Source organism: Zophobas morio, unplaced genomic scaffold, assembly GCF_036711695.1.
Source record: "Zophobas morio isolate AGI-343-1 ecotype UQ-CSIRO unplaced genomic scaffold, CSIRO_AGI_Zmor_V1 ptg000017l, whole genome shotgun sequence".
Taxonomy (NCBI): domain Eukaryota; kingdom Metazoa; phylum Arthropoda; class Insecta; order Coleoptera; family Tenebrionidae; genus Zophobas; species Zophobas morio.
In genome coordinates this window covers 9,594,136-9,882,493 of record NW_026972122.1, presented here as the reverse complement: position 1 = coordinate 9,882,493, position 288,358 = coordinate 9,594,136, and the positions used below count along the sequence as shown (strand labels likewise).

Genomic DNA, 288,358 nt, shown 5'->3' with positions numbered 1-288,358 from the left:
TGACTGAAAGGATTAACAGTTCTGCAAATCGGAGGTCGTAAACTAGCCAGCTTAAACCGTAATAATAATAATGCTCATCTAATTCCAAGAACCTTTATTCCTTTCGGGCAAAGGATTTGAGAGGAGGAGATCATTAACATAATCCAAAGCACTTTATCGATGTCTTCCTATAAAACAGAAAATTTCACTGTTTCCTAACTAGCTATTCTGATTATAATGAATGTTATTGTTTTTAAGACACGGTATTTCAGGGTTAACAAACCTTGGTTACAGTTTTAACAAAATTTTAGCCAAGAACCGGTACTTCAGAGCCGAAACTTTGATGAAGTTTACTTGTTTTAAATAACATTTTTAAACATTCTGTTGTTATATTTGCGTAAAAACTATTCTTAAGTAAGTGCAGTTGACATGAACCTAGCTAAAATTTAATAATTTAAGGCTGGCGTCTGGTTCGGTTTAGCCCTATACTAAATACATTGAAAACATCGTCGCGGTTTCTGGAGTTGCATTTTAAAAATATGAGATATATCGCTTTAAAAATGTTATATTTCGAATTAACAAACTTCAGTCCAGGGGACCTCCATATTTATATTCATATCTAGTATGCAGTTTTTACAAAAAAAAATTATAAAGTTGAACAACTTTTACATCACATTTTAACCGGCACATTGATGCAGTTTTTGACGAAGTGCTGAAGTTTTTTGCATTCTGAGATAGGAGGTCCCCTGGGGAAAAGTGTCAGCTTTCTTTTGATACCATTTATAATATTAAAAAATCCACGACTGAGGTAAATAACTCGCGAAAAGTCAAAATCTATTGAAACGAGAAATCGGCATTAAACGAGCTGTGATGCGGTAGCAGAATGCAGGTTTACTTAAATTCTGACTTGGTTGGAGATTTCAGTATTTTAAAAATGCAATTCCGGAAACTACGACGATGTTTTCAATGTATTTAATATCGGGCGAAACCGAACCAGACGCCACCCTTAATAACTTAAGCTAAACCATTTATGACAACGTACGGTAATAATCCCATAAAAATGGATTCATGCTGTAATCAGTCGTATATAAAGAGGGTCGTATTTAAAACAAAACTAGATCGAGTATGATGTACACACTAAAAACAAACATTTCGCTTAACCATATTTTTTTGGTTTACCCGGCAACAGAAATGCAAGGCTTTTAAGAACCCTCTAAATAAAGAGGTTACAAAAAACAGTAGAGTTTATGATCCTCAGGAAATACTGAACTTGTTGTTAAAACGGTTTAAGTGTAAGGCGATTCACACAAAAATGTTTAAAGCACTGCGCAACCGTAAAAATTAGGTTGCCTGTTTCAGGAAGGGTAAATTTTCAAGATGACGAGAAACCCGGAAGACTGATTTCCCTGTCTACCCCAGAAAATATTGATGCAATTCACTACATGATTTTTTTCAGAAAACATACAGGGTGATCAAAAAAACACGGATAAGCTCAATGGTAATTTGCTGAGAAACCACAAAAAAAACTCACTTCAGAAAATACTAAACTCCAAAGTTGAAAAAATTAACTTCATTTATTAATAGGATTACCAGAAAGAAAAATGCAAATAGACCTAAACTTGTAAATAATATATTATACAGCTGTCAATATTCGAATATAAAATCACTAAGATATGGTAGAGACTACGAAGAAGTGGCTAAAAAGGAACATAGTAACTAAAGAAAGTCTCTATTATATACAAGCCTGGCGGTTTATTTATTGACAAAAAAATACTTTTTTTGGAGCTTCTCCTACTGGAGTAATAGAACAAGATTATTTTAGTAGAAATTACATGCCACCATGCGTCCTACCAACTAGAACTTTTTCCGGATGAAGCTATTGGACTAAGCTAACAAAAACGTTCTGTAAAAAATAAAAAAGGTTATCAAATACAAGTATCAACATGATAGGAAGACTGACAATTAGGAGAATTATGCGCAATGGCATATTTTGATACACAAAAATGGAAAAAAAGGGTAGATTTTTATACAAAGTGTTAACTATCAAGTAATTTAGTAATATGATTGAACAAGTTAATTTGATTGTTCCCAGATTTGTAAACAAAAAAACACATAATTAAATAGAAGAACACAACTGGTTCGAGTGAGTTCGAGAATTTACCTCCACGTACAGAAATATGCTGTTTCAATGAATTTTTCCATAACAAAGTATAAAAACTATTTTTGACATTGTGATGACGTCATTAACAAGTGGTGTTTCATTAGAAATGGCAGAGGCTCTATATTTCTTTGGATTTGTATGTTTAATACCAATTTGTTGGATGATTTATAATAATCACGAATTAAATACAATAAATTTGTTAGTTTTTTTTTTAGTCCCAGAAAATAAAATGTACTTTATATTTATGTACTTTGGGTACTTTACGAATTGGTTCCAAGTGTACGCATAATTAATAATTTGCTCGTTCTCTCAGTTACCATCGTTAAAAAAATGAGTAAAGTCCACCAAAAGATAAATGCAAATGACTCCAATTATGAGTGTTGGCGCTGGAAAATCTCCAGCCGCTTTCAAAGTTGTACCCTGAGTAAAGCTGTCATTCAAAATTAGTCGCTATCTTTGTAATTTTCCAGTACCGTATTTGTTCTCTAGTAAATGCATTCCTAATGCGTACCTAATGGTTTTACTGCAGGCTGTGGTCTAAAGCACTAAATAAATAAATTTTGTATTACAATCTGCTAGTCTAATGCATTCCTTGAATTCTTTTTGTCGGCAACCATATATCGATCCAAGGTCATATCTCGTTAAAATGGTACCTGGAATGCCTTAATCCCTCACCTCAACCTCGGTCCAAACTGATAAGAGCACCTATTGTAAACTTAAAGCAAATTTTAACTGTCCCTTTTTAAAGTCCTATTCTAAAATCCATTCAACTAGAAACAAACGTGAAATTAAATACTTAAGCCGGAAAGTAGACGTATCATAAATGAAGTACCTTAGTTAGGCAACGGCAGAATTTATTGCAAAAAATTGTAATAATTATTATAAAAACCACATTTTAAGATTTCCAACTGAATTTGAATTTTGAAAAATGTGTCTCATATAAATAGAACATTATTGTAAATTAGAACAAATTTTTTGACTTCATGAATGCTAATATTGTTCAAATTATTAAAATGATTAAACTAAACTAAATTTGCTCCCGCTCTAAATAAGGCTAATTAAAGTCAGGTAGATATTTGCCATGCCCAAGATGCGAAGATGACCGCGGACCGGAATTACGATGTCGATTTAGTGAGCACCCATACTGGCCAGGAGTTGAGATTCACTAATAATCAAAGTTAGGCAACGTCGAAGTGATGAGGAATTAATCAGACAAATATTAAATATGACGGCGCGACATCAGGCGATAAATTGTGCAGTCTCAACCTTACTGGCTTTTGATTCAGTTCTGATCAAGATCATCACAAAAATTGTGATGTTAAACAGTCATTTTTAATTTTTAAAGCAATTTTAGCATCCAGGACAACTCGTATAATTGAGGAAAATCTAGAAAAAATTTTAATTGTTATTAGGACTTCAAGAAGTTGTAGACCATCGGACCCCAATGAGCATCACATCCGTGATGCCTAAGCCTGCTAATAATAATTAAGACGTAATTATAAAACATCGAGAAGGGTAGATAAAAGGCCTTTTGATCTTTTATTGGAATATTCTTTCCACATTTCGTGAAAAACTGCAACAATCTATCTTTAATTTATGGTTTTAAGTAGAATTAAAAGATATTTTTTTGCCTATATAATTTGGAACTTCTTTTTTTTTTCAACCCTTTATGATTTTAATACGACTGAGACAAGAGAACATTTGTCAAATTTCCAAGAAATAACAATAATGAGACTCCGTTCCGCAGGTGGTCATCTTAAGCTGCCCATTAGGAAACAATCGCTTTTCGAAGAATTGGTAATCATTTCTATACCCCACCTTAACCACCCCTTGTATTTAAACCCTCCCTACACCGAAAATGTTTCATTTCTTCGCATTCGTTTAACGGGTGTTTGTCGTGTTAAGCAAATTATCTGTGTTCTTTCAACAATGCGGAAGTCACCAACTTCAAGCTCTTATACACGTAGCGACGGTCCTCCGTTTGTTGGAATTCTCTTCTGCCCCGAGTGCAACAATATGCTGTACCCAAAAGAAGACAAGGAAACCAAGACTCTTTACTACGCCTGTCGCAATTGTCCACACAAACAACTTGCCCAGAACAAGTGCGTTTACGTTAACAAGATCGTGCAAGACGTAGACGAATTGAGGAATATCGTCCCTGATGTTATCAATGATCCAGCTTTGCCGAGGACTGATTGCCATCCATGCCCTCAGTGTGGTCGTCGAGAGGCAGTTTTTTTCCAAGCCGATAGCCGAAGAGCTGACAGTGAGATGAGACTGTATTATGTGTGTCGAAACCCAAAGTGCCTTCTTCGGTGGACTGAATAAATCTAACTGACAAACGTAATGTGGAACATAATTTTTCAAATCTATACAATTTTATGTATGATGTGTGTCTATCAAATAAATAAATAGGTATGTAAGTTCCAAAATGTTTTTCTCCTTGACAATAAGTTTGAGGGTATGAGACCCAATGAGACAAAAACTCAATCATTTTGAATTTTTGAGCGACGTCGTCAATAATATTTCCCTCCCTTCTGAAGGAATTTAACTTCGGTTTCTCTTAACTGACTTGTCATTCTCTCGCTTTTCACTTCCTGAAGATCTCCGTTACGAAAGTGAGCAAAACGTGGAAACCTTTCTTTAATTTCACGTTTCAAACCCGAAAAACCTCTTTATATCAACTTTTATAACTAAATCCAAACCATTATGACAATAACGACAGTAATAATCCTTGCGGTACGGGCCCATAAAAATGGGCTCATGTCCTATGGTCGTCTATAAACAGGGTCGTACTTAAAAGAAAACTGGATCGGGTATATGGTTAACTAAAAACAAACACTTTTTGTTAACCATAAGTTTTTGGTTTACCTGGCAATGGAAATATAAGACTTTGCAGAAGGTTATGTATATTTTTATTATTTAATTTTTTTTGTTAAAGTATCTATAGTGAACCAAGAGTTATAAGGTTATATGGCCATCATAAAATCATCCCATTGTGTCAAAGTTAAGTTGTTTACAATAGAAAAGGTTTTAGGGTCGTAAATAACGTATCCACTGCAGCTCGACCGGCTCTTGTGGTTTCGTTCAGGGGTGGCTTTCACTAAATATGAAAATCCACCACTCCACTATTTCTTTACTACCTGCAGCCGCTGAGGGTTCCGAAATAACCACTCGCTTTGAAAGCCGGCTCTGTTAAATATGAGCAAGAAATGTTTAGAAGATGATTTATTGCCAACCGGTAAGCTTAGTGCGAACCACACAAAGGGGGTATTTATTTGCGGTCAACTACTTTTATGATGGCCATATAACCTTATAGCTCTTGGTTCACTATACATTGTGTTTACTATTGTTTAAAGCAAAATTTAAATACAACAAAAATATAAGTAATCAGAATTTTTTTTTCTGTTAACCCTGTATTTTATAATCTTCTTGCTATAGTAAGGTTCAAGGTTGCTTTATAGTGACAAGCTGTGTGCATATAACGAATACGTAGATGTGAAGTTTTTCCAAGAGTTGCCGTACAGACAATCCTAAATTACAACTGCAAAAACATTGTTTCGATGTAGAACTCTAATTTATCTCCAATTTATTTTTTGTTCGAAAGTGGAATGTCGAAACCATTTACATATTAAGGAACTTTTGCACAAAACTGAAGGCAATTGTTGCCAACACTTATTGCTATCCTGTCAGAGAAAGAAAATGATTAGAAAAAAAAAATCGCACATGCATACAGGTATTAAAAGTGCAATTAAATGTAGATAACAAGAAAAAAACAAATCTCAAGCTACACTTGCTTTTAGAAAAGACATATTAAACGTAGTGAACCATGTTTTTGGTCAACATAACAATTGTTCTCAATATTTTTGCAATCGCTCAGAAGAACCTAATGAAATATTAGAATTATCCGAAAATTTCCTAAATCATGTAACAAATGTTTTCTGTAGTATTGCTAATCACTCTAGAAGTTTGCTGCTGGACAGAAATAGTAATATCGTTGAACAATTTAATCCGATTATTGCCAAATTTGTAGGCGGAAAACGCATAAACTATTCGCTTTCAAATTCGTACAAAGTCAGGTGCGCAGCTGCCGTTGTATCACACAACACAAGAATGCCTCACACAAGTTTTAGGGGAATATTACCAACTACCAATTCTAAAATTATTAGAAAAACAGAAATTCGTCGACACGAGAAGGTTAAAAAAATCGTTTGCGTAGACAAAGCGTGTTTCGTAAAAAACTAAACTTTGGAAAGAGTACTAACGTCAAAATAGACAAGGATGACAACGGGGAGTATGGCGAAAATTGTCAAAAGCCAGACTCTTCTACCTCCGTGCAAAGAACTGATAAAGAAAAAGAACTAGAACTAGAACTAGAACTAGAACAAGAAACACGCTGTCAAAGCAATAATGGTACGTGGATGGAAGAAAGAAGCAAATTGTTGACGGTTGCCTAATGACATAAAAATGGAAAAAAATGATAGATTTTTATATGAAATGTTTATTACCGGAATTGGTCGATCCGAGAGGCACTCAAAAAATGGAAATCATTGTACTATTGATTGTATTATTTTCTACAATCATTCTTTTTTGTACAAGAATTGACTGAGTAATTTTATATATATTTTTATATTATACATATATTATTATTGTTACTGTTCAAAGTGTTAAACTTTTAATAAAAAAATAAAATAAAATTCAATATTTTCGCTCCTTTGTGTTGCATTATTTATTTTATTTATATTTAGGCGCTCTTTGTTCCTTTATTTAATAAGCGGATAACTTCTTTCGTAATAAATTAGTCGAAATAGAGTATATTTTAACAAAATGCATTTCAAATAATGTTTCCACTCTCATAAACATTTCTGCTGTAAAAAGTTCACGAAAACGTCAAATCAAACATGAATTTTGTAATTATTAAATGTTTTCAAATATGTATTATCCATCTATTTGTGTTTATTTTTACGTTTAACAACGTAGAAAGTTAGAATTAATTATTTATTGTTATTATTTATTCATGATACAATCATCTATTCGGCTGCCAGAAACTTCGGAGCACAGGTTTGTTGAAATAAAATTTACTTGGCCAGAATCCGAAAGCTGAGGTCGGCAGCAGGCAACATTGTAAATTATCCTAATGATTATACGACACAGGGTAGACTCAAACAGATTTTACCGTTACTTTTGCTGGGGACTCCTTAAGGGTTTTGCGAATCGGAGGTCATTGACCATCCAGATTAAAACGTCATTATGCTCGACTGATTCCTCCATCGGAGAGGAGGAGGTCGTTATCGTAATCCTAAGCAGTTGTTGATGTCTTCTTATCAAAACAGAAAATCTCAATAATCCCTATTTCGCCATTCTGACTATAAAGAATGCTATTGCCTTTCAAGTGTTGCTTAAAAACAGGGTTTTGGTTAACACTTTAGCAGAGCTTTAAGATCGCCGTCTGGAAGCAAAATATCTGCCTAGTCAAAGTGAGAATAAAACTACCCGGGAGATGCTGCCTCCTGTTAGTGAGTTGTTAAAATATGAATAAATGCAGCACCGATCCGTTGAATTCTACTTTTTACTGTACGGAAATAAGTTTTGGTACACAAGCCCGCAGTGCCTGTCTAGCCATAATAATTGCAAACAAAACACGGGTACCTGAATTTACCCTTGACCGCTCAAAACCGGAAAGATGTGAAACTCACTGATTAATTTTCCTATTTTGGCTACAGTTAATTCTTTCCAGTTAATTATTTATTTTGTTTCCGTACTTAAATAGTTTTCGGTAAATATATTAATTATATGTAAATAATTAAAGTAATTCTTTCTGTCGTGGGATCATCTGTAGATATGTGATTTATTCCTATCAAGGCAAGGGTTTATCTGAATTACAGGAACATCATGTAAAGCAAAAATTGGTTACTCTAAGGTACTATTTACGAAGGGGAGGGATTTTCCACATTTGTAGGCTAAATTTGAAATAAGAGGATTAACAATATTTCCCGTATAAGTAAATATTTTTATTATTTTCCTACTATCTGCACTGGTCGGACATGCCCATCCATTACCAATACAATATTTTTGGCGGAAAATTTTTCTTAAACTTTAGCAAATAAATAATATTTTTGAGTTTGGTTTTGTTTAGGGATGTACCGACTAGTGGCCGACTGGTCGGATAAGCCGTTTTTCATCGTCGGCTGGCAGTCGGCGACTGGTCGGCTAAACAGCCGATCGGTCGGCTTTTTTTTTTTAAATTAAAATAGTATATAAAACAATTAAACCCGGTTTACAGAACCTCAATTAAATATTTAATTGCGACTTTTAACACCGCGTTAAAGTACCATGTGACCGATTCTACGCCAATCGTCGCTAATGGCATTGTTAAATGCGCGATCAACTTAATCTCAGTTAAAATATTGTATAAACTGGCCCTAAATTGTGTTATTCTTTATTTTTATAGGTACTGAGTTACTAAAAAAAAAATAAATGTTAAAATTATCTAAACAAATTTAACACATTTTTTGGAAAATAAAGGAACTTTAGTTATTCCTTTCATTAAAATAAAACAAATTTTTAAGGTAGTCAGAGAAATCGAAAAAAAAAACACACTCTCTGTCGCATTTATAAACCGGTTTTAGCAAAGCCGAACAGACGGCCGACTAGTCGGTTTTTACTGGCCGAACAATCGGCTAGTCGGTTAGTCGGCCAGACCTACAGTCGGTACATCTCTAGTTTTGTTATTTACTTTATCGTTTGCAACAAAAGCAATAGTAATAAAAATAAAAATATATTTACCAAGTAAATAACAATAAATTGTTAAAATTATTAGCCGCAATCGTTTGAACATGTTTTGCGTTGTTGTTTTGTTTTAATATCGCGACAGTGATAAACGTTAGTAAAATAATAACGTGTCTGTGAAGCTATTAGCCACATAGCAAAATTTTTGACTTTTTTCAACGCAAATCATTAGTAAGTTGTATGCAACTAATTCTAAGCATCCAACGGTGGTTTCTTATGTAACTACTAAAATATTTATGTTAATTATTTTGGCGGCTAACTGCATGGCAAAAGGGAGTTTATTTAAAAATTTGACTTTGGTTAAACTGTTTGTTAGTATATCGTTTTGTAAGGATTTAAATAATTAATTAGAAATTTTTAATAGAAGCAGCTGCTATTTTTTATGCATACTAACTTTGACTTGCACTTTTAATTACGTATATCATATGCTTGCGCATCGTAAACCTCATTTTTTTGTATAGGGTGTAAATATTTTTTGTTCACTACATATTTGTCATACTGTTTCGGAAACATTCAATTGTAAATTTTAGGCTTGAACAACATTTTGAACGTAATTTTAAATTCGGAAAACAATTGTACAAGGGATAATTTCAGTCCACAGTCCCAGTTCCACTTCCGGTGACAAACAAAAGTTGATAAAGTTATTGGAGGTGGTTGTTTACATCTGGCTGGTAGAAATGGTAGAATCCTATGAATGAATGTAATTGTTTGAAATGCACGTAAAGTACCTTAAATTTTAGAGTTGTTTAAATGGGCGGACGCCAACTGGGCACCAACTAATCGCAGGTAAATTTTGCGGGTAGTTAGGATAGGCCAACTCGGCACAGAGCCCCAAATAAAGATCGGTGAACTCGGCACTATAGCAGCAGGTATGGTAACAAGGGTTAATCCGCCCACTCCCCGAGATACCTTCCCTCTAGTCAAATCGTTATGGGCAAATAAATAACACAAGTCTGCAAATTTAACATTTGAAAATTTGTTTTTGTTCTGATGGCTGTTTTGGGTAGTTTTTTTTAGCGTTGATTACATCTACGACATCTGTTTGTCGATTTCACGTAAGGTTTATTTGTAGAACAAGATTAAAGCTGAAGTTTTTAAGTAGTATAAGAATATTATAGAAATACTGTAATAGATTTTTTTCATAATCTGCATACAAGAATTTATTGGATGAGGTGATTTTTCTGTTAACAGGACCGATTTTATTTTTTACTTTGTTTCCTTAATTTTTTGATTTTTTAAAATTTGTAGGTGATAGAATGTTTTAAATAGCTTTTTCTCGTGATTAGCGTTTAAAAATCTAGGCGATGACTCGAGGATTCTTGTTAATAAACATTGTTTTGTTGAAATCCTACAATGTGATACCATTGTTTAGTTTCGTTTCTGTAAAGTTTTTTGAAAAAAAAAGCTCTGCTATATGTATATGTAGGTAAAATCATTTACCTATATATGATTTTAAGTAATAAAAGATATTTTGGAAAAATTGTTTTAATTTAATGAATTGTACAAATATTTCCTGTTAAAAATCATATTTTTATGTTATTTAAATAATATCTCTTTTTTTTTTAGACGTGATAGAATTTTGTTAGTATTTTTCCTGTAATAAACGTACTAAACTCTATCAAATAATTCATTTCTCTACACTCCAATGCAAGGTAAGGTTTCTGTTTTAATTTTATTGAACTTATTCTTTTTTTTGTGGAGGGGGGGGAGGAATCTAAACGTGCTGGAATTTTTTGCAATTTTTTTCCGGTATCAATGTCCATAAATCTAGTATACCAACAGCCTGTCAAAGTTAAGACACGTTTTTTATTGCAGGCCTGTGTAATAATTGAAAAGTAGATGAAATACTTTTTTTTAATGCAAAATACTTAGATACAATGATTTATTATATACAGGGTGTCTCAGAAATAAGTACATTAATTTTAACCAGTAACAGAACTCGTGAAACGGAACAACTTTTTTATCTAGCATTTTTTCGAAAACTCAAGTCGAATTTCGAATTTTCCCACCCATATATTCACGAGCCGTCTATGTTCACCTTAAATAATAACTTAAATAATAACAACACTACAACAATGAAGAAGGTACCCTAGCAATCGTTTTGACACTGACAATCATTTTTATGTCAATGTTTTTACTAAACGTTGTCTCTTTAAAGTTTGTTTGGCACAGATTTCTAATTTATAAACGAAATGTGTTGAAATGGCTTTGTTTTCAAATGTGGAATGCACCGATATCGTTTTAACGTACGGTGAAGCTCGGGGAAACGGCACTCGCGCCCAACGAATTTTTTCAGAAAACCTCCCAAATCGTCGTCTGCCAAATGTGCGCAGTTTTAAGAACGTTGCAGCATTTTCGAGAGTACGGATCTTTTAAACCTGCACCTTAGGATCGGGGTAAGTTATGTAGTAATAGAATTGCTAATATTGAAGAAGCTGTTTTGAAGAGTGTCGAAGCTCGACCGGGCACTAGCACGTATCACTGTCTAGTGTGATGTATCGGAGAGTAGTATTTGGAGGATACTCAGAGAACAAATGTACCCCTTTCAGGACCAGAAAGTTCAGTTATTGAAACTATCAGACTTACCACGTAGGCAAAACTTTTGTGAGTGGGTTAATAGAAAAATAAACGAACAAGCAAATTTTGTATCTCTTATACCATCAACTGATGAGGTCGGTTACACGAGGGAAGGTGTTCAACACCCACATTTGGGCCGATGAAATTCCGTACGCCATTAGGGAGCAGGATTTTCAATTTCTCTCTAAATGTTTGTCACATTGACAAGATTAGGAAAATACGTATCCTAGTAACTCTTTTTGACCGTAAATTATTAATTATAATAATTATTAGTGTCTATGGGTGACTGAGGATCCATGGGCGGGTAACCTTAATTGGGATAAAATTTCAACAATTTTTAACTTGATAATTAAAAAGTTCTTGACAAAACTTTACTAAAAAAAGTTGTTGAGTTCAATGAGCTCTATAACTGATTAAAATTAATGTACTTATTTCTGAGACACCCTGTATACAATTAATTTTATTATTAATAATTACAAATTTTGTATCTATGCTACTACCGGATCATTCATGAACTACCTGTAGCGGGTGGTTGGTGTCGAGTTGGCCTATCGTCAAAGGGTAGTTTTTAAAATTACCTGAAATTGCTGGTGCCGAATTGGCGGGTTTATTTTATGACGGATTAGGCTTGGTGCCGAGTTCACCTGTACCCCCCTGAACGAAACGACAACAGCCGGTAGAGCTGCAGTGGACACGTTATTTACTACCCCAAAACCTTTTCTATTGTAAACAACTTAACTTCGACACAATGGGATAATTTTATGATGGCCTTATAACCTTATAGCTTCTGGACTACTTTATTTGCCTTCTGCTGCATATTTCACGTAACGGGTGCATATTTTGCATTTTTATCAATTTTTGTGATAATTATAACAAAAAAAAATGATTGCTATTCTATTGACATTTATCTGGAAAGACGAAATTTCATGAATCATGTTGCAAATATTATCCTGAGCTTCAAATAACTAAAGGTTTGGGTTTTATGGTAGTTTGGAGAAACCACTGGGTGTTAAGCCATTCCTCCAGGTAAATTCGGGCCCTAATTACTTTTGGAAATACCGTTCATTTCCAACATTTTCGTTGGTTACTGAAGTGTATTAATACTATGTTTTATGGTGGTCGAAGGACGTTAGCCTGCTATTTTTCATCGTGAGTTTGCATTGAAGGTATTCAAAGCGATACAGGTGTGTCAAGATGTCGAAGAAAACTCATATTAATTTAGGGATTAAATGCGTATCTCTGCATATATTATGAAAGTTACTGCATATTTGCATTAATTTGATGCATATCTTATGATCATATTTCCCAAAATTTTGCTGCATATTTTCCGCTCTTGAATCATCATCATTTTACCGTATCTCATTTCTAACGAAAAAGTCGACCATGTTTTCGATAGTTTTACAAAGTTTTGTATGCTGAACACGTTGATGATAACCCCGTTCCCAAATTGCCATAAATAATCGAGAAATTGATTTTTAGAGATACGTCCTAAGAAATTTCACCAACATTTTAAGGGGATGTTTGCTAAAAGAAAACTATCGGATTTTTAATTTTGCCGTGTTATTGTCTTCACAAGAAGTTTGCGTGTAGAAAAATAAAGACGAGAAGTAGTGGTAAGCTGGTAGAAACTCAGGAAAGCTGGGGTGTAATTTATGACACCCATAATATCTGGTAACAGTTCGGCACCCGCTTGTTGTGTATTATTGTTCGATTTTCGTTCGTCAACAGTTCAATTTTCATATACGAATTTATAAAAATAACCACAAGAAATTAATAAGAAATAAAAATCTGAATGTATACAAAAATGAACTTCGAAAAATTACGACAACAAATAGTAAGTCCAAGCAATTATTATAATCTAATTGGGAAACTGATTGATTTACAACAAAAGAAGCACTCAGCCGAATATAATTATAAATGCATTTATTTTTCGGACACAAAACAATCACTTGCGCAACACTTAAAAAGATTTGTGGCAAGTAAAACAAAATCAATTTTAAGTGTCCAAATGGTTCTACTGAGTGTCTTCCTATACTAAAATGCAACGAGAAAATCACCAATTTCTGCATCAGTACGTACCTATATGTCATGATGTAATGCAAATTATAAAATAAACTAGAGACCAATAATTTGTTTCGTTTTTATTTATGCGTATTTATAAATATACCCAATTGTTTTACTTAAAACTAAGTACTTCAATTATTTGGTTTACATTTTTCAATTATAACTGGTTCCCTAGCTGGTTGGTATCGGCTAAGTCCTAAGAAATTTCACCAACATTTTAAGATTACAGCGCTCCACGGCAAAGATCACAAACTTATCCGTGGGAGATTTGTGATGACTGATGACAGTCGGTTATTTTGACTTTTACAATAATAATGTAAAGGATGAATAACCCTCAAGGGGGAAGTAAGTGGTGGTAAATAACTTGATACCAATTTTTTGTTGAAAACATGTTCTTATGGTTACTAATAAACCAGTGGCGTAACAATCAAACTGCGGGCCTGTGTTCTACAACACAGTGGGGTCCCTAATGAACAGCGAAATAAAAATATTTAAAAATACGAGTATAATGAGTAAAGAATGAGTAGATTGCAATTAGCGCTAACGTTTTATTAAAATCATTCTACCTGAAACATTGAATTAAAAAAATTAAATACAATAATTACCTGAAGACATATAATTAAAATATATACAATATTAGAAACTAGCCGACCCACCAAACGTTGTTTTGGCATTTCTAGTGAATATTTTGCTACATAGTTAAATAAAAAAGTAAATTAAAATAAATACATAAAAATTTATCGTACGACAATGATTATATTCAATGGCCATCTTGCAACCCTATTGTGCATCTGTGGATGAAAGCAAAGATACTCATATCGTTATTAAAAAATGGGGGTTGGTAGTAGAAGGGTCAAAATTCAGGGTTATATGTATTTTTTGATGCCAAATCTTAAAAAAATAAAAATAAAAAATGTCTAAAAAATAAAAAAAGTTTGGTGGGTCACCCTTATCACTTAGGGGTTTAAAAAATAGTTTACTAGACCTACCGAATATACCCAATAAATTTCATAAAAATCGGTCAAGGCGTTTCGGAGGAGATTGTTTACAAACACTCTGACACCAGAATTTTATATTAGATTATTTTAGAAAAAAATTCATTACCATAAAAAAAGTTATACTGAGTCGACCTTGAAAGATTGACGTATGCTGTCGCGGACTTTTTTTTTATAACTTTTAGAAGGGAACAATTCCATCATACATGATTTTTATGAAACTTTAACCGTTTAATAAGCAGCGTAAGCAACGGAAGCTGTCAAAGGACGAATAATTTTCCCGTTTTTCCGATATTTTTCATTGCTGCTCCGCTCCTATTAATCATAGGGTGATGTTATATAGCCTATAACTTTCCTCGATAAACGGACTTTCCATCACAAGAAGATTTTTTGAATTCAAACCAGTAGTTTCTGAAATTGGCGTTTCAACCAAACAAACTCTTCAACTTTATAATATAAGTAAGTATAGAAGTATAGATAAAATGCCATTTTTTTTAATCTCAAAATTGTTTTCTTCTTGCTTTTCAATGGGCACAAGTTGATACAAAATTTGACACATCTAAGCTTCTAGCAATTTGATTTCCATTTGAGAGATTCAATGAAGATAATCTGCATTGGCTCATTGTTTCTTAAAAAATTTTTAGTCATTTTTAATTTCGAAAAAGATCTTTCCGCTGAAACCACCGAAAGAGGTATTCTAAGAAAAGTGAAACATGCTGTGATAATTTCAGTGACACTAGTACAGGTAGGTCATTCTGTAATAATTTCTCAGTCCAGTTTTTTTTTTTTACTTAAAAAATTAGTTGTAACATACGTCAGATATATTTTATTATTCCAAAAAAGCACCACCAGTATAAAATTAAAATAGTTTTGAAAATACGAAAATTTTCATAAAACACAACTGAAACTGATTTTTTTTTCACCTTTTACTACAGCATGAAGTTTCAGTGTAGAACTGAGGACAAAATTTAAGTATTTTGTTGTCTTGCATCATAAATTAGTCATACTTTTGTCGGATAAAGATTGGTAATTTACTACATGGGGTGTTAGATTTGCTACAATGGGATTGCGACACTGCGACAGGTTTATTACAAACAGATGCTGCTGCATTTTCGACCGCCGGTGCCGGTCGCTAAAACCCGAGTTTATTGAGTCTATGATATTGAGATGCCGCCCTTTGCGGCAGAAAATTCGTAAATAGCAATCAACCATCGATCCTGGGATTACTGCACATTTTCGAATTTTTTGTTTCAGGATGTAATTTGGGCAATAATATAAAAAAAAATCTAATAAAAAAATGTTCGTGTGACCGGACCGGGCCCCTTGAAGCAGCGGGCCCGTGTTCCGCTGAACACGTGGAACACCGGTAGTTACGTCACTGTAATAAACCAAAATGTCACTGTTATATTACTGTTCAAACTGTTAATTTTCTGACAATATGTTAAATAAAAACAAATTTTGATATTTTCGCTCCTTTGTGTTACAATATTTATTCTATTCATTAATTATTATCCTAAGGCGTCCTTTTTCGGAGTAATTCTGTGACGTGTAAATGGGCTCTTAGTTTATAAATCTGAGAAGTTAACAATTGCACTTTACAGTTTATTTAGATGATGTTTGTACTTTTTTTTCGGAATTGTCGTTTCCGTAAAATTAACTTTTTTTTAATTCTGGATTCCTTTACATTAACCATTGTCTTTAACCTTCCTGTCCTCCATTTTAAAATGAATAAATTGTGAACGCAGGTAGAAACTGGAGGAGAACTACCGCAGATATGTAATAGCCTAATTCCACCCCTAATAACTACCCGCTGTTTAAAGTCAACAGTCTTTCTTATTTTACTTTATATTTAAATTAAATACCGAACAGTTTATTAAACAGATAATATTAATTTATTACAGTTCGTCGTCAATAATTTCATCAATTCATCATCCATAATATGTATAAATGTAAAATTGATTCTGAGCGAGGTAATCATCGTACTCTGGGACTTCCTCCACGACATCCACGTTGTAGTCATTCTAAAATAAAAAATAAATTTCTAAATTTTTTGAGTGTGTTGTAATTTCGACAACTTACCTCGTTGTAATAAAAACCAAGTTAGTAATAGTTTTAAAAAAACTGCTTTGTTTAAAATCCAGCGAAATGGAATATATAAAAAACAATGGAGAACACAAGTTACACCAACTCAAAATTATTGTCGAAGAGAAAAACATTTTCGAATTTATATACTTCTTTATTACATAGAGTTAAAAACATTTACATACAAACATCATAAAATTGTATAGATTTGAAATAGGTACTGTTACACATTACAATTGCCAGTTAAGTTTTGAGTTTCGACAAACATAATACATTAGTCTCATCTCACTTTCAGCTCTTCGGCTTGCGTCTTGACGGTCACACTGAGGGCATGGATGGCAATCAGACCTCGGTAAAGCTGGATCAGTGACAACATCAGGGACGATATTCCTTAGTCTACATTTTGTACGATCTTGTTGAAGTAAATGCACTTTTTCTGGGCAAGTTGTTTGTACGAACAATTGCAGCGGGCGTAAAAAAGAGTATTTGTATCTATGTCTTCTTTTGGGTACAACATATTGTAAACACTCCGGACAAAACAGAATTCCAACAAACGGAGGACCGCCACTATGTAGATAAGTGTTTGAAGTTGATGAATTCGACATGGTTGAATCGATGATCACGAACTCGAAGGTATGAACCAGTGTCGGTTTAGAGAAGGTTTAAATACAAGGGATGGTTGAGGAGGGGTATATCAATGGTCACCAGTGGGGGTCGATTCTCGAACTCGTTCGAATAAGTTCCGCATGCGCAAGTGGCCAACTTCCGAACGGTTTTGAAGATTCGGTATTCTCGAACCGCGCGCACACGTTGGTATACGCAGATGTCCGAGCGTATACGAATGTCAAGTTACGACTGGGTAGACGCGATCGCATTTTGGTTTGCGAGTGGTGAAAGCTAACCTAAAACCAGTGAGTATAGATGTTAAAAGAGAGGCAACCTTATGGACAACTCCTCACTTCACTTCATCCACAAACGTAATAGTGGATAGTGGCTCTCCCTCCTTTTTTCTTGTGAACTACGTTAACAGTAGTCTGGACGAACACCAACTAATCAGACTTGGGGCCAGTGCGATTACGTTAAAGCAAAATAGCCCATCTCCAAATGAACGGTGGACTGGTGAAAGGTTTTTGTCTAATTTTAGCCAAATTTCAGCTTTTCTTTAATTATTATTGTTATGATAAGCACATGTTGACAACATGCCAGTAAATCCCAATTTTTGGAGGATGCCTGGTGTATGCGTTTAAATTCCTCCTTTATTTAAATAAAAAAATGAACGGCCATTATAGTAGATATAGTTATTATGATATTTTTATTATTTTTCAGTTTTTCGATTGTTTTATATTTCGATTTCTCAATTTTTCAACTTCTCGATATTATAATTTTTCATTTTTAAAATTCTAGATTTTTCGATTTCTCGAGTTCTCAGTTGTTCTATATTTTAATTTTTTTATTTTCCCAATTTTTAAATTTTCGATTTTTCAATTTTTGGGATCCCGAATTATCAATTTTTCCATTTTTAACTTTTCGATTTGCCGATTTTGGCCTATTTCGGTTTCTCAATTTTTCGATTTTTCGATTTCTCGATGTCTCAGTTTTTGAATTTTTCGATGTTTCGATTTGTCGGTTTTTAATTTTTACTTTTCGACTTTTCGGTTTTTCTGTGTTTAGATTTTTATATTATTCGATTTTTCAGTTCTCCAATTTTTTTTAATTTTCGGGTTTTGATTTCTCTATTTGTTGATTTTTTAGTTTTTCGATTTTTATATTTTAGATTTTTCAATTTTTATTTTTTTAATTTTTTGATTTTTAGATTTCTCCATTTTTCAATTTTACGATATTTTAATTTTTCAATGTTTTAAATTTTAGACTTTTCGATTTTTCAGTTCTTCAATATTTTTTAATTTTTCAAATTTTGACGTTTCAGAATTTTCAGATTTACGACTCCTCAATTAATCCACTTTTTTCGACTTTGCTTTTTGAATTTTTGATTTCTCAATTTTTCAATTCTTTAACTTCCTGATTTTTGAAGATTTTGTTCAATTTTGTGATTTTTCAGTTTTTCGACTTTTTACTGTTTGAATTTTCAATTTTTCGTTTTTTAAACCTTTCAAAGTTTTGAGTTTTTAAAATATTAGGTTTTTCGATTTCTCGACTTTTCAGTTCTTCTATCTCAATTTTTCAATTTTTGGAATTTTTAAATTTTTGATTTTCCATTTTTTTTATTTTTCGATTTTCCGTTTTTTTTTTTTTTTTAATTTTTCGATTTTCCATTTTTTTGTGGGTATCGTTGGTGATTTTTAGAAAAAGCGACGGTTACGGTTTTCAGATTTTATTTAGTTCCTTTTACTGTTTGAGAGTGCCAGGGAGAAGAAGATCGAAGGGTGTTTGAATGGTCGACAGGTAGGCTCGGTTTCAAATGGGTGGTAGTAGGTAAAGAAAGAGTTTAGAAAATTCTAGAAACGGAAAGAGAAAGTATGTAGGAGCGTAAGGCAGGTAGACCAAAGATAGGACGTATTTACATTTGTACAAAGATTACGAATGCGCTCAGGTAGAACACCTGATTTTGTGGGAACGGTTGTTCCTACATTTTAATTGTTCGTTTTTGCACTTTTTTTTAATTTTTCAATTTTCCAATTTTTCGATGTTTCGATTTTTCATTTATCCAATTATTCAATTTCTCTGTTTTTAAATTTAATTTTTTTTTATTTCTTTATGTTTAGACTTCTCGATTTTATCTTTTTTTTATCTTGGTTTTTCGATTTTTAAAATTTTTCGATTTATAGATTTTCCGATTTCTCAATTTTTTCAACATTATCAGTTTTGGGAACTTTTCAATTTCTTTTTTCAATTCTGAACGCTTAGAATCGACATTGGCATGAGCGCGCTCTGGTCTGTGGATCAAACATGTTCCCAGGCGACGACTTATCAAAAATTGTTATCGCTAATTCCACTAGAAGTTTAATATTTTGGTCGAAAATGGAACACTCGAATGAAAATAATTGCCGAAATGTGTTTGTCGAATTTTATACAGACCGTATGCATTTAAAAAAGGCCTTCACATTTAATCACTTTTTCCAAATGGGGATATCAAAAAGGACAAATTGTAACTCTAGAGAATGGTAATTAGATAGAAAGACAGACAAGAAGTGGAATTCCAGCAACAAAAATGGCCTAGAAGAGGAGAGAAGCCTTAATCAGTCAGAACCACGGCAGTAACCATGTATTGAAACATTATAACTAGTAATTTAGTAATATAATAGTGTAAACAGTGTGTCCTATTTTTAACATCCATACTCACTAACCACGGTAAACTTGGAATGCCATTTAGAAATATTGGACAGAAATTTAAAATCGGCAAAAAGTACCTACGTTACTAAGGGAGAATAAAATCATATTTGCAAAGCGAAAATCAATTCCCAAATGTTCAGAAAAACAAAAATTGGAACAAAAGCAAAAATTAAAAAAAAATTCTGAACCATTACACTGCCAATGTTATTGATGCATAAATGACTTATAAATATTCAGTTTATTCCTAAGGACAAAAATGTTCCGAACGTCCCTCAACTGCGACCAATTGAACGCTTTTGAAGAAATCAAAAGTGGAATTTGTGTGAACAATGTAGGGTAGAAACCCTTCACACATATAGAATTAAGCAGTGTGTATTGCTGAAAATTTGGCAGAAAAAAATATTGGCTTTCACAAATTTAATGCGCCGCGCCGTGTTAAAACAAAAATTTGTGAAGCAAGTAGATATGTTGCAAATCGTACTCTATAAAGTTGTTTTATAAATGTTAACAGTTGCATTTTTAATTCGTCATTCAATAATAAAGTTATGCTAGTTGGAAACTTGCGCAGATTTTTGGTCCCCACACCCTTATTTGATTCGAGTCGCAAAGTGTCAGTAATTTTCCGTGCCGTCCGACTTGTTAAATTTCAAACTAAAACGGCTGCAAGAGCGATTCACTTACAGTAGCTGTGTTGTACAAGCTCAGACAACAACCCGTAAAATGGTATTAGTAACAACCATTGAAGGTTAGAGGGCTTTTGTCGCATTTTGGGGCGCCATCTGACCGCCAATATTAACTCACTGGTACGCATAAGGATACGGGGTTGCCGGTCTTTTAAATACATAGTCACTGCTAAAACTCAGTTTGGTCACAGTATACCATACAGTAGAGACAGCTCGTCAAATATTAGAACAACCTGTCCTTACACAACCATTTTGATTAGGCGGGATTTTTGAAACTAAGTGGTTACCTAAATTACAAATACAGCTCGTCCGTAAAACAATGTAAAAGGAACTGATATAAACATCGAATGAACTGAAACCAATTTTTGGAATGTGGTATGAAGACTACGAAAAAAATACCATTTTGAACAATAAAAAAGAATTGTGCTTATATTTATTTTATTTATTAATAAAAGTCTATCACTTTACCAAGTTAATTTCAACATAAACATAACCACTACCTATTTTGTCAATGCCTTCAATTTTCGCCAAGTGTGAACCGTTGGAAGAGTCAGAAAGTGAACGCTGTTGTTTTCATCTTCCCTGGGAAAAGTACTTTGATGTTTTTGGCTGAATTTTTGTTGTTAGTTAAATTAGTGAAGTGATTCTGAGAACCTTTTCATAGTAACATGGACTACAATCGTAGACCACTTCGTGATTGCAGGCATAATGAAAAAACCTGCTTCAGGGGCTTCTTTAAATTTCCCTCAGAATCTGTAAGATAAGAAATATAAAGAAGTATATTATTCTATAATCAATAAACAAATATTTGGTATGCAATTTTTACAGCACAATGAAAATTCCAATAGTTGTAATGATTTAGGATCTATTTTACTAGCAATTGAATCTAAAGAGAGTAACCAGTGTCAAATTATTAATTCAGTTTTAAGCTGAACAACTTTTGCACATAAATCTGTGGAAGTAAATATGACAGACTACAGACATCTGGACATGGAGGAACAAAATTCTTTAAGTTATGTCTGTGGATACTTAATGAAGAAATGCTTGATGAAATATACCTGTGAAACATGTAGTTATTTTGCCCTTGCATGTAATGTCGTCATATATGATAAACTTCTCTGTCACTTCAACGCCTTTGATGATGATACCATTTTGGTAATCCTAAAGCTGGCCATTCACGTTCCAACGTCCCAGTACGACTGTATTGGATGCAACTGTTGTACAATTATGTTAAAAAGCAGCAGTACACACACACGTTACGACCTTGCAGTTAAAAAATTGCGATCGTGATGACAACATGTCTGACGAAATGACGAAAATGTACTTTTATAGCTGCTCTCACATTTTGAATAACATACACTGTCGAGACATGTCCACACATGATCAAATTTCCATCCAATACAACACGATTGCTGCTGCAAACAGACTTGTTCACCAACCGTCCACATCCACTCGATTTGCTTGATCGCATACCCTGATGTTCAAAAACACTTTAATTTCGTCGTATCCAAAACAATTGTACTGCGGCGTTGGAACGTGAGTGGCGACCTTAAGATGCTACATGAAGCATTCACCTTTTATTTTGCAGCCCTAGAAAAACGATTTGCTTCACTATTTTCTACCAACTCAATTTTACCTTCATGTGGCCGATATATAAAAGCAGCCCTCGTAACTGTGTCCATACCAGCATACCGCACCCCTGTGCCCTGTATACAGTTTCCACAAGATTATTTATTCTATTTATTTGTTCGAACGCGCATTTTCTATTCAGTAAAAATAATAAATCACAGTTACAATATTAAATACCAAACATCTAAAATGTCAAATTTGACGCACAATGTTGACATATTGGTAAATTTTATTTAGTAACAAGGTTTACACAAATGGCGTAAAAGTGGAGATTGGTATGTAGGTACTAGGGAATGAGATAAATTATTAATTCTTTCGTATCTACAAGCCGTTCATTAACAGTGTGAGCGTTCAAAAAGTTCTGAATGAAAAAACATCTTTGGTTTTATCATGGATTAAAAATAATCCAGAACTAATTTGTAGTGACCAAAAAATTTTTCTGCAAAGAATGCAGTAAACTCCAAGATTAATTCGCAGTGTGAGAGCAATACTCACGTAACTCAAAACCAGCATGTTTTGAGTAATGATGATTTAAAATTCCCAAGTTTTTATACATTATTTGTATCTTAAATACCAACCACTTGGAAATACATCATAGTCGTATTGTCAATCTATTATTAATCGTGTTTTTATTCCTTTAGAGTAGAACCTTCTACTCGTTATAGAAAACAAGAAATTTTGACTTACGTGACTATTGCACAGGTACACCATATCAAATATTTTGGCTTGCGTGTTAATAAATTTAAGACAAGAGCAAACTAGCAACACATTGTAATGAAAAAAATATAACAAAACACAAAACGGTCACAGTATTAATTCATTCAACATCTGCACTGACCGGCAAAAAAAAACCGGCCACCCTGAAAAATTTCGCAAAACCACTTTAAAACTTAATTTAACTAGTGATAGTTATTTTATTAAAGAATCATTCACTACTGACACATGATGTACAAATTAGCACAAAAAAGAAGACAATTAAACGCAGAATTAAATTTAATTTGACAAAATAACAGAAACAGACCAAGTACGATATTTTCTTAAAAAAAAAAAACAATAAAGCAATAAAGGAGGATGTTGTTGTAAATAGTGTTTTTCATCATTTGATTATAAGTTTGGCAATTAATAAACGTTTTCACGCGAAAATAATTTCGTTAACTCTTACAGACGTCTTTCAACAAAGCGATAAAGCCTCCTTTATTGCTTTATTGTTATTTTTTTAAGAAAATATCGTACTTGGTCTGTTTCTGTTAATTTGTTAAATTAAATTTAATTCTGCGTTTAATTGGCTTCTTTTTTTTGCTAATTTATACCTTTCATATGTCAACAGTGAATGGTTCTTTAATAAAACAACGATCACTAGTTGTAAATTAATAAATTTTAAAGCTTCGTTTTGCGAAATTTTTCAGGGTGGCCGTTTTTTTTGCCGGTCAGTGTACTATGGCTAAATTGTTATTAAATGTGTTATAATTTTATTTAATTCGTTTTTTTGTACATAATTGATTCAGTCCATCGTATTTTTTTGCATACTGCTAAAGGACCTTCATAAATATTGTTTAATCATTTTCATTTAAGTCTGATGCCGCCGTTGTCGTGATGTTCGGGAATTGATTGACTATTATTTCCTGATATACTTCCTTTCTATAAGAAGTTACAAAATTCCATCGGAATTTTCGACAGATTTTAAATTTTTTATTTCGCTCTAATTACCTTTCCTACCTTTCCTATTCAAAGAAAAGTTGATTTCCATGTTTTCGGTCAATTCTTAACTATATCAGAAGACATTGTACATTTGTTGTGTTCAATTTGTACCTAAATTAGTGGGAGTATCAGATTATCAAAATCGACTGAAATCTGATAGCTTCATAGCTTACGTGCATTTCACTTAGTTTTGAGATACGGCAGTCTTGCAATAAGTGCACACGTAATGTTCGGAAATGCAATACAAACATTTTGATGAATTTGAGCATTACGCAACTATTAAAAACCGTTTATACTTACATATACTAAAACTACATTAACTTTTTTATGCATTAATGAATTTAAGAATTCGGCAAATTTTGACTTACGTGAGTATTGCTCTCACAGTGCGACTTATTGTTCTGCAAATTTAAAAATAAGCAGTTCATAACTTTCTTTAAGTAAACTACTCGAACTTTTTTTGGAAAATAGTTTATCATTAGAGAGCGGATTTTATGAAATTTGCATATCCATTATTTTTTGCATATAAGCCTTGCTATTTAATATGTGCACGAATCATGCTAATTAGAAATAAATATAGCTATAGAAAAATTGGTCTAAAGAGAACTTCCCTCGCTGTGGGAAACGTGACGACTGCATGCCTATTATGTTTTTTTTCGCATTACATTTTTATAGTGGGGCATTTTAAAATAAAATGAATTAATTTTTTCAATTTTGTCATTATTTGGCATTGACATTTTTGTCATTTTTTTCTGTGATTGCTATGATTGCGTATTAAAAAAAAATTAAATTGCACGAAGTCGTCTCTAGGGTGTATAATGTGTTGTCTATGCAAAAATTGTCAGGTGTGAACAAATAACGTGAACAGATAAAATGAACAGCCTGTATAGTACTTGTAATTTAAGACAAGTAGCCTTAACACTTATCAACCTGTAGACGTGACGGTGAAATACAAACGAAACTAGGACTTTTTTATTGCTCTGTCTGTCTATTTGTCTATATCTAGGGGAGCCTCCCATAGCCTCCCCTAGCTACGGCCTTACGAAATATCGAGAAACGAGTACCAAATTGATCAATGGACTCCATTACTGTACGTCCTAACAACTTGAAAGTGTTTATGTTTATACATCGGAAGAATCTCGCGTAGAAATAAGTGTGATTGGAATACGATCTCTCAAAACAGAGAAACAAAACGATTAACTAGTAAGCTACATTTGACAAAATGTTGTAAATTCTTATTAAATAAAGACGTTTGTATTTTCACATTTTCGAGAAAGTGGGATGACTCGTTCTTAATTTGATCAATAAAGAATATGAATGCTATGATGAATCACAAGTAAAAGCTCATATTTTGCACATTTAGGGTAGAATTTATTCCGCAAAATTTTGAGATAACATCATCAATTTTTTGGGAGAAATAAACAGATTTATTTGGATTAACAGTTTAGGATGCTTACAATGACTTTAAAACGTCTGCAAGATTTCAAAGTATGTATTCAGTTTTGCAATTCTTGATATAATCAATAAAATTTATTGACTCAGTCATTAATTTTTTTCCGACAGCCCGTATAAGCAAATCTAAAAAATATTAATGCAATGATAAATCACAAGTATAAACTCATCATTCTTTACACATTTAAGATAGCATTTTATGGACAATGAGCAAATACATTATGATCAAAAATTTATCATGCTTATGATAAATGTAAAACATCTCCAAGATTTCAAATCATTCGGTTTTGTAGTTCCTGCATAAATCAATAAAATAAATCACGCATTCATTAATATTTTTGAGTCACCTGTATATGCAAATCAAAAAAATATGAATGTAATATAAATCACAAGTACAGACTCATAATATTTGGTATATTTTAGGTGGGATTTATTCAGCAAAATTTTAGATAACGTCATCAATTTTTTGGGGTTGATACACAGATACATTTTGATTAAAAAGTTACCACTTACCAAAACGTCTGCAAGATTTCAAAGTATTCAGTTTTGCAATCCTTGATCTAATGAACAAAATAAATTGACTCATTCATTATTTTTTTTGAGTTACCCTGTATAAGAAAATCTACAAAATATGAATGCAATGATAAATTACAAGTGTAAGACTGATCATATTTTGCACATTTAAGATTTGTTCAGCAATATTTTGAGGTGACGTCATCATTTTTTTTTAGGGGGATGAGTAAATACATTTTGATCGCAAAGTTGCCATGTTTATGATCACCTTAAAACATCTCCATGATTTTAAAACATTTGGTTTTGCAGTTTCTGATTAAATCAATAAAATAAATTTATGCATTCATTAATTTTTTTGCGTCACCCTGTATATGCAAATCCAAAAAATATGAATTAAATAATAAATCACAAATACAGCCTCATCATATTTTGTACATTTTGGATAGGATTTATTCAGAAAAATTTTGGGGTGACGTCATCAATTTTTTAGGGGGGGATGAACAAATACATTTTGATCAAAATTTTATCCTGCTTATCATAACCGTAAACCATCTGCAAGATTTCAAAGAATTCGGTTTTGTACATTCCAAATTAAATGTCAAAATGTTGTTTCTTAATTTTGATTTTTTTTCCAAAAATCTAGACGTTTCGGGTAAAATCTCAAATCGGAGTCATAAACTACATGTGTAAGACTATGTTATTTGATAAAATTTATAACCCAATTACTATGTACAAGTGACGTCATCACATTAGTGTTGGGGATGATTAGAAAAATTTTGGTTAGCATTTCACCATCTACGTGGTATACCTAATATAAATACAAAATTTGACAACAATCGGCCCAGTACTTTTGGAGATCATCTGTATAATAAAAATCCGAGACGGCAGACAGACGGAAACGGGAGACCTATTTCTTCGTCCTCTAGGGGTCATGATACGTTGAGAAAATGCAAAAGTAGAGACTCGGCCGACGGACTCGATTACAATACTTCGTTTGCTTACGCTCGGGAAATAAAAATTGTATATTTGCATATAAAGTATCCCAAAATCTATAAGGTTATATGATCATAATAAAAGTAAAAAAAATAAATACTTCCTTTGTGTGGTTCGCACTAAACTTACCGGTTGGCAATAAATCGTCTTCTAAACATTTCTTGCTCACATTTAACAGAGTCGGCTTTCAAACCGACTGGTTATTTCAGAACCGATTAACGGAGTAGTGGATTTAGATATTTTTCAGAGCCGCCCCTGAACGAAACGACAACAACCGGTCGAGCTGCAGTGGACACGTTATTTACTACCCCAAAACCTTTTCTGTTGTAAACAACTTAACTTCGACACAATGGGATAATTTTATGATGCCCATATAACCGTACAGCTTCTGGACTACTGTATTTGCCTTCTGCTGCATATTTCACGTAACGGGCGCATATTTTGCATTTTTATCAATTTTTGTGAATTAAAACAAAAAAAAAATGATTGTCATTCTATTGACATTTATCTAGAAAGACTAAATTTCATGAATCATGTTGCAAATATTATCCTGAGCTTCAAATAACTAAGAAAGGTTTGGGTTTTATGGTAGTTTGGAGAAACCACTGGATGTTAAGCCATTCCTCCAGGTAAATTCGGGCCATAATTACTTTGGAAATACCGTTCATTTCCAACATTTTCGTTGGTTACTGAAGTGTATTAATAGTATGTTTTATGGTGGTCGAAGGACGTTAGCTTGTTATTTTTCATCGTGAGTTTGCATTGAAAGTATTTAAAGCGATACAGGTGTGTCAAGATGTCGAAGATAATTTAAATTAATTTATGGATTAAACCTTTTCCTGAACTTATTCTTCAAGAAGGCACTGTGTTTTGCGCTTGCTCTAAACCCAAGAATTTTTACATCTGTGGACGTAGCACGCAGTTATTCTATTCACAAAAACATACCTAATTAGAATCACCGGAAAAACTTTTTGTTAAATTAAATGATTACTACTATTTTTCAATTTGTTCTGTTTATATTTATTTTTTAGTATAAGAATATAATCTTTAAAAATGCGATTTTACGCTCGGGAAACCTGTTTTTGTGATTTGTAAATAAATTTAGTTCGGTTATTATGCTTTTTTTTATTTTTTCAGCATATGCAAGTGCATATCTCTGCATATATTAAGAAAGTTACTGCATATTTGCATAAATTTGATGCATATCTTATGTTCATATTTCCCAAAATTTTGCTGCATATTTTCCGCTCTTTAATCATCATCATTTTACCGTATCTCATTTACAACGAAAAAGTCGACCATGTTTCCGATAGTATTACAAAGTTTTGTATGCTGAAAACGTTGATGATAACTCCGTTCCCAATTTTCCATAAATAATCGAGAAATTGATTTTTAGAGATACGTCCTAAGAAATTTCACCAACATTTTAAGATTACAACGCTCCACCCCAAGGATCACAAACTTATCCGTGGGAGATTTGTGATGACAGTCGGTTATTTTGACTTTTACAATAATAATGTAAAGGATGAATAACGCTCAAGGGGGAAGTAAGTGGTAGTAAATAACTTGATACCAATTTTTTGTTGAAAACATGTTCTTATGGTTACTAATAAACCAAAATGTCACTGTTATGTTACTGTTCAAACTGTGAATTTTCTGATAATACGTTAAATAAAAACAAATTTTGATATTTTCGCTCCTTTGTGTTACAATATTTATTCTATTCATTAATTATTATCCTAAGGCGTCCTTTTTCGGAGTAAATCGGCTCTTAGTTTATAAATCTGAGAAGTTAACAATTGCACTTTACAGTTTATTTAGATGATGTTTGTACTTTTTTTTAATTCTGGATTCCTTTACATTAACCATTGTCTTTAACCTTCCTGTCCTCCATTTTAAAATGAATAAATTGTGAACGCAGGTAGAAACTGGAGGAGAACTACCGCAGGTATGTAATAGCCTACTTCCACCCCTAATAACTACCCGCTGTTTAAAGTCAACAGTCTTTCTTATTTTACTTTATATTTAAATTAAATACCGAACAGTTTATTAAACAGATAATATTAACTTATTACAGTTCGTCGTCAATAATTTCATCAATTCATCATCCATAATATGTATAAATGTAAAATTGATTCTGAGCGAGGTAATCATCGTACTCTGGGATTTCCTCCACGACATCCACGTTGTAGTCAATCTAAAATAAAAAATAAATTTCTAAATTTTTTGAGTGTGTTGTAATTTCGACAACTTACCTCGTTGTAATAAAAACCAAGTTAGTAATAGTTTAAAAAAAAACTGCTTTGTTTAAAATCCAACGAAATGGAATATATAAAAAACAATGGAGAACACAAGTTACACCAACTCAAAATTATTGTCGAGGAGAAAAACATTTTCGAATTTATATACTTCTTTATTACATAGAGTTAAAAACATTTACATACAAACATCATAAAATTGTATAGATTTGAAATAGTTACTGTTACACATTACAATTGCCAGTTAGGTTTATTCAGTCCACCGAGGTTAGGCACTTTGAGTTTCGACAAACATAATACAGTCTCATCTCACTTTCAGCTCTTCGGCTTTCGGCTTGGAAAAAAACTGCGTCTTGACGACCACACTGAGGGCATGGATGGCAATCAGACCTCGGTAAAGCTGGATCATTGACAACATCAGGGACGATATTCCTTAATTAGTCTACATCTTGGACGTCTTGTTGAAGTAAATGTACTTTTTCTGGGCAAGTTGTTTGTACGAACAATTGTGGTGGGCGTAAAAAAGAGTCTTGGATTCTTTGTCTTCTTTTGGGTATAACATATTGTAAACACTCCGGACAAAAGAGAATTCCAACAATCGGAGGACGGCCACTACGTAGATAAGTGTTTGAAGTTGATGAATTCGACATGGTTGAAAGAACACAAAGTTTGCTTGAAACGATGATCACGAACTCGAAGGTATGAAACACTGTCGGTTTAGAGAGGGTTTAAATACAAGGGATGGTTGAGGAGGGGTATATCAATGGTCACCAGGGGATCGATTCTAGAACTCGTTCGAATAAGTTCCGCATACGCAAGTGGCCAACTTCCGAACGGTTTTGAAGATTCGGTATTCTCGAACCGCGCGCACACGTTGGTATACGCAAATGTCCGAGCGTATACGAATGCCAAGTTACGAGTGGGTAGACGCAGAGAAGATAGAGAAGCGACATAGAGGCTGATTTTGGAAAACCACCCTTATTGACATTGGAGTCCTCAACCGCCAAAGGCAAGCGCTAAATTTAAATAGTTGATGCCAATAAAAACCGTGGTTTACTATAATTGTAATTCGTGTGTCTTAAATGAAAATGAAGGAAACAGTAAGCAGTTTGTAATATTCTGGTAAATCTAGTATCAATTTGTCGAAAGTAAAACGCGTCGTTAAAAATATTGTGACATTTCTTCTAGTTAATTTTATTCCTAGTTAGAACCAAACACTGCTGCCAACATAAATTGCGGAGTCCTCAACCACAGAATATCACAGTACGGACAGCTTTTGAAGGCCCCATAAGAAATACACGTAACGGACCAGAACAACAATAATCGACCGTTGGGTAAGGACATGACCTTGAATTTTGGCTTGAAACTGGAAATTTGATCATGTGTGGACATGACTCGACAGTGTATGTTATTCAAACCGTGAGAGCAGCTATAAAAGTACATTTTCGTCATTTCGTCAGACATGTTGTCATCACGATCGCAAATTTTTAACTGCAAGGTCGTAACGTGTGTGTGTACTGCTGCTTTTTAACAAAATTGTACAACAGTTTGTCCAGATGTCTGTAGTCTGTCATATTTACTTCCACAGATTTATGTGCAAAAGTTGTTCAGCTTAAAACTGTATTAATAATTTGACAGTGGTTACTTTCTTTAGAATCAATTGCTAGTAAAATAGATCCTAAATCATTATAACTATTGGAATTTTCACTGTGCTGTAAAAATTGCATACCAAATAATTTTTATATTGATTATAGAATAATATACTTCTTTATATTTCTTATCTTACAGATTCCGAGGGAAATTTAAAGAAGCCCCTGAAGCAGTTTTTTTCATTGTGCCTGCAATCACGAGGTGGTCTACCACTGTAGTCCATGTTACTATGAAAAGGTTCTCAGAATTACTTCACTAATTTAACTAACAACAAAAATTCAACCAAAAACATCAAAGTACTTTTCCCATGGAAGATGAAAACAACAGCGTTCACTTTCTGACTCTTCAAACGGTTCACCCTTGGCGAAAATTGAAGGCATTGACAAAATAGGTAGTTGATATGTTTATGTTGAAATTAACTTGGTAAAGTGATAGACTTTTATTAATGAATAAAATAAATATAAGCATAATTCTTTTTTGTTGTTCAAAATGGTATTTTTTTCGTAGTCTTCATACCACACTCCAAAAATTGGTTTCAGTTCATTAGATGTTTATATCAGTTCCTTTTACATTGTTTTACGGACGAGCTGTATTTGTAATTTAGGCAACGAATATTCCACTTAGTTTCAAAAATCCCGCCTAATCGAAATGGTTGGGTAAGGACACGTTGTTCCAATATTTGACGAGCTGTGTCTACTGTATGGTATACTGTGCCTCAACCGTCATTTAATTTAAACAATGGCGCTTCTCTATGTTCTCTGGTAGACGCGATCGCATTTTGGTTTGCGAGTGGTGAAAGATAACCTAAAACTCAGTTTTTTTTTTCACTTATGCAACTAAAAACTTACTTTTAATTATTATTATGTGACTAGTATTGTACTGAAGAAAAATTCAATTGTACCATATGTGGGTGTAAAAAATACATATACAGGGTTAGTCACGAGAAAATTACTTCTGAAAATTATTTTTACGCAACCCAAAATACGAATACCGTGTACCACTTGCTCTCGTAAATTATTTCTATTTTCAATTTTTTGTTAAACTGTTCACATTTTGGTTATTGTTGTTCAAAGTAAACTTTTACTAGATACTACATGTTTACTGCGCTTACAGTAGTTTATCTACTTTTGGAAAAGGAAGTCAATGTTCACTGTTCAGGATACAAAAGGTACAAAACAATCACTTGTTTTCAGCAATAATAGTATATTATAGACCAAAAGACTGAGCGCATCATTTAATCCCGAAGGCGAAAGTTTAAAGTTTTTCTTTAAGCCTGAGGGCTTAAATAATACTTCACTTATGTAATATGCACGCTAGTTTTCGCACTCCCGGCTAATTTAAACCCGACATTGTAAAAATAAATTCGAATGTCACGTTGACAGCTGAAATTAAGTAAATGTCAAAGCACATTTAAAAGTTCTAAATATCTGGAAAAATCTTTGAGTGGGCTTTGTAAGCAATGGAAGAAGCTAGCAAAGAGCAACTTGAATTGATAAATAAAATTAGGGATTTTTATAAAGACGGTCAAAAAGATCTTGCAAAGTCAATCATGATGCTTTATCAAGGGTGGTAAGTGTACATACTGGTACTTTTAGGAATGTATTGTCGGAGCACAAATTGAAAAAAAACTGTATGCAGCTTGCCGGAACAAACATGCCCAATTTATGAAAAAACAGCACAAATTAAAATATTATAATCTTGTTGGTGACGAATACAGTTCATTAAACTCAGTTGACTTGAACCTAATAAAACTTTACAACTCCATTAACGGTCATTAGAACACAATTTATTGTAAGTTAGCAAAACTTTATAGCCCCATTACAGATAATGTTGGAAAGTAAAGTTTTACTAGCGGACAATTCATTTTGGATTTGGAAGCGAAGTACTTTAAAAATTATTTTAACAATTGGTTATTTGAACAATACTTGCATTCATGGAGTTACAAAATTTATAATATTATATAATATATAATAAGTTATAACTCATAACATAATAGTGTTCTAATTATACGAGATACATCTTTCAAAATTCAAGTTCAATTCTAAATCTAAAAATGTGGTCTTCATAATATTGCAAAATCTTTTGCGATGTAAAATTATGCCATTGCTCAACTTCTTCGCTTACGTCTACTTCCTGGCCTAAATATTTAGTTTCGCGTTTGTTTTTTGGTTTTCTTTCTTATTTCGATTTCTGGATACATGTTGTCACTTGCATTCCAACGCGTTTCCCAAAAACAATATCACATTTTCGTATTCCAAATATTAACAACATTTAAAAGCTAAGGGGGAGATTCTCGAAACTCGATAAGGCCTTGCAAGGATCTGCAAATTCAAAACCATAGCAACATGTATTGTTGTTGCATTGTATTTACAGTTTCGATAGCGATTTGCAACTTATCGGAGTTTCCAGAATCTCCCCCTAAGCTTTTAATCGCTTGATGGATTGTTAGTCCTACACTGAATCATGTTCTAATTTTTATGACTTGCGCTGTGCAAAACTTTTGCAACTAACTAATTCGATTCTACGACAACTGGTCGCAAACAACTCGTCGCAGCACAATTGGTCGCACGCGACAGTTGATCACGGCGACAATTGATCCCAACGACAATTGATCGCACGTAAATTCATCGCAGCGACAATTGATCGCACGTAAATTTATCGCAGCATCAATTTATGCAGCGTCAATTGATCGCAATGTAAAATTCATCGGGAAGTATTTTCTTTTATTAAAACTAAATATTTTGTATTCTGAATTTTAAGTTGCAATAAATTTAGCAATCAGGTAAGGTGTAAATATCGAATTAAAAACAATTTGAATATAGATAAGTGACGAAGTTTGTAGTTGCACCTTAAAAATTAAAAAATACGAGCGTAAATATCTTGTCACATAAGATTTTTTATTTATAAATTGTCATTTTGGTTATTTTTTTAAGAGATTGTTACTATTTATGTCGTTGCTTATTTTACCTATTATATTATAGGAACTAGCTTCATTATAATAAGTACTCAACATAAAGAAAAGTGTTTATTGTTCTTAACTAGATTTATTATACAATTATTTAAAAAATCATATTTTGAACAACCTTTAAATTTTGACACATTTTGATACAGAATTGCCTCTATTGTCTATTCTTATCTTTATACATATCACCAACAATAAAATTTATGAACTAATAGTACATCTAGAGTATCCATATGCAGCGAATGTAAATTCCACTGGACGGATATACGAGTAATACTTATTTTAATCCCTTGTAAATTGCAACGGATCTTTTACAGGGTTTCAGAAAGGTTTACGTGTATTGTAAATAGATATTGCAAAAACTTTTGTTAGAGCGTCAAGAATAATTTTGTGTTACCGGGAAATCTAAGAAATGTAAGTACTTATGCAACTAAAAACTTACTGTTTAATTATTATTATGTGACTAGTATTGTACTGAAGAAAAATTCAGTTGTACCATATGTGGGTGTAAAAAATACATATACAAGGTTAGTCACGAGAAAGTTACTTCTGAAAATTATTTTTACGCAACCCAAAATACGAATACCGTGTATGTACCACTTGATACTAACTGAATTTAAAATGAAATGCTTAATCCATGATTGCTTTGAGTTTGGCAATGTCATTTTGACAATTCTGGAAAAGGAGGTTACGCGAGTGTGGTGGTACCACAGCCAGCTGGAGATCTCCTCTGGCGTCGCTAATAAGTTTGTCAGGGCTTGCTTCGAGTGCCTCTTGATCTTTTGTAACCGATTAATCACGAGAAAATTATTTCTAAAAATTCCTTTTACGATAGATATTTCTGTGACGTATAAAACAGCTCTTAGATCTAAAAAAAAGGAAGAAATAATTGGTTCGCAGTTTTCTATGAACGATCCTGCTACGGGCTGCTACCTGATTTTATTATTCTCCGCACTTTGCATCCTACAAAAATTTACAACATGGGCTGGAGAAGATTAAAGCCGCAGTTTACATCTGCCCACCTACATCCGGCAGATTGGCAAATAATTCCGAGTGAAATACCCCTCAATAAACTTTTCAAACTTCCCAAGCTAAAAATTAGTCACGCCATTGCGAATAACCACTACTCAGTGGCGTCGTCATCCTGGTTGTTTCTACTTTTTAACAATATTCACTGTTTGTATTACTTGTTATTCGTGATGTATTGATTGATTTAAATATTTTAAATAATATTAATTAATAAATCATATAAATCTGTTATGTGCGTTGTTTTATTCAACAAGTTTTATTCCATGAGCCGCTTCAAAAAAAAAAAAAAACTGTACGTCACTGTCATCGCCAGTATTATCTGTGTAATGCGGAGTACTGTTTATGACACTTTACCGGTTTGGCTCGAAACCATCATTTTAATAGTCTAGCACTTCCTCCAGTATGAGTATATTCTTTGCTCCATGGTCAAAACTAATCTTTTTACGATCTTGTTTACACAAATGGCGTAAAAGTGGAGATTGGTATGTAAGTACTTAGCAAAGGGAATGAGATAAATTATTAATTCTTTCGTATCTACAAGTGCCTCATTAACAGTGTGAGCGTTCAAAAAAGTTCTGAATGAAAAAACATCTTTGGTTTTATCATGGATTAAAGATAATCCAGAACTAATTTGTAGTGACCAAAAAATTTTCTGCAAAGAATGTAGTAAACTCCAAGATTAATTGTTAAAATATAAATTCAAATTTCTTTGCACCAAATTTATTAAAAAATATATATATTTAATTTTTTAAACTATCAAACGTAATGAACATAATACTTTTTCACTTAAAACTGTAACGAGAGTTTTTTCACGATTTCATTGATTATGATAAATCTATAAATTTTTAATTTGACAGTTCTAATAATTTTGAAGCCATTTTTTACTTTTAAAAAATGACGTGTGTAACACGTTTTGAAAGCAATTTTTTTCACTCGTTTAATTGACAAACTTTAAACTTGTGAGAAAAAAAGCATGAATCACTTACTTGAGTGTCTAATTAATACGACGAATAATCCAAATGAACATTACAGTAGCATACCGACGAAATATGTGTCAGCATTAAAAAAAATATTTTACAATATTTTCACTTTTTTGCACTTTGGTTTAGTCGGAAATGAGCCTAACAGTTACTGTTTTTATGGAACTCGTATGTATTTATTTTGACACCTTTTTAGAAATAATGAAATTTTTGAGAATATAGAACTTTATTTTATTTTCCTCATTCATAACAATTACATATTTTCTCTATAAACGCTATCATTTTTCGCCCGCGATCAATTGTCGCATGCGACCAGTTGTACTTGCGACGAATTGTGACTGCGACCAGTTGTCGCTGAGACCAATTGACGCTGCGATCAGTTGTTTGCGATCAATTGTCGCTGCGATCAGTTGTTTGCGATCAATTGTCGCGCGACGAATTGTGCGCGACGAATTGATGCGGTACCAACTAATTCTCGTTACCCTTAGAATCGCGTTATTAGTGTTAGTATTCTATTTACCTGGTTGTATCGACAAAACACTGTCAGTACTTTATGCGGATGTCAAAAGTTAAAAACTGGTTCGACAGCAATAAATTATTGCTTAATAACAAAAAATCGGTAATTTACTTTTAATGAGTTCAAAGTTGATTTAGAGAAAACTAGTACCAGTATGTTCTTGGGAATTAATATTGATAATAAACTTCTGTGGCATCCGCATGCTAGCTAGCTGCCAAATTAACCACAATAATAAGTGTATTTACTACGACAATTAAAAGGACGGGTACCACAAATTTGCATACTCCGCATTATTTCAATCCATCCTATGGTATTATATGGTTTGGGGTTATTCTTCCACTTCTCATCGCTTGTTTTCATTGTAGAGGCGGGTTGTTAGAGTTATTGCCTACTTGAAATATAGAGGTGATCAAAACGCGTTTCGGAGCTTGCAGATTTTGACATTTATTTCATCATTATTTATTTTACAGTGTTTAGAGTAGGTATGTTAAGAAAAATATCGATTCTTATGCAAGTTACAGAGAAGTACACTCCTATACCACCAGGAAAAAGGACAATATATATCCAGATTACACAAAGTGGTACCAGACACTGCGGAATTTGTTTCTATAACGCGTTATCCGATCATGTTAAGCATTTGCCACTTGGTATATTTAATAATAATGTTACGTTGAACGGGTATTTAAAATAGGCGTGAGCAAAACTCAACAATTTATTTCTTAGTAACTCAGATTTACACGACTGACCACACAGCGATTATGTGCACAATAATTCCTTTTTTTTTAACAATTGCCGCTCGGCCGTCGTCACCGACGATGAGTCATCCATCATCGCCGTACATACTAGAACCCATAAAGGTCGTACCGGGGGGGGCGTGTGGGTTTATTTCGTAACAATAAATTTAAAAAAATCTTAACAAGTCGGGTACTATATAGCATAAGAGAATATTGGAAGTGTGACTTTGGTGAAATATAATTTTAAGTTTTGGTAATTTTGTATTCGCTGACTTGTGTAAAACATTTGTGTACTATGCACCAATTAACTCAATCTCAGTTTCAATCTCAATTCAATTTCAATTTAATTTCAATTTCAGTACTAACCGGCTCCATGCTTCCATGCGGATTTTTTCTTTGCTAATTTGACATAATTAATAGGCAAAAGATATTTCAAAATCTTTAAATTGTCAATTTTGTTCTATAGCACCGTGATTTTTGTGGTTACTATTTATTGCTTTTTTGTTGCTAGGATTTACTAAAATAAATTAATTATACCTATTTATTCTTGATTGGATAAAACACAACACCCTGTATAGAGCATTTTGTGGACAGGTTATATTTAAAATTTAAAACTTAAAAATTTGCTTCAGAGTTGACTACAATACCAAAAAATTGCGCACTATGATAAAAAAGCAACAAATATACAAAAGACTATACTGGTATAAAAAAAATCATCGTGTGTCAAAAAATTATCATATCACAGATTGTTTGTTTTTCAGTAAATATTTTAAAATAGTGTACAAGAATTGAATATAATGGTGCAAAACTCTGATATTACATACATGAAAAATTATACAGGGTTATTCAGCTAAGATCACCCATTTATGTTTTGAAAATAGGCAACCCAAAATACTTATATACGTTTCCGTCCGTCTGTCTGTCTACCGGCTATCCGGATTTTTATTAGATAGACAATCTCTGAAACTACTCGACCGATTGTTGTCAAAGTTTATATCTGTATTATAATATGTACATTCAAATCGACGGTAATCTGACAACACAAAAATTCCATCAAAGAAAAATCTTTAAAGCATAGCTATCTTTGACGGTGTTTTTATTGCTCTTTCGGTATAAGGTAGTAATGGAAAAATATCTATAACGTCACCCCTTTAAACGTGTCTTAACGATAGACAAATAAAAACTAGCTGAGCAATTTTGTTTGTTGATTTATAAAGCCATATAGGTACTGTGTTAATGTGAAATACAACTTTAATTTTTCCCATTACATGTTTTACATTTTTTTTATTACCTAGCCAACATTAAATTATGCAATACGTATAATTATAAAGAAAATTACTGCTGTAACTCACTTCATTGTAAACTTGATGTCTAAGGTTAATTAAAAACAGGTATAATTACGCCGTAAAAAAATACTCACCTTTTAGATCATACATGTCACAGTAGGTTTGAAATGTAAAACACCAAGCAAGTTGAAAAAAATTGTATTACCTATTCGACATTAATAGTAACAAACAAAAATGTTTATATCAATAATTGACACAACTGGAGACCAGTTGAATTCGTATACTTTGTACCTGTAGTATAAAAAATTATGAAATTTTATTATTACTATTGCGTGGCTATTTTCTAAAACACATACAAATACAGTGACAATACTGAACATTTTGTATACCTACATTGTATCAGGGGTATTCAGAAATCATTAGCGATAAATGCAAATAGATGAAACAGTATAATAAAACGTAATTTATGTACATACATTTTTTATTGTTATCAGTTACAAAAGATGGCAATTAATAACACATCCACTTCAATTACCTAGCTTTTACAAAAGTTATATATTTGGCTAATGTTCTTGTAAACTGAATGTATCTACTATAAATATCAGGTGATCATTTAAATCTGGCGTCGAAAAATTCTACTGGTTTTAGGTTACTAAGAACTGAGAAAGTTTCTTAACGGGAACAACGCATTGACACCAGATTTAAAGATGCACTGGATTGAAGTAGGACACTTTGCTAAACACAAAAAACAATTTCATGGTTGTGGTACTGCATATCCTTGACGATTTAGCTCCTTAAGAATCGACTTGTTTTTACGGAACCCATCTAACCAATCCTTGTAATCGTAGTGCGGTTGCATCCCCCCGTATATGTCGGGCAAACATTTGGGGTCCACATGTTGGTGTAGACTTTCCATATCGTTTCCGTGGAAGTACAGTCTTTCTTTCATTTTGTCATGCAGCAAAGGTTTAAAAAAATTGAAGAAGGTTTCAAACATCCAGGAATTATTAATGACATGCATTGCTTCTAGTCTCATGGGTTGTGACGACTTAAAAAACATATATCAAGAATTATTACTTTATGGACAAGAGTAACCTGTTTACCACGGCGATCTGGATAACCTTACGGGCTAGAGCTGGAGTCATATATAATGCGTGCTGCATGGTGATTCCCTCGAAATCCAGGATACAAATACCTCCCATCATCTGGGCTTTTGGTTCAAGGATTGCTAATTCCAGAATTAGCAATGATGCACTCAATACATCATCTACCGTGAATGTATCAGGATGCCATTTGCCTAGTTAAAGAAAACCATTAAGAAAATTAACGCAGTTTTCACTTCCGTGAAGGAGTCAGTAGTTCATAAAACTATTAATTACATGCAATCTCTCATGTTTGTTCGGTGAACTAAAACATCTTACTTTATTGTAATTAACCTGACGTACCAATCTTGTATAAAAGTATTCTTTTTCCTGCCTGGTCTTTGTAAGGTGGAACACTAATTACATCGAGTTCTCCGACTTTTTCCAAAAGTTCAAAGCCAATTCCGTCGACGAACTGAGGGTTGTCTTCTCTGAGGTCACAGTAATTAACTAACTATATTTATGTTATTGTTTCGAGCACGGAATGATTGTTATAATACTTACAAGTTTGTGGGCTGCCTCTAAGCTGAATTTCCTACTTCTTAAGAACCGTAGCAAAAATGCATCGTCCACTCTATGAGGTGTACACTCCCCTTTAGCTGAAAATAAAACGAAACAACCGTAAGAGCACCAGAAGCAATGGGTACTTTCTATAACAATAGAAAAATTTTTAGTATGGAAGCTAGGTAACAATAGTTAAGCATCTTATTCGTTGACAATTAGGTTCGGCTTGAGTAATTTTACAAATTATAGTCAATAAATAAGTTCATGCTTGTTAATAAAGTGTTACAATCTCGTTACGGCGTATATATATAATTATTCAAATGGTTTGTGGTTTTCATGAAGTGGTTACCTTACGAAGAACTAAATTAGACTGAGACTATTTTTTTGTTAAAAGATGTAATAGTGACGGTCTCTCGTGAACGGCTTGTTTGCAGAGTGCGTTTTGTACCAATTTTAATGTGTGGTAAATAAATCACTTTCTCGAAATGAATTGTTGCGACAGTTTATCGTCGCCCGCCATTTATCAGGAGCAATTTTTGTAACACCAGAATAAAACTTTCATTTCATCGTTATCTTGCAATCGATTTATTAATGATTTTTCAGCCTACACTGCATTATCTGCACTTTCGTCCCATAAATAAGTTGCCGGTTCATGGTAATTGTTGCGAGGTTGCTGTTTACACCATGTGAGTTTATAAAAATTTCCCTCGAAACAGCTGGACCTGTGTTTGAAAGTAGAACGTTCATGGTGTTGGCGAAAAAATCCCCTTTCGCACTATTTCGTTTTTTCGAAATATATTCTTACTCGAAGAATTTGAAAGTAACATTTAAGGAAGAAAAATGTACTTATTTAACTGAACTGGAAAGAAAACTTAAACAAGTTAATCAACAATAAGTAGTTACTGATTATTAAGAAGGGTGATAGTACAATATTTTGGGTACGGTTTTAAACTTGTTTTTGTTTTCAAGATCGTTAGAGTTTATATCAAAATGACTAAAGTTAGTTTTCACATTCTTACCATTTAAAGTTTCAATCGAACAAAAAAGAATCTAGTTTATTTAGTGAATGGCTACTTTAATGTTTTATCGACGTTCTATGACTTAATAAATCGTATTTAAATAAAAAAAAAATAATACACAAAATGAATAACTTTCATATTTATTAGCCAAAAGTAATGACATTACGTTTTCAAACGGAAAATAATCACCCACGAGCACTGCATACGTAAATACACCTAAGAAAAAAATATAGGGTGACTCACCCTGTACTTCAATACAAGGGGTTTACTAACTTGCCGTTATTTTTACAATAAATTGTAATAGAGTCTATTAGGCGACTGTTTCTAGACGTTTCATAGCCCCTCGGATACGAAAAATTGATCTCCCGTTTCCGATTGTCTGTCTGTGGTTTGATGTCTGTGTCGATTTTTATTAGACACATCAATCTCCGAAACTACTGGACCGATTTCTCTAAAATTTTCTATGCATTTTCGAGTACCGTGTACATGGTCAAACGCTACTCAAAATTTGTCTAGTCGTCCCCACCAACCATTTGATGACGTCCCCGCAAAACATTGCTTAGTATTTACATCTCATATAAATTTTATAAAATAACATACTCCTGTATTTGTGGTTTATGAATGTGTCTTGAATTTGTTTATTATTATTATAATTATTTTTATTATTCAATATTTCTCGCAATAACGTTGATCTTTAAATATATACAACCCCTTGCACTGTAACTAATTTATCTGTACTTTAGCAACACATACTGTACTTTAAATTAGAAGGAATATTTTAATTTCATAATTTTTCGAAGAAGCTGAATTTGTTGGACTGTACTTCAAGGAGAGTAAATAACCTTGCCCATTTTTTTGTTTGTATTAAGAAAATAATTTTTCCTTTAAAGCTAAGAAATTTAATATAATTTACTTTCAGAAAATTATTCTGTCACTGACAAGAGGGTTTTCTGCTGCATCTTTCTGAAAAAACGCAAAGTTTTATCCAAGTTTTGAGCTAAAATTTAAGGTAGCTGTTAAAATACACAGGTTCACCTTATTTTAGGCATTAATAAAGTAGATAATGCAAGGTTGTTTAGTCTCTTTTATGTACACAATGATAATAATTTATTCATACGAAAATCGACACAAAAAATCTTGCATCTGACTCGCCCAGAACATGCATTTGCGTAGTTTCTGGCCTTGTGATACAAGTAACTGTTTTAAATTTAAATGTTGCGGTCAGTTTGCAAAAAAAGTAAATCAGATTTTATGGATAGAGAGAATCGGAAATTTTTAAGAACGTTTTTTACTGTTTTGTCCTATTTTATTATTTTGGACACCATGTTCTAAATAAAGTTGAATACTGCTAACTTGGTTGTTTTATCCTGTGATAGTAGTAGAATCTAAAAATTTAGTCAAAAGTTATTTCCATAGAACTTCCCTTGCTCCTGAAGTACAGCCCAACAAATCCTGCTCCTTGAAAAAATTTTTATTTTTTGATAACCTCTATAAAGTTAAAACCAGTGGCGTAAATAACACTCCTGCAGCTATTTTAATTTGAATTTTTCAATTTTTCATTTTTTTTTTTGTTTCCCCAGGTTTTCGATTTGCAATTTTTCGAGTTTTCAAGCTTAAATCAGTTTTTCAGTTTTACAACTTTTGAATTTCTGATTTTTTAGATTTTCCAATTTTTCAATTTGAAAGATTTTTCGATGTTTAATTTTTCAATTTATCTATTTAATTTTTCAGTTCTCCAAATTTTCTATTTGTAATTTCTCGTTTCTGTTTTTATTTTTTTTATTTTTACAATTTTTAGATTTTTAATGTTCCGATTTTATAATTTCTTGTTTTTTCAATTTTTCATTGTATTTGTTTCTTCAGTTTTAGGATATGTAACTCTGTAACGAATTTTCATTTTTAAATTTTTCAATTTTTCATTTTTTCAGTTGTTCATTTTTTCAATTTTTTTATTTGCAATTTTTCCTTTCTGTTTATTATTTCTTTTATTTCTACATTTTGTCGGTTTTTTAAAGTTCTGATTTAATCATTTTTCTTTTTTTCAATTTTTTGTTTCTTCAATTTTTTATACGCAATTTCTTTGGTTTCCATTTTAAATATGTAATATAATAATTACTAAATAAAATGTTTCACTTTTTCAATTTTACGATTTCAAAATTTTTCAGTCATTGGATTTTAAAACTTTTTCTTATATTTGATTTTTCAATTTTTAATTTATGAATTTCTGGACATATATATATTATTTTTCACTGTGACAGTGTTCAATGTTTATCGACTTTACCATTTTGAACATTCTATAATTTTTAGATTTTACAATTTTTGGGTTTTCCAATGTTTCGATATGATTCGTATTTCTTCTTCCCAGTTTTTCGATTCATTTATTTTCGATTTTTAAGTTTCTCAATGGTCGGTTTTTCAATGTTGTTTCAATCTTTCCTTTCTTCAGTTCTTCCATTTGTAATTTCGATTTTCCACTTTTTCGAATTTTTCAATTTTTTCCGATTTTTTATTTTTTTCTATTTTTAATTTTTCGATCTTTCAATTTTTTCATCTTTCTATTCCAAAATTGCCAAAGCTGCAAAATTGTAAAATTGAAAAATCAAAAATGAAATTACGAAAAAACACAAAATGAAAAATCTATAAATTGGAAGTCAAGAACCTGAAAAATTGGAGGAGCGAATAATTGAAAAATCAAAGGATTAAAAATTGAGAAACCTCAAAATCGAAAAAGTCCAAAATGGAAAAAACGAAATATGTATTGTAAAATCGAAATATTGAACATTAAAGAAATCGGAACATGGAATAATTGAGAAATCCAAAAACCGCAAAATTGAAAAATTAAAAAGTTGGAAAAACGAGGAAATGAAGAAAACAAAAAAAGAAATTTAACGAATTGAGTAAGATAAGACAAGATAAGATAAGTTTATTGCACAATAAAAGGTTAGCTAACAGTGCATACTGATAAATAACTTAACTAACCTAAGAATAAAATAAATAAGTCGTACATAAAAACTTAAGATGATACAATAAAAAAGAAAAAAGAAGAAAGAAAAAACTATAAAATTGAAAGAAACGTTGACAAATAAAAGAAACTAAAAAACGAGAAACTGTAATATAAAATCGAGAAAATAAAAACTAAAATGTCGGGAAAATGAAATGTAAAAACCAAGAACTTGAAAAATGCGGGAACGGAAAATAAAAAAATCAAAAAATTAAAAATTGAGAAACTGAAAAATCGAAAAATTTGTAATTTGTTTTATTGTAATATCGAAAAATTTAAAAATTGAAAAAGTTAAAATAGAAAAAGCAAAAAATTATGGAACCGAAACATTGAAAAATGGAAAAAATTTAAAAATTCAGAAAACGAATAAACGAAAAATTGTGATATCCAAAAATTGTAAAATTGGAGAAAAAGTAAAAACTAAAAATTGTGACATAAAAAAATTGGTCCAAGGTATCTAGATCCAGATTTTTCGAAAAATTGTAAGTTATGATTTTGCGAATTTTATTTTTTTTATGATAAATGTATAAATAATTCTAAAATCATGGATAAACCACAATTATAGAGTCATAATATTTTCCAAATTTCAGAGAGGATTACTCGGACAAATTTTGAGCTCAAGTCATCAGTTTCTTGGTAGGGGATAAACGAATAAAAAATTTTTATTAACTAGTTACCACGTTTACAATAACCTTAAAACGTTTGCAAGAATTCAGAATATTCGATTTTACAATTTCAAAGTATTTTTTTATAATACAATTTTGATTTTTTTCTACAAATTTGGTTATCCAGATAATAATTCAATACGGATTCATAAACCACATGTGAAGTAATATCTTGTTTTATAAAATTGGAATAATATTTACTAATGTAAATTTTGGAGATGACGTCATACAAATATAACATTTGACAACAAGCGATCGAATAATTTCGGAGATTATATGTCGAAAAAACCTTCGGCAGACGGCAGACAGACAGACAGAAACGGGCGACCTATTTTTTCGTACATACTTTAAGGTTCATGAAACGTCGAAAAACAAAGTATCCAGTCGTCCAATAGACTCGAAAAAAAAACATGAGGGAGTAACTTTTTGGGGGTTTGAAAAGTCATAAATCTTGTGATTCTCGATTGAGGTATAGTTTCGTTTTATTTACATTTTCAAAAAAAAAAAATAATTTTCTCTTTGTTCAATACAAGTGTAACATTGACACTACGATTAGATGGAATCAACTTTTTTACAATCAGTGTTTGCTTCATTACTTAGAAGTGCTGCCCGAGGTAAGAAGAAATTTTTAATAACCGCAATAACTTCAATTTAATTGTTCTCGCTTAATTGTTTATGCATAGCGTACTTACATAACAACATTACTCATGAAGAATAACTGCACGAATTGGCTGAAAAAAATAGAAAGCGATTCATCAAGTTTAATCACTATGACTTGCGATGAACGGTACTTGTTCTTCGCACGCTTGGTTCGTGAACCCAGCGTTGGAAGTGTTAAGTGACAAAGGTAAAAGTCGAATATACTTCAATAAAGAGAAATCACTTTGCGTTACATTGTTGTTTAAATAAAAAAAAAATGGTGATGTAATGTTCATTGTCGGTAAGAGCGGGCAATTTTCAACGCTTTTTTTTCGAGAAATTTCATTGCCTTTTTCGACTTGTGCATCCACATACGTTGGATATAAGCGAAATTGTGATGTTCCAAGCTATAGTTAAGTTAAAAGTCGCTTAAAAATATTTGGAGGTACTTACAACTACCCACATTTTTAGCTTGTTATCATCTAATCGGTCGTTGTATGTACTTGTACATTGATAGTTCGAGGTTGCTTTTGGGAAAAATACACAGGTACTCACTGGTGTCGATTCAATTAATTTTTTAAGAAAATAAAAAAAACAATTTTCTAAAGCTATCATGTTGAGGTAAAAAAACTTGTCATGTTGGCATTATGTATTAATGCATTTTAAAAATAAGTGTTTATTTAATTCATCGACAAAAGTAGCAACAAATAGTAATATTAAACCTCCTGAATTAATTTCATTGCAAAAAATACATTATGTGACATCAACAAATGAATAGTTGTATGATAAATTAGTTATAGCATGGGGTAACAAGGTCTTCGTACTGTTTTCAACTGAAGAAAGCCATTAGGAATTATCAATGTCATAATTATTTTTTGTTTGCTTGCTAAACAAAATGCGCTCTAAATGGAAATGAAAAAAGTAAGTTTCAGGTTGTGCGTGATGTAATTTTGTGAAGTTTTATTCGCGGAATTATTATAGAATGAACTTGGCGAAGCTAAATAGACATCGACGGAGGTCAAGGTAAAATCCAGTTCCACTGTGGTACCGACCGTAAATTAGTTCTTTGACTGCGTTATCAGTTTATGATATAACATTCGCAACTTTGGCCGACTTCCTTGTTTAACCGTTAGACACAGTTTTTTAATATCTCGATACTGTTACAAATAATTAAAAATTTTCAGAAGGTACTGTCCTTGCTCTCGCACAAATTCACTGCGACAGTTTCGAGTTGATGAGTGGTAACTATTTATAAACAATAACCAGATGGCTAGACCGTAATTACAGAAAAGTAGAGATGTATGATTACAATTAGGAAAAAAAAATGAGCGCATTTACTGAAGGTTATGACTGACATATCGCATGTGTTTTTGATTTATTTAGTTCATTACGGATGATAACGCATTACTCTGAGCTATATAAGGCAAACCTGCTTTCTAGTTATTTCCTCTATGGAAATATAAAATATTTTTCCAAACGGATGATAAAGTGACATGTAAACATCTACGAGCAAAAATAATCAAGCAAAACATGTAGAAGCCATTTTTAATTGTTAGTTGCCTGCTACATAATACTTACAATATATCAAATCCTTAAATTCCTCTAACGTTTGGCATCTAGTGTCCGGATCTTCTCTAATATTTTTTTTAGCCCATTTCAAAAGTTCTTCACTCGGGTCGCTCAAATCCAGCTCAGATTTAATCTCGATATCCAGTGACATCCTGTCTGCACAATACAGAATAAAACTGACAAAAGTAAACGTCTATTAGCTGTGTTTTTTGTTCTTACTGACGAATTTTAAAAACACTTGAGCGTAAGTACTCTTTTTTTGGAGATATCAGACGAACTCGTTCAGAGTCCATGGGAACAACAACAATCTCAACAACAAATGCGTGTTATCAAAGTTTGTTATGATGAATTGTTCTTGTTATTTTCATAAAATAAATAAAATATTTTCCGTACTACATGGACGTTGACGTATTTTAAATGCGTGCCAATAATTACAGTACTTACATATCTGTTCCATTATAAATCACTTATTTAAAATTATTTTATTGTTAAAAATCCGGTTTTATGAAAAATTGTGTATCTCATTTGTTGGCTCACTAATTACACAAATAACTTTTTTGTTAACATAATTAAAAAAAAATAAACAATAAACGAATGACGTTAAAAATATCTATATTACTTAATTTTTTTTTTTTCAAATTCATGTAACCTATATATTAGTTTGTTGAAATTTTTTACTTACCTCAAATATAACGTCACAATGATTAAATATAAATTATTATGTTCACTACCACTGTCGTCGATAATTAAGCGGCATCGGGCATCGCGCGCACTGTTAAGTACTGAACAGCGAGTGAAATCCAAACACTTAAGGCTGTACGTGATGCCGAGAATGAAGAGAATAATGTGGTGGAAGCAAAAAAAAAATAATAGCTACCAAACGACATTAGTAGTCCAACTTTTGGAACAAGGAAAAATTTTTTATGTTATACACGCAACCTATATTTAAAAGGCTTAAAATCACGTCTCCTCTCTAACATCTACTTCTTCTCAGCTTAAGAAAAAGTGGTTTAAAATTCTTTAGACAGACTTCCTTCGTCCTTGAAGCACAAAATTCTGCATGTCTGAGTAATTTTCTTAAAAGATTTATTTTTTTAAGTACTTAATTGTTATAGACGGTCTTTTTCTGAGAAAACTGGAAACATTAATCTAACCAAATACCAGTAATCCGGTAATGTGTGTATATATCCTTGCAAGGATTTTTTTAATATACAAATTATTGAATAATTTTTATACGGTATTTACCGGATGCACATTATTATTATAAATACATAATTCAAAACTTTTTAAGATAATGTCACCAGTTATTTGGAGATGATGCATAATTAAAGTTTTTTTATTTGTTACCACTGACCCGGAAATGACCGGCATTCAGGCAAGACTTCTATCATTACTATTATTGTCTAATCTCACCCCATCCCCAACTTCAAAAAGACTCACATGATCAAACTCTTCGAGCAACTTACAAACAGTATGACATATTAAAATATGCAAATTGTTGTTCTGTGTAATGAATTATGTAAAAAAGGACACATCATTTAAGAAAATTTCTGAATTCAATAAAAAAGGCACATTTTCATAAATGGGGCTACTCTAAAACTGATCTAATATTGTAGACAGCGCGATCAAAATCGTCGCTAAAATGGAGTAGGTAGATTCAGTATTATTGATAATTGTTAGATTTTTATTAAGAAAAATATAAATAAATACTTTGTTAATATTTTTTTCTTATTAATATGTGTAGTTCCAACTGCTATTTGTTTTTTTTTTTTTTTCAAAGAATGTAAATAAAATTCACTGCTCTTCCGTTGGTATGTAAATATACATTTTTAATACTTGGGCAGATGTTCTTTTACTTTTCTTCTTTGAATCTACACAACTTATTAGAATTTTCACTAATAACCCATTTACCAAAGAAAGATCTGTGCAGTAATTGTATAGTATCGCAGGCAAAAGTGTTGTTGAGGGATATAGACTGCTCCGCCTCCTCACTGTGGGTTTTCATAATCCCTAAACACTTGGATGCTTTTCTTCATTGACTTGATTTTAATAATTTATTGCATATTAGGTCATTTGCACATATATATCTGACTGCAAAACCGGTTATCGTAAGCATGGAAAAGGTTAACCAAAATTTGTCCTGGTATCCCTTCCCAAAAAATTAAAGACTTCATCGCAAAATTTTGTCGAATAAATGTTCTTTACATTTTATAGAATAACATACACTGCACTTGTGGTTTATACATCCGTGTTGAGTTCTTACCCTAGACATCCAGATTTGTGGAAGGAAAAATTCTAAATCCCAGATTTTTGTGAAAATAATGAAAACTGTGTAGCAATTAGGATTTAACTTTGAAATTGCAAACCCGAATACTTTGGAATCTTACAAACGTCTTAAGATAATCAGAAATATGATAAATTGTTTATCAAGATTTTAGTAATTAAAAAAAAATCTGTTCGTCTATGAAACAAATTTGTTTTAGATAAAGTATTCGTAAAAAAATATATCGCTAAAAATGTACGTAGGTACATTGACCTGACTGCGGTTATAGTTAAAATATTTCAGATAACCCTGACATGGAAACAATGAACTTAAGTGATCGTAAAATAGTACGTACATTCTTAATCTACCATGGACTAGAAATATTATTATATACCTCCAAATCTACCAGTTTCTTATATAATAATCGACAGTTTAGCATTCATTCTTCGGGACGACTCGGATAAAATCGAATTCGTTGAGATAAATTTGAAAAATCAACCAAGAACGCTACTAATAACTTTAGGTAGGCTACCAGCCTTCTCAGAAAGGTTTTTGCCTAACCGTGTTGAATTCAAACTATTTTTTTTTCAATAATTGTTTGTTTTTTGTAAAGACTCTGCAAAAGACTGTATCACTAATTTTCCACTACTACTCCTGTTAAAATCATTTATTATTTAAATAAATTGTACTACTAACAAATATTTAATAAAACAGGAACCTTTAAAATACGTTATTTTGTCAGTTCGAGGATTCTCAAGTGACTCTATGAAGTTTAATACACTAAAAATAGGAAAAAATAGAAGACAATGGTGCCTTTTTTACGACATTTTTCAATAATATTTTTTTGGTTGATTGAACTGTTTTCATAGGCTTAGTACATGAAAGAAGCCACAGTTTGATGTATAATACATCTATTTTATCATAGAAAAAAGGGATTGTTTAACGAGTCACCTGAATGTGTGTTCTATTATCTAAATTAAATCGTGTGGTGTGGTCGTGTGCAGCCGTGCATTTAAGTGTCTTCCCTTTACTACCATAAATATCGTGCTTTGGTGACTGTGGCTAACTTAAAGGTCACTAGAAGTTCTACCGAATTAAAAAATTTGGTGACGGAATTTGTACCCAGCAAGGACTTCAAAGAAAATCTCTGTAATTATGTATGCGAGCAGATAATAATTACATTACGTAAATCTGACGAAGCTCAACAAAGTGCTACGTCCCAGAAAGTTACGGTTTTAGAAGTTGAAAATGCCCTCCTCAAGTCTGAAGTAGACGAGCTGCGACGCCAGTCGCAGGAGTTTAAAAATCACATATCAATCGAACCAGAAAAAAGCAATGCTGACAACAAAAAACTGGAATCACCTTCACTAACGTTGATAAAAGCTCACAGACACTAATAGACATCAATAAACACACCGCACGATGATCCCTCACTGATAGAAAATAATAAAGGCCCTCTAGGAGGACGTGGAAAAATCCCAAAAACTCATAGGCAAAGTTAGTGTTCCCAGACGATGACTTTGTGATAGAAAAACTAAATAGTAAAGGTGATTATAGCCCCCTTCAAAATAGGTGCCCCCATCAAACTTCTAGAAGAGTTGTCGTTAAGTGAATTCTGGCCAAAAGGGGTTCATGTTCGCCGTTTTAATTTCTTTGGAAAGAAAAGGATAACACCGAGGTCGCCTGTATAAGAATTGTCCACCAAAATGTTCAAAACTTAAGCAACAAAATTCTGCCTTTAAAAAATCTATCGGATTCTGAGAATGTACTGGTCCTAACTGAACACTGGATGAATTAAAGCAGAATTCAAAGGTACAACATTGACAACTATAAACTTGTAGGCTTCTTTTGTCGGGAAGAATCTTTGTCAGGGAAAATATTTCAAGTAAAATTTCGTCATATGCGTCGGCTAATTCTCTCATAAAGACCATTGAATGTTGTGTAGTTGAATTAACTAATCAGAATATTGTTATACTGGGCCTATATATTATCCGTTCACGATCTTCATATAGTAGGGTTGGCCACGAAAATCTAGTGAGTTTGTTGGTATTCGATGCAGAAGAATAAAAATTCCTTGAACTTTTTTCGTTAGGTTATGTTTTATTAAACTAAAGGTTAAAAAATATGCCAAAAATATAAACATTGTTGCCGATACTTTCAGTTTTCAGTAGCAATGACCAAGTTAACGGTATCCTCTTCTTAGAAAGCATAAAACTTTACGCTATTTAAAACAATTATTCGGCTTTTTGTAAGCGTTTATTTCATATATAAGGAATAAACACTAAAATTTCACTTAAACATTGTTTTTATATGATTGGGGGTTCTACATATGACTACTGTCACATGCCACATTTAGCATCTCATCTTTAATTCTCAATCATCAGTTCGTTCTGCTCGCCCACTCTTCTTAGAAATGGAAATTTCGACCTTTGTGAACAGCCTATTTCCATACCTTCCAACTTCTTTTTTCACTTTTCTAAGATTACTAAAAGGGTTGGCAAAAGACAACAACCTTGCTCTAGTGCTTTGATGGGTTTAACTCTTCTGAAACATTTTTCCGGCCTTAAATTGTATGATTTACCTATATAGCTATTACCAATGCTTACGTAAGTGCTCTTTATTTGCTGTTACTAAGTACTTCCAAACGCTTATTAATAACAACGTTACTATACGCCTTCTCCAGGTCCATGAAGAGTTACAAAAAAAAAATGAAAATACTTAAAATTTGGCGCAAAGTAACTACGTGGATGATCTAACTAAAATTATACTTATTTTGTTGTACGTCAGGTAGTTTTTCACATACTATCTTGGTAAATTTACAACGAAAGATGCGTAAAAATATCACCCCCCGACAAGCTACGATTCACTCCATTTCCATTATTTCGCTATGAAAATCTGTATCATCACTGTCATTTTCAAATTCAGATTCTGAATCAGATTCACCTAGCGAACTAGTGAAAGGAGGTGTAGATTCGTACGAAAGATTTCCCATATTTTTTTCCAATCTGCCAAAATAAATTTTTCACAATGTTTACAAACATTTTGCCACATGCTTGGAGTACATTTATGGCCTCAAACCATAAATTCTCTACCCTATTTTTTACTGAAAGTTGAGAATTTATATGCTTGTTGTAATAGTTCTTACAAAATCTCCACGCCATTTCAGTTGGATTATATTGACAATGGTACGGAGGTAATCTAAGAACTTCATGGCCACTTTTTCTTAATGTCTCGTCTACCAAATATCTTTTTTTTCTATTGTTCCTGAAGGGTTTAATTAAATCCCACAACTGTTTCTTCGAAAATTTTTTGTCAAATTCAACACTATATTTAAAGAGCCATTCCTGCATTTCACATTTTTTACTAGAAAAAGTCGGTGGTTTATCCAACTGAACCGAATGATACGGTGCATTGTCTAAAACCAACACACATTTTTGGTTCAACTTTGCCAAAGCAGGAATGAGCTGATTAACCACCCAATTTTGAAAAATTGTCCCGTCCATCGTTTTATGATAGTGTCTATCGTTATTTTTTGAATTTAAAAAATTGTTACAATCATCCAAGAACCCCGTCGAACATAGTGGAGAATAGTAAACCTTGATCCTTCACTTTTAATTTTGGTGGGATTCCTTTTTAGATCAGTATCGTATTTTGCGACCATTTACTTCCCTGTGTTTATAACCCATTGACTTAAGAGTTTTGTATAATGTGGTTCGCCCCCCTTTAAATTCCAACTGTTTCCTAGAATATGCCAAAAGAGTATCTACAGTAAAATATTCGTTTTTTGTTCATTAAGTTGCCAAATTTGTCTTTGCAGGTCTTTCCGAAACATATAATATGTAAATAAATCCGATCGTTTTCGCTTGCTAGATAGTGATGTTTTTAAATTTTGGTCCCCTGTTGATAGAATTTTCGCCACAGTTGATGCTCCCACCTATGAGAAAAAAAATTTAGGATGCATTAAAAACAACTGATTTAAATGTAAGTATTAGACAGCACACAAAAATGGTTGGTTTATTTATCTATAAACTATCTCAGATAGAATACGTATGCAATAAACCATCTCAGGTATGTTTTATGCTCAAAAATGCATCCTCTCATTTCAATAAAGACATATTAAAATCATTATATTTACTTCGGATGTTTCCAAAGTGTGTTAATGTATGGGGTTTTGGTTTAGATCTACAGCAACTGAAATAATACGACTATTTAGAATACAGAAATGGGATTCTTGTCGTCCTTTTTTTAAGAAAGAAAAAATCTTAACACTTGTTAATCTATATTTATATCAAGTATTATGTTATGCTTTCAAAAATAGAAGCCATTTTGCTACTTATGGTCAGGGACATCAATATGAAACGCGTAATAAAGACTTATTGCTACCAAATAACCTCGCGTTATCAAAAAAGTTTAATGTTTTGGGCTTGTAAGTTTTTTAACTTCTTACCAGTGTCGTTCAAAGACATATCAAATATAACAATCTTAAAAAAAAAGGTGAAATAGTTTCTTTTAGACAAAAACTGCTATTCTTTGTCTGACTACGATGTGTATGTATTGTCTTTATACATATTCTTCTTATTGACGTATTTTGTTAAACATGTTATTATTATTATGTTGCACACAAAATTATAATATAACATTTTTAGCGAATCCACATCGTTTATAACTTTAGTATTCCGGATAACAAAATCAACTGATTTGTATGCCGATGAAGTAGTGTTAACAAATGAACAGTGAAAGTTAACTTAATTTTGCATCAAATGTAACGCTTCCGGTCTGCCTAGGATATCATTGATGAAACTGTAGTCAAATTTAATTGGTCTCTGTTTTCGGGTATTGGACATTGCAAAACATTTTCGACGATTAATTATGAAGTCGTTAGTTTGATACCCTTCAATCGCTTTTTGGAGTCAGTAACATTTTTAATCTCTGCCTGCATTGAACACTTGGATGTCAATTTCTTTGTGAAGTTGTTTATATGAACCTATGTAATAACTGGGAGCAATCCGAGCACCGAACCTTGTGGTATTCCACACCACAGACTGCAAGATTTGGAACGGACAACTAAACAGAAAACATGCTGATAATGATTTTGTAAATAAAATTCTATCAAAGCTGTGAGAGAATGTGAAAGTCCAAGGTTTTCAATTTTTTTAATTAGACGATTATGATTATATTATTCTATCCATTTTTTTTTTTGTAAATTTGATGTAGCTTAGGTTTTTGTCTATCAAGCAAATAATATGTTTATCATACCCTGAGGGATATACATTTGTCAAAAAATCTTCTATAATTTGTGATAAAACATATCAACTGCAGCACTTACATCCTGAATTTTGTTTAACTTCTCAAATTTAGATTTAGCTACTTCGTTATATCGGTGCACAAAAGTTGCTTTTTTAAAATTGTATTCTGATCCATTATTACCAAAGTTATTTTTTTGTGTATTTTTGTTGAGGGTAGTTGACAATATTTTAGATCTATGAGGATGGGTGGTACCGATCTTCATTCCGGTAATCGTTGCACCGTTCTACAGATCTGTATTTCGTACTCTACGGAAATAAGTTTTGTACAGTTTGCGTACTGCTCAAGCCGTCTGCAGTACATGTTGACCCACAATTGCAAGAAACCAGCTACCTGCATCTTATTATCCTTCCGTATTAGCGATGTGTTTTGTTTTACATTTTTGTTGTTTTCGGTGAATTAATACTTTTTTTCCGATGTTTGTTTCGTTGTTTGTTACTGAGCTCGATTATCTATTAGCATGGGACGCAGGGGGGGGGGTCATGTTTTCTCTCAATTCCCTAATATGATATTACACTATGTATAGCTGAAAATAAATTAGGGTATGCTATTAAATTTATAATATTTCAGGCCAATAATGTACAACTGCAAGAAACTGCGTTCTAAGTTTACAAAAAAAAAAAAAATTATAAAAAGATACAGTGAATATGATAGAGTTCTTGTAATTAAGGTACCTATATGCTTTATTTTCCTCGTATGTTATGTTCTTTTACCCTTTTATTTAGTAGTGATGTAAAACTTTGTGACCAAATAACCATTATTATTATTATTATTAATAAAATTATGATTATGAAGGAATGTATAGAAAACAGGGTAGGATAAATATAATTAATGAAATGTTTCTTTTTCCATATATTTTAAAAGTAGTAACTTCGAAATCAGAAACACAACTGTATAAAATGTCAGTTATTTGTAAATCCCAGGTAATTTAAGAGATTCTTGATAGAGTAAAAATGTTATTAAAATAACTGCTATAAATTATCAGAAAGTGTACGTGGAGTTCAGACTTTTCTACTATATTTTGCATTTTTTTAATCTTTTTCAGTATATTGTAAGTAATTTGCAGAGACTCTTTGCTTAACTTGTATTTATTTAAATCTAACAGAAAACGAGAAATCGCAGAGAAATGTGGTCCACCATAGAAGAAAAAATATGTTTTTTCTACTTTGCGTTAACAATGGCCTCATTATTAAACCGAAACCAGTTTAATCATGGGATCAATTGTTAAACTGTATTTCAGGTGGCGTGCAAGAAGTGGGGCCCCCTTCTTCCATTTTTTGAGGCAAACTTAGGTTAGATTGTTAGTGTTCGGTGGTTACATGTCAAACTTTGACATTGTGAAGTTAGCCATAACGCTACAACTAACCTTTCGAATTAAAAGGCCCTAAATTATAACCTTGAATTTTTATTAATTTTTTGTTTCCGATCAGATGCAAAGTAGAAAAAATAGTATATTATACTCGTTTAATAAGACGCATTGTGGCACTTATTCCTTTGGAGCACTCCTCGCTGCGCTCGTCGTGCCCCAAACCCATGCGTGCCACAATAAGACGTCTTATTAAACTAGTATAATAATATACTATTTTTTTATTTGAGGAGATATATAGTTAACTTTTATATTAATTTATCATCAAATTTTTGTCGAATGAGTTAAATTTTTTAAGCATAAATTGTCAAGTTTGAGTTTAAAAAATTAAGATCTAATGAAAATAATAACAGGCATTAATTTAGTGCAATAACTGAAATGATAATGAAATAGTTTTATGCAGGTGATTTCGAAATGTGTGAAATAAAAAAATGGGGAATAGCTCACACAATAAGATTTATTGCACTGTGTGAAGTTCACGTTGCTAAGTGGTAGCAATGTCTAGAAAAAATTATTTGAAATTAAATACCTATAAATTGTTATACACGTCACTGGTAGTGTTTCTTGACCTACCATTACTACTGTTCAATGAATGGCACAGAACGACTAGGATTAAGAACCAAAAAAGGGGGTACTGATAAGCAATGTGCAAAAACACGATAAGCGCCAGTGCTTGGTTGCCGTAGTGTGTTCGGTTAACGTCTTTAACAATGGTGAATTTTTCCAGTTCAAAGCGTGTCGACATGGCAATGTTTTATTGTGTCGTTGATGGAAACGCCAGGTTAGCTTGGAAATTGTGGATCAAGCGCTTTTCAAATCTTGCGATTCCGTGTGCGTAAACTTTCAAGCACCAAACTCACGATCGTAGGAGTCATAGGACCGAAATAATAGTGCAAGCTGAAAAATAAATTTTGGAACGCGTCGAAAACAACATCATACTTTAAAATATAAATAAGTATATCCATACCTCGTTCAAAAAGTGCAAGCTTTGGAGCCCGCTGGTTTTCCACGTCGTGTAATTTACTGCGAATGGTTGTTACAGCAATGTCGTGAACTCCCTAACTTTTTAAATTGCATTCTGGTTACGAATGAAGCAGGATTCATTTGCAATGCTGTTTTCAACACCCACAACACTCACATTTGGTCCGATGAAAATCCACACGCTCGTCAAAAAGCAAGATTTCAACGACGATGTTCCATAAATGTGTGGGTTATGCTTTATCAAACAAACTAAACCTTGAGTTTTTAAACAATGTGTTGGAAGAGCAGCTAGTTGTGGAAGTGCCTCTATGTGAACGAGTTCGCATGTGGTATGTACTAGCATAATGGAGCACCACCACATTTTACTAGGCCAGTAACTGAATGGTTAAATAACCATTTTCCTAACCAGTGGATAGGTAGAAACGGACCAGTAGTTTGGCCTCCGCGTTCATCTGATTCCGTGTGATTTTTGTCTATCGGGGTGGATGAAACAGTTAGTTTATGGAAATCAACAGTGTCCAGAAACTATCGAAGAGCTTCAACGAGTGGAAGTGGCAGCCGCTAGAGTTCGTGAAACTCCCGGAGTTTCTTCACGTATCCGTGTAAACAGGCTGCGACGTGTTGAAGCCTGTACTGCTAATCAAGGACAACATTTTCAACGTTTCTTGTAAAAAGGTAGTAGCGTGTTGTTCTTATTTCGAAAGTCGATTACCATGAAACATTACCAAAAATCGATCTTTCCCAGGCTCAACATTTTTTTCTACAACTAATAATTAATCTTTAGGGATGACCTTTAAGGGGACTCGCTAGGCGAGGTGTAACATTTTTTTGGTTTTTTGTATGAAAAAATGATATTAATATATGTATCATACATCAAACTGCAGCTTTTTTCATATTCTAGAACGCAGAGACCAGTTCAATCAATTAAAAAAATATGGCTAAGAAAATCGTAAAAAAGCACCATTATATGTTTTCTTTTCAAGTTTTTTGAGTCACAACCTTCATAGAATCGCTTGAAAATTCGCACATGGACAAAGCAACACTTTTTACAGGGAGTAGAGTCATTAAATGTTTGTTAGTGGTACAATTTGTTTAAATAATAATGTGTTTATTAAAATCAAAATATGCCACAAATTAAAGCATAATACGTCGAATAATTTTAACAGGAATATCAGAGGAAAATTACTGATCTATTGCTTAGCAGAGTTTTTAACAAAAATTAACAATTATTGAAAAAAATTGGTATCAATTCGATAGAATTTCAGCCGTTAGTTCAGTACTTTGCCGATAGGAGCGCCACTAAAATTTACGGAAGCGATTTTCCAGGTAAAACCCTTATTGCCTGCTCTACCATAATCTGATTGTTAGCGTTCTCGGCTGATTTTTCTAATTTATGGCAAGGAACTCAGTTTTATAACAAGCCGCCAGGACCCGGAGGAGGTAAGTTGTCTCCCAAATATACAAATTTCTAAAAACCATAGGTAAGTTGTCCCCCGACCGTAGGTAAATTGTCTCCCGCACCCAATCCTACATTAGGGGTGGTTTAGTTGTTAAAAACACAGCGCATCCCAATATTAACACTTTTATAGACGTTTTGAATCATTTTCAAGTAAACTCATACATATTAGACAAAGAAGTGTAAATCAAAGTAAAGTCATTTATGAAAAGAAATATCTAGAAAGAATTACCTTCTTAGAAGAAAAAATTGAAAACTTAGCCAGACATGACATAACAATGTTGGAGTTTATAAAAATTGTTTTATATAAATATAAACCTAGAAAAATTTGAGATTATAATGTTTATTTTTTAAAATATAATTCAAATTGATGTAAGTAAAACAAAATTTTTGACTTTTACATATGTAGCTGTGTATCAAGTGATATTTTTCTAAATAAGTGTACATATGTTTTTTTGTTGACTTAGATTGTAGATTAATCCGTATGCTATGTACTTGCAAATTAATTGTAAATGTTATAAAAAAAATATTTTTGACTCTTGCATACATATTATGTATCTGTGCATCAATGTGTGTCGTGGATGTTACATATACTAATTCTTTTTTGGTGAAGTACATTCTTGTATATTATTGCACAGTCTCGACGGTGCCCCCCATTAGCCTTAATCCGTCTATCTGCGTAACCGGGAGAGAATTTACCTATACCCTTTTTGTCACTTTGACCACTGGGAGACAACTTACCTACAGCCGTAGTAATCTATTGTTAATGAATGAATGCATGAATGAACGAATGATAACCAACAAAAAGTGGGTTTTATTTTTAATTAAAACTGAAAGGTTTACATCGTTTTTATTCGAACGTTTTTCCATCTACTTTTTAAAAGGTGGATCAGTGGCATCGCATCGGGGTTGGTTCATGGGGGTTTTGCCCCATTCGCTTTTTAATTTGTTTTTTCTGCATTTCCACACTACTACAGCACGTGATACCGTGGTTAAAATTCTTGCATATTTTTCGAAATCACCCTGTATATTCCAGTAACTGCTTGAATGTATAATCAGCGTTGTGTGTGTGTGGAGAATTACTACATTACGTACTAAAGCGGCGAGAAACTGAAGTCCACCGAAGATCTATGATCTATGTTCGGTAAAGTTTGTCCAGAATTATAAGAATTTTATGGATTCCCAACGTTAATTTGTTTCACAGCTCAGGTGTCAATTCTATTGTACAGGTAAAGAGCCTGTCAGGGGAAAGCCAATCTTTTCTGTACCTGAGTTCGCCCCGCTCTTCAGCTAAACAATAAAACTGACAACAGGGCTGTAAAACAAATTAACTTTGGGAGTCCATAAAATTCATATAATTCTGGACAATCTTTACCACAACAACGCTACTGGTGGTTGTGTAGAATCCGGTTTCTGCGTTTACCTCAGTTTCGAATTTTTTAGGCTTAACCATTGCAAGACTGTTAAAAAATGCATAAACGTGTCCGTTTAAAGTGGTCTAAAAATTGGTCAAGTTTATATATTTTTTTATTAAGAACTGCACACTAGACATTAATGTAAATATGAAGGTAAAGTTTGTCTAAGAATTCTAGAGTTAATTCGTTTTAATAATAATAATAATAATAATATATATTTTCGAACAGACACATACGTCTACAGTGGAAAGACAAAGCAGTAATACATAACAAATTAAAATAAAATAAAATAAATACAAATGAAAGAAAACATAAACTAAAGAAAATTTGTATCCTAATTAGGAATAATATGCCAGAATTGTTTGTTTTACACTTTTGTTAGTAAGCTTGACATGAAATATATCTAAGTTAACACCAAGACAATTGTATAGCCTAAAACATGTTAAGAGCGGACGGTTATAGTGATGGAAAGTGTTAGGTACATTATAATGAAAAGTTATTGGTACTCTACAACTTAGTCGTGGAACATAAAATTGTACCTCAAGTTAATAAATTAGCACACGATATTTCTCCTTTTACAATTTTTTGTAAAAATATTAAGCAACTTAAGTTACTTCTTGACAACATAGAGTATTCATTAACAATACTGAGAAGAGCACGCTGCTCACAGTGTCTAACCTGGTACGAACCAAACATCTTATAATAGGAGTATTTGCAAAATTTGCGTAAAACATTCTCTAAGAGATTTATGTAGATTTGCTGATAAGGTTTCCAAATTACACTACAGTACTCCATTTTTGATCTTACTAGCGTATAAAATAGTAACTTAATGCAGTAAATGTCAGTGAAATCATGTGTTGCCCTTATAATGAATCCCAAAGTTTTTAAAGCAGCATTGGTGATATATTCAATGTGCGAACTGAAAGTTAATTTTTGATCCATTATAACACCAAGATCACGGAATTGACAACATAGTTCAAGAACTTTACCACTGATGTTATAATAGAATTTTATAAAACTTTTCTTTCTCGTAAAACACATAGCTTTGCATTTACAACTTTACAACTTAGATGCAGTAAACATCGGCTTTCCCCTGACAGGCTCTTTAGCTGTACAATAAAATTGACGACGACGACAGGATTGTAAAACGAATTAACTTTGGGAGTAGTTCATAAAATTCTTAAAATTGTAGACAAATTTTACCCTGGACCCAAGTTTGTTAATTCGGAATATAATTTCTTTAAAGCGATATATCTTACATTTTTAAAATGCAACTTCAGAAACCGCGACGATGTTCTCTATGTACTTATTCAATATACCAGAGCAGACAAAATTATGCTGTTGTAAATCGTAAAAGATATTATAATCTGCAGAATTGAATTTCGATTTCTTAGATAAAATTTAAAGTTTTAATTTATAATAAAAGTAGTAGAAAAATAAAAATATAATAGCTAAAACACAAGCAGCATTTTCGCTCAAAGCTTATTTTTGGAGAAGTATTCATTAAATAAATATCGGAGACTACGTCATCAACTTTTTGAGAGGGCTGAATAAGTAAATTTTAAATTATTTGTTTGGATAATAATTAGTACATCATCTGTAAAATTCCATTTCACAAATTTTATTATCTCCACATATGTACAAGACAAAAAATACTCACACAATATTAAATCACACATGGGGTATTATCTCAAAATATATATTTGAAGTAAGATTTACAAATTTCGTCTATAGCCTTCATTACTCCAGTATTTCCGAAAGCATGTATCTATTTAGTAAAAATCACCAATAGAAGACACAGACATACGACAGACAAACGGAAAAGCTGATTGATATTTTTTGCTGTTGCACAAGCAGTAAAACGGTGAGAAAACATGAAGTGAACCGTTCATATAAATGACTTTATTACAACATTTCCGTACTTTACGCTCGGAAAGTAGAAAAATGTTCAAATAGTTGAGTAATCTACTTAAGTAAGTTAAATAAAGGCATACGTGGGAACTCTCGACCTTATCTCAAATTTTCATCAAAATTTTCCACACTTTAATTTAAATAACAAAGCATAATAACGTGAAATTGAGAGTGTTATTGGGATGCAAATGATCACAGCTCAGATAAATATGGTTTTGAAGATCTCCCACTTTAACTTCAAATGTATTGAATAGAACAACCTAAAATCCTTCTTCCTAAAATCAAGCAATACTGTCTCGAAATTCTTAATAATTAACACACAGTCGTCTTCTGAAACGTAAGATATGTATTAAAAGTATACCGGGTATACGCAGTCAATTGCAACGGTAATGCAACCAACATTACAACAACTCCAGGCGTTGACGGCGTCGTTTTAAAACTGAATCAGTTTAAAAAAACACCCAGTATAATATTTTATATTATATATATTTTCTACTTAACTGCGCAAGTTTCTTGTCCATGCGCTGCAAATCTGCTTAAATTAAGGAACAGTTTCTCTTTCACGGGTCGGTACCATGAAAACGCAGTTTCCGGTAATGACATTATTTTTTATTAAATTTATTTACGAAATTAATTAGTTCAGCTTGATAAAATTTTGTATGTCCAAATCGATTACAGTTACTAACATAGCCTTCTACGCCATGGTCTATTCTTTAAAATATGGTTCATCATAGAATTTTAAAATTTCGTGAATAATCAAAATTGCTTTTCAACTTTGGTTAAGTATTAAAAGACAATTCTAACTATGACAACTTGGCAACAGTTCGTTTAATTTTCAGGTATTACCAAAAAAGTATGTAATAATTGCATTTTCAAGGCAATTCAGCTGTGTATGCGTTTGTGGCGAGCAAATATACCGAGTATTCAATAAAAAAAAAGAAATTGGTGCGATTTTCTGCCCTAGCGGAAGTGATAATACGAGGGTGTGCATCAGAAAGATATTTTAAAATGATACAAATCTGCTCCATGAATTATAGGTTTATCTTTAATAATAAAAAAGTTACAGGAGTTGTATCAAATAAAAAAGACCCTGTATATTTAAAGCAGATAACCAACGAGAAAAATGTATTCTCAATAAGTACATGCTTAACTTCGACGGTTTATGTTTATACTTCGAAAGAATTCGACTATTAGCACGTTCAGATAACACGCACCAGCGGCGGCATTTGTATTTAAAAAAATGAAATTGGACTGATTTTGTCTCCTCAAACACAGAGGAGCAATATTTGGTCGCATCCACCTACCTGTCTATAACTTCTAGACAAGTTATGCAATGTTGGTTCAACTGGACCTGCAGTAATTTGACAAACCTGCTTCTCCCACTCACTATTTTTGAAATGGATTTCTGGAAACTTACAGATAATAATTAGCGAACAGGAGGTCATCCTTATTTAGAAAGCAAAAAAGGCATTTGTTTAAATTTTAACTTCTAACCATTAAAAACGGGGACGTAGAGGTCATTCTCGGTCGAATAGTCTTACAATTTGACTAATGTGCATTAAACTGACCTTCATTTCTGTCATTAAGCCAAACTACAATTACTTAAACTGTGTAGCATTTACAATTATGTTAGACACATAATTCCTACTACCAGAAGTCTTCGTGATTTGGCGCTTTTATTTTGTTATTCGGTACACCAAAAACTGGTTACAATAAAAATAGCAATTTCTGACTGATATTATTTATTATCCAAGTATAACTATTTATATTACTCTTTTAAACTTTTGTTTCTTTTTTTATTTTCAAATTTGTTCACAACACTTACTAATCTAGGAATAATGACAGCGAGCTTTTGTTGTATAAAATGTGAAAAATCTACTAATTTACATATTATATAAACAAAATAAACAAAATCCAGAAATGTAAATATTCACTTTATTAAATCTGGTCGAAAATACAACACTAAAATTAAAGCTATTTCTAACTGAATAGAAAATAATATAATTACTCCAAAATCAGTAGTCTGCGGATCAAAATATTTCAAGGCGAACATGTACACAGAGACAGTAAGTAAACAATATTCATTAAATAAACGAATCTGTTTTATTTAATGTTTTTTTTTAATAAAACAACATACATTTTAAATGAAGAATAAATATTTAATATATTTACTTACATACCTTACAAGTTTTAATTATAGAATTTTCATACATTAATTTTTAAACTTTAAGTAACACAGCGAGCAACTATATAAAAAAATAGGTGGAATACACTCCAGTTCAATTAAATAGGAGTATTACATTTCACGGCATCACAGATTTTTTCAAAATATTTGTATTACGTACATATATTGTTATAAGTTTGTTTTCTTCCTGTATTTCTTTTCTCATTTGTTTTTAATTAACAAAAACCTACAAGTTTAAATTTTTAATATAAGTATATCTGTTTCAAGTAAGATACCACGTATTGGGTCTATATTTTCTCGTTATTCTCTAATATTTTAGCAAAGACTTGGACAAACGTTAGTTGAAAAGTTCAAAGCCTACAAAAGATTCCTATCAGTCACAAATTATGTTCATCCTAGTAAAATTTATTTACGGTGAGAGATATTAAAAAACCGGTCTTATGTTAGAAATTTTCTCCACCCTGAAATATAATCAAACAAATTCAGTTTTTTAGAAAGAAAAGTGGATACCAGTCACCGTGCAAGAAAATAAAAGTGGCCCAAGAAGGGATCAAACCAGTAACCTTTACGTTATTAGGACAAGGCTCTAACTAAAATGTTGATTTTTTTGCGAAACTCTGGATGCCTAGAGTAAATTAAGACGGATTCATAAACCACAAGTACAAGAAGGATAATGTTATAAAATTTAAGTAGCAATTACCATGCAAAATTTTGTAGTGATATCATCAAATTGTAGATGGGGACGCTCAGCCAAATTTTGGAGAGCGTTCTAGGAACTACATACAAAATTTCAATTTTTATATTCAAACTTACAAATAAGTATGACTGAAGAAAGTTAGCCTATTGATTAAATTTTGGTTATACCACAAAAAAAAAGCTATAAATCTGGAAATATGCGACAAATTTGTTTTGACAAGTTTTCACTGAATTAGCCATAATTGGCAACACATAAAAGCAATCTTATGAACTAACTATACGTTAAAGACTACAGCAGTGGTATTACACTGTTTAAATATTTAATATCAGTTCATAGTAGTATTGATCTACATATTTATTTCTTTAAAATATAAGCCTATTATAAAGTATTGATTCAATCGTTTTCTACAACAACTAAGAGTTCTTAAAAACATAAAGCTTTTCTTATTGTTTTCTAAATAAACCACTGGATTTCTAAATTACAAATAGGTACAACGTCACAATTGGTACAGAGGTTTAACAAACCACCAATTATCTTTTCAAACGTCATACAAAATTGTGGAAACAAATGTTAAGTAGTTACATATTTTTCCGATTATTCTCATGTGAATGTCAAAAGTATCATGTCAAAATACTAACTTACTTAACTTAAATAAGTATAATACCGGAAATTTAATTGTATCTAACGTTATATCGTATGATACGGTTCATTAATTTAAAAAAACTATCATCACATCACATTTATTAATATCATTTTATTTGGGCTTTATCTTTTACTTCATCTTCAGAAACCACGTAACCCAGGCCTCTCATTTCCTCAATAATCTTCTTATTTTCCTTACAACTCTCTATCCAATCTCTATAATTATATTCAGGATGTATCCCTCCATATTTTTCCGGCAAATATTTTGGATCGATGTGTTTATGAAGACTCTCCATGTCCTCTCCATGGAAGAAGATCCTTTCCTTCATCGCGTCGTTCAAGAAAGGTTTAAAAATGTTGTAAACAACATCAAATATATATGATTGATTCACAATATGTAAAGCATGAATTCTCAAAGGAAAGGATGTCTAAAAAAAACAGGTAACAAAATTCTCCAACTTTATCTTACTTAAATACTCACCACCATAATTTGTACTATTTTGTGAGCGAAACTCGGCGTCAAATGCCAAACTTGCTGCATGGTAAGTCCTCCAAAATCAAAAATGCAAATTCCACCCAAAATTTGTGCCCGTTCTTCCATCAATGCCATTTCCAAAATCGCTATCGTCGCTTGAAATACCTCTTCAAGCATAATGGCCTCTGGATTCCAACCGCGCACCGTGTAGAGCATTATTCTTCTGCCACTGCCTTCTCGATAGGGTGGCACGGTAATCACTTTCTCGGCACCTGTGCATGATAGTTTGTCTAGATCTATGTTTTCGCAGAATTGTGGATTGTTTTCTTTAAAATCGTAATAGTTTACAACCTGAAAATTAGAACATGTTAGAATTTGTTTGTAGATTGGGGTTTGATCTTAAAGTGCCATTTTTTCCCAACTTATTGCAAATTTTTTAGAAGTTGGTTGAAAGCAGAAATTCAAAACAACATAAGGAGCTTCCATTGAAGCTGCAGAATTGGTAAAGAAGCCGACTTTAACAAGGTTCAAGAGAATTATTAGCATGGAATGAACATGAGAAAATCAACAAACCTAGTGATTACTAAGTATTTAAGAAACTCATAGTAGGTATGATGCTTTTGTCAAATTTATGAATTTTTCTAAACAAACCACTGGACCTCAAAGTTGGAAATTTTGCAGCAAATAAAATTCATGTTCCAGCAGTGACGGCTCGTGCCAAAAAAACGTGGGTCGGCCAAACATGAGGATAACTTTAATTAGTAAACGTTTTTTGGTTAATGAAATGTCATTGTCATTTGTTAAATCAGTTTTACGCCGTTTCGCAGATGGAGGAGCTATATCACCAATCTTAAAGTAGCAATCTCTTGAACATCAGAATATATCTTTGAAAAATAATGATCTTAATTTCGAATTCTTTTTAAAGTGGATAGAAGTGAAAGAATTCTGTCGTTACAGTAAGTTATGTCGGACAATTTATTTTGAACTATAGAAAAAACTGCCTGATCGAAATATCATCCCAGTCGTCTACATTCTCAATTATAAAATCAAAAACATTTTAATCAAAGTGGTTCTGTTATCAAATAAAGTTTTTACAGCGCGAGATTTAAAGTTCCAGCGAATTTCTGAGTTACCAGGTAATCTCTTTGTGCAAATTTTATCTAGGAGATTAGTACGTTTGGTTGACTTTGTAAAAACAGCTCTAAATCCTGATACGTTTGAGAAAAAAAATCTACATTCTTTAATATTTTTACAAGAGTTTTGCAGCACTATATTAATTTTGTGTCCATAGCAGTGCTAAAAAGTGCTTGCGCTGCAATTGATTTCACTTTTCTTTGTAATCCATTCAATTCTCTCGCCATCGCCCCAGCCCCGTAATATGTTTGACAAATTAATTTTTTTTTCAATGTTAAAATGGGAAAAACTATTCATTAACACACTGAAAATATCGTGTGCAGTTCATCCTTCACTAACATTCAAGAAACAGAGAAATCGTTCTAATAATTTACCATTGGGAACAAATCGAAAAATGACACATTTGTAAAACACAACTGATATCTGGAGTCTCACCTATTTACCACGAAAAACACGTAGCAACATTAATTTCTTTATGAATTACTTGACTTACAATTTTGGAAATTGAATCAATTAGATCACTTTGAATTGTTTTCGATAACCCGGTGAAAACAGAAGAAGAATCAATGAATTTGTTGAAATTTGACATTAGATTGTCGCAGCAAATTTTGCTAACTCCTTAAAGTTGCCTTGACTATCGGAACCACTTGTTCCATCGTTACCTCGAAATGCCATTTCTTGTGTTGACAGAAAAATAATCATATTTATTAAATGCTTTACCATAATTCTGTTTTCTCGAACAGTTTCACTGTATTTATTTATATATGTATTCGTGTCTGGCACTATCCAACGAATTTGCGATATTGTGTTTTCCGAACAATTTAAATTTTAGAGTCAAATGAATATGCTCCTTTGAAATTTTGCGTTTGGTCAGTGCACGATGAACTTCTTTTAAATTATCATAACTACTAGAATTATAAGGGTTCTTGGATTCCGAAAATAATAGACAATACCAGCAAAATAATTTGTTACGTGTTTCGCTGCCAGCTAACTAAGGATATTTACAGTAGAGTGTTTTAGAAAATGCACGATTATGACCAGGCTTCGTTTGAATGAAATTGATCATTAACGTTGCTTCACAAAAACTTTATGGCCATAAGTTAATTCTTTAAATTTATGTATTAATAAATAATTAACCAAGTCGCCATTCGTGTCAACTATATTGCGAAAAGTGTCCATCGTGAGTTTTTATACGAATTAATATAAGTATATTTAATTATTTACTAATTCAACAAAGCGCTTCGTGCAACGTGCAACCAACACTGGTCAAAAATATTCATCGTTCGTTCATCTTCGGTTTACTAATCGTCCAAGTACGTTGGATTGCTACAACCGAGCCGGCCGGCCGACCGCGGGTGGAAACTATACGGGAATTCACGGGCTATTTTATGTAAAATATTTTTTATTACAGGAGATGAATACAATTTCAACACTCTACAGTTAGGAATATACCGTATTAAGATATATGTGACCAACTGATTGATAAAAAGATTGCAGTACTTATTGTTTGAATCATCCAATTTTACCCAACTAAATTACATTATTAACGACTTTCTTAAATTTTGAAACTATATGCTTGACATGCATAATTCTTTAATCAGTTCTTAATAATTTATAATTCACAATCCTGTATTTACATTAAGGTATTAATTAAGGATAATGAAAAACTGTAAATATGGAAATGAATAAAATAAAAGAGCGATAAGTAGAAACGAGCGCGCCGCATCCAAAGTGTCGTCTGCGTCTGCGGCAAAATCGGCCAGAGCGCCATGGGCCGATGTTGTGTGTTTCAATCTACGCAAGAATTGTAACTTAACGCAGCCATATACCGATCGGAAAGCAAAAGCCGTAGCTCGTAGATTACTGTTGGTAATTTTTCAACGCATCGGCCGGCCGGGCCCGTGTCTATATAGGCATTTGACATAATAAAATAATTTCTCTCCGGGATGAATTTAAAACATTAAACTGTGTCTTCATTATTAGAAATTAATAGTAATTATTTTTATTTATTTATGTTTATTATTTTTTTAATTTTTATAAATTATAGTACATTTTACCATATCAGTTTTTCAAAAATGCTAATAAAAAATTTGGATTTTGAAAAAAAAATTCTTTTCTTATTTCTCAAATTATTTGGTACGGCCTGGCCGACCCTGCCGTCCCTGACGAGCCGTCACTGTGTTCCAGTGCACTTATTTTAAAGTTGAAGGGACTTGGAAGATTTTGAAGATATTTAGAAGATGCGATTCAGGTTCACACAAGAGGAAACCGCGTAATCCAGCTACCAACGAATTTACTGATCAAAGATAATACTAATAATATAGGGCTTTTATAAATGATTCTACTCTCTCTCACTTGTCACATTAATGTCTAATGGCATTTGTAATCTGTCATTTAAAGTCGTCGTTTTTATTGTTTCAGTGTTTTTCAAGTGCGAATTACAGTAATTCTCGTTGATCCAAGCTCAAAACAACAAAACAGTCATTTTCAGAACTCTTGGTGGTTGTGTACGAAAATTTTGTTTTTGTGCTAGGTAGCGAAGACTGTGAAAATGGTTTATTCTGTTGAACAAGACACTTTCATCGTTATGGCTTGTTATCGCAATGAGACTTCGTAAACGAAGAGTGCGTGTATTCTGTAACCGCTTGTAAGCAAGTATATCGGGCCAAATACCGTGATTTAACACTTAATTCAAACTTAATCGTTAAAAGCCCACATTAGAGATTTAATCAACAGATTTGTTCGACAAAGAGAAATCTCGTGGAAGCCTTCATCTGAGGAAATTGTTGATGATTTAAGACGACTTGAGCAGAATTGAACAATTGAACAACGGGTCCAAAGTATTGATGAAAGGATGTTACAGAACATTTTTGAAATTAAAAAGAAATTGAACATGTGTCTTGAACAGAATGATGAACATTTTCAACATTTACTGTGATGTTTAACAGCAATAAATTTGTTTCTTTTTATCGTACCTAATGAATTAATTTTATTTTTTAAAAACATATGAAGCGTTTAGGCAACCAGTTATACACATGTGTGTGGTCCATGTGTGATCTTTGTCATGCGTCCTTGATCTCCGTACAGTTAAATCTGAGAGGCGGCACGTTTACATGACTTACTGCAATCATTTATAGAAACCCTTTATAACAGACCTTTATGGTTCTAATAAGAAATGCACAAACTGATTTACAAATAGTAACTGGAGATCAGAAGTAAGTAACTGTGAAAAATTAAATACGTCTGAATGTATAGTGTTCCAGATCCTCTAAGGTTATATGGCTGTTGTAAAATTAGAGTATTGTGAAGTCGACAATGAAGCAGTTAATAAGGCAAACCGAAACCACAATTGTAAATCTTTTTGATTGTATCTGGTCATCCATTTCATTCATATTGGGACAAATGATGAGCAGACAAATTTTGGTAAGCATTTTATCACCTACACAATATTCCTAATATACATACATTTGGTAAAAATCGATCCTATCTAATAAAAATCGACACAGACGCGAACAGACGGCAGATGACAGACCGAGGGAAAAAAGACCTATATTTTCATTTTCTAGGAGTCATGAAACATTAAGAAAACATAAAAGTACCTACTTTAATTAAAATGTACGAATAATAATTTCCGATATATAAGTACTTTTTATAATTTTACTAAGCATTGTAAAAAAAATGTACTTACAAGTCTGTGGGCCCTTTCTATCGTAAAAAACCTGGCTCGAAGAAATCGTAGTAGGAAGGCGTCATCTGACCGGTGGGGAGTACATTCTCCACGTGCTGCAAGGATAGATTGTATGAGTGTAGCCAAAGTTGAAAACCAAATATAACATATATACACAAACCTCATTTGACATACACCTGTTAAAACTTACTTAAGCGGCTTAAGCCAAAGCACCTTTGTAAGTCAAACTGGCTATTGTAAGTTTTGTGGACCCGAACCGCAAGGTTATTACTGGCATAATGTAGCTGTGAACTGAGTTAAGTAATACAATAGCCAGTTTGACTTACAAGGGTGGTTTGACTTAAGCCGCTTAAGTCATAAAAGTTTTAACAGGTGTATGTCAAATGAGGTTACTTTAATATCCTATACTCGTATGTTAATAATAATAAAGAACGTTATTTATTACGAGACGAAGTCTAGGCTAAGCTACTCATGTTAACTTTTGTATCAACAGTGTATATATGTATAATGAACCTAAATAAAGTGAACTAACATTAATACATATATGATATCTACGAGTATCACTACACATAAAGAAATTAGTCCAATAGTGTTATAGCTTAATTTTGACATTAATTCGTAGGTTGCAAGAACAAATAACATAAATGCTGTAACACACCAAAATATTGTTATTGAAAAAGGAATGAAGCATCGATTAAAAAAATGTAAGATCTCTGATAATTTATGATTGAAATTCAACCCTGCATAAATTGGTGGAAATACAATGTAATCAAGGTTACAAACTTTTTGTAAATATTTTCTGAATTTTTTTCTTTCCAATGTTGTATTTTCACATAAACTTTTAATAACTGCTAAGCTCGTATTTATAAAAAATCAAGAACTCCTGAAAACATTGTGCTAGTTCATTGTAGTTTGTAGTGCACCTGGTATACCTGTACAGGATTATTCACGAGAACCTCCGCGCTAAAAAACTTAAGATACAACCAGAAATACATTTTCAAAACCGTGTTTGATATTATTTTCATAATATCATTTAAAAAAATAATAGTAATAAAAGACAGTTACCTGTGTTGTAACAATATTACCGTAATGGCAGATATTAACATGTTAAAAATTCCGGCAGTGACCTGATTTTGATATATGGCGAGAGCTCTTGTTTTGATTTTGTTTGTTTTTGCGTCTAAGCTAAAAATTGACGTCTATTTTCAAATTATCAAAATCAAACAGTTGTTTATATTTCATTAAAAAAAAAATGGTAAATATAAATATGTATTAAATATTAGAATCATGTACTTGTATTGTTGGTTGCGTTTTGAAGCGTGGACTTTCTCGTGTGAAACACAATGTAAAATAAAAATTATGTTATTAAGTTAGTTTTTTTATTGAGTACCCCTTAAATTATAAAAATATAAAAATTCTGTTCCTGACATAATTTTAATTCGAGCAACATTAAAAGAATATTGCGAAACTAGATCGATGATACTTTTGCAAAAATACTCCATCATATTTTTAATATTTAAAATCTGGTAGTCATTTTTTCAACAGCAAATTGTACAAATTGACTTGAAAATACTAATTTTCTTTTTTAAGTTACACCTTATCTGTTTTCAAATGAACAAAAATTTGTATTCTATAGATAATAAAATTGATTTATTATTCCGGTATAAATTTATGGGAATATAATCCCACCAAGTTTTTTTTTTTTTTGTTTTTGAGAGGATAGTATGGTGTACTTTCCGTTAAAAACTACTATTAGATCGACAAGCCGCTATTTAGAAAGAACTATTAACTTCTCGTATCGAAGTTTGTTATAAACCTGTATTGTTGGTTGCGTTTTGAAGCGAGGCGTAACTTGTATTTGGTTGTAAGTACAAATCGGAGAACACGGAACACGAAGTAAAATTGTATCCTTGACCCTAATTTTTTATTATGTATTTTTAAAAAAAGCGCAAAACTTAGATTACAAAAATACAAAAACTCTGTTGCTGACATAACTTTATTTTAAGAAACAATAAAAGAATATTGGGAAACAAGGAAGATGATACTTTTGCAAATATATTTCACAGAAAAAATGTTTTAATATCCAAAACGTGTTAAACATTTGTTTCAATTGTACTTAATTGTACAAATGAGAAAAACTTACTTCAAAATAATTTTCTTTTTTAAACAGTTTTGGAGGCTTCACGGTCGCCATCAATACATGATCGTTTTGAGAGAGATGCCACTTACGAAAGTGTGCGAAACGTTGAGCCCAAAAACTCAATTTACACGGTTCCAACCCGTTTCTTTTTTAAGTTATATTTCATCTGCTTTGAAATATACAAAAATTTATAGATCTATAGATAACAAAAAATTCGAAATTGTTGGGTCCGTATCTAAAAATCTGTATCTAAAAAAACTCTGTAACCAAGATTTTTCCACACTCGGCACCATATCCGGTGATTTAAAACAGGATGGGATCCACATGCATATCGATTCGGATCGGACCGGAATATGGATTTAAAAAGTTTATTTTATTGTTATTATATGATTGTGTAACTTTATCCATTAAGTGAATCAAACAATTAATTTCCTAGTTTTATATGCGACTGTACATACAAGATCAGTGGGGGTAGTAAGTGAGTTCGACTTAATTTGAACTTGAAGGTGAGGGTTAAAACAGATGTACCCAAATTATTTTATTAGTACATGACAGTAATTTTTCTACTTTAATTAAGTGTCAAATATTTGGACAAGGTTAAATTCTGAAAAAGGTAGATTTTAATATTGTTTTTTGTATTTCGGGACACGTGGACATAAAAAGAAGAAGAAGAGATGTCATCTACGTCAACAGTTTCGCAGTTTATTTACCTCTTTTTCAAGACGTTCAAATATACGAAATATTCTTGAGGCGAACCATTTGCGTCTTAACTTAAAAATGATGACATGTGAGAAATGATACCAATTTTTAAGTTAAGACGCAAATGGTTCGCCTCAAGAATATTTCGTATATTTGAACGTTTTGAAAAAGCGGTAAATTAACTGCGAAACTGTTGACGTTGTTCTTTTTACGTCCACGTGTCCCGAAATACAAAAAATAATATAATGAATAATGGACGAGAATAAAACTATTAGTAGATTTTAATGCTTTTTTTCCACTTTTTGTTGTGTAGCATTATACATACTTATTTGACTTAAGTAGTGGTGATCAGCTCTTTCTATACGATTTGAAATTAATTTCGATAAATGCAATGTAATCTAATAATCTATGGGTCCCAAAAGGTGTTGAAAGCGTTAATAGCATCTCGCCTGTTGAGAGCAATAATTGACTCTGATCTACGATCCGAAGTAACGCGTTTAGCGCCAACTGGGTATGAAACATAATATTCGGCAGACAGAGGCGGAGACTAAAAGTTGTCAAGGTGAACAAATGCCAATGCTCTATTGTTCTGAATATATACTTTGGTCATCCATTGTGACCTCGTCCCTCCAGCTAATACGGCGGTTCACCATTTGGATCGAATACGCGAATTGACAACCACCGACTATCAGATATTTAATAAACAAACGTGGTATTTTAATCAGGACAAGTTTTTTCATCAGTTCAGCTAATGGCATAATATAATGTGATTTTAACATACACGTATTACTTTACCATGAAAATAACCAAGGTTAAAATTGATCCATGTTTCGTTCTGAAGATTTCAAAAATGATAAACGTATTTTTCCAGAGATGGACACTATTATCGTGACTGAAGTATATAAAAGGCATTCCGTTAAGACAAATGATTTAAAAAGGGGGTCACTGAGACATAATGGACTTTAATTGATGTAGGTAGATGTGATTGAACTGTAACTTCTTATGGAAAATTCAAACATAAAATGATACAGTCATAATTCATAATCCTTGAAGCGTGAAGAAGTCTAGTGTGTGTCTATACGCAACTGTTTCAGAGTCTAGTTTTATGTTAATTTTCATTTGATTTATGCGATTCACTTTTCCTTGAATAAGTAATGCATTCGCTGAATCTTTGGCCAAACGAGTGAGTCATATGGCTAGTAGGTATATGATTTCTAGTAATAGTAGTAGCACTGTCGCTAAATTTAATTAAATCGTCATCAATTCAAAATAAACACACCAAAAACAAAAAATGGGGACACGTTTTTTCATGAATTCGATTAATGACAGAATATAAGGTGATTTTAGCATACACGTGCTTCTTTTTTTCACAGCGAATGTCATTTCCCTATTATATAAATAATAATAGAAAATTTATAATTTGCGTTACGCAATCCTAGTGGCAACGTTTGTAAATAGTTCGGGTCAATGTCAACCCCTGAGCCATATTGTATTGACAGACACGCAACTTTAAAACATGCAAAAACTGCACTAATTTGAAACTTTAAGGTTGTTTCCAACAATGTGATTTCAGTTGATCTTAAAAAATCGCTTATTTCTAACCTAATCATTTTAGTCCACTCTTTGGACAACTCTGTATAGCTCACGAAGAAAGTGAAGTGTAAAAAAAATGACTTATATTCCCATTAGTTTTTAAACTAAACGTTATTGTGAAATCCTTTGAGAGTGAAAAACTTGGCATTATTTGAACGTTCTCGATTTCAAAACTTTAATTTTCTACCTTTTCTATGTTGAAATAATCACATATCTTCAATTTAGTCTAAATATGTTTTGCTTCATTCTAAAAGTTCGCATAACCTGCGAATCTGAATTTGTAGAACTTCCTATTGTAATGCAGATTTAAAAGTTATATCTCCTGTATAAAACAGTATTCTTTGAGTTTAGAATTGTGTTTCTGTTAATCGTTTTAAAAATTTAGCACTCATCTACTGCATAAGCGATTATTTTCTTGTTGAAGAAGGAAAAAAATATGCGTCGCACGCAATTTTTTTAAACGGTGTTTATTACAGGTTGCACGAGAACTTGCAGTCAGGTGTTTTACATCATACAATTTATTAGTAGGTTTTTACACCATAGTTCTGTCGTTTTCTAAGTATTGTGTTATCTAACTCTTCGATATTTCTTCGGTTTAAACCTAATTTCCGCCTACTATTTATTTCAAATTCCGATAAGAGTATCTTATAAAATGAAATCAACTAACAGCCAATAAGGAAGGAGTATTTTCAAAATGTCAGAATGTACGTGCGACAGAACAAATTTACGCAATTTAAAATTATTCGTATTTTTACAAAAAACAAAACAGCCTAAAGCTCGTTCCTTAGTGTAAACTACGAAAAAAGAAACTCACCATATATCATATCCCTAAGGTCAGATATCATTTGACACCTGGTATCTGGATTTTCATGGATGTTTTCCTTCGCCCATTGTATTACTTCTTCTGGTGGTTCTCCTAAATCTAAATGGGGGTCTACTTCGTTGTTGGTCGACATTTCCTGCAAAACAAACTAGTTTAACTGCGAGTTGTTTTATTTTTAAACACAGTAACTGCGCTGTTTCCTCGTTTGTGTAAATAATTTTTATCAACGATTGATTCAGGAAATCTAATCTGTCCACTCAGATAAGTCATAACAAAACTCTTTATATTCATGAGTTGAATAACAAAAGTAACCAATTTCTTGTAGCCATGTAATTAATTTAAGAATTAAATTACTGAAAACAACAGCGATAAAATCGCCCACCAATACGTCCCTTTTTCCGACTGTAATAAATACCTTTAGCTTTCTCTGTAATTGTTTGATTTTTCATTTCTTCCACAATTATGGTAATTGTATTTTTCTGCTATGAAGTCTATTAATAAATTTCCACTAGAGCTAATTAATTAATTCAATTTTGTTTCCTTGACTATGTTTACAACAAAAATATCTGAAATGAGCTTCAGTTTGTAGAGTGAAATAAAATTAAGTAAATAAGAGGTAATAAGTAACTGTTTATAAACGCAGCGACGACGTTTTTTTAACTAGTGGAAAGTTATGTTGACATTTTATTGCTCATTATCATTACAAATTTATCAAATATAATTCATAGCACATTAGTGTCTGTGTAATACCGAAAAATATCGACACACTGTCGACAGGTTTCAATTTTTTTCACTGTTATCACCTAATTGATTTCTACATCAAATACATATAGTTACTGTAAATAACATCAAAATTAAAGATGTACAGCTTGTCTGACAATTTATATAAAAATATTAAAGCAAAACCTGTCGAACAAGATAATCTTAAATGATTTGGTGTACGACCTTAACAAACTTTGTGATGACTGCGTTCATGGCCGAGTGTGGGTACAGGTGCTTTCCTTAATTATTATTAGACGAATGCAATAAACATAGTAATTCATTTAAATTATTTAGGTTATTTATTCATACGTTTTAAAAATTCTTTTTTTCTTTTATCCTTACACCCTGAATTTAAAATTTCCATTAGCCATAGTTTTCCTTTTATTTCTAATTCTTCCATCATTATTGGTTCAATCTGGTCACTCCGCATGCTTTTCCTGTTTTGATTTCGGCAATACCAATTTCTAGTTCCGCTGTTGCAAATTCTTCTGTTTGTTCTGTGTTGTAACTCTCTTCGGGGCATTTCGATTCCTCTGCTCTCTCTTTCTTTTTTTTTCTTGACCCTTTTCGCTTATTTCCTCTGAGTTTTGCATTAATCTCCGGAACTGCTTGCTATTTGGACTTCTTTTTCGCGTATTTTATTTTTTGTTTGGTTTTGCTGGATTTTGTTCGAAGCTTCTTTTACTTATTTTCTTGTTTCACTTTATCATTAGTATATTTTCTGTCTTTTTTGATTTAGCATATTTCTGATTGTCTCATTGAAGGTTCTTCATTTCTCTTCTAAAGTCCATTCTGTTTTTCTCTTTTCTTGTTCTTCTAGTTATTTGTCCGCTTCTGTGATAGGTATATTTACACGTTGTCCATTAATGCTTTTACTAACTGGTGTTGTGCTGTTATTTCCGTAATATAGTCTATTATACTTTTGGTACCTCGTTTTTCTTCTATAGAAGTGTATTTCTCGTCCAGTTGTTGGTATCATTAAGAGTTACCGAGTATAAGGTTTTTGCTATACGACATTCTATCATCTTCTTTTTATTTCGATTCATAGTTTATTTTCCGAATGGCCCCATATTACCTAATCCTTTGCCTCTATCTTTCCCAATCCTTACATTCCAGTCAATTATAACTATTTTATCATTGTCTTCTCTGATTTTATCGATTGTTGTTTACAGTTGTTCATAAAAATTCGACGACTTTTCTTTTTGCATGGCTTCAACCGGTGCATCTTTCTGTGGTAATAATTCTGCCAATACCTTCCTTTTTTCTCTTTGCAAGTGTTACTTCAATGATGATGCGTACCCTCTTGCGTCTTTCATGTAGTCTCCTAAAGTTTTTCTTTCTTCAAGAATTCACTTTGAGTACTCTTCGTTAATGAAGATTGTTGTTCTTTTCAGGTTCTTGGATGCTCTTGGCATTTCTCTTCACAAGTTTCCTAATCTTAATTCCACTGTCTGTGGTCTTGACGTATTCGTTTCATTGGGTCTATCTCTTCCGATTCTTCTTATTTCAATGATGTCCTCTTCTAAAAGAATCTTAGTTTCAAGTTTCTCTATCTATTTTATTTTCGACTCTTTTACTTCAAGAGTTCTTTTCTTTTGGATCTCTCATCCATATTATCTAATTTCTTCTTTACTTTCTTTAGCTGTTCTTCCATCGAAGTTGTTTCATCGATCGTGTGTACCCTGACATCGCTTTTTTAAAATTGTGAACTTAGGTACAATTTATTATATTTACTGCTTGTCCTTAATGCGATTCTATCGATTGTTGCTAGCTAGAGAAGTCTTTTAAAAACAATTAAACAAATTGTTACTTATTCTTCAATAATGTATTGTTATTTTTTAGAACTATTTACTTAAATTAATTAGACACAACTTTCTTTGCACCTAAGTACAATAAAACATTATTGATTCCCCGAATTTGATTTTTTATGACAACCCCCATAAATTAAAACAAAAATATGCCTGGAATGTTAAAGTTGTTTCAAATGAGTTTTTCCTTTACAAAATTTTGTAACGACGTCATCAAGGATACGTATATTAATTTGGATAGGTGCAATGTAATACTAACAGTAATGTATCGTATTCCCAAATTTTCGTGAAAATGGAGAGTGAGCCGTTAATTTTTTTGAGTAACCCTGTATAATTCTAAACTAGAAAATTTGGATATGTAGGAGAAAAACTCAAAGCGGATTCGTACACCACCTGTGTAGGAGTATATTACTGTATGACAGTTAAATTATTTTAATATAATAGCATTTTTTGAGATGACGTGTTACTGGGGATGATTGACCGAATTTTAGTTAGCGATTTACCATCTAGATGATATTCTTAATATAGGTATAATATTTGACAACAATCGGTCCAGTAGTTTGGTAGATATGTCTACACAGACGACAGACGACAGACGACAGACAGACAGACAGACGGAAACGGGAGACCACTTTTTTCGTACTCTATAGATCTTGAGGCGTCGAAAAACATGAAAGTAACCCCTCTGCCGATAGACTTGATTAATGCTAATAGCAAAACTGGATGAAGCAGTTTTGATTTTTAAACATCCTGTTTAAAAATTAAAAACAAATAAAACTATGTTACTGAAGCGCAACCAATAAATAAATTTTAACCGTTGTTCTGTAAGCATTAAATCAGTATTTGTATTTTTTGGCAATATTTCAGTTCATTCCATGGATTCTAGGACGATTGTATGATAATCTGTATACGTATCGTTAAAAATACGAAAAAAATATTGAGATGACGTCATCAAATTTTTCAAAGGGATGAAGAGATGAATTTCATCAAGTTCATGACAACCTTAAAGCGTATACATACAAAATATCAGACAATCGGTTGTGTAGTTTCTGAGTACTTGCTTAAAATTCCAAAATTTGGCTTTAAAGTCTTGAATTGTTTCCAGAAACCTGCATGTATTAGGTCAGCAGGAGACAATTAATAGATTACAGTTTAATACACATTGACAAAAATTTTAGATAACTTCATCAAATTTTTGATGTGGATGATTAGAGAAATTTTGGTTAAAGCTTCACAATCTACAGGACGTTCTTAAATCTTCTATTATTAAATCCGCCAACATACAACAAATAAGAGGCAGACCTAGTGTTTTCAGATTCTAGGAGCTAGTAAAATAAATATAAAATAAACATAAAAATTAAAATATTAGTTTGAAATAAAGAATTTTAACGACAACTTTTTTGAAACATAAAACTGGACACAACAAAAACGAAGCCGGTTTTAATATTTCGTGCCATAAATATAGTTGTATAACTCAGAACATTTTCGTTAAAACCTTCACATTAGTTTTCTCAAGTTTTCTCAACTAAGAAAAGAAACTTGCATTTTAACATTGTGTTTTTATTTCACGCTTTTCTTTGTGCATGCAATTCGTTTTTTTCCACGGAAAAAAACAAGAAAGTACTTGCAGACTAGAATTAACGATAACACAGGTCTTTGACAGGAATGGCCTTTTGCTATATAATTATTCACGCTTCAGTTAATGCCATTACCTTGTCATCCAAAAATGTTAACGCACTAAATTATAGGTAGCTACACACAACTATTTGTTAAATAATTTCAAGCTATCACTAAAAACACTACAATATATATGATAAGGAAAATATTACTATTTTAGTATTACTTTAAGGTGTAGTAACGAGAGTAGACTCAAATACTGATCTGTAATCCTTATACATTATGCCCGCAATTTTTGTGTTAAGCTAAAAAATGTATACATTTAAAAATGTTACCTTATGATATTTTCATTGCTAGTTCCATGAACTTATTCATAAATATGCTAATTTTACTCTACTTCAGACTAATGCTTAATGAATTTGTAGAGCGTATTGATTGTTACGGCAGTTGCATTCCTAGTAAAAATTGAAAACAAATATATATTATCATGATAATTATAATTGTTTGAACTGAGTTGGAATAATTACAGCTACAGTGTAATTTTTAATTTCTGACCATCAGTTAAGGAAGTATTGTAATAGGGCCATTTTAACAAATGTCAGTTTTATGTTTCCTGTTTTCTCCTAAACTACTGGTCCATTACTGTGGATTTTGTTTGTGTACTACCAGACTGTCGTATAGACGGTTAAAAGCTAGTCTAAATTTACCACCAATGTACAGAATTTTGGAAAAAAAATCAAAATTGTACTCCAAATTTATTAACTTTGCTGCTATTTGTTTTGTATTATTAAACTTTTCTCATAATGTAACATTATTATGTAATTTTAGTCAACATACAATGATGTCACAAGACTTTAAATGATCAGCTATTCTGAAAAACAGCACTATTTGATTGACACACAGAAAACAAATTTTATTAAAACAGGAAGTTCAATTTAAACATAAAAATATAACTGAATTTTCATAATTATTGGGAATGTGGCTGACCTTAAAGTGTTTATTATTTTCAGATAGATTTGAAAACAGTGAACTCTGCTAGCTTCACTTCGGTAAATATTTGCATTAACTAACTTTTAAAGTGTTTAATCCACAAAAACACGTTCTGGGAATGTACCAGCAACATAAGAAACGGTAACTTTCCAAATCACCTTGGTGTGCAGTGATCTACGAGTGTGGCGAACCTGGTGGGATTATTAAAATTTTAATGGTGCCTTCTGTCTCTTTTTACATGCTGCCACGACTGCATTAAATTAATTTTTATCGTCATAGAATCGATATTAATAATACAAAAATAAAAAAAAGTACTGTATTTTTTGCAAAGAACTCTCAAAGTTAATTTTAGATAAGTATAATATTAAAAGTTTTTTTTTTGAGAAGTGGACTATTTATAACAAGATTTTAAGTAAAGCGGGAGAGTTAACTTAAAAAAATACCTATAAATATAAAAAGTATATGTATTTCTTCAAATAAACAACTTTTTGTTTCGTAGGATTTGATCCGTCTAGTTCCTGTTGTTTGTTGTTTATAACTTTTTTATTACTCAAAAGTAAGTGGCAGTTCTTGAACTTCTGATACTAATACGAATAACAAATATGTTATGTTAGTTTATTACCTGTGTTAAATTTGTATTCAGAACTAAGATCCAGTTATTTATGTGTTAATCGACTATCAACCAAGTAGTAATCTACACTCAAACCAATGACTTAGCTTGAAAACTATGAACTGCACGGAACAAAAGGGACATTGACCCAGAAAGTACCATTCATTGCAAAACAAATCACCTACACAGTTCACATATTCCTAATAGAGTGAGAACACAGTTGCATAACAATATTCATTCTTCGACGCGTAGGTACTTTCAGTTTTCGTCGATCAGTAATTTTCCACATGTGAATAATTTATTTTTAATTACCAATTTATATGTTGTTTTTAATACTGTGACAGAAGGTGGGTAATTAAATGAACAATAAAGTGAGTACCGTGATATGATAATGACATGTTTATGTTTTTTATTAGTTACTTATTAGATACATACCAATAATAAGTAATTATGCTGTCAAGTTTAGTGATACACAAAATTGCACTGACAGATAATATGTTGGGAATTATTATTTTTCGCGTAAAATGTATTTAAAATTGTTTAAGTACGTTTTGGTGTTCGTGAACTTTACAAAATGTGTAATCACTTTTAGTTATAAGCAACCGATGCGCAACTGAAACTAGCTCTTAGATATAATATTGTTTTATATGAAACAACTTCTATTCCCAGTTTTTAATTTTGTTACTTATTCATGGTGATTCTAGTATGTCTATAATTTACACATCAATTTAAAAAAAAATAAGTCTGTCTTGAAAAAACTAGCTCGGCCACATTATTTTATTTGCTTATAGTATTTTTTCAGGGAAACAAGATCACTAGTGTTTTTTTAACTAGACTATTTAGGTAATATTTGGTTAAATGTTCTATACATATTTTTTTTATATTAAAATTTATTATTTTCTGAAAATTTTTGTTTAAAATTAACAAACCAAATTTTTATAATTTGTCCTTTAAATACGTAGGTAATCAACTTGGTGGTACATTGATTTGCAACTGTGTTTTTAAAATTTCCAGCTGATAAACGACAAACTTTGAATTGATTTTCGATTACATTTTTAAAAAAACTACACCACCCTCAACTTGAAGTACCAAGGTAGTGAACTTCTACAAATACTATAAGTGAATTACGTGATTTTACAAATTTAGTGAAGGTGAAAAAATCTTAATTTTCTCATTACATCTGGTTTTTTTAGATAAAGAGGACCAGCCTGTACAGTACGGAATAGAATTCTGCAAAACTTTCGACAATCGATCAATGTTTGCCATGTTTAATGGTTAGAGGACACCGCCTTTCGGGTGCTTTGAAACACAAATTGTCGAGTACAATAGGAATGAGTAGAAAATCTTTGATAGTTACTAAACCTAATACATTTTTAACACAACTATAAGAACAAAATAAACAAAAATAGAAGAGTAAAGAAACGTTGCAGATGGAGGTGCAGCATTTTATAAACAGTGGACGAATTTCCGGTTAATAGTGGCTTAATATGCACAGCAAGTGTCTAATGATAGCAATTATGATAATGACGACATTTGCATCATGACAGTTAACACGTATTGATCTGATTCCCGTTATTAATGCTTTTATTAACATTATTATCATTAAACTTGTGGCTTGGGGCCCACTTTTTGTGCACATTAACCGACTATATGCAAACCATGGACGACCATGGCTAAAAATATCAGTGTATGTGAGCACACAAATTATTTAGTTGAGGTCGTTCTTCGCCACTATCGCTTTTAAACTGCTGTATCCTCATTTTATTAATCATTTCTTTGTTTAATCTTTGTGTTAGTTTTTGTCATTTGGCGTTTTCTACTATCTTGACCGCTTAGGGAATCATAAGACATTTAAAACCCAGCGCCTCATAAAATTATTTACTGTTTTTATAAATACATGTTGTTCACCAATATTCTTTTAAATAAAGTATATGCAGAATCCTGTACTGAAACAATTTTTGCAACACTATATTCACAGTTTCTTCACTACAAACTGTGAAACTCCAACTTCAGCCGACTTGTAGGCGAGTGCTGATGTCGGGCTCTTCTTTGACGTCTTCCAAAATTTGTTCTTTAGCTTGCAGTATTCTTTCGGTCCTATCATGGCTACGACCGTGAGTTTGAGGCTTAAAGGTACCATGGTCTCGGAGATACTGTACCACCTGACGTTTCCATCAGCCACACCATAAAGCATTATCATATCGACACGCTCTGATTTGTAAAAATTCACCACTGTGAAAGATTTTTAAAATATTTTTTCAAACATAATGCATGTTATAATTTGTCAAAAGTTTATAAGATCTTCCAAAATTAGAGAGTAACTCAATGACTTAAATAAAACTAAATTTTGGCTACGTAGCAGTAACTAGCTACAATTTATTGTTGTAATGTTTACTGTTAGCTAAGGCGTCAAGAATCATTTTTAGTTGAGCCATTTCTTTATTCTTTTTATTTTCAACTCTGAACTTATTAATACGTTCTGAGGAAACTTTTGAAGTCTCCTAAGAACAAAGACAAGGTTAAAGATTGCGTCAATGAAGCAATAAATGCAAGAATCTAAATTTGGTTGAACTAGAACTACTTTGGAGTTAACGAGTTTTTTCAACATGTCAAGTTCAAACAAAATTTCCCTGCTTCTGCGCTGCAGTAATTAATACTACTGGTGTCTAGTCACACTGGTCAAATGACTCGTGATTCATAATTTTACGATATTGTTGCATTGTGCTTTTCAAGGTCTAACGTTGATAACAATGGTACAGTGTTTATTATTTATTAACGATAACACTTCATTTCCAACAATGTGCTAAGTAATCCTTTCAAAGGAGAAGTATAAATAGTTCGTCGATAAGTTCACTGTGCGTCACCTAAATCGCGTATTAAAATCAAGAGACAACTTATACAGTGTGATTTTTTTAAATTCTGCTCTAGTTAGCCATGATGTTTACTTTGGTGTAATTGAAACGGCTCCCGATATTTTAGATATTCAATATTTTGTCCAAAAATAATCAAATTAATGCAACTCGAAATGTTTTCACTTATGTATGGTTTTATCATTACAAATTTTTGTTAATGGATACACATAATCCATTTAGGACCTTTTTAGACCGCACTACCGCAGTAAGCCATGGAAGTCTAGTAATTTTGTTAGTAGTCAACATTAGTAAGCTAAAGTTTCTTGAGAAAGATTCTATACCAAATGACGAATAAAAGAATCATTTTCGTTGAGGTACATATATCGTCAGCAGAATTTAAAATTTAAAGACATTAAGACATTACTTTCTAAAAAAAGTAAGTTGAGCTGCAACTTGTTTTTATAACCAATACACTTAAAAATTTTGAAAAGCTTAATAAATTGTTTCAGCCAAAAGTTTGCCTACAGTAAAATATTCATTTTTTTCCTTGTTGCAGGTCTTTGCTGAATACAAAATCATAAAAAATTCCTGTCGGTTTTGTCATGCCATAGGATGAAATATTTTTGAGACAATTCAATGGCACACATTATGTATATGTATATGTAATTATGTCTGGTTATTGTTGGACGTTAAAGCCTCTAAAGTTTTATTTACTTTTTTACTAAGGTCTAAAAAGGTATAACGTGGACTACGTTGTCTATCTGACTAATTCTGTAGTGAAAATTGTGTCCACTTTTTGATGGAAAAGTTTGGTTCATGCGCATGCGTAACGGCAAATTCAAATCTTCAAATCAAATTTGACTAAATAAAATTATTATTTAAAAGCTGCCCAGTACATAAAAAGTCTTTAATGTATGTATTCATAAAAAATTGGTGAACAATCGTTTGGTACGGCTACAGTTTATATAAAAATACACTTTAGAAATCTTGTAAACAAGAATCAGTCCTTATATTTTGTGTATAATTCAGATGTATTATAATGTATAAAACAAATCCTGTTGAATTATATATGATTCAAACAGAACTTGGTCGTTGTCTGAATTCTATTAGGTTTTTTAAAAATTATTAATTTATTTAAGAAAACACAATCAATTTAAAGGTACTATACGACATAAATACATTAAATAACGCCAACTACTTTTAAGACAAATTTGTGACAACAGAACGCAGATACAACAAGTTTTTAATAATAACAATTTGTTTAGGAATGTTACTCATTAAAAATTACATTATTAAGAGACGATTTGTTCAAGGTTACGACAGGAATGAGCAGAAAATCCTCTACAAGAACCTACCTACTTGGCTCGCTAAAAACTAAACCTGACACATTTTCAACGCAGCCAATTAGAACAAAATAAACAAAATTACAACAGTGAACAAACGTCACACATGCAATGTGGTATTTGATAAACAATGATTTAACATGCACAACAAGAAGTGTCTAATTATAGCAATTATGACAATGTCGACCTTTACCTTAGTATTCATGATAAATCAACAAGTGTGGTTGTGATTTTCGCTATTATTGTTGTTTTTTAACTCCCGATTGAAAAAGAGGGAAGTTATAACTTTGACCCCTTTGTCTCTCTCTCTGTGTGTCTATGGACCGTAGCTGCCAAACAAATGAACCGATTTCGATGTGGTATCCTTTTAGTTGACAGTTGGTTTAAGCGAAATGGTTTTTAACTATCGTTGACGGTAATCACTTCAATCATTTCAAGATCATCAGCTGATGTCTGTGTCTCTCTGTTACACCCTAGCCCCCAAACTCGATTCGCATCGTCTTGGAGGGTGAAAAAAGAAAAAGCAGTAACGGCAGATGTAAACTTCAAATAGGTTTCCCATATATGACGTTTCTATAATGTCAAGTCATTCTGTGAGTAATTTTTCGTTTAGGAATCAACTGAATACAAGTGCGTCGAGTGATTTTTATTTAAAAAAGGAGGAGACTGCAATTCGTAGCGCGATTTAATTTCATGTTTTTTCGACCATGACCCCGGAAAAAGTGGTCTCTCGTTTTCTTATTACATTACATATTTTATTCCCCTAGACATCCAAATTTTTGCAAAAAAAAAACTCAAATTGTATGAGCACCTCTTACCCTAGTATTACACTGCACGTTTCGGAATTGACATACGTGCCCTTGCTGAAATAATGTGGATCGAGACATTTTCATCACATAATTAAACAGTGCCCTTCAACACACATCACAGAGGCACACTCGAATCGTGCCTGTGTAATGTACCGTTTAATATGTGGTCTGTCCGTAATGCACAATGCAGGTATGCGTTGAAAAAGATAAAATTGAGGCTAGCCTCATTTTCCGTGCTCGCAACCGTGACAGCACTTTGAATTACTGTGGACTTTAGACTAGTGCACTAGTATTAAAGAGCAGAATATTCAAAATTAGGCCGTTGAGTATTTTGTGATAAATGTGTGAATTTATTCGAAATTTCACTAAAAAAGAAAAAATATATTAAATATTTCTACATTTGTCTGTGTCAGTCAGTTTTGGTGGACGTCATAACTAGATTTCGGTAATCAGGAGTACGAGTAATTTATCGCAAATTGGAATTTTTGTCTAATTAAGTTTAAGTGAGTATAATGACAAAACGTGCATTTGAGTCGCACATTATGTGTAAATTGATATTCTACTCCTTAAGATAACAGAAGGTAACGAGAAGTGTCCAGTCATGACCAAACATATAAACCAGGTGCTACAAAAGGAAAGCAAACCATCAAGTTGACACCAGTCGACCAACTCTCCAGTTTAATTAGCATTCGAATTGTTTTAAGCAGGTAAGTCAAAAAAAGTGCATTTGTTGACAATTGAGTAACAAATACACACTATTATCACTATACCACACTTCACACTTCAGAGCGGGAGTGTGCTATCATCCTAATATCTCAGGAATCATAAAATTTTATAATTCTCATTTGGTACACAGCACTGGTACCTAGAAAAACAAAGACAAGATAGTAATCCAAGTCGTCGCCATTTTCTCAGATACATAACGACACAAAAGTCATAATTGATACTAATTAACGACAAATAAGCCATAAACAAAACCCACAAACTTGTTTATATTTACAAAAAATTTAACACTTTAGGAACGATTTTCTAGGTAGTGCCATTTTTTGGTTTACCTGTTTCAAATCCTCAGATGTCAGCAGGATCAAGATATTTATTTATATCAAAAGTTCATGTCCTCCACTTCTAAGTGGACATGGGACTAACCTATCTTTAAAATGTGGTATAATATTTTCTACAACTCGTAAAGGAATTTGTTTTTCTGTGCCATGCAGTGCAATGTAAACCTTACGTCTCAAATGTATATATTTTTGTCGTGGAAATAAAGTGGTGTAAAAGTTTAAATTAAAAATAATGACTTTACTTTTGTGGTAAACAAAATTTTTTTATAAAAAAAAATAATTAAGAATGGGGTTCTTAAGTATCCAACTACAACTTTACTGTAAAAGATGATAAAAATAATAAGGTTAACCGCAGCAAGAAAATGTTGCTTGCCTACATTTACCAAAAGTGTGTTATTTATATTTTGCTTTAAACAACAATAACCAAAGTACTTTAAAAAAACAAATAAATCAAGAAATTAAATAACTTTAAGAACTCAGAAACACGAATGGATTCCTGTTATTATTATTACATTATACTCAGGAAAAAAAGAAAATAAAAAATAAAATGGGGGGTGTAGATATCATTTTAAACAAAGAAGCAAGTAAGAGCCTGGTACACTGGAATCCAAATTCGGACAAAATAACTGCCAGAATAAAACCCTCCATCAGAAAAATTAATGTTATCTAGTGTTATGCACCTACAGAAGTGGCGGAATAGGAGCAAAAAGAAAACTTCTACCAACAATTATCAGACACAATAAATAAGACTAACAAAGAAGACATAACAATTGTAATGGAAGACCTATACACCAAAGCATGAAGCAAGAACGAACAAATCGAGGAGATAGAGGGTAAACAGTGGACAGGAATGATGGACGGAAATGGAGCTTGGTAATAGGAGGAACATTATTTCCACACAAATCTTGCAATAAGATAACATGGGTATCGCCGGATCAGAAGACACAGAACCAAACTGATCATACAATGATAAGCAGACAATGGAGAGAATCTCTGATCGATGTACGAAACAAAAGATCAGCAGATGTTGCAAAAGAAAAAATAAATGCAAAACTAATTAAACCTACAAAGATGGATAACAAGGTAACAATAAGGAAGGAATACGAACAATGAAATAAACAAGGAAAAAAGTAGCAAAGAAAGATAAAAGAAACTGGATGGCTCAACAGGCAGAAGAAGCAGTGGCAACAAACACAAGAAAGCTATACAAAATCAACAATCTTTTAATAAATAAGAAACACAACAACGGAAAACTACTATATAATAAAGAGGGAAAGCTGCTAACGACAAATGAAGAATAAGTAAAACGAGGTCAAGAATATTACAAAGGGGACATTGGAAGAGGATGAAAGAGACATAAAGCATAAACAAATTGCCGAACAACAAGAAGAAAATCTTTTAGATATTAATACGCAGGAACCCATAAAACCAGAACTTGAGCAAGCTATTAAGTATATGAGAAATAATAAGACACCAGGAACAGACCACTTGCCAGCAGAGATATGGAAAGCGGATAGCCGAAAAACAGCAGAGGTAACTAACACCCCTAATAACAGGCATATGGGAAAGAAAGTATTTCCAAAGAATAGAGAAATGGGATTATAATAAATCTACCCAAAAAAGAGATACAAAATACTGTAAGAACTGGCGAGGGGTAACTTTGCTATGTATAATAAATCAAATAGTCACATACATCAAAGAATAATAGAACTAGACAAGAGACTTAGACAAGAACAAACGGGATTCAGAAAAGGGAAATCATGTATATATCCAATAGCAACACTAAGAATAGTAATAGAGGAAGCAAAAGAAAAAAAAACAGAAAGTTATCCTAAAGTACAAGGGAATTTCACAGAAGCTGATTAAGCTAATACAAGGAATGTACGATGATGCGACATGCCAAATATGTACTACAAGAGGCCATTTGTCAGATAAAATAAAAATACAGAAAGGTGTTAATAAGCTAGGATAAATTCTGTCACCCATGTTATTCAATTATGTTTGGACTACATAATGGACAAAGCAATAGGAAAGAAAAAGATTAATAGACCTCGAGAACGCAGACGACATTTGCTTAATTTCCAGATCAATTGAAGATATAGGAAAAATGTTACAACATTTAGAAGAACAAGCAATGAAATTTCGACTTGACATAAATGTGCAGAAAACAGCTGAAATGAGAATAAACATGGGAAAAAAGCAAGAAAAATTCTACCTAAAGAGAAAGGAAATACAGAAACTGGACCAATTTTGCTACTTAGGCAGCATAATCAGTAGGGAAAGAGGAACGGAATTAGACATAAAACAGATTATATGGAAAGCACAAGGAGCGTTTGCGAAACAACCTAAATAAGCTCAAAGTTTTGCTAAACAAGTGCCTGCGAAAAATTTTAAAAATCTTCTGGCCCTAGCACCATCACGAATAATGAGCTATGGACAAGATTTGTGCAAGAACCATAAGAATGAAAATTAAACAAAGGAAATGGAACAGGATAGGGCACACTTTGAGAAAACAACTTGATAGCAGATGCAGACATGCACGGAAATGGACTATCGAAGGAGAACGAAGCAGAGGAAGATCATGTTTAACCTGAAGAAAAGAAACGGAAAAGGAACGCAAGAAACTGGGGAAAGGATGGAAAGAACTCGCAAGAATGGAGAAGGGAAAAAAACAGTGAAAACGCTTCGTTAAAGCCCTATGTTCCGTAACGGAGTAAAAGCATTTTATATATTATATACTTATATAAATGTTTCATCAAATCCCATAGACAAGTCACACGGATTGAGACCGAGAGAACGCGGAGGCCAAGCTACTGGGCCGTTTCTATCGACTCACTGGTAAGGAAAATGGTTATTTAACCATGCCATTCTATGGATAACTCTTATGGTAGGTCAAGAAACACTACCAGTGGCGTAACAATTTATATTTAATTTAAAATTTTTTTTTGTAGACATTGTTATCAGTTAGGAATGTGAACTTTATACAGTGCAATAAATCTTATTATGAGTTATTCCCCATTTTTTTTATTGCACACATTTCGAAATCACCCAGCATTAACAATGAAAACAACCCAAGTGGAAATTTTTATGAATTCATATTGTATCAGTCGTTAGTTCGTTACATATCCACTCACAATAGTACTAATAGCAAAGAATTGTCCAGAAAACTACTCTTTGACTTGAGATATGTAATGATATTGCTAGAGAGCTATATTGTATAGGTACATTTAACTTTAACAGTTCTTCATTTTTAACGAAAATTGATAATAATCATCAGCATCGCAACTAATTTAAAAGAGTAGATAAATCTGCAGTAAAAAACACCAAGGCTATAAAATGTGACCTTTGCAACGACAAGAAGTTTATTGAGGATGATATTACAAACAAATGTGAGCAAACAAATAATTAAGAGGTTTATCGAGGACGACATTACCAATGAAATCGAAGGTAGGTGAGAGTTGCCGTTATAATAATAATCATCGAATAATTCTGTACAATTCATATCAGTCTAAACATGCAGTTTTACTATTATGTCTAAAGTGAATACAACGCATAATTTATCTAGATGCCACCCGTTAATTAAGAATTGTATTTGCAACGCTAAGAGCATTGAAACTATGTCATGCTTTTGCAAGAGTGGTGGTTATAAAAACAAACTCGTTCGTTCAGAATTGTTTTTGCTACTCAACAGCAAGCTGCTACGTGAATTTTGATCTCAAATATCGTCAAAAAAATTACTGGGAGACAGTTAAGTACCAAATTTAAAACTAGCAAAGATCAAAATAAAATTCCGTGAACTGTATTAATTGTAAAAAAACTATTACAAGTAAATTTTGTCTTTATGTTAAACTGTTACAAGCAAAGATAGAAAGATTCTAGTAGATGCATCTTGTATCATGTTTCAGGTGTGTCTCAAGATTCAAAAGTTCTGTCTTTGGATATTAATTCATATTTATTTATTCATATCTTGGCTACGACACATTTTCTAAAAATTTTGCAACTGTAACTCTAATAAATCAAACTCGAACACTGAGGAGCGTAGAATTACACTCTTTACTATAAAAAAACTGTCATTATTTATAGTTACGCAACTCGTCAATCATTCCTCAGGCGTGGTGATCGTGTCACAGATTTAGATGTTGTGTTCGATTCAAAGTTCTCGTCAGACCATATTAGCTCTATAACCGCATCGTCTCTGAAAATAATAAACTTTATTTTATGTAACAACAGTCATTTTAGAAATGTTCCGGTATTACGCTCGTGCAGTCCAAGTTGCATTTCTGCGTTCTTGCACGGAATCCTTTCTACGCCAGTTTATAAATTTCATCTCGAATTCTCGAAAGCGTGTAGATATTTTTCTTTTAATACATATCCTTGGTTTAAAATAACGCATTTATAAAAATAACAATCTCACTCTCGTTTTTATTTTAAATGAAATAATTATTCCTAGTTAACGTCTTTACTCGAAACGGGCATTATGTAACACTTTTCACTGTTCGCAGTTAGCATTAGTACAAGCTTCTAGAATTAACCTTTGTTTGGTTATTATTATTTTGCTTCATGTTAAATGTTTAAAAAATAAATCAAGTTTCAATTCGTATCAGCTTATTGGGCGTTGAATAACCCAGCAGTGGAAACAGCAGCGTTCACAAAAACAACCTTGACTTTGGTCTATTTATAGATACTTTTTTGTGATCAAATTTAAATTTTGAAATATTTGCCAATGCAACTTACTGGGTGGTAAACATTTAAAATAAATTTAACAAATAAGTAAACATTTTCAATCAATGTATGTCCAAGATCGTTTTTAAGCTATATAATTTTTTCTTCACAACTGTAATAGATAATAGAATCCATTTAAAATTTTCACTGAATTTTGTAACAGTTACAAGTAGATATTACTGATTTTTACAAAACAATTTTTATTGTATGAAGGCCTTTAAAGTTCAAAAAATGTGTTTTTGTGTTATCTGAACTAAAGGGTGAATCTTTTGGCATGGTAGGTTCCTTTTATTATTGAAGATTTTAAAGTCGGTCAGCAGAAAGTTTTGAATCATACTTTAAAATCATCTTTGGGAAAAAGAAATATTTATCAAAAATGTTTGTATTTGAGGTTAAGATTTTAAATTCGAACTATAACTGTTCTACGAATTTAATTATCCAAAAATTCGTGAAAGCTGGTAACGTTATAATGTTGCATTACATGTTTTTATATTAAAATGATTACTTTTATTAAAATTACAAAGTAAATCTTTATTAAAAAATATGTTCTAATATTGGTTGTTGTATCTTAGGAATGAAAAAAATTCTGTCTAAATATATATGTAGGCCTTTTTTTTAAATTCAGAAATCAATCATTTAATTAAACTCATTTTGTAATGTTGGTCTTCATCGTTTTTGACAATGAATGTTAAGAAAGTTTAAGTTAATTTTAACGGTGTTTGTTGGAGTGGGTTCGTATATGAAGGAGAGGGGACTCGCTAGCAATACCAGACGAAGAAGAAAAAGCCATAAAAGTTATAATTTTGTCTTTTGATCGTGACGAATATTTTAAAGTTTTCATTAGTCTTTTTAAAGTTATTTTTAAACAAGTACATGATATTTCTACCTTTTCTGCCTGTTTTGTTGATTTTATTGCCATTTTATTTAGTTCTTAATGCCTATGCTATAGTAATGTTATCCTATATTTTTCTTATTTGCGTATTTATTAATAATCTCTTTTTAATTTTTGGCGCAGTCACTGTATCCTAACGCAACTGTTTTTTTATCCCTGAGAGTAAGCTAAGGAAATCGAGTACTTTTATGTTTTCTCGATGCTTCATGACCGCTAGAGCACAAAGAAATAAGTGCCCCGTTCCCAGATTTTTTATTAGACAGACAATTTTCGAAACTTCCGGGCCGATTTTATTGTTAAATTTATAGAGGTATGTTAGGAATATCGTGTAGATGGTAAAAAACTAACCAAAATTTGCCTAATCATCTCTAACACCAATCTGATCCCCTCAAAATTTTTCATAATAAGTGGAATTTATGAAATAGCATACTCCTGTACCCGTTCTTTATGAATCTGTCTTCAGATTTTACCCAAAGTATACAAACTATCGCAATACAAGGACGTGACGCGAAAATAGCGCACGCCGGAATGTGGGATAAACCCATGTTTCTTATGCTGCTGCTGTTGCAATTATCTATATTTTTTGGGGAAAAACCGAGTGTGCTTAATTAAATAATCAGTCGGCTCCTCTGTGTTGGACAACAAAATCAATCAAATATATTGTCTTTTAACACACATGCATATTTTAATGTCGGGGCTGATACGATATGAATGGTCGAATTCTTTCGAAGTATTTAAAAAAACATCTGTCAAAAATAGGGTGGTTACAACATACTTGTGTAAAGTTTTTAGAAGAAGCTTTTTTTAATCCAGAAGCACATTTTAACAAAGCTCGTATCTTAAATAAATTAAAAATAACGTTTATAATTTGATTCTTCGAATTTTATTTTTTTAACGTGTATGGGTTCTAAGTGAGACTAAAAATACGGATATGTGATTCTTCAACTACAATTACTATGTGTGTGATATGATCTCTAAAACAAACTGTTTCATGCATTAGGTTTTTTGAAGCATCCTGTTGCAAGTCTTTCGCCCATTTTAGGTAAAATTTATCTAGCAAAATTTTGAGGTCACGTCATCAAGTCTTTGGGAGAGATGAACAGATAAATTTTTATTAACGGAAAATATTTTAAGCTTTTACATGATTTCTGGACGGCTTGCTTTACATTTTGTTTTTGTATAATTTTGAATTTTTTTTATTAATAAACACAGACACACAGGCAGCCAACAGAAGGTAGACAAACAGTCAGACATATGACAAATGACGAACGACATTGAATTTAACTGATATGTTCGAAACCTTCTACTAAGTTGTATTAAAGATTTTTTTACTTTGATTTTTTTATGTCGCACATACGTGTTTTATAAAGTAATTATTAATTATTCCTAGTAACAGCAGACTGCAACAGAGGTTCTTAATAAAATTCACAGATTTAGAGTCTAGACGTGCTTATGTTTGCGACGTTGTTAACTTTTGATATGTTATGCCATCTGTAATGGAAGATTTTATTGCGTTATTGACTGGAGCTTTCAAAATATTTTCCACCCATGTCCAATATTTTGATTTTTATTTATTTACGTTTAACATACACAAACCAAAAACATTTTTAAACGATCATAGAAACAGAGTTTTGATAAAGAAGACCATGTTCAGTGGTTATATTACCATACCTATACTTTTATCTATTACGCAAAAAATAGTGTAAGGTCTATTTTATAAAATTTAAATAGCATTTATTCAGCAAAATTTTGAGGTGAGGTCGCGAGGATATCAGATAAATTTTGGTAAGCGTTTTACCATCTACACAATATTTCTAAAAATCGACAGACAGACAACAGACGATAGACGTCAAACAGACGATAGACACATGGAAAAGGAGACCTATGTTTTCATTTTCTAGGGGTCATGAAAGGTCTAGACGAATATTGATGTAAAAACATATTTCATATGATAATTTCTTGCAGAGAAATGAGGATTTTGCAATTAAATTCCGCCCTTTAGTCTAATTAGGAATGAAAACCTAATCACAACTGAGATCGGGCGGGTGGGTGGGGCTTACTTTTTTTTTAATACATATATAGAGTTTTCTTTCAACAACAGGATAGTTAAACATATTGTCAGTTTCTCGTTGGGAAAAGAAGACTTGGTATATTAAGAAAAAATGGACAAAATATAAGCCCCGCCCACCCACCCCTCCTCATTTGTGACGAATGTTTTATTCATCATGAGCTGAAGGGCGGAGTTTAGTGTGCAAAATCCTCGGTTCTCTACAAGGAATTACCATATGAAATGTGTTTTTAAAAGGGTAGAATTTTTTAGAGAAATATTGATGTTACAATTAAACTTCACTCTTCGGTCTGATTAGGAATGATAAAACTCATCACAATCGAGATCGGGGTGGGTGGGTGGGGCTTAATTTTTGTTTTTTTTTTCAACAACACTATGATTGACCATGTTTTTAGTTTTTTGTTGTGAAAGGAAGACTTGGTTTATTAAAAAAAACGGACAAAATATATGTCTTCATTTTTTTTTAATATACGAAGTCTTCTTTCCCCAACGAGAAACTGACAACATGTTTAAGTATCCTGTTGTTGAAAGAAAACTCTGTATATTAAAAAAAAAAACATAAAAATTAAGCCACAAGGACCCACCCGCCCCGATCTCAATTGTAATGAGTTTTTCGTTCCTAATCAGAACGAAAGGCGGAGTTTAATAATTGTAACAACGATATTTCTTGAAAAAATTATTTCCTTTTAAAAACATATTTTATATGGCAATTTCCTATAGAGGAATGAGGATTTTGCAACTAAACTCCGCCCTTTAGTTCACGATGAATAAAACATTCGTCACAACTGAGAAGGGGGTGGGTGGGCGGGGCTTATATTTTGTCCATTTTTTCTTAACATACGAAGTCTTCTTTTCCCAACGAGAAACTGACAACATGTTTAACTTTCCTTCCAGTCACTTTAGTATAAAAAAGGGATCAATCTCGGAATGAGAGATAATAAGCTGAATTTTTGTATATACCTTAATTTTGGCGTTCTAAAAGTTGTCTCACAAGTCTCATAAAATCTCGTGTCTACGTCGTAAGTTATTCAAGGTCGAAAGTCAAAAATAAGAGTTTTTCGCGATTATCTCGGTTTCTATTGCTCCAATGATGTTTATGTCTATTATAATAATTGTAGAGCATACAATTTTGGACAAATTTTATTTGAAACATTTGTTGATACGCTTGATCGTTTTTGAGATAGAGGGCGGTGAGACCGCAGCGCTCATCCATACGTACTGCAATGTAAGATCAAAAAAAATCGTAAGAAATGTACAGCTGCTGAATAAAGATAAAATTAAAATATATTAACTCGTTTCACTTCCTTAAAATTTACTTATTATAAATTAATATAACTTTAAGATATATAATACTATAACAAGTATAATATATTATATATCTACTAAACTTACATATTTTAAAGATAAAGTACTTAATTATTTTTCTACTTAAAATCTACTTTCAATAAATTAAGATACACAATAAGTATTTCATCTAAAGGATTTTTAATTACACAAAGTAGGTAAGTATTATTAAATGAATATATTGAAAATATGCAAAATGTTATTAAATACAATGTATTAACTGATAAATAATACAAATTATTCAAAATTCAAGGTATTCATAGATATTCAGGGTTGATTTTGCATTACAGTACGTATGGATGAGCGCTGCGCTCTCACCGCCCTCTATCTCAAAAACGATTGAGTGCATCAAAAAATGTTTCGAATAAAATTTGTTCAAAATTTTATGCTCTACAATTATAATACTACCCTTAATGTTAACATCATTGGGACAATAGAAACCGAGATAATCGCGAAAAACTTTTTTTTGACATTTAACCTGGAATAACTTATTACGTAGACACGAGATTTTGTGAGACTTTTGATACAACTTTTAGAACGCTAAAATGAAGGTATATATGAAAATTCTGCTTATTATCTCTCATTCCGAGGTTGATCGCTAATTTGACTGGACATAGTTATATATGAAAATAGCACAGTCATAAAATTAAATTCCCATTCATGAGTTCTTATGAAATAACAGACTTTTAATCACTTTCCACTCACAAAACTGTTACACTTCAGTTATTTATATGGATGTGATCTGTTACGCCTCAACATCCACGTACATAACAATTACTGTCCTATTTATTGCAATGAACGTGATCTTTTCCGGTCAATGGTTTCCTGATTTTTCATCATAATTGTGCATCGGAAAACACATCGCAACAATTTGATTGCCGTTAACATTTTAACCATGTTAACGGCATTCCGTGTATGTTCAGAGGTTGAATTAATGCATACGAAAGTGTGAATGTCAGTGTTCTGGTGGCATATTTAAGAACTTTCCTTGAATTTAAACCCTACTTTTATTTTTTTTGCTCTCTTTTGACACCAGTGATGAATCAAATACAGCTGTCATAAAAAAATACTAATTAAAAAAAATTTCAATTTTTAGTAAATAACAATCCACTTGCCTTGCTTGAAATTAAAAATATTCCTAATCGTTGAGGCAACTGCAATTTCTAGTTCAAGTGCAAGAGCTACTTGATATAGTTGACCGTAAGTGAAAGTATATACCGCCAAAATCTGATGCTATTCTATTAGTATAATTGGACTAAATCACTTTCGTGAAAGAAATACCACAAAAAATACTTAAATAATTTGTATAAAAAATTACATTGTCAGTGTTCCGAGTTCCTGCACAGTCATGCCTCTATTCCTATACACCATTTTCATAGTTAGTACTCTTCCCAAGGTGAAGTTAATGTTATCCGTAGAGCTAATGAACTGCTTAACGAGTATTAAATAATATATTCTTTAAAATTTATCGCAGTAATACCCAACAAATGTTATACATGTGTGTTAAATTTAATACAAAAATACGACTTTGATGAGGTGGCTAAAACATGTCATTAAAAAACAATCAGCCAACTAGAAAAAATACAACAAAAATTACTGTTTCGTAGCTCCGGTTCATTGTTACATTGTCTACACGAACGTTATTTAAAAAAAGTATCTCAGTAGGAAATTTATAATTCCATTACACGCGTATATTACATATCAACAATTTCTTCACGCACACTATAATCGACTTATAGTCAGTAATGGAAATATTAAATGTGACGTATTTTATTTAATCACAGACATGATGTAACGTTAGACGCAAAAACAGAAAAATAAAATTAATAACCATTTCATTCTACTGAAAGTGACTGTTACATAGCTCAACGTGTTTCGCATTAGAATCTTCAGACAAAAGTCTGAATCCTAGATGCAGATAAGACAATGTCCGCGTATTATACAATAAGCCAAGTGTACCGATAACCGTAAATTGGTGAAAACAGTTGTAAATGAGAATAATAAAAATAATTTCATCCACCGTTACGTTGTTAAAAATACGACTGTAGAAATAAGGATGGTAAAACCATGGACTTTGACAATAAATATGAGAACTGGAAATACCACAAACGTCATTTAATTGTGCAAAGGTAACATAAACACTGTTCTGTGCTATTGTCTACAGCTACTAAAATTTAATAGGTTCTAGAGTATTCTAGCCTAGACTAACCAGTCTTGTTAAGAACAAATTCCGATTCTCATAAAACTGTATATATGACATTAGACTAAGAAAATAATAATTCTAATATTAGTAAGGTGTTGGTTGTTACCGATGGGTTACCTTTTGTCGCAAATGGACGTCTTCTATATCTCCCTAAAGTTAGTATGCATGTTTTAAGCATATAAGGTTAAATATTTTTGACAAAAAATTGACAACCCTTGAAATATGCTGTACTGATGGGACCTAATGAGGCAGGAACTGTCATTTTCATTTAGTTAGCTAGTTATAGAGGATGGCTATTCAGACGAATAAGAACGCGGCAGACCTCTAATAAAAAATAAAAACGTCAAAATTAGTGAAATAAAATACGTAAGCGAGAGGATATTATGTACTAGTGAAAGTCCAGTTTGACGGACGGAGAGGGTTTTGGAATCTAATAACATTATAAACGCTTAATAAAGATGCGATAAAAGAAAAAAAAGATAAATTCGGGGAGAAATTCCAATGATGCAAGCGAAGAAATAAGTGCCATAGGAGGTTTAAACGGAAGGATGGAGCTTTTAAGGAGATATGACTCAGAATAGAAATGGTATAATAAAAGAATTGTAGAGCTATTATACAGTCATTAACAACTGGTTATAGCAAATACTAAATTTGGTCATATACACATACACAAGATAACACGGGAGAGAAAGAAAAAAATTGTCAATTATCTACTACTTTTTGTTCATAAGTAAACCCGGTGCAAATTAAAGACGTAAAAGTCTGTGGCGATCACGAAATCGAAAGTTAAGTTGCGTGACATATTTTTGGGTAAAAATTGTATAACATTTGTTCTAGAGTTGTTAAGAATGTGTCCATTTGCCAAACACCATGATCTCATTTCATTCGCGACCTTGTTGCCATTAGTACCTGATTTACCAGAAATGACAAGTTTGCATCGCCAGCTTACTTTATGATAGTGGCGTCAGCTGAAGGACGATTAAATATTACGAAGAGTAAAGGGCCTAAGACTGAGCCTTGAGACGATACTGAACATTTGATAGAATGGATATTACCAAGAACTACGACTTGTTTGAGATTTTCTAGATAGGTTTTGATCCATTGAAGCGGTGTTCCCCGTTTGTGCTTACGGAAACCGTGCTGAGAATTGTTTAATAATTTGTTTTTCTGTAAATAGTAGTCGGTCCGTCCACATGTATCCAAAAATGTTTGGTATTGGCTTGAAAGACAGATAGGACAGATACCAGAGATTAACAGATTACTTCTAGGAAATTTGATTAAAACTACTCTGTTAGGTCCTCCTTAGCAGTTAACGGATCGTCCACAATTTGGCTACAGTTTGTAATTTTACATTGTCAGAAGCAGATTCTTGGTTTTCTATTATAATCTCACTTTTCCTTCGCAGCTGAATAAAGTTCCAGAAGTTGTCATTTACGAGGTCTTTATCTTGGTTGTGCTCGCGTCCAGACCCCTTTGGACCTTTCGATACATTCGGACGTCTTTAAATGAATGACGAACAGATGTCATGCCCACTGGTGAAGTTAGATTTTTCGTTTTTAAGAATTTCAAGAACTTGAGTTTCTCAAATTTTGAAACGTGATTCATTCAGATAATTTATTATTACGAAAAACAGTAGATATTATTTAGATTAATGTCATATTTTGGAATGTTGAAGCTGCTGTCATTATGAAGAAGACCAAGTTCTTCAATAATACGAAAATAAAAGAAAACAAAAACTACTACACTTCCCGAGAAATTAAAATAAAGATGATGTAACAATGTTGAGGAAACTAAACAAATGGAGGGGCAGGTAAAATCAACAATGCCAATTAGCGGACAACGAAAATAGAAATCGAACCTCTTCCAATCCATTTATTAGGAAAAATTTCGTCCAGGTAATTTCGTACAATTCTGTGAAAATGGGGAGGAGCACCATCCTGGTGGAACCAAAAATTTTGACGGATTTCCAAATTAATGTTTTCGAGTATCCCACACCCAACATTTGTAGCATAAATCGTCTGAAAGTGACCTTCTCTAAGCTAGTGAGGGCTGTGTTGGGCGTAATAGTGGCAGTTATGTTTATTAACTCCACGATTGTTCGAAAATTTTGCCTCATTAAAAAAAAGAACGGTATCATATAAACGAGGATCTAAATTGTGTTTTGCTCTAAAAAATTACACAGTGCTAATCTTCTTGGGTAGTCAGTGGGTTTTAGTTCTTGAACCAAAGTCAGGTGATACGGATGAAATTTATTTGCACTAAGTATTAGTTGCACCGACGTTTTACTAACGCCAACAGTTGCTGTAATTGTTCTTTGACTGCAATGGGGATTTTCCATTACTAGAACTGCCACTTCATTTTTAACACCGGTAGCTGTTCTCTTCGGGATTTTTTCGAGGAGGGCCAGTTCTCCCTCAAGAAACTCTCTGGTCTTTTAAATACCTATGGTATTTGTAGGAGCTCTTCTTCAGGAAAACGTTGTGAGTAAACACGGGCTTCCAAGCCCATACGCCGCCCGGTACGACGCCTATGGGTTCTAGTATGTACGGCGATGATAGATGACTCATCGTCGGTGACGGCGGCCGGGCGGCGTTCGCTAAAGAAAAGCCTGGAAGCGGAAGTCGCGATGGGTATTCCAGAAAGACCTCGATCGCAGATCATCTAGAAGTTTATGTTTGGGTTTAAATAGAAGCCACCTTCGGGAACGAGTCACTCTCAACCAACAAGTGAAGCCCGGGCAAAGGGACATAATCCCTGTCGTGTAAATTTGAGTTATTAAGAAATAAATTGTTGAGTTTTACCCATGTCGATTTTTAATTAGCGATCATCGTAACAATATACAATTAATAATATATCAAACGCATCGACTGACGTACAAAATGTAGGTACTGATCGGAATTGACATTGAGATGGATAGCCAGTATTGCTTCTAATTACGAGTTTTATATTCATAATACATGTATAAATATTCAACAGATAATAGAATCTGATAACACACTAAAATTATATATATTAACAAAATATGTTAGGTGTATGCATGTACTGTAATAAATGCATGCAAAAATTAGTTATAATTACAGTGCGAAACTCACGTATTTGCATTAATACTTTAAAGTACTATAGTGAAATTGATTTAACATAAAAAAAATTGCGGATATACCACTTAGTGTATAATTTGCAAACTTCAAGTGCAGCGCTTTGATTAATACACTACGAAATAAATTTTACGCTAAAAAAACAGTTTATAATTGACCTGTTGCTAGAGTTACTAAATAAACTAACGTCATCTTTATTATATTGTTAACACTTAGTAGGACGTGTAAGACTAGTTGTTACAGATCCAATTACAAATTGCACTAGTCATTATTATTTCTAGAGCGGCTCACGCTATGTGTTAATAGACATTAATGATTTTATTAATAAACAGTAATTATTTTCGACGCCTGTCAAGTCATCACATTTTTATACTATACATATAAATCCTTATAAGACGCAACAATAAAAACTAGAGTAATTTTTTATATGTTCGTACATTTTCGTTTTTAATTTGGTACAATTATTTTGCTGTAAATGTCAAAATCCCTTCTAAGACATAATAATAAATACAATATCGTTTTGTATAGTTATAGTGTTACATTTCATAATGTGGTCTTTATGTAACCGTTTACTCTTATTTAAAGTGCATTACGAGTAAGAAATCATTTGCATTCTTTTATTTCTGCTAAAAGGCGATTTTCACTTTGCTACTTACAGTGCGGTAAGCAGATTAATTACACAATATACTATTTATTTTAGTACCACTAAAATGGGTTTTATGTACAAGGAAAAATACTGAACGATTTATATGGACATTCTAAACAGACGGTAATCTCATCACAAAAAGGCCAAAAAATGACAAAAGTTAATATTTGACTTCTCTCCCGCTTTCTCTCAGCGAAAGGACAACAAAGTTGATCCATCCGGTTTTTTTAAATTTTATCATCTTTACTCATAAGTCATAAACATTTAATGGGGTTCATTTAATTCACTACCGTAATATTACATAGTGAATAATACTGAACAAAATTCTATTTATATAATATGTTATAATTCGAAAAATATTTTATAATAAACTACTACAAGAAAATTTATTCTATTATGACAACTATTAAAAAGTACAAAAAAGTGACTTGAAAAAAATTGTGACAGTTTCTTTCAGAGCAAACGCATTTTTTTATTGATAATTTTCAGCTACAGTTTTGGCTATCAGCTGTTTACTACACTGTCTACGTGTAGTTTAAATACCAGTTATTTGTTGTTATCTGCAGTGCAGAACAAAAAGAATAAATCTCTTATACCGTTTCTGAATATATAACTAGACATCACCCATAACCATCAAAACATAGATTTTTTATAAGATAGGAGTATTATTTAAAACAGTTCAAGATAATAAAAAACGTGTCACGTTTGGTTTTTTATTGCTTTCATTTGAATTTTATTCGAAGCAGCAGCATATTTAATTGTAAAAAAATCTTTTTTTATTTCTATCAATGCAGACGACCTGTTTTACTACTTCTCGTTGATTGTTTCTCCAATAATGATTGTTTAATATTTTCACTTGTTTGCTTCAAAACGTGCTCCACAATTAGTTTTCTATTCCCAAAATTTAGAAGTTGTTGTGGTTGATTAGATACAGTCACAGATGAACAATCAGTTCTTACTTTCGTTTATCTTTTTACTACCGAAAACCAACACACTACAGCCGTTTTAGAAATAGCATTGTGTACCTTAAAAGGCAGCTCTCCTTTTACGCTCTTCATTAAGCGAGCGTGGAGTTTACTATCCACGAGTTTTATTTGAACTTCGACCTATTACAACAGAGCTGTTTTATTTAAGTTCGTTGTGCGATTTTTCCATGACCTGTTAATTTCTTCCTGGATAAAATTCTTAGAGAAATTCATGACATTTTAGGTTTATTATTACAATTATTGCAATCACTTAGGCAATCATTAAGCAAAAAAATCTGTAAGTGAGGTAATCTCGAAAACTAATCCAACGTTTTACTTTATTTCTAAGTTAAAGATACAACTGCAAAGAATGTATTTTTGGAGTTGTTAAGAAATCTTGGCTTTTTCTCTGCACTATGTAGTAAGTAATCGTTTGTTCTTTTAGTGGTTTTTATCATTCGAATATTTTCATACAGGACAACTTATTACCTGAGATATCCCAAAAACCATACGAGTTTTATTCCCAATTTATAGATTGGACAAAGGAGAAGAAAGTTAGTAAATTTTTTAATAGTGTATTTCAATGAATTAGGTATCCAAAAAATTAAAGTCAACAAGCTTATGGATTATTCAATTTTAAAATCTACGCATAGAATGGACTCGACGAAAATATCACCCAAAAGTTGGAATATAGAGATGATTTTGAGTCAACCCTTCTAGTCACAATTAAAGATACTAAAACTAAACCGTTACAGGAAAATATGTAAGAGGTACATAAGTTTTCGCCCAGAAAATTGTGTAACCCCTTCTTTTTTATCAACTATGTCAAGCGTAAATGCACCATAGAAAACGTAACAATAAATAAATTTGGAAACATGGGAAAGAGATTGCCACTTTTTTAAATCTTCCAAATACCAATTTATATACTGGACACTGTTTTCGTCGGAATTCTGCGACAATACTAATTGACGCTGGTGGTAATATAACTTCATTACAACGTTACAGCGGATGGAAATCGACAGCAGTCGCTAAAACATTCACTTAGGAATCAATTGCAAATGTTTTGATATTTCATTTGGTTTATTTTCTTTGGTATTTCTAATTGTAACTTATGATTCTTATGAATAATAAATATTTAAAATAAAAAAAGACTTCATTATCATCAAAACACATTTTGATTGACGATTAGTTAATTGCCGGAAAGCAATAATTAAAGTTTAACCAGTTTTAAGGCTCCTGATGAGGTGCACTTAATGATTAAAAAAATTATATTTTTGCTTTCTATAATAACCATGTTTTTAAATTATATGTTGCTATTTTATGTGAAATTTTTGGCGCTTGTGGTAGAGAGGAACTCGCAAATATGTCAACATATGATTTAGAAGACAACGCTCTATTCTTGTAATTACAAATCCAAATACTAAAATCAACAAAAGATGATAGATTAATTATGAAAAAATCTCTGGATTGGAGTTGTATAGAAAATATGCATCTCGTTTTTTCCTACGATACAGGAAAAATGTATGCACTGTACAAGTCGTGGGAAAAATATTCTTGGAAGTATTCCGAAACAATTGCAACTTCGTGACGCAGACAAGTACACTGGCCATATCTTCCGCAGGACCTCTGCTACGTTAGCATCATCACATGCATAATGACACTAGGACTCGATCTCTTTAAAAACGAACAGTGCCTAATTAGTTTTGGGTTCACAAGAACACCTCGGATTCTCTTGACAAACTTTGATTTGATGAATTACATTCTTTTAAAAAAGAAAAACCCGAATTCTCTGGTTCTTGAAAAGTGGAAAACTAGCATTCATGAAAGACAGATGTCAAGGATGACATTAATAAATCGCGTCAATCAGTCATGGTCGCCAACAAAAAGCAAAAAAAACATGCCCCAACGTATAAAATTGTCGTGAATATGTGTATTGTGTATATTACATATCATGTAATGTTCAAGCAGGTATTTAGCCTAGATCAAAATACAAGTTAGCAACTTCCGTACTTATCTAGTACAGAGAAAACAAACATTACATCATTTTCACATCGAGAAAAGTAACTGGAGGAAATGCAGCAGAAAAACACTAAATTTGTCAAACCCAGATTTATTTTAATTAACAACGTGTGAATCAATAAAACAATGTCAAAATTCGACTTGTTTTGGTAGTTTGGCAGTTATGCAACACTCACGTTCACTTGTGTTTACAATGACAGGAATACCTAAAGAAAATATTATCTATTGCTCCCAAAAAACTGATGACCTCATCACTAGAAATTATTGATATTTTACTGAAAGTGTGACGCCTGATGCTCTCCGTAACTTGTGGTTTAATAATCTACTTTGATCGTAGACATCTTAAAGATGTCTAAAGATACTACAATAATTTATATAAGGATTCAAAATATTAACCAAAATTTACTTTTCATCCCCACCAGAAGCTTGATGACGTCATGTCAAAATTATTTTAAAGCAGTATTGATCGAAAAATATGCTCAAAATCTAAGAGATTTGGGTGTGCTTCAGAAAAGAGTTCCGGGTGAATAACTTCATGTTTATAATGGAATATTCCCCGGTTGTTGCATGTTAAAATTTCCAGTAAAAGGTGTCTTGACGTATTTAAATTTCAAGCAAGCGAAATATAACAAAATAAAATCATTTTTCAACTCAAGGTAAGTCGCTGTAATAAATGCGTACATTAATTGGGTATTCATATGAAAACAAATAATATTAAATATTGCTTGTGTCAGTGAGATTTTTTTTATTTTCTTTTTATACAGGATGTCTCAAAAAGATTTTGCAAATTACTCTATATCATCACATTGAAATGTAAGCTATCGAAACTGTTGGACCAGAGTCATTTTGCCGAATGTTTAATTTCAAGTTTTAGACTTCACGACTTGGAATATGAAAATATTTGTGGTCTCTTTTTCACTCTATTGAACTTTTATTAGCAGATAATCTCTGAAGCACGAATATAATTATTATCCTGAAATGTTTTTAAGGCAAATATCTTGTGATGACTGATGAGACAGTTGTCCCTAAATTAGAATGGCATAACTACTTAAGGAGCACAGTAAGAGCTTTGCAAAGGCTGGATACTGATGGTTTTAGATAAGTTTCTCAATATGGATTTGTTTTTATTCAGTTTTTTTTTTTTCAATTGGCTAATGTATACGTTCCACTTTAACTTTGGCTCTAACAAAACCATAAAAAAATTACCAGATCACTGGATTAAATTGGTTTTAATTAAGGTCATTTTTTAATGAGAATATTATTTTTTGTGATTTTTCGTCATAGACACTAAATTGTTCCAATATATAAACAACTATTTGGCATCAGATATTACCTTTATTGTTATCTTAAACCACGTAAGTTGTGTCATCAGTATACAAAATGCATCTTTCTACGTTTATACTTATACAAACCATTTACGAAAGTGATGAATACTAAAGGGTCTAAAATTGAACCCGGCGGGATGCCTGATACCTCTTTAATCTTGTTAGCAACATTTCATAAGTCATAAGTAGAGTTATATACAGGCGAAAATAAGTTAGCAGCAGGTGTAGTGTTACGACTTTTCCTAAAACTATGGTAGGGAGTCAATTAGGTGAGAATTTTCTTCAAGATTATGAAACATTGATTAGCTATTTTTTAGTTTTGACAGTATCGACAATAATGAAACTAGCTTATAACTTTCATTATGACTAATATCCTATTTCGTAAAAAAATATAAAACTATTGATAATTTTACGAGTATTTTTTAAACAATTTATTATGTTCCACACTTGACTCAAAGTAACATTTCAAAAGTGAGATTTTTATTTACTTTATGGTAGGAGATTTTGATTGTTGGAGTGGTGCTCCTTGCCTGTAAAATACCAGATGAACTTGCCTGCAGTTAAAAGTTTATTACTGTAACAACACTCAATTTCTCTTTTACTATGTATGATACCATATGCAACGGGTACGGTACTTGCATTAAACCAATTTAATTTAGTATCCAATTTGGTTGTAACTATGCATAATTTCTAGGAAAATATTTATTGAATAATTGGTTTATAACATTAATAAACTTACGAAACTTACCTTCAGTGTTAAACTGTCATGAGTTATCACCAAATGAATTTCTATAAAATTTTGATTACGTACTAACACTAATTTCATGAACACAATACATATAATCCAAAATTTTCTACTTATTCATAATTACTTTTTAAATCAGTTTTCCCCGACGTGCAAAAACATGATCAAAAAATAGCCATTGATTTTTTTAAATTTTATTAAATTGTCTTTGATAGAATTTTCGTCATGGCAGATTACTGATTGAAAATGCAACGATCAAAGAGAAACCTTAAAAAATCCATGACTGTCTTTGATCGTGTCTCTGTGGCAATCTCTATATTTTATTAAATAATACATTTCTAAGTGATTGCTTAAATAAAAAAACGGTCTAAAGTTATTTTAGTAGTTAGTATTTTATTTTTGGTGGAATAATAAGTCTCGGAGTTTCGAATTTTAATTTGAAATTGTAGAAAAAGCCTATTATGTAACAAGTTTATAAACCTCTCTAGCCACTCGTTTTTTAAACAGTCGCTCCGCTCCTAATCAAGCTCTACATTATATTTCAGATGTTTTAACAGACAAAAGTATGAAAATTTGAATCATTAATGAATGTAATAAATAAATGTAATAGGATATGTTTTTGAAATATTATATTTGTTGGCTAGTGATGTAACAAAAGGAAGTGTTTTCTCACTGATTAAGTAGAACAGCATTTTTGAAAAAATGTTTGATCCATTGTAAAGAACTTAAAGAAGCGTAGGAATACAATGGTGTGAATATTACCACAGTCAATAAAATTTTAACAGGTGCTCGGGTGTTGAGGGAAAGTTATAGTAACTAAGTTTAAAAATTCATAGCCCATCGTCGCACCTGTTTTATGTACAGTACATATTGAATTCTGACGTGATGTAATCATTTTTTAATTCTCGAGCATAAGCTAAAAAAGTATTGTTGTAATCGAGTCCATCGGGCGACTGGTTTACTAACCTTCCGAACTACTGGACCGATTGTTGTCAAATTTTGTACGTCCCAAAAATTGGCTAATTTTATAAAATCACATACGCCTGCACTTGTGGCACATGAATTCGTGTTGAGTTTTCCCCTAGGCATTTATATAGTGTTACGAAGGGTTGGTAATTTAAAATCGGCGTGGGTAAAACTCAACAATTTATTTCTCAAATTTACACGGCTAAGTATACACCGATTATGTAGAGAATAATTCCGACTGGAACGTATTTGACTACCACCACCGACGATGAGTCACCCATCATCGCCGCACATACTAGAAAAGCCGTAGACGTCGTACCGGGGCGGGCTATGAGATTATTTCATAACAATATATTTTTGGAAAAAAAATTAAAATTACATAACAATATTGTTGAATTTAATTTTCAAACTGCTAACCAAATGCTCTGAAATCTTGCAAACGTTTTAAGGTTATCGTCATCATGGTAAATCGTTAATTAAAAATTTATTCACTTATCCCCTCCCAAAAAATTTATGACGTCATCTCAAAATATTTCCGAATAAATCCTCTCTGAAATATGCACCTATCCAAATGCATATAGGAGTCCTTGAATAAAAGTTGATGACATCACAAAATCTTGTAAATGAAAAACTCACTTGAAACAAACGCGTACTTTACGTACATATCTATATTTTAAATTATCAAGGTTATCACAAAAAAATAAAATTCGCAAAGTCGAAATAATTTTTCGAAACATCCGGATTTATTTATCTTCGACGAATTTTTTTTTCTTAGATTTAATCATTTTTAGGTATCACAATTTTTCGTTTTTTCATTTTCTTTGATTTTTCTATTTTTCTTTTTTTTAATGTTTCGGTTTCATAATTTTTCGTTTTTTCGACTTTTATGTTTTCAATTTTTCGTTTCTTCAACTTTTCGATCAACAATTTTTCACTTTTGCAATTTTTTAGAATAACAATTTTTTTTTTTCGATTTTTTAGTTTTCAATTTTTCCTTTATTTTTTCAAGGTTTCTTCCGATGTAACAATTTTCCTTTTATTCAATTTTTCAAATTTTCATCTTTTGCTTTTTATTTTTCAATTCCTCAATTTTCATACTTCAAAATTTTTCATTTTTGCATATTTTGAAATTGTGAATGATCCAAATTTCCGATTTCTTTAATTTTTTCGATGTTCCGATTTTATAATATTTTGTTTTTTCAATTTTAGACTTTTTCAATTTTTAGGTATCTCAAGATTTAATTTTCCCCTTTTTCAATTTTTCGTTGCTTTAGTTTTTCAAGTCCTTGATGTCCAATTGTTGGATTTTTGTTTATATTCACTCCATATTTTTTCGTTTTTTCATTTTTGATTTTTAAGTATTACAATTTTTCTGTTTTTTGATTCGAAAAGTTGATAAATCGAAAAATTCAAAACAGAACAATTAAAAATCAAAATCTAAAAAAGTGGAAAACGAAAAATTGGAAAGAATCCAAAAATTGTAAAATGGAAAAATTATAGAATTGTCAAAACTGTAAAGTCGAAAAACTGTAACAGCGAGAGATGGAAACAACTGAAAAATTAAATATCCAGAAACTGAAAAATTAAAAATCGAGAATCTGAAAAATGGAAATATTTTAAAACCGTAAAATTGAAAAAGCGAAAAATTTTAATATATAATTACTATTACAATTTTAAAATGAAAACTAGAATAATGGCAAATCAAAAATTGAAGAAAAGAAAAACTGACAAATTGAGAAACTGAAAATCTATCATCGGAAAAACGAAAAATTAAAAAATCTAATAACAATTTCAAAAATCGAAAAATTGGAGGTGGAAGTACTGCAAATCAAAAAATTGAAAAATTCAAAAACTGAAAAATTTCACATTAAAAAAAAGGAAAACTTTGAAAAATTAGAAATTGAAAAATCCGAGACTTGGGAAATTGAAAAATTGAAAAATTTAGAAATAAAAATTCGCAGTTTGAAGAAACAAAAAAAATAATTGAAATTGTAAAAACAAAAAATTATAAAAATCGAAAAATTGTAAAAATAAATAAATTAAAATACCGAAAGGAAAAACTGTAAATCGGAATATTGAATAAATCAAAAAATGGAAAAATCTTAAAACTGAAAAATTAAAAAATAAGAAAGAAATAAAAAAAATAAAAAATTGGTCTAAAGAGTTTAGACAGTACTTCCCTCGCTGTCGGAAACTTGACGACTGCATGCCTATTGTGTTTTTTTTCTCATTACATTTTTGTAGTGGGAATTTAAAAAAAAATTGCGATGACGTCATCAACATTTTTGCAAGGACACGTATATCAGTTGGGATAGATGTAGTGTAATACTAAGAATAAAATTATTATATTCTCAAATTTTCGGGAAAATGAATTGGGTCGTTTGAATATTGATTTGTAATAATCAATAAAATAACGAAACAATTTACTCACGTATACCTACGTATCAGAGGCAACTGAAAATCGTGTATGTATAAACATTGTTAATTTAAGATGACAGGCGTAACAGCATACGTGAGAGCCAAACACAGAAACTGTAAACAAAACGACCGTCGGTTTTATTGCTTCGACTTCCGCTTATTATATAAAACATTGGGTTTTATTTTAATTCTTGACGGTGAAATTCACAATTGGTTGATTATAAACATGTCTATTTCACATTCGCGGAATCAAGTGAACGCATAAAACAAATGCAGGTCTGTAATGTTAAAGTCGATGTAAATAAGCGTGCTACCCTTATGTTTCAACCGAGTTTTTCCTTTAACAAATTTTGTGTCTACCAAATTGGGTTGGTTGGGGTGTAATACTAATAATAAGTGTTGCCTTTAATTTAATCAATAAAATAAATTGACTTCATTAATTTTTTTGAACCACCTCTTAAGAAAATCTAAAAAATATGAATGGAATGATAAATCACAAGTACAAACTCATCATATTTTTTGCATTTTAGATACGATTTATTCGGAAAACTTTTGAGCTGACGTCATCAGTTTTTTGTAGAAGATAACCAAATATATTTTGACTAAAAATTTATTATGCTCTTTATAACCTTAAAACATCTGCAAGATTTCAAAGCATTCGGTTTTGTAGTTCCTGATTAAATCAATAAAATAAATTTACGCATTCATTAATTTTTTTGAGTCACTCTGTATATGCAAATCCAAAAAATATGAATGGAGTGATAAATGACAAGTACAGGCTCATCATATTTTGTACATTTTAGATATGATTTATTCGGCAAACTTTCGAGCTGACGTCATCAAGTTTTTGGAGGGGATAAGCAAATATATTTTGACTAAACATTTATTATGCTCTTTATGACCTTAAAACATCTGCAAGATTTCAGAGCATTCGGTTTTGTAGTTCCTGATTAAATCAATAAAATATATTTACGCATTCATTAATTTTTTTGAGTCACCCTGTATATGCAAATCCAAAAAATATTAATGGAGTGATAGTTCACAAGTACAGACTCATCATATTTTGTACATTTTAGATATGATTTATTCCACAAACTTTTGAGCTGACGTCATCAAGTTTTTGGAGGGGATAAGCAAATATTTTTTGACTAAAGATTTATGATGCTCTTTATAGCCTTAAAACATCTGCAACATTTCAAAGCATTCTGGTTAGCAGATTAAAAATTAAATTTCAAAATGTTGTTTTATAATTTTGATTTTTTTTCCAAAAATCTGGACGTTTCGGGTGAAAAGTCGATTCAGAGTTGTAAACTACATGTGTAGGACTATGTTATTTTATACAATTGAAAACCCATTTACTATGTACAATTTTGAAGTGACGTCATCGCTTTAGTGGTGGGGATGATTCGACAAATTTTGGTTAGCGTTTTACCATCTACATGATATTCTTAATATAAGTACAAAATTTCACAACAATCGGTCGAGTACTTTCGGAGATTATCTGTCTAATAAAAATCCGTGACAACAGACGGACAGACGGACAGACGGACGGACAGACGGACAGACGGACAGACGGACAGACGGACAGACGGACAGACGGACAGACGGACAGACGGACAGACGGACAGACAGACGGAAATGGGAGACCTATTTCTTCGTCTTCTAGGGGTCATGAAAGATCGAGAAAACGTAAAAGTAGAGAGTCGGCCGACGGACTCGATTACAATACTTCCTTTGCTTACGCTCGGGAAGTAAAAAGGGAACGTTGGAAAATCGAAACGTTGTGAAAATAAACAAAATAAAAAACGGAAACGAAATATTTCAAATCGAAAATTTGAAGAAATGAAAAATAAAGAATCGAAAAATTGCAAAATTGAAAAATTGAAAAATTCAAAAGTTGGAAAATTGAGAACTGAAAAGTTAAACTTGAAAACTTTAAACTGCAAATCGAAAAACTGAAGAAACAAAAAAATGAAAAATTGAAGAATTGAATAATTCCGGTCAAAAAAACTACGTTAGTGTTATTTACGCCAGTTGTTTTAACTTTATAAGGTTATCAGGAAACAAAAATCGCAAAAACTTCTTATAACTTTTCAAAGAAGCGGGATTTGTTGGCTTGTACTTCAGGGGCGAGCGAAATTCTGTTGAAATAACCTTGAACTAAGTTTTTTGTGGAGGTAATAAAGTATTTTTGAAATTTATAAAACCGACCAGTTTTAATTAAAATATTTAAAAAATTGTGGTTATACCTGATATATCTTTTATGCAAAAGTATTAATGACTTATCTACCATTTAACAAAATATAAATTAATAATTGAACTTGTAAGTAGAGTTTTTATTAAAATATGTAATTGTTTAGATAATAGAAAATCTTGTCAATTTGAATTGTTTTAGTTTTAAGCTTCCAATTATTTTCCTCATAAGCTGCATTTATTATAACCAACAGCTTTTTTTATTTCCATACTTTCGCTTTATTTTTGGTGTACAAGGTTAATCACCAAAATTATTCAAACACGTTCGAGTCTTGTAAAAACATGTTCCTTGTAACAATTCAATGTCGAATTGCCCGAAGCATCAAAATTTTTGAATCTGACGTGATTATAACGATCTGCACATTCTCAAAGTTAACAAATCATTGTTTAAAAAAACTTAACCTTGCTTCGTAAAATAATCTTAAATTTGACACAGATGTATAAACAAGCTTTAAAACTAATTAATAAAAACTCGTACTACGTCAAACTTGTACAATTAAAACGCGACGAATACACAAAATAATTTTCAAATGAATTATTGATAATGAGTGATCATTTATCAAGTAATATTACTATTACGTGAGTCCTAGATGCTTTCTTGCGTCAAGGAAATTATGGTCAATTATGGTACGTAGACACTGTTTAAGTGTAAATTGGTACCAACTATTCGAAAATATAAAAAGTTTTCAAACCTTTAAACAGTTGGGTCGCACGACATGTTTATCGGAAAAATTAATTACAAAACTAATTGCTTTAATAAATTTTAAACTAAAAGCACCGAAATCTGAAATTATACTTTTTTTTTACTTATTGAAGGTTCAGCCTGAAGTATATTCAATCTCAGTATTTTTTTTTATTTTACCATAGTTTAAGTTGTAGATTTATTTTGATTGATATTTAAAGTATATATACTTTAAATTCGTTACTAAGAATCTTATTAGAACTGCGTTAAACATAATAGACATAAAAAACTCAACACTGTAATATACTACATAACTTTTAATTTAAAAACAATGATAATATAATAATTTAACATACCTTTGACAAGTAAGTACACTAGTGTGTGAAAAAAATAACTAACACCACTTGTTTCACTCTTTAAACATACTTCAAATAGTGCGCGTGGTACTGAGTTCTTTTTCAGCGCATTTAGTACTGTTCACCGGTCCGACACGCTTGCAACTGCGTTCCTTGTTGCCACAAACAGATTTTTACCATCCTGAACCTTCACTATCCACACTGCACATGTTAATTAAATCGCAACAATAAACAATGACTCGGACGAAACAATGTTAAAAACGCGTTTCTTCAAGAAGTTCGAAGAACTTAGTCACTCGATAATTTGTGAAGCAACTGAAGGTCGCAGTCTATATTTGTTGATAATTACAGAGTTTCTTGCCTTATTTCCTAAAAGCGCTGATTGCGTTAAGTAGTTTGTTTCAAAGGTACGCGAATTACAAAAAACAGGCCGAATTTTCGCAAGAAAATCGATTGACTGTCCGGGGAAAAATTTGTTTAGTACTAAAATGGAGGTTTAGAAAAATTCTGACACCTTTTGTTATAAAACGTCTGAAATTTAATACTGCTCAATACTAAAAACGATTAATGTTTATTCGGACAATATTTAATTTGCGTCAGGCGAATGCAGTGGCGTAGACCTAGGAAGTAGAAATTTCTAATGGCCCGAAGCATTTATTTAATTCCAAAAGTTAATAACATATGTTGTCATACATCACGAAACTACAAGAATATTGTCAAACTGACCAGTTTTATATTTAACGCAAATCGTTATCTACATATATACATTTATAAAAAATAGAGAATATCGTATTAAACCGAGTATCTTCAAATCATTTGCCTTATCAGCATACCACTAAAAAACTGACTCAACTTTACTGTTAACTTTACCATGAAAATTAGTAGATAATTTAAATTCGCAAAGTCGTGACTGTAATTCCTGTTGTAAAAGACGGCAAAGACCAAAGCCAGCTTTAAAGGTACGACCACTAACCGGTACTTTATATTGTTTGTCGTAAAATGATCTATCATAGAAAAATCAGTCAGTCGAAGGAATAATTGCAGGCATTTCATTTAATTGCAGATAATAACCACAACATTAGCATTTTTCTTAAGCAGTACCAGCTATTGTTTTGGCGTCCTGAGAAAAGGTACCTACATTGTTCTAAATACGTTACTGTGATGTAAGTTTTACGATAAGTTATGCAATGGAAATTTTAAATAACAATGGTGTGAAACTTTCCCACGGAAAACGTAACACATAAGTGTCCTCTTATATTCATATATGTCTAAAGTTAGAAGAAATAAGTAATTCAGCGGAATGTTGTTTTATTCATAGACATATTGTTTGAGTTATAATTTCATTTATTCAAATAATCCTTGTTTTTTAATTACAATTTTTATTGATACAAGATTTAGTTAATAATTTAGTGACAATTAATGATTGTTTTTAATCAGTAATACTTATCTAGTATTTGTAAATTTTATTGATGACCAGTAAGGAAAGTAAACAAGGCGTTCTGCTATAATGCTGTACAAATTAAAATTAAAATGGAAAAAATACAATTTAAAACCGAAAGTTACAGTACATATTGTTAATCATTTTAAATTAAATTAAAATACCTTAACCTAACAGAAAAGTAGAAAAATACACTCACATTTAAAGTTTGCACGCTTGAAAATCCTCTATAGAGTGTACGCTTTGTTTATTAAAAGTGTTTAATTGTGCGTGAAAATTTCCCTAATGGCAGTTGCTTAATGCTGACAGAAACGTTATTAAACATTTTTGGCCCATAATAGTTTATAGCATTTCTACATTTCCCTAAGCGATAAAATTCAGTAATAATGTCATTTTTACTTCCCGAGCGTAAGCGAAAGAAGTATTGTAATCGAGTCCGTTGACCGACTCTCTACTTTTACGTTTTCTCGACCTTTCATGACCCCTAGAGTACGAAGAAATAGGTCTCCCATTTCCGTCTGTCTGTCTCTCTGTCCGTCTGTCAGTCTGTCCGTCCGTCTGTCCGTCTGTCTGCCGTCACGAATTTTTATTAGACAGATAATCTCCGAAATTTATTTTTATTTATATTGGAAATATCATGTCGATTGTAAAGCCATAACCAAAATTTGTCTAGTCATCCCCAATAATGTGATTACGTCACTTCAAAATTGGACATAGGAAATGGGTTTCAAATTGTCTGAAATAAAATAGTCCTACACATGTAGTTTATGATTCCGCATTGAGTTTATACGCAAAACGTCCAGATTTTTGGAAAAAAAAGTCAACATTATAAAAAACATTTTGCATTTTAAAGTTATGATAAGTATAATAAATTTTTAATCAAAATATATTTACATATCCCTTCCAAAAAAGTGGTGACGTCAGCTCAAAATTTTATCGAATAAATCCTATCTAAAATGTCCAAAATATGATGAGTCTGTATTTGTGATTTATCATTCCATTAATATTTTTTGAATTAATACAGGGTGACTCAAAAAAGTTAATGAATGTATGAATTTACTTTATTAATTTAATCAGGAACTGCAAAACAGAAAGCTATGAAATCTTGCAGATGTTTTCATAAGCATGGTAAATTTTTGATCAAAACGTATTTGCTCATCTCGGATGCAAAATTGATGACGTCACCCCAAAATATTGCTGAATAAATCCTATCTTAAATGTACAAAATATAACGAGTCTATCTTTGTGATTTATCATTGCATTCATATTTTTTAAATTTGCTTATACAGGGTGTCTCAAAAAAATTAATGACTGAGTCAATTTATTTTATTGATTAAATCAAGAATTGCAAAACTGAACACATTGAAATCTTACAGTTTCGAAATTATTGTAAGCATTGTAACTTTTTAATCAAAATATATGTGTCAATCAACCCCAAAAAATTGATGACGATGATATAATGAGTTTTTACTTGTGATTTATGATTGCATTCATATTTTTTATTGATCAAATTAAGAACGAGTCACCCTATTTTCCCGAAAATGTGAAAATACAAATGTCTTTAGTTAATAAGAATTATGTATTTAACAATGATATTAAAAATATTTTGTCGATTGTACCAACTCGTTCAAAAAGCACAAATTTCTACGTGACATTCTTCCGATGTATAAACATAAACACTTTCACGTTGTTTTTCTTATAATTCAAGGATAAGCTGAGGACGTACAGTAATGGAGTCCATCGGGCAATTTGGACTTTCATATTTTTTCGATATTTCATAGCTAGACAGGGCCATAGATGGGCTGTTGCCTAGGCTAGGGAGCCTCCCCTAGATCTAGACAAGTTATAATTGACCAAATGTGAATCACAACAACGAAAATCAAAATAAAATGTAGTGTTTTATTCAATAAGTGGAAGTCAGAGTAATAAAAAAGTCTGGACCGTCGGCAGTGTGATCCGGTTATTGCAATTCGTAGGAAACATCTTTTAGTTTAGTCTCTGTTTCACTCTCACGTCTGCAGGTTGATAAGTGTTATCGCTATTTGTCTTAAATTACGAATACAATAAATGATTTTCAATTCAGTCTTTAGTCGCACATCTTTTATTTATTACCAGTGTTGGGGACAGATACTTTTAAAAGTATCTAGATACACATATAGATATATGGAAGATAAAAGTATCTAGATACAGATTGTTTTCGATTTTTTCGAAATGTATCTAGATACAGATACAAGAAAACATATACTTTTTGAAGGTTTGGGGAATAAAATAACTGAAAACATGTTTATGTATTTGTTTATGTATTGGTTAGTGAATTTTTTAAAATTAACAACATATCAAACGTATTGTCACCTAAATTATTTCTTCTTGGTGTCAGAATTTGGTTTCCGCTACTAAACACTCGTTCCACAGGTGCAGAAAAAGGGATTGTGGTATTAAATTTAAAAAATAAACATTTTACTGTAGCATAGTTATTCAAGACTGAAAAATCTTTTCTTTTTTCCTGCAAATAGGCCATCGCTTCGTAGTTTGATGTGTCGCAAATTGTGCAATATTTATTTTGTACGCTTAAAAAGAATATTTTTTTTTTTGTTTTTATTCCCATACTAGAGTGTAAAAATTGTGTTTGAGTATATCTAATAATTATCTCCAGCATTAAAATTACTATTTCAAAAGAATACGGGAAATGATTATTCTGTGCTGAAGCTCTGTTGTCGGCAACCTGTCATAAATTATTATTCTTCAATATCGGCTTACGATGTTTTTATGGCCATGTCCGGTAATCGTCTATCCCGGTGCGGCAGGTATATACATTTTAGGAAGAATCGCTGGTTCCGTTTAAGGCAAAATAAGTACAATTTCTTAGAAACGTATTTAAACCCCTTATAGCCCTCAAAGGCTGCCTGGCAGGTCGGAATCACCAGAGTGCAACTTTAAATTTCCAGATTTTTGTTGAAACTCATTTTATTTTAATCTCGTTTCACGATTTTTGAGAATATATCACGATAAATTATTCTACCGAGGGTTGTAAAAATATTAATTTTATTGCCCAAGATTTACACTTAAACATAATCGGCACATTCTAGGGCAAAACGGACCTACCAAGCCCGCCTTGCGTTAGGTCCAACAATGAAAAAGTGAAGAAATGACACATGTGGCAACAGGAAAAGATGCTACATTTGTCTGAAAAATAAAGATATAAAACAGTAACAAATATGCGATTTATGCCAGAGAAATGTATGTATTGAACATTCGATTAGTCGATTACAGAACTAATTTGTGCTAATTGAAAAGATTAATAATTATGTAACACGCAATTATTATTTTCTAAAAATAATAACATACCTTAAACAAATATTTTTACTATTAAAATTACTCTTATTTGATAACACAAATACACAAAATCAAATCTCTTAATTTTTCGAAAGAGCTGGATTTGACAAACTGTACTTTATGGGCGAGGGAAGTTCTCTCGAAGTAATCTTCGACCAATTTTTTCATTTGTATTGACGTAAAATACGCCTGTATGCAAAGAGAGTTGTTCTTGTGAAGCACCAAAATCCACTAATTGAGGTTCTTGTGCCCTATATTTTAATACATATATAATTTTCGGGGAACTCAATGTGAATAACTACTTCATTAATTTTTAATCTCTCTTTTAAATTTTTGATCATAAGCTACCGATAGTGAATCCTAAATACATACATGTTTTTTAAACTCGGTCTGTATCACACGTATCGCGATCAGACAAATTTGGAGTGACATAACATAAAAAGGTTTCAGTTTCAAAAACACACCGCATGACTTTTTTTTCTCCCGACTTTCGTTGCACTTTCCGTGAAGATTTTTCATTGTATCCTGGATCAAACATTTTTGCATTATTTCTTTTCTGCATTTATCCTGGGTACATTCGACTATTTCTGTCATTTTCAAGAAATTTTTATCAGAAACAGCTAAATTCGAAGGATTAGCATCTTTTCTTGGTTGTCTAGTTGTGTGACCGCTTGTGCATTTCTTGTACATTTTATTTGATACTAGAGGCCCAGTGTACTTTATTAATATCTTTTTCTTTAATTCTTTCGGTGACAACAATTGAGCAAAGTGAATAGTTTTCTTCTTTTGGCTTGATTTCTGGTTTTGTCATTTTAAGGTGTTCAATTAGTTCATTAGCAACAATTAGGTACATCGTTTTTCAATTGCGATGGGATGTGTTTATTTTTTAAAACTTCCTTAAGTGTGTTATTTGTCGACGCCTTGATCGACGCACCACATTTGTTTTGGGGTCGATATAAGCGGCGTTTATAACGGTTCGCTTTTTCCTCTGCTTTACGCAATTTAATAGAAAGTCCAGTACATTTTTTATAAATTGCACTTGTGTTTCTGCTTTTTTGTGCGCCCCATTATTTCTTTTATTGAGTCTTCAGGAATGTTATTCCTTTTTTCTTGTTCTAATGATTAGTACTTTTTGTTTTTTTTTTGTAACGCTTAGTTTTTAACTTTCCCCGCTGTCTTACTCGCATCTCTACATTTTTGTTCATGTCAATCATTTTTCTTCGTTCCTTTTTGCTGTACTCCCTATGTTTAATTTTTTTTTAATTTCGATCTTTTTCCAACATTTTTGTACGTTGTTTTCTTTTGTTTTGACGTTCATGTTCTCGTTTTCAGCTTTTTTTTTTTCTAAAACAAAATAATATGGCCGTTAGCCACTATAGATATGAATTTATCGGTAAAAATAAAAATAAAGGGACCGGCGTTACAGGGAAACGACGCTACGAATTAGTTTAACATATAGTTTTTTGTATATAATTGCCAATAATCCGAAGTTTATTTACTTTATTAAACAAATTGTTTTCAATGTTTTATTTGACAAATTTTAATATAATATTTACGCTGTAAAATTGAAGATATCGTTTAGATCACTTGGTCAAATTGACAGAAACAGTCACAGCCTCCACGGTTAAAAGTAATAATAACAATATCCATAAATACATAATTACCGAAACTTAAATGATACATTTAAGTACACATATAAAATATTTTTTTATGCAATAATAAAGCAATTTAAGCGTTTAATCATGGTTAAATAACTAAGTTGACAAAAATAAATTATACGTAAATAATATGAATGCAGCCCACGAGACGAAGCTCAACTGTGTGATATTTAATAATAGTGAACTGTGTAGTATCTAATATTAATAAAGTCATTGTTTATGATAAATTCAGTATTTAAGAACAAATTAAAACAAAACACAAATAAATGTGGTAGGAACACGTTTTGCCCATTATCGTATTTTGTCAGAAGGTTATAATGATCAATTTTATCATTATAAATTTTATGGCTACGATTTCACAATCAGTTTCCTTATTAAAACCAGTAACGTCAATTACCTCATAGATAATATTATCTTTAACAAATAACATAGCACCTCCACCATTATTACACTTCCTAGTACTTAAATGCTGAGGCTAATTTATAACCATTTAGTTTTAACAAATCTAGTTCAAAAAAATTATACCCATTACAGTTATCCCAAATTTCGATCCTACTTCAAATAATTCAAAACGGATGTACAAAAGGAAAATCTACATGTAACAAGCTAACACAATTTATATAGCATACATTTATAATTCTGCCAGGAATGTGTCAAGGATTTGATCTTGGTCCCTTTTTATTTTTAATTTTCTTTAATGATTTTGGATCGCAAGTTGGTCCAGATTGTAAGATCTGCATGACTGCGAGATAGCGAGACCCACTGAAATTAATGTTGATATTCTTTCCTTACTGAAGAACCTTGATGCAATACAATAGTGTTATGTTAATAAATTATACTTAATTGCTGATGAATGTTACGTTATGTCGTTTCACGGAAAAAATATTGTAATGTATGTAAGAGTTAAAAGCTACTCACCATGTTGTGATTTATTTATAAGAAACATAAAAGAACGTTTTAACATCGACAGTTTAAACTAATTTATAATGCCTATATTTGACTAACTCTTGAAATGGATCAGTTGTTTGGTGTCCTTTATGCCACTTCCACATCTTATTGCTTGAAAGTGTTTAAAGAAAGTTCTGCAAGTACCTATATTTAAAAAAAATATGGGGTCTGTCCAAAACAGAATTACCCACGTAATAGTCTGTAATCTGTATTCATGTTAATGAGTTTCAAGGCAACACCCCATTTATTTTACGTCTCCAGATTTTACGATTTTCTTCATGTCTCATGTTTTATTTATACCCATTGGTTTTATTTTCTATTTTCCTTGAGAAACTAATACCTTGCATAATACATAATACATTTTTATTTGTTTCGGTATTTCTTCTTAAACATTTTTTTCTGTTTTCTTGGCTCTTTCATTTATTTGCCGTTACTTTGTATTATTGTCCCCAAATATTTGTGACTTTTTGCTTGTTCTATTTTCTTTTATAATTTTTATTGTTCTTTTCGCTATTTGTCTGTTTTTTAGCATTTTGCATAGTCTGTCCTTCTTATAAGGTCAAACTCTTCTTCTAATAATTAATCTACAAAACAAATATGTATCTCTTTCTCTTTCTTTGCCTCTTTACAAATCTTAGGTCTTATGTACTTCCTCACCACGTAAATCCACAGTGATGGTGTTCTATATTTCATTCTTTTCTCTTATTCCTCTTTCTTGATTACCTGTCTCATTCATTAACCTGTTTAAATGCATTGTTACTTTTTCTTTCATATATTATATATATGTTACCATTTCCCCTAGGTCTTTCTTGGTGTATTGTTTCTATTTCGTTTTACTTCTCATCTCGTTCATCCTGCGTCAATTCTTGTTGAGTTGTCTGTTATTTTCTCTTTATCTGTGGTTATGTCTCCACACTTGTCTTTTACGTCAGTCATTTTATATTCTTCCTTGCTGAAGTTTTCTGAAAAATACTTAATTCCTGGCTCCTCCTGTCTTCGAATTTTACCAATGATTCTTGTTTTTCTTTCGTAGCCTTTTTCACATTTTTGAATACCTGATAATCTTCTGCTCCCTTTATATTTTTGTATTTTTTCCAACTATCTTTTTCCCTTTGATTATTTATTTCATTTATTTCACATATTTTTGTTTGTTATTTCCATCAAGCTAGTTTTGAATTCGTTCTATATTTTTCTCTATTTCATGTCTTTTTGGGGTTCCTAATTTTGCGTTTAATATCAATTGACATTTTTCTCGATGTGTCTTATTCCATCTTTTTCTACTTCTCAGTTCATGCTGATATCCATTATGCGTTATATCTTTCTGCATGTCTTCATTCTTTTTTTTTATTTTTCTGATATTGTTCTATTTCTTTTACATCCTTGATCAACTCCATCATTTATGCCAATATATCCATTTTGTTACCCTCAAATTCCACTTTATCACTCATTATTTTGAATATTCCGATCTTTCTTCGTTTTTTATTATTCCACTAAATGCTTTAGACAGTCCGACAAGTTTTTGTGTAATAAGACTGATAAAATTTGATACGACATAATTTCACCTGACAAACCTCCTTGAATAAAAACACTTCGTTCTACTTTTTTTTACTTTTTATTCTTGTGGGGTAATAATAACGTTACTTTGAACGGGTGATTAAAATCGTCGTGGGTTAAACTCAACAATTTATTTCCTAGGAACTCGAATTTACACGACTTATTACACAGCGATTATGTACAAAATAATTCCGACTGCAATAGATTTGACTAGAATCTATTTCTCCCATTGTTTGGACATCAGTCCCCTGCTCCCGACGATAGTTCCGTCACCGCTTCTAGACTTGTCTGGAGCATCCATTCGCGACTTCCGCTTTCAGGCTCTTCTCCGGCCGCCGTCACCGACAATAAGTTATCATCGCCGTACATACTAGAACCCATAGACTTTATTTGGTAACAATAAATTACTATTATTACAAATCAATCACAATTTGAGAATTTTTTACCTATTGAAAGTAAGACTAATATAAGAAAAAAGAAAGTAGCGCCTTCTCCATTTGCAAATGCATGATAAAAGTTCTTTAATGAAACCAAGAGCTTGGACAGAAAACTGTAAAAACAAAGGATCATCATCACCTTTTTAATCAAAATATGTCGGGAGGTGTCTTGATAAAAAAGAAACGTGGGGTAATTTGATAAACATCAACTCACTTAACTAGGACAACTAAAATGTATCTATATTTCGAAAATATGATTTTTGGTATGTACTTATCTTGTGCTCGTGACGCACGTTCGTGTGTCATGTGATTTCAATATTTGTATAAATACACAAAATTTTTATATGATAAGTATTCGATAATATATTACGGAGTATATGTTTTTCATTATCATCGTTAGTTAATATTTGTTACTTGTTTTCTCCTGTCACTTTCGTTTTTCCTTGGTTTGCATAATTTATAAGCAGAGTACTTTGCACGCATTCACACAATTTAAATAAAACAGGAAATACTGTTTTAAAAAACGAAATGTTCAAAAGAGTTGAGCTATTTATATAAACAGATAAAACCTAAAATTTATTCATTATTTACCAAATAATGAGATAATTTTACATGTAAGTTTTGTATACAAAACAAAATTTTAGTATAAAATGTTATAAAATTTTGATTTTTTTTTGCGAAATCTGGATGTCTAGGATTAAAACTCAAGGCGGATTCGTAAACCACAAGTCCAAGAGTACGTTACTTTATACAATTTAAAAAACTCACACACCATGTAAAAAAAGTAACGTCATCAAATCGTTAGTGGGGACGTTCAGACAATTTGATGACGACAATCAGGACAGTAGTTTCGGAAAATATCGACACAGACTAGCGACGACAGACTACAGACAAAGAGACAGACGGAAAAGTCGAGAAAACACGAAAGTAGCTGTTAGACAGATGAACCGTATTATAGTACTTCCTTAGTATAAGGGAAGTAAAAACAACCTCCACCGACTTTTTCATATTGTCCTTGTCTGTATGAAATTTTGCTTTTTTTTATAATTAACAAATATCAATTTTATTAGTGCATAGTTTTTTGCAGACTGCCTTCAATTCAAGTACGTTTTTTTATATATTTCAAAGACTTGCATTCTAATGCATGAATTCAGAGACTTGCATTTTAATGCATGGCAACACATTAGTTATTGAATTTAATGATGTAAATGCTGTGGAATATTCCTTTAGAAAACCCGTAAAGTTATTTATGCAGAACTCGCTTCTGAAGTACAACCAGTGGTCCATATCTCCATATTTTGCAATAAAGACGTATTTAATGCATTATGTTATAACATTAATAGTTTGATAAATAATTAAATTTAAGTCAATGAATGTTTTGAAATTCTTAAATCGTCAGTTTTTACTAATATTTCAAGGCAGTCTTCCTGAGTAGAACAAACGGAGGAACCCGAATTGCGCACATAACCTGAAAAAGCACACTTTTCCATGCATGACAAAATATGATCCTTATCTGCATAGTCTGAATTTTAACCTAAAACATCTCATGACATTCGTGTCTTCTTGAAGCACCTTTTGACATTATACTTAAGTACAGACATGTTTTTAATTAACGAAGTGCCACTATATTTAAGACGAAAATTAACTGTATCAGAAAAAGTACCGTTTGTGTTGAAAAAATATAAAAAAGTAAAACAGAAATGACGCGTTTTTATATAAAACTTTACCAGTTTTATTTACGGGACACGAGAGTCACATCAAGCAAGTGGATATTAGATAGATATTCAAGACCACTTTAATACACAAAACCGGAGCGAAGCATTAAAAGGTTATCTAATTATAAGGATGTACCTTGAATTACGGTTAAGGCAACCGGTGTCAAAATATAATCCAAATACTTACAGCAAGCAATGCAGGCGGTGAACGAAACTGGGAATTGTGTGCCAAGGTAACCCCATTATTAATAATGCTCTACCATATCCTTTATCGAAATAAAGCTACGGTTGCTGGAAGATTCCTAAAGGCCAGGGTTCTTGCAGCCGAGGTTCCGTTACGTCATAGGAAAGTGAGATGGTGCAAAAATTAAGCGTGATAACTATCACTTATTGGTACCTGAATTTTTGTTTAGGAGTAATTTTTATTAGGTACTGAATATGTACTCAGGTAACCTCTTGAATACTAATCGGTGATGATTATAACAATCAAATTATCACCAGTATACGTCTATAGTAGTAAACTGTAATAACTACCGGCAAATAAAACTTTATCGTGCGGTTGTAAAAACAAGAGTAAAATTTCTAGAAAAAAAAACGCTTTCACTGTGCCAGCTTATTTTGAAAAATTGTAGAAATCGACAAATAGTAATTAAGGTAGTACCTAATTATAATAATAAATCCGCAGGTAAATAAATAGACCTCGTTAATGAAAATATGATTCTAAGCTAATTACTTTGAAAAAAAAAATATCCAGAAAACTCAAGCACGTGTCAGCGCAAAATTTAAAAAGTAAAAAGAAATTGTAGTTATTTAAAAAAAAAACTTTTTGTATGTACAACGCTTTCTACACAAATATGTGGATGTTTTGTATTTTTATGTAATTATTTATTCAACAATCTTCTCTAGTAATTACTTCTATCATACTCTGTTTACATTTCTTGCTAAAAGCTAAAGGAAGTTATTGTAAGTGTAAAGAGCACATTACCATATCAGGATAAAAAATTGAACACGGTTTGTATATTCATATCATCGTATCCTCCAAAATTCTTTTTAATTTATTTTTTGCGTAATCTTTCGCCAATTACTAAAAAAAGATTCTATACGTAAATGTCGTAAATATGATCGAAAAATGTTGAAAATATTCAATGTCACCAAAATATTTTGAAGTAACAAGGAGAAATACGTAAGGTCTATTAATAATTACAGTGATAAGAACGTAAAAATTTCTAGGAAACGAATACTATTAATAAGAGTAGTCGTAAAAATATAATTGCAATTATTAGATACAGTACAATCGTGATTAAGTTAATAATGAAGTTTATAAATGCTATTATTATCACACCTATCAAGTTAATCAGTGGTTATGTTCTATTTTCTGGAACTTAAAAACCGCGACTGCAATTACGATCTGTATGCAGGAGAACATTAACGACTCTCACCAGTATTTTTTTCCCAGGTTTTTCTGGAGTATTGGAGAAAATTTTATATAACCAGTTATACAATCCCAGTGTAACTACTAATAGAGTAATAATTTTACTGACAACCGGAATCATTTTCAATTTCAAAAGTTTTTATATTTTCTCGACGTTTCATGACCCTTGCAGTACGAAAATTGTAGTCTCCCGTTTTCGTCTGTCTGTCTGCCTGTCTGGTGTCTGTATCCATTTTTATTAAACACGTAGTGTCCGAAATTGCCGATTGTTGTCAAATTTTGTATAGATAGTATTGAATAAACAGTATTTAATAACAGTTTACCATTAGCATAAGATATCCCGATCGTGGTGCAGTGGATAAGAGTTCGGAACGCGGACTGGACGTCCCGCGTTCGATGCCAAACTTAGCCTTTCGTTTTTATTTCTTTTTTTATGACGTCATAACACACTTTTTTATTGATCAAATTAAGAACGAGTCACCCTACTTTCTCGAAAAAGTGAGAATGCGTCCATCTTTATTTAATAAAAATTATAGCAATAATATTCCAGACATTCTGTTCGACTGTGGCTGAATCAATAATTTTAGTTCCCTGTTTTGAGACGAGAAACTCGTTCAAATCAAAACAAATTGCTACTTGCTTGTGTACACATCCGAAGAAAGCTTGTTATTACTGCTGGGAGGCCATTTTTTCCATTGGTTACCAGCTTTAAATATGTTTTACATTGTCCGTACTTGTGTAATTTGCACAAGCCCGTACAATTTTGCCCCCGCGGCGCAGGGGCTGCGAGGGCGTTATTTCTGCCGCCGGTTTTTACGTTATAGAGGTTATTTCAAAACAAATACATAAATATATAGCAAAATCTAATTTTATAATTTATCAAAGAAGCGAGGCAAGTTCTGTCGAAATAAATTTCGACCAATTTTTTAAGATTGCATAAGAGAAAACATAGTAGTGCTACTTTTTTGGCTCATCGAAAGCATTTGATTGCATTATTCGTACTGACTTTTTGATCAAATTATTCTTTTACAATAACTGAGAACCAAAAATGCTACAAAATGTCTTCATTCCTAGCCAATAAATTACAAAACGTTCGAATGATGGATTCCGTTAAATTATTAAGGACCGGATTATATGTTAAATATTGCATGCATATTTTACATATTTTTTGTAATATTTTTTTGCATATTTTGGTCATTTCCGCTTACCAGTAAAATAAAATTATGTTATTTAATTAAGCATTTCATTAAATGCATTTATTAAGGTCGATCTGTCCTTTTAAATTTTGATGAGGAAATAATTAAAACGGTACCTTTTAATTACTTACTTCTCAAAATTTGTACTACATTCATGAAATATATTGGAGACTTCGACGCCGCTGGATTCCTTAAATAATATGAATGAAATTTTAAATTCTGAGAATTTATAATTAATTCAGAAACGAGGTTTACGAAAAGGACGAAAAGGACGAAAAGAACGAAAGGGATGAAAAGGACGAAAAGGATGAAAAGGACGAAAAGGACAAGGTAGAGGATTATGCTGTTTTGAGGATTTGAGGTTCTGGTGTTCTGAGGATTTGAGGATTATGGTGTTCTGAGGATTTGAGGATTATGGTGTTTTGGAAATTTGACGATTATGGTGTTGTGAGGGTCTGAGGATTATGGTGTTTTGAGGATTTGAGGATTATGGTGTTCTGAGGATTTGAGGATTATGGTGTTTTGAGTATTTGAGGATTATGGTGTTTGGAGGATTTGAGGATTATGGTGTTTTGAGGATCTGAGTATTATGGTGATCTGACAATTTGAGGATTATGGAGTCCTAAGGATATAAGGATTATGGAGTTCTGAGGATTTGAGGATTATGGAGTTCTAAGGATTTGAGGGTTGTGGTGTTTTGAGTATTTGAGGATTATGGTGGTTTGAAGATTTGAGAATTATGGTGTTTTGAGGATGAGTATTATGGTGATCTGACAATTTGAGGATTATGGAGTCCTGAGGATATGAGGATTATGGAGTTCTGAGTATTTGAGTATTATGATGTTCTAAACATATGAGGATTATGGTGTTTTGAGGATTTGAGGATTATGGAGTTCTAAGGATTTGAGGATTGTGGTGTTTTGAATATTTGAGGACTATGGTGTTTTGAGGATCTAAGGATTAAGGTGTTTTGAGGATTTGAGGTATATGGAGTTCTGAGGATTTGAGGTTTTGAAAATTATGGTGTTTTGAGGATTTGTGGATTATGGTGTTCTGAGGATCTGAGGATTATGGTGTTTTGGGGATTTGGGGATTATGGTGTTTCGATAATTTGAGGATTATGGTGTTTTGAGGATTTGAAGGTTATGAAGTTCTAAGGATTTGAGGATTATGTTGTTTTGAATATTTGAGGATTATGGTGTTTTGAAAATCTGAGGATTATGGTGTTTTCAGGATTTGAGGATTATAGTGATCTGAGGATCTGAGGATTACGGTGTTTTGAGGATTTGAGGGATATGGAGTTCTGAGGATTTGAGGATATGAGAATTATGGTGTTTTGAGGATTTGAGAATTATGGAGTTCTGAACATCTGATTTTTATGGTGTTTTGAGGATTTGAGAATTATGAAGTTCTGAGGATCTGAGGATTATGGTGCTTTGAGGATTTGAAGATTATGGTGTTTTGAGGATTTGAGGATTTTGGTGTTCTGAAGATTTGAGGATTACGAAGTTCTGAGGATTTAGGAATTATGCTATTCTGAGGATCTGAGAATTCTGGTGTTCTGAGGATCTGAGGATTATGGTGTTTTGAGGATTTGAAGATTATGGTGTTTTGATAATTTGAGGATTATGGAGTTCTGAACATTTGAGGATTAACGTGTTTTGAGTATTTGAGGATTATGGAGTTCTAAGGATTTGAGGATTATGGTGTTTTGATGATTTGAGGATTATGGTGTTTTTTCATTCGTTTTGCGAACGTCTAAACTTAAATTTATACTTTTAAAAGTACACAATTATACCAAAACATAAAAATTCTCTAGTTTCCGAAAAATGATCTGGAACTCGTTTGTACAAACGAAAAGATTTTTTTTAAATTTGTTGTAAAACGATAAGTTTTCATACCTCCTTGTGCAACAAGGCAGTAAAAATAATTGTTTTCCCTATTCGTTTTTTTAAACAGTTCTGGTGTTTTTCAACAAGGTGGGAAATAGTATATTATTAGCCAAGGTTGCAGAGCCAAGCATTCTAGACCGAGCGCAAATTAGAACCCGAGACGCGCAGCGTCGAGGGCTCTAAGTGCGAGGTCTAGAAGTGGCTTTGCAACCGTGGTTAATATACTATTTTTTTCACTAGTAGAAACCATAAGACAATAAACTGAAAAATAAACGTTCAATTTTTTGACGCAACATGATTTTGTTTTGATTTCTAATCAAACTTGATCTAAATCTTCAACACAAAGAAAACCGTTTATACTTGTCGCCGAGTTAATCATTTTATCTTCTACCGTCTACCAACTACCATGCGTATACTCAAGTAATGTTTGTAGCACACATTTGTTCATTTTTTAAGAAATAATCAAATCAAACACTGCGTACATAACCTCAATTTTTCTTTTTGAACCCGTGGTAGCAAAAGTTGAATTTGCTACCACTAAATGAGTCGACATTTGCATGCGTCCAGGCTGCTAGTGAAAAAAATCATTTTTTCCTATCGGTTCGGACGCACCATTTTTTTTACTATAGTTTTCTACTGGACAAAAATTATTGGTTGGAAACTTTACAAAATATTTGCAAGTTTTGAAGCGTAACGTTAATGAGCATAGTGAATTTTTACTTCCCAAGTGTAAGCTGGAGTACGAAAAAAATATATCTCCCGTTTCCGTCTGTCTGTCGTCTGTATCAATTTTAATTTGACAGATTGTCTCCGAAACTACTGATCGATTGTCGTCAAATTTTAATATTATGTATTTTAGGAATGCTCTGCAGATGGTGCAAACGTAAACCAAAATTTGTCTAATCATCGACACCAACAATTTGATGATGTCCTAGGGAAATGTCTTTTAGCAAAAATCATTTAAATTTTATAAAATAACACACCGCTGTACTTATGGTTTATGAATCTACCATGATTTTATTAATTATTTTTACATTTTTACTGTTTAATCTGTCTTCTTTTTTAGACACATAACACGAATCTCCGTACCGCAAATCTGGTAACGCGGCCGCTTCGCAGATGAGAGGTCCGCAGATCAGTGCCGGACCGCTGAAAATACATACATGGAAACCAAAGATAAATAGTTAGAAGTTATAACCTTAAAGAGACAAAATATCGAAAAAAATATCAGTGGACTTTAAATGCAAAATAGCTTGATTGATGCAGCAAAAAAAGTTGTGGAATTACAAAAATAACAAGCACAAAGGTAAATAGAATAGAATATGCGCTGCCGAAATGAAACAAATAATCAAAGGGAGAAAAAAGTTGGAAAAGATACATAAATATAAAGGGATCAGAAGATTAAAAGGTAAACAAAGAAAAATGCAAAAAAGTGAAAAAGACCATTAGCACAGAAAAACAAGAAACATTGATAAAATTAGGAGAGAAGATGATCCAAAACTACAGAAACAACCAAAAAAATAATATGATTTATGTAAAACACAAGGATGGAAACATAATTGCAGATGAAGAGAAAATAATAGACAATATTAGCAACAATTGAGGGACAAATTATTATGAAAGAATTGTTGAGATAGGGAAGAAGCACACAAGAGCTAACATATGTAATCAGGCAAAGAAAAAGAAAGAGATACATATCTATTTTATAGATTTAGAAGATTTTGACGTTATAAGAAGAGTCGACTATGGAAAATCCTAGAAAACAGACAAATAGAGAAAAGAACAATAAAAATTATAAAAGAAAAGGAAAAGTAATACTTAGTACAAATACAAAATTACAAATATAATTTATATCAACCTTCAGCGACCTCTATCAAATACCATCAGTCGACTGTCCACGAAGTGAATAGTAAGGGCCCTAGTATGCTGCCCTGCGTCATTCCTTTTTCAACTCGCTCCATCCAAGCCAAAACATTTTTACTTTACAAATAAGGTGTCATGATCTAAAGTGTCGAAGTTTCCTGTGTAATCTAGCAATATTGTACATTAAGGTCCGGTTTACAGAAAAATGATGAAAACTATGTATATTTAACTTTACCTGTATTATTATAGTTGCATCTCTTTTACTAGAATAAAAAGCTTCCTCAACTCTAGGAAAAAGAATTTCTACAAAATTAAATTTTAAGGAGGTGTCATATTTAGTAATGGCACTAATGGCATATTTGCTGTCGATCGATATCATCTCTTTTTAGAGTGTGGACTTCGTCTAGAAATTAATACTGTTTAATTCTGAAACATCAAGGTTACTCAAGCAAGTATAACTAGGTTTAACATTTAGGTGATTTAATGTGTTCCAGAAATGTTTGGATTGTGCTGGAATTTATTTCGCAGGTAGGTTTTCTTCTCACCTTTAATACACATGTTTAAAAATTCCTTCGAGAAAATCACTTTCCAATCCTATTTGCTCGTTTTTTAACCCCGCATTTCTTTCTTTTTTAATAATTTTAAATTTTCTGTTAACCCAATCCAGTTGATCGCATAAACATCTGATATGAAGCAGATGTAAGTCAATCCATAAATTATCACTTATGTTATTTGAAATTTAAAGTAACCTTTCGGACACAAATCAACCCTTCAAAGAATTCTGAAAAATGGTCAAAACCAGCAAAGAAAGATCTGATGTTAAAATGACCAAAACAAAAGTCTACAATTTTCTTCGTCACTTCCACTTACAGAATTCCATAATTCATTCTATTATATTGAGCTATAGTCGATTCTAGATTGTAAAAATAACTGTCCACTTTTACGATTTCTCGGCCTTTTATGACCCCTACAGTACCGTCTGACTATCCGTCTGTCCGTCTGTCCATCTGTCCGTCGGTCTGCCTGTCTGTCTGTCTGTCTATCTGCCGTCTGTCCGGACTTTTATTAGACAGATAATCTCCAAAACCACTGGACCGATTGTTGTCAAATTTTGTATGTGTATTATGAATATCATAAAACGCTAACCATACTTTGTCTAATCATCCCAACCAATAATGTGATGACGTTAAATCAAAAATTGCAACATTGAATACTTTGAAATCGTGCAGTCGTTTTAAAATTATTGTAAACATGGCAACTTTTTAATCAAAATGTATCTGTTAATTCCCTCCAAAAAATTGATAAATTCTACCGAAAATGTGCAAAATATGATGAGTTTTACTTGTGATATATCACTGATTGATATTTTTTAAATTTGCTGTCGAAACAACCTTTCGATCAATTTTTCTAAAAATATGATGTAGATAATACATCTCTTTCATACATATATACGTGTTTAATGAGCAACCTTCTACTCTGACCATTTTCAGTACTTCACTTATAACATTATTCTTCATAGACTCAGCATGTTTTTGTTTACTATTACATAACAAATTTTCGCACTTTAATTTCATTTTAGCAATAATCTGCAATAATGCTGACCATTACAACAGAGACCTAGTGATGTCACTACGACATAGTTACCCATTGAAGAATGCCAATCGATTATAATGGCATAGCGACAATATTGTTTATTTACTTAATTTCTGCTTGGGTAAACAGAGCAATTAACTAAGCATGTAATATCCTCGGTTTTTCCCTCACATTAAAATACAGCTTGCATCAAACGAGACTTTGCGCCTGCAAATTATCGGGTCAAGCAAATACCAACAATTTCCCACAACAACTTTGATAATACACATTGCAAAACAATTAACAATAACACCAATTTATGAAAAAAAAAATGATATAAAAGATTTAGATTTTTTAAATGTGTCCTGCATATTTTGAAATATCGAAAATATCACCACTTTGAATCAGAGACTCAAGTTCTAAACGTGTCAGTTTTACCATACTCAATTGCTCAGCATCCACAAACTAACTGTTCTTTGTTTCCTTGATTGTGAAGAAATCGTACTTAATTGGATTATATCACGAGCATCTAACCAATTAACTGATTCTATAAGTCGTTAAAAGTCAATACAGAATCCTGTGGAATTACTGAAGACAGGTACAACTGAATAACCTGATGTTCTTATTAATCCCTGACATGAATTTTTAATGTATTCCTGGTTTTACAATAATACGCTATTATTATAGTAATTTACAATCTACAATGCTGAAACAATCAAGTAGTTCTATTATACAATTCGACTGAAGTAAATTTATGTAATTTAAATATTTAATTCTCTCTAACACCACTTACGACATACAATTAGTAGGTCATAGAAGGACAAAGCTTCACTGTGGATAATTATTTCTCTATCACAGTAATGGAAGCGAGAATCACACTTTAGCTCCCTCTAATTTCTGTATAAATTTGTGGAAGGTTAGTGTCATCAGCACTATAAAAGCGAGACCAAATATATGTATAGTACCTAAAATTCAATGAAAACGAAAATTTAAAAATAAAGCCAAGATATTTAGACGGACATTTAATTAGTAAGTTTGTGAGAAGATTAATCTTTGTTTTGTAATTCTTACATCAATGTTAGCTACTTGCAAAAAAAAGTTTGCAGAATTTCAAACTAATCGTTATAGTTTCTAAGTAAAATTGTACAATTTTGATTCTTAACTTAAAAAAACTTAAGGATAAGGTTTAACCTTAAGGACGGATGAATCAAAATAATAATTCGGGAATAAATATTCAAATTCAAATTGTAAAAAAATAATAAAGCCGTCCCGTTTTCAAGTCCACGATGATATCAATTTAACAGATGAAAATTTTAAGGTCTTTTCTCTCAAAATGGATCAGCGTTTAAGATTAGTTTAGATGCAACTAATGAACTACTTTAGGAAGTTTTTAAAGTCTGAAAATGTAATAACCTAATAACTTAGACAACCATCTAAAATTCTATGCATCATTACTAAAAAAGGGTCACACCGGAATAATTAAATTTCCTGCCACGTTTTGTAGTGATTGTAGATGAAATTGTGTTGTAGTTTCGCGGCGTTTTTTTTTTCTTAGCGTGATTATTTTTACGCTTAACAACACTAGCAGGTATTTAGAAGCGTAAATAAAAAACACCAACTCGACGAAATAAAATCAAAATACTTATTTGTTAAAAACTCCCATTAGGTAACGTTATAAATTATTATTGTAATGATTATTAAGACAAATTCCCCTTCAGACCCCGTCGAATCTTCTTAACACATATTTCCACTATTCGTTTTGTGCTTATTAAGAGCTCTAAAGTCTTCTGTGCACCAATATAAGTTATAAAAATAATGACTTACTTAATGACACCATGGGCATAGATCCTCTTTCCAAGAATTCGCCTTTCCTCGTAAACTTTTGAGGATCGCGTTAATACTTTCACATCTGCTCACGTGAACTTTTAAAATTTAAGTTTTAAGTCAAAGAAGCTACAACCAAATTTACAAGCACAATCACAAATAAATCCCAGATAAAATCTGTTGTAAGAACCCCGTCTCTTCAGAAAGAAAACACTCCAATTTATATTGTGCTAAATAATACGTCTACCGTTCATTTATAATTCTATCTAATAATAGACAGATTTGACAGATCTGTATGTTTTAAAAATGAAAATGAGTTTTCAGTTTAATACTAACACTTCTACTTTGTTCTCTTTTTATTGGAGATACAAAGCTTAAATTCGGTTTACTGCATTTTCGATGGTCTCACTATTTGCAAGATTTAGATGTTTTCGATCGGTTGTGTCAACAATATCAACACAATCGATATCGTTACATAACTGTGAAGTGCACTCAGAGTTTAAAAAACCATAACGAATAGTGGTTTCTTGAGTCATCGTGTTCAGAAAATTGTAATGTGATTCCGAGGAATTCATAGAGGGTTAACTGCACCTTGTCAAAAAACTTCTTTCTCGTGTGCCAAAGTTATAGACAAATGACTAAAATTTAGGTAACAATTATGGTACTCAATTTATATTAGTATATATTATATTTGAGAAGCAGTACGGCTCAGATAGCCCCTAGCGCGGTGCAGCGATAATGCTCATGAAGCAACGCTGTCCGCAGTCACTTTGTGGATGGGTGGCCAAGATCGCCATACCTATCTGAGCGGCTCGGTGCGTCTCCCCCCTCGACACCCAATGGGTAAAAAGAGGGTAACAGATTATATATATATTATATATATATTATTTATAAATTTATTTAACAAGTCCTCTGTGTTAACTTAAATTAATATTTGCTCCGTAGTCGGGTTTTCTCTATTTCAGTTTGAACAGTTGTAAAAAAGAAAGTAGAAAAGATTATGTTCCAACTTGTTTGCATTTGTTTCCGATTATGGTGCAGATAAATATAATTTTCCATCTTGGCAAAGGACCAATTAGTATCCATCATGTGGTACTGGTCCATTCTCACTCGTTCAAGTGGACAAATCTCGTACAAATCAGTTGCACATTTGTTAAAAATATTAAAGTAATTTTGACATATTGTGTTTTTACCTAATTTTACAATACATTACAAAATTCTTTTGATTTTTACAAAGACACTGTATACACGACTGTAAAACGTTCCACTCGAGCGATTCGTTGTGCAAGCGGCAAGACTTGGAGTCTCTCAGAACTCTGACCCGATGTTGTGTCAGGTTCCATTTGCAAACAATCATAAAGCTTCATACTTTTTATTTATTCATAGACCTACATCTACAGCATTACGAAATTGATTGAAAGTGATTTAGTTTTCACTTCCTGATGCTGGCTAGCATTTAAAATAATAAATTGATGTATCGATGATAAATCAATAATACACAATTTTATATGCAAGCATTCCTTCTGCATAATGGTACGTGTTACATGGTTTGTATTTACACACTTTCACTTGGTTGTTACCTTTCTTTATTTAGCAACGTCCATTTTTCATACACAATCGTTCGTTATGAGTATAGGTGGTTATTAAAGATAATAAATTTGATAAGAACAAGTACCGTTATTACGGCATGACGTTGTTTCGCAAATTTTTGTTTTCTGTGGAAATTAAACACAGTACCTAGCTCAAGGAGCATATAATTGATCTTATTAATAACTGTAAAAATGTATTAAACGATTTATTGTTGTAATGTAACAGTGCTTTCAGTGATATTTTTTCATAAGACCAAGTGAACTTTAATTATGCCATGTATTTATTTCATCATTAACTCAAATTAGTGCAAAATTTGACATGTGTGGCATAATTAAATTTACTTGTTTCCTTGTTTATAATACTATGTACACTATTGTGAAAATTCAGAAGATAACAAGAACGGCTAACCGCCTAATTATAACGTATACAGATCTTTTTTAGATAGATATTCTTAGGAGATAAACTGGAACTTCCTCAGATCCAAAAATATTTCTCTTTTAGCATTTTCATTTAAAATTTGTTTTATCTATAAAGTTTTATTACCTGAAAACCTAAAAAGAAGTAATTGATAGTTATGTTAAAACAATATGTGTTTTTCGTTTCGAATCAATGTAGTCACAGATCTACTTGCTGTTCCAGAAGTGGATTTTATCTGTAATTTTGTGTTATTCTTCAGTATCTAAGTTAGATGTGTTACCTTTGTAGGTTTGTACCTTACCTTTTCTCAGTGGTTGCAGACGAAACAATGTCGTCCTCATTCTTAACATTAAATGTTTGTTTTGACGTCCAAAACAATTTTGTATGGTAGATCTAATTTAACGGCGGATGTAACAATCTTTATGTCTACATCAGTGTACTAAATTGCTTTTTGGACAGCGGCAATGTGGGGCTATTTTAGTTATTAACAAGTGATAAATGTCACATCGTAACGTTCGGTAGTAAAGAAATTTAGCGATATTCTGTTTCTGTTCTTACACAATATAGGTATATAAGTATGGACAACAAAATATTACTTAGTTTTAATTTTTATATAATTATCTAAACATTTAGATAATATTTTTCAAACACAAACTTGCCATACAACTCAAATCAATTATAGGTACCTTACATAAAAAAATCGTATTACATTTATTTTTTAACATTAAGTACATTAAACACTAATGTACGGAATCAAAATGTATTCATCTAATTTATCACATTTAAGGACAACACTTCGAACTTTTGTAGGCCTGAAACAAATTGTTACTACTTTCATTTTTCAGACTCCATCAAAACTTACGTCTTCCGCTATTTTTATAAGATTTTCCGCCATTCCTTTACCCGTTTGTTTCACTAGCCCATAAAAGATTCCAGTCGTGTCCTGCAACAGCAGATGTGGATGATCAAATTCAGCTACTTGCCCAGCATCCATGACTAGAATCTTATCCGAGTCCATCACAGTATGCAACCGATGAGCTATAGTCAACACCGTACAATCTTTAAATTTCCTTCTAATGGTAGTCTGGATCAGTTCATCTGTTTGAGGATCCACATTTGCTGTAGCCTCATCCAGAATCATGATCTGGTTACTACGAACGACAGCTCGAGCCAGACATAACAATTGACGTTGACCGACGCTGAAGTTGGAACCTCCTTCTGAAACGTTATTTTGTAATCCTGAAGGCAAATCTGAGATGGCGCTTTTCAGTTCTACTTCTTCTAGCGCGTCCCAGAGTGTTTCATCACTGTATTCATCGAATGGATCAAGATTTTTTCTCAACGTTCCAGAGAACAACACAGGTTCTTGGGGAATAATGGAGATTTTGGAACGTAAACTTCGTAGTGATATTGTCTTCGTATCGACGCCATCGATCACGATTGCTCCTTCCACATCCGCTAGGCGGAAAAGAGCCGAAATCAACGAAGACTTCCCGGCACCAGTTCGTCCTACAATTCCCACTTTTTCCGCGGATTTTATTGTGAAGGTCAAGTTCTTGAGTACCGTTGGTTCCTCTGGTGCATATCTCATTGAGACAGATTGGAAGTCTATAACGCCTGCAGTAGGCCAAGAAGGTGAAGGATTTTTTGTTTCGTCGTCGGGTTCGGGAGTTATTTCTGTATATTCGACCACACGTTCTACGGAGGTCATCTGATTTTCTAGCTCACTCCACTGGCGCATTCCCCACTGAAGCATTCCTGTTAAAGCTATTGATTGGGTGATGCCGAGACCAACATTACCACCGTACGTTTCTGGAAAACGAAAAAAAGTCAAATTCAGTAGAAAGAAAAGTGCAACCTACTCACCTGTTCCAATGAAAAGGAAACTAAGTGTTACTAGACCTATGTAAATTACGCAATGCAAATCAAGCCAGAAACCGAACGTTCGATTACAACCGAGAAACATGTAAAAAGCCGAGCTGTGCAAGTCTTGGTGTTGGTCGAACTCACATTGGAGAATATCTTGAGTACCGAAAGCCCTTATCGTTGTTAACCCTTGCAAAGATGCTGTCATATGTGTAAAAACGGGACTACGAGCTAAAACACTGGCTTAATAAGGACTTACAACAAATGGCAAATCACATACTTGTTCCTTCAAATCTCTTCAAATCTCTGCTAGTTGCCAAATAGATAATTCGGAAAACATAAAACAACCCAAATAATACAACAGAAGGTATTAAAATCCAAGGATTGACTATACCCACGACAATGTTAATGGAAAAGACAATCATACCAATCTGTATGGTGTCGATCATGGCTGTCGGAAGAACTTCATCGATCGATCCCATGTCTTTTGAAAATCGGTTGAGGATTCTTCCCGAAGTATTTACGTCGAAGAACCGCATAGACGTGTATACGATTCTAGTGAACATGCGATTGTGTAAGTTTCTTGACGCTTTCATGCAAAATCTAAAGAAATTCAATGACCGAAATAACGAACTGAAAATCACAAGAACTAGCAATGTACTATAAAGGTATAAACAATTTTCCGAGGTAAAGAAAATTTCTCCAAATTCTTCACGCATGTTTGTCTCGTTTCTGTCACTGTTAGTATACGTCTCCGTTTGATTGCGTCCTAACCGAATTTGTTCTAGGTTAACCCAGAAAGTCAAAAAGTAATCGGAACCGCTACTGGTCAATTGAACCAGGATAAACAAAGTGACCAAAAACAGGGTCGCACAAATGTTTCCTCCAGCTCTGATGTAACTCGTATACACACTTTTCGATATGTTTCCAGTTTCCCGGTGTTCCTTAACTTCGGTAGGTACATCAACTTGTTCCAAACTTGTCAAAGATTTTGCTTTCTCCACTGTGGATATGTTTTTATTTTCTTCCTCATCCGGTTCTCCTTCTAATAATGTAAAGAATTCGTTTTCAGACTTTTTCAACCCCGTGTAAGTTCCGCTAGCGGTGACGCAGCCATTTTCAATCAAATAAATCCCATCAACAGTTCTGAGATACTGCAACTGGTGAGTTACCAAAACCACACATTTGTTCCTTAAATATCCAACAATGCAATCGTCGAAAAGTTGCTTGCCCACATGAGTATCAACCGCAGATAGAGGATCATCCAATAAGTAAATATCTGCGTCTTTGTAGATCGCTCGGGCTAAATTAATCCTCGCCTTCTGTCCTCCACTCAACATCACGCCACGTTCACCTACGATAGTCCGATCACCGTAAGGAAACAAAGAGAAATCGCGATCCAGAGCGCAAGCTCTAACGACCTCTTTGTAGCGTTTCATATCCATTATCTGTCCAAACAGTATATTTTGCTTAATACTGCCACCAAACAACCACGGTTCTTGCGAAGCGTACGAAATTGTTCCTCCAACGTCTAGGGTACCTTTGAGCAACGAAAGTTCTTTCATTATCACATGCAGAAGGGTAGTTTTGCCACTTCCGACCGGTCCAATAACCGAAACCAATTGAGTAGGACCGACATTCACGTTCACGTCACTTAAAGTATAGTCGGTGGAGGTTGAAACCCACTTAACAGAGGCTTGATCTAAATATATTCCTGTCTTTTCTGTTGTCACCAATTCCTTAATTAACGCGATTGACCCATTCTTCGCTTTTTTGTTTTTTCTGCCACTGATGTTATCATTGATCTGTCCTTTAATTTTATACCCAGTTTCAACTTCATCCGACATCAGGAATTTCTGAACTCTTTTCACAGAAACATTTGTTTCCGCCAGCATTGTAATTGCTGTTGGGAAGAACGTGATCAGATTTTGCCCCAACATGCCATAGAAGGCTGTTAATAAGTAAACATAGTGAGATTGTAAAGTGTTTCCCATTAACACGTAAGTCAAAATGCATAAGAATTTGGCAGTCCTGTTTAAGGAAAGTTTGAAGGACATGTTTAACGCATGGATGTAGGAGTTGACTTTGATTTGATGAATTTCTAATCTGAAAACAAGGTAAGTTACGGGTGAATAATCGAGCGAGTGCTTAACGAGAGTAAAAACTTGAGTTTTTAGAAACAAAAGTCAACTTTTCACTAGGAATATTAGCTGCAAAGATTTATACATTCACATACTTCCTGGCCACATCAACTAGTTTTGCAAAAGGCTTTTCCCATGTGTACATTTTGATAACTTGAATACCACAGATAATTTCATTCATTAATCGCACTCTCTCATCAGTTTTCAAGGCCGTACGTAATCTATACACTGATGTTCTTTTAGCCAAGTACACTAGAAGAAAAACCTGTATGTAATTACCGTTTCTCAAGTAGAAATCTGTAACCGTACTTTGAAGAGGTATGAATGACAATAGAATTGCGATTCCTATTAGTGCTGAAGATCCCAACGTTGTGTACATTAAATACATAACAATAATGGTTAAAATAGGAGTGACCCATAAATAATGCATATGTGTTACGCACATATCAAATCTGTTGACGTCATTTGACAACAAATTGACCATCTGGCCAACTGTGGTGTCGAGAAGGGCACCTTTACTCAATCTGAGAGATTTGCGATAAATCAAGGAACAACTTGCGACCCGAATTTTCATTCCCAGATCTTGAAGGCCCAACATGTATGAATGGCCCATAAGAACATTGAGGAAAGATATCCCCACAATGCCACCTGCGTAAAGATACGCGGTATTTTTACTCACTGTTGTTTGGTTAGGTGTATAATATTCCATGAGTTTGCCTAGGAATAACGGTTGGGACATTCTAAAATTAAATAGAATCATTAAAATTAGACTGAATATGGGGAAGTTTACTTATTACTTGATCACAAATTCCATTACCGCTACAATAAACGCATAAAAGACACATTCTTTTCCAAACACACGGATTAAAGCTCTCCATAATGAAGGGTTTCTGCGAGAATTTTCTTCTTTCAACCAAGCTTGCTCCAGTCTGTTTCCTAATAGGTTGGATTCGTGCGCTTTGAGGGTCCCCCAGAGATCATCTTCAACTAGATCTTTTTTGAAGCCCTTCACAAACAGAGGTAAAGCCCAGCTGCAATATTGATTAATTCGTACAATACACAAGACGTGGCCTAGACTTACCAGAAAAATATGTTTGACAGAAGGCTGGCTCTTTGTTTGGGGTGAAGTGATTGCTTGCTTGGATTAAGTAGTGTTCTTTGTTTATCCTCCATTGTGGTGTATTTAGAGGTCAATACAAACGATAAGTGTCATAGTTTGAGTTAAAAATTTCTATAGTTCATTTTTTAAAAACGCAGAAAAAATGACGCAACCTAGAAGCACATCCCACAGTTAATTAATTAACGCGTAGATTTCACTTTTTTTTTTTTATTTTGCAAAATATGTATCGTTAAATATTAACAAGTATGTTGTCTTGTTTAATTATCTTGGTCACAGGTTGCAGAAATTCAGCATGAAATTTCATCGGAAAAGTACAAAAAATATTTCCCCATTTGAAAAAAAATCTATGTAAGTTCTGTGTATGATGGTGTGTTGTTAGATGTTGACAATGGGGCTAGAAGTACATTAATTATAATATATGTATAATGAATAACATGAATTTTAAAGAGAACGTAATAGCTCCTATTAATTTCGCGAACGTTTACTATCGCTACTCCCGAACGTTTTCGGGCTGTCCCGTTTTTCCCCCGATCCAAGGAGCGCACAAGCATTTTCAGTGCAGACACACCTACATATTTTGCCGCTTCTACAAAAAGTAATTATTAACGTCATCCTTGAGTCGTTTTTCTTAGTTTTGAACAATAAAGAGAATTTATTGTTATTTACATTGCAAAAAAGGAATTGACAGTGTCATTTATAACTAATATTTACTAGTATAATTTTTAAAATATATACAACTTAAAATAATTTTCGTTTCATTTTGTCGGAAATATTGTATTTTAGTTAGTATTCAACTTATTTTGATTAAAATTTGCATTGAAAAGGCCGTAATATACTTTACATGTTCGCAATCTGTAAAGAAAACTAAAAAAAAAATATTTTTTCTATATTTTGCCATATCGTCACTCAAACACAGGCATTCGTACGCGCATCGAGTTGCTATTCGCATTAAATCTCGTTCGAGAACACGGATTTTCGTTTCGAATAGTATCTTGTCATGCGCATCTATTGGTACTCGCATTTTTGCGAACGAGTTCGAGAATCGACCCCCTGGAGGATTCCCATTTGAAATAGATACCCACGCACCTGCAGCTAGTCAGATTCAGATATCTTGCAGTTTGGACGGTACCTACGAAGCTTCATTTAGCCTATTCACTTCCCGTCAAGACGGACACTCTTCACCGGTGGATTGGGTGTTGTCTATATCAACGCTTACCTGATGACTAGTTAGTGTAAAAAAGCGCCGGAACAAACATTATTGTAGAACTCGAGTTATTTCTTGTATTGTCTGGGCTACTATTTTACTTCACAACACCCATTTACAAATAATTTGTGTAAATAAATCTATCTGTAAAAAACATTTGTTGATAAGATAAAGAAATCGCTAATGCATAATAAATAATTCGTGTAAAAGAAAAAAGCTATTTAAAAAACAAGTTTTAGTATTGCTTGAAATAACAACGAAGAAACAACATATAAAATGTGCATAACAAAGCTAAAATTACTTGAGCATGTGAACACACTTCGACATGATCGATAGCAGAAGATCACATGTAGGTACAAGACAGTACACGTATCTATTTTAATAAATAAATTCTCTATACTCAACCAACTGAAATCAATATAATATAATGAATATAAAATTGTACTACATCACGTTTTCAGCTTTTGTTATTGACTTCTGTCAGTACACAATCGCACCAGTTGGAACCTCATCTCACTGGCGACTGAATGGAATACTGCCAGAGAACGGAAGGTTGCTAATACTTATAAGGCATGAGTGGTACTGGTAGCACTTTGATTAGTTTTATTGGTTGCGCGCACACTTACAGACGGTAAAACATCACCAGCGTTTATGAGTACTCAATTTCACACTCCGGCAAATCAAATTTAATCTGAGACATCTCGCATTGAATTTTAATTATTATATTTAATTCGTATTAATTCTTAAAATTATATGCAAATCTTTTTGACCTCGGCGCACAATTGACCCATACTCATTATTCAGCTGTATAATAAACTTAAATCTTGTTCAATTTTCATTTTATACAAAATTCCAAGCATGCATCTTTAAAAATGCCGGAACTATAAATTTTTTCTATAAGAATATTATTATCTTGGGGCACTCTGCAAATTCTTTATTTATTTAGTTACAGTTATACTTAAAAAAAGTGTTACGATTACTACTGGATGATTATTTAAGGTAGGTACCCCTTTTGTTCTGTGTTAACAATTTTAGTAAAATGATGGTACAATTTTGTGTTAGGTATGCGTGAGGTCAGCACTTTGTATCTAAACATATGTTTAATGCTCTGTATTCTGATGAATTCGTTATGCTGATTTTTGTTTAAATTTAGAAATAAGTGTGAATACAAATGTACTTGCTGATCCAAAAGTTGTTTATTTTATTTGGTCTTAAAACCTTGCAATTTTGTGTTGATGAACATTTGAATTTGGCTCCAAGAACGAGCATAACAAAAAATCATATTTCTGCGCAGTAAAACAAGTGATGTACTGCGTCAACTATGAACGGTAACAAACGTTACGATTACGCTTTAAGAATTAGGTCAATGAACGCTCAAAATGGGACATACAGTTTTTCTCATTGCTTGTAGATGATGATTGATGACACAATGTCTTAACTTGTTCTTAACATTAAGAGCCAGTTTATGGAATATTTTAATTGAGACCACGATTGAGACTAAGTTAACCACGCATATAATGAGGCGTTTAGCAGCGGCATTTGATTGGCGTAGAGAGAGTCAGTTGGTAATCTAATGCCGTATTAAAAATTTAATCCCAATCGAAATTTCAATTGAACTGTCGTAAACCGGCTCTCAGTATTTGTTTTGACGTCCAAATAATTTTGTGTGGTACCAAACAATGTAATGAACCCAATTAAATATACAAAGAAAAAGCGTATTCAATTTATTTTTGGATATTAAGTACATTAAACACTGGTATATAATTACATGATCAAAATGTATTTATATAATTTGAATAACATTTAAGTAACACGTCACGAATTTTTGTAGGCCTGAAACAATCAAACTGTTACTACTTTCCTTTCTCAAACACCACCCAAACTTACGTCTTCAGCTATTTTTATAAGATTTTCCGCCATTCCTTTACCCGTTTGTTTCACAAGCCCATAAAAGATTCCAGTCGTGTCCTGCAACAGCAAATGTGGATGATCAAATTCAGCTGCTTGCCCAGCATCCATCACTAGAATCTTATCCGAGTCCATCACAGTATGCAACCGATGGGCTATAGTCAACACCGTACAATCTTTAAATTTCCTTCTGATGGTAGTCTGGATTAGTTCATCTGTCTGAGGATCCACATTTGCCGTAGCCTCATCAAGAATCAAGATCTGGTTATCACGAACAACAGCTCGAGCCAGACATAACAACTGACGTTGACCGACGCTGAAATTGGAACCTCCTTCTGAAACGTTATTTTGTAATCCCAAAGGCAACTCTGAGATGGCGTTTTTCAATTCTACTTCTTCTAGGGCGTCCCAGAGTGTTTCATCACTGTATTCATCGAATGGATCAAGATTTTTTCTCAACGTTCCAGAGAACAACACGGGTTCTTGAGGAATAATGGAGATTTTGGATCGTAAACTTCGTAGTGATATTTTCTTGGTATCAATTCCATCAATCACGATTGCTCCATCAACATCCGCTAGACGGAAAAGAGCCGAAATCAAAGAAGACTTTCCGGCACCAGTCCGTCCTACAATTCCTACTTTTTCCGCAGATTTTATTGTGAAGGTCAAGTTCTTGAGTACCGTTGGTTCCTCGGGTGCATATTTCATTATCACAGATTGAAAATCTATAACGCCTTCCGTAGGCCAAGAAGGTGGAGGTTTTTTTGTTTCGTCGTCGAGTTCGGGAGTTATTTCTGTATATTCGACCACACGTTCTACGGAGGTCATCTGATTTTCTAGCTCACTCCACTGGCGCATTCCCCACTGAAGCATTCCTGTTAAAGCTATTGATTGTGTGATGCCTAAACCTACATTGCCACTGTACGTTTCTGGAAAATGAAGAAAAGTCAAATTCATGTCAATGAAAAGTGCGACCTACTCACCGTTTCCAATGAAGAGGAAACTAAATGTTACTAGACCTACGTAAATTACACAATGCAAATCGAGCCAGAAACCGAACGTTCTGTTACAACCGAGAAACATGTAAAAGGCGGAGCTGTGCAGGTCTTGGTGTTGGTCAAACTCAAGTTGGAGGATATCTTGGGCACCGAAGGCCCTTATTGTCGTTAATCCTTGCAAAGATGCTGTCATATGTGTAAAAACGGGACTACGAGCTGAAACACTGACTTAGTATGGACTTACAATAAAATGGCAAATCACTTACTTGTTCCTTCCATTCTCTTCAAATCTCTGCTGGTGGCCAGAAAGATAATTCGAAAAACATAAAACAACCCAAATATTATCACAGAAGGTATCAAAATCCAAGGATTGACTATACCAATAACAATGTTAATGGAAAAAGCAAGCATCCCAATCTGTATAGTGTCGATCATGGCTATCGGAAGAACTTCATCGATCGATCCCATGTCCTTTGAAAACCTATTGAGGATTCTTCCAGAAGGATTTACGTTGAAGAACCGCATAGACGTATGTACTATTCTAGTGAACATGCGATTGTGTAAGTTTCTTGACGCTTTCATGCAAAATCTGAAGAAATTCAACGACCGAGTTAACGAACTGAAAATCACAAAAACTACCAAAGTACTATAAAGGTACAAACAATTTTCTGATGTAAAGAAAATCTCGTCAAATTCTTCGCTTATACTTGTATCGTTTCTATCACCATTAATATACGTCTCCGTCTGATTGCGTCCTAATCGAATTTTGTTCGAGATTAACCCAGAAAGACAAAAAGTAATCGGTACCGCTATCGGCCAATTGTACAAGGATAAACAAAACGGCCAAAAACAGACTCGCACAAATATTTCCTCCAGCTCTGATGTAACTCGTGTACACATTTTTTGATAAGTTTCCGCTTCCCCGTTGTTCTATCACTTCGCTAGGTACATCAACATGTTCCAAACTTTTCAAAGATTTTGCTTTCTTTACGGTGGATACGTTCTTCTCTTCCTCCTCCTCCGGTTCTCCTTCCAACAATGTAAGGAATTCGTTATCAGACTGTTTTAATTCCGTATAAGTTCCGCTAACGGTGACGCAGCCATTTTCTAGCAAATAAATCCTATCAACAGTTCTGAGATACTGCAACTGGTGAGTCACCAGAACCACACATTTGTTCCTTAAATATCCAACAATGCAATCGTTGAAAAGTTGCTTGCCTACATGAGTATCAACCGCAGATAGAGGATCATCCAATAAGTAAATATCTGCGTCTTTGTAGATCGCTCGGGCTAAATTAATCCTCGCCTTCTGTCCTCCGCTCAGCATCGTGCCACGTTCACCTACGATAGTTCGATCACCGTAAGGAAACAACGAGAAATCACGCTCCAAAGCGCAAACTCTAACGACCTCCTTGTACCGTTTCATATCCATTTTCTGTCCAAACTGTATATTTTGCTTAATACTGCCACCAAACAACCACGGTTCTTGCGAAGCGTACGAAATTGATCCTCCAACGTCCAAGGTACCTTTGAGCAACGAAAGTTCTTTCAGTATCACATGAAGAAGGGTAGTTTTCCCACATCCGACTGGTCCAATAATGGAAACGAGCTGAGTGGGACCGATGTTTACGTTCACATCACATAAAGTATAGTCAGTGGCCGTTGAAATCCACTTAACGGAGGCTTGATCTAAATGTATTCCTGTCTTTTCTATCGGCACGGCTTCCTTAATTAACGTGATAGGCTGATTTTTCTCTTTTTTGTCTGTTTTGTCACAGATGGTACTATTCATAGCTCGTTTTATTTTATAACCACTTTCCGCTTCATCCGACGTTAGGAACTTCTGGACTCTTTTCACGGAAACATTTGCTTCCGCCAGCATTGTTAATCCGTGTGGGAAGAACATGACCAGACTATACTCCAACATGGCATAGAAGGCTGTTAATATGTATACGTACTGAGATTGCAAGGTGTTTCCCATTAACACATAAGTTAAAATGCATAAGTAGATGGCAGTCTTGTTTAGGAAAATCGTGAAAGAAATATTCAACGCACGGATGTAGGAGGTGATTCTGATTTGATGAATTTCTAATCTAGGAACAGAGTAAGTTAAGGGTCAAGAATCGAGCAGGTACTTAATAGGAGTAAAAACTTGAGTTTAGAAACAAAGCTCAAATTTTCACTAGGAATAATAGTTATAAAGATTCATACATTCACATACTTCCTGGCCACATCAACCAATTTTGCAAAAGGCTTTGCCCATGTGTACATTTTGATAACTTGAATACCACAGATAATTTCGTTCATTAGTCGCACTCTCTGATCAGTTTTCAACGCCGTGCGCAGTCTGTACACAGATGTTCTTTTACCCAAGCAGAAACCTGTTACCGTACTTTGAAGAGGTATGAATGACAATAGAATTGCAATTCCTATTAGTGCCGAAAATCCCAGCGTTGTGTACATTAAATACATAATAATACTGGTTAATATAGGAGTTACCCATAAATAATGCATATGCGTTACGCACATATCGAATCTGTTGACATCATTTGACAACAAATTGACCATCTGGCCCACTGTGGTGTCGACAAGAGCACTCTTACCCAATCTGAGAGATTTTCGATAAATCAAGGAACAACTTGCTACCCGAATTTTCATTCCCAAATGTTGAAGACCCAATATGTATGAATGACCTATAAGAACATCAAGGAAAGACATCCCCACAATGCCACCTGCGTAAAGATATGCGGTAGTTTTACTCATTGTTGTTTGGTTAGGTGTATAATATTCCATGAGTTTACCAAGAAATAACGGTTGGGACATTCTAAAATAAGGATAATTAAGATTTGAGTGGAAATGTGGGGAAGTTTACATACTTGAATACAAGTTCTACTATCGCTAAAATAATGCCGTATAAGGCACATTCTTTTCCAAATACACGGATTAAAGCTCTCCATAATGAAGGATTCCTACGAGAATTTTCTTCTTTCAACCAAGCTTGCTCCAGTTTGTCTCCTAGTAGTTTGGATTCGTGGGCTTTGAGAGTCCCCCAGAGATCATCTTCAGCTAGGTCTTTTTTGAAGCCTTTCACAAACAGGGGTAAAGCCCAGCTGCAATATCTATGAATTAGTACAATGTCTAAGATGCAGCCGAGACTTTACCAGAAAAATATATTTGATACAAAGCTGGCCTTTTCTTTGGGATGAACTGACTGTTTGGTTGGACTAAGTTGTGTTCTTTGTTTATCCTCCATTGTAGTATACTGAAGGTCGGAACAAAGAATGAGTGTAGTAAATCGTAATTTATCTTAAAAATTAGTGTAGTTTCTTTTTCAAAGCTGCGGAAAAAATTACGCAATCCAAGAAAACATAGCCCATAATTAACGCACCGATTACAGTTTTTTTTAAACTTTGCATGAAAATCAAAAAGTATGAGAATTTCTTTCAAATAAAAAATATGATGAAAATTATCTTCACTTTGTGTAGGTTATGTTACATAATTTTGCCGCTCCTTTAAAAAATGAACTGTACATAGAAATGATTGAAGCCTTGTCACATTTTAGACATTTATTTACTTGTCACTTTATTAGAGATAACTGCTCAGGATAGTGTAATAAAAATTGTTATTCGTATCTAGGTTTCATCATCTTTTTCATATTTTATGAATCCTTACTGCAGCGCTACATTTTTTGGACGAGCAGATAGGTAGGTATTTTCTCGAGGCTCAAACTGTCACTTTCGGCATTTTACTGCCTGTATCACAAAAACCCATAAACGTTGGGTACGACTAATATTCTAATGACACTATATAGTTGTCAAGTCCGGCACCATTTTTCAGAATTTAGAGTCACTATTCGCTCCATTGAAACACTCCAATAAACAACCAGCCTTCATAATATTATTTACATGAATGGCTGGATGTACGAGGTTTGAGATTCGTGCAACTGAAACTAGTTCACTTGTGATTTGAATCTATTGTAGCCAAATTAGAAATATCTTACTGGTCACAACAAGTTGAAATCAAGTTCAGCGGGACTCGCTTTGTACAACTGGCCTTCATAAAAAATGGAAATTAAACAAAATTCAAGGACAAATTGATTTAAATTATGATTTGAGAATAGATGAAGAATGTATGTGTCGTGCAAAGTTGTAACATTTCCGTATACAACTAAACATGTATCTTTGCAATGTAAATTAATATGGAGCCCGAGAGTAATCAGGCTTCACTAAAATGATAACACAGCCTATTTAACATTTAACTCATTTCTATTAAAAATAACCAGCGACAGTGTACAAGAATGCTCAGTAGCTCAGTGCAAACTCACCCTTATCTATTCCACCACCTCGAGTGCGCACACCAGCAGAATCGGATTCCCACTCTCAAATTTCCATTCACAGTTTGATCGCTAGCTGCGCAGCTACCTACTTCCTACTGCCCGCTGAGTTGAGTGCACACTGTCCTCACCAGGTGTCTAGTCGAACACTTAACCTGGGTATCATCAATTCATCATCATCATCAGTGAAACGAGAGTCTTTACTTCCGGACTGTTTTGCGACGACTAGTGCGCGAGTGTTAGTGTAAAACAAGCGCCAGAACAAATTATTCCTTGCGTTGACTGGAAGTGGACTACTTACTATTTTACTTTACGATGCCACTTTGTAAAGAAATTGTGTAAATAAACGTATTTTTCTATATAAAGCGCCTATTATAAGATAAGGAATTCGCTATTGCGTAATAGATAACTCATTTAAAAAAATGGTAGTTAAAAAGTAAATTTTACTATTGGTTGAAATAACTACAAAGAAAACTCATAAGCGTGCATAACTGAGTTAAAAACTTGATTAATAAAACTGTTATGCTTTTTACACATGCAACATAATAGAAAAATATGTTTCGAATTTTCAACCATCATATGAGCAAATGGACACACTTCTACATAATCGATGACTGAAGATCACATGTAGGTATTGCACACTACACGCATTTATTTTAACAAATAAACTCTGTATACTCAACCAATTGAAATAAACAATAAATGAAAAATTATATTACATCACGATTTGAACTTTTGTCATTGACTTCTACTAGTACACAATCGCATCAGTCGCAACCTCATTTCACTGCTGACTAATGGAATACTGCCAGTGAATAGAAGATCCACAATTGTAAATCTTTTATGTGTCTACAGTTTACCTTCTAATTCGATACCAGAGGTGCAGCGATGAATATGGTAGTAGCTGCGGTTTCATTTGTTTCGTTGGTTCCGCACGCACTTACACAGGTACAATGTTACTCTCGTTTATTATGTTTTATAGCAAAATTAACTTCGAAACATCTTATGTCGAATTCCTTAAAATTATTTGCAAATCTTTTTGACTGCAGCTATAACTGACTTTTGCCACTCAGGTAATTTACGCACAATTTCCCAGTGGTATTATTGACATCACCTGCAAATTTTTTTGACTGCGGCGCACAACTGACCCATGCCCATTTAATGGCCCGGGTAAATAAGTTTAATAAACCTTGTTCAACATATACTAGAAGCCAAGCACCGTAACTCAACATATAGACTTAACGTTTTTTCTGTTTTATCTTTATTATTATTAATAAATTTATTGAGTAAATTTGTTATTTTGAAACCAATTTTATGAGCAAGGTTTTTTGACGAAGGTACAGTATACCGAAACACGTATTGCATCATCACACAATTGAAATAATTTTAAACTCATTTATTTCTTCTTTAATTTTTCATTAATTAAAATACTAGTCTACTGGGGCACACTGTAGATTCTGCATTTGTTTAGTTACAGTTATTGCAATAATGAACTTTTGAAAGAGACTGTTACGAGTATGATTTATTAATTTCAGTTTATAACAACTGTCAGAAAATCAAGTAAGTAAATATCTGTTAGATAGGAGTCAATAGTGATCTTGGGAGCCATTTCGTTAACGCTTAGTCGATGGACGTATTAACAAGAAAAGACAAAGGACTAATTATAACAGATGAGAATCTTCTTAAATAAACAGTGGAACTTCATTTTTCAGTTTTAAATTTGTTTTATCGTATGTAACGTAAGTTTTCCGAAAAATTTCGATTTTTGCTAAATTAGTAGGTAATTAGTAATTATTAACAAGCGAAAAATATGTCGTTGTGTTCATTTTGACTGTAATTGAATTATTGTGGCGATGGTAAGGATCCTAACTCTTTAACTCTTGATACATTCCAAACACAAACTTCTATAACATTTGCCATCCAGAAATTGAAGTCAATTAAACATACATAGATAAACTTATTAAACTTTTTATTATTGTACATTAAGTACATTCAACACTAGGTAATATCTCAATATGTTACAAAACATATTAATATAATTCAAGTCACGTTTAAGGAAGAAGTCACGAATTTTTGTAGGCCTGAAACAATCAAATTGTTACTACTTTAATTTTTCAAACTCCACCAAAGCTTACGTCTTCCGCTATTTTTACAAGGTTTTCCGCCATTCCTTTACCCGTTTGTTTCACTAGCCCATAAAAGATTCCAGTCGTGTCCTGCAACAGCAGATGTGGATGATCAAATTCAGCTGCTTGCCCAGCATCCATCACTAGAATCTTATCCGAGTCCATCACAGTATGCAACCGATGAGCTATAGTCAACACCGTACAGTCTTTAAATTTCCGTCTAATGGTAGTCTGGATCAGTTCATCTGTCTGAGGATCAACATTTGCTGTAGCCTCATCCAGAATTAAGATCTGGTTACTACGAACGATAGCTCGAGCCAGACATAGCAACTGACGTTGACCGACGCTGAAGTTGGAACCTCCTTCTGAAACGTTATTTTGTAATCCCAAAGGCAAATCCGAGATGGCGCTTTTCAATTCAACTTCTTCTAGCGCGTCCCAGAGTGTTTCATCACTGTATTCATCGAACGGATCCAGATTTTTTCTCAACGTTCCAGAGAACAACACAGGTTCTTGGGGAATAATTGAGATTTTGGAACGTAAACTTTGTAGGGATATTGTCTTCGTATCGATGCCATCAATCACAATTGCTCCTTCCACATCCGCTAGGCGGAAAAGAGCCGAAATCAAAGAAGACTTTCCGGCACCAGTTCGACCTACAATTCCCACTTTTTCCGCGGATTTTATTGTGAAGGTCAAGTTCTTGAGTACGGTTGGTTCCTCTGGGGCGTATCTCATTGAGACAGATTGGAAGTCTATAACGCCTGCAGTAGGCCAAGAAGGTGAAGGATTTTTTGTTTCGTCGTCGGGTTCGGGAGTTATTTCTGTGTATTCAACCACCCGTTCTACGGAAGTCATTTGATTTTCTAGTTCGCTCCACTGGCGCATTCCCCACTGAAGCATTCCTGTTAAATTTATTGATTGGGTGATGCCTAGACCAACATTACCACCGAACGTTTCTGGAAAACGAAAAAAGTCAAATTCAGTAGAAAGAAAAGTGCAACCTACTCACCAGTTCCAATAAAGAGGAAACTAAGTGTTACTAGACCTATGTAAATTACACAATGCAAATCGAGCCAGAAACCGAACGTTCTGCTACAACCGAGAAACATATAATAAGCGGAGCTGTGGAAGTCCTGGTGTTTGTCAAACTCAAATTGGAGGACATCCTGGGCACCGAGTGCCCTTATCGTTGTTAACCCTTGCAAAGATGCTGTCATATGTGTAAAAACGGGACTGCGGGCTGAAATACTAGTTTAGTATGGACTAAAATGGCAAATCACCTACTTGTTCCTTCAATTCTCTTCAGATCTCTACTGGTTGCCAGGAAGATAATTCGGAAAGCATAAAACAGTCCGAATATTATCACAGAAGGTATCAAAATCCAAGGATTGACTATACCCACAACAATGTTAATGGAAAATACAATCATACCAATCTGTATGGTGTCGATGATGGCTATCGGAAGAACTTCATCGATAGATCCCATGTCTTTTGAAAATCTATTAAGGATTCGTCCAGAAGGATTTACGTTGAAAAATCTCATAGACGTGTATACGATTCTAGTGAACATTCGATTATGTAAACTTCTTGATGCTTTCATGCAAAATCTGAAGAAATTCAACGAGCGAGTTAACGAACTGAAAATCACAAAAGCCACCAGAGTACTGTAAAGGTACAAGCAATTTTCCGAGGTAAAGAAAATCTCTTCAAACTTTTCGTTCATGCTGGTGTCGTTTCTATCCCCATTAATATACGTCTCCGTCTGATTGCGTCCCAACCGAATTTGTTCGAGATTAACCCAGAACGATAAAAAGTAATCGGAACCGCTGCTGGCCAATTGGACAAGGATAAACAAAATAGCCAAAAACAGACCCGCAAAAATATTTCCTCCAGCGCTGATGTAACTAGTATATACCCTTTTTGATATGTTTCCGCTTCCCCGTTGTTCCTTAACTTCGGTAGGTACGTCGACCTGTTCCAAACTTGTCAAAGATTTTGTTTTCTCCAGTGTGGATATTTTTTTATCTTCTTCCTCTTCCGGTTCTCCTTCTAACAATGTGAGGAATTCGTTTTCAGACTTTTTCAACTCCGTGTACGTTCCGCTAGCGGTGACACAGCCATTTTCAAGCAAGTAAATCTTATCAACAGCTCTGAGGTACTGCAATTGGTGAGTCACCAAAACCACACATTTGTTCCTTAAATATCCAACAATGCAATCGTCGAAAAGTTGCTTGCCCACAAGAGTATCAACCGCAGATAGAGGATCATCCAATAAGTAAATATCTGCGTCTTTGTAGATCGCTCGGGCTAAATTAATCCTCGCCTTTTGTCCTCCGCTCAACATGGTGCCACGTTCACCTACGATAGTTCGATCGCCGTAAGTAAACAAAGAGAAATCACGCTCCAAAGCGCAAACTCTAATGACCTCTTTGTACCGTTTCATATCCATTTGCTGTCCAAACAGTATATTTTGCTTAATACTGCCACCAAACAGCCAGGGTTCTTGCGAAGCGTACGAAATTGTTCCTCTAACGTTTAGGGTACCTTTGAGCAACAGAATTTCTTTGAGTATTACGTGAAGAAGGGTAGTTTTGCCACTTCCGACCGGTCCAATAATCGAAACTAACTGAGTCGAACCAATGTTTACGTTCACGTCTCTTAAAGTATAGTCGATGGAAGTTGAAACCCACTTAGCAGAGACTTGATCTAAATATATTCCTCTCTCTTCTGTCGGCACCGCTTCCTTAATTAACGGGAGACATTCATTCTTTTCTTTTTTGTCTTCTTTGCTACCGATGTTATCTTTAATTTTATACCCAATTTCAACTTCATCCGACATGAGGAATTTCTGGACTCTTTTCACGGAAACATTTGTTTCCGCCAGCATAGTTACTGCGCGGGGGAAGAACGTAGTCAGACTTTGCCCTAACATGCCATAGAAGGCTGATAATACGTAAACGTACTGTGATTGTAAGGCGTTTCCCGTTAATACGTAAGTTAAAATGCATAAGAAGATGGCAGTCCTGTTTAAGAAAATCGTGAAGGACATGTTCAATGCACGGATGTAGGAAGTGATTCTGATTTGATGAATTTCTAATCTGGAAACAAGGTAAGTTAACGGTGAAGAATCGAACGAGTGCTTAACGGGAGAAAAAGTTTGAGTTTTTAGAAGAAAAACTCAAATTTTCTCTAGCAGTAATAGTTATAAAATGTCATACATTCACATACTTCCTGGCCACATCAACTAATTTTGCGAAAGGCTTTTCCCATGTGTACATTTTGATAACTTGAATACCACAGATAATTTCGTTCATTAGTCGCACTCTCTGATCAGTTTTCAGGGCTGTACGTAATCTATACACTGATGTTCTTTTACCCAAGTACACTAGAAGAAACACCTGTTTGTAATTATCGTTTTTCAAGTAGAAACTTGTTACCGTACTTTGAAGAGGTATAAATGACAATAGAATTGCAATTCCTATTAGTGCCGAAAATCCCAGCGTTGTGTATAGTAAATACATAACAATAATAGTCAATATAGGAGTCAACCACAAATAATGCATATGTGTTACACACATATCGAATCTGTTGACGTCATTTGACAACAAATTGACCATCTGACCCACCGTGGTGTCGACAAGGGCACACTTACTCAACCTGAGAGATTTTCGATACATTAAGGAACAACTTGCGACTCGAATTTTCATTCCCAGATGTTGAAGGCCCAGTATATATGAGTGACCCATAAGAACACTAAGGAAAGACATCCCCACAATACCACCTGCGTAAAGATACGCGGCATTTTCACTCACTGTTGTTTGGTTAGGTGTATAATATTCCATGAGTTTACCCAGTAATAAAGGTTGGGACATTCTAAAATTATATTTAATTAAAATTAGATTCAACAATGTGGGGAAATTTACTTACTTGATCACAAGTTCGATCACCGCTAGAAACAACCCGTATAAGGCACATTCTTTTCCAAACACACGGATTAGAGCTCTCCATAATGAAGGAGTCCTGCGAGAATTTTCTTCTTTCAACCAAGCTCGCTCCAGTCTGTCTCCTAATAGTTTGGATTCGTGGGCTTTGAGGGTCCCCCAGAGATCATCTTCAACTAGGTCTTTTTTGAAACCCTTCACAAACAGAGGTAAAGCCCAGCTGCAACATTTATAAATAAGTACAATGTACATGACGTAGCTTATACTTGCCAGAAAAATATATTTGACAAAAAGCTGGCTCTTTGTTTGGGATGAAGCGACTGTTTGCTTTGTTTACATTGTGTTCTTTGTTGGTCCTCCATTATGGTGTATCTGAAGGTCGAAACAAAGAAAGAGTGTCATAATTTGTATTCAAATGTAGTTAGCATTATTTAAAAGTACGGAGAACTCCAAGCAACCCATAAAAACAGATAGCAATTTTTCTTTGTATCAAAGTGTCTTGTTGAATGTTAATAAGTGTGACTTCCCATTCTCATAAGTCTGAACCATTCCAGGCCCCTGCAGCGAGTCGGATTCCTATTCGCGGGTCTTGCAGTAGGGTTGGTATCTACAAAACTTCAGACTACCAAATTCCTACTGAGTCCAGCCGCGGATTTGTTTCAGCATAACAGAGTATGAACAACGCTTGGACATCATCTTCCTCACTGTTTTTTGACGACTAATGCGGGAGACATAGACTACCTACGTATTTGTCTTCACCATACCCGTTTGTAAACAATTTGTGTAAATAAACTTATCGGTACAAGACACCTGTTATAAGATAAAGAAACCGCTATTTCATGATAGATAATTCATTAAAAAAAAAAATGTTGCATAAAAACCAAATTTTAGTATTTTTTGAAACAATCACAAAGAAATCTAATTAATATATTTAGGTATGCCTAGCACTCCTAGCAGAGCTAAAATTATATAAAAATCTTAAATGTGTTTTACATACGCAGCAAAGAAGTAAAATATGTTTTGAATTCTCAATCATCACATGAACATGTGAATATCCTTCTGAATAGGTAATTAATGGCTGAAAATTACATGTAGGTACTACACATTTTAATAAATAAATTATGTATACTCAACCAACTGATATAAATAAATGAAAAATTGTATTACATCACGTTTTGAACTTATGTCATTAACGTCTATCAGCACACAACCGCACTAGCCTCAACATCATCTCACTGGCGACTGAATGTAGACTGCCAGCCACAATCGCTAATGTGTTATCTGTCGTTTACCGTACAATTCGTTACCAGAAGCGTAAATATGAGTTTGGTGCCGGCTGCCCTTCCATTAGCTTTGTTAATTGCGCACGCACTTACAAATGCTACTTACAACGTTAATCTCGTTTATTAGCAACTTGTTTCACACACCAGTAATTCAAATTAACTTGGAAACAACTTATGTCGAATTTTAATTATTGTTATACCTAATCCTTATTAATCCTCAACATTGTATGCAGATCTTTTTGGCCACAGCTCACAACTGACTTTTGCCTCTCAGGTAATTTGCGGGCAATTGTCCTGTGGAATTAGGGCCACCTGTAGATTTTCTAACTGCGGCGCGCAACTGACCCATGTTACGGCAAAGTGGCTAAAAATTTTGAGCAAACTTCGGAACGTCAACCTATAAAAAGACCAGAACTAAAACAATTTAAATTTCTATGAAATACTAATATCTTAGGGCACTCTATAGAAACTGTATTTGTTTAGTTGCAGTTACTGAAACAATGAACTTTTGAAAGAAAATACTATGGGTATGATTATTAATTTGAATTTATAATCACTGCAGGAAAACAAAGTAAATACCTGTTAGTTAAGATTTAAAAGTGGCGAGGAGGACAACAATTTACTTTGCGCCTAGTCAAAGGAGAAATTATCAAGAAAAGCTAACCGACCATAATAATTATAACGGATTAGGATCTTCTTAAGATAAACCGTGGAACTTCATTTATCAATTATCAGTTTCAAAATTGTTTTATTTATAAAGTTTAATAACTTGAAAACCCAAAAGAAAGTAGTTAGTCTTTATGTTAAAACAAATAGATATGTGATTTTTTGAAGACGCCTAAGGGACTGATGTCTAAGCAAAATCGGGGAATTAAAATAATTTATTTCACAATTATATCTACTATTCAATTTCAGTTGAAAAATTTATTTATCTTCAAAGGCAATTTGATCCAACTTATTCTTTAATAGGTTAAATGTGTACTTGATGTTCATTTAAATTTGGTACCAAGGACGACAATAATAAAAAATTGTATGTCTGAAAAGTTCAGCAAATGATGCATTGTCTCCACTGTGATCGGCTACAAACGTAACGATTATGGTTTAAAAATTACATCAACGAATGGGTCATAGAGTTTTTGTCATTCCTTGCACGCGATGACACATGTAGTAACTCGCTTTTAATATTAAGTGTTTGTTTTGACATCCAAAACAATTTTGTGCGGTAGATCCAATATAACGACGGATGTAACAATCTGAGATCTAAATGATGGCCACATCTTTATGTCAACAGTTTCATCGGTGTAATAAATTATTGCTTTTTCGATAGCGACAGTGTGAGGCCATTCTAACCTTTAAAAAGCGATAAATGTCGCAGAGTTCGTTTCCATTTATTTTGTGATTTAGTCAATTTCTGTTTTTAAACATTGTGGATAATTTATTTCATAAATGATTGGATCGGAATTTTTTTACTTTTTTTTGAGAGTTTTCAAATACAAACTCCTATAAAGTTAGCCATCCAAAAAATGAAGTCAATTAAATGTACATAGAAAAAGCGTATTAAATTTATTTTTGTATATTAAGTACATTACACACTAATATATAAATACATAATCAAAACATATTCATATAATTTGAATCACATTTAAGGAACACGTCACGAACTTTTGTAGGCCTGAAACAATAAAATTGTTACTACTTTCATTTTTCAGATTCCATCAAAACTTACGTCTTCCGCTATTTTTATAAGATTTTCCGCCATTCCTTTACCCGTTTGTTTCACTAGCCCATAAAAGATTCCAGTCGTGTCCTGCAACAGCAGATGTGGATGATCAAATTCAGCTGCTTGCCCAGCATCCATCACTAGAATCTTATCCGAGTCCATCACAGTATGCAGCCGATGAGCTATAGTCAACACCGTACAATCTTTAAATTTCCTCCTAATGGTAGTCTGGATCAGTTCATCTGTCTGAGGATCCACATTTGCTGTAGCCTCATCCAGAATCAGGATCTGGTTACTACGAACGACAGCTCGAGCCAGACATAGCAACTGACGTTGACCGACGCTGAAGTTAGAACCTCCTTCGGAAACATTATTTTGTAATCCCAAAGGCAAATCCGAGATGGCGCTTTTCAATTCAACTTCTTCTAGCGCGTCCCAGAGTGTTTCATCACTGTATTCATCAAAGGGATCTAGATTTTTTCTCAATGTTCCAGAGAACAACACAGGTTCTTGGGGAATAATGGAGATTTTGGACCGTAAACTTTGTAGTGATATTGTCTTCGTATCGATGCCATCAATCACGATTGCTCCTTCCACATCCGCTAGGCGGAAAAGAGCCGAAATCAAAGAAGACTTGCCGGCACCAGTTCGTCCTACAATTCCCACTTTTTCCGCGGATTTTATGGTGAAGGTTAAGTTCTTGAGTACCGTTGGTTCCTCTGGTGCATATCTCATTGATACAGATTGGAAGACTATAACGCCTTCGGTTGGCCAAGAAGGTGGAGGATTTTTGGTTGCGTCGTCAGGTTCGGGTGTTACTTCTGTATATTCGACCACACGTTCTACGGAGGTCATCTGGTTTTCTAGTTCACTCCACTGGCGCATTCCCCACTGAAGCATTCCTGTTAAAGTTATAGATTGGGTGATGCCTAAACCTACATTGCCACCGTACGTTTCTGCAAAAACAAAGAAGAAAAGTTAAACAAAACTGAGAGAAAAGTGTAACATACTCACCGGTTCCAATAAAGAGGAAACTAAGTGTTACTAGACCTATGTAAATTACGCAATGTAAATCGAGCCAAAAACCGAACGTTCTGTTACAACCGAGAAACATGTAAAAAGCGGAGCTGTGCAAGTCTTGGTGTTGGTCAAACTCAAACTGGAGGATATCCTGGGCACCGAACGCCCTTATCGTTGTTAACCCTTGCAAAGATGCTGTCATATGTGTAAAAACAGGACTGCGAGCTGAAACACTGATTTAGTATGGACTTACAATAAAATGGTAAATCTCTTACTTGTTCCTTCAATTCTCTTCAGATCTCTGCTGGTTGCCAGAAAGATAATTCGGAAAACATAAAACAGTCCGAATATTATCACAGAAGGTATCAAAATCCAAGGATTGACTATACCCACAACAATGTTAATGGAAAAGGCAATCATGCCAATCTGTATGGTGTCGATGATGGCTATCGGAAGAACTTCATCGATCGACCCCATGTCTTTTGAAAATCTATTGAGAATCCTTCCCGAAGGATTTACGTTGAAGAAACGCATAGACGTATATACGATTCTAGTGAACATCCGGTTGTGTAGGTTTCTTGACGCTTTCATACAAAATCTGAAGAAATTCAACGACCGAGTTAACGAACTGAAAATCACAAAAGCCACCAAAGTACTGTAAAGGTACAAGCAATTTTCCGAGGTAAAGAAAATCTCTTCAAATTCTTCGCTGATGCTTGTGTCATTTCTATCACCATTAGTATACGTCTCCGTTTGATTACGTCCTAATCGAATTTGTTCGAGATTAACCCAGAAAGACAAAAAGTAATCGGTACCACTACCAGCCAATTGGACAAGGATAAACAAAAGAGCCAAAAACAGACTCGCACAAATATTTCCTCCAGCTCTGAGGTAACTCGTGTATACCTTTTTTGATATGTTTCCGCTTCCTCGTTGTTCTTTAACTTCGCTAGGTACATCAACATGTTCCAAACTTTTCAAAGATTTTGCTTTCTTTACGGTAGATGCGTTCTTCTCTTCCTCCTCCTCCGGTTCTCCTTCTAACAATGTGAGGAATTCGTTATCAGACTGTTTCAATTCTGTATAAGTTCCGCTAACGGTGACGCAGCCATTTTCAAGCAAGTAAATCCTATCAACTGTTCTGAGATATTGCAACTGGTGAGTCACCAAAACCACACATTTGTTCCTTAAATATCCAACAATGCAATCGTCGAAAAGTTGCTTGCCCACGTGAGTATCAACCGCAGATAGAGGATCATCCAATAAGTAAATATCTGCGTCTTTGTAGATCGCTCGGGCTAAATTAATCCTCGCCTTCTGTCCTCCGCTTAACATCGTGCCACGTTCGCCTACGATAGTTCGATCACCGTAAGGAAATAAAGAGAAATCACGCTCCAAAGCACAAACTCTAACGACCTCCTTGTACCGTTTCATATCCATTTTCTGTCCAAACAGTATATTTTGCTTAATACTGCCACCAAACAACCACGGTTCTTGCGAAGCGTACGAAATTGTTCCTCCAACGTCTAGAGCACCTTTGAGCAACGGAAGTTCTTTCAGTATCACGTGAAGAAGGGTAGTTTTGCCACTTCCGACCGGTCCAATAATCGAAACCAACTGAGTGGGACCGACATTTACGTTCACGTCACTTAAAGTATAGTCGGTTGAGGTTGGAACCCACTTAACGGAGGCTTGATCTAAATATATTCCTGCCTTATCTGTCGTCACTGCTTCCTTTATTAATGCAATAGACCCATTCTTCTCTTTTTTATCTTTTTTGTCTTTTTTGCCACTGATGTTACCATTCATCTCTCCTTTAATTTTATATCCAGTTTCAACTTCATCCGACATCAGGAACTTCTGGACTCTTTTCACCGAAACATTTGTTTCCGCCAGAATTGTTACTCCTTGTGGGAAAAACATGGTCACACTTTGTCTCAACATGCCATAGAAGGCTGTTAAGACATAAACGTATTGAGATTGCAAAGTGTTTCCCGTTAACACGTAGGTCAAAATGCATAAAAAGATGGCAGCTCTGTTTAGGAAAATCGTGAAGGACATGTTCAACGCACGGATGTAAGAAGTGACTCTGATTTGATGAATTTCTAATCTGGAAACAAGGTAAGTTAAGGATGAAGAATCGAGCGAGTACTTAAGAGGAGTAAAAACTTAAGTTTTTAGAAGCAAAACTCAAATTTTCACTAGGAATAATAGTAATAAAGATTCATACATTCACATACTTCCTGGCCACATCAACTAATTTTGCGAAAGGCTTTTCCCATGTGTACATTTTGATAACTTGAATACCACAGATAATTTCGTTCATTAGTCGCACTCTCTGATCAGTTTTCAGGGCTGTACGTAATCTATACACTGATGTTCTTTTACCCAAGTACACTAGAAGAAACACCTGTTTGTAATTATCGTTTTTCAAGTAGAAACTTGTTACCGTACTTTGAAGAGGTATAAATGACAACAGAATTGCGATTCCTATTAGTGCCGAAAATCCCAGCGTTGTGTACAGTATGTACATAACAATAATGGTTAATATAGGAGTCACCCATAAATTGTGCATATGTGTTACGCACATATCGAACCTGTTGACGTCATTTGACAACAAATTGACCATCTGGCCAACTGTGGTGTCGACAAGGGCACCTTTACTCAACCTGAGAGATTTGCGATAAATCAAGGAACAACTTGCTACCCGAATTTTCATTCCCAGATGTTGAAGACCCAACATGTATGAATGGCCCATAAGAACATTGAGGAAAGACATCCCCACAATGCCACCTGCGTAAAGATACGCGGTATTTTTACTCACTGTTGTTTGGTTGGGTGTATAATATTCCATGAGTTTTCCTATAAATAACGGTTGGGACATTCTAAAATTAGGATAATTAAAATTGAATTGAACAACGCGGGGAAATGAACTTACTTGATCACGAATTCTATTAACGCTAGAATAAAGCCGTATAAGGCACATTCTTTTCCAAACACACGGATTAAAGCTCTCCATAATGAAGGGTTCCTGCGAGAATTTGCTTCTTGCAACCAGGCTTGTTCTAGTCTGTCTCCTAATAGTTTGGATTCGTGGGCTTTAAGGGTCCCCCAGAGATCATCTTCAACTAGGTCTTTTTTGAAGCCCTTCACAAACAGAGGTAAAGCCCAGCTGCAATATGAATTAGTACAATGCACAGGACGTAGCCTAGACTTACCAAAAAAATATATTTGATAGGAGACTCGCTCTTTGTTTGGGATGAAACGACTGTTTGCTTGGATTAAGTTGTGTTCTTTGTTTATCCTCCATTGTGGTGTATCTGAAGGTCGAAACAAAGCATGATTGTCATATTTTGAAGTAAAAAATAGTAGAAATGATGGAAGCTTTGCGACATTTCTAAGACATTTAATTGTCACTATAATATAGATAACTGCTTAAAAAAATGTAACGATGACAGGTTTACAATAGATGCCCCTAATTCATTTTTTTAATAATATAAATATTCGTAAATTAATTCTTGTGTCTTTCAGCTTTTTTTATGGATTCTTATTGCAGAGCTACATACTTTTTAAAACTTACATTATAATTGTCAAGTCGGGCGCCAATTTTTAGAAAAAGAACCACTGTTTACTGCATTCAAACGCTTAGATAAACAAATAGCCTTCACAATATGACCTGACGAAGGGCTGGATCTAACGAGTTTAAAATGCGCACAATAAAAAGTAGCTCACTTGCTATAATTTGAATCTATTCCCGCCAAATTAAAAATATGTTACTGGTTACGGCAGTTGAAATTAAGTACAAATGTGAAAAATAGATGAAGAATTTATGTATTGCGCAAAGTTGTAACATTTCAATATTCAACCAGATATATATAGTTTATCTTTGCAATTTAAATTAATATTAAACCAGCCAGTAATCAGCCTTTATTAAAATGATAACACAGCCTGTTTAACATTTAGTTCATTTCAATTAAATACACAATTCATTCTAGACGCGATTAAAATAAACTGTCCTTCAAGTATTAAGGCTGAGTTTAAGTTTTCCACAATTTGTTAATAGTTTTTTGTCAAAAGACAGTTAACATTGTAGGTGTCAAACGTAAAACAAAATTAGGTGATTGCATTTGCATAGCACTTAATTTTTATCTGACAATGTTATTCAGGACAATTCTCATGTTTAATAAATATTTCGTAAATGGTGGTACATAGTCAATAACTGACATTTGTAAATGATGGAGACGTCACAAAATAAAACTTTGATTACGTATATAAATTGCGACAGGTAATATTTTCTGGAACTGGATTTGCAAAATGAACTACATTTTAAGGTCACATGCTTAACATTAATGGCAAATGTAAACACATCACGTAAAACTAAAGATAACGCTTGAAAAATCTGTTACATTTTTCGAATTCATTCATTGTTAGAATTCATAGATAAAAATGTTACTTTTATCCAACAGTGTAAACATTTTGTGTAAAAGCTAATTTTTATTAAAGATACATTTAACAGGTGTAAGCTGCGGTGTTGGTGGTTTCAATAAAAAATAATCTAAAAATACTGTTATCACGATTAATCTTACAAATTTATTATTAAGTCACATGTTCATGTTTTATGGTGTAACCGGGCATTTGATGTTGCTGACAATGACACTAAAATAACTACTTCAATTACAATAAAAAACTGCTATGTCTAATGAAAACTTAAGTCTATCACATTTCTCAAGCATTTTAGATATAGTCTACTCAACAATTTTTTTCGTCAATATTTTTTAGTTTGGTCAAAAAAAAAGCATAATAGTCATTTTTTCTACGTTCACAATATGGAAACAGAGAAACATTAACCTATCTTAACGGTCAACTATTTAAACTATTTAAACTGAAAAACTATGTAGAGTCATCTACATAACAGAACCTTCAACATTAGCATAAAAGATGCTATGATAAACACCAATGGATCAGTGCCAAAATGATCATTGTTTAAAGATGAGTTCCACGTAGTTATACAATAAAAAGTTTCGGGATGAATTTTCTCCCTTACTTGTAAATAATTTAAACAAATAAATATAATTATATGGGATGTTCTTTAAAAAATATATGCAACTTTGGAGTGTCACTTTTAAATGAAATGTCCGTCGGTATAACTCAAATTAATTTCAGGTTGTAGATCTAAACCAGTTTTATCGGGCTATATTACAACACTAAAAAAAATAATAATAATAATCTTCCACGGTTAGAGAGTTGGAAGATATTATATAAGCAACTGTCTTCAATTTAAAATAGATTTTAATTAAATGACTAAAATTCTGGCGTCTTTTCTTAGTTACATTAAAATGAATTTGAATTACCTTTTAAAACTCACTCAACGTTATCATAAAATGACATCGCATAAAACATTCATTTACCAGACTTGATTAATTAACATGAATTTTAACCAGATAAAGTATTCGCTATTGCATTCGTTAAAAACTAGCTACCTAAATAAAAACCAAATGTTAGTATTGTTTTAAATAAAAAAGAAATCTCTTACAAGCTATACATACAAAACTAAGCGAACAATAATTAAAAATCTTACAATGTATTTTACACACGCAACACAATCGAAAAATATGTTCAAAAATTTTCAATCATCACATGAGCATGTGAACACACTTATGCATAATCAATGATTGAAGATCACGTGTAATGTACACTGTACGCATCTGTTTTAATAAATAAATTCTGCATACTCACCCAACAGAAATAAATAAATAAATAATAAATTAAAAATGATATTACACCACGTTTTCAACTTATGTCATTGACTTGGATCAGCACACAATCGCACCAGCCGCTACCTCATCTCACTGGCGACTGAATGGAATACTGCCAGCGAACGGAAGGTTCGCAATCGTTAATGTTTTATCTGTAGTTTACCGTCTAATTCGATATCAGAGGCGTAGACATGAGTGTGGTGTTGCCAGCGCAAGCACTTAATATTATGTTACTATTATTTATTAGCAATTTAAAAATTATATGGAAATTTTTTTAACCGCAGCGCGCAACTGACCCATGCCTATTTAATAACCCATATAATTAGGTTTAAACCTGGCTCTAAATTTTTGATATGCTATGATTATGACTAGAGAGCGGATTTTATGAAATTTGCATATCCGTTATTTTTTGCATATAAGTCTTGATATTTAATATGTGAACGAATCATGCTAATTAAAAATGAATACAGCTATAAAAAAATTGCATATTTGCATATATTTGCCTTCTGCTGCATATTTCACGTAACAGGTGCATATTTTGCATTTTTATCAATTTTTGTGCTACTTTGAAAAAAAAAAATTGCCATTCGATCGGCATTTTTCTAGAAAGACGAAATTTCATGAATCATATTGCAAATATCGTCCTGAGCTTCAAATAACTGGGAAAGGTTTGGGTTTTATGGTAGTTTAGAGGAACCACTGAGTGTTAAGCCATCCTTCCAGGTAAATTCGGGTCCTAATTACTTTTGGAATTACCGTTCATTTCAATATTTTTGTTCGTTACTTAAGTGTATTAATGGTGGTCGAAGGGACGTTATCCTATTATTTTTCATCGTGAGTTTGCATTTAAGTATTTAAAGCGATAGAGATGTGTGTCAATATGTAGATAACTCAAATTAATTTATGAATTAAACCTTTTCCTGAACTTATTCTTCACGAAGGAACTGTGTTTTGTTGTGCCTGCTCTAATCCGATAAGTATTTTTACATCTGGGGACGCAGTACGCAGTTTTTCTATTTACAAATACATACTTTAGAATCACCGGAAAAATTTTTGTTAGAATATTTCGAAAAATATTTAAAAATAAATTGTTACCAAAATAGTAATTAAATACTCGATTACTACTATTTTTTAATTCGTTCTGTTTACCTATATTTATTTTTTAGTATAAGAATATTATCTTAAAAAATGTCATTTATTTGTCAGTGAGATCTAATTAAACACTTTGCAATGTGATTTTTGTATTTTTTGTAATAAAAGGTAAGGTGTTTTTGCAATTTGTAAATAAATTTAGTTCGGTTATTACGTTTTTTTTTTATTTTTGGAGCATATGCAACTGCATATCTCTGCATATATTAAGAAAGTTATTGCATATTTGCATAAATTTGATGCATATCATATGATCATATTTCCCAAAATTTTGCTGCATATTTTCCGCTCTCTAATTATGACAATAAGAAGGCTAAAAATTTTAAATTTCAAATGTTCAACTCCGTTCGATAAAAATGCTACTATCTACTTTGTAGCTTTTGTATTTGTTTAGTTTCAGTTACTGGAACAATGAACTCTTGAACGAAAATCTTATTATCTCAATTTATGGCTGTAAAAATCAAGCCTTTTTTACTCCAAATCGAAAGATATACAATTCAATAGCAACATTAACGAGATAACTCTGAAAAAATAAAGCACGTGCATCTATGATGTTGTTTACGTGGATGTAGTTGAGACCAGAAAATTAACAAGCAATTTAAAATATTTTTGAGAATCAATTTCATATTGTCTCGATATTTCATGACTTCTAAAATATGAAAAAGTAGGTCATCCATTTCTGTCCGTCTGTCCTTTCTGTGGGCAAGTTTTTTGCGAAACTAGAAAATATTGTCGTGATATTTTAAAGATATTTTGGCAATATTGTGTACATGGTAAAACGTTAACACAATTTATTTCTTCATCTACACCGAAATTAGGATGACATCTTCTAAAAAATTTTGCTAAAGTCCATTCTAGTTCAGTACTGCTATCAACACCTGAACTAAAATTAGTATGTAGCGCTTGTATTTTGATCTTTATCAAAATTTTGCATTCGTAATTTTGACATAGATTCCGCTACAAACCACATGAAATGTTTTGACTTCCAAACGTGGAGGTCAACCTATACGAACAGAATATCGCATTGTATGTTTGTTATACTTACCACACCTGCTATTTATAGCAAGGAATTTTAAACATATTTGTTAGTAATAACGATCGCATAAGGTATAAGTACTTAATAATAGCTATGATTCTTAAGATTCTTTAGTAACCGGGAATGGTGTCGTTAAAATGTGAAAACCTTTTGTGTACAAATTCTTTTGAGAGTTTTCTACCTGCACTTGAGTGCGGTTTGAAATGGCCAACGGAATCTTTTTAGAGATTTAGATCTTTTCATGATCTAGCCAGGTGCAACTCGTTCAAACGAGACGTCTAGAAAATTGATTTGATTTGTGTTTATTTCACAAAATAAAGCTATTCTTAATTTTAGAAGTGTTAAAATTTTGCTTTATTCACATTTTAGTATTTAAATGCTCCAATAAATTGTTTTGTTACTATGGTATCAATTCAACGAAACCTTGAGGTATAATGAAGAGCAGCTACTTCATCTGAGTGAACAAGCTGTTCCCGAGGTCAGATCTGATCTAAAGAGCTACACGACGGCAATGTGATCATTGAAATAGAGAACACTCATTATGTAACAAAAACTCCAAACCTCATGCTCACATTTTTGAATAATTCAAATACAAAACCAAAATTAAAACACTAAATACAAATCACGGTCGTAGAAAAAACTATGTAACACATGTTTTACTCTTGTATTGTAATAGACCGTTTTCCTGCAAGTTTTAATTTTTCATATCCGTTAACACAATTTCATTGTTTTGAATTGTCTCTGTGAAGAGTATTAGTTCGTTCTCATCAAGTAGTTGAAGGTCAAAATTAGTAAAGTACAGAATTTGTTAGTGATGATGTAATAATATACTATTATTAATGTCAAATGAAGATTTAATTCTAGAATTAAAAAAAAGACTTAAAAATTTTAACAGAAACTTTAGTTCTGGCGTTTTTTCTACCTTAAACTTTAAACACAAATCCTTGGAAGACTGCTTTAAAATCTTTAGGTACAAATATGATCGTTAAAAGTCATAGGCAAATAAATTTTTGATTGTTAGAGGTGTATCTGGAAATAACTGCTAAACAATAGGTCTATCTACATAAAAGTATTACACAAGTCATTATTTACATAAAAGGCTAATAAAAGCCGTTAATTCTTGGTACACATGTAAACATTTTATGCATAGACGTAACAGTCGTGGGGTACATTCTCTGTATCCAAGAATCACTAGAATTTATCAACACGTAATTTCCTGTTCATTCAAAAAGATATGAAATCAGGTTTTGAGACATATCAGCAAAATTATTTGCAAATTTTTATCATATATGTACTCGAAATGAACACAATACATAACAGAGATAATGTTGCATCTTTAAAACTTTTTACCGTTATTGCTATGTGGGATGACTCCTTTTAGATCAAGGTGCTGCTATTTGTTACAAAAAATAAGAATAAACATGAGATGTCAGACGGTAACCCTAATCATTGCACACTTTCTATTCCACGAAAGTGCAATGTTCAAAGCGGTCTATTAATCGTGGTTTTTATTATTTATTTTCAATATTTTTTATTTTTTATTACAAAATCTTGTGTAACAATATTGCTTTGTCCCAAAAAAGCTTTAATATAATTTATTTGCCAACAAATTTTTAATTTTTCTGATCAGTAGCCTCCTCTAGCGTGTCTTAATCCTTATCTAAACCATGACAATTCAGTTATTTAATATGGTGTAATGTTTAGTGAATGTATTGATAAAAAGATTATGTGAGCAAATTATCTAGTTAAGTAATTTAAAGTTGTTGGAGGGTATATTTTATCGGTATTTGGATAACAAATAAGTACTTGTTATACACGCAATCCCTTTAAATCACAAATACTATAGCAAAAGTCAATAACTCTTTTGTAGATGACCTTGCGATTCTGTCAAGTTGATATAGTTGAAACTAAACTGAAACTAATAAAGCATTTCACAGACACGTTCTGCTGTGTTCCTGCAGCACCGTAAAAAAATTTATGGAAATTTTACCCGAAAAATAGAGAGTAACTAAGTAAAATTTCATTTTTTGTGATAAAGTTTCCAGGTGAACTACTAAAAAGGTAACTACAACAATATGATTTTTTAGATATTTATATATTGGGGCATTTTGTGCCTTGCCTCATCAGCTTCTCAACGCGCCTTTCCTGAGGACAAGTGAATTCCAAATCCAATATAAACAAGTGTGCTTTCGTAACATAATGCGATCGAATCATAGACAGTGGCGAAGTATGGGTGATTAAAGTATGATATGTAAATTATGGTAACAGGTTCCATGTAGCGATTGGCTATTTTCATATTTTCTCGACGTTTCATGACCCCTAGTGTACGAAAAAACTGGTCGTCCGTTTCAGTCTGTCTGTCGTCTGCAAGCGTAGCTAGCGTCTAATCAATACGTTTATATTTTTGGTGCAATTGTTAATCAAGTCTCTGATCCGTTCCGTGGGAAATTGCGAACTGACACTCCGCACAATAATAATATTAATAGGTTTTATTTTCCCAACAGACAAAAAAATAATTAAAACTAATAATAATAATAATAAAAACATAAAAATAATTTTCAACCTCATAGCAACTAAACAAAATATACTATGAACATTGCATGTAGTAGTCAAGTAATTGATCCTTAACCTTACGTTTGCTCAAATCAATTGAATTTTTTTTGAATACAATTACATAATTTGAAACAGTTTAACATTGGCGAGTCGTAATGGTGAAAAGTGTTTGGTATGTTATAGAAGAAGGTAAGTGGCAATCTGCTTACAGCCCTAGGGACAACTATTTTTATTTGATAAAGTAAATATTCACTCCTAATTGAGCTTTTAACTATTTTTTAAATGAACACTAAACTAGCCACATTTCTTCTACTCACCAAAGACCTTTCATTAACTAAATTAAGAAGCACATTTTGATTACAATGTAAAACTGGATATTGTCCGAACATTTTAAAAAATAGAAATTTGCAATATTTGCGTAAGACATTTTCAATTAGTGTAACATACGTTTGTGTTGCAGGACTCCATATACTACTGCAATATTCAAGTTTGGTCCTAACTAAGCTATTAAACAATAACTTTACGTAGAATATATTTGGAAAATCGGAACTGTTACGAATTATAAAACCTAGGGGAAACCAGCCTATGATGGGATACTTAACTTTGACACCTTAGTATAACCTCATCTATGATATTAGGGATTTTTTGTGGGTAATTTAAACGAGCAATTATATTGAAATTGATATTAATTCATCAAATTTTCAATATATTCAATATTTATTTTGAAAAAAAATTAGAACCAAAAACCAAGAAGTGTGCCATCATAGGCAGTACTCTTCTTATGATGGCACACCCGAATTTTTAGAGTTTTTTTTTAAATAATGTTAATTTTTATTAAGAATTGACGGGTTATTATGAAAGTAATAAAATAGATTTAAGATAAAGGACTACAATTTGTAGCAAAACAAATCAACAAACGAATAAACTAAATAGAAATCATCAAATAACGAAACATTAAGGCCAAACTTAACAAAAAAAGTTATTCACAAAGTTTCGCAGATGAATTGCTTGATTCTCTTTTCAGTACTCGCGCACTCACTGTGGCACCAGGAACCACAACTCTGACATGAAATCCACATTTCTCTTGTTTTCGACCTAGAGAATACATCGCAATATAAACATGCAACATCGGCTTCATCGTCATCAGTGTCTTCAACCTTTTCATTATCACTGACAAAATCCGTTTCTTCTTCAACCAAAATTTTCCTTTTTGTTTTTCTTGATAACTTTTCCCTCTCCTTTGTTGTTTTTTCTTCTACTTCCTCTTTTAATTCATCAATGTCTGGCGTGGAATTTATATGTCCTTTTTTACTAGGTTTTCTTAATCTTTTCCTTGAAGATCCAAGCGAAGCTTGCGGCAATGGAGATAGTTCATGAATACTATAATATCTTCTTTTCCTTGTTGACGGAAATCTTTCTGTCGTGGACTTAGCTTTGGCAAATCCTGATGTTGAAGGTTCAACTTCAGTAGCTTCTGGTGTTCCAGAGCCTAATTTAGGCAGTTCAACGTCTACGCCTCCTTGTTGTGGTTGTTTTTGACCATTTTGGCATTGGTCATGTTCGGTTAACGGTCTATCGGTTGTGGAAGAGGGTTGGAACATCCAGTCAGGAAATATGTTGTCATCGATGGGATATATTCCTGTTTTGGCAAACGCGTGTACTGCATTTGCGGGTCTAGCAGCCTTCAAATACGCTTTATTGAAAAGACCAGCTACTTGGAAATGTGTGACGATTCTACCAGGATGTTGTTTAAGCCAAGTCTGAATTTCTTGGCCGCAATAAGTTTGGAGAGGTGAAAAAAAACCTACATCCAGGGGCTGTAGCCGGTGGGTACAATGTGCGGGAAAACAGAATAGTATCACACCATTATCTTTCGCGTATTGTAGCACTTCTAGGCTTTTGTGGCTGCTGTGGCCGTTCAATAAGAGTAAAACCTTGTTTTCATTCGAAGCTTTAGTGTAATGTACAAAATGTTCCAACCGCTGTACAAAAATCTCTGAACACATCCAACCGTTTAGTTGACAATAGGATTTGCTGCCCATTGGAGCGTTGACCATCAGCTCATTTTTCATTCTTTTTCTTGGAAATATAAAGGCTGGTTGCACAAACGTGCCCATGGCATTCATACAGCATACCACAGTTAAATGCTGTCCTCGTTCAGCACTAAACAGCGCTCCAACTTGCTTTCGTCCTAGTAGCTAGAAATTTTGTGGTCGTTTTCGTACTACACTGAGACCAGATTCCTCAATGTTGTAAATATTTTCTGGTGGAAAGTTATATTTTTCCATAACCTCGTACAGAGATTTAAAATATAAAGCGATATTATTTTTATTGAAGGCTTGTGCCCGAGCAGCTGAGGTGTTTTCAAGCCTTCTGAGAGATATTTGTGGATTTTGTTTTAAAAATCCCTGAATCTATTTATCACCAACTGTTTCTTTTTCTTTGTTAAAAGGGTTTTTTATATTATTTTTAGATGGAAATTGGAAAATTAACTTCTTTAAATCTTTTAATGTTAAACCGAAGAATTTAGCTTCCATATCCTTTATATGTTGAGCAAATTGATCTTCCATCTCCCGACTAAATACTGGTCTTTTACCCCCAAATCTCCTTTGGTACTGTTACAATTGTTTTTAAATCTTCTGCGCAGTGTGGTAGCAGGGACATTGAAGATTTTGGACGCTAATTGCCATCCCATCTTTTTTTCCCGAACATTTGGCAAAGCCTCTGCCATGTTTTTTTCCTCCCATAATTGCCTCTTAGCCTTACTGGACATTGTACTTGAGGCTGCAAGTGACATTCCTCTGTCATAAAAAAAGACTTCTCAGTTTTTATGTGAGTCAAAACCTTATACCTATGATGGCATACTATGCCATCAAAGGAAAAGCTTTGGTATGCCATCATAGGGAAATTCGAGGTTTTATTAAAATCAATCTCTGTATTTTTTCATTTACAACATAACCCTAAACTGGCACCTGTATTACATGTGTCACATGTATAGAAAACATGAATTAAATTGGTGCCCCTGAGTTAAGCATATTAAGAACATGATTTCATCTTGATTAATGTGTAAAACTTACTTCGAGTGTCAACAATATTTCATTTATTTTTCTGCTTTTCAAGAAACAGCTCTACACTCACACTGCTTCGTAGACATTCATGTACCAGTAAGGACAGCATCTTGAACAAGTGATTTGACCGCGAAATTCAAATGGTCCAAAAAATTTGAAGGTATGCCATCATAGGCTGGTTTCCCCTAACAATTTTAAAGCACTATTTGTAATATAGGTATTCAATGTGCGGCACAAATGATAATTTAGTATCAATGATAACACCTAGATCCCTAAATTGATTAGAACTTTCCACAACATGACGATTTAAGATATCGTAATTGTAATTAATTAGGTTTGTTTTGCCGGTTATCGACATATTCTTAAAATTTGATTTATTAATGACAAGACAGTCTAGTGAGCAATATTTAACAAATGTGTTCTTGGATAAGATACTTTCAAACAATTTAGCAAAGTTTGATAATATAGCTATAGGTCTGTAATTATTAATACCTATCGAACTTATCACCATTTTTGAAAACTGGACAGACTTTCGATATTAACCAGCTACGGGGATATACAGATGTTTTTAGGATTAAATTAAAAATTTGAAGAAGAGGTACTAAGAAACAACTAATACAGTAAGATTAGACTTAATTCTTTTAACGGCCTTAACAACGTCAGACTCATTTATTTTAAAAGGATGTAGAACAGAAGAAGATTCACAGCTAGATTTAAATTGCGAAGATAGGCAGCACTTTTTATCACAGAATTCACAACGAATATTATCACAATACTGACTACATATGATTATCACTAGAACTAAACACACCAGTAAATAGGTGACCAAATGCGTCAACGATGTCTTGCGACGATGTGAATGTGCTACCATCAGAAATCATATTTCCAGGGATCCTGCTATGATTTTCTTATTATTAACAAACGTCCAAACATTTGTTGGATTATCTTTAATGGAATGTTCAGCACTTTTTAAAAACGAACAATATGCAGTACGTATATCATATTTACATATTACTTATTCGCTTATTCCAATGATATCGCTTTTGTTTGATTGTATCGATTATAGATTTAGTGAACGATACAGGATAGTTATGTCGTTTTGAATAGCCACTACTTATAATGGTACAAACTGTGAGAACAAATCAAACAATACATCATAAAAATAGTTACAAGCCGTATTAACTTGTTTAATTTCTTCTATTTTAGACCACTCAAAGCTCGATATTGATGAATAGAGCCCAACTGAATCAGCTTTCTTAAAATTACAATAAAACGAATTTGGATTATTCCGAAAATATGAGCTTTCAACTAGTTTAACCGTAATATTAATACTTAAGCAGGGATGATGTAGATCTTCACGAACTAATGGGAACTCGTCTTTGGAAATGTCAGTGATAACATCCTTGGTTGACACAACCAAGTCAAGTAAACGTGCATTGTGATTTAGAATTGTATTTCGCTGGATGAGGCCATTAAGGCTGAAAAAGTGAAATATTGAAAAGATAGGACATTCCCATGCCATTTAAGCAGTCAACAAATTCAGGGATATTAAAGTCACCTGTTATAAGTACTGGGTGCATAAAGACAATAGTTGCTTCCAAATATTCTAATAGACGATCATATAATGTTGTGTGCAAGTCCTGGTGGGATATATAGCGATATAATTACGAAGCTCTGTAAACTGCTAGATATTTTTACAGCAATTAACTCTATTTCCGGAATAGGTGATTTAGAAATAACACAGCATAGCGAATATTTATCCTTAATAGCTATAAGGGACACCTCCCCCTCTTGATATTAATCTATCGCAGCGAAATACGTTGTATCCCATAGGAAAAGGCTCAGAATTAGCAACTCCTTCATGCAACCATGTTTCACTTAGCAGAACTATGTCAGCAACACTTGCACAAATAATAAATATTTAAATAAGATTGATGTTGAAACAGTCAGCAAAAATAATAATCTGTATATGAACAAAAGTGATATTAACACAACAAACAAGGATGATAAACTGATATTAAACTTTTACTAAAGAAGATTATAATACAGGGTGAGTATTATAATAACGGGACCCTGACCAATTTTCAATGCAACACAACATAGGGTCTCGTTATTATAATACTCACCCTGTATACCTTTGCAGAAACATCAAAATCCTGTATTTAAACAGTTTTTAGAAAAATATACAAACAGAAATGTATTAGACCAGTCGACGACATTGCGTAAAATTCATTTGCCTAAATGTTATACAGAAATCATAGGACAAATCAAATCACAGATCGCGGATAACTATATATGTTGCACGAAACTATACTATACTCAGTCAATACACCTTGTAAATATTCATGACTCGATTATGGCAATAATCTTTGCGGTTGAAACCGCCCGCCGCAGGATTTGGAACGAGAAAGGGAGGGTCGTATTTACTGGAAAAGTCAATCGAAAATAATAATACATAAGACCGACAACAATACGATATATTTAAACACACAAAATTATATTTACATAAGTACACAACACAACACTTACACATACACCAATCAAATGAAATCGTCGTCAGGTTGGGGTTGTTCGAAATGTCTGTTCTATACTTTCTACATGGTTAATGCAATTTCGCCATACTTCTGGAGAAATCGTCTCAACTTTAGCTCTTATTAATTCTACAACTTTTGGAGAACTTTCAGGATGATCATTACACTTTCTAACTTTCCGTTTTAGTTGACTCCAAATTAATTCAATAGGATTAAAGATACAAAAATAAGGTGGTAACCTCAAAATTTGAAATCCATGACTTTTGGCCAACTCCTCTACCGCATATGTTTTAGAAAAATTGTATTTAGAAACGATTCCTAAAAGGTCTTTTCTCGTTTTAGCTGATTCCGGAATATCGATGTTTTTATTTCTAATAAAACTAACAATGTCAGCTTTTCTGGTTGACGAATTTGGAATTTTTTCCGCGAGACGCGAATGTGAGGGCGCATTGTCCATCACAATGATCGAGCCTTCCGGTAAATTTGGGAAAAGTTGGTGCTGCATCCATTCCTCAAACAAAGCGGCTGACATATTTTCATGATAGTCCGCGTTAGAGTCTTTACTATTTTTTACAGAAATTAAAAGTCCATTTTTGAGCCATCCATTTGCACCACCCGCATGCAAAATAATCACGCGTTTGCCACGACGTGATGGCACGTTCATGACGCATTTTCGACTACCACCACTTACACCTTTAATTTTTATATCGTGAGTGTCAAACCACGTCTCATCTAAATACACGATATTTTTGTGATCCTCACGAAATTCTGCAATTTTATTTAAATATTCAATGCTCCAGCGAACGATCCGCTCAGACTCCATTATGTATTGTCGCCGGTTAAATCTCGAAAGCAATAGCCCATGTTGCGAAACAACTTTCTAAAAAATAATAATAAGAGTTAAAAATGACTATTTTCTAGATGATGATCAACCACAATGTTAAAAAACTTCTTTTTAAAAAACTGCCATTACAATGCAATAAGTTCTGCTTACCGAAATTGAGTAATTTTGTAAGGAATTTCAATGCTATCATCTCCCAATTCTGTAAGATACGAACTAGCAGTGGGAACAAAATTTCTTGCGAAAGATTGGTAAATTTTGGACATCACAGCTTCCTTCTGGCTCTCTGTTATTCTTGAAAATTCACCTCGCCGTTGTGTATTTTTTTCCAAATGCCGGTTCCTATGGTGTTACTACTTACTACTCATATTTAAAAGAGTTGATGTTCGCTGGATCGGTGTCTTACAATTTTCAGATTTTAATGTGTCGTAACACAGTTGATAACTTGAGGGTGTAACTTCAGTCCACGTGTTCGTAGTGTTGATGTTTCAGTTTTACATCCGAATCAGAGCTAATCACTACACATGTATTTGCAGAACTTGTAGAAGCTCAAACCCAGATTTACACATTTTACAACTTGAACAATTTATGTATTGATTGCTAAAAAAACTAATTGTACTCATGATAATTAAAAAATAACGGTAATTTTTACGCAAATAATTCTATTTTTTTGGGCGTGGTTGCATGAACACTGACAGGTTTTCACCGTTGCAGTTGTTATAAACTAATCTATATCGCATCCGTGTATTGCTAGGTAGATCCGATGGTTATAAATATAATAAAAGTAATAAAATACTGATATGTACAGGGTGATTTCGAAATATATGCAATAATTTTAACCACGCCATTACGTAACGTAGTCTTACCTAGTGTGGAAATATAAAAAAAATTAAAAATCGAATCGGGCAAAACCCCCATGAACCATCCTCGATACGAAATCACTGATCCACCTTGTAAACAGAGGGGGAAAAACGTTACAATAAAAACGACGTAAACACTTTCAGTTTCAATTAAAAGTAAAACCGACTTTTTGCTGCTTATCATTCGTTCATTCATGCATTCATGCATCGTTAAAGGTCAGTGCGAAAATTTTTTTGTAATGCTTGACTGATGTTTGGTCCTTGTCACAACGATTTTACACTGTCTATTGGAACAAAAATAGGAGCAACTTAGAATGCTACTACTTTTTACAATAAATGTTGAAAATGTTGTAGGTAAAAAACTACCGGAGTTCCACGAATTGTAGCGGTTGCCACTTTCACTTATTATTGAAGCTCTTCGACAGTTTCTGGACACTGTTGATTTCCACAAACTAGCTGTTTGATCCAACCGATACACATTTATCGAAAACCGTCTCTCGAAATCATAATTGTTGACGAGCATGTGGATTTTCATCCGACCAAATGTGAGTGTTGTGGTTGTTGAAAACAGCATTCCGAGTGAATCCTGCTTCATCCGTAAACAAAATGCACTTTAAAAAGTTAGGGAGTTCACGATATCGACACTGCGATAACAATCATTTGCAGTAAATTACACAACGTGGACAAAACTTGCACTTTTTGAACATGGTATGTAAGGATGTGGCTTTGTCCGTTTAATCTGGTTTAATGTACGATGCACAACAAACTGTGAAACTCCAACTTCATCGGGAAGTCGTCGAGTGCTGGTGTCGGGCTCTTCTTCGTCGCGTTCCAAAATTTGTTCTTCAGCTTGCGATATTTATTTTCTCACAGGGATAAAAACATAAATTTTAATCAATATTTTTTACTAAATTAAACCTGGTATCCTACCAGAATTTTATCACAACAGTGTCGATATAAGCTATTACTAAACCACAAATATAGGAGCATGTTACAGTATAAAATTTTGAAACGATTTAATTTTTGGTGACTTTGAACCATCAAATTTCACAGTGACTGGTCTAGCAGTTTCTAGAACCACAAGGATGATAAACTGGTATTAAACTTTTACTAATGAAGACTATAATAAAGATTAATTCTAACATAAATAATGAAGACGAGGATCTGAATTTAGACCAACTAAGCTAAATAAGGTGTGTAACTAATAATCAACAATTTCGAATAAAGCTGAGACTACAGCAAGCAGACAATAATTAAATTTTGGTAAGACTTATACAAATGCAATTAACTCATAACTGCATTAATATTATCAAAGAGAAAAAAAGTTCAGATTCTTTCAAACAATGTGCCAAAGTCATCAAAAGAAGAAATAAAAATATTTCGTAAAAGCATTTACTACATTAGCCTCAAAAAACGGAAGTGAAGAAAGGTAAAAAGTACCACATGTTATAACGTCAAAAAAATGGAAACGGTATTATAGCAAAGAAGAAAATGTTAAAAAAAAATCAAGAAAAACAGATGAAAGAAACCTTCAATCAAAAAAAGATGGAGACCTCAGCACTGGAGATTAGGTACTGGTATTACATAATATGAAATTATATCCAGAAATAATTACATCCTTGAAAAATCTGGTGGAAAAAATGGCGTCAGCTCACAAAATTGGTACAAAAAAGACAAAATTAAAAAAAGAATCACCGCTCCTACTGATAAAAAGAAAATTACGTCATTCCTGAACTGGATGACAGTATTGTTAGTTATATTGTTTATTAAAATAGTTTATTCCTTCATTGAGATATTTTCAGAAGTGTACCAAAATATTCTCTATTTCTTTATTTTTAGAATTTAAGAACATTTTAATACATTATGCTTGTAGTTTTGATTGTAATAAAATACATATAAGTATGAGGTCGTGTCAAAAAAGAACTGCAAATTTACAAATTTTATAATAGGAACAAAAAAAAAACAAAAATATATTAATAGGTATTATTTTTTTCAAAAATGCAGATATTACAAATTAAACACTTGTAATGTAACAAAAAACTTATTGAACGCAAAATAAAATCTACTTTTCTTATAAAATTACATTATCACTTCTTGCTTGATAATTCTGAAACAAATAAGCATAATTATCAAAAGATATATTAGTGAAACAAAAAATGTTGTACCTTCTCGGCAATGTTTCTTAAATTCTCAGACATCAGATTTCCTGTTTTCGTGACTAATTTGTAAAAAGTTTTTTTATTTTCTAATCACACATAGGGATGATCAAATTCAACTGCATACCCTTCATCCATCACTAAAACCTTATCGGAATCCATTATAGTAGGCAATCGATGAGCGATCGTCAAAACAGTGCAATTTGCAAAGCTCTTCCTTATAGTATTTTGCAATAACTCATCCGTCTGTGGATCAACATTTGCAGTTGCTTCATCCAGGATTAAAATATTGTTGTTTTTCAGTATGGCTCTCGCCAAACAAATTAGCTGCTTTTGTCCAACACTGAAATTAGTACCACCTTCTGACAAATTACTATGAAGATTTCCAGACATATTAGAGACAACCTCTTTTAGTCTAACTTCGTCCAACACTCGCCAGATTTGTTCGTCAGAATATTGATCAAATGGATCTAGATTTTTACGTACTGATCCCTTAAATAAAACTGGATCTTGAGGAATAATCGAAATCTTGGGTCGTAAAGAGGATAAAGCTACATCTTTGGTATCTACGTCGTCTATAAAAATATTACCCACAAAGTTGACCAACCGGAACAAAACCGAAATTAACGAAGATTTTCCAGCTCCCGTTCTACCAACAAAACCTATTTTTTCCTTAGGTTTTATAAGTATATTCAAGTTTTTAAGGACGTATGGATCATTCGAGGAATACTGCATAAACACTGACTTAAATTCAATTTGGCCTCTAGCAGGCCAAAGTGACGAAACTGTTTTCACTTGATCATCGTTTTCTTGCTCTAGTTGTGTATATTCAATTACTCTTTCAACTGACGTCATCAAATTTTCAAGTTCGCTCAACATTCGTATTGTCCACTGAAACACACCTACCAGACTCATAGATTTTGTGATAATAAACCCAACAGTTCCACCATAAGAATCTAAGTAAACAAAATCATTCCAAAAAGACAATATTACGTATGCATTTCTTACCTTGAAAAATCGTCATAATTGTGACTGCCGAGGAGTAGCACATACAAACGATATCTAACCAAATTGAGAAAGCTCTATTGGTACCTAAGTTCATATAGAATATAGAGGTGTGAAAGTCTTGCAAATTGTCAAATTCTTTGTGTAAGATGTGTCGAATATCGAAAGCTCTAATAGTAGTTAAGCCCTTAACAGATTCTGTCAAGTGGGCCAAAATTGGACTCCGACCTAAAATTATGTTGTATATTTCTTGTTTGCCTGTTTAGCTTTGTCAATAAACATTTTGATATTGCAATATCAGAACTGAAGCGACCGTCTTTGAATTTCTATTTGTGGTATCTAACACCTTCCAATTATAACAATGACGTTTTGATTTAAATTTCATCTCCCACAAACATATTTAAGAAATGACATTAACAGTAATTTTTGGCTGAAAGAAATAAAAATAATTGTACTTACTTGTGGATTCCAACCGGTTAACACTTAAACTACTAGCCAAGTAGATTTTTCTTATAATATACATCAGTATTAATATTGTAAAGGTAGGAATGAGACTCCAAGGACTAATTATACAGACTGATATAACACCACCAAGAACAGCTATGCTTAACTGGAAAATCGTCAATTAAAACTAGAAAAGTCTTACCTTTCTTTTACCTCAATTGTGTTGAAAATTACACTTGGGGTAAAAGTAGATCTAAATTTCCTATCTCTTTAGAAAATCGATTTAATATTCTGCCCGATGCATTGGTGTGGAAAAATTTCATTGTAGCATTTACAATTGTCGTAAACATTTTGTTGTGTAAATATACAAAAGCACGCATGCATACTTTCATAAAGGATATGGCTCGAGTAAGTGTTGTGATAATTAAAATTCCAATTATGGTAGAGTATAAATAGATGCTATTATTATCAGTAAAAATTATTTCCTCAAACCTATTTTGCATAGTATAATTTTCTGACATTCTTCGTTGTTCCAAATTTACCCTTCAAAAGATTCTATTATGACAATCACCAAAGAATTTCAATTTTACCAGAATGCAAGAAAGTAGTCGGCTGCTAATCCAAAGCATTCACATAAAACAAATGGTACTAGTATTAATAAACACATCCAATAAGAACCACATGCACGCATATAACTTTGATAAATTTTGACAGACACTTTGCCAACAGCTCGCGTTTCACTTGTTACATTCTGTTCTTTATGTTCTAGTTTAGAGAGATTGGTACCATTCATTTCACTTGCTTCATCTTGATGGGTCTTATTTTCTTTCAAAGCATACGTGAAATTATTTTCTTTTAGAAGATCTGTATAACTCCCAGAAACTGAAATTTTGCCGTCTGTCAGTAGGTAGATTTTATCGACAGATGCTAAATACTGTGTCTGGTGTGTTACTAAAATTGTACATTTGCCTTTCAGGTAACCAGTTATACAATTGTTAAAAATTTGCTTCCCTACATTTGCGTCAACAGCTGATAGAGGATCATCAAGTAAGTATATGTCTGCGTCTTTATATACAGCTCTAGCTAAACCGATTCTAGCTTTCTGGCCACCACTTAGAAGGATTCCACGTTCTCCTACTATCGTGTTATCACCATGAGGAAACTGTGCCATGTCGTCTTCTAAGGCACAAACTCTTACAACGTCTTTATATTTTTTACGCAGCATTGGTAGACCAAAAAGAATGTTTTGCTTCACTGTACCTCCAAACAGCCAAGGTTCTTGGTTTGCGTAAGCAATTGTACCACCAGCTTCTATTGACCCTTTAATGATCGGAATTTCACCCAGACATAAGTGCAACAAGCTTGATTTTCCACTTCCAGTGGGTCCTACTACGGCCACTGTCTGCTTTTGATAAATTTCAAAGTCAATATCTGATAATGTATTATATTCATTTTTCTGTAACCATTTGGCAGTAACTTTTTTAACTTTAATACCAACTGCTTTACTTGATTTTTTGCTCAGTTCCACCTCTTCTAGGTTTAAAAATTTTTCTAACCTTTTGACGGATACATTGGCTTTTAGTACATCAGCAACTCCTATCGGAAGAAGGATTGATACCGAAAATACCAATATTGAATAAAATGAAGTTACAACATATACGTAATAAGCGTTTGGGTTATTTCCCATTAAAACATACACCAATAAACACAAAAATATAACAGTTCGCTCAACGAATTTCATTACCGATATCAGGAACGAGAATAAGTAAGTCAATTTTTTTAAAAATTCCACTTCCACCCTACAAGTATTAATAGTCGTAGTTCTAGAACATCTAAAGTTATATTCACCTTCTGAATGTGTCAATCAGTTTGATAAATGGTTGCTCCCATCCATACAACTTGATAACTTGAATACCTGAAATGATCTCATTCATGTGACTCATTCTGTCATCAGTTCTCACAGCAACTTTTAATCTTAAAGCCGATATGATATTACTATGGTACACTAAAATTGTTTAAAAATTATTATATTAGCTTCACAAAATGTCAGACATACTTACTTTGAAAAGGAGTCAGAGTGATTATCAAAACAATGCCTACTAAAGCTGTAGGTCCGCAATAATCGTAAAGAAGATAAAGGACAATTGCCGTCTGAAATGGTGAAATACAAACAGAACAAAGAGCACGTGCAAGGGGATTCATTTGTTGCATATCGGTGGTCAGTAAATTCACTATCTGTCCAATGTTCGTTTCATCCAGAGCTGATTTACTCAGACGCAGTGATTTTCGATAAACCAAGGACGAGCAAGCGATTCTGATTTTCATGAACACTTGTGACTGTTGCAGTACATAATAATTTGAAAAAACTGTATCTGTTACGCTAATGATAACGATTATGCCAGCATACAAAATTGGATCATTTTTGGATGATCCTGTCGACTCAAATGAGTAAGAAGCCATGAGTTTCCCAAAAGCTATAGGATGAGCAATTCTGAAAATATGCCTCAATAGTAAACAAAGTATAAATTTGATGAGCATTACTTCAAAACCAACTCAATGAAAGAACATAGAGTAAAGCACACAATTGCGTCTAGTTTGAAAACTTGCCACATGGCTTTCCACAAGGACGGTGCGGCGTTTTTTTGTTCGGTCTTCCATGCTTTTTCTAGCCGGTTAGCTAGGTCTTCAGCTTGGTGGTATTGTAAAGTTTGATAAACGTCTTCCTCGGATATGTCTTTTTTCAAGCCTGTTCTGAATATTGGCACTGTCCAGCTTTAACAATTTCGGTGAAAATATTGAGAGATCTAAGTAAATTGTATTAATTACCAGTAAAATAAGGCTGACAAAATATTTGAATTTTCTTGAGGGTGTGGTTTTAGTTTTCGTTTAGTGGGCCTACTTTGGTCCTCCATTGTACTGTTAGGAAGAAGCAAAAAGACAAATGATACTCTTGACTGAATGTAGTGCCTAAATTAATTGAAATAGTTTGATTCAAAATTAAGTAATTTATTACCACCAGTTTCATATTTTCTGAAAGTTCCATGACCTCTAGAATTACTTTGAATTTATATATGAGGAATATAGTGTAGATGGTAAAAATCTAACCAAAATTTGGCTAGTCATCACCACCAACAACATAATGACATACCCGCAATTTTTGTTTTTTAGATAGTGTTTATTCAGCAAAATTTTGAGCTGACGTCATCATTTTTTTTAAGGGGATAAGCAAATATATTTTTATTAAAAATGTATCTTGCTTATCGTAACTTTAAAACATCTGCACGCTTTCAAAGCATTCGGTTTTGCAGATTCAAAATTAAATTTCCAAATGTTGTTTCATAATTTTGATTTTTTTTATCCAAGTCTGGACGTTTCGGGTAAAAACTCAACATGGCGTCATAAACTACATGTGACGTCATTACATTACTGATGGGTATGATCAGACAAATTTTGGTTAGCGTTTTGCCATCTACATGATATTCCTAATATAAATACATAAGTTGACAACAAACGGCCCAGTACTTTCCGGCCTTATTTGTGTAATAAAAATCGGGAACGGCAGATCGACGGACAGACGGATAGACAGACGGAAACGGGAGACCTATTTCGGACGACGGACTCGATTGCAACACTTCCGTCGCTTTCGCTTGGGAAGTAAAAATTTGTCGAACGTTTTTTCGGCAGAACTTCCCTCACTCCAGTGGCGAGAGGCGGGAGGGCGAAAATTTGATATGAAACATATTTAAAGCAGGCAACAATGTTTTGTTAATTTCTTGAACTTGTTTAACTTCGACTGTTTATATTTATACTTCGTAAGAATTCGATCAATCGTATCAACGCTGGCATTAAAGTATGCATTTGTGTTAAAAGAAACTGAAATATTATTAATTTTGTCCCTTCAACACAAAGAAGAGGACTAATTAATTAATTAAACACACTAGGTGTTTTCCCAAAAAATATAAATAATAGCAGGAACAGTATAAGAAACAAAAAAAAATCGGTTGCCTGTAAAGTCGGTTTACTGACGATAGTTGAACGTGACAACGTCTTAAGAAAATACTGATGGAATGGTAGCATTTTTCAAAAGAAAATTTTAATTTCATTTGTTTAATAGATTTGTATGTATATAGAGAAGGAGGTAATTAGAAATCACAATGAAATTGATCAAGTTAGATTTATTTATACGCATAAATACAATTATGTCAATTTTTTTAGTTTAATGTGTCTTGAAAACATTGACACTACATTCACTTTTCACTGCACTTGATACTCGACCAAAACATGTCAATCACATGTCAATGTACTATAATATAGCAGCTGTCCACGCAGACGCATCGCTCACTCAAGTAGGAGAGAGACGGATGGCGAACGCTGCCGAACGCGAAGGCCGATTGTGCCTCTTTGTCGCTCGTTCCGCGTTCTCGCTTGCACTTCAAGCCTTACATGGGACGCCTCAGAGCGAGGTAACGCCGCATGAGTCATGCTTTTTCGTGCGTGCAGCCGGCTCCATCGATTTATAAGACGTTGTCACATCAAAAACCTGTGCGACATTCGAACGTCGCAATTTCTAAGCAAGCACAATACACCATGAGCCACTGTACAGTTTCGATTTTTTTTTGTGAAAATGGGATGCCTCACGGAAAATTTGACAACAGATTGTAAAGAACAAGTACAGAAGTATGTTATTTCATATAATTTGAATCCTACTTACTATGAAAAATTTTGAGGGGATGTCATCCATCACATTAGGGGTAGGGATGATCTGGCAAATTTTGGTAAGGGTTTTACCATCTACATGATTTTCTTAATATACATACAACAATCGGTCCAGTAATTTCGATTATTATCTATGTAATAAAAATCGACACGAGTACAGGCAGACAGACGGAAACGGGTGACCACATTTTTCGTACTAAACGTCATGATACTCCGAGAAAACGTGAAAGTGGTCGTCTGAGGAACTCGATTACTATACTTCCTTAGCTTACAATTGAGAGTTAAAAACGCAAGTACAAATTTAAATTTACAAAAAGGAATTTCTACCGATACTGAGAATTATAGCCAAAAGAACATATACTACTTACGTTTACATACACTACATTTATCTACACTGACGTCATGTACGAACTTATATTTAAAACTGTTAACAGATATCCAGCGCTAATAAGTTCCAGGTGTTAAAAATTTTGTTTAGAAAAAATAGGGTTGAACAATCAATTTTTACTTCCCGAGCGTAAGCAAAGGAAGTATTGTAATCGAGTCCGTCGGCCGACTCTCTACTTTTACGTTTTCTCGATCTTTCATGACCCCTAGAAGACGTAGAAATAGGTCTCCCATTTCCGTCTGTCTGTCCGTCTGTCCGTCCGTCTGTCCGTCCGTCTGTCCGTCTGCCCGTCTGTCCGTCTATCCGTCTGCCGTCCCGGATTTTTATTAGACAGATAATCTCCGAAAGTACTCGACCGATTGTTGTGAAATTTTGTACTTATATTAAGAATATCATGTAGATGGTAAAACGCTAACCAAAATTTGTCTAATCATCCCCACCACTAATGCGATGACGTCACTTCAAAATTGTACATAGTAAATGGGTTTTCAATTGTATAAAATAACATAGTCCTACACATGTAGTTTACTAGTCTGAATCGACTTTTCACCCGAAACGTCCAGATTTTTGGAAAAAAAATCAAAATTATAAAACAACATTTTGAAATTTAATTTTTAATCTGCTAACCAGAATGCTTTGAAATGTTGCAGATGTTTTAAAGCTATAAAGAGCATCATAAATCTTTAGTCAAAAAATATTTGCTTATCCCCTCCAAAAACTTGATGACGTCAGCTCAAAAGTTTGTGGAATAAATCATATCTAAAATGCACAAAATATGATGAGTCTGTACTTGTGATCTATCACTCCATTCATATTTTTTGGATTTGCATATACAGGGTGACTCAAAAAAATTAATGAATGCGTAAATTTATTTTACTGATTTACTCAGAAACTACAAAACCGAATGCTTTAAAATCTTGCAGATGTTTTAAGGTTATAAAGAGCATAATAAATGTTTAGTCAAAATATATTTGCTTATCCCCTCCAAAAAATTGATGACGTCAGGTCGAAAGTTTGCCGAATAAATCTTATCTAAAATGTGCAAAATATGATGAGTCTGTACTTGTCATTTATCACTCCATTCATATTTTTTGGATTTGCATATACAGAGTGACTCAAAAAAATTAATGAATGCGTAAATATATTTTATTGATTTAATCAGGAACTACAAAACGGAATGCTCTGACATCTTGCAGATGTTTTAAGGTTATAAAGAGCATAATAAATGTTTAGTCAAAATATATTTGCTTATCCCCTCCAAAAACTTGATGACGTCAGCTCGAAAATTTGCCGAATAAATCATATCTAAAATGTACAAAATATGATCAGTCTGTACTTGTGATCTATCACTCCATTCATATTTTTTGGATTTGCATATACAGGGTGATACAAGAAAATAAATGAAAGCGTAAATTTATTTTACTGATTTACTCAGGAACTACAAAACCGAATGCTTCGAAATCTTGAAGATATTTTAAAATTATCATAAGCATGGTAAATTTTTGATCAAAATGTATTTGGTCGTCCCCCCTAAAAAAATTATGACGTCACCACAAAATTTTGCTGAATAAATCCTATCTAAAATGTACAAAATATGGTGAGTCTCTTCTTGTGATTTATCATTCCATTCAAATTTTTTCGATTTGCATATACAGGGTGACTCAAAAAAATTAATGAATGCGTAAATTTATTTTATTGATTTAATCAGGAACTACAAAACCGAATTCTTTGAAATCTTGCAGATGTTTTAAGGTTATAAAGAGCATAATAAATTTTTAGTCAAAATATATTTGGTTATCTTCTACAAAAAACTGATGACGTCAGCTCAAAAGTTTGCCGAATAAATCGTATCTAAAATGTACAAAATATGATGACTCTGTACTTGTGATTTATCATTCCATTCATATTTTTGGATTTGCATATGCAGGGTGACTCAAAAAAATTAATGAAGGCGTGAATTTATTTTATCGATTTAATCAAGAATTACAAAACCGAATGCTTTGAAACCTTGGGAATATTTTAAAGTTATTGGTAAACTTTTGTTTAAAATGTATTTGTTCATCCCTCCTAAAAAAATTGATGACGTCACCCTTAAATTTTGCTGAATAAATCCTATCTAAAATGCAAAAAATATTATGAGTTTGTACTTGTGATTTATCATTCCATTCATATTTTTTAGATTTTCTTAAGAGGTGGTTCAAAAAAATTAATGAAGTCAATTTATTTTATTGATTAAATTAAAGGCAACACTTATTATTAGTATTACACCCCAACCAACCCAATTTGGTAGACACAAAATTTGTTACAGGAAAAACTCGGTTGAAACATAAGGGTAGCACGCTTATTTACATCGACTTTAACATTACAGACCTGCATTTGTTTTATGCGCTCACTTGGTTCCGCGAATGTGAAATAGACATGTTTATAATCAACCAATTGTGAATTTCACCGTCAAGAATTAAAATAAAACCCAATGTTTTATATAACAAGCGGAAGTCGAAGCAATAAAACCGATGGTCGTTTTGTTTACAGTTTCTCTGTTTGACTCTCACGTATGCTGTCACGTCTGTCATCTTAAATTAAGAATGTTTATACATACACGATTTTCAGTTGCCTCTGATACGTATACGTGAGTAAATTGTTTCGTTATTTTATTGATTATTACAAATCAATATTCAAAACGACCCAATTCATTTTCCCGAAAATTTGAGAATATAATAATTTTATTCTTAGTATTACACTACATCTATCCCAACTGATATACGTGTCCTTGCAAAAATGTTGATGACGTCATCGCAATTTTTTTTTAAATTCCCACTACAAAAATGTAATGAGAAAAAAAACACAATAGGCATGCAGTCGTCAAGTTTCCGACAGCGAGGGAAGTACTGTCTAAACTCTTTAGACCAATTTTTTATAAATGTTTGGATCCCGCGAACACCTCGACAAGCACTGCACTGCTATGAATCAAATGTGAACATGAGGTCGAAGATTAACAACAGTGTAAAATAATGTTTGTTGCTTGTATTCTCAATTGCAATGAATAACCATAAACAAACTTTTCACGCTGCTTTTTAAAATTGTTCTAGAGCACTCCGTAAATTTTTGGGGAATAACACAAATCAATACATGGTTTCTGGAAAATTTTTAATATTTGAGCATTATAAATACTAACACATATAAATATATTAATTTAGTAATTACATTTTTTATTTAACTTCTTGTCACATTTTACATAACGACGATTATAATATAAAATTACACTACATTTTTTGTTTGAGTTGTTGTACGTACCAGAAATAATTGATGATAATTTAACACAATTTATCACTCTTTGTGATGTTCTATCAAACACAATAAGTTTTAAACTGACTCCCGAACCAACTACTACAGCCTTGCTGTGGTTTTGCATGTTTTTTTAAGAGTAATATTTTGCAATATTGTGTAATATCATACCGTAGGTTATTAACCGATTTTCGCGTAGTGTGTGATGTAGTATATATTCTGGAAAGAAAATTTTGCAAACCCTAACTAAAAAAAATTAGTAGCGCAAAAACCAAATACTTGAATTGTTTGAACTGATTATAGGTATCAAACAGATACATATGCTAATATGTTCGGTAACAACAATAAAATGACAAGTGATGAATTTACATCAGTTTATGCTATTAGTTAAAGTGAGGGCGTAAAGACTTCGATAAATTATATCTTATATGACCTTGGATATGACATACGCGATCATGACCGCTCGATTTTCTTTTTGTCAAAGAGTCTAAATTTAAGTCAGTTCTCGTTCCGATTCTCCCTTAAAAAGGAAAATTGATTGTTCGGTTTTATTGTAGCGACGACATTGGAAAATAGGTAGATATTTATGCAAAACTGATATCAAAACAATCACCGAAACTAATAACTTTATATGAATGTTTGATATTATTAACATAAGGAAGATCATAACGGACACAACCCTAAGATAAGTAATGAAGACAAGAATTCATCTCAGATTTATTTTCATTTTTTCAAAAATGCAAGTATCAAATTTTAAACACTGTTGAAACAATAATGTAACAAAAAACTTAAGTAATATGCACTAATCTGTATACTGGTTCTCTCATAAACTTATATTATCACCTCTTGTTTTATAATTCTGCAACAAATAGACACCATAATTATCATTATATTATCGATAATAGAAGACTGCTTACCTTTTCGGCTATTGTTCTTAAATTTTCAGACATCACTTTTCCTGTTTTCATGACTAAATTATAGAATGTTTTCTTTTTTTCTAATAGCACATACGGATGATCAAATTCAACTGCATGTCCTTCATCCATCACTAAAACCTTATCGGAATCCATTATTGTGTGTAGTCGATGAGCGATCGTTAAAACAGTGCAATTAACAAAGCTTTTCTTTATTGTACTTTGCAATAACTCATCCGTCTGTGGATCAACATTTGCAGTTGCTTCATCCAAGATTAAAATATTGTTATTTTTCAGCATGGCTCTCGCCAAACAAATTAGCTGTTTTTGTCCAACACTGAAATTAGTACCACCTTCTGACAAATTACTTTGAAGATTTCCAGACATATTAGAGACAGCCTCTTTCAGTCTAACTTCGTCCAACACTCGCCAGATTTCTTCGTCAGAATATTGATTAAATGGGTCTAAATTTTTACGTACTGATCCCTTAAATAAAACTGGATCTTGAGGAATAATCGAAATCTTGGGTCGTAAAGAGGATAAAGCGACATCTTTGGTATCTACGTCGTCTATAAAAATATTACCCACAAAGTTAACCAAACGGAACAAAACCGAAATTAACGAAGATTTTCCGGCGCCCGTTCTACCAACAATACCTATTTTTTCCTTAGGTTTTATAAGTATATTCAAGTTTTTAAGGACGTAAGGATCATTCGACGAATACTGCATAAACACTGACTTAAATTCAATTTTGCCTTTAGCAGGCCAAGCAGACGAAATTGCTTTCACTTGATCATTCTTCTCTTGCTCTAGTTCTGTATATTCAATCACTCTTTCAACTGACGTCATCTGATTTTCAAGTTCGCTCAACATTCGGATTGTCCATTGAAACACAGCTACCAGATTCATAGATTTTGTGATAACAAAACCGACAGTTCCACCATAAGAATCTAAAAAAAAAAATAATCCCCAGAAGAAAGTACTTTGCATTTCTTACCTTGAAAAATTGTCATAAATGTGACTGCCGAGGAGTAGCACATACAAACGATATCTAACCAAATGGAGAAAGCTCTGTCGGTGCCTAACTTCATATAGAAAATAGAGCTGTGAAAGTTTTGCAAATTGTCAAATTCTTTGTGTAAGATGTGTCGAATATCGAAAGCTCTAATAGTAGTTAAACCCTTAACAGATTCTGTCAAGTGGGCCAAAATTGGACTCCGACCTAAAATTATGTTGTATATTCTTGTTTGTCTGTTTGGCTTTATCAATAAACATTTTGATATTGCAATGCTAGAATTGAAGTCACCTTCTTTGAATTTCTATTTCTCGTATCTAACAACTGCCAATTATATCAATAAGGTTTTGACTTAGATTTCATCTTTCTCAAATAAAATCAACTCATTTAAGAAATTATATTAGCCGAATTTTTCGCAGAAAGGAGTGAGCATAATTGTACTTACTTGTGGATTCCAACCGGTTAACACTTAAACTACTAGCCAAGTAGATTTTTCTTATAATATACATCAGTATTAATATTATAAAGGTAGGAATGAGACTCCAAGGACTAATTATACAGATTGATATAATGCCACCAACAACAGCTATGCTTAACTGGAAAATCATCAATTAAAACCAGAAACGTGTTGCATTTCTTTTACCTCAATTGTGTTGAAAAGTACTTGTGGTAAAGTTTCATCTAAATTTCCTATATCTTTAGAAAATCTATTTAATATTCTGCCTGATACATTGGTGTGGAAAAATTTCATTGTAGCATTTACAATAGTCGTAAACATTTTGTTGTGTAAATGTACAGAAGCACGCATGCATACTTTCTTAAAGGATATGGCTCGAGTAGGTGTTGTGATAATTAAAAGTCCAATTATGGTGGAATATATATAGATGGTGCTAGCATCAGCAAAAATTATTTCCTCAAACCCATTTTGCATAGTATAATTTGCTGACATTCTTCGTTGCTCAAAATTTACCCTTCAAAAGATTCTGTTATGATAATCACCAAAATATTTTAATTTTACCAGAATGCAAGAAAGTAGTCGGCCGTTATCGTAAGGCACTCACATAAAACAAATGGTATTAATATTAAGAAACAGATACAGTAAGAACCACAAGCACGCATATAACTTTGATAAACTTTGACAGACACTTTGCCAATAGCCCGCGTTTCACTTGATACATTCTGTTCTTTATGCTCTATCTTAGATAGATCGGTACCATTCATTTCACTTGATTCGTCCTGACGGGTCTCGTTTTCTTTCAAAACATAGGCAAAATTATTCCCTTTTAGAAGATCTGTGTAACTCCCAGAAACTGAAATGTTGCCATCTGTCAGTAGATAGATTTTATCAACAGATGCTAAATACTGTGTCTGGTGTGTTACTAAAATTGTGCATTTGCCTTTCAGGTAACCAATTATACAATTGTTAAAAATTTGTTCCCCAACATTTGCGTCTACAGCTGATAGAGGATCATCAAGTAAGTATATGTCTGCGTCTTTGTATACAGCTCTAGCCAAACCGATTCTAGCTTTCTGGCCACCACTTAAAAGGATTCCACGTTCCCCTACTATCGTGTTATCACCATGAGGAAACTGTGCCATGTCGTCTTCTAAGGCACAAACTCTTACAACTTCTTTATATTTTTTAGGCAGCAATGGTAGACCAAAAAGAATGTTTTGCTTCACTGTACCTCCGAACAACCAAGGTTCTTGGTTTGCGTAAGCAATTGTTCCATCAACTTCTTTTAACCCTTCAATAATCTGCATTTCACCTAGACATAAGTGCAACAAGCTTGATTTTCCACTGCCAGTGGGTCCTACTACGGCGACTGTCTGATCTAGATAAATTTCAAAGTCAACACCTGATAATGTATTATGCTCACTCTTCTGCAACCATCTCGCAGTCACTTTTTTTATTTTAATGCCAACTGCTTTCCTTGTTTTTTTAGCCAGTTCCACTTCTTCTAAGTTTAAAAATTTTTCTAATCTTTTGACGGATACATTGGCTTTTAGTACATCCGCAACTCCTATCGGAAGAAGAACTGATACCGAAAATACCAATATCGAATAAAATGAAGTTATAACATATACGTAATAAGCGTTTGGGTTATTTCCCATTAAAACATAGACCAATATACACAAAAATATAACAGTTCGCTCAACGAATTTCATTACCGATATCAGGAACGAGAATAAGTAAGTCAATTTTTTTATAAATTTCACTTCCACCCTAAAAGCATTGATAGTCGTAGTTTTAGAAAAACTGAAGTTATATTCACCTTCTAAATGTATCAATTAGTTTGATAAATGGTTGCTCCCATCCATACAACTTGATGACTTGAATACCTGAAATGATCTCATTCATGTGACTCATTCTGTCATCAGTTCTCACAGCAACTTTTAATCTTAAACTCGCTACGATCTTACTGAGAAACACTAAAATTTTTTAAAGATTATCATATTATTATCTTCATAAAATGTTGGAACATACTTTGGAACGGAGTAAGAGTGATTATCAAAACAATCCCTACTAAAGCTGTAGGTCCACAATAATCGTAAAGAAGATAAAGGACAATTGCCGTCTGAAATGGCGAAATACAAATAGAACAAAGAGCACGTATAAGGGGATTCATTTGTTGCATATCGGTGGTCAGTAAATTCACTATCTGTCCAATGTTCGTGTCACCTAGAGCTGATTTACTCAGACGCAATGATTTTCGATAAACCATTGACGAGCAAGCGACTCTGATTTTCATGAACACTTGTAACTGTTGCAGTACAAAATAATTTGAAAAAACTGTATCTGTCATGCTAATGATTACGATTATGCCAGCGTACAAAATTGCATCATTTTTTGATGATTCTGTCGACTCAAATGAGTAATAAGCCATGAGTTTTCCAAAAGCTATAGGACGGGCAATTCTGAAAACACGCCTAAATAGTAAACGAAGTATAAATTTGATGAAGATTACTTCAAGCCCAATTCAATGAAAGAACACAAAGTTAAGCACACAATTACATCTAATTTGAAAACTTTCCATATGGCTTTCCACAAGGAGGGTGAGGCGGTTTTTTGTTGGGTCTTCCATGCTTTTTCTAGCTGGTTAGCTAGGCCTTCAGATTGGTGGTGCTGTAAAGTTTGATAAACGTCTTCCTCTGATATGTCTTTTTTCAAGCCTCTTCGGAATATTGGCACTGTCCAGCTTTAACAATTTCAGTGAAAAAATTGATAAACCGAAACAGATTGTATTAGTTACCAGTAAAATAAGGCTGACAAAATATTTGAATTTTCTTGAGGGTGTGGTTTTAGTTTTCGTTTGGTGGGCCCATTTTGGTCCTCCATTGAACTGTTAGAAAGAAACATAAAGACAAGTGATCTTGTTGACTGAACGTAATGCTTAAATTAATTGAAATAGTTTGTTTCAAAATTAAGTAATTTATTACTGCCGGTTTCATGTTATATCTGTAGGTATCTATCTAAGTGTCTGCCATCTGTCCGGATGTTTATTCCTCGGATAATCTCCGAAACTATTGGACCGATTGTTGTCCAACTTTGTATATATATTTCTATTAGGAATAGCGTGTGTAAATGGTATAGCTGTAACCAAAATTTGTCTAAACATCCCCACCAATAACATAATGACATCCCCGCAAAATTTTGTACAACAAACTTACATTTCATCAAATAGTACTTACTCCAATAGTTGTGGTTTATGAATCCGACATGTTTTTGATTATTATTATTACTATATCTAATAACTTAATAATTTGTATGAACCAGTGTCGAATTGTTTCGAAATTTAAGTGACACGATTTAGATGTTACAAACGCTCAAGACCGGATTTTAGCAGGGAAAGATAAAAGTTGATGCACTGATATTTTATTTGATGCCTTAGAAAATTGCGGTATCTAATTTTAGATTAATCATTAAAACAAAATCGAGAATACCCTATTTTCGATGTACTCCCTCGCACCAGTGATGTGGCAAGAGAAACGCGAAGGTGCAAATTCGATATGAAATATATATATTTAAAGCCGATAACCAACGGAAAGCAATGGATTCTTAATTGCTAGTACTGGTTTAACTTCAACTGTTTAGTTAGCTGCTTAGCCAAAATTTTTAAGCAAGACAGAATGTACCAATGTCAACAGCAACTTTAAATATAATTTCTCATTTTTATCTCAAGTTTAAAAATTACGCTATCTTCAATTTTGAAAAAATAAATTAAAAAATTGTTATTTGCTGATTTTGTAGCGTATTCAAAATGTATCCACAAAATTCTTTGCATCTTAATAATGGGACAGTGATACAGAAAAATTAGTCGAAAGTTGTTTCGATAGAGCTTCCGTCACACCTAAAGTACAATGAAACATACCCAGTATTTTCGAGTTGAGTTTTTTCTTGACACAATTTTGTGATGACATCATCATCATTTTTGCAAGGACACATATATCAAATAAATGATTAACTTGTAGAGATTAAAGTTCTGAAGAAAACACTTAATTTTAATAACTAACAATGGAAATACTTTTAAATATTTGGTTGGTCTTATTACTGATGACACACCACAACTGTATGATGTAATAACAAAATTTTATTATCCATGACAATTTCCTCCTTTCTTATCAATCATGACGGACTGACAAAATCTGGGGTTCAGATATCTCTATTAGTAATGATTATCACCTTATCAGACACTCATAATATGCAGATTCGGCAAAATTTTGAAATGATGTCATCAATGTTTTTGTGGGAAATAAAGAGATATATTTTTATTACCAATTTATCATGCTTACAAGAACTTTAAAATGCCTCAAGATATCGAATATTCATTAATTTTTTTGATACACCCTGTATAAGCAAATCTAAAGAATATTAATGCAGTGATAAATCACAAGTATTGACTCATCATATTTTGCACAGTTAAGAGAGTATTTATTCAGCAAAATTTTGAAATCGAGAAAACGTAAAAGTAGAGAATTGGCCGACGGACTCGATTACAATACTTCCTTCGCTTACGCTCCGGAAGTAAAAATGCAATAATTTTCAGCTAAAGTTCACGCAGTCTGTTTAATCTTGTATTTTTTCTGCGGCAATTTTGGAACAACTTGGAGTAAACCCTGACACAAAAACAATGAACTCTTAAAAAATCTAAAATTGGTTAAGATTCGCTGCAATGGTCGACACGAGAACCGAGCTGATTTCTACACCAACTATTTTATGAACTGATGATCTTGAAATGGTGGAAGTGATTACAGTCAAACAAAACTGCTGAGAATATCTCGGTTCATCTTTTTAAGTCGGGGATTAAAAAACTTAGTAAAGCCAAATACTTTGACTAAGTACAATTAAGTATTAAACATGGTGCTGCTTGTTTTGTCTATATTCCATATTTTAATAAGTTATGGCAGTCCTAGGAGACTATAACAATGACGGTGAGACGTTTTATTTTCTTCTCCCACAGAGCTTAATTATTTTGTATTTTAATTATATACAACTTCTTATAACGGATTTTTTATTATATTTTTGTTTCTATTTTTAAAGCGAAACTCCGAAAACAATATTATGGAATATTTCTAGCAATTTTAATTTGTTAAAAAAAAGAACATCTACGAAAAAATAAAAATATTGTTCCTAAATGAAACAAACATTCAAGTCGCCACGTTGTATTTTTTTAACAGTAACAATCCTCTAAATGAATTAATATTAAGTGTAAAAAAATAAGACAGTTTTTTATTATCATTTATCATTGTTAAGGCAACTGCAAACAATTGTCACAGAACTCAAGAAAATCAACATATTATTTGATTTAAAAAACATTTCTAGACAATGGCAACAAAATACTCATCATTCATTTTTTAACAACTATTATAAAAACATTTTGCAGTTCATCCGGGTGTGTAATTTATGTTGTTGATGATTCATTTTCATTTGCTAGAACTACAGTTATATTCAGTTTACATGGACGTAACAAATAGAAGTGAATTATGTAACAGTGTTATTCATTGAACGCTCGTCGTTGAAATAACATCGATTCGAGATATTACGAGTATAAATGAAGTGAGTGATTATATACACATATGTAGGTACGTAAACATTATTAATAAAATCAACAAACGGAAAGCAAATACTCGTAACTACCACACAATAGCAAAGAAAATGACTCTGGCTTATTTAGAATTATTGGTAATACCATCCTTGTCCCCGCGTTTTGTCTAAAGGAAAGTTTTTAAAGACCTTTATAAGTTGCTTCTGTTGAAATTTATGGCCCCTTGTTTCCTTTTTATTTTAATTTTTTATAAATTTTTGGGACCCTCAAGTATCTCTACAAGCACTGCACTGCTGTGAATCAAGTGTGAACATGAGGTTTCAGTTTAACAATGTAATATAATGTTTGTTGTTTGTATTCTTAATTCGAATGAGTAACCAAACTTTTCACGCTGTTTTTTGTACTGACATTTAAAATTGCTCCAGAGTACTACATACATTTATGGGGAATTTTGCAAATCGATACGCAGCTGCTCTATATTTGAATTGATATCCTTTGTGGAAAATTTTTAGCTTCTGAACATAATAAATAATAATAAATATGAATATATTAATTCAGTAATTTTATTGTTGATTTAACTTTTTGTCACATTTTACATAACGATACTTCCATAAAATTACACTACATTTTTTGTAGAGTTTTTATACATACCAGAATAATTGATAATAATTTAACACAAACTATTACTGTTTGTGATGTTGTATCAAACACAGTAAGTTTTCAACTGACTCCCAAACCAACTGCTATAACCTTGCTGTGGTTTTGCATGGTTTTTTAAATGTAGTATTTTACAATATTGTGTAATATCATACCGTAGGTTATTTATTAACCGATCTTCGCTTATGTGGTGTAGGAGTATATTCTGAAAAGTAAATTTTACAAAGCCTATCTGAAAAAAATTGGTAGCGCAAAAATCAAACTTGATTTGTTTGAATTGAAGATAGTTACAAAACAAAGACTTACGCTAATATGTTAGGTGACAACAGTAAAGTGACAAATGATGAATTTACTTCAGTTTGTACTATTGGAATTGGAGATGATACAAGCAAGTAAGAGTGAAAAATTAGAAAATATTTTTAAAAATCGCTTTAAACCGTTCGATTTACATATTTATTCATTTATTTTTGGTTTAGAAGGGTCTAAGTCAGGTCAGGTTAGGCTAAATCGGATCAAGTCAGGTTAGGTAAGCACTTTTTGTCGATAATAAAGGTCACCATTTGCATACATTGTCGGCAATGACTTTAAAATCCACCTAATCTGTCAATAATGGACATCTCCCTCATAAATGAAAAGGATTATTGACGGAAGAAGATGTTGGGTTGCCTACATTTACAAAAAAAATGCTATATAAGTTTTGTTTTTAATTAACAATAACTAAAACTGGAGATTACTGTAGGTAATAATTTCCAACCTTTTAGATAGCAAAATATTGTAAAATGACATTGGAAAATAAGTGGTTAATAAGTAAGACTGATGTTAAAACAATCACCGAAAATAACCTTAATATGAATAAACCACAAAAACCACAGTCTTAGGACTGGTGCCAACATCACTAATGAAGACCATACACACAAAATCAAGAAAAATAATGAAGACAAGAATTCATCTCGGATTTATTTTCATTTTTAAATATTAAACATTGGTAAACAATAATATAACAAAAAACTTAGGTAACGTGGACCAAAATCTGTACACTGATTTTCTCATAAAATTATATTATCACCTCTTGTTTTATAATTCTGTAACAAATAGACACCATAATTATCATTATATGAACGACACAAGAAACACTACCTTTTCGGCTATTGTCCTTAAATTTTCAAACATCACATTTCCTGTTTTCATGACTAAATTGTAAAACGTTTTCTGATTTTCTAATAGCACATACGGATGATCAAATTCAACTGCATGTCCTTCATCCATCACTAAAACCTTATCGGAATCCATTATTGTGTGTAGTCGATGAGCGATCGTCAAAACAGTGCAATTTGCAAAGCTTTTCCTTATTGTACTTTGCAATAGCTCATCTGTCTGTGGATCAACATTTGCAGTTGCTTCATCCAAGATTAAAATGTTGTTATTTTTCAGCATGGCTCTCGCCAAACAAATCAGCTGTTTTTGTCCAACACTGAAATTAGTACCACCTTCTGACAAATGGCTGTGAAGATTTCCAGACATATTAGAGACAGTCTCTTTCAGTTTAACTTCATCCAACACTCGCCATATTTGTTCGTCAGAATATTGATCAAATGGGTCTAAATTTTTACGTACTGATCCCTTGAATAAAACTGGATCTTGAGGAATAATCGAAATCTTGGGTCGTAAAGAGGATAAAGCAACATCTTTGGTATCTACGTCGTCTATAAAAATATTACCCACAAAGTTGACCAAACGGAACAAAACCGAAATTAACGAAGATTTTCCAGCTCCCGTTCTACCAACAATACCAACTTTTTCCTTAGGTTTAATAAGTATATCCAAGTTTTTAAGGACGTAAGGATCATTCGAGGAATACTGCATAAATACTGACTTAAATTCAATTTTGCCTTTAGCAGGCCAAGCAGACGAAATTGCTTTCACTTGATCATTCTTCTCTTGCTCTAGTTCTGTATACTCAATTACTCTTTCAACTGACGTCATCTGATTTTCAAGGTCGCTCAACATTCGTATTGCCCACTGAAACACACCTACCAGACTCATAGATTTTGTGATAACAAACCCAACAGTTCCACCATAAGGATCTAAGTAAAAAAATTGAATTCCAAAAAGACAGTATTATGCGTTTCTTACCTTGAAAAATTGTCATAATTGTGACTGCTGAGGAGTAGCACATACAAACGATATCTAACCAAATCGAGAAAGCTCTATTGGTACCTATCTTCATATAGAAAATAGAGCTGTGAAAGTTTTGCAAATTGTCAAATTCTTTGTGTAAGATGTGTCGATTATCGAAAGCTCTAATAGTAGTTAAGCCCTTAATAGATTCTGTCAAGTGGGCCAAAATTGGACTCCGACCTAAAATTATAGACATCTTTGTTTGTCTGTCTAGCTTTGTTGGTGAAGCGTTTGTCAATAAACATTTTAACATTGCAATATTAGAACTGAAGCCACCTTCTTTGAATTTCTATGTTTAGTATCTTACACCTTCCAATTATAACAATGACGTCCTAAATTAGATTGCATCTTCCACAAATATAATCAACACATTCAATTTAACAGAATTTTTTGCAGAAAGTAGCGAAGGTACTTACTTGTGGATTCCAAACGGCTAACACTTAGACTACTAGCTACGTATATTTTTCTTATAATATACATCAGAACTAATATTATAGAGGTAGGAATGAGACTCCAAGGACTAATTATACAGACTGATATAATACCGCCAAGAACAGCTATGCTTAACTAAAAAATGATCAATTAAAAACAGAAACGTGTTGCATTTCTTTTACCTCAATTGTGTTGAAAAGTACTTGTGGTAAAGCTTCATCTAAATTTCCTATATCTTTAGAAAATCTATTTAATATTCTGCCTGTTACATTGGTGTGGAAAAATTTCATTGTAGCATTTACAATAGTGGTAAACATTTTGTTGTGTAAATACACAGAAGCATGCATGCATACTTTGTTAAAGGATATGGCTCGAGTAAGTGTTGTGATAATTAAAAGTGCAATTATGGTAGAATATATATAGATGCTATTATAATCGGCAAAAAATATTTCCTCAAACCTATTTTGCAAAGTATAATTTGCTGACATTCTTCGTTGCTCCAAATTTGCCCTTCAAAAGATTCTATTATGATAATCACCAAAGTATTTTAATTTTACCAGAATGCAAGAAAGTAGTCGGCTGTTATCGCAAGACACTCACTTAAAACAAATGGTACTAATATTAAAAAGCAGATTAAGTAAGATCCACAAGCACGCATATAACTTTGATAAACTTTGACAGACACTTTGCCAACAACCCGCGTTTCACTTGTTACATTTTGTTCTTTATGTTCTAGCTTAGAAATATTGGTACCATTCATTTCACTTGCTTCGTCTTGATGAGTCTCTTTTTCTTTCAAAACATACGCGAAATTGTTCTCTTTTAGAAGATCTGTATAACTCCCAGAAACTGAAATTTTGCCGTCTGTCAGTAGGTAGATTTTATCGACAGATGCTAAATACTGTGTCTGATGTGTTACTAAAACAGTGCATTTGTCTTTCAGGTAACCAGTTATACAATTGTTAAAAATTTGTTTCCCAACATTTGCATCAACAGCTGATAGAGGATCATCAAGTAAGTATATGTCTGCGTCTTTATATACAGCTCTAGCTAAACCGATTCTAGCTTTCTGGCCACCACTTAAAAGGATTCCACGTTCCCCTACTATCGTGTTATCACCATGAGGAAACTGTACCATGTCGTCTTCTAAGGCACAAACTCTTACAACTTCTTTATATTTTTTAGGCACCATTGGTAGACCAAAAAGAATGTTTTGCTTCACTGTACCTCCGAACAACCAAGGTTCTTGGTTTGCGTAAGCAATTGTTCCATCAACTTCTTTTGACCCTTCAATGATCTGCATTTCACCTAGACATACGTGCAACAAGCTTGATTTTCCACTTCCAGTGGGTCCTACTACGGCCACTGTCTGATTTTGATAAATTTCAAAGTCAACATCTGTTAATGTATTATGCTCACTCTTCTGCAACCACTTCGCAGTAACTTTTTTTATTTTAATGCCAACTGCTTTTCTTGGTTTTTTAGTCAGTACCACTTCTTCTAGGTTTAAAAATTTTTCTAACCTTTTAATGGATACATTGGCTTTTAATAAATCAAAAACTGCTAGTGGAAGAAGGACTGATACCGAAAATACCAATATTGAATAAAATGAAGTTAAAACATATACGTAATAAGCGTTTGGGTTATTTCCCATTAAAACATACACCAATAAGCACAAAAATATAACAGTTCGTTCAACGAATTTCATCACCGTTATCAGAAAAGAAAATAAGTAAGTCAACTTTTTTATAAATTTCACTTCCACCCTAAAAGCATTGATATTCGTAGTTCTAGAACATCTGAAGTTATATTCACCTTCTGAATGTATCAATCAGTTTGATAAATGGTTGCTCCCATCCATACAACTTGATAACTTGAATACCTGAAATGACCTCATTCATGTGACTCATTCTGTCATCAGTTCTCATAGCAACTTTTGATCTTAAACCTGCTACGATCTTACTAAGATACACTAAAATGGTTTAAAAATTATCATATTATTATCTTCACAAAAAGTTGGAACATACTTTGAAACGGAGTAAGAGTGATTATCAAAGCTATCCCTACTAAAGCTGTAGTCTCACAATAATCGTAAAGAAGATAAAGGACAATTGCCGTCTGAAATGGCGAAATACAAATAGAACAAAGCGCACGTATAATGGAAATCAGTTGTTGCATATCGGTGGTCAGTAAATTCACTATTTGTCCAATGTTCGTTTCACCCAAAGCTGATTTACTCAGACGTAATGATTTTCGATAGACCATTGACGAGCAAGCGACTCTGATTTTGATAAAAATTTGAAACTGTTGCAGTACAAAATAACTTGAAAAAATTGCATCTGTTACGCTAATGATAACGATTATGCCAGCGTACAAAATTGCATCATTTTTGGATAATTCTGTCGACTCAAATGAGTAATAGGCCATGAGTTTCCCAAACGCTATAGGACGGGCAATTCTGAAAACACGCCTGAATAGTAAACAAAATATAAATTTGAGGAGCATTACTTCAAAACCAAGTCTATGAAAGAACACAAAGTAAAGCACACAATTGCATCTAGTTTGAAAACTTTCCACATGGCTTTCCACAAGGAAGGTGAGGGATTTTTTTGAGTCTTCCATGCTTTTTCTAGCTGATTCGCTAAGCCTTCAGCTTGGTGATGCTGTAACGTTTGGTAAACGTCTTCCTCGGATATGTCTTTTTTCAAACCTGTTCTGAATATTGGCACTGTCCAGCTTTAACAATTTTGGTGAAAAAATTGATAGACCTGACAAATTGTATTAATTACCAGTAAAATAAGGCAGACAAAATATTTGAATTTTCTTGAGGGTGTGGTTTTAGTTTTCGTTTAGTAGGCCCATTTTGGTCCTCCATTGTGCTGTTAGCAAGAAACAAAAAAACAAATGACTCAATGTAATGCCTAAATTAATTGAAAAATAGTTTGTTTCAAAAGACCGATTATTGTCAAAGTAGTGTAGATGGTAAAACCCTAACCAAAATTTGTCTAACCATCCCCACCAACAACAAAATGACATCCACGCAAAATTTTGTACAATAACCACAAGTTAAATTTCATAAAATACACTCAACCCCAAAATTAACCGGACACTCATATATTTCCTTATCTACATTTTAAAATGTTTTGCAAAGTAATTTACAGTATTAGTACATATATAAAGATATAAAATAAAAGATATAGTGAAGTTTTTGGGCAGTATCATATCAAGGCAAGGCTATACAGTTTAATATTTAATTACATTGTTTATTGAATTAAAAAACTGCTGTTATATTTTTTCAAAAAACCTAGTTTCCAGTTAATTTTGAGGTCGACTGTAGTGCTTCATGAATTCGACATCTTTTTGTTTATTATTATTATAATTAATTTAGCTAATAATTTAATAACTTGAAAACGGGGCCAGTGTAGTAATTTTGGTAAGAAAAATGCAAAATTGTATTTTAATAGGGAAAGATAGAAGTTGATGCATTAATATTTTATTTGACGCCTTATAAAATTGCGGAAATAAGCATTTTCTGTGTTATCACATTGGTGCTTGGAATGTTAGGCAAATTTTGGTTAGGATTTTCCAATGTACATAATATTCTTAATGTACGTATAATACTCGGTCCAGTGGTTTCGAAGAATATGTATCTAATAAAAATCGACACAGACGACAGACAAGCAGACGGAAATGAGTGACCACATTTTTCGTACTCTAAACGTCATGAAGCTTTGAGAAAACATAAAACTGACAGGTCGCCCGAGGAACCCGATTACTATACTTTCTTAAGTTACACTTGAGAATAAAAACAGAAGTAACAAAATTAAATTTACAAAGAAGAAGTAATACTAATACTGAGAATTATAACCAAAAGTACATATACTTACATTAGGTACACCACATTTATCTACATTGACATCATGTAATGAACGTATTTTTAAAACTGTTGACAGATATAAATTCCAGATGGTAAAAATTTTGTTCACAAAAAAATTTAGGTTGAACAAACAATTTTTATTTATTTATTTATTTTTTTTTTATTAAAGCAAAATTTAAATAGCGTATATTTTCTAAATTTAGCCTTAACATTCACTCTCGATTTATTAAAGAGAGGTCCACTATTGAGAGATTTAAGACATTTTTAAACCTCTGCTGGAAAATAAAAAAAAATTGGTCGAAAGTTGTTTCGATAGAACCTCCCTCGCTCCTAAAGTACAGTGAAACATATCCAGCATTGTCGAGTGTTTGTTTATCTTAATACATCGAAAGAATGTGACGAAATTAGTTTGATTTGAATTACTTCACAGTCGAACAAAATGATCTGAATATTATAATTCATATTTTATTATTATTATAAAGACGAGTTTTTCACATTTTGGAGGAAATGGGGTGACTCGTTCTTTCAATGACCATTAAGAAATTGGTAATGAAGTCATCAACATGGATAAAACTAGTCACAGTACAAAAGAAAAGTAGTCGCAGCGTATGACCAATGGAAGAAAAAAAAAATTGGTCTAAAGAGTTTAGACAGTACTTCCCTCGCTGTCGGAAACTTGACGACTGCATGGCTATTGTGTTTTTTTCTCATTACATTTTTGTAGTGGGAATTTAAAAAAAAATGCGATGACGTCATCAACATTTTTGCAAGGACACGTATATCAGTTGGGATAGATGTAGTGTAATACTAAGAATAAAATTATTGTACTCCCAAATTTTCGGGAAAATGAATTGGGTCGTTTTGAATATTGATTTTTTATAATCAAGAAAATAACGAAACAATTTACTCATGTATACGGCAACTGAAAATCGTTTATGTATAAACATTCTTAATTTAAGATGACAAGCGTAACAGCATACGTGAGAGTCAAACAGAGAAACTGTAAACAAAACGACCATCGGTTTTATTGCTTCGACTTCCGCTTATTATATTTTATTTTAATTCTTGACGGTGAAATTCACAATTGGTTGATTATAAACATGTCTATTTCACATTCGCGGAACCAAGTGAACGCATAAAACAAATGCACGTCTGTAATGTTAAAGTCGATGTAAATAAGCGTGCTACCCTTATGTTTCAACCGAGTTTTTCCTTTAACAAATTTTGTGTCTACCAAATTGGGTTGGTTGGGGTGTAATACTAATGAGTGTTGCCTTTAATTTAATCAATAAAATAAATTGACTTCATTAATTTTTTTGAACCACCTCTTAAGAAAATCTAAAAAATATGAATGGAATGATAAATAACAAGTACAAACTCATCATATTTTTTGCATTTTAGATAGGATTTATTTAGCAAAATTTAAGGGTGACGTCATCAATTTTTTTAGGAGGGATGAACAAATACATTTTGAACAAAAGTTTACCATGCTTATAATAACTTTAAAATATTCCCAAGATTTCAAAGCATTCGGTTTTGTAATTCCTGATTAAATCGATAAAATAAATTCACGCCTTCATTAATTTTTTTGAGTCACCCTGCATATGCAAATCCAAAAATATGAATGGAATGATAAATCACAAGTACAGACTCATCATATTTTGTACATTTTAGATACGATTTATTCGGCAAACTTTTGAGCCGACGTCATCAGTTTTTTGTAGAAGATAACCAAATATATTTTGACTAAAAATTTATTATGCTCTTTATAACCTTAAAACATCTGCAAGATTTCAAAGCATTCGGTTTTGTAGTTCCTGATTAAATCAATAAAATAAATTTACGCATTCATTAATTTTTTTGAGTCACCCTGTATACGCAAATCGAAAAAATTTGAATGGAATGATAAATCACAAGAAGAGACTCACCATATTTTGTACATTTTAGATAGGATTTATTCAGCAAAATTTTGTGGTGACGTCATACATTTTTTAGGGGGGACGACCAAATACATTTTGATCAAAAATTTACCATGCTTATGATAATTTTAAAATATCTTCAAGATTTCGAAGCATTCGGTTTTGTAGTTCCTGAGTAAATCAGTAAAATAAATTTACGCTTTCATTTATTTTCTTGAATCACCATGTATATGCAAATCCAAAAAATATGAATGGAGTGATAGATCACAAGTACAGACTGATCATATTTTGTACATTTTAGATATGATTTATTCGGCAAATTTTCGAGCTGACGTCATCAAGTTTTTGGAGGGGATAAGCAAATATACTTTGACTAAACATTTATTATGCTCTTTATAACCTTAAAACATCTGCAAGATGTCAGAGCATTCCGTTTTGTAGTTCCTGATTAAATCAATAAAATATATTTACGCATTCATTAATTTTTTTGAGTCACTCTGTATATGCAAATCCAAAAAATATGAATGGAGTGATAAATGACAAGTACAGACTCATCATATTTTGTACATTTTAGATATGATTTATTCGGCAAACTTTCGAGCTGACGTCATCAAGTTTTTGGAGGGGATAAGCAAATATATTTTGACTAAACATTTATTATGCTCTTTATAACCTTAAAACATCTGCAAGATGTCAGAGCATTCCGTTTTGTAGTTCCTGATTAAATCAATAAAATATATTTTCGCATTCATTAATTTTTTTGAGTCACTCTGTATATGCAAATCCAAAAAATATGAATGGAGTGATAAATGACAAGTACAGACTCATCATATTTTGTACATTTTAGATATGATTTATTCGGCAAACTTTCGAGCTGACGTCATCAAGTTTTTGGAGGGGATAAGCAAATATATTTTGACTAAACATTTATTATGCTCTTTATAACCTTAAAACATCTGCAAGATTTCAAAGCATTCGGTTTTGTAGTTTCTGAGTAAATCAGTAAAATAAATTTACGCATTCATTAATTTTTTTGAGTCACCCTGTATATGCAAATCCAAAAAATATGAATGGAGTGATAGATCACAAGCACAGACTCATCATATTTTGTACATTTTAGATATGATTTATTCCACAAACTTTTGAGCTGACGTCATCAAGTTTTTGGAGGGGATAAGCAAATATTTTTTGACTAAAGATTTATGATGATTATAGCCTTAAAACATCTGCAACATTTCAAAGCATTCTGGTTAGCAGATTAAAAATTAAATTTCAAAATGTTGTTTTATAATTTTGATTTTTTTTCCAAAAATCTGGACGTTTCGGGTGAAAAGTCGATTCAGAGTTGTAAACTACATGTGTAGGACTATGTTATTTTATACAATTGAAAACCCATTTACTATGTACAATTTTGAAGTGACGTCATCGCATTAGTGGTGGGGATGATTAGACAAATTTTGGTTAGCGTTTTACCATCTACATGATATTCTTAATATAAGTACAAAATTTCACAACAATCGGTCGAGTACTTTCGGAGATTATCTGTCTAATAAAAATCCGGGACGGCAGACGGACAGACGGACGGACAGACGGACGGACAGACGGACAGACGAACAGACGGACAGACGGACAGACAGACGGAAATGGGAGACCTATTTCTTCGTCTTCTAGGGGTCATGAAAGATCGAGAAAACGTAAAAGTAGAGAGTCGGCCGACGGACTCGATTACAATACTTCCTTTGCTTACGCTCGGGAAGTAAAAAGTAAACGGCCAAGTTCGGCATCGAACCACTACCGCAATGTCGCACGAGGTCTCTCTCGACTTGCCGGTACGCCACGGGGACTCCTGTCCGGTGTTGGTTATATACGAGTATTGCACCTTGGAATTATTTTTGCGAAAATTTGAACGTTTAGTGAAAAAACTGAAAGCGAATTCGTACACTACAAATATAGGAGTGTATTTTTATATAACATTAAAATTATTTTAAAATAGAATTCAATAAAATGACGTCATCAAATTGTTGGTGGGGATGATTATCCAATTTTTGGGTAGTATTTAACCATCTACATGATATTTCTAATATACATACAAAATTTGACCACAATCGGTTCAACAGTTTCGGAGATTACTTGTCTAATAAAAATGAATAGAGACACCAGACCAGACAGACAGACAGATAGACAGACAGACAGACAGACGGAAACGGGAGATTACTTTTTTTGTACTGTAGGGGTCATGAGACATCGAGAAAACATAAATGTGGCACTTCGTCCCATGGACTCGATTAATATTCTTCCTTAGCTTACGCTCGGGAAGTAAAAAATTACTGAAGTCGACTTAGAATAATTTTTATTTGAATGAAATGATGATTTTTGGACGAAAGACGGTAGCAAATTATCAGAATCAACGTGGCATAACTCTTCAAAACTAATCTCTTCAGAAAATTCCACAACTTCAGAGGTAGGACCGGACCCGGAGTGATAAAAACTCCGGAAAATGATTCGTTTACTAACACTAATTCCAAGTAATTTACAAACATTCTCGCTTCATATAATTTCGTCATCATTTTTTTTTAGTACACACTTAGAAACTTTGCTCTTAATGTTATTCATACATAGATAATGCTTTAGAAATTTTTGAGTGACGTTTTCTTAAATTTTCACAGAAATTAGAAACAAACTTGGGTTAACATATCGTTGCGGCCCCCCAAAAGGGCACGATTTTTCGTTGTCATGGAATTTTTTGAATTTTTAAATTGATGTAAGTTTGACTATTACCAGTGGCGTAGCATTTTTGAATAAACAAAATGTCAAATTTGACAAACTTTATTATTCGAGCGCCCATGATTGGAACCTACATTTAAAATAGAGAAAATTATCGTGTACTTTTTAACGGCCACAACTGTACAAAAAACTTTAGATATTATTTCTTAATCTAATGGGTGACGGAAAATTTATCGAAACACAAATTATCGAAAACAAAATATCGAATACATTTTATCGAAAAAGAAAATATCGAAAGTGCAATTTATCGAAATACAAGTTGTCGAAAGTACAATTTATCGAAACACAAATTATCGAAAGGACAAATTATCGAAACACAAGTTGTCGAAAGTACAATTTATCGAAACACAAATTATCGAAAGGACAAAATAGCGAAACATAATTTATCGAAACGACAAAATATCGAAACTACAAAATATCGAAAAAAATTATAGAAGATGCAAAACTTCGAATTAACGAACAAGAACAAGGGACCTTTATTATAAATTTAAAGCAACATTTTTAAATCATAAACATATAACAAAATCGTCTGTCTCTTCATATTCCTCTCGAAATCGACTGACGATCACTTGCAATCTTTTATTCTTGTCTTTGTACTTTTTTCTTTGCGGTTCTTGATTACCGGCGTTGGACTGATTGGTCTTAAATTCTGTAAGCGACTGTTCCCGCAAAAGTCCCTCCAAGAATTTCCAAATAGATGTTTTTTTGGTGTGGAACTGATTATGCAGGGTTCTGTGCCAGGCTTCAACGAAATTGTTGGTATTTGGATAATGTTCGATAATTGAATCAAAGAAGTTCCACAGAATGTGCTTAAATTTAGGATCCTTCCTCGGCATCCTTCGGCCAACCCAAGTGTTCTCAAAATATGTAATGATTGATTGGGCTTCTTCTGGGATGTCGGCTGTAGCGCAAACTATTTCGAAAGCCTTAAAAACGTGCTCTACTGGGACGAAGGCGATTGCCATTATGGTTTTTACGAACGACTGAAAATCTCTGTCGCTGTCATACCGGGCTTGTTGACCCCCGGTTTGCAGCTGCCTCCTCATGCACTGACGAAAGTGAAAATAACAGCCACGATTTGTGGCCGATGGAAATAAGAGCGAACATGATAATTTTGCTTCGATCTCGGCTTCGACTTTTTGTATTTTTGATAATTTGTGCTTTAGATAATTTGTTTTTCGGTATTTTGTAGTTTCGATAAATTATGTTTCGATAAATTGTCCTTTCGATAATTTGTGTTTCGATAAATTGTTCTTTCGATAACTTGTGTTTCGATAAATTGTACTTTCGATAAATTGTGTTTCGAATAATTGTACTTTCGATAAATTGCACTTTCGATATTTTGTTTTTCGATAAAATGTATTCGATATTTTGTTTTCGATAATTTGTGTTTCGATAAATTTTCCGCCACCCCTAATCTTAAAAGATGGCGGATCGATTTTGTAAAGTATAATAATCAAATTACCCTTGTCTGGATCTTACGGTAACCAAACTTTATCTTTCGGTAAAAAAGTGCTGTAGTCGTAGTGAATGTGAATGAAAAAAAAATTCGGATGAGATGCTTACCTAGTTTTGTAATTGAAAAAATGTTGTCAAATTCAAAGGGAACGAAGTAACGTAATTGCAAAAAAAAAAACACAAAAATTTAGTCATTACTACAAATTTTCCATTTTTAAGAAAACATTAGTTAAAAAAAACAATGAGATAGAGAGAGAAAGAGAGACACTCATGTAGGATGTTCCAAAATTACCGAAAAAAAAACTTTCAATACAATTTCTCATTTTTATCTCAAGTTTAAAGTTACACTGCCTTTATTTACAAAAAAAAGTTGTTACCGTGGAAAGAATTTTATGTTCAGCATTATTTTATTATTTAATTTTTAAGCGCATACAAAACGGTTCCATAAAATTCTTTGCATATTAATAACGAGACAACCAATAAAAAAATAAGACAATTTCGGCCGCAATCTGTTTGACATTGTATTTTTTCTGCTAAAATTTTGAAACAACCTGCAGTAACAAGATAAAACTTTAATACTTAAAAGCCCCTGACACGAAAACAATGAACTCTTATTAAAAAGTTGATTGAGAATTAAGATTCGCTGCAATCTTTTAAACAGAAAAAAAAACGCGTTGAAATCACTTCATCTTTTGATGTCGGGGGTTAAAAAATTATTAAAGCGAAATACTTGTATTTCAATTAAGTATGAAATATGGTCCTGCTTGTTTTTTCTGTATTCCATATTTTCATAAGTTGTCATAGTGCCCTAAGAAAGTTATAGCAATATGTTATTCTTCTCTAACAGATCTTAATTATTTTGTATTTTAATTGTACAAAAGTTCTTATTTTTTAGTTATTATATTTGTGCTTTAGCAGTTTTCATTCGTTTAAAAAAAGGGGTATCGACGAAAAAATAAGAACATTTTTCCTAAACAAAACAAACATTCAAATCACCACGTTGTATTTTTTTAGCAGTAACAATCCACTAAATAAAGTAATGCTAAGTGTAAAAAAATAGGAGAGTTCTTTATTATGTTTTATCACGGTTAATTCAACTGCAAAGGTTGTCATAGGACTTAAGAAAACCAACACACTATTTGATTTAAAAAACGTTTTTGTAGACAATGGCAACAAAATGCTCCTTATTAATTTTTTTAACAACTGTTATAAAATAATTTTCAGTTCACTCAGGTGTGTAATTTGTTCTTGCTGATTTATTTTCATGTGTTAGAACTACAGTTATATTCAGTTTACATCGACGTGACATGTAGACGTGAATTATGTAATAGTGTTATTCACAGAATGATCGTCGTTGAAATAATATCGATTCGAAATATTACAAATTAAGTGGGTGATTATTTATCTACATATAGATACGTCAACATTATTAAGAAAATCAGCAAACGGAAAGTAAATAATCGTAACTACCACATTATAGTAAAGCAAATGCTTCTCTCCCATTTAGAATTATTGCTAATACCATCCTTGTCCCCGCTTTTGTCTAAAAGAAAATTTTTAAAGACATTTATAAGTTACTTTTGTTGAAATTTTTGGCCCATTTTTTCTTTTTTATTTTAATTTTTTACAAATTTTTGGAACCCCGAACATCTCGTCTAGCACTGCACTGCTATGAATCAAATGAGGTCGGAGTTTAACAATAGTGTAAAATAATGTTTGTTGCTTGTATTCTTAATTACAATGAATAACCATAATCAAATTTTTCACGCTGCTTTTTATACTGACTTTTAAAATTGTTCTAGGCAGTCTGTAAATTTTTGGAGAATTTTGCAAATCAATACACAGCTACTCTGTATTTGAATTGGGATGTTTTCCGGAAAATTTTTAGTATTTGAGCATAACAAGTAATAATAAATTTAATATAAATCTATTAATTTAGTAATTTTATTTTTGATTTAACTTCTTGTCACATTTTACATAACGACGACTATTAGATAAAATTACACTGCATTTTTTTGTTGTACATACCAGAATAATTGATAATAATTTAACACAAGTTATTACTGTTTGTGATGTTCTATCAAACACAGTAAGTTTTAAACTGACTCCCAAACCAACTACTACAACCTCGCTGTGGTTTTGCATGTTTTTTTAAGTGCAATATTTTACAATATTGTGTAACATCGTACCGTAGGTTAGTAACCGATCTTCGGTTATGTGATGTAGCTATATTCTGATAAGAAAATTTTACAAAGCCTAACTGAAAAAAATTAGTGGCGCAAGAATCAAACTTGAATTATTTGAATTGATGATAGGTACAAAACAAAATACCTGTATTATAAACATGTTAATGACAACAAATTAATTTACATCAGTTTATGCTATTTGCTAGAGTGAGGGCGTAAAGACTTCGATAATAGTTATTTACATTATAAATGCGGTAGGTTACATTTTACAACGCGAAGATTTAATATTGAAACACGAGGCGAAGCCGAGTGCTTTAATAAATCTGAGCGTTGTAAAATGCCTACCGCATGAATAATGTATGCAACTTTTTGGTCGATGACTTAGTGGTGCTTGTTTTCGTCAATTTTTACATTTTTTTAAATTGTGTGGAATTTGTAAGTCGGCTTTGCCTGCGTCAAACGTCAGATAAAATTAAAATCGTGACAGATAGTTCGATATGACTGCTGCTTATGCCACCAGATGGCGGTCTCCAAACTCAATAAAAAAATCAATTGCTATTATTTTAAAACATTTAACTGATGCATTTATGCGGTATCTTATTTTGGTGAACACAAGCTTTGTTAATGATGACGTTTCAATTTTTTTAAGGGTTTTAAAACTCTGAAAATTTCTGTGTTTATTACCGCACTTAATTTGGTAAATGACAGTTCAATGTGTAAAAATCAAAATGCCATGGCTATCTACGATACGTAAATGTCAGTTTTACAGTTGTCGAGGCCAAAAATTATATCTTATATGACCTTGGATATGGCATACGCAAATTTCACCGTTCGATTTATTTTTTGTTTAAAAGAGTTTAAGTCAGGTCACGTTATAATTCTGTCTTAAAAAGAAAAATTGTTGTTTTGGTTTTTATAAAAAAGTGTTTATTTTTACCCTACAGGCTTAAAAGATTCTTGATTTACAACACTACAATTTTTTTCCTAATTAACAAAAACCAAATAATACATTTTATAAACCAAATAACTATTTTTTTTTCCTTTATCCCATCCCCCCTTGCTCCAGCCTTACTCTTGTCCTCCCCACTTCTTTCATCCATTCCACCCCTCTTCCGTCTTCGTTCAATATCTCTGTCACACTCTCCTCTCTTTCTTTGATCTCCTCACAGTCATGCAGCATGTGCTCTATCATCTCTCGCCCTTCTCCACACATCCTACACATTCTCTCACTTTCACTTCCCCAAAACTTATTATTTCTTTCTTCATTTCCACACTTAAATCTCGCAATTATTTTTTTTCCTTCGCGTTTTCTCTGTTTAGGTACTTTGGTATTGTTTCTGTTATTATCTTTCTATAGTCTGCATTGTACCTAGATTTACTTACACTTGTTCTTCTCTCTTGTTTATCTATGTCTCTGTCACGCATACACAACTCTTCTCTCATACTCACCCCCATTTCTCTCTTTCTCTCTATTTCCATCCATGCGGATGCCAGTCTTTCATAATATCCTTGTCTACCCTTGTGATGTTCTTTCCCTGCTTCCTTTTTTTTTGCTTACAGCATTCATACAATATCATCATACTTTACAGCTCTTTTCCCAGTGTATACTCTTAATTTCTCTCTTTTACATTCTTCTCTTACTATTTACCCTGGCGTCTCTTTCCGTAGCCCTAACATTCACCTCAAATATTTTTCTTGTACTGCTTCCATCTCTGCATATTCCTTCCATCCCCATATCTCCACTCCATACATTGATACACTCCTGACTAAACTATCAAACATTTTCATCCGTCTTCTTTGTCATGTCCGAATATTTTCTCCCCTATACTCCACACCATTTCCATTGTCTGCATTGCTTTGACCCTTCTTTCTCTTATGTGTGCTTTTACCGTGTTAGTTGTTGTAAACTTAAATCCTAAATATTTAAACTGCTTTACTGTGTCTATGATTCGATCTTCTCAACGCCACATTTTTTCCTCCATTTTTCTTCCTTTTTTTCTAAACACCATCATTTTTGTTTTTTCTACATTTACCTCCAGTTTATTTCTTTTAAAGTATCTTTGTAGATTTTTTTCATCTCATTCATTCCACATTCATCCTTCGCCAATATTACCAAATCATCTGCAAATGCCAAACACCATACCTTTTCTCTCCCCACCACCATTCCTCCCGCTTGTACTCCTCTAAACATTTCCTCGATATCGCTTATGTAACAAGCAAACAGACTGGGACTTAATGGGCATCCCTGTCTTAATCCTTTCGTCGTCCAAAACATTTCACTTTCTATACCTCCCACTCTCACACTAGTCACTGTCGCTCTATAGATCTCTCATGCTGCTGCTATTAACTTTTCACTCAGTCGTCTTCTCTCCATGCTTTCCCACAAACACTCTTTGTCCACCGTATCAAACGCGGCTTTTAGGTCTACAAACTGTGTATACACCCGACCTCCTTCCTTTAGCAACTCTTTTTCTATTAGATGATGTAGGATATATACATTGTCCATAGCCCCTCTACCTCTTCTAAATCCCGCTTGACTTTCCGGTAATATACTCTTTTCGTTCATCTGTGTCACTAACCTTTCATGTAACACCATTGCGTACAGTTTATATGCCGTATTTAGGAAAGTTATTCCCCGATAGTTCTCTACTTTTTCTTTATTACCCTTTTTATGAATTGGGCATATTTGCCCTACTCTCCATTCCCCGGGAAAACCTTTACCCGTCCACACATCATTCATTAACTCGCTCAGTATTTCAATCATCCCATCCGTCCCAAATATCCACACTTCGTTTACCAACCCATCCCTCCCCGGTGCTTTTCCTTTTTCAGTCTTCCTACTTGTTTTCCTACTTCCTCTATTCGAATCTCAGCCTCCCTTTCTCTACCACCATTCCCGGTTTTACTATCTTGCGCTACAATTCTCTCTTCCTTTCCATTTAACAGTTCCATAAAATGCTTCTTCCACTGTATTATAGGTATGTCTTCACTAATCGTGATTTTGTTCTTCCGTTCTTTATTTATATAGTGCGATGCCTCTTGCTCAGTTCTTATTGCTTTCATTTTTTCTTCTTTTTCTTGCTGTATCTCTTCTTTCTTTTCTCTGCATAGTTTTCTATAATTATTTTTTGCTTGCCAGTACTCTTCTTTTATACCTTTCCCCTTTTTCCACCTTCGTAAACATTTCATTGCTTCTTTTTTTAAATCTCTGCATCTGCTATCCCACCATCTGTTACTCTTTTCTAAATTTCTCGTTACAATTTCTTTTCTTATGGCTGCGTTTTCAATTTCTCTTTTTTATTCTTCCATTTTCTTTTCAGTTCCTTTTTCTTTAAATTCCACTTCCAACATTTTTTTTATAATTTTCAATTCCTTTTTCATTCCATACCCATATCTTGTTCTTTTTTCCTACTTTATTACTTAAGCACCCGCTCCATCTACTTATACCCCTTACTCTTACTTCTAGTGGCATGTGATCGGAGTCCACTCTTTCTCCTATTTTGAATGTTTCTACCTCTTCTTCTACTAATCCGTTTACTATTACGTAGTCTATTACCGATTCCCCTCTTTTACCTATCCAGGTAAATTCCCCCTCCTCGCCCCTTCCTTCACCCCATTCAAGACTTCCCAACCTCTTTCTTCAATTAATTCTCATAGCAATTTTCCGTCTGTGATTTCTACTTTATCTTTCGCTTTTCGTGTGTTTTCCCCGTCTTCCTCCCTGCTTTTGTTCCCTATTCTGGCATTAAAGTCCGCTCCTAACAGTAGAAATTCTTCTTCTGATTCTTTGATTTTATGCTGTATTTCTTGTTTCATGTTTCTCATTCCTCTACTATATATTGTGCAGATTCTTCATCTTTTTTTATTTACAGTCAGTTTTCTTTCAACCATGCCTTCCATTTCTATCGCCCCCTCTTCTATTTCCTCTATATCTTTCTTCACTCCTGTTATGATTCCACCTTTTGCTATACCCTTGCGTTTTTCTTTTTTTGCCCCTTACAATTTCCACTGAAATTCCTTTGGCAACACGTCTTTCAGTTTGTTCCAGTCTCTCTCTAGTATCCATGTTTCTGTTAGTCCCACAAAATCAAAATTTTTCACGTAGTCCCAAAATAAATTATCTTTCTTTTTCAGACCCGTAATATTCCAAAAGAGTAATTTTAAACCACGTTTATCTTCCCCATTCTTCTTTCCCATTCCCCTATTATGTACAAAATCTACATTCTTAAACCTAAAGTCTTTATTTGCCCTATCATTACTACCCTCCTCTGTGTTTCTTTCTTCGTTTAGTGCTGACTTGATTTGCGAAATTTTTCTTCCAATTTTCCTTTATTGTCATTCCATGTATACATTTTGTCCCCTACTTCCAGCTTCTTATATCCCACCCTTGCTGTGTATACTTTTTTCTTTCCTCTTTAGCTACCTCCCTAATTCCTTTTTGAATTTTTTGCTCTTGTATTGTCCAATTATTATCAATATATATTCTCTTTCCTCTTAGTTTATTTTTATTCTTCATCACCTCTTGTTAGCGTCTTAACCAGTATTTTCTTGCTTTCCTCTTTACCTATAATTATTGTTTCCAACACTTTTACTTCTACCTCAATTTCTTTTTCAAAAATTCCTCTACTTCTTTTGCATCTGTTTTTTCCCTTATTCCCATACCCGTAATTATGAAATTGTTTCTTCTTTCTTGCATCTCTTTTTTTTCCAACTTCTTCTCTTTCTCTTTCCAGTATTCCATTTATTGTCTGTAATTCTTTTTTACCCCTCTATTTTCTTTTCTCAGTTGTTTCATTTCTTCATCATTTCCATCAACTTATCTTATCCTTGCTTTATTTGTTCTCTTTCTTCCATTTTCGCTGTTTTTGCTGGCTCTTTGCGCGGCGAATCGTCTTCTCTCGTAGGGCGCACGCCTCTGCTGTCGCTTCCCTCACTATCAGCTCTTTCTCGCCAGGCCGCAAAAACGTCACCAATCTTATCACTCTCAATCGTTTTCTGATTCGACATAACCTTGCTGTTTTTCTTGGCTCACCAGTTGCACTCGCGTTTTATTTTTACGAAATATTCTCTTGTGCTGCTTTTGTTACCCCTGAAAATCATTGTTTACTATGACTTTAACTTCAGCTGTTGCTAACAATGTGCACTCGATCGTTGCTCAATCAAGAAGAAAGCTTCTAATTCAGCATAAAATTTATTCCTGTGAAAATTTTTATTTGCCAACAGGTACATCGTATAAGTTTTCAAGTACTACTGTAGGGACGAGATTGGAAAACAGTCACCGAAAATAAGAAGCTTATGTGAATGAAACGGATATTATAACACAAAATCGGGGGCGGTAAAACTGGTGTTAAAATCACTAAGGAATACCATAACGAACACAACGCTAAAATAAATAATGAAGGCAAGAATTCATTTCAGATTTATATTCATTTTTTCAAAAATGCAGGTATCAAATATTAGTAAATACTGTTTAAACAATAATCCAAAAAATTTAAGTAACATGGACCAAAATCTGTACAGGTACCGATTTTCTCATAAAATTATATTATCACCTCTTGTTTTATAATTCTGCAACAAATAGACACCATAATTATCATTATATTAACGACACTAGAAAATTACTTACCTTTTCGGCTATGGTTGTTAAATTTTCAGACATTACATTTCCTGTTTTCATGACTAAATTGTAAAATGTTTTCTGATTTTCCAATAACACATGCGGATGATCAAATTCAACTGCATATCCTTCATCCATCACTAAAACCTTATCGGAATCCATTATTGTGTGTAGTCGATGAGCGATCGTCAAAACAGTGCAATTTGCAAAGCTTTTTCTTATAGTACTTTGCAATAGCTCATCTGTCTGTGGATCAACATTTGCAGTTGCTTCATCCAAGATTAAAATGTTGTTATTTTTCAGCATGGCTCTTGCCAAACAAATCAGCTGTTTTTGTCCAACACTGAAGTTAGTACCACCTTCTGACAAATTGCTATGAAGATTTCCAGACATATTAGAGACAGCCTCTTTCAGTTTAACTTCGTCTAACACTCGCCAGATTTCTTCGTCAGAATACTGTTCAAATGGATCTAAATTTTTACGTACTGATCCCGCAAATAGAACTGGATCTTGAGGAATAATCGAAATCTTGGGTCGTAAGGACGATAAAGCAACATCTTTGGTGTTTACATCGTCTATAAAAATATCACCCTCAAAGTTGACCAAACGGAACAAAACAGAAACTAATGACGATTTTCCAGCCCCAGTTCTTCCAACGATACCTATTTTTTCCTTAGGTTTTATAAGTATATTCAAGTTTTTGAGAACGTAAGGATCATTCGAGGAATACTGCATAAACACTGACTTAAATTCAATTTTGCCACTAGGAAACCAAACAGACGAAAGTGTTTTCACTTTATGATCCTGTTCTTGACCTAGTTCTGTATATTCAACCACTCTTTCAACTGATGTCATCTGATTTTCAAGTTCGCTCAGAGTTCGTATTGCCCATTGAAACACGCCTACCAGACTCATAGATTTTGTGATAACAAACCCAACAGTTCCGCCAGAAGTCTCTACGTAAAAAAAATAATTCCAAGAAGATAGTATTATGCATTTCTTACCTTGAAAAATTGTCATAATTGTAACTACTGAGGAGTAGCACACACAAACGAAATCTAATCCAATCGAGAAAGCTCTGTTTGTACCTAAGGTCATATAGAAAATTGAAGTATGGAAGTTTTGCAAGTTTTCAAATTCTTTATGTAAGATATGTCGAATATCGAAAGCTCTAATAGTCGTCAAACCCTTAACAGATTCTGTCAAGTGAGCAAAGATTGGGCTGCGACCTAAAATGTTTCAAACTGTTTACTACAGAAAAACGACATTCATTTAGGAAATAGTACTATTAAGTTTTAGTAGAACGGACAAGGCTAAATCGGTGAAAAAAATTTACATACTTGTGGATTCCAGGCGTTTAAGATTTAAGCTGCTAGCCAAGTAGGTTCTTCGTATAATATACATCAATATTAATATTACAAACGTAGGAATCAGACTCCAAGGACTAATTATACAGACTGATATAATAGCACCAATAACAGCTATGCTTAGCTGGAAGATCAGTTAATTAAAACCAGAAAGTTGTTCCTTTTTTTGTTACCTCCAGGGTGTTGAATAGTACTATTGGTAACTCTCCATCTATGTTTCCTATGTCTTTTGAAAATCGGTTTAATATCCTCCCAGATACATTTGTGTGAAAAAATTTCATTGTAGTATTTATAATAGTCGTAAACATTTTGTCGTGTAAGTATATAGATGCATGCATGCATACTCGTATAAAAGATATGGATCGAGCAAGAATCATTACAACTAAAATTACAATTATGGCAGAGTATATATACATGCTGTTATTATTAGTAAAACTCATTTCCTCAAACTTATTTTGCAGAGTATTATTGTCAGATAATCTTCGTTGTTCCAAATTGACCCTTCAAAACAATATATATTATAACAATCAGACAAGTGTTTTAATTTTACCAGAATGCAATAAAATAGTCTGCTCCTGTCCCAAAACACTCACATAACACAAATGGTACTAATGTTAATAAACAGATCCAATAAGACCCACAAGCACGCATATAACTTTGATAAACTGTGATAGATACTTTGCCAACAGCCCGCGTTTCACTTGTTACATTCTGTTCTTTATGTTCTAGCTTAGATAGATCGGTGCCCGTCATTTCACTTGCTTCATCTTGATGGGTCTCATTTTCTTTCAAAGCATACGCGAAATTATTTTCTTTTAGAAGATCTGTATAACTCCCAGAAACTGAAATTTTGCCGTCTGTCAGTAGGTAGATTTTATCGACAGATGCTAAATACTGTGTCTGATGTGTTACTAAAATTGTGCATTTGCCTTTCAAGTAACCAATTATACAATTGTTAAAAATTTGTTTCCCAACATTTGCGTCAACAGCTGATAGAGGATCATCAAGTAAGTATATGTCTGCGTCTTTATATACAGCTCTAGCTAAACCGATTCTAGCTTTCTGGCCACCACTTAGAAGGATTCCACGTTCCCCTACTATCGTGTTATCACCATGAGGAAACTGTACCATGTCGTCTTCTAGGGCACAAACCCTTACAACTTCTTTATATTTTTTAGGCAGCATTGGTAGACCAAAAAGAATGTTTTGCTTCACTGTACCTCCGAACAACCAAGGTTCTTGGTTTGCGTAAGCAATTGTACCACCAATTTCTATTGACCCTTTAATGATCGGAATTTCACCCAGACATAAGTGCAACAAGCTTGATTTTCCACTGCCAGTGGGTCCTACTATAGCCACTGTCTGATTTCGATAAATTTCAAAATCAACGTCCGATAATGTATTATGCTCATAGCTCTGTACCCATTTGGCGGTAACTTTTTTAACTTTAATGCCAACCGCCTCTTGTGTTTTCTTTATCAGTTCTACTTCTTCGAGTTTTAAAAATTTTTCAAATCTTTTGATGGATACATTGGCTTTTAGTAAATCAGAAACTGCTAGTGGAAGCAGGACTGATACCGAAATCACCAATATTGAATAAAAAGAGGTGACAACATATACGTAATGAGCGTTTGGGTTATTCCCCGTCAAAACATAGACCAATATACACAAAAATATAACAGTTCGTTCAACAAATTTCATTAGTGATACCAGAAACGAGTTTAAGTAAGACAGCTTTCTGATAAATTTCACTTCCACCCTAAAAGTATTTATAGTCATAGTTCTACAACATCTGAAGTTATCCTCACCTTCTGAATGTATCAATCATTTTGATAAATGGTTGCTCCCATCCATACAATTTGATAACTTGAATACCTGAAATGATCTCATTCATATGACTCATTCTGTCATCAGTTCTCACAGCAACTTTTGATCTTAAACCTGCTATGATTTTACTAATGTACACTAAAATTGTTAAAAAATTATCACATGGTTGAACAAAATGTTCAACATACTTTGAAAAGGAGTAAGAACCACTAACAAAACAACCCCTACTAACGCTGTAGGTCCACAATAATCATAAAGAAGATAAAGAACAATCACTGTCTGAAATGGCGAAACACAGATAGTACAAACGGCACGTAAAGACAGATTAATTTGTTGCATATCATTCGTTAATAAATTCACTATCTGTCCAACGTTCGTTTCACCCAGAGCTGATTTGCTCAGACGCAGTGATTTTCGATAAATCAATGAGGAGCAAGCAACCCTGAATTTCATAAACGCTTGCATATGTTGCAGGACATAATAATTTGTCAAAACTGAATCTGTTACGCTAACTATAACGATTATGCTAGCGTAAAAAATTGCATCATACTTGGATGATTCTGTCGAAGCGAATGAGTAATAAGCCATGAGTTTCCCAAAAGCTACAGGATGGGTAATTCTGAAAATGCGTCTGATTAGTAAATAAAGTATACATTTGATGAACATTACTTCAAAATCAAGTTAATGAAAGAAAAAAAACTTAAGCACACGATTGTATCCAGTTTGAAAACTTTCAACATGGCTTTCCACAAGGACGGGTCGGGATTTTTGAGTTGACTCTTCCATGCTTTTTCTAGACGGTTAGCTAGGCCTTCAGCTTGGTGGTGTTGTAAAGTTTGATAAATGTCTTCCTCGGATATGTCTTTTTTCAAACCTATTCTGAATATTGGTATTGTCCACCTTGAATATTTTTGATGAAAAGTTAATAGTCGTAATCTAATTGTATTATTTGTTACCAGTGAAATAGAGCTGATAAAATATTTGACCTTTCTTGAGGGTGTGCTTTTAGTTTTCGTTTATTGGACCCATTTTGTTCCTCCATCGAACTGTTAGAAAGAAACAAAAAGATAAGTGATTGTACTGACTGCATATAATGCACGATGTTAATTAAAATCGTTTGTATCAAAATTAAATATGGTTATTTTTCCAGTAGAAAAAAAAAACTATAACATCATTAAATTTATTCATATAAGGTATTTTTATATATTCTTCCACGGAGGTCCAGTCGTGATCGATTAGTGGATTTGCGTAAATTTTCCAATCTTGCAGGCTATTAAGGGAAAATTTCTGGTTTAGCTTTATTGTGATCATTAGTCTTCAGATAGATCAGATCATAAGTAACAGCCATTAAATTTATATATAAACTTATATTATTTATTTAAACAATTGTCAAGCAGCTGACAAATAGAATTTCTCACAATCAGAAAAAACACTTTTTTTACAACACCAAAAAAATTTTCTCAAATTAGGTATAAAGGAAAATCAGATTTCCATTTTTGAAAAAAACATTGTTTCAACATGACGTCTTATATTTAGTAAACAAGAAAAATAATGAAAAGGAACTACTTAAAGTAAGTTATATGTGTAGATCATTTAGAGCGTAGTCTTGAACTCTGATGAGCGTAAATTTGTATTGTAATGAAGACTATGTTTATAGTTTTGTTTTACACTTCATAATTTCATTAGAACTTTTAGCAAATGTATACTGACTGATTCAAATTTCTTGGGTTCATCGAATTACAATACACAGCTCGATGTTCCACATATTTTGACTGGTTTTCTATTTTCTTTCAATAGAGTTGTGAGACAATAACAATGACACCAGTGAAATACTTCATTATTCTGCTCTTACGGAGTTTAATTATTTTGTATTTTAAATACTTATACAAAGAGTATGTAAAGCAGATTTTTTTTGTAGTTCTTATAATGGAGTTTTGATTACATCTCTCTCACATTGATAATCTCGATAAATTAAAAAAATACGTACTACCGGTCACCGTGAAAGAACAAGAAATTGGCCCATGAAGAAATGGAAGCGATGACCTACGCACTATTAGTTCGAAGTGACTACCATTAGTCATTTCACCGTTATGCTTGAACTGCCCTTCTACTGATATAAACTGTTCTTTTATAATATTTTGACGCCGAAGATAAAAGCTCAAGGCGGATTCATAAATCACAAGTACAAAGATATATTTTTTATTTTATAATTTTATAAAATTTTGAGGTGACGCTAGGCTATTAAATTGTTGTTGGGGATGATCTGAAAAATTTTGCTTGGCGTTTTGGTATCGACATGACATTCGTAACTTACATATAAAATTTGGCAACAATCGGTTCGGTAGGTTTGGAGATTGTCTGTGTAAACAAACAGCAGACAACAGACAGACAGACAGGAGAGAGGAGAGGGAGGGAGAGAAAGAGAGGAGAGAGAGAGAGAGAGAGAGAGAGAGAAAGAGAGAGAGAGAGAGAGAGAAATTTACATGCAGGTACGTAAACTGTAGAAGTGAATTATATGACAATGTTATTCATACAATCACCATTGTTGTAATAATACTGGTTTTATGTATTATAAATTAAGTGAGTGATTATTTATGTATACATATATAGGTGCGTAAATACCATTAAGAAAATCAGCAAACTTAAAACAAATACATGTAACTATGAAATAATGACAGTGAAAAATGACCCTCTGTTCGTCTAAAACAGAGTTCTTGTAGGTGGTTATAATTACTTATAATCTTATGTATCCTAGAATTCAACTTTTTCTGTTTGTTTTCATAAACTTTTGAAGAACCCGAAAATCTCAAGAACTTTAAACTAAGTTGAGTCAAATGTGAACGCTAGAGAATAATTTAACAATGGTGTAAAAATTGTTTACATTCTTAATTCCAATAGATTACCGCCATCGAACTTGTACCTATTTTTTCTACTGAAATCTAAAATGTTTCTAACATTGCGTAAATTTTTGACGAGCGTTATTGACTTAGGTTTAGCAACTACTGGAGTATGTTGATAACAATACTGAGATTTGCATGTTTTTTTAAGGCTAATATTTCACAATATTGTGAAATATCATAGGTAACTGACCTATCGCCTCTTATGGTACAGGCTATTTAATACGTAAAAAAACGAATTAATTCTGGTTAATCCTGAGAGAGGGCCAATCTTGTCTGTCGTCTAGGGGTAGGTACGTCACTGGTTCGCTATCACACCCATTATGGAGGAACGAACACGTCCTACCTCGACCTACTACAGGTAATATCTGTTCCTGCTCTGCAGAGCATAGATCTACTGAACAGAAACAAAAACTACACAAAATTTTACAAAATCTAACTGAAAATATACAAAAATTTGGAATGACAAGCAACGAATTCATTTCAGTTGGTGTTACTGGTATCAAACATGTTATAGACAACGTATGTAACCAAATACAGGGTTTCTATAAATGATTATAGGGTCGAAGTACGTCATGGATGTGTGCCGCCTATCACTTTATGAGGATGTTGTTAAATACGCACGACAAATACCCTCACATCTGTATAAAACTGGTTGTATAAATACTTCATATCTCAAAAAATTAAACTAATTCATTACAATAAAAAGAAAGAAATTTATTGTGGTTAAACGTTACAGTAAATGTTGAAAATGTTCACCATTTTGTTAAAGACAGATATTCACTCCCTTTTCAATTTCAAAAATGTTCTGTAACATCCTTTCGTCAATACTTTGGACCCTCATGTTGCAACAAGAACTCCTGACTGCTGAGACAATCTTGTCAAAGATGTTTGTGGATTCTGATCGAGTCATCTCAAATCCACAACAACTTCCTCAAATACTGAAAGTCTTCCAGATATCCCTTTGTTGAGATTGCCAGTTCGAACAAATCTGTTGATTACATCTCCTCCAATGTGACCCTCTAACGATGTTTCTTGAATTTGCGAATCAGGGTATGCGGGCAGATATTCTTGCTTACAAGCGGTTACAGAATGCACGCACTCTCAGTTTACGAATGTCCCATTGCAATAATAAGAGATTACAATGAAAATGTCTTGTTCAACAGAATAAACCATTTTCACGGTCTTCGTTTACTAGCACAAAAACAAAATTTTCATACGCAAACACCAAGAGTTTTGAAAACGACTGTTTTGTTGTTTTGAACTTGTATCGATGAGAATGACTTTTTTTTTCCAGGACGCGTTCGGACTTGTAAAGGGATCAAATTGTTATTTGCATATAGTAGTGAATTTGAAGAAGGAAAAGGATTTCATGTTGATTTTGTGGAATCATTTATGTGTTCTACTCACTGAAATTTGAAAATTTATTCTCGGATACTCCTCTCACAGCGAAGTGAGTACCGAGCGACGTTATTGTGATTTTAACCGTATGTAACATGTGTTTTTATTTATATGATGGGGAATTCGAGTCACGATTTAATCTTGATTGATTAGTTTTGATTTATTGCAATTAGTATAATGGAGATCCTTATCGTTTTGTTGTTGTATTACGGTGTCACGAAATTTTAGTTACTTTGCAGTATTTAATTCATTTAATGAAGAATTTATTTTATTGATCAAGTCAAGGACGGTTTACCCCATTTTTCAAAAAATGGGAGCTTATATTAACTGCTGCAAGTGTTCCAAGTGGAAGTATCTCACTTTTGACAAAAAAGACAATCTTAGAAATCTACATTGCTATAGAGAGCTTTGTTTTATTAGCTCGATGAGTAGATTGTTTGATAAGCTTGTTCAGTCCAAACCAAGGTTCAATGTTAGAGACAAAATTAGAGGATTCAGCCACTAGGAAGATCATATACGGACAATTTCTTTATTCTATAACTTAGCCTTGCTATATCTCGGTAGAAATTTAGACTAGGTAATGGAATGAAGATCAGGCGCTATAGGAAAAGAGAATATAATTTATAAGATTAGGAAATTAACTATCAGAAGGCGAACATTTCTTTTTCATTCATAACAAATAGAGAACAGTTTCAATTTTAGATATTTTTCCAATGTTTGTGACCACTACATCATCCGGCGGAACTAGGGCACGTTTGAATCAATAAATTTAACATTTATTGCATTGACCCGACTGACGGGTAACTATTTCCTTTTTATAATTTGTCACTTAGAACATATAGTTTCACCAGATTTTTAGAGTTTATCTGTGATCACTTGATCAGATTTCCCCTCATTTTCTAAGGGCTAGAGACTAGAGGTCACAACGGATGTTTCTATGCTAATTTTTGATATGCGTTTGCACTTGTAAACTTTGATAAAATCTTAATCTCTTATCACTCTTACCGAGAATAAAAGTTTTGATGAGTTGTAATTTCCATAATGCTTTAATTGCGTTTAAATTAGTTGGGAAACCAATAGGTTCATCTATTATTATGATGAGTACCATTTAGAATGAATCTGTTTATTTCTAAGCAGAACAATACAGTAAAAAGGTAAATTTATGTCTGATTGTTGATATAGTGTTGTCAATTAGTACAATATGATTTAAGTATTTAACAAAACAAGACATCGTCGTAGTCAAAATTAGGTCAATTATCTCTAAAAGTGATGTTAGTAACGTCGTCTTCAAAAAATGAGCAACAAAAATTTAATGCTCATTTATGTGAAGCTATTGAACAACCTTAAATCTTCTTTTCCTAGAAAAATTACACCACGAAATTATTTGCCCGATTTACATCAAAATATTCTAAATCAAATTAAGTAAACTATCTATAACAATTACACATACATATTTTAGAGTAGATAAAACTACCGATTCGTGTGGGTGTTATGTCTCGAATTTATTAAAAATATATTTAAATTAAAAACTGCTTAATCGCTTGTAAGCTGTTAATGAATTTTTCAATAGAAAAAAATTACTAATGCTGTCAGAGGCTGCAACGCACGTGGTGAAAGCTAGACAACAGCTCAAACTAATTTATCTTAATTTAGTTTCTGTAATTGGTTTAAAACATCGATTTAATCCAATAGCAGAGGAGATCAGTAACGTAAATAACTTCATTAGTAATTTAAAAAACATGTCCTTTGCGACCTGAACTACTTTTAATAAGATAAGATACTGTGGAGGAAGCAGCAGTATTTTCCACTAACCATTTGCAAACTAGAAAGGAACTTATTTACAATTTATTTAATTTTTCTCAATAAAAGTACATTTTATCATTTATATTTAACATCCTGCATTGTTACAAATAAATGTAATAAACGTTGGATTGCCACAGTAAAGAAAGACTTATCGAACAAATAACGCTTTATATTCCATTAATTAAAATGTTTATGCCCACATACCATTATAAATGAACTACAAATCAGCTGCTGAGGTCAATAATTAAAATCATGTCAGCTTTTATATTAGAGCTGCTTAATTACTAGCAATGACTCTTAACTAAGTTAATGATTTTTTCTGGAATAAATTTTATGATTAAATAAAGTGTAATATACAGCATGTTTGGAAAGATTAGCAAGAAACTTTGACGTACAATGTTTCAACATTAATGGGTTTTAAGCAAGACCAAATCAGTGAAAATTTTTAAGAGCAAACTTTTTGGAAATCAAAATTATGATGATGAAACGCGGCAAGTGAATAAAAGAAATGCCAGAAGTAAAGTTGATAACAATGACAGTAATATTTAATGTATTACAGAAAATACTAGAAATGTTAGGCAGGTAATGGAGCAAGAATTATACGAAGCTAGCATTTTGTCTAGGAAATGGGTTAATTAAAACACAATTGTCCTTAAAGTGCGTGTATTAAAAATGCGATCCGTTCGTTTTAAAAGCTTATTACGAACTAACTTTTAAGATCACAAATACGCATATATAAAATATAAAATTCAAACTGAAGTACTCAGCGTTTCTCGGGCGTCTTACATTTATCGCCCTTTATAAACAAATACTTAACAGTAAGCTAAACAGAGAATGTATGGGATATGGTCGTAATAATTTTTGCCTTAATTAATATATTGAATTACAACATTTTGGACATATTTGACGAAGCCTGGTTTCATTTGAGTGACTACATTAATTTTCAAAAAATGAAAATGTAAAGCACCGAAAATCCACCATGTTTATATTGAGACTCCCATTCATCCTCAAAAATTGGTGTTTAGGCTGCAATTAGTCAACGAGGGATAATAGGGCGTATAGGTAGAAATGTATGATATGCAATTGTAAGACCGAATGGGATTGTATTATTCATACTTACGTAACTCAGAACTGATTCATCTTACTCTAAAATGTTTAAGTCGACGTCACGGACAAAGCAATCGTCTTATTATTTTATTTTAAGGCTAACGTTGCAATTATGACATAATTTCATGGTCTAAACAGGTGTAGAAGTCGTTTGCTACGGATGCGACTGCTAAAATTACATTTATATTGAGATGTAATCACTATTGTTATTAACAATAATATTATGTTGATAAATCATTTATGTTTTTTCTTACATAATGCTTCAGGCAAACATTGTTGCGTTATTTTTTTTCCTACAATACAACAATTTGGTTATCACAAATTCTATTTGTCTTGGAATTCCAGAAAAAATTAGGGGTGAAAATCAAATTTACTACTTGAAATATCTATGTAATAACAATATTGAGTAATCTTATTTCAAAAGTTACGCCACTGGTCTCCCCTCCACTTAGAGAGCAGAAAGCAGTGTAAACTTTTGGTACCACTACAAACAATGAGAATGAGTTGAGTTTTGACTGATTTTTACTATACAGCGGTTATAAGTATTTATTTCAAATAATTCCGTACAATTATTAGAAGTACGATATATACTTAAGTACGTAAGTAGTAATTTGATAGATAGTAGTTTCATATTAGTAACATTATCTCAGAAAAACGCGATAATTTTGTGAATACATCTACAGAACACAGCTATTACGATCAATTAAATTATGTTACATAATCTCTGGGTATTAATTTATGCAGAGTTTTTACATAATACATACCAGATCACTGAGTTAACTTAATACCGTAATTCCCCGTGTTTCTGATGAACCTGTTGTTCGACCGAATACAAAAAGACTTCAACTAACCTCTAAATCAACTACTGCAACGTGTTAAAATAACCTCGTTGACGATTCGTACATTTTTTTGTGTACTTTGTTAGGTTACTGTTGTGAAATAAATATAATCCACATATTTCTATGCGTTAATTGTATACGTTTGAAAGATCATTTGAACATCGGTTACATAATAGATTAGATCCGATTGCGATCAGGATTTTCACTTTTGTCAAATTCCTACCTTAGATCCAAATCACTCCATATCTGTTTCAATTAATATATCAAAATACGTAGAGACAGAGTCTCTTCCAAATTCAAATTTTCGGATAGAGATCGGCAATTTATAATTAATATACAGCATGTTTAAAAAAAATCTAAAACATAGCAATTTTCAAACTTTGATATTTAAGTTTTTTCAAATACAGCACCCTGTATTTAATTTCTGCATCTTATTTTTGTTTGTCATTCTTTCAATAAGTTTGTGTGTCTTCTAAAAAAGCGAAAAATCACAGAAACTATTAACTTTAATTATAGAAAATAGTTAACAAAAAAGAAAGAGAATAGCAAACACAGCAAGAAGCAATCATATTATACAGGGTGTTCTGTCTGATAACAATGAAATATTGAAATTTGAAACGCGTAGCTTGGTTTATCGTTCCACATTTATTATTCAGTTAAGTAAGTCCATGATACAAAGACTCTCAAGATATGATGTTCCCGTGAACGAAATTGAGAACAGTTCGCGCATGACGTCACGTAGAGACGAGCGCGGATGAACAAAACACGCGCGTATACGGATAAATACGTATGACGCAGGTATCTTTCTTTCTGTAAGCCTTAAAAACCGTCAAAAAATAGTTTCAATGTAGAATATGTTAAACTAAAGGTATACCTAAATAAGTAATTGTTGTAAGTTTGTCGTCATCACCGACTGCTAAAGAGAAACTAAATATGTAATTTAAAATCATAAATTCGTAAAATGCAACAAAAAAACTTATTCTAGATTGGGAACTGCAATCAAAAGTGGACAACAGCTATCTCTTAAGTAAAATATGGTAATACAAGTGGTGTACAATTAATTTTTATTGTTTTAAAATCAAAAAAGAAGGAATATAAATCTGTAGAAGAAAATTTGTAAATTTCAAATTAAAAAAGTCGCATTTTGACAAGTCTAGCTCAAAATATGAATTGGCAGGTTCGGTATTTTTCGCAACGAGTAATAAGTAATGTAAATTAATAGTAATTAACGTGACAAGTCCGGGAACACATTTTGTTGCACTCCCAACAACGGCTGTTTAACAAATGTTGAATATTGTATTTCAGTACATATTACATCATTGTATTGTCATAGCAACATTTTACAGGACTTGTCCGTTTTTTGCGTTTTCCTGGACTCAAACTAGTAACGTAAAGTGGTGAAATTTAACACAGTATGAAATAAAAATTAATGGACAATTTCTTTAATGAATTATTTCATTTAACTTTCTTTTCTTTGATACATTTGCAGATTGTGAACTATGTTTTAATGTATGGTTCAAATGCTTAATTCGGAAGTACATCTTGTATCTGAAAAACAAATTTTTAATTTTTTCATCACATTGAATATGTTTTGATAGATCCAAGAGTGACTTCAAATATTTTTTTGATATTTTGAGACTACCATCATTAAAGTTGTTGAAAATATCTTCTAATTTTTTAATGTTCTTTAAAAGCTCTTCCGATGGTTTTATTAGGCCACCTTCTGAAAGTTGATCTGTCCACGTATTTGAAGATGTAGAAGGCTCGTTAATATTTAGTCGTTTGCAAATATAACCACGCAAGTGTTCCAAAGAATCATGATACAAATCATCAATGTCTTCTTCAACAGTTGGAATTTTCGACTGAATCATTATCGTCTGACAATGCAGAAAGACACCTTCCGCTGAGAAGTACATTTTCCTCTATATTAGGACCTTGCCGATAGTCACCTGCATTGCAACCTTCAGATAAACTACCATAATTGCGCCCCAAAATTTGGTTGCGTAATCGATATCGAAAGTCAACTGGATCCGGATGGTCGTACAGGCCACCTTTTGCTCTGATACTGGCAAAAAAGTTTTCTAAAATATCTTGGTTTAAACGATAAGTTAGGATATATTTTAAGCCAAATCTTTCATTTAAATCTTGATACATTAATTTTAAAGCTGTCTCTAGTTAGTCTAGTTACCAACCAAACTTCTCATCATTACGACTTGCACATAGTTATATGGTTTCAGTGTTTCATCATTGATTTTATCGTAACAGTATATTTTTTGCACTTTCATTTCGTCAAAAGAGAGGATACAAATTTTGTGTAATTCCGATAGTTCACTTTTTTTACTATGTTGACCACTTGTTTTAGCAATCCCGGAGCCAGTTTTATTTTTCTGGTCCAAGCGCGAGGTGTAGATACGGCTGGAAACGGAAGTCCTTTTTTCAGCATTATTCTATAAGCCCTAGGACCTGCAGAATAAATTGGAATTGCTTGAGAAATTTCATCCACCGACCATAGAATTCTAACACGAGGATTCTGCAATTTTTGTATTTGCTTCGCCGTAAAGAGGGATCCAAATACTTGTTGTTGCTTTTCAAGAATTTCTATTCTTTTCTTCAAAGCAGCAACACTTTCTTCATTAATATCTTCCGTATTTACACTATTAATGATGGTACTAATAAGGTTAAATTCTAAAAAAATTATCAAGTGCAAATAAAAAAAATCAGGCAAAATAAAAATAAAATGCTTCGACACATAAGCGAATTATGTGCTTGGAGTGTATACCCAACGGATCGACTCCCAGATAATTCATTGTTAATTTTATTAGTAATAAGCATGTCTTCATTGGCTGATTTCATACATTCGTTTCACCTCTGTAATTTTTTAATTAATTTACGTAATGAAAATAATATGTAGTTGACAACAAATAAAAATCAAAAATAAAATAAAGCGTTAATTCAAGGTAAAAAAAATGTTTTATTGTCTACTTCTTGTCTACTTTTATCCTAGAACAACTTTTTTTTTAAATACCTGGTCTCAATAATTTGTTTCGCCAGCTTTGTAGAACTCCTTTTCTTAGATCTTTCTGCCCTATCACCTCCGATTTTTTTTGATTTATTCTTTGGCAGAAAAAGAGTTGGAATTGCATCGTCTTTCAATAATCTTTTGCCGCCTATTGGCAAATAATTTAACAGTTCATATTTTAAATTTCTTGCATAATTGTCTGCACAAAAATGTTTGGACCAACTCTCGCTGTGTCTGCATTAAACTTATCCACACGACAACAAGCAATTTCCCATAATTTTCTGAGAGTATGTTGTTTGGGCAAAGTGAAAAACTTTACATTTTTATCACAATCTTTCGACTGATTGTTGTTATTGCAGCCAAAAACTGCGCAGCGCATTTTATATTTGTAATAAAACACTAAAATAACTAAAATATATCGCGAAGCACAAAATCACGCAGAAAACCCAGTGCAGTTGCATTTGCAAGTGTTGTCGTTTCGCGTGACGTCACGACCGCGCGGTGGGAGCGATGCGCAATGTCTTACCTGTTTAATCTTTGTATCATGAGGTAAGTCTATTGTGGATATAAACTTACGTTAACAAAAAAGATAATTAATCGTACATTACACAAAATATACATACCTGTACAAAGTAAAACTCTTACTTTGAAACCAAATTCGTTGTCCGTTTTGTTGTAAGTAATATCACGTTGCACAAATAATAATATCAACTATATATTATAACAATTTTCTTCTACTAAGTACGAAATTAAATAGCTGTCTCAGCGTACAAGAATTTGAGAAAAATAAATGATTAATTTGGGTACATTTGGATTTTGCAGAAAACACTTGAATTTAATCATTGAGAACGGAAATACATATTCAGTTAGTCTCTTTACTGATAAGAACACATCCCAACTGCATGATGTAACAACAAATTTTTATTATCCGTGATTATTTCCTTATTCGTTATCGTTCAAGACGGACTGACAAAATCTGGGGTTCGGCTATCTGTTAGTAATCATATCACTTTATCAGATACTGGCAATATTTACAATATACAGCCATGACATAATAGAAAAGTTGCGTAATTTAACGACCGATGAAGCTTCCTACGAAACAAATGATATTTTTTATCAGGAAACAAACTGATAAATAAATAAAGGCAACAAATTTGCAAATACAGTGTATATAGTGTTTATTATACATATAAGCTTCCTAAGAAGAACCGACATTTAGGTAACAAATTTATTATTAAGACTGACCCGGAAATGACCGGCATTCAGGCAAGACTTCTATCATTACGGGTACTAAGACCAAGTAATGATATGCATTGATTAGATTAACAGAACAACTTTCGAACTTCTAGAATTACAGCATACAAATTAGTCTGCTATTATTCTCTAATCTCACCCCATCACCAAAAGTCTACCGTAACTACCGATCATTTATCCGCGCATCACTTGGAAAGTGACCTACACTACTCTGACCTACTGGTGCTAATCTAATCTGACTGACATGATCAGACTGTTCAAGAAACTTACGAACAATATATGTTCCTAACAAAACAGCTTTTTGAATTTTGACAATTATTGAATCATTCAAATGCAAAGACTTTAAATTCTCAACTAAGCTATTTGGAACTACACCTACATTAGAGATAACTAGGGGTAGAATTGAAATTTTTTTAAGATTCAACATGGATTTCATTTCTATCGATAATTGTAGATATTTTGAAATCTTGGTGTGGTATGTTTGAATAATGTTGTTTGTGTTAGGAATAGCAATGTCAATGAAAATGGCTTCGTTCGTGTGTTTTTTGATAAGTATGATGTCTGGTCTGTTAGCTGTAATGTTTAAGTCTGTAAGTATTGTGCGATCCCAGTATAATTTGTATTTGTTATTTTCAAGGAATGGAGATGGAATGTAAGTGTAATAGGATGTCGTATCTTCGATTAAGTTCATAAGTGTTGCTAATTCTTTGTGGATGATTTTGGCGGCGTTGTCGTGTCTAGCTTTGTAGTCAGTTTGTGCTAGGATGCTGCAGGAAGAGATTATGTGCTGGATCGTTTCAGGTTTTGCTTTGCAGAGGCGACAGCAGTCGTTTCTTATATTCGGATCTTTGATGATGTATTTTCTGTAATTCTTGGTATTGATTACTTGGTCTTGAATAGCAAACACAAATCCTTCTGTTTCGGCATACAAACTTGATTTTTTTAACCAAATCAATGACATCTTCTTATTGACATGAGTTTCTTCTAAGTCTTTGTAGAATTTTCCATGTAGTTGTTTTTGTTTTAGTCCACTTATTATTTTGTCTATTGTGTGGGGGGTGTGGATTTCTTCGGTGTTCGACAGATTTAAGGGTGTGTGGTTCAAATCTGCTCTTGTGATGGTGCGAAACATTTCATTTCTTTCCGCTCGTTTCAAGAAATACTTCTTCAAATCTGAGATTTGTTTCTGATATAAGTTTTCTAGGTTCTGGAAACCCCTTCCTCCATTCTGTCTTGGTAATGAGAATCTTTCAATCGACGATTTTGGATGATGCCTTCTATACTGTGTGAAGATTTTCCTTGTTGCGATGTTTAAATTTTCAAGATCAGTTTTGGACCATTTAATGACTCCAAAAGAATATGTTAGTAGTGGAACGCAGAATGTATTTACTGCTTTCATTAATTTTTTTCCATTTAACTGTGTCTTCAATATTAATTTTAATCTCGCTAGGTATTGATCTTTCAACTGTGTTTTCGTTTTGGTATGATTGATGTGGGAGGACTGACAGAAACCCAGATATTTGTATGTATCGTTTCGTTCTTGGGCTTCGATTATTTCCTTAATCTGGGTTATATGTGGTACTTGGTGTTGGACGCCTTTTCTGATTGCTTGGGTCTTACATTTCTCAATACCAAAAGACATACCAATATCACCGGAAAATTGTTCAGTCAGATTTAATAGGTTTGTTAACTGATTTTGTGTACTATTATTAATATTAGTTTTGATATTTATAACATTGTACTGTTTTGCATTTTTTCAAAATTTATGAAAATTAGAAACCCAGTGTTTTGTATTTGACTCGACGTCGTGAATTAAAAAAAAATATATGTATCCATTTTTACACCTGACACTTGCCTCACTTATTGTCTGCAGCTCACTCTTTCTAAAAGCCATCAGATGCACAAAACGCACTCGTTTTTTCACATGTTTCTCACTCTGAGATTCTGTAAGTTGATGGTTCAACAATCTTCGTAAAATTATTTTTTCTTTCTCAGGAAACGTAGTACAAAATTTAGGTGAAAGAAGATCAAAATAAGTTAAAAATTAATTTTTTTTTTAATAATACTTTATATAACAGAAATATCATCAAAAAAACAGATTCAGTGTTAGAAACCCATGGTACTCATGTACAACTTCATCTTATGAAAGGCTATATTATTGATAACTGCAACCGATGTAATTCTGAAACAAGATACAATAAAGAAAAGACCAATAAATTTAACAGTATTACCTTCTGTGCTATTTCTATTAAGCTTTCACCCATTTTTCTTCCAGTTTCCATGACTAAGTCGTAAAAAGCTCCTCTCTTTTGCAACAACATATAGGGGTGTTCAAACTCCACAGCCCTACCACTATCCATAACCAATACCTTATCTGAATCCATGATTGTATGCAACCTGTGTGCAATAGTCAAAACTGTGCAGTTCGCAAAATTAGTCCTTATAGTCCTCTGTAACAACTCGTCGGTATGAGGATCAACATTAGCAGTAGCTTCATCCAACATTAAAATTTTATTATTCCTCAATAGGGCTCTCGCTAAGCAGATCAGTTGCTTCTGACCAACACTAAAGTTAGAACCACCTTCCGACAAATTACTGTAAAGACCTGCCGGTAAATCTATAATAAAGTCCTTTAATTTTACTTCTTCTAAAACATTCCAAATTTTCTCATCTCCATATTCATCAAATGGATCTAAATTTTTCCTTACAGAACCGGAAAACAGAATCGGTTCTTGTGGAATAATTGAAATTCCAGATCTCACAGAACTGAGGCTCACAGACTTAGTATCTACTTCGTCTATGAAAATATTACCTTCGAAGTCTACCAGCCGGAACAAAACGGATATTAGCGAAGATTTTCCAGCGCCTGTTCTACCAACTACTCCAACTTTCTCGTTAGGCTTGATGAGAACATTTAAATTTGTGAGAACATAGGGATCCTCTGGAGAATATTTCATGAAGATAGATCTAAATTCTATTTTGCCGTGTTGAAGCCATTCTAGTTTAGGTTTTGTGATTTGGTTGTCACTTTCGCGTTTAACATCTATGTATTCAATTACTCTTTCGACTGAAGTCATTTGGTTTTCCAGTTCACTCCATCGTCTCATTCCCCACTGGAATATTCCTGTTAAACTCATTCCTTGAGTTATGACAAAACCAACATTTCCACCATACGTTTCTATGAAGGAAGAATTTTAGCTGAAATGAGTAAAATTTACGTACTAACCTTTAGTCAATGCGATGACAGTTATGACTAGAACGTAGATAACACAGACAATATCCAGCCAAGTGGCGAAAGCTCGATTGCTCCCTAAAAACATGTAAAACACTGAAGAATGTACGTTTTGATAGTTGTCGAATTCTTTTTCCAAGAGTAGTTCAGCGTTGCATGCTCTGATTGTGGTTAAACCTTTCATGGATTCTGTAAGGTGAGCAAAAATAGGACTGCGATCTAAAAAGATATCAGATCACTAAAAGAAATCGTCAAGGATTAGCGAACATCGTACTCGTAGACTCCATCCGTTTAATACTCCTACTGGTTGTAAGGAAAACCATTCTAATAAAATACATAATGATACTAATTGCTAATGTAGGAATTAGGGTCCAAGGACTAATCAAACATATTGCTCCAAAAGTACCGATTACCGACAATGTTAGCTGAAACATTTTTCTTAGTAGCTGACAATGTCGAGATATTTTATTGTGTATTTGTTACCTGCAAAACATCCATTTGCAAATCAGGAAGAGCCTCATCTATGGTTCCAATGTCTTTAGAAAACCTATTCAATATTCTTCCAGAAGAATTGGTATAAAAGAATCTCATGGTGGCCTTCACAGTACTGGTAAACATTTTATCATGCAGATTAACTGATGCTATCATACATCCTCTAATAAAAGACATAGATCGAACTGTAGCAAATATTATCAACAAGCCAATTATGCCTGCATACAAATAAATACAAATTGTTTTTGTAAAATAAATGTCCTCAAAGTAAAATTCTGATGAGTTGTTAAGTGATATGTTTTGACCTAATCGTCGTTGTTCTAAATTTACCCTTCAAAATAATCTATATGAGTAACACACGTGAACTCAGACAGTAGACTTACCAAAATGTGATAAAGTAATCCGAACCCTTGGCAAAGATTTCAGTTAAAACGAACAGTAATATCATTAATAGAAAAATACAGTAGGAACCACCAGCGCGAATAAATCTCATGTAAACCTCTTTTGATACCTTTCCAGATGTTCTTTTTTCTTCTTCTTCGTTTTGTTCTGGCTCTTCTTTTATATCTGTAGTTTCATTTGCAACTACAACGTCTTCATGGTCAAAATTTTCTTCATTATTTAAAACTTTGCTGAAATCTTCACCCGATGCTTGTAATTCTTTGTAACTACCAGAAACTGCTATTGAACCGTTTACTACCAAATAAATGTTATCTACTGAACTTAAGTACTGTATTTGGTGTGTTACAAGAACGACACATTTGCCTTTCAAATAGTCCTTGATACAATGTTTGAAGATATGTTTTCCAACGCTTGCATCAACAGCTGAGAGAGGGTCATCCAGTAAATAAATATCAGCATCTCTGTACACAGCTCTGGCTAGATTAATTCTAGCTTTTTGACCACCGCTTAACAGTATACCCCTCTCTCCAACAACAGTGTTATCACCATGAGGAAATTGTCCTAGATCTTCTTCTAAAGCACACACTTTGATGACTTTATTGTACTTAAATTTATCCATGGGTGCACCAAAAAGTATATTTTGTTTAACTGTACCGACAAACAACCATGGTTCTTGATTAGCATATGATATTCGACCACCGGTTTGCACAAAGCCTTCGCTTACAGATAATTCGTTGAGACATAGTTGCAGAAGACTAGATTTCCCACTACCAATTGGTCCTATAACAGCAACTACTTGTCCATCTTCTACTTTAAAGCTTATATTATGCAAGGTATTTTGTGTGGAGTCTTTCGACCATTTAGCGGTTGCCTTTTCTATGCTCAAACCAATTTCCTTGCTTATGATAGTGTTTGTACTAACTTCTTCAAGGTTCAAGAAATTTTCGAATCTTTTTATAGCCACATTCGATTGTAGCACTTCAGAAACGGAATCTGGAAGATGCAATGAAACAGAAATCATCAGCATATCGTAAAAGGAAGCTAAGACGAAAACATATTGGGCATCGGGACTATTTCCAGTTAGAACATACGTGACAATGCAAAGAAAAATTGCAGTTCGACCAATGAAAAAAGAAAAAGATGTGGTTAAAGCTCTCAGATAATTTGCGATTTTGATTAAGTACATTTCTTTTCTGGAAAAATTAATTTAATTTATAGAATTAGTTATTGTAAATTTACCTTCTGATTGCATCTATAAGTTTAACAAATGGTTGTTCCCAGTTATAGACCTTGATTACTTGGATTCCTGAAATGATTTCGCTCATGTAACGAATTCGTTCATCTGTTTTTAAAGCTATTCGCAATCTATAAAAAGCTGCCTTTTTACTCAAGAATACTGTAAATCAAAAAATGTATAAAAACTTTTCAATTTTAATTAGATCCGTACACTGAAGTGGTGTAAGTGTCCCAATAAAAATAAGCCCCGCTAACGCCGTCGGTCCTGATATGTAATATAGTATATACAAAATAAGTACCGCTTGAAGAGGAGACGCCCACAGTGCGTTGAAAGCTCCACAGAATAATACTAACTGATTCATATCATTCGACAACAAGTTGATAATATGGCCTACAGTGGTTTCATTTAAAGCTTTTTTACTAAGTCGTAAAGCTTTTCGGTACAATAAAGATGATACTGCAACCCTAACTTTAATCGAAAGCTGCTGAAAATGCATTACCCAGGTATGCCAAGTAACCATATCAATAAAACATGCTATCACTATAATAGATGCATATATTATGGCATCAGACTTTGATACTTCCGTCTCAGTGGGCGAATAGTAGCCCATTAATTTTCCTAAAGCTACCGGTCGGCTAATTCTAAAAAAAATTGTTGTAATTACGTGTGAACACTTTTGATTCGTTCTACCTGATGATGAATTCTATAAAAAAATAAAGGATCATTGACGTTATAATATCCCATTTAAAAATTTTCCATATCGCTTTCCATAACGAAGGTTTAACACCTTGACCCAATTGCTCGTTCCAGGCTTTTTCTAATTCACCTGCAAATCTACCAGCATCATGACGTTCTAGAGTTTGATAAATATCTTCTTCTGTTAGTTCTTTTTTAATACCAATCTTAAACATTGGAATTGTCCAACTATAAGTTTGCAAGTAAGAGTGATTTTAACAGTTTTACTAAGTTTACCAGAAAAATAAGTCGGAGAGGAAATTAGAATTTTCCTGAGGATGTGATTGTAGTTTGTACTTGTTAAAGACACTTTTGCCTTCCATAATGCAAAATTGTTACCACAGCCAAGTCCTAAAACGAGACGTTAACAATTTCTTGAACAATACTATTTAAGTAATAGTGTTACGTTTTATTTAGAGATCATTCTAAAGACAGATATACATATTTGTACTAAGCATTAATTGTGTAACAAAGTAAATAACAATGTAAAAACGCTTCAGTGATAACTAACTCCAATAATGTGCAGATTATTACTTAACAGCCCTCTCGTGAAAAGAAACGTTTTCTCATCACAAATTACTTGCAGTGTTTTTGCCGATTCTTAAATCCAGACGCAGCTCACAAAATATCGTCATCGCACTCAATACAGGAAAAAATTGTTTTTAAAGTAATATATTTGATTGTGTAAAATTAGAACTTTCAGGGCTGTGGGTCCAAATTTTTCCTACGCTGATTCAGCAGGTCCAATCTATCTTTGTGCAATTTTATAATCAGGCTTAATCAACGTGGAAGTGATGACGACTGCTGAGGAATCCGCCAGACAAATAATAAGTACGCCGGCGCGACACCAGGCGATAAATTTGGCTGGCCGACTGTACAGTCTCAACCACGTCACAACCTCAGTGGCGTTTGATGCAAATCAGGGTTTATCTAAACAAGATCATCACGAAAATTGTGATGTTGACCAGTCATTGTTAATTTTTAAAACATTTTAACATCTAGGAGAACTCGTCTAACTGAGGAGACTCTGGAAAAAATAGTCATTGTCACTACGAATGCTCGAGATTGTAGCAGAAAACGTGGCCACGATTGTGATAGCGCTGGCAGTAGGTCGCTGCCGGACGGCAATGAGTGCGAATGATGCACCACTTCCACATTGCCGAAGCCTGTTTATAATACATTACTTTACATCTTGCCCCGAAGAGTTTGCAAACTTCAAAAACTGTCGTGACAACAAAAATCTGTGCAATAGTTTTGGAAATTATTTGTCTTATTATAAATATCGACGCAGGTGACAGACACACGGGGACGAGAGATCTATTTTTAATGCTGTACTGGTGTCTCAAACGCTGAGAAAACATGAAAGTAGTCGTCTGACGGACTTCAGCTTATGCTCGAGAAGTTAAAAACAAAAAAATACTCCGGTTATGCATTGTTGGGTTATTTTATTGCATTAGTAAATATTTATTTATAAAAGAAACGTTCTTCATTGTGGAGCTACTGGAGAATGTGGAAATTTCTTAATATTTGCACCTCCGTACTTTCTAAAAAAGCATAAGGGGGAAATCAGGCAAAATATTTGCTGTTCTGACAGAATGTCTTAGTCTTTTAGCAAAGGCATATGGAATTAAAAATATTCTGGACGTGGATAAATAAGAGTGCTTAAAGTTGTTTACTTTGGTTAGAGAATCATGGACCAGTAAATATGAAACTTCAAGATATAGATTGCTTGCTCCAACTGTATAGAAAATACGTGCCTAACGTGAAGCTATATGTCCGAAGATCGTCTTTTTTTCTGAAAATATACACAGAAAGTGCACTCGGAATGTGACTGGCATCCATAAGATCGGAAGCAAGGGAAAGAATGTGGCCAACGGGAAAACATTGACTGACCACTGCTTCAGAAGGAGGTGTGGAGGTGTCTTAACATTTTTAAAGAGACTTGGTGGGTGAAAATCGGATTCAGGGACCGAAGGATACATCGACAGGAGAAAAACGGTTTTACCCATGAATTCATAACCATCAGAGCAGGAGTTTAGCACAAATGGGTTCCACATTCATCGGAATATCCCAAGAGAATAGCTCAAATGAAATTAACATTGAAAGTAACCCAAGCGAACACAGTGGGGCCAACAATAGCCACAAAACGGTGATTTGATATATCGTACAATTCATACAAAAGAAGTCTGAAGAAAATTCAAGGGCTCTTGGAAGGGCTATTGGAATAATTATTAGATTAACGTATACCTTGGTGACCTTAATATTTGGTTTGACAACAATAAAGAGATAATTTTGGTACCTAATTTATTAGAAGGATAAGTACTTATATTTTGATACTCTGATCTTCATAACGACAGCAAAATATTTATTTTTTGCAATTTGTTAAGTTACTTTTTTCATTGGACATATTTATATAAATTCTTTGAGTGATAATTAAAAAAAAATTATCATGTATTTTCATAGTCTACCCAAATAAATAATTTTCCATTTTTATGAATGTTGTCATTTATTCGTTTCTGTTTTAAGTGTTCTAGACAACTGCAACTGTTATTTTATTAATCAGTTATTAGTTTATTGTAGACATAATGTTGACACAAACTTACATAATTAATAGCTATTTATGGTATAAGTGAATAAAAGTGAATTTTATCCAACGAAAAAATAGTTTAGCACACGAGGCGAAGCCGAGTATGATAATGTTTTTGTGTGGATAAAATGTGTTTATTCACGTGTATCATACAAGTTTTTTTCCAATTTCGCAAAATTTTTCAAAAAATTTATTGTTTAGGTAATCCATATACATAAATATTAATTGTAACTAATATGATGAACACTTAAAGAAGGTAAATTGCCTAAGCTGCCTGTACTTTCGTCACGGTCAAATTCAAAGGATGTTCCTGGACTTTCATTAGGATTGTTTTACAGGAGGTGGGCTATCAAGCGTTGCAAATTTTAGTTGAATATCCACACATCCATAGCAACGAAAATTTCAGTGGTAGTGCGAATTTTTAGATTTTTTACTTTATTCGTGTTGTCAATGACAGTGTGAATAAAGTGTTGCTATAAATATTTTATTCATCCATTCGATTAAACTATTGTTTTAATAGCTAGATTTATTAATATACAAAATGAGCATTTTATTTGTAGAAATTGGAAAAAGAAGTATATACGGAATGAATGAAAGATAATTTATATATTATACAAAATATACGTACCTGTACAAAGTAAACCCTTCGTTTAAAACCAAATTTGTTAACCGTTTTTATGTAAGTTGTATCACGTTGCACGAATAAAGTTAACTAACTGAAACTCGAGTATCGATACCGTTATCATGCGGATTCGTTATCTGAAGAGAAACTAAAACAAAAAAAATCATAGAAGCGTCCAGACAAAAAACTACATTAAACACGAAAACAGAACTAACAAGGAAGCAATTTGATTGAAGAAATTAGAAAACTTCCCCACTATTAAAATCGTCCAATGAAAGAGTGCCCTTTTTGTCTCGAGATTTGCACCTGACATATATATCAGAGAAACAATGTTAAATCCCGGCTGATTTTTTTTATCTCTGTTACAGTTAGCTATGACGCTTATGTTAGAAGTTTCAATTATACTGTTACGTAAAAGTTAAAAAAAAATCACGCGATATTAGTGAGATATAATAGGTGCCAACGTCTATGCAATTTAATGTTAAATCTTTAGTGTTCGACCTTGATTAGAGTTCGAACAAAGTTGTGGACACATGTGAATGAAAACCGTCTTGTCGCTCTTTAGTTCTAGTTTCAAACTCGATACAAAAACTGCTTTGATAATGTTTTCGGTAACATTGACTCCTCTCGCTATATTCGACATTTCCAATAAATATTGCTATATCCGATCATCATCATTTGGGTAAGTTAATCCTCCACGGTCTTGCAGAAGGATTAATTTCAATAGTGGTCCTGGTATGGTCTTGGACAACAGTGGTGTGAGGCATACATCACAGGCCCATTTGTCGTTTATTTTTTTTATTACATATCCTGCAAGAAATGCCACAGAAGCCGAATAAATATTTTCGCTTGGTTCAGCGCTGGCACTCAGATTCTCTAATTTATCATTTAAATCAAGCGGCAAGTTTTCTGGTGTTAGTGGTGTTAGTTGTGTGGCTGCACGCATTGTAACGTCTACTCCGTGATCTACTTCAGAAATTATATAATGTTCTGTGTGTGTAAGTGTCATTTGAGCACGGCTAATTGAGTCTGTGTTGGTTACTGTATTTGCCGAGGAAGAGGCTTTAATAATTCCGCATCTCAAAATTTGTCGCAAAGCATATTCTGCGCTTCTTTCGTTCGTTGCGTCATTTGAACCACCCTTGAGTCGTGCGTGTGAAAACATTCCCTCAGTTGCGTCGGAACTGAAAGACCTTGTTAACACATAGTAAAATCCTGCTTCTTGAAGTAAAAACTTGATACACAGGTATTAAGTATATCTATAAGTACTTTTAGCAGTGAATTTTAAAGCCTCCGCAATTTCCTTTGTCAATCCCTTTAAATTAACATTGGCAGAAGTCGTCTGAATATCGTCAATATAATCAGGAAATGTAGAATTCAACCATTCAAGACGTTCGTCATTAATATGTATATATGGCGCTACTGCACTATCCAGACAACGAATGTAATCATCTTTTCTTGAGACGTTATGAATTCTGAAGAAATAATACATATTCTCCATGTAAGTAATTGTGCTTTCAACACCGCTGAATTGCTCCTGGCCTTCTTCTTTTAGAAACCGTAAAGAAGATGTCACAGCTGGAGAAAAAATTTGTATTGCACGTAAAACATTCATTTTTTTGAAATTAGAAGGATAGAGATGTTTTTTAGTAAAATATCTTACGGGCTTGATGGGCATTCCTTGTTGTAACTCATGCAGTTCTTTCAGGTAGGAAGATGAAATTGTGCCTTGGGAGGAACTCATGTCATGTCGAGCATTTTTCAGTGCATGACAGAAATCGAATGAAAAAAATAGAGACATATTCTCAAGTGTGGGATGATCTACACGATTTTTCAGACTTCCATTTCCGAAGCTTTTAAATAGTGACACGTTTGCGGAAAAATTTTCAGCAACTAATCTTATTGCTACAAATCCACAATCTGTAACCAAGCGAAAGACTCTTTGTGTCAACAAATAAAAATCTTTAGATGTTAGGGTTGCATGAAAGAAATATCCTACAGGATGGTAAACTTTCTGGACAATCCATGGATGACAAAGCACAGCATTTTATTGGCTACACGCGGTTTTTTACCAATAGTGGAACAAGTAGCGGTGTCTAAGCCAAAAATGTGGTCTTCTGCTCTGCTATAGTTCACTTTTTCCTTGATTGCCATATCATCAACAATTAGTGAACATACACGTTCAATGGGATGTTTGAACTGCGTTATTTTAGCTTCCAAACGTTGTCGAATCAACTCATTCTGACCTTTGTATTTATCAATATATTTACAAATGGTGTCTTTTGATGGAAGCTTGACTAAATGATTGTGGCAAAATCTGTATCCTTTTGGGGAACAAAATTTCCACACTGTACACAGTCTAATTGCTACTGTAGACCATCTTGGCACTTTTTTAGAATAATTTGTGACCAAGTTTATCAAAAATATAGCCTTTTCTTCGCCTGCATCCGCATCTGCCGTAATTGCATCCACAATCTTTATTTTTTCATAGTTTTCTTTTTTCTCATCTTCCAGTTCATGAATCCTCTGTCATTTTGAGATATTTCTCATTAGCTCGGTTCAGTTCTTGTTGTAATAGTTTACATTTGTACCAAAGATCAGAGATTATAGACATGGAGTGGGAATTATTACACGCTGAATCACACGATTTTTTCAGAGGATTAGGACGTAGATCTTGAGGAGTATCAGTATTGGATGGGCCAGGTATAGGATCAACAGGAGCAGCCTAGTTTAACAAAAGAATATACGAAATATTGTGGCTTTTCATAAGTTATGCTTCCGGAAAGGTAGGGACATTTTTACTCAAACGAATTTTTTTGAATGGGGAAACAAGGGATTCATTTTCAAAATGTTTTCAACATACAACAGACCGTTGGGTAATGTTTGTTATGCCGATAATTACATAAACAATTAATATAGAATAATAATTTAGAAACTATTTACAAAATTTTTCAAGCCATTGCAACCATTTTTCTCGAATTTTTGGGTCGCTGGGAATTTCAAATAGTGGCTTTTCAGTGTTTCCGCAAACTAAACACTTACGAACCATTTTTTAACTTAATAGCTATTAAGATAACTAGGTGTTTTATAGGTACTTTAAAGGACGCGGTCCCAGTTTAAATCCGAGCGACCGAAGAAAGCGAGGTTTTAATGGGACCGAGTCCTTTCAACTATAAAACACCGTGTTATCTTAAAAATGTTTTCTAACACTGAAGCTTATTTGATGCGAAATCGTCTGTTATTAATATTTTATCGGGAGATTTTTAGTGAGGCAAAATGTTTCTTGAGGCTGCCGTGGGTAGTAGTCATGGTAATAGTATCAACAAATTTTGAAAAAAAAATTTTGTTCGTTAAAATGTGTGAACGCCTTTCAATCGGAATATTAGAAAAAGCCAATGAATTACGCACTAAATTATTACCCGCAAAATCAAAAAACGCTTATGAGAAGGTGTACGTGGCTTTTAATCAGTGGACGTCAGAAAAAGGTGTAAAAAAAGTGACGGAAGACGTTATTCGGACTTTCCTTGATGCAAGCGTAAGTACCAGATTTATGCTGGGTTTATGCTCATCTATCATAATATCACCTATACATTTAGCATTTTTTAATTTTTTAAACAGTAGTAGCGACGATTCCAATGTAGAGGTCAGCAACCAGATTAGATGTACAAAGCTGTATTCAGCCTTCGAAAGTAGTAGAGACAATCAACATCAACAACAAGAATTCACCCTTCAAGAGTAATGGAAATTTATATTTTAATAATTGTAGTTTTGTATTCAATAAATAAATGTTACGAAAAATGAAGCAGCGTACTGTAAATAGTATAAAGGACGTTACCATTGACGACGTACTTTATAAAGAACAGTGGATTTTATAGATAACTTAGTAGTCGAGTTTAAATGAATCTTAGAAACGATTTAAAATGTCAGTGTTAGAAAAAAAAAAAAAGTTGAAAATAACGGTTAGTTGATTTTCAAAAATTTGACATCGAGTGATTTGGTTGATAGTCGCTAGATGACGCACCTTGACCTCCTGTCAACAGGAACAAACTTTTATCGGAATTCGGACGGCCGTGTAGGAGCGTAAGCGTAGACAAATGCAGGTGGCCATATCCAGAGAAATGTATACACAAAAGCGATAATAATCAAAATTAAATGGCTTACCGGAGAATTAATTAAAATATTGGTACGAAATACAGCCTTACGCCGCCCGATGCGAGGCCTATTGCAGTCGAGACCTTTCTGCACAGAACACCAATATAGAAAAAACGCAGGCTCCATGTATTTTATTGGCAGCAGCAGTGACATTTCTCGACCGTCATGTTGCGATGCTAAAGTGTGGGAAATTCAAATAAATGCATGCTACGTGTATTGCCAGTTGCATACTCCAACATAGTGTCATACCGGTTGCCTATCACTACTTATTTGTTTTAATAATGGAAAGAAATAAAATTCATAAAATTTTACAAACGAAGTATATTAAACATTAAAAATAGACTATATATACAATTCAGAAATTAACAATAAAATAAAAAACAATTCTGTTATAAACAAAAAAATAACAAAAACACAAACCTTCCACCATAATACTTCTAGACGTCAATTGGGAGTACCAGATCCATTCAAGGGTTTCCATTTCCTCCAGGTTATTTTAAAGTAAAAGGTATTCACATTGAGATCATTCCAAATACTTCGAAGGACGAAGTGATGTTTTGCAATGGTGTTGCCTCCGCTTCAAGCGCAAGCCTCAGTCCTGAAACATGGTTGTTATCAAACAATCAGTACATAATTACATTTTCATTACCTTTCACATCAATTCCACGGTCACTTGCGAGAATTTCAGCCGTGAAACACCTTTTATTCCAAAACATCACACTGCATCGCACAACATTGACATATGTCAGTAAATAGTAAAAGACCGGGAAGAATCTGAAGCCCACAGCCACAGGCTGCATCTGCGCAGTGTCCTACTACCCACCTCTTGCCCCTCAAAAATCCAAAATGCGATGCCGGCGTCCACAAGCTAAGGGCCGGTTGCATAAACGCAAATCAAATTTAATCTCTGATTAAGAACTATTTAACTATGATAATAACAATCGTTGCTATGGAGTTAATCAGAGATTAAATTTGATTTGCGTTTATGCAACCGCCCCTAAATGTCCTTCATGTTGCCTATTCGGCAATACAACCTTCACCCCTTTCTGGTCTATACCAAAGATTAAAGAAAGTATACAATAAATGCCGTAGTTCGTTAGAAAATGACGTCATCTGGACGAGACATTTGACCGTCATTGGTACGTCAATATCACGTGAAATCTTTGGTCACTATGACGTAATTGATGACCATTTATTCACGTGAAAAAGACGACATCATGTTGCCTGGGAATAGGCAAAGATAATCTTGTAATTCGTCAAAATTTGTTTAGGTGTGGTCTTGGCGGCATAACTTCTATATTTGTTTTCTTTTTCAGTTGTCAGATTTGATGACGTTTCCATGTTGGAGATTTTTTCACTCGTTTCCTTTAGCATTTCTTTCGTTTCGCACATGTGTTTTGTATTTGTTTCAAATCTAGAATAAAATTAGCATTATTCATAAATAATTGCAGTAACATACCTTTGCAATATTTTATGGCGCCTCATTTTCAAAAACAATCACCGTAAGTTCTTCATGATAATCAGTGGAAGTATCTTTAGTGATTAATCGTGGTCCTTCCAGCTTATCTGAAAAAACTGCTTTTGTTATCTACGTACAGTTATCAAAAATAACAGAAACACGTAAAAATTAAAATGATTACTTTATTAGATATTAACTTACCCAGTGTAAATAAGTACAACTCACATTGAATGGCAGAAATTTTCACAAAACTGCGTTAAAAATGAAGTGGGTAACGGATACACGAGAAAGTTTCGGTGGTTGAGAACCAACTGGAAATATTGGAATGCTTCACTGTGAAGTGCAATAAACATAAATACCTAAAAATGGGGAAAGTCCGAATGCACGCTTCAAACATCTGATGTATTGTACAGTAAATACGGAAGTTGAGCATTATTTTTTCATTAGATGAAATAAATTTAATAAAACTAAATATTAAATAAAATTTTTATGGTAACCATCATCACTTTAGAAACGTCTCTATAAAATCAAAATTCGACGAAGGAATTCTTCAAAACCTTGTCCCGTTTTAGGGACAATGGACAAAGAATTTTTATGACTTTGTTTGTGTCGTAGGGTCTCACGCTCAACCCCGGATGTTCTATTTATAATTTGCCAAGCAAGTACTTACAAAATAACACTTCCAGAGCAGACAAGTTTTCAGAAATAATTATTTTATTAGAAATTATTACAATGAAAAAACGTGTCTTTGGTGTATTTCTAATAAAGTCGTTATATTTTTTGCTCTAAATATAATTCAGCATTATGAAGGCCACTTTTTAAAGAATACGACGACCCACATCTAATTGATTATATAATCTATAAAAAATGACGAAGAAAAGACGGCCTTTTGACGTCATTAATTGACGTCAGAAGTAAGTCATAAAAATCTCGTCATTATCACGTGATTTTTTGGGAGAATGACGTCGCCGACGAGTTATGACCAAAAATTGACGTGAATTAGACGACAGTCTGCTGCTTGGGTGCATCTACTGCATATATTTTACTAATATTTAATCTTGATTAGGAACCCTATCTCAAAGTAGAGGAGACAATATATTTGCAAATAGAGTTTTTATTAATGTTTGATATCCGACGAAATTAAGTACAGAGACCGTCTTCGAAGTAGATAATTTTTTAATTTGCCGCGTTTAAAGAACTCACATTTAAAGGGCTAGATCACTCAAGGTCATTGGAGCCTACAGCTAAAGAATAAAAGAATCGAGACGAGTGAGACATCTTATACTTTCCTTAATCTTTGTCTATACGCCGAACACGATGACTCATCGTCAATTGCAGCGACAGAGCAGCGCGGATCGCCACCGAAACGTCTAGAAACGGAAGTCGCGAATGGGGGTTCCGGAGAAGTCGAAAAGCGGTGACATAGGGCTTCGAGGAGGAGCACGTGGTGTTTAAATAGAGTCCACCTTTGGGGAACGGATCATTCAGCAAGTGGAGTCAAGAGCGTCCAGTGAAATTCGCCGGAATAATTTCTGTACACAATCGTTGCAATAGTTAATCGTGTAAATTCGAGTTATTAAGAAACAGTGTTGTGCAGTATCTAGATACTTGTATCTAAATAAAGTATCTAGATAAAATCGAATTTAAGCACAAAATATCTGTATCTAGATACAAAATTAATCGTGCAGATACAGATACATTTTTTATTTCACTTTTTTTTCAGTAGTTATTAGTTGAGTTATACTATAGTAGTAATTTTTGATACTTCATGTTGGTGATTTTGGTCACATAAACAAAAATAGAGGTAAGAGGTCCACTAATAGTGTTCTGTCACTGAAATTTTCATATTTTAAATACCATCATTTCCTACATTGTAGCCTTCAGTACTTATACATATTAAATATAATCCTGAGGGGTAATACATCTAAGCCATGGTAAGATGGTATTTTAAAAACCATAAACCACAATTCATTATTCACGGGGTTTACGCTTATCGGGGCAATGCATTTTATCTGTGTACCTGAGCAACCCTGGTCCGGTAGGCCCGCTGGTTGTGTTTGTGTTATTAAATAAGAGTAATGTTACATAATGATTAATTTTTTCAATTAGCACAAATTAGTTCTGTAATCGACTAATCGAATGTTCAATACATACATTTCTCTAGCATAAATCGCATATTTGTTACTGTTTTATACTTTATTTTTCAGACAAATGTAGCATCTTTTCCTGTTGCCACATGTGTCATTTCTTCACTTTTTCATTGTTGGACCTAACGCCAGGCGGGCTTGGCAGGTCCGTTTTGCCCTAGAATGTGCCGATTATGTTTAAGTGTAAATCTTGGGCAATAAAATCAATATTTTTACAACCCTCGGTAGAATAATTTATCGTGCTATATTCTCAGAAATCGTGAAACGAGATTAAAAAAAATGAGTTTCAACAAAAATCTGAAAATTTAAAGTTGCACTCTGGTGATTCCGGCCTGCCAAGCAGCGTTTGATCCTAATTAGGTAAGTATAAGGGATTTAAATACCTTTCTAAGAAATTGTAGTTATTTTGGCTTAAACGGAACCAACAATTCTTCCTAAAGTCGCACCGGGATAGACGATTACCGGACATGGTCATAAAAAGATCGTAAGCCGATATTGAAGAATAATAATTTATGACAGGTTGCCGACAACAGACTTTCAGCATAGAATAATCATTTCCCGTATTCTTTTGAAATATTAATTTTAATGCTGGAGATAATTATTAGATATACTCAAACACAATTTGGACACTGTAGTATGCGAATAAAAACAAAAAAATATATTGTTTTTAAGCGTACGTAATAAATATTGCACAATTTGCGACACATCAAACAGCGAAGCGATGGCCTATTTGCAGGAAAAAAGAAAAGATTTTTCAGTCTTGAATAACTCTGCTACAGTAAAATGTTTATTTTTTAAATTTAATACCACAATCCCTTCTTCTGCACCTGTGGAACGGTTGCTTAGTAGCGGAAACCAAATTCTGACACCAAGAAGAAATAATTTAGGTGACAATATGTTCGTTCGAAATGTTGTTAATTTTAAAAAATTCATTAAACAATACATAAAATATACATAAACATGTTTTCAGTTATTTTATTTGCTAAAGTTTCAAAAAGTATCTGTTTTCTTGTATCTGTATCTAGATACATTTCGAAAAAATCGAAAACAATCTGTATCTAGATACTTTTAAAAGTATCTGCCCCCAACACTGTTAAAAAATAAATTGTTGAGTTTTAATCCACGCCAATTTTTATTCGCCCGTACAACGTAACAATATGTAGACGCTCTCTACACATTTGCGAAACAACACTGATTCCGAAAGACAGGTGGGCAATACAAAAGGCTAAAACTGCGGTAAACAAAAAAAAAGCTATGCGGAATGTCATCAATTCGTAGTTTAAAGTACAAAAAAAGTCATTTACGGTGTGAGTGCAGAACTATTGAAAGTGATGTATTTCCAAACTGTCTAAAAGAAGCCTAGTTATCCCGATATATCGCGTTTTTGCTCACCAGAGACGCACTATTCGTACAGTCACAAATCTAGATTTTAGAGAAGACTGTGTGGTGACCGAATTTAAATCAAAGTTTTCGCGCTGAAATTAATTAACAGCGGCGCGAAATCACATTTAAATAATTTCAATTTGAAAAAAAAAAAATTCAATCACGAAAAGGGAATCGTTAAACATAAGCAACCAAATAGACATGTCGGGTTTAATGCATGATCATTGAGTTAGATGGCGGCACGTAGCGCTAGGGAGATTTCAGTTAGAGGGTTGGTAGAGAAACTGCATGGCGTAGATTCATTATGAATGTGCTGGTGTGAGTGTAAACACGTGGTAAGCGCTAGGCTTAAATTAGTTGGTTTGGTAGTTAATAAAATGGGAGGAAGCCTTTGTTTAACGACAATCAATCGTAACTGACGTCACTCTTGTTGTCCCCAACCCGCGCGGTTAATTCTTGCGGCCTTTTAATCGGAGAAATGCGGATTTCCGGCCGACGCAGACACGTGCTGTAAATTTGTTTCTTTGTTTGTAAATTCACCAATCAAGTTAGTTTTTCTTAATAGTTAGCTAGTGCAAACACAGTTTAACAATCAGGATTATTTAAATAAACCACTTGCTAGAAGATTTCATGAAATTCACTTAGTCAGGAAAAACACTTTGTTGTTTAATTACGAATTGGTTTCTGGATGCATATACGTAAGTGTTACATTATAACACTTCTAAATTCTTCACACAAGATTGCTAATAGTTCATTTACGGCAGTTAAACAAGTACATTATACTGCGAACTGGCGGGAGGGGTTTAAAATGTTTTCTTCCCTTAGGCGGTTATCATCGTTATCATGATTAATTCATCGGGGCATGCCATCACAACGCTACAGATTGATTAATTCATCGAGGCATGCCATCACAACGCTACAGATTGATTAATTTATCAAGGCATGCCCTCGCAACGACTTTAAGATTTACATCACCCAGACGCTTTTTCCTCGCAACGACTTTAAGATTTACATCACCGAGACGCTTTTTCCTCGCAACGACTTTAAAATTTACATCATCGAGACGCTTTTTCCTCGCAACGATTTTAAAATTTACATCACTGAGACGCTTTTTCCTCGGAGCGATGATTGGATATTTTTGTGTTTGTTTATTATGTGTTTTGTTGGGGGTAACCAGTTCGCGGTATTTTAAACTCTCAAAGTAAATTGTTTTTTTTTGAAGTAACCAATCACTTAGATCAAGACATAATTTAACATAATGTAAAATCTTTGTTTGAACCGTTGATAAAGTGTGGCAAATATCAATCTCCTGTAAATTTTGTTAACTTGCAATTTTACCACCTCATACTATATTTCTAATTAACAATTTTAACCTCAGTAATTTTATTTGTTGTATAATTTTAATTGCACGTAAATTTCATGTTCTACAGTTTTATCCTCACATAATATTTTTATTTGTACAAGTTTATTACACACCAGATCATCTGTTTGATACATCTTTGCTGAGTTCTGTTTTGTAAATACTTTGTCGATGAATGTTTCTATCATATAAATTATTTGATGTCCAACCTTAATCTCACATAAGAATTATTTGTTGTTCAAGATTTAACAAGATTGTATGGCGAATCTAAATGTTGTTTATTGCTCTTTGAAACTTTAACACTTGTTCAGTTGTTGTTAATATCAGAGTTTTAAGAGATTGAATATTTTAAAATGGAATCGAGGTTAAATGACACAGAAAACGTGGCAGAAGCGAAGTTCGGTTCCTAGTCGAGCTGGCGAGATTTATCGTGCCACCTGTACAAGTCCACAGGTTTGGATAGATTCAGGGGCTGCCGCCGATGATGTAAATTTCTCGGCTTCTGCCCATAGCCGAGATCTCTTGCGGGTCGGACGACCGTAATGGCCTAGTTCCGCAGGGCACGTTCGTAATGGAGATATGCGTGTGGGGTAGGTTTTGCGATAGATAGAATCACCGTCGTGGGGGGAGAACAGCTCCAGACCGGTAGCCCAAACTCCGCTTATGCTACAACGCCCCAGGGGTACTTTTGTTGTGCTCATGGAGGAAGGAATATATATTATATTATATATATTCCTTCCTCCATGGTTGTGCTCCTGTTAACTGCCGTAACTTAAAAAAAAAAATCTGCTGCCACACGCCTGTAATAACTTGTGTATTTGCATCCCGTCACTTGATTCAGTTTTTGCTTTGTTTTTATTAAATTTCTGATATTCAAATATTTGCAGTAATTCCAAACAGATGTATAGAATTTCCGTTTGTTCGTTTTTCATATGTGTATGTCTGTCAATTCGCGAGTGTTTTCTTTCATATATCTTAAGGTGTTTGAAATGTAATATTTCGGTGAATAAAACCCCAGGGGTTTTTGGGAATGAAGACCGATGACGCCGTGGCCCTGCGGAGTCACCAGAAGGGCACGCTGAGTCACTGTCGCTCTTCGTTTCTTTTCCTCCTAAGGAAGGATTTCGACCTCCCTAATTTTGTCTATTATTTCTTGCGCTCTCAACTCACATGCAGTATATGCTCACTTGTATGAAAGAACGTCTTCCCGCCATTTTTCAAAAACAAAAAAAACACAACGTAGGTTCCTATTTGTTAGACGACCACAGCCAAGGCCAAATTTTGAATTTTTGAATTTTTCGCGGGCCTCTCAAACTTTTTCAAGGTCAATTTAAAGGCGGGAAGTTTGGGTTATTACAACTGCAAGAATGTTTTTATACATATGAAAAATATTTACGCTTTTTTATATATTTTACGTTGAATTTAATTTAAGTTACGTCGCATGGTGAGATTCACGACCACAATACAAGAAATAAAAATCATCTATTCTTGTTATTACGAACTGCATAACAATTATTTTCATCTCTCAACTTCTAAATGAAATGGCTGTCTCAATACAGAACAATTTGAAATAAATAAATAAATAAATTTGTGGTGATTAAGATTCAGAAGAAAACCCTTAATTTTAATAACCTAACAATGGAAATACTTAAATAGTTGGTTGGTCTTCTTATTGATAACAGTGATAACACACCACAACTGTATGACGTGATAACAAAATTTTATTATCCGTGACAATTTTCTCGATTCTTGTAAGTTATAAGACGTATAAGTCATGAGAGTCATAACGGACTGAGAAAATCTGGTGTTCCCGTACCTATTAGTAATGATATCACCTTATCAGGTACTCAGAATATACAGACATGACAATCATGACATAACAAAAAATTGGTCTAAAGACTTTAGACAGTACGTCCCTCGCTGTCGGAAACTTGACGATTGCATACCTATTATTCTTTTTTTTTGCAGTAGATTTCAAAGCATTCGGTTGTGTAGTTCCTCAGTAAATCAATAAAATAAATTTACGCATTCATTCATTTTTTTTTGAGTCACTCTTTATATGCAAATCCAAAAAAATATGAACGGAATGATAAATTACAAGTCCAGACTCATTATATTTTGTACATTTTAACAAACTTTTGAGCTGATGTCATCAGTTTTTTGGAGGAGATGAGCAAATAAATTTTTACTAAAATTTTATCATGCTTATCATAACTATAAACCATCTGCAAGATTTCAAAGCATTCGGTTTTGCAGATTCAAAATTAAATTGCAAAATGTTGTTTCATAATTTTGATTTTTTTTTTTTTCAAAAAACTGGACGTTTCGGGTAAAAACGCAATTTGGAATCATAAACTACATGTGTAGGACTATGTTATTTTATACAATTTAAAACCCATTTACTATGTACAATTTTGAAGTTACGTCATCGCATTAGTGGTGGGGATGATTAGACCAATTTTGGTTAGCGTTTTACCATCTACTTGATATTCCTAATATAAGTACAAAATTTCACAACAATCGATCCAGTACTTTCGGAGATTATCTGTCTAATAAAAATCCGGGACGGCAGACAGACGGACAGACGGACAGACAGACGGAAACGGGAGACCTATTTCTTCGTCCTCTAGGGGTGATGACAGATCGAGAAAACGTAAAAGTAGAGTCGCGGCCAACGGACTCGATTGCAATACTTCCTTTGCTTACGCTCGGGAAGTAAAAAGTTGAGTAATTTGATCACCGATGAAGATTCCCATAAAAAAAAACGATATTTCTATTATCACAAAAAAAAACTGATAAAAAATAAACAAGGTAACTAATTGGTAAATGCACCTTATACATGCTATTTGTATTTTGCAAAACTTTATGAAAATAAGTAGTCCAGTAATTTTAGATTTGATATAACATTTATTAAAGTTTCAAATCGTCTACTTGATGTCGTTTTGGTTTTTTTAGCTGCCCCTCTACTCATTTATTACTGCAGCCTAGTTTCTCTAAAAGCCATCATGTGTACAAACCATATATTTTTTTTGTTGTTTCTGAATCTGAAATTCTGTCAATTGTTGATTCGTCAATCTTGAGTAAAAGCATTTTTTACTTTTCAGAAAACGTAGCACAAACTTTGGTTAAAAAATATTAGAATAAGATAAAAACAATATTTTTAAATAATATTTTATAGTACAGAAATATCATAAAAAATAGTGATTGAGTTTTAGGAACCCACGATAATGCATAGCACCAGGTCATCTTCTGAATGGCTATATTATTTCAGGTAATCGCTACTGATATAATTCTGAAACAAGACATTTTAATATTCAAAAAAATCAATAAATTTAGTAGTATTACCTTCTGTGCTACTTGTATTAAACTTTCACCCATTTTTCCTCCAGTTTCCATGACTAAGTCATGGAAAGATCCTCTTTTTTGCAACAGTATGTAAGGGTGGTCAAACTCTACAGCCCTGCCATTATCCATTACCAACACCTTATCAGAATCCATGATTGTATGCAATCTGTGCGCAATAGTCAAAACTGTGCAGTTCGCAAAATTAGTCCTTATAGTCCTCTGTAACAACTCGTCGGTATGAGGATCAACATTAGCAGTAGCTTCATCCAACATTAAAATTTTATTATTCCTCAATAGGGCTCTCGCTAAGCAGATCAGTTGCTTTTGACCAACACTAAAGTTAGAACCACCTTCCGACAAATTACTGTAGAGACCTGCCGGTAAATCTACAATAAAGTCTTTTAATTTTACTTCTAAAACATTCCAAATTTTCTCATCTCCATATTCATCAAATGGATCTAAATTTTTCCTTACGGAACCGGAAAACAGAATCGGTTCTTGTGGAATAATTGAAATTCCAGATCTCACGGAACTAAGGCTCGCAGACTTAGTATCTACATCGTCTATGAAAATATTGCCTTCGAAGTCTACCAGACGGAACAAGACTGATATTAGCGAAGATTTTCCAGCCCCTGTTCTACCAACTATTCCGACTTCTCGTTAGGTTTGATGAGTACATTTAAATTTTTGAGAACATAGGGATCGTCTGACGAATATTTCATGGAGACAGATCTAAATTCTATTTTGCCGTGTTGCAGCCATTCTAGTTTAAGTTTTGTGGTTTGGTTGTCACTTTCGCGTTTAACATCAATGTATTCGACTACTCTTTCCACTGAAGTCATTTGGTTTTCTAGTTCACTCCATCGTCTCATTCCCCACTGGAACATTCCTGTTAAACTCATTCCTTGAGTTATGACAAAACCCACATTTCCAGCATACGTTTCTATGAAGGAAGAATTTTAGCTGGAATGATCAAAATTTACGTACTAACCTTTAGTCAATGCGATGACAGTTATGAGTAGGACGTAGATAACACAGACAATATCCAGCCAAGTGGCGAAAGCTCGATTGCTCCCTAAAAACATGTAAAACACTGAAGAATGTACGTTTTGATAGTTGTCCAATTCTTTTTCCAAGAGTAGTTCAGCGTTGCATGCTCTGATTGTGGTTAAACCCTTCATGGATTCTGTAAGGTGAGCAAAAATAGGACTGCGATCTAAAAAGATATCAGACCACTAAAAGAAATCGTCAAGGATTACCGAACATCGTACTCGTAGACTCCATCCGTTTAATACTCCTACTGGTTGTAAGGAAAACCATTCTAATAAAATACATAATGATACTGATTGCTAATGTAGGAATTAGGGTCCAAGGACTAATCATACATATTACTCCAAAAGTACCGATTACCGACAATGTTAGCTGAAACATTTTTCTCAGTAGTTGACAATGTCGAGATATTTTATTGTGTATTTGTTACCTGCAAAACATCCATTTGCAAATCAGGAAGAGCCTCATCTATGGTTCCAATGTCATTAGAAAACCTATTCAATATTCTTCCAGAAGAATTGGTATAAAAGAATCTCATGGTGGCCTTCACAGTGCTCGTAAACATTTTATCATGCAGATTAACAGATGCTACCATACACCCTCTAATAAAAGACATAGATCGAACAGTAGCAAATATTATCAACAAGCCAATTATGCCTGCATACAAATAAATACAAATTGTTTTTGTAAAATAAATGTCCTCAAAGTAAAATTCTGATGAGTTGTTAAGTGATATGTTTTGACCTAATCGTCGTTGTTCTAAATTTACCCTTCAAAATAATCTATATGAGTAACACACGTGAACTCAGACAGTAGACTTACCAAAATGTGATAAAGTAATCCGAACCCTTGGCAAAGATTTCAGTTAAAACGAACAGTAATATCATTAATAGAAAAATACAGTAGGAACCACCAGCGCGAATAAATCTCATGTAAACCTCTTTTGATACCTTTCCAGATGTTCTTTTTTCTTCTTCTTCGTTTTGTTCTGGCTCTTCTTTTATATCTGTAGTTTCATTTGCAACTACAACGTCTTCATGGTCAAAATTTTCTTCATTATTTAAAACTTTGCTGAAATCTTCACCCGATGCTTGTAATTCTTTGTAACTACCAGAAACTGCTATTGAACCGTTTACTACCAAATAAATGTTATCTACTGAACTTAAGTACTGTATTTGGTGTGTTACAAGAACGACACATTTGCCTTTCAAATAGTCCTTGATACAATGTTTGAAGATATGTTTTCCAACGCTTGCATCAACTGCTGAAAGAGGATCATCCAGCAAATAAATATCAGCATCTCTGTACACAGCTCTGGCTAGATTAATTCTAGCTTTTTGACCACCGCTTAAAAGTATTCCCCTCTCTCCAACAACTGTGTTATCACCATGAGGAAACTGACCTAGATCTTCTTCTAAAGCACACACTTTGATGACTTTATGGTATTTGAGTTTATCCATGGGTGCACCAAAAAGTATATTTTGTTTAACTGTACCAGCAAACAACCACGGTTCTTGATTAGCGTATGATATTCGACCACCGGTTTGCACAAAACCTTCGCTTACAGATAACTCGTTGAGGCATAGTTGCAGAAGACTAGATTTCCCACTACCAATTGGTCCTATAATAGCAACTACTTGACCATCTTCTACAGTAAAGTTTATATTACTCAGTGTATTTTGTTTGGATTCTTTTGACCATTTAGCAGTAGCTTTTTCTATCCTCAAACCAATTTCTTTGCTTATAATGGTATTGCAGCGAACTTCTTCGAGGTTCAAGAAATTTTCGAATCTTTTTATAGCTACATTCGATTGTAAAATATCAGAAACGGCGTCTGGAAGGTACAGTGAAACAGAACCCATCAGCATTTCGTAAAAGGAAGCCAAGACAAAAACATATTGGGCATTGGGGCTATTTCCAGTTAGAACATAAGTGACAATGCAAAGGAAAATTGCAGTTCGATCAATGAAAAACGCAAATGAAGTGGTTAAAGCGTTCAGGTAGGTTGCAATTTTGATTAAGTACATTTCTTTTCTGGAAGAATTTATTTAGTTTATCGATTTAGTTAATGTAAATTTACCTTCTAATTGCATCTATAAGTTTAACAAATGACTGCTCCCAGTTGTAGACCTTGATTACTTGGATCCCTGAAATGATTTCGCTCATGTAACGAATTCTTTCGTCTGTTTTTAAAGCTATTCGCAGTCTATAAAAGGCGGCCTTTTTACTTAAGAGTACTGTGAATAAAAAAGATGTATTAATAGCTTTTCAGTTTGGATTATATCTTTACATTGGAGAGGTGTAAGTATCAAAATGAATACGAGTCCTGCTAACGCTGTAGGTCCTGATATGTAATACAGTATGCACAATATAAGTACCGCTTGAAGAGGAGAAGCCCACAGTGCATTGAAAGTTCCATAGAATAATACTAACTGATGAATATCATTCGACAACAAATTGATAATGTGGCCTACAGTGGTTTCATTTAAAGCCTTTTTACTAAGCCGTAAAGCTTTTCGATACAATAAAGATGATACTGCAACCCTAACTTTCATCGAAAGCTGCTGAAAGTGGATCATCCATGCGTGTCCAACAACCGTATCAATGAAACTTGCTATCACTATAATAGATGCATATATTATAGCATCATCTTTAGATACTTCTGTCTCAGTGGGCAAATAGTAGCCCATTAATTTTCCTAAAGCTACTGGCCGGCTAATTCTAAAACAAATTGTTATTATTATATACGAAAATTCTTGATTTGTTTTACTTGATGATAAATTCTATAAAAAAATAAAGGCTCATTGATATTATAGTGTCCCATTTGAAAATTTTCCATATCGCTTTCCATAACGAAGGTTTAACACTTTGATCCAACTGCTCGTTCCACGCTTTTTCTAATTTACCTACTAATCTACTAGCATCATGACGTTTTAAAGTTTTATAGATATCTTCTTCTGTTAGTTCTTTTTTAAAACCAGTCTTAAACATTGGGATTGTCCAACTAGAAGTGTGCAGGTAATAATACAGATTTTAACCGTATTGCTAAGTTTACCAGAAAAATAGTTCAGAGAGGAAGTTAGAGTTTTCCTGAGGATGTGATTGTAGTTTGTACTTGTTAAACACACTTTTTCCTTCCATAATGCAAAATTATTATCACAGTCAAGTTCTAAAAGGAGAGGTTAATAATAATTTTTTGCAAAAGTTTATTTAGAGCTTATTCTAAAATAGAGATAATAACCACTGTGAATTTACACGTATTGTACCAAACAACGAATGTGCCGCAAGGTAGACAAGGATTTAAGAGAGCTTCACTGATGGGTACCATAACGCAATTGATGTAAGTAAAACCTTACTATAAATTTTACAGAAAAAAAAGTGTCAGTGCTGTATGTAACTGTCTAGGTAATGATAATTCAAATATGCAGGAATTATAAATATTTCACACGTTACTAGATGTATGAAACATTTATGATATATATAATTTGGATTAGTATTATATATCGCATTCACGTCAAATTAGCCTTCTGTTTCACATTTTGTTACTATATTTTTTGTTTGAATCGTTGTGTAATATTCAAATTTTTACCTAATTTTTTACACATACAAAATTTAAATAATTACCACTAATAATTAATAAAGTACCAAGTGCTTTTAATAAAGACACTGTTGTAAAACTGAATTACTGCTAGCGGTCACTATTCAAACAGGACACGATTCCAGCCAAACACAGCGACTAGACGTGCGGTTTCCATGACAACTGTGTAAACAAAACATGTAAGGTGTCCGCTTACATCTGTACATGTAAGTTTTGATACATTTGATACAAATGGAGCGAGATAATGACATTAGTTTTGATAATTAGAACACAAACTTCCGGATACTTTTTTAAATATTGAAAATTATTATTTTGCTATGTCTAGTATGTTTGTGGACGTTGTAATTTTGGCGGGAGCACGTGTTCTTGTGCCCCCCTGGCACCAGCCGCCCCTGGTATTTATACAACTGAGTTCAAATTAATTTTAACTTATTTAATGCAAGAAAACTGCATGGATGAATATTTTCAACTGCGGTGACTTAGTAACAGATGTCACTTGCTTTCATGTCTTTTCAGGAAAAAAAAGACTACTGAAGCTGAAATCATTGATTGGAGAAATAACCTATTTATTCACTGTCGCATGACACAATCTACGTGAACAAAGTAAAAATAAAAAACGTGCGAAACTTCCAGCTGCAATTATTTAGGTGTTTACAACACCAGGCGATTAAGTGCTCAAAAACGGATAATACATACCAAAATTAACTTTAAAGGCAAAGACAGTGATCAATTCGATTTCTCAGTCTGCTAACAATTTTTTTAATCACGTCTTTAGTTCACAGTATTTGACGAACAACTGATTTGTGAACCATACATTATATCTAAGCAAACCTCATTATTTCTAAATTGTCTAATACTGCCCAACGTTGTGAAATATTATGTAATATTGCCGCTCATTGGGAAATTAAAAATGTCCTTGATACCTGTCTTTTAACGGTAAATGAAAATTGTTAATCCAGCGGAAACATCTTTTTTTTATCTTATCAATGTGTGCACAATTCTATTATTGTTATTTATTCGATTTGCGCTTTCAACTCAAAAATCGGTCATTTGATCCAAGGCCAATTAATGCTAGTCCTGGAATGTCAATGTCTGGATCAATGAACGGTTGAGTTAGACGAGGATAATAAACAAATTGTAATTAAGTCTATCATAGAAAGTTATTTATTAAATACAAAATGTTACAGCATACTGCACAATGAAGTTTTTTTTTATATTATTTGTAAAATAAAATACAATGCTTCATTGGAAACCTGATTGGGGATGCTATATTACGAAGTATTGTCCTGTCAGTTCTATTAATGTTAAGTGAAAATTAACTGCTTAATGCAATACATATACCTTAAATTCTTAATTTGTTTTGTTATACATAGGTCCGTCAAGATGAATAAAGATTGTTTTGGTATTCGTAACGTAACTAACTAGTCATTTCAGTTTGATTTGGTTTGGTTTGAATCATTGGAATAAAGTCCTTTCATTTTGCTGACTCAACCGACCCTAGTAATTAGTTGATATAGATGCAGCATCTCAGGAATTTTTCTAATAGCCATTCCCAAAGAACTTGTAAAAAAAATGTTAATCTTTTGTATCTCTAAATAACTAACTAGATTTATATCTATCTTTTATCTTATCAAAGTGGTAGTACTATGTTTAAGTGATTTTTCTTATTAACTGATTTACGTAGTTCCGGGAAATAAATCACTGCTGATTTATTGCAACATTTCTGGAGACCGGAACTGTACACATGTTAGTGACTATCAAAACAACCGTCGGAATACAAAGTCGATCACTATAAAACGGTACCAAAAATCAGTCCTTTTTAGAACCACCATTTGTTTCTACAACTAATAATATTTCACAATAACCTTTAACAAGGAATGAATACATGAATGAACGAATGCTAACCAGCAAAAATTTTCAATTATACTGCTGTGTGAAATTTAAAAAATCACCGGATATTAGTGACATTTTGGGTAGTGACTGGCTTACATTTTTGTCGCCAACTCTTGCGCATTTTTTAATCAAACCGACTAGTAACAACTTCTATGTGATTTAATGTTAAGCTTTTTGTGAGTTTAAAAACTGTGCGAATCAGCACATGCGTATAACTAAACAGCGCGGTACGATATCAATCAATTAGTTGGCCAACTGTATTGGGTTCGTTCAAGTTATTATTGCTTGTTTTTCAGGTGCAATAAACACCTACATATAGGCGTCGAGCACCCATTGCACATCTCGGAAGTCTTGGGTGAAGATTGTCGTGTGTGCATATGTTCGACCTTGATTAGAGTTTGAACAAAGTTGTGGATACATGTGAATTAAAACTATCTTGCTGCTCTTTGATAATGTTTGGCATTTCCAATAAATGTTGCTCTATCCGACCACCCAGGAATTAACTTCAGCTAGGAAGTCATTATTATCGCAATCAGCAATCCTACCTTATTTTGTATATCCTGTAGTAATTAAATATATAATAATAATATAATATTGGAGAATGCTGGTCGGGTGTTTATGACTGATTTGAGTGTCAACTTCTCCACCTTTAACAGATTATAGAAAAATAAATATTTAAACCTCGATTCATTTAACAGAGGATTAAAATATAGAATATGAGCTCTTGATTAGTAAAAACATGAACGTTGCCTAGCAACGGACCTTAATTAAACCGGGCCTTAATCTAATTTAACTTACTTCGCATGCTGAGATGCAAGACCACAATACAAGTAATAAAGATAACCTATTATTATTTATTATTAATAATGTTATTATTAACTACATAGTCGTTTTGATTTGTCAACTTCTAAATTAAATATTTGTCTCAACATAAAAGAATTTTAAATAAATAAATAAATGATTAACCTGTGGAGATTAAGATTCTGCAGAAAACATTTAAATTTAATAAATAACAATGGAAATACATAAATATTTGGTCGGGCTTCTTACTGATAAAACACCACAACTGTATGATGTACTAACCAAATTTAATTATCCGTGATAATTTCCCCTTTTCTTATCAATCTAAAGCACTGACAAAATCTGAGGTTCAGGTATCTCTATTAGTAGTCTTATCACTATCAGTTATCACTCTATTAGACAATCATTATATACATACATGACAATTATGACATAACAAAAAAGTTTAATAATTTGATGGCTGATGAAGTTTTCTATAAAAAAAAAACGATATTTCTATTATCACGAAAATAACTCATAAATAAATAAAAACCACAAATTGGTAAATGCAGTATATACGTATATTAATGCTAATATTTATAACAGTGTTATTTGTTTTTTCCGAAACTTTTGAAAATTAGCAGCCCAGTATTTTTAATATTTGGTATGGCATTTAATGTGAATTAAAAAACAAATTAAATGTTTTCATTTTTAAAGCTGTCTCTCTACTCATTTATTATTATATGCAGCCTAATTTCTCTAGAAGCCATCATGTGCACAAAATCCACACATTTTTTCAGTTGTTCCTCAATCTGAGATTCTTTAAATTGTTGGTTTGTCAATCTTGTGTAAAAGCATGTTCATTTTTCAAAAAACGTAGCACAAACTTTGGTTAAAAGAGCATTACAATAAATTAAAAATAAAAACAATATTTTTAAATAATACTTTATATAACAAAAATATCATCAAAAAATACTGATTCAGTTTTAGGAACCCATAATAATTCATAGCACGAATTCGTCTTCTGAATGGTTATATTATTTCAGATAATTATAACTGCTATAATTCTGAAACAAGACATATTAATGCTGAAAAAAATCAATAAATTTAGTAGTATTACCTTCTCTGCTACTTCTATTAAACTGTCACCCATTTTTCGTCCAGTTTCCATGACTAAGTCATAGAAAGCTCCTTTCTTTTGCAACAGTATGTAAGGGTGGTCAAACTCTACAGCCCTGCCATTATCCATAACCAACACCTTATCTGAATCCATGATTGTATGTAACCTGTGTGCAATAGTCAAAACTGTGCAGTTCGCAAAATTAGTTCTTATAGTCTTCTGTAACAACTCGTCGGTATGAGGATCAACATTAGCGGTAGCCTCATCCAACATCAAAATTTTATTATTCCTCAGTAGGGCTCTCGCTAAGCAGATCAGTTGCTTTTGACCAACACTAAAGTTAGAACCACCTTCCGACAAATTACTGTAGAGACCTGCCGGTAAATCTATAATAAAGTCCTTTAATTTTACTTCTTCTAAAACATTCCAAATTTTTTCATCTCCATATTCATCAAATGGATCTAAATTTTTCCTTACGGAACCCGAAAACAGGATCGGTTCTTGTGGAATAATTGAAATTCCAGATCTCACGGAACTGAGGCTCACAGACTTAGTATCTACATCGTCTATGAAAATATTGCCTTCGAAGTCTACCAGACGGAACAAGACTGATATTAGCGAAGATTTTCCGGCCCCTGTTCTACCAACTATTCCCACTTTCTCGTTAGGCTTGATGACAACATTTAAATTTTTGAGAACATAGGGATCGTCTGGCGAATATTTCATGGAGACAGATCTAAATTCTATTTTGCCGTGCTGCAGCCATTCTAGTTTAGGTTTTGTGGTTTGGTTGTCACTTTCGCGTTTGACGTCAATGTATTCGATTACTCTTTCGACTGAAGTCATTTGGTTTTCTAGTTCACTCCATCGTCTCATTCCCCATTGGAACATTCCTGTTAAACTCATTCCTTGAGTTATGACAAAACCCACATTTCCACCATAAGTTTCTATGAAGGAAGAATTTTAGCTGGAATGAACAAAATTTACGTACTAACCTTTAGTCAATGCGATCACAGTTATCAGTAGGACATATATAACACAGACAGAATCCAGCCAAGTGGCAAAAGCTCGATTGCTCCCTAAATACATGTAAAACACTGAAGAATGTACGTTTTGATAATTGTCGAACTCTTTTTCCAAGAGTAGTTCAGCGTTGTAGGCTCTGATTGTCGTTAAACCCTTCATGGATTCAGTAAGGTGAGCAAAAATAGGACTGCGATCTGAAAAGATATCAGATCACTAAAAGATGTCGTCAAGGAGTATGGAACATCGTACTTGTAGACTCCATCCGTTTAATACTCCTACTTGTTGTAAGGAAAATCATTCTAATAAAATACATAATGATACTGATTGCTAATGTAGGAATTAGGGTCCAAGGACTTACGATACATATTGCTCCAACAGTACCGATTACAGACAAAGTTAACTAAAATATTTTGTTCAATAATTGAACATGTTGAAAAATTGTATTGCATATTTGCTACCTGAAGAACATCCATTAGTAAATCCGGAAGATCCTCATCTATGGCTCCTATGTCTTTAGAAAACCTATTCAATATTCTTCCAGAAGAATTGGTATAAAAGAATCTCATGGTCGCCTTCACAATGCTGGTAAACATTTTATCATGCAGATGAACAGATGCTACCATACACCCTCTAATAAAAGACATAGATCGAACAGTAGCAAATATTATCAACAAGCCAATTATGCCTGTATACAAATAAATGCAATTTTCTTTTGTGAAATATACGTCTTCAAAATAAAAATCTGATGAGTTAAGTGATATATTGTCACCTAATCGTCGTTGTTCTAAATTGACCCTTCAAAATAATCTATATTTGACACACAAAAATTCAGACGATTACGACTTACCAAAATGTGATGAAGTAGTCCGAGCCGGTGGCAAAGATTTCAGTTAAAACGAATAGTAATATCATTACGAGAAAAATACAATAGGAACCACTAGCGCGAATATAACTCATGTAAACCTCCTTTGATACTTTCCCAGATGTTCTATTTTCTTCTTCTTCATCTTGTTCCACTCCTTCTTTTGTATCTGTAGTTCCATTTGCAACTAACACCTCTTCGTGATCAAAATTTTCCGTATTGTTTAAAACTTTGGCAAAATCTTCACCGGATGCTTGTAACTCTTGATAATTACCCGAAACCGCAATTGCACCGTTCACAACCAAATACATTTTATCCACTGAACTTAAATACTGGATTTGATGCGTGACAAGAATGACACATTTGCCTTTTAAATAGTCCTTAATACAATGATTGAAGATATGTTTTCCAACGCTTGCATCAACTGCTGAGAGGGGGTCATCAAGTAAATAAATGTCAGCATCTCTGTACACAGCTCTAGCTAGATTGATTCTAGCTTTTTGACCACCGCTTAAAAGTATACCTCTCTCTCCAACAATTGTGTTGTCACCGTGAGGAAACTGACCTAGATCTTCTTCTAGTGCACACACTTTAATGACTTCCTTGTACTTGTGCTTATCCATGGGTGTACCAAAAAGTATATTTTGTTTAACTGTACCGGCAAACAACCATGGTTCTTGATTAGCGTATGATATTCGACCACCGGTTTGCACAAAGCCTTCGCTTATAGACAATTCGTTGAGACATAATTGTAAAAGACTAGATTTTCCACTACCAATTGGTCCTATAATAGCAACCACCTGATCACCTTCTACTTTCAAGTTTATATTATTTAGTGTATTTTGTGTGGAGTCTTTTGACCATTTAGCAGTTGCTTTCTGTATCGTTAAACCAATTTCGTTGCTTATAATAGTGTTAGCACCAACTTCTTCGAGGTTCAAGAAATTTTCGAATCTTTTTATAGCTACATTCGATTGTAGAATATCAGAAACGGCATCTGGAAGATACAGTGAAACAGAAATCATCAACATGTCGTAAAAGGAAGCCAAGACAAAGACATATTGAGCATTGGGACTACTTCCAGTTAAAACATAGGTGACAATGCAAAGGAAAATTGCTGTTCGATCAATGAAAAAAGAAAACGATGTGGTTAAAGCGTTCAGATAGTTTGCGATTTTAATTAAGTACATTTCTTTTCTGGAAGAATTAATTTAGGTTAGAGATTTAGTTATGGTAAATTTACCTTCTGATTGCATCTATAAGTTTAACAAAGGGTTGCTCCCAATTATAGACCTTGATTACTTGGATTCCTGAAATAATTTCGCTCATGTAACGAATTCTTTCATCTGTTTTTAAAGCGATTCGCAATCTATAAAAGGCCGCCTTTTTACTCAAGAGTACTGTAAATCAAAAAATGTATAAAAACTTTTCAATTTTAGTTAGATCCTTACATTGGAGGGGTGTAAGTGTCACAATAAAAACGAGACCTGCTAACGCTGTAGGTCCTGATATGTAATACAGTATATACAATATAAGTACCGCTTGAAGAGGAGAAGCCCACAGTGCGTTGAAAGCTCCAAAAAATAATACTAGTTGATGCATATCATTCGACAACAAATTAATGATATGTCCTACAGTGGTTTCATTTAAAGCCTTTTTGCTAAGTCTTAAAGCTTTCCGATACAACAAAGATGATACTGCAACCCTAACTTTCATCGAAAGCTGCTGAAACTGGATTATCCAAGCATGCCCAACAACGGCATCAATAAAACTTGCTATCACTATAATAGATGCATATATTATAGCATCAGTTTTTGATACTTCTGTCTCAGTGGGCGAATAGTAGCCCATTAATTTTCCTAAAGCTACTGGCCGGCTAATTCTAAAAAAAAATTGTTGTTATTATATACGAAAATCCTTGATTTGCTTTACTTTATGATAAATTCTATAAAAAAGTAAAGGCTCATTGATATTATAGTGTCCCATTTGAAAATTTTCCATATCGCTTTCCATAACGAAGGTTTAACACTTTGATCCAACTGCTCGTTCCAAGCTTTTTCTAATTTACCTACTAATCTACTAGCATCATGACGTTTTAAAGGTTTGTAGATATCTTCTTCTGTTAGTTCTTTTTTAAAACCAGTCTTAAACATTGGGATTGTCCAACTAGAAGTGTGCAAGTAATAATAGAGATTTTAACCGTATTGGTAAGTTTACCAGAAAAATAAGTCTGAGAGGAAGTTAGAATTTTCCTGAGGATGTGATTGTAGTTTGTACTTGTTAAAAACACTTTTTCCTTCCATAATGCAAAATTATTATCACAGCCAAGTTCTAAAAGGAGAGGTTAATAATTTTTTGCAAGAGTTTATTTAGAGATTATATTCTAACAACGAGATAAGAGCCACATGGAAATTTATACATATTGTATCAAACAACAAATGTGCCACAAGGTAGACAAGGATTTAAGAGAACTTCAGTGATATGTACTATAACGTAATTTTATAAAAAAAAATTGTCAGTGCCTTATATAATTGTATTGGTAATGAAAATTCAAATGTCACGATTATTCTGAGAGATGACGTATTAACCACATTAATTAAACTGTTTGAAATATATATTTACCTACCACTACCATTACTAAGAAGTGGCAAAAATATTTTATAAGTTAGTATATGCATGAAACATTTGTGAAACATACATGTTTGGCTACAATTATATATTTCATTCATGTCAAATTAACCCTGTGTTTCACATTTTCTTACTATATTTTTATATGAATTGCTATATAATATTCCACTTTTTACATAGGTAACTTTTAAGACATAATAAAAGTAAATAATTACCAACGATAATTATATAATTATATCCCTAAATCTTGAAAGCAAAGGTACCAAGCACTGTTGTTTTCTTTTAAGAAATATATTACATTTATTTATACAACTGTGTTAAAATTAATTTTAACTCATTTGATGCAAGAAATCTGCATGGAATATTTTCAACTGCGGTGACTTAGGAACAGATGTCACTAGCTTCCATGGCTTTTCAGGAAAAAAATGAATACTGAAACTGAAAGCATTGATTGGAGAAATAACCTATTTATTCATTGTCGCTTAACACAATCTACCCGAACAGAGTAAATAAAAATAAAAACCGTGCGAAACTTCCAGCTGCAATTGTTTAGGTGTTTACAAGACCAGGCGATTAAGTGCTCAAAAACGAATAATACATACCAAAATTAACTCTAAAGGTAAAGACAGTGATCAATTCGATTTCTGCTAACAATTTTTTTAATCACGTCTTTAGTTCACAGTATTTGACGAACAACTGATTTCTGAACCACACATTATATCTAAGCAAACCTCATTATTTCTAAATTGTATAATACTGCCCAACGTTGTGAAATATTATGTAATATTGCCGCTCATTGGCAATTTAAAAATGTCCTTGATAGCTGACTTTTAACGGTAAATGAAAATTGCTAATCCAGCGGAAACATCGTTTTTATCTTATCAAAGTGTGCACAACTTTACTTTTGTTATTTTATTCGAATTGCAGTTTGAACTCAAAAATCGGTCGATTGACACAAGGCCGATTAATGCTATTTCTGGAATGTCAATGTCTGGAGCAATGAACGGTTCAGTTGGTCGAGGACAATAAGTTAATTGTAATTAAGTCTATCATAGAAAGTTATTAAATAAGTATAAAATGTTAGACCATACTTCATAATGAAGTTTTTGTTTGTATTATTCGTAAAATAAAAAAAAAAAAGAATACTTTACTGGAAAACTGAGGTGGCTGTCAATTTTATTAATGTTAAGTGAAAATTACTGCTTAGTACAATATAAATTCTTAATTTGTTTTATTCTGTAATAAAAGGCAGACCTCTATCTGTTAAAATAAATATCAATATGATTAATAAAGATTGTTTGGCTATTCGCAAACTAACAACCTACTTATTAATATATACAGCATTTCGCCTGAAGTCAGAACTAATACAAGCTCGAGTTCGCGGACCGTTTGAAGTTGCAATCATTTCAATTTGGTTTTTTAAACAAAAATCAGTGCAGTGAAATCGTTGCAACTGACCCCACGAATTATACAGTTGGAATAGATGCTATATCTCACGTATTCTTCCAAAGTTCACAAAGAACCTGTAAAAAAATGTTAAACGTTATAGTATGTCTAAATAACTATACTAGATATAAGTAAGAATTCTTAGAATAATTTAAGAAGCTCAAAATATTTTATCTTATCAAACTGGTTCCAGTAGCGTTTAAGTGATTTTTCTTATTAACTGATTTAGATATAATTTCTGGAAAATAAGTCACTGCTGATTATTGCAACATTTCCGGAGAGCGGAATTGTACACTTCATGATGGTATCAGAAGGAAATGCCAAATGCATCAACTTATCTCAAATATCCAGCAGTCTTCGCTGCCTTAAATACATCAATTTTGATACTTACAGTATAATATCAAAAACAACATTACTGTGTTAACAAAACTGTCGGAAAACTAGACAGGCCGTTTTGAATAAATAAATAAAATTAATTGTTTCATTCGTTTCTTTAACACAACACTGTATGAATAGTTTACAAAAATATTTACATTATTAAACTACAAATAAGGAATATATCACGTTATAACTTTCAGATGAGATTGACTCAACAAAATTGCATGACGACGACATCAAATTTTTGGAACACGTTCACACAAAAATTTTAACTTTTAAATGAATATTCTTAAAACGTATCTAAAATTTTATAACTACTCGTATTAATCCAAAGGTTTCTCAAATTTATCCATCTAATAAAATCACTGTATTTTGTGTTCAGTTAGTAATGCCCACTGAAAATTTAGTTCAGTTTTATATCGCAACAATCAAGAATTTTTTTATTAATTATTTCTTTATTAAAGCAAAAATGTGACATTAAACAGATTAGTAAGAAAATGACAATCGCAAAATTGACAGTTAAAAGTTAAATTCGAAATTCGAAAAATCATTTTGAAACTTAACTTAAATTGCGCCTTTTCGAAAAATCAAAAACCGTGCGCGGTAGAAAAAAGTTTTTAAATAGAGAAGTTATGGTTTCATATAGAGGTTTGCCTTAATTTTGCTTTAGTTGTGAGTTTCTTTTTTTATAAAACTAATAAATAATAAAACACTATATCATTTGTGGTGACCGAATTTCAATCAAATTTTCGCGCTGAAATTAATTAACAGCGGCGCGAAGTCACATTTGAATAATTTGTATTTGAAAGAAAAAGAAATGCAATAAAAAATAGTTAAACATAGGCAACCAAATATGCATGTAGCGCTTGGGGTTAGTTCTGTACGTTTAGTTAGAGCTCGACTGAGGGCAGCATGTTGAAAGCGTCAGTCTGGGGATGTTTTTGCGAATGTAAACACGTGGTAAGTAGCTAGGTTTAAATTAGCTGGTTTGGTAATTAATAAAAAGGAGAAAGCGTTTGTTTAACGACAATCAATCGTAACGCCAAAGGCCCCAGTTTTCCCGAACCCGCGCGGCTAATTCTTGCGGGTTTTTAATCGGAAAAGTGTTAATTTTCGTGACCAATGCGGACCACAGATTTCATGAAATTCACTTAGTCAGGATAACACCTTTGTTGTTTAATCATAAATAAGTTTCTGGATGCATATACGTAAGTGTTACATTATAAGACTTCTTAATTCTTCACACAAGATTGCTAATAGTTCATTTACGGCAATTAAATTAACGAAATTTATACCGCGAACTGACGGGGGGTTAAAATAATTTCTTCCCTTAGGCGGTTATCATCGTTATTATCATTGTTATCATGATTACATCACCGGGGCATGTCCTCACAACGCTAAAGTTTGATTACTTCAACGAGGCATGTCCTCGCAACGCTAAAGATTGATTACATTACTGAGGCATGTCCTCACAACGTTAAAGATTGATTACATCATTGCAACATATCCTCGCAACGTTAAAATTTACATCATCAAAGTATTTCCTCGCAACGCTAAAATTTACATCATCGAGACGCTTTTTCCTCGCAACGATGGCTGTATATTTTTGTGTTTATTTATTATATGTTCTGTTAGGGTAACCAGTTCGCGCTACTTTAAACTCTCAAAGTAAATTGTTTTTAAGTAACCAATCACATGGATTATGACATAACTTTGAAAACTTTCACCCCATACAATATTTCTCTAATTTCACAATTTTAACTTCAGTAATTTTCTTTGTTGTATAATTTTAATTGAACGTAAATTTCATGCTCTACAGTTTTAACCCCACATAATATTTTTATTTGCACAAGTTTATTTCACACCAGATCTTTTGTTTTATAAATCTTTGCGAAGTTTTGTTTTGTAAATTTTGTTGATGAATGTTTCCATCGTATAAATTATTTGATGTCCAATTTTAATCTCACATAAGAATTATTTGTTGTTTAAAATTTCACAAGATTGTATGGCGAATTTAAATGTTGTTTATTGCCCTTTGAAACTTTGACACTTGTTAAGTTGTTATTAATATCAGAGTTAAAAGAAATTGAATATTTAAAAATGGAATTGAGGTTAAATAACACAGAAAACGTGGCAGAAGCGAAGTGCGGTTTCTAGTCGAGCTGACGAGATTTATCGCGTCACCTGCACAAAGACTATAGGTTTGGATAGATTTAGGGACGGTCGTGATGTCGGCTACTGTTCTTAGCCGACATCCAACGGCGGATCTGCGATCGTAACGGCCTAGTTTCGGACGGCATGTTCGTCATGGAGATGTGCTGTGTGGGTAGGCTTGCGATAGATAGAATCACCGTCGTGGAGGGAGAACAGCCCCGACCGGTAGCCCCAAACTTCGTTTGTCCTAGAACGCCCTATGGGTGTTTTTTTGACTGCCGCAATTTTAAATCTGCCGCCACACACGTAATAACTTGTGTATTTGCATTCAGTTATTTTAATTCAAATTTTGCTTTGTTTTTATTAAATTTGTGATATTCAAATATTTGCATTGATTCAAAACATTAGCGTAGGGTTTTTGAAGCTGTTTGGTCTTCATATGTGTATGTCTGTCAATTCGCGAGTGTTTTTTCTATCATATCTTTAAGGTGTTTCATTTGCAATGTATAATATTTTGTCTATTATTTCTTGCGCTCTCGACTCATACGCAGCGTATGCTCACTTGTATGAAAGAACGTCTTCCCGCCATTTAAAAACAAAAAAAACCACAACGTGGGTTTCCATTTGTTAGACGATCACAGCCAAGGCCAAGTTTTGAATTTTTTGCGGGCCTTTCAAACTTTTTCAAGGTCAATTAAAGGCAGGAAGTTTGGATTATCACACATTCGTTAAAGAAAATCTTGACAATCTTTTGTAAGATAACCGCAATGGAGAGAAAGAAAATATAGAAAAAATGGAATACGGACAGAAATAAAATATGAAAAAGAAGTAGGCGAAAAAATTCGATTTGAAAAAATAGGACAAAATAAAACAAGGAACAAACAAAGGAACAAAGAAAAAAATTGGTACAATCAAAAACAAAAGGAGAGGAGGACAATACGAAGAACCTACATAGGCAGAAATAATGAATGTGAAGAAATCAACAACACACAATTTAAACATTAACACAAATTTAAGGAATCAACGTTTATTACTGTCTTCAAAATATAGGTAACCATAAATTTTGAAACATAAACCATTTGTACAAAATAATATTAAAATTAATGATACAATTACAATTTTCTTCTCATGTAATGTGTCGGGAGTCTTCCATTCACATCCGGAACATCTGATGCTGCTCCAAACCCAATTAGCACACCTAATGTATCTACAAACCGATTCTCGGAGGCATAATGTATCGGCAACCAGCCGTCAATATCAGGAATATCTAATATCGCCCCGTTTTCAACCAGTAATTTCACCATATGTGTATTTCCCTTTTTACAGGCTAAATGCAAGGGTAACTGTACTTTTTTATCCGGAACGTTAACAGTTGCTAAGTTCTCTATCAACAGTTTTAAAGTATCTATGTTTACATTGTCGCACGCACAATGAATAGGCATCCGACCATTCCTATCAGGGATATTAAGCCTAGCTCGGTTTTCCATCAACAGTATTAGAATGTCACGACTGCACCATCGATTCTCACACGCGTAGTGGATAGGCAATCGATCATTTTCATCGCAATAATTCACTGCCGCACCTTTCGCTAGCAGTAATTTAACCACACTTGTGTCCCAATTTTCGCAGGCGTAGTGTAGAGGCGTTTTTTTGCTTGCATCTGGAATATTTACTTGCGCGTTTTTCGCTATCAGTATTTTAACTTTGTCTACGTGTCCGTTTTTGGACGCATAATGGATCGGCAACCAACCACTAGCATCCGGAACATCTAATTTTACATTATGCGCTAGCAATAGTCTGAGTACATTCGAACCCAAATTTTCACACGAATAGTGTATGGGTAGACGACCACGTGTATCGGGAACGTCCAGTTTGACTTTTTTTTCAATTAAAAATGCTACGAGATCATCCCCATACATGTAATTTTGACAGGCATAATGTATTGGTAGTTTACCATTAGCGTCAGGGTCTTCCAGGTTCGCACCATTTGACAGTAACAATTGGACTGCATCCACACTGGAGTTTTCACATGCAATATGCATAGGCAACACACCATTTGCATCAGGAAAATTCACAAGCACACCACGTGTTACTAGCAATTTTATGGTGTCGAAATCATCAGTCAAACATGCATAATGCAGCGGTAGCCTATCGGTAATAAGTTTTGTTTCACTCACTTGGATTTCTCCCATATTGAAATAAAAAAAAATGCTAACAATTTCTTGTGTGGTTCACTTCTAACTGAAACATTGAGGTTAAGCTTTTTCCTGTATAAGTGTATCTTCGTCTTCAAGAACTAACAACAGTCTTACACTTTTTAACATATAGATTTTTATTTAATGTTGACTTTATGTAACTCAGTATCTGAACTTCACTGCTTATATCTTTTCTGCAGATGCAGTTCTCCAGAACTGTAATAATAAATAAAACAAGCATTTAAAGAAATACGATGTGACCAAAGAATTAAACACTTACCCACTCTTTTGACCTAAAAATTTTAAAGTGAACTAGAAAATTGGTTTCAAATTGAAATATTATGGCATCAATGCAGAAACTGTTACGCTTTTGATACTAAAAAATCGATATTTGTGTTTTATCTTATCATTTGCTTATTGTTGTGTGCAAAATATCTAAGTGGTTATTCACTTCATTTCATAGTTGTGAAAGTAAGCGCAATTAACAAAATGAAAATTAAAAACAAGTTTATTGTGTTTAATGAAAAAATATATAAGGAATCAATCGTTTTGCAATTAAATTAAATTAAATCAAACAGCGTGTTTTTGTAACTGGATTATACTAATATAGTTATTTTTGTAAAAAATGCTGAAAAAGTATAATTACATAGAGTACGGCTACTAATACGAATATATGCAATATTTTCCATAAATGTTTATTAATACGCTTCAAAACATGGTACTCAAACGACGAAGTTGAACACTTAACAAGAAAATCGGACAGTTGTAGGAAAAGTAAATTACCAATTTCGTTTTGATGAAATCAATGCATCTTTTTTTGTTTGAAGCACACTGACCACTATTTTTTTTGTAGTTAGTTAACAATAACACGTTAAATCTGCCTTGGCCTTTCACTCCACAGTCCCGATATTTACGATAAAAGTGTACGACGAACATAGGTTTAAAAGAACACAGCCAGCAAACGCGTAGTGATATTATCGTTGCATACAACACAACCCATGAAACAAATTTAATATTTCCGTCACTGCTGGTTTATTGATTAAGTAGATACAACCAACAAAACATCAAAGGAACCTAGCATTTATTACGAGTAGTAAATTTTTATTTAGGACAGGTAGTAAGCTTATCCAATTTTTCTTCAATCTCGACGTACGAGGATCACAGCTTACTGTAAACAAAAATTTTGTGGATCCTATGGAATTTCAATTGCTACTTGATACAACCCCTGTAACTTTTTTATTTTTAAAGATAAACATAGTTCTTTGAGCAAATTTGTATCATTTTAAAAGATCACTTTTGTGGATAAATGACATAAGTGTCAATTTTTCAAGCTACTACATTGTCATCAACTCATCAATAAATATGAATTTTTCGTATATTTTATTGAATAACTTTTCAAGTATTAACTTTAGAATATTGGTTGCTTTTGATTTTTAGAAAAAATCAATCTTTCCATTTATAAAAAAATATACCTAGTGTTCCATAAAAAAAAAATCAAGTTGACGTTATTTCCGGTTATACCGGAAGTGATAATAAAAATGTGAGGTTGCCATCACGTAGATGTTTTAAAATAATACATACTTACGTGTTGTGGTGACCAAATTTGAATTAAAATTTCGCGCTGAAAAAAAAAACAACGGCGCGAAATCGCATTTGAATAATTTGAATTTGACAAAAAATGTAATCAAGAAAATCGTTAAACAACCATGTGCAAGTTTAGTTGTTTTCTTGGTAGCTGATAGCTCTTCTAGGAGAATTTGTGGGTACTATCTGGTGACAGGGTTGGTAGTGAAGTTCAGTTGTTTACTAGAGGGGTGAGGTGCGTACTGTTGTTTGGTGTGAGTGAAAGTCCACGGTAAGGTAGCTAGATTAAGTTTAGTTGGTTTAGTAGTTAATAAAAAGGAGGAGCCTTTGTTTAACGAAATTAATCATAACCCATTGCGACGCCATAGTTTCCCTAACCAGCGTAACTAATTCTTGCTGTTTCTCTAATCTGAAATGTGCGAATTTTCGACCGACGCTAACACGTGGTGTAAATTTGATTTATTGTTAGTAAATTCACAGTTCATGTTAAGATTTGAGTCGTTATTGGTTCTAACACAATTTAACAGTCATAAGATTGTTCCGATAAAGCACTTGCTAGGAGATTTTATGAAATTCACTTCGTCAGGATTCACTCATTCTTTGTTTATCAAGTTATAAATAACGTTTACTGATAGTTCATTTACGGCAGTTAAATTATCCTAACGTTGTTCCATCTCGGGGAAAAGGGGCTGTGGAAAGTGCGGTAAAATTTATAATATCTTGAAATGAGGGATGGGGGTAGTAATTTTTTTTCTCCATAGGCATTTATTATCTGGACGTCATCGCGACGTATTTCTCGGGACGTGGGAAATTACACCATCGAGACGTATTTTCTCGCGACGAGGGATGCATTTTGTATTTATTTATCATGTGTTTGTTTGGGATAAGGTGGGGACAGTCCACGATATAAACTTTCAAAGCTATTTTTTGTAAGTAACCAGTCACTTTGATCAAGGCATAATTTAACATCATGTAAATTCTTTGGTTGAATCGTTGATAAATATAGCAAATATTAGCCTCGTAATTTTCTTAGATTTGCAATTTTTCACCTCATGAACTTTTTTTCTATGTCACAATTTTAGCCTAAGTATTTTTTTTGCTGTATAATTTAAATTGAACGTAAATTTTCATACTCTGCAGTAATTTTGCAAGTTTTACTTCACACCAGATCTTTTTTTGTTTTTATAAATCTTTGCTAGTAATTTATACCAAAATAAATATTTTGTTGATTAACGCTTCCATCATATAAATTGTCTGATGTCTAGTTTTAATCTCAGATAAGAATTCTTTGCTGTTTGAAATTTCATGAGAGTGTATGGAGAATTTAGATATTATTATTGCTCTTTTTGAAACTTTAACACTTGTTCGGTTGTAGGTAGTTTAAGATCAGTCATAGGAATTGAACATCTAAATGGAATTGAGGTAAATAAGTAAATAAGTTTGTATCCGTAACGGCCTGTTAGATAGAGGAGTGCTGGGGGCATGTGCTTGCCAATAGAATAGAATCACCGTCGTGGGTAGGAGAATAGCCACAACCAGGAGCCCCAAACTCCACTCGTGCTACAACGCCCCTTATGGGTAATTTTGCTGTGCTCTCGAATGAAATTAATATAGTTCGATCGCTACACTTTGATAGCGACCCGGGACCCTCTTCAACTTTTGGAATCATAAGCATTCACGAGGAGGTGCTCTGGTGCCGCTGTCGCTGCATAGAGTGTTTTATTAAAATTTTGTTCTCTTGTTGACTGCCATAATTTTAAATTTGCCGCCACACGTCCGTAATAACTTGTGTATTTGCATCCAGTTTTTTGTAGCTGAGAACTAAGAGGTCTTCAACGGGCACAACTTAGTCGCAGCTTTTTTTTTTATCCTCCATATATTTTGTGTTTTATTTAGCCGTACTTTTCCAACCTTGGGGTCTACCACTTTGCATCTCAACGCATTTCGCCACAAAAAAAAACAAACACAAAGTAGGGTTCCATTTTTTTTGACGATCACAGCCAAGGCCAATTTTTTTAATTTTTCGCGGGCTTTTAAAATTTTGTTCACATATCAATTTATCGCGGGATGTTTGGGTAATCACAGTGTAACGCACATGTATAATGGCAGATAAGAATCTTGAATATTACCAAAATATATATGTACCCACCATAAAACCGTCTAGTACAATTAAGACATGTTTACATACAAATTCAAGATAAGTACGTTTTAATTAAAACAAAACAACTCATTCAAGTCGTCAAATTAAAACAAATATATATAGCTGTTACAATCAAAATTAACATCGAACTAGGAAATTTCTTAAGACCAACGCAGAGCACTTAGTAAATTGCAATATTTTAATATTTTCAGTTTTTAAAAAGTTTATGAGTAAACTATTAGTTTCTTCATAAACAATGTCATCCTGCAATCGTTCTCAATACTCCAAAGCTAAATTAAATTCAACAACGTGATCAGCCAGCAGTGTTTGAGTTGGCAATAGAATCAATCAATTCTAAGAAAATTTTCTTGATCGGGATTGTCAAACCTGATTCAATTGCCTGGCATCATGTCTCTTTCAAGACCTCAAGAAAGTTAGGCTATGCTTTATGAAATTTTAATAAGAATAAGCATCAATGACAAATTTTGACGTAAATTAAATAGGACTGTCAACATGACAGTTTTGATAACGGAAAGTAAGATGGAGTAACAGATCTATCAATTTCAAGCAAAATTCATTGATACCAACTGGAACAGTACTTGTTGATCACACTGTATATTAACATTGCAATAACCCAAACTTCCCGCCTTTAAATTGACCTTGAAAAAGTTTGAAAAGTCCGAGAAAAATTCAAAAATTTGGCTCCTTCTGTGGTCGTCTAACAAATGGGAACCTACGTTGTGTGTTTTTTTTTTTCTGAAAAGTGGCGGGAAGACGTTCTTTCATACAAGTGCATACACTGCGTGTAAGTCGAGAGCGCAAGAAATAATAGACAATAATAGGGGCCGAAATGGCACTCGTCCTTAGGAGGAAAAGAAACGAAGAACGAAAGTGACTCAGCGTGCCCTTCTGGTGGTCCCGCAGGGCCAAGGCGTCATCGGTCTTCATTTCCAAAAACCCCCTAGGGCTATATTCACAGATATATTACATTTCAAACACCTTAAGATATATGAAAGAAAAACACTCCCGAATTGACAGACATACACATATGAAACACGAACAAACGCAAAATTCTATACATTTGTTTGGAATCAATGCAAATATTTGAATATCACAAATTTAATAAAAACAAAGCAACATCTGAATTAAGTAACTAGATGCAAATACACAAGTTATTACGGGCGTGTGGCAGCAGATTTTAAGGTTACGGCAGTTAACAGGAGCACAACAAACGTACCCCAGGGGCATGATAGCACAAGTGGAATTTGGGGCTACCGGTCTGGAGCTGTTCTCCCCCCGCGACGGTGATTCTATCTATCGCAAAGCCTACCCGCACGCACTCCCATTACGATCATGCTGTGCGAAACTAGGCCATTACGGTCACCAGACCCACAGTTAGATCTCGACTATTGGTCCAAGTCGAGAGCACTACAACATCGGCGGCCGCCCGTGAATCTATCCAAACCTGTGGACTCGTACAGGTGACACGATAAATTTCGCCAGCCCGACTAGGAACCGCACTTCGCTTCTGCCACGTTTTTTTTTTTTTATTAAACTCAATTCCATTATTAAATGTTCAATTTCTGATATTAACAACAACTGAACAATGATAAAGTTTCAAAGAGCAATAAACAACATTTAAATTCGCCATACAACTTTGTGAAATTTTAAACAACGAATAATTCTGATGTGAGATTAAAATTAGACATCAAATAATTTATATGATAGAAACATTCATCAACAACGTATTTACAAAACAAACTTAGCAAGGATTTATGAAACAAAAGATCTGACGTGAAATGAACTTGTACAAATAGAAATATTATGTTAGGTTAAAACTGTAGAGCATGATATTTACGTTCAATTAAAATTATACAACAAAGGAAAATTACTGAGGTTAAAATTGTGAGATTAAAGAAATATTGTATGAGGTGAAAATTTGCAAAGTTAACAAACTTTACATGAGATTAATAATTGCCACACTTTATCAACGATCCAAACAAAGAGTTTACATTAAGTCAAATTATATCATGGTCTAAGTGGTTGGTTACTTAAAAAAAAAACAATTTACTTTGAGAGTTTAAAATACCGCGAACTGGTTACCCCAACAAAACACATAATAAACAAATACAAAAATATCCAATCATCGCTCCGAGGGAAAAAGCGTCTCAGTGATGTAAATTTTAAATCGTTGCGAGGAAAAAGCGTTTCGGTGATGTAAATTTTAAATCGTTGCGAGGAAAAGCATCTCGGTGATGTAAATTTTAAATCGTTGCGAGGAAAAAGCGTCTCGGTGATGTAAATTTTAAATCGTTGCGAGGAAAAAGCGTCTCGGTGATGTTATTAATCTCTAGCGTCGCGAGGACGAACCTCGATGAAGTAATCAATCTGTAGCGTTGTGAGGGCAGGCCTTGATGCATTAATCAAGATAACGACGATAATAACGATGATAACCACCGGGAAGAAATTATTATAACCCCGTTCCGCCAGTTCGCGGTATAATGAACTTGTTTAACTGGCGTAAATGAACTATTAGCAATCTTCTGTGAAGAATTAAGAAGTGTTATAATGTAACCCTTACGCATATGCATCTAGAAGCTTATTCGTAATTAAACAAGGAGTTTTCCTGACTAAGTGAATTTCATGAAATCGTCTAGCACGTGGTCTATTTAAATAATCCTGATTGTTAAATTGTGTTTGCACTAGCTGACGATTAAGAAAAACTAACTTGATTGGTGAATTTACAAACAATGAAACTAATTTACAGCACGTGTTTCACGTTGACCGGAAGTCGGCAATTTTCGATTAAAAGGCCGCAAGAATTAACCGCGCGGATTTGGGACACCTGAGTGACGTCAGTTACGATTGATTGTCGTTAAACAAAGGCTTCCTTCCATTTTATTAACTACCAAAACCACTAATTTAAACCTAGCTCTTACTACGTGCTTACACTCACAGAAGCACATTCAGACTGATGCTCTGCCATGCAGATTCTGTCTCTACCAACCCTCTAACTAAAATCCCCTAGCGCTTAATTGTCCGACTACCAAGCAAGCGTTTCCGTGCACCAGGTTGCCTATGTTTAACGATTTTTTTTGATAATTTTTTTTTTCAAATTCAAATTATTCAAGTGTGATTTCGCGCCGCTGTTAATTAATTTCATTGTAGATATATTTATTTTGTTATTTTATTGGTTGTGGACAAATTAATGAAGAACCAGCAAATTTATCCGGATTAACTGATCCGGAGCTCGCGGAGTTTGCCAATATTTACTGTTATATAGGAACGGGATTGATGATTGTGAAAGTTTAGATATGTTTTAACAACTTCGTATAGATAATAAAACACAAAACAAGTTTATCTAATTATTTCCAGCAAAAATCTGATGACTTAGTTTCAAAATTGTCCTACGTACATTGCATTTAAAATGTGAAAATGATATGCTTCTAGTGCTACGACAGCTTTTGGGAAAGAATTCAATCTCTACAACAAAGTTTACAATTTCTCTAACGCTATTCAGAAATTGTCTTGTCATCCCTTCTAAAAAATTAATGACGTCATTTAAATATTTTATTTGCTTAAAATTTGCAATTTGTTTAAAATTTTTAAAAACTGTTTATAGAGAGATATTGGTGTCCTAATGTACGTATCAAAGTTGATATACATATATAATTGTTGTGAAAGTTTTTCTTTTGGAATCGTTTTATTCTCCATTCTTCTTTCTGTCATAATATGTCAATGTGTATCGACTGTTATTTTAATTATCCCCTAAAGATGCTCATTGAACGAAACTAGTTGGGAAACTTTATTTTATTTTATTTGGTAAAATCATTGAAAATAAAGTGGTTCCAAAACAAGAACTTTTCCAACGTGTTGTGATATTATTGTTCCCACTATCAAACTGAATAAAAACACTTCGCTTGCAATATACAAGAAAGATGCTGTTTTACTTGTAGCTTAATAATTCACCATTATTTTATTTTAGTAGTAGGTAAGAATCCTCATAAAAAATGTGTTTAATCGATTGTTCTTTATGAGCTAGGGTAGTTTTAGTCAAATAATTTTAGATGGTCAGTTATTTTGACATAACCTCTATAGATAGGGCCATTGTTAGTGCAACCAATTACAGAGGTCAAACAAAGCTCAAGAAAGCCAATCAACTGCTTTTTTTATTGTTTCCAAGTTACTCATCTATAATATTAATTACCACTGGTAACAACAAATAATTACTATGACGTGTACTAATACCTTGAAAAAACTCATTATGTAGATGAAACAATTTCATTTTAAATATCGTAAATTAATAAAACATAATACTTGACTACGAGCGATAACGGGTGCCAGACAATGTTTAATACGCATGCAAGTAAGTGGTGAATATATGTCAAATGTCTAGTTTTGTTAGAAGTTGTGTCGTATGTATAAATAATGGGAGAAGTTGAATTATTGCGGAAAGGTAAGAATCAAAATGTCGGGTTTAAAACAAACTCACTAATGAATACCTGCGTCGTATTGTGTTTTTAATTTATTCTAATTGCTGGTATTTTATTGGCAGCAAATTATACAGTCGTGGTCTGGAGAAGTTTTAACTAGGTTTTAACACAATTTTAGGCTTTAATTAATGTTTTGTTTGACAAATCAAATCAATGCAAATTGCTACTATGCGCGATCATACAATTTTGGAAATTTAATAAGACAATGTAATACTTTTGATCTATAAAACGTTCCATTTGTATACAATAAAATTTTACAATGTGATTACGATGGGTTGGCTAAGCAGTTCACCCACTGAGTGTCCCACCCGCTTGACATGCGTCGCTATTGTTCAACCAGAAGAAGGGTAGCTAAGAACCGCTCGGATTACTGGTATTCTACTTGCCCTGTTTTAAAATTGCACTTTATGGTGGGTATGAACCGCTGTGAAATTAACTGGCTTAAATCAACATAAAATTTTATTGTATACAAAAGGAACCTTGTCACTGTACTACGTATTATCCGAAATCTTGCAATCGCATTACGACCTTGTCATATACAGACCGACTCATCAGGATGCTTTATTTTCAGAATTTTTCACGTGCCGAAAAATTTTATGTTTCATGGTAATCACATGTTTTATGGTTCATTATATGATACGAGTCAACATGTCAATAGCAATTGTTGAAATGGTTGCAACAAACAATTCCAACTTCTCTGCTCACGGTCCGACATATCAATGGAACGAACACCAAAGAAATGATATTCTGGGTTGTTTTTTCTGGGGATTTCTACTATCAGCTATTCCTGGAGGCCGCCTGTCAGAAATATATGGCACTAAAATTATTTTAGGCACTGCCATGTTGATATCCAGCGTACTGACCATTGTAACTCCTCTTGCTTGTCATCTTCACTACTATTGCGTCGTAGCGGTCAGAGTTGTCTTGGGACTGGCCCTCGGAGTCTCTTGGCCGTCTATTCCTCCGCTGGCACTAAATTGGGTAGCTCCAGCAGACACTTCCAAATTTATGGCTCATACTATAGCTTGTGCCTTGGGAGCCGGATTGACTTTGCCAGTGTCCGGATACATTATAGCTCTTCTGATGTGGCCTAGTGTTTTCTACATTACAGGCGCAATATCTCTAGTGTGGACAGCTTTCTGGTTTTATTTGGTGTATGATTCTCCAGAAAAACATCCGAGGATTAGTAGCGAAGAGAAAGCAACCGTAACAAGAGAAACAGTTGGTCTTAGACACTCCAAAGGCGAAAAAGAAACTCCCTGGATAAAAATTCTTCTTTCAGGACCTGTGTGGGCAATCGTGGTTGCGGATTTTTGCCTCCAGTTTAACACAAACATTATTTTAAACGAATTGCCGTCATATATGGATCGCGTTCTCCATTTTAACATAAAAAAGAACGGACTTCTTTCAAGTTTGCCGTATTTTGGTAAGTATATTCATTAAGTGTCACTTTTTTCTATAGATCTAATTTTTAGCGACGTATTTGATGGCTGTTGTGTTTTGCTACATAGCTGACAGGTGGAGAAAATCTAATAAATTTTCTATAGTTACTATACGTAAATTATTTACATCTATTTCGTTTTGCATTCCTGCAGTGCTATTTTTAATTCAAATATACTGGGGATACGACGAAGTTGTCTCCGTTATAGTCTTCACGTTATCGCAAGGTTTTCTAGCAGCCTCAACTGCTGGGTTTATTTCGAACAGTATGGATATTTCTCCAGTTTATTCTGGTACTATATTTGGACTGGCTTTTACTTGTGGTGCTTCGACGGGTTATTTTTCTTCGAAATTAGTTGCTGTTGTAACTAGTGAAGAAGTCAGCTTCCAGCAGTGGCGATATATTTTCTGGATATTGATTGCACTAGATGTTGTTGGTTGTCTATTTTATTACATTTTTGGTTCAGGAGATATACAAAAATGGAATTCGGTAGAGCAAAATGAGACGGAAACAAGAGAACTCAATAGAAAATAACGCGTCAATCCTGTGTATTTATATTAAATATTTTATAGTTGAAAATAACTTTTTTAACTCAAATAAAACGAACTTTCTTTTGCAATATAATCTTATTTCTTATATGTAGTACTTACTAGAGTCTCTGGTCTAGATCTAGCTCGTCTATGTAATTAATGCTGTTACATACTACTATAAAGCCACTCAATTATGAAACTGTATCATTACAACAAGAAAAGTAAAAGCCGTTCCGAATATATTTAACAGTGTCATTTTACCAACTTCGAAGAAGTTGGCCGCAGAAAATTTGGGTAAATTCACGAAAACAAGATTCGTAAATTCGTACAATTCTTGACTTTGTTTTAAGGTTGCGTTTCCAAAATACCATCTCAATTCATACGTAAGAGGGATAAGTTTCTCTGCTTCTTGCAAAACGGAGTCGCACATTAGAATCAAAATAACGGTTAATGTCTGAAAAAAATCAAAATAATACTGTAAAATATAGACAAGTTTGTTCTTACAATATTTAACAGCAGTACCCAAGCAGTGGACATAATTTTATGAAAAAAGGGCATCTCTTCTTCAAAATAAATAGCAAACTGTATGTAGTCTAGAAGTTCGACTGTTGTCAAAGAAATAATCAAGGCAATAGGCCACCCGAACATGTCGTTAAATATATCTAAGCTTTTCCTGAGTTTACAGATTTTAAATTCCAGTTCTCGCAAAGTATTCAAAGACAGTTCTTCAGAAATTGTTTCGTTTTTAAATTGACATTTATTTTTTACATATGTCGTTAAGCTGA

General features: G+C 33.1%; 13 protein-coding genes, 4 long non-coding RNA genes and 3 pseudogenes across 29 annotated transcripts; 4 read left to right on the top strand and 16 right to left on the bottom strand.

Moving 5' to 3' along the window:
- Positions 1–3,238: 3,238 nt before the first annotated feature.
- LOC135129914 (DNA-directed RNA polymerase II subunit RPB9-like) lies at positions 3,239–4,468 on the top strand. Its single transcript, XM_064057180.1, has 2 exons — positions 3,239–3,317; positions 3,888–4,468. Exons 1-2 carry the CDS (start codon positions 3,239–3,241, stop codon positions 4,466–4,468), a joined length of 660 nt encoding a protein of 219 aa, XP_063913250.1.
- Positions 4,469–38,785: 34,317 nt separating this feature from the next.
- LOC135130362 (clavesin-2-like) lies at positions 38,786–47,672 on the bottom strand. 2 transcript variants are annotated; one of them, XM_064057732.1, is made up of 6 exons: positions 47,544–47,672; positions 46,871–47,017; positions 39,969–40,063; positions 39,768–39,918; positions 39,426–39,619; positions 38,786–39,370 (listed from the first exon to the last, which is right to left on the bottom strand). In XM_064057732.1, the coding sequence occupies exons 2-6, from the start codon at positions 47,010–47,012 to the stop codon at positions 39,077–39,079; spliced, it is 876 nt and encodes a 291-aa protein (XP_063913802.1). In that variant the 5' UTR covers positions 47,013–47,017; positions 47,544–47,672; the 3' UTR covers positions 38,786–39,076. The 2 variants fall into 2 exon arrangements, with proteins under 2 accessions (XP_063913802.1, XP_063913801.1); XM_064057731.1 differs by lacking the exon at positions 47,544–47,672 and adding an exon at positions 47,081–47,182 and having other exon boundaries at positions 46,871–47,037.
- Positions 47,673–63,476: 15,804 nt separating this feature from the next.
- Positions 63,477–114,383, bottom strand: LOC135130190 (retinaldehyde-binding protein 1-like). Its single transcript, XM_064057546.1, has 5 exons — positions 114,185–114,383; positions 75,625–75,769; positions 70,379–70,473; positions 65,563–65,907; positions 63,477–65,509 (listed from the first exon to the last, which is right to left on the bottom strand). Exons 2-5 carry the CDS (start codon positions 75,764–75,766, stop codon positions 65,189–65,191), a joined length of 903 nt encoding a protein of 300 aa, XP_063913616.1. The 5' UTR covers positions 75,767–75,769; positions 114,185–114,383; the 3' UTR covers positions 63,477–65,188.
- A 23,357-nt stretch (positions 114,384–137,740) lies between these two features.
- On the bottom strand, positions 137,741–143,938 carry LOC135130113 (probable multidrug resistance-associated protein lethal(2)03659). 4 transcript variants are annotated; one of them, XM_064057443.1, is made up of 10 exons: positions 143,833–143,938; positions 143,267–143,528; positions 142,142–142,332; positions 141,858–142,091; positions 141,370–141,800; positions 141,156–141,312; positions 139,200–141,025; positions 138,920–139,150; positions 137,916–138,865; positions 137,741–137,865 (listed from the first exon to the last, which is right to left on the bottom strand). In XM_064057443.1, exons 3-10 carry the CDS (start codon positions 142,231–142,233, stop codon positions 137,836–137,838), a joined length of 3,951 nt encoding a protein of 1,316 aa, XP_063913513.1. In that variant the 5' UTR covers positions 142,234–142,332; positions 143,267–143,528; positions 143,833–143,938; the 3' UTR covers positions 137,741–137,835. The 4 variants fall into 4 exon arrangements, with proteins under 4 accessions (XP_063913513.1, XP_063913512.1, XP_063913514.1 ...); XM_064057442.1 differs by having other exon boundaries at positions 143,686–143,930; XM_064057444.1 differs by having other exon boundaries at positions 143,838–143,930.
- A 1,154-nt stretch (positions 143,939–145,092) lies between these two features.
- LOC135130001 (probable multidrug resistance-associated protein lethal(2)03659) lies at positions 145,093–150,962 on the bottom strand (annotated as a pseudogene).
- A 1,613-nt stretch (positions 150,963–152,575) lies between these two features.
- On the bottom strand, positions 152,576–157,984 carry LOC135130116 (probable multidrug resistance-associated protein lethal(2)03659). The gene is made up of 9 exons (XM_064057446.1): positions 157,691–157,984; positions 156,964–157,065; positions 156,680–156,913; positions 156,195–156,625; positions 155,981–156,137; positions 154,037–155,850; positions 153,762–153,992; positions 152,759–153,708; positions 152,576–152,704 (listed from the first exon to the last, which is right to left on the bottom strand). Exons 2-9 carry the CDS (start codon positions 157,053–157,055, stop codon positions 152,687–152,689), a joined length of 3,927 nt encoding a protein of 1,308 aa, XP_063913516.1. The 5' UTR covers positions 157,056–157,065; positions 157,691–157,984; the 3' UTR covers positions 152,576–152,686.
- Positions 157,985–159,516: 1,532 nt separating this feature from the next.
- LOC135130115 (probable multidrug resistance-associated protein lethal(2)03659) lies at positions 159,517–166,596 on the bottom strand. The gene is made up of 9 exons (XM_064057445.1): positions 166,453–166,596; positions 163,935–164,036; positions 163,655–163,888; positions 163,171–163,601; positions 162,957–163,113; positions 160,992–162,826; positions 160,711–160,941; positions 159,703–160,652; positions 159,517–159,648 (listed from the first exon to the last, which is right to left on the bottom strand). Exons 2-9 carry the CDS (start codon positions 164,024–164,026, stop codon positions 159,631–159,633), a joined length of 3,948 nt encoding a protein of 1,315 aa, XP_063913515.1. The 5' UTR covers positions 164,027–164,036; positions 166,453–166,596; the 3' UTR covers positions 159,517–159,630.
- A 10,141-nt stretch (positions 166,597–176,737) lies between these two features.
- Positions 176,738–178,440, bottom strand: LOC135130355 (uncharacterized). The gene is made up of 3 exons (XR_010280744.1): positions 178,303–178,440; positions 177,804–178,250; positions 176,738–177,689 (listed from the first exon to the last, which is right to left on the bottom strand). It is a non-coding gene; the product is annotated as an uncharacterized LOC135130355 (long non-coding RNA).
- Positions 178,441–179,013: 573 nt separating this feature from the next.
- LOC135129913 (probable multidrug resistance-associated protein lethal(2)03659) lies at positions 179,014–191,183 on the bottom strand (annotated as a pseudogene).
- Positions 191,184–191,209: 26 nt separating this feature from the next.
- Positions 191,210–199,218, bottom strand: LOC135130483 (probable multidrug resistance-associated protein lethal(2)03659). 2 transcript variants are annotated; one of them, XM_064057876.1, is made up of 11 exons: positions 199,132–199,218; positions 195,688–195,777; positions 195,403–195,633; positions 194,922–195,352; positions 194,710–194,866; positions 193,452–194,660; positions 193,077–193,404; positions 192,879–193,029; positions 192,416–192,640; positions 191,422–192,368; positions 191,210–191,363 (listed from the first exon to the last, which is right to left on the bottom strand). In XM_064057876.1, exons 2-11 carry the CDS (start codon positions 195,771–195,773, stop codon positions 191,328–191,330), a joined length of 3,801 nt encoding a protein of 1,266 aa, XP_063913946.1. In that variant the 5' UTR covers positions 195,774–195,777; positions 199,132–199,218; the 3' UTR covers positions 191,210–191,327. The 2 variants fall into 2 exon arrangements, with proteins under 2 accessions (XP_063913946.1, XP_063913945.1); XM_064057875.1 differs by lacking the exon at positions 199,132–199,218 and adding an exon at positions 196,807–197,071.
- On the top strand, positions 198,326–202,893 carry LOC135130486 (uncharacterized). Its single transcript, XR_010280790.1, has 3 exons — positions 198,326–198,517; positions 202,691–202,761; positions 202,813–202,893. It is a non-coding gene; the product is annotated as an uncharacterized LOC135130486 (long non-coding RNA).
- On the bottom strand, positions 200,112–213,919 carry LOC135130485 (probable multidrug resistance-associated protein lethal(2)03659). The gene is made up of 11 exons (XM_064057884.1): positions 213,814–213,919; positions 204,537–204,626; positions 204,256–204,483; positions 203,775–204,205; positions 203,563–203,719; positions 202,305–203,513; positions 201,930–202,257; positions 201,732–201,882; positions 201,271–201,495; positions 200,275–201,221; positions 200,112–200,219 (listed from the first exon to the last, which is right to left on the bottom strand). The coding sequence occupies exons 2-11, from the start codon at positions 204,620–204,622 to the stop codon at positions 200,184–200,186; spliced, it is 3,798 nt and encodes a 1,265-aa protein (XP_063913954.1). The 5' UTR covers positions 204,623–204,626; positions 213,814–213,919; the 3' UTR covers positions 200,112–200,183.
- Positions 213,920–219,216: 5,297 nt separating this feature from the next.
- On the bottom strand, positions 219,217–235,478 carry LOC135130484 (probable multidrug resistance-associated protein lethal(2)03659). Of its 6 annotated transcripts, none has more exons than XM_064057883.1 (11): positions 233,855–234,072; positions 223,739–223,828; positions 223,452–223,682; positions 222,971–223,401; positions 222,764–222,920; positions 221,506–222,714; positions 221,129–221,456; positions 220,929–221,079; positions 220,593–220,817; positions 219,598–220,544; positions 219,217–219,539 (listed from the first exon to the last, which is right to left on the bottom strand). In XM_064057883.1, the coding sequence occupies exons 2-11, from the start codon at positions 223,822–223,824 to the stop codon at positions 219,504–219,506; spliced, it is 3,801 nt and encodes a 1,266-aa protein (XP_063913953.1). In that variant the 5' UTR covers positions 223,825–223,828; positions 233,855–234,072; the 3' UTR covers positions 219,217–219,503. The 6 variants fall into 6 exon arrangements, with proteins under 6 accessions (XP_063913953.1, XP_063913947.1, XP_063913948.1 ...); XM_064057877.1 differs by lacking the exon at positions 233,855–234,072 and adding an exon at positions 235,242–235,478 and having other exon boundaries at positions 219,218–219,539; XM_064057878.1 differs by lacking the exon at positions 233,855–234,072 and adding an exon at positions 234,472–234,796 and having other exon boundaries at positions 219,218–219,539.
- A 1,661-nt stretch (positions 235,479–237,139) lies between these two features.
- LOC135129829 (probable multidrug resistance-associated protein lethal(2)03659) lies at positions 237,140–248,683 on the bottom strand. Of its 2 annotated transcripts, XM_064057095.1 has the most exons (12): positions 248,571–248,683; positions 244,416–244,557; positions 241,438–241,551; positions 241,156–241,389; positions 240,676–241,106; positions 240,468–240,624; positions 239,210–240,421; positions 238,818–239,157; positions 238,609–238,759; positions 238,329–238,553; positions 237,334–238,280; positions 237,140–237,284 (listed from the first exon to the last, which is right to left on the bottom strand). In XM_064057095.1, exons 3-12 carry the CDS (start codon positions 241,521–241,523, stop codon positions 237,258–237,260), a joined length of 3,810 nt encoding a protein of 1,269 aa, XP_063913165.1. In that variant the 5' UTR covers positions 241,524–241,551; positions 244,416–244,557; positions 248,571–248,683; the 3' UTR covers positions 237,140–237,257. The 2 variants fall into 2 exon arrangements, with proteins under 2 accessions (XP_063913165.1, XP_063913166.1); XM_064057096.1 differs by lacking the exon at positions 244,416–244,557.
- On the top strand, positions 245,766–246,164 carry LOC135129830 (uncharacterized). Its single transcript, XR_010280649.1, has 3 exons — positions 245,766–245,910; positions 245,965–246,058; positions 246,118–246,164. It is a non-coding gene; the product is annotated as an uncharacterized LOC135129830 (long non-coding RNA).
- A 184-nt stretch (positions 248,684–248,867) lies between the features above and the next one.
- On the bottom strand, positions 248,868–250,074 carry LOC135130439 (uncharacterized). The gene is made up of 3 exons (XR_010280776.1): positions 250,021–250,074; positions 249,211–249,975; positions 248,868–249,159 (listed from the first exon to the last, which is right to left on the bottom strand). It is a non-coding gene; the product is annotated as an uncharacterized LOC135130439 (long non-coding RNA).
- Positions 250,075–258,064: 7,990 nt separating this feature from the next.
- LOC135129803 (probable multidrug resistance-associated protein lethal(2)03659) lies at positions 258,065–263,676 on the bottom strand (annotated as a pseudogene).
- Positions 263,677–266,507: 2,831 nt separating this feature from the next.
- LOC135129802 (probable multidrug resistance-associated protein lethal(2)03659) lies at positions 266,508–278,351 on the bottom strand. 2 transcript variants are annotated; one of them, XM_064057050.1, is made up of 11 exons: positions 278,169–278,351; positions 270,802–270,915; positions 270,517–270,750; positions 270,036–270,466; positions 269,828–269,984; positions 268,570–269,781; positions 268,181–268,517; positions 267,972–268,122; positions 267,692–267,916; positions 266,697–267,643; positions 266,508–266,643 (listed from the first exon to the last, which is right to left on the bottom strand). In XM_064057050.1, the coding sequence occupies exons 2-11, from the start codon at positions 270,885–270,887 to the stop codon at positions 266,614–266,616; spliced, it is 3,810 nt and encodes a 1,269-aa protein (XP_063913120.1). In that variant the 5' UTR covers positions 270,888–270,915; positions 278,169–278,351; the 3' UTR covers positions 266,508–266,613. The 2 variants fall into 2 exon arrangements, with proteins under 2 accessions (XP_063913120.1, XP_063913119.1); XM_064057049.1 differs by lacking the exon at positions 278,169–278,351 and adding an exon at positions 271,815–272,319.
- On the bottom strand, positions 276,202–278,175 carry LOC135129804 (26S proteasome non-ATPase regulatory subunit 10-like). The gene is made up of 3 exons (XM_064057051.1): positions 277,666–278,175; positions 277,503–277,601; positions 276,202–277,431 (listed from the first exon to the last, which is right to left on the bottom strand). The coding sequence occupies exon 3, from the start codon at positions 277,380–277,382 to the stop codon at positions 276,303–276,305; it is 1,080 nt and encodes a 359-aa protein (XP_063913121.1). The 5' UTR covers positions 277,383–277,431; positions 277,503–277,601; positions 277,666–278,175; the 3' UTR covers positions 276,202–276,302.
- A 7,027-nt stretch (positions 278,352–285,378) lies between the features above and the next one.
- Positions 285,379–287,667, top strand: LOC135130088 (sialin-like). The gene is made up of 3 exons (XM_064057407.1): positions 285,379–285,565; positions 286,174–287,028; positions 287,078–287,667. Exons 1-3 carry the CDS (start codon positions 285,538–285,540, stop codon positions 287,575–287,577), a joined length of 1,383 nt encoding a protein of 460 aa, XP_063913477.1. The 5' UTR covers positions 285,379–285,537; the 3' UTR covers positions 287,578–287,667.
- The last annotated feature ends 691 nt before the right edge of the window (positions 287,668–288,358 follow it).

Bases quoted from the DNA above. Each gene is read 5' to 3' on its own strand.
- LOC135129914 (XM_064057180.1), top strand. From the start codon at position 3,239: ATGACCGCGGACCGGAATTACGATGTCGATTTAGTGAGCACCCATACT. The intron at 3,318-3,887 runs GTTAGGCAACGT...TCCGTTCCGCAG, and splicing joins GAGATTCACTAATAATCAAA to GTGGTCATCTTAAGCTGCCC.
- LOC135130113 (XM_064057443.1), bottom strand. From the start codon at position 142,233: ATGGAGGATAAACAAAGAACACTACTTAATCCAAGCAAGCAATCACTT. The intron at 141,313-141,369 runs GTACGGTTACAG...TTTTTCTTCTAG, and splicing joins GTCATTCATACCTCTTCAAA to TGTACTTGGCTAAAAGAACA. The intron at 141,026-141,155 runs GTATGTGAATGT...CCTTGTTTTCAG, and splicing joins CTAGTTGATGTGGCCAGGAA to ATTAGAAATTCATCAAATCA.
- LOC135129802 (XM_064057050.1), bottom strand. From the start codon at position 270,887: ATGGAAGGAAAAAGTGTTTTTAACAAGTACAAACTACAATCACATCCT. The intron at 270,751-270,801 runs GTAAACTTACCA...GCACACTTCTAG, and splicing joins CTCTCAGACTTATTTTTCTG to TTGGACAATCCCAATGTTTA. The intron at 268,123-268,180 runs GTAGCAAATATG...AAAATATTTTAG, and splicing joins TACTAATGGATGTTCTTCAG to TTAACTTTGTCTGTAATCGG.
- LOC135130116 (XM_064057446.1), bottom strand. From the start codon at position 157,055: ATGGAGGACCAACAAAGAACACAATGTAAACAAAGCAAACAGTCGCTT. The intron at 156,138-156,194 runs GTACGGTAACAA...TGTTTCTTCTAG, and splicing joins GTCATTTATACCTCTTCAAA to TGTACTTGGGTAAAAGAACA. The intron at 155,851-155,980 runs GTATGTGAATGT...CCTTGTTTCCAG, and splicing joins TTAGTTGATGTGGCCAGGAA to ATTAGAAATTCATCAAATCA.
- LOC135130483 (XM_064057875.1), bottom strand. From the start codon at position 196,880: ATGTGTCCTTGCAAAAATGATGATGATGTCATCACAAAATTGTGTCAA. The intron at 195,778-196,806 runs GTATGTTTCATT...TCTTTCTAACAG, and splicing joins ACTCAACTCGAAAATACTGG to TTCAATGGAGGACCAAAATG. The intron at 192,369-192,415 runs GTAAGAAATGCA...TTTTTTTTTTAG, and splicing joins ATTTATGACAATTTTTCAAG to ATTCTTATGGTGGAACTGTC.
- LOC135130190 (XM_064057546.1), bottom strand. From the start codon at position 75,766: ATGTCGACCAACAACGAAGTAGACCCCCATTTAGATTTAGGAGAACCA. The intron at 70,474-75,624 runs GTGAGTTTCTTT...CTATCCTTGCAG, and splicing joins CCTTAGGGATATGATATATG to CACGTGGAGAATGTACTCCC. The intron at 65,908-70,378 runs GTAAGTACATTT...TCTAATTTTCAG, and splicing joins TAGAAAGGGCCCACAGACTT to GTTGTAAACTATTACGATTT.
- LOC135130362 (XM_064057731.1), bottom strand. From the start codon at position 47,154: ATGGACTCTGAACGAGTTCGTCTGATATCTCCAAAAAAAGAGTACTTA. The intron at 39,919-39,968 runs GTAAGTATTATA...ACATAAATATAG, and splicing joins TAGAGGCAGCCCACAAACTT to TTAGTTAATTACTGTGACCT. The intron at 39,620-39,767 runs GTACGTCAGGTT...TTCTTTAACTAG, and splicing joins AATACTTTTATACAAGATTG to GCAAATGGCATCCTGATACA.
- LOC135129804 (XM_064057051.1), bottom strand. From the start codon at position 277,382: ATGGGAGAAATCCAAGTGAGTGAAACAAAACTTATTACCGATAGGCTA.
- LOC135130484 (XM_064057877.1), bottom strand. From the start codon at position 235,276: ATGATCGGTAGTTACGGTAGACTTTTGGTGATGGG. The intron at 221,457-221,505 runs GTAAAATTAAAA...ATTGTTTTGAAG, and splicing joins GACTATTTTATTGCATTCTG to GGTCAATTTGGAACAACGAA. The intron at 221,080-221,128 runs GTAACAAAAAAA...CTGATCTTCCAG, and splicing joins TACTATTCAACACCCTGGAG to CTAAGCATAGCTGTTATTGG.
- LOC135130485 (XM_064057884.1), bottom strand. From the start codon at position 204,622: ATGGAGGACCAAAATGGGCCTACTAAACGAAAACTAAAACCACACCCT. The intron at 203,514-203,562 runs GTGAATATAACT...CAATGCTTTTAG, and splicing joins CTGATTGATACATTCAGAAG to GGTGGAAGTGAAATTTATAA. The intron at 201,222-201,270 runs GTAAGAAACGCA...TTTTTTACTTAG, and splicing joins AATTATGACAATTTTTCAAG to ATCCTTATGGTGGAACTGTT.
- LOC135129829 (XM_064057095.1), bottom strand. From the start codon at position 241,523: ATGGAAGGCAAAAGTGTCTTTAACAAGTACAAACTACAATCACATCCT. The intron at 240,422-240,467 runs GTAAATTTACAA...TAATTTTTCCAG, and splicing joins CTTATAGATGCAATCAGAAG to AAAAGAAATGTACTTAATCA. The intron at 237,285-237,333 runs GTAATACTGTTA...ATCTTGTTTCAG, and splicing joins TAATAGAAATAGCACAGAAG to AATTACATCGGTTGCAGTTA.
- LOC135130115 (XM_064057445.1), bottom strand. From the start codon at position 164,026: ATGGAGGATAAACAAAGAACACAACTTAATCCAAGCAAACAGTCGTTT. The intron at 162,827-162,956 runs GTATGTGAATGT...CCTTGTTTCCAG, and splicing joins TTAGTTGATGTGGCCAGGAA to ATTAGAAATTCATCAAATCA. The intron at 160,942-160,991 runs GTAAGAGATTTA...TCAGTGTTTCAG, and splicing joins GAAGAGAATTGAAGGAACAA to CTCGCAGTCCTGTTTTTACA.
- LOC135130088 (XM_064057407.1), top strand. From the start codon at position 285,538: ATGGGAGAAGTTGAATTATTGCGGAAAG. The intron at 285,566-286,173 runs GTAAGAATCAAA...CTTTATTTTCAG, and splicing joins AGTTGAATTATTGCGGAAAG to AATTTTTCACGTGCCGAAAA. The intron at 287,029-287,077 runs GTAAGTATATTC...TCTAATTTTTAG, and splicing joins TTCAAGTTTGCCGTATTTTG to CGACGTATTTGATGGCTGTT.